Source organism: Diceros bicornis, chromosome 23 (genome assembly GCF_020826845.1).
Source record: "Diceros bicornis minor isolate mBicDic1 chromosome 23, mDicBic1.mat.cur, whole genome shotgun sequence".
In the NCBI taxonomy this organism is placed as follows: Eukaryota; Metazoa; Chordata; class Mammalia; order Perissodactyla; family Rhinocerotidae; genus Diceros; species Diceros bicornis.
In genome coordinates this window covers 34,069,788-34,329,909 of record NC_080762.1, presented here as the reverse complement: position 1 = coordinate 34,329,909, position 260,122 = coordinate 34,069,788, and the positions used below count along the sequence as shown (strand labels likewise).

Sequence of the window (260,122 nt, the reverse complement as noted above, 5' to 3'; positions counted from 1 at the left end):
AAGAAATCACAACAAATTACTGGAGCCTTGAAGATTTAGGTCCCTTCCTTCTGTGAACTCTTTTAGGCAATTTACCAGAAATGCTTCGTAGAAATGCTTCCTGTCTGCAACCTGGTTTCTGCTCCCCACCTAGAAATCCAAATACTCAGCAGCTCCCAGTGCTCCCAGTGGCCATGCAAGTCAGGGTCCTGAGCTTATGCTTCATTAGTTTCAGGGTAAATCATCTTTGAGGGTACTTGATCAATGTAGGTTGAATTGAATTGACTTGAACCAAAATGAACTTCATTTAAGGATATCTCTGGGGGGACCGAGCAATTTACAAAAGCTGTTAAAATGCCTACATATCCCAGCTTACCTGGATGCAAAAGATGATGAGCCATGTAGATTTGCTTCTTTTTGCTGATAGTTTGTTAAACTTTTCCTTATAATTTTAGGAGTATTATTTCTCAGTCCTCACTACTCACAGAATTTAAATTTACTGAAATCAATCAGTCTTGTCTCGTCTAATTCTTCCTTTACCTTGTGATTTTCAAATAGGGATGTGATCAGTAAATTATTGATGCTAACGTTGATTCTTCTGTGACAAAAAAGTATTTTTTTCTTACAATGCTTTCTCCAGCAGCATGAATACTATTTCTCAGAAACTAGAGCCTAGAAGTTTAGCGGCTTTATCAGGCTTACTTAGCTACTTAGTGGCAAGAATAGCTAGAATCCAGTTCTTCTGATTCCCCCTGCAATGAGCTTTTCACCCAACTTTTCACCCAACCCAGTTTCAATAAAACTGTAATGACTAAACTACTGTAAACACATTATTCCAGGCTTGTAGTTGAAGTTTCTCCTCCCAAACACTATTATTGGGGACTATCTTCTCACTTTTAATTAAATTGTGATTGTAATTTGCTTTGGTACTAATAGTCTTTATTGTGAAAATGTCCTTTTCTCTATCTAGTCATTCACTGTGCCTCCTTTTATTTTAATTCTTGGATACCTGTACTTGTTGAAGATGGCTAAACCTCTAACTTACAATAAAGCGTACTAGTTAAGAACTCAGTCTCTGAACCATACTGATCGGGTTCAAGTGATAGATCTACCACTTACAGTTGTGTAACTGTCTTAGTCAGCTCATGCTGCTATAACAGGATATCATAGACTGGATGGCTTATATAACAGACATTTATTTCTCACATTCTGGAGGCTGGGAAGTCCAAGATCAAGGTGCTAACAGTTTTGGTTCCTGGTGAGAACCGTCTTCCTGGCTTGCAGATGGCCACCTTCTTGCTGAGTCCTCACAAGGCAGAGAAAGAGAATAAGGACACTAATCCCATCATGGGGGCCCCACCCTTGTGACTTCATCTAAACCTAATTAACTCCAAAAAGCCCTGCCTCCGAATTCCATCACATTGGAGATTAGGGCTTCAACAGATGAATGGGGGTCACATACATTCAGTCTATAGCAGTAACCTTGGTCAAACTCCTTAGTCACTCTAAACCTCAGTTTCTTCATCTGTAAAACAGCAATTATCATACTTCCTAAATCATAGAGTTCTGGTGAGGTTTAAATAAATCTTAAATGAAATTAGAATAGTGCCTGGTACATGGTAAGAGCTCAATAACTCTTTGCTTTTACTTTTTTTTTTTACTCGCAGCTTTTATTATTTAAAACAAGTTTAGATCCTACAATCTGGACTATAAAGAGCTGTTTTGAGAGATTAGGATAATAGTGCTACCTTGATACACTAGGTAAGTGTACACTCTCTCTTAACACTAGCCCTTGACACTTTAATGCATTTGTACTCCACAGGGAACAATAATCAAATAGGTTGATTTACAATGTGCCGGTTAACTCATGCTGTGTTCTACCCTGGACACTCCTAGGTTTGGAATCCCCAAACAGTTTGGGGGATTCTGGAATTTACTTTCTGGTTTCAGTTAGTCTGGAATGGCCTTTGAGAGAACACAATGTATCAGTAAGAAACCTTAGAGCCGGAGCCCAGTACTCTTATTGTCTGAAGATTCCCAGGACCAAGAAATGGCCAATTTTCGAAAAGATTCCCCAGAACATAAACTGTCCAAATAATTGGTGAACCTCTTAAGCTCACACCTTAAGGTGATCCAGCTGGGGAAGCCTGTCTGTATTGTGAGCGTGAGCAAAAGTTTACACCAAGTTATTGTACTATTTTACTTAAAAAGAAAGTGTTTAAGGAAGGGAACTTTATGGAATATATAAATGGAAATCAGAAAGATCAAATTTGGCAGGGGTCTGTATGAGTTTCCTATTGCTGCTATAACAAATTACCATAAACTTAGTGGCTTAAAACAACACAAATTCATTATCTTACAGTTCCAGAAGTCAGAAGTCCTACATTGGTGGTCTCACTGGGCTAAAATCAAGATGTCAGCGGGGCTGTGTTCCTTTCTAAAGACTCTAGAGGAGAATCCATTTTGCTTGCCTTTTCTAACTTCTAGAGGTTGGCTCATGGCCCCCTTTCATTTTCAAAGCCAACAATAACCAGTTAACTCACATAGCATCACTCTGATACTGACTCTTCTGCCTCCCTTTTCCACATTTAAAGTACCCTTGTGATTACTACGTTGGGCCCACCTGGATAAGCTAGGATAATCTCTTTAAATTCAACTGATTAGCAACCTTAATTCCATCTGCAGCTTTAATTCCTCTTTGCCATGTAAAGAGGATGTGGAGGCATTATTCTGACTTCCCTAGTGCCTTCAGATTTTTCAGTGGCTCTGGCCCACAGACTTAAGTATCTAGCCTCTAAAGCAGGCATGTTCTTAGAATAGAAGTAGAGCGTTAGAGTGTTATAGCTTGACAGCAGTAACTCCAACTAACTCTAATTGATCTAATGGTACACTTACCATGCAATCTTCCAATAATAATTCGGCTTTCCACTGATTTGTTTATAGAAATATAATTCTCTGAGCAGTGAACAAAAGTATCTGGTCAATTTGGCAATTATTATTATCCTTATAAATCAGTAAATTTATTTTGGTTTTTCAATATATTAATTTCTGTATGCTTGATTAATGTGTGTCTATACTTAAGAGATGGTCTAGACTTGGTAAGCTGGCAGCTCAGGTTTCTGAGTCTGCAAGAATAAAGGCCAGATTCCCAGACCCTGAGGAAGTCCATCTGTCTCAGTAGTCTTCCCAAATGATTGAAATCCAACTTTAACATACTTTCTCTTCAAACCGAAACTCAGAATGGATCTCACCCTCAGGCTATGGGCTAAACACTCTCGTAACTTATTCCATTACATCCTTTATCCTTGGAACCTTAGCCAATTCCCTGCCTTCTTTTCACTTATTCTTATTTCAAATGTGTATATTTTAATTAGACTCTGGTTGCTAAAGTTACTCCCACAAATTTACAGTTCACTATAAAAAGAAACATGCATTCACACTAGAATTGTAACTAGAAAACCGTCCAGAATTGAGGCATACTTCTGTGTGTTTTCTCTGTTCCCAACTGGCCCATACTATCTCCCTGTTCTGTATCTACTTCATAGTCTCTGCTCATTGTAACTTTAGTTTGGATGCGTTTCAGCTTTTCTCTACATTATGAACTTTCAGCTTCATTTCCACTCTACTTCATTCTCTATTTATTTCTTTTGTTTTCTTATACAAATAGAGGTCACACACACAAAATATTTGTCTGGGGCTCTGCACCATGATTGGCTTAGAGTGGTGGTCCTTACCCTTGACTGTACTTTAGAGTTACTTGAGGTGCTTCTAAAACATTCTATATTTCTCAAACTCTACCCCTGGAGCAAATGTTTTCTGTAGAACAAATAAACATATACATGTATTTATATGCTGTGTGCTTGTTTAGTTATGTGTAAGGAGAAAAATGTGGAAGAATATGCTTGAGACATTACAATGATAATGAGATTAGTGAGATAGGACAGGGCCACTGCCAGGGTGTGGGGTCTTGGGCAAAATTTTCTGTGTGGTCTCTTTCTGTATAAACATTTGGATTAAAAATGTACTCCACTGGAAATTGTAAGGCTAAAAACAAAAATATCTGTACATGTACATTATACACTGGTTTATAAATTTGTTTCTTAGGGGAGTATACGTTAAAAATTCTGAACCTGCTTTACATGTATGCTGAGGTTGAACAAATAACTAAATGGATAGTAAATAGTGGTAGCCAGTTTACTCACTATTAGAGAAAGAACTTACAAATAATCAAGAAAGGAAAGATAGAACGAACTCTATGGTAATAGATTAGAGTCAGAGGTTACAGAACTAACTGTGTTAATATATATACACAGATAGATATAGAAATAATTATAGATATGTTTGTACACATATATTAGTAATAGAAGCAGTAACAACCCAATTGTCTTTAGCACACTCACACCCAAATCTTGGTTTCTAAATATCATTCTCCAAAAAAAAGGAACGTGGGATCTTTGGGGAAACGGCTAATTCTAAGACTAGGTGGGGAACATACAAGATTGTCCTGACTCATACTTCCAGTAAGGAAGAAAGGAAGTGCTCAAAAAACAAAAGAATGGGAATATGTCAAAAGGACACAGGAGGCAACCTGAAAGAGACTCCAGTAGCCTAAGGTGGAACAATGTGAGCAATGATACAACAAAATAACGTAGTATTATAACCCAAATAATAAAATAAATGTATATGAATCCTTACTGACGTGGATATATGAGTGAACAAACAAAAGAGTAAAAAGAGATAAATCTTCCCTACAGAAGAATTCCAAATAATACATGTAAATACTCCTCCCCTCCATAAAATGAAAAGTAATCCCTCTCCCTTTGGGTTTGGGCTAAACTTAGTGGCTTGCTTCCAAAGAATAGATTATGGAAAGGGAAAAATAGTAACTATAGTGGAGACACCTGACAAACATTACCTTAACTAGATCAAGGTTAACAACAACGATAAGTCATGTCGATAGTATATGTTCCTGCCATGTGATGAGAACTTTTCACCTCTGTGGTCTTCCTCCAAAGGCCCATAACCCCATAACTAGTCATGAGAAAAAACATCAGACAAACCAAATTGAGGGATGTTCTGCAGAACACCTGACCAGTACTCTTCTAAACTGTCAAGGTGATCAAAAACAAGGAAAGACTGAGAAACTGTCACAAACCAGAGAGAACTCAGGAGACTTGATGACTAAATGTTATGTGGTGTGCTGTGCGGGATCCTGGAACAGAAAACAGAGATTAGTGGGAAAAACTGGTAAAATCCAAAAGTGTGGAATTTAGTAACTAGTAGTGTATCAATATTAATCTTTTAATTTTGACAAATGTAACCATATTTATATGAGATAATAATATTAGGGAGAACCAGGTGAAGGGTATATAGGAACTTTCTCTACTATCTTTGCAACTTTTCTGTAAGTTTAAATTATTCTGAAATAAAAGGTGTACTGTAAATATATATACTGCAAATTACAGGACCCCTGAGGCGTGAGCTGGAGTAGTGTCTCACTTGACTGAGTCTAGGGGCAGTACACGTTCCCATCTGTTTTGTATGTTGTTGGTTTAGGCATAGGCATGTGACAATTCTGGCCAAGCAACAGAGGGGAAGTCCACTGAGAGCTTCTGGGCAAGGACCTCCTTGGTCTTAAACTGAAGCATTTGGAGGAAAAAAAATCAGTCTGTCTTCTGCTCCTGCTGATTGTTGTGCCTGTATGTCAGTGGTTCTTAACAGGGGGGTGGTTTTGCCCTCCACGGAACATTTGGCAGTGTCTGGAGACATTTTTGCTTCTCACAAATGTGGGGAGGGTGCTAAGGGCATCTATTGGGTTGAAGCAAGGGATGTTGCCAAACATCCTACAATGCACAGGACAGCCCCCCACAACAATGAATTATTCAGCCCCAAATGCCAATAGTGCCAAGATTGAGAAACTGCTGTATGTGAGAAATGTGGTGTAGCAGCTGTGTTACGATTATGAGAACAAGAGGTCAGGCTGAGGATGACAGAACTGAAGGACAGGAAAAAAATTGGTTCATGGTGACAACATGGTGGAACCACTGAACTAACCCACTCTTGAGCATCTGCCTCTGGACTTCTTGTCAGGTGGAAATAATAAGTGCCTTTATTGTTTAAACAACTTTCAATTGCATTTCTGATACCCACAGACAAGAGCATCCTAAATGACACAGAAGGAGAAAAAAGAAGGAGTAGGACAAAAAACGTGATGGGGCTATACGCAATAGTGTCCCAGGGCAGGAGGAAATGGCCAATCCAGTACCAACTTTCTCCGAAATACTACTTGCTTTGGGAAGCCCCCCAAATTAGTTCCAGTTGTTGTTGAGATGCTCAGCTGGACACTTCCATCACGTTAAATTGCACTGATTTTATTTGTCCTACTCAAAAATTAAGATAAAACTTATTTGTAAGTGATTTGAAATCAGGAATCATATATATACTTTTTATATATTCTTTGAGGAAGTAGCTCCAAAACTTTTCTGTTCAAAGACACTTAAAATACTAAAAAGGAAAAACAGCACGATCTCTTTAAATCTGCAACTTAGAAAAATTTTTGGAACTGAACTTGGAAAATAATTTTTTATGTTAATTATTAAAACAGTGGGTAAATGGGAATAGGGGAAAGTGGAGAAAGAAAAACATCATAGTTTTCTTTTCTTTTTTCTCTTTCTGATGTGATAGGAGGGGAGAAATCAAGGAATACAGAGCATAGTGAAAGGCGTTAGATGGTCTGATGGGAACTGGTTATTTAACAAGAGATGTGTGGTGGCAACACTGGAGGCAAGAGAGTCAGGCTCCTATGGCCAGTAGGAGCAGTGCCTTGGATAAACTGATTTAAATGTTTTCTTTAATTTGAAAGCCATGGTTCAGCCAAGTTGTAACAGAAAATACTCGAATTTGGTGAGCTAATGCTATCTCTCCTTACAAACTGTAAATTTAATAATGATTTGAAACACTTTTGATATGAGTTAGTCTTTTTAATTCACATTTTTGAATACAGAAATCCTTATTCAGCTGCTGGGTAATCAATTCTTGATCTTCTGTCTATTCAGCTGTCTTAATTCAGCTACCTGAAACATTACCACAGTTAATAGGTTACAGGTATATATTTTATTTAGTCCTATTAACAAGCCTATTAAGTAGGTATGATTATTATGCTCCTCTTATGGATGAGAAAACCTAGGCGGAAAGGTTAAGTAATGAGCCCAGGTCTACATATGTAGCATCGTGGAGCCAGTCTGTGTAACTGGAGTGTGTATGACTTCTGTTTTATACAGATAGTGCCAGGAAGGAACAAACTGGCTACGTGTCAACATTGAGCATGTTAAGGACCAGCAAATATCACACCACAGGCCCTCACACAGTACTGAGAACTTAGTTACTACTGGTTCCTCAATAAGTACTTACTAAATTTTTAAAAAATGTCCTTGCTGAAATATAACTATACTGTTTAGGAGTGATGGGCAGAGCACCGAGCTAAGCATTCAGACCCACGTGCTAAGTAACAAGGCTCTTCTATTAAAAACCATGGGGCCTTGGACAAATTACTTTACCTCAGGCTCAGTTTTATAACCAGAATAACAATTCTGCTGGGCCTCCTTCCCAATGTGGGGACCATATACAGAGAAGTTCTTTGGAAAATGTGACTTGTCCCACAAATGAAAAGGCTTTACAGTTTCAAATTCTAAGTTCAAAGAAGCCTATTAGATAAAGAACCCCTCCTTTGGAAAAACCAGCTCAGCCTCTACTACCCAGACTTGAGTATGGTGTAAGCCTAGCTCAACATCCCACCACAAGTTTAGCTAATAACTCAGGATTCTCTCATTGGAGCCTACTTCTCTGAACTTATTTTTCTAACTTTTTCATTTGATTCCATCACCCTTCCACCCAAACTAATCAGCTTCCTTTCCAAAGTCATTTTCTGGAGCTGAAGAGAAGAGAGTAGGCTGCCCAGATATTAAACTGTCAGGGGCATTCTGTTCAAAGAACACAGGAAACTTATGTCCCTTTTTCTTACCCCAGGCTGTATTAATCATATTTTTTATTTTCTGTATATTATGTTTATATCTTAATCTTTCTGGCTGGGAGGGGAGAGACTGCCTCTTCCAGGGATAGCCAATCCTCCGAGACTGCAAAGGGCCCGGCCTGCAGCATGTCTTTGACATGCAAACTCACCACTCCAGAGCCATACTCCTCTAACTGCCCACACACCCCAGGAGGCAATATTACTCTGCCTTAATCACCCCGGGGCCAGGCGCCAGGCAACTAGGGACCATTCCTATGACTCCAAATCCAAGGAACTTATTCAAACTAGCCAACCCTAAACTGTTCACCCTGCCCTGGTTTACCATTCTCACAGAAACTCTCATCAAGATTCTGGCCTAAACATATTGCTTGCTCCTGCCTTTGCTTCCTGACCAAAAGCTGGTGTTCCTCTTGTGGCCCTGTGTGGTGAGCCGTGCTTCTTGTTTCTTGGGGAACTGTAACATTAAACTTTTTTTTCAATGGCATTGACCTCTCCCTGTTGTCACTCAGTCGTCTTTATAAATTAAGACCTAGGCACAGAACACAGGCCCAGCAGGTATTTGCAAAGCCAGAAGCTGAAGTAGCTTAAGAGGAAGTGGAGTAGTTAAAACTAGTACCAAGACCTCCATTTCCCGGTGAAGGTGTCAGAAGGTATTTATTTTGTGATTCTTTTTTTTTTCCCCCAAAGCCCCAGTAGATAGTTGTATGTCATAGTTGCACATCTTTCTAGTTGCTGTATGTGGGACATGGCCTCAGCACGGCGGGACAAGCGGTGCGTTGGTGCTCGCCCGGGATCCGAACCCAGGCCGCCAGTAGTGGAGCTCACGCACTTAACCGCTAAGCCACGGCCGTCCCCTATTTTGTGATTCTAATTCCTTTAATTGGCAGTCCTTGATCTAAGTTAAAACGGTGAAGAGTTCCCGTGACTTTAATGCACAATGTTTCTTTGTGAGAAGGGAAAACGGGACAAGATGTTAGCGCCCCTCATTCTTTTTGTTTGTTTTTTTTTCTTGTGAGGAGATCAGCCCTGAGCTAACATCCGCCAATCCTCCTCTTTTTTTTTTTTTTTTTTTTTTTGCTGAGGAAGACGGCCCTGCGCTAACATCTGTGCCTATCTTCCTCCACTTTATATGGGACGCCGCCACAGCATGGCTTACCAAGCAGTGCGTCGGTGCGCGCCCGGGATCCGAACCAACGAACCCCGGGCCGCCGCAGCGGAGCGCGCGCACTTAACCGCTTGCGCCACCGGGCCGGCCCCTTTTTGTTTGTTTTTAATCATTGGACTGCCCATGTACTCCCTTATCCTCATTCTCCTTTTTTCACCTTCCTTATTCAGCCTTTGTCTTCTTTGGGTGTTCTTCCATGACACTAGAATGGCAGATTATGTTTAGACTTCAAAGACAGACCTCCCTCCCTAGTATACAAAATATACCGACTGTCTTAGTCCGTTCAAGTTGCTGTAACAAAATACCAGAAAATGAGTGGCTTAAGAACAACAAACACTTATTTCTTACAGTTGTGGGGGCTGAGAAGTCCAAGATGCAGACCTCCTGCTGATTTGATGTCTGGTGAGAACCCATTGCCTGGTTCACAGACCGGGCTTGTTTTTCCCTGTGCCCTCATAGGCCAGGGGGGAAGGGATTTCTCTGGGGTCTTTTTTATAAAAGCAGGAATCCCATTCATGAGGACTCCACCCTCATGGCCTAAGCACCTCCTAAAAGCCCTAGCTCCTAATACCATTACATTGGGCATTAGGTTTCAACATATGAATTTTGGGGGACACAAACACTCAGACGGTAGTACTGAATACCATGAGAGAGCAGGGAATACTTCCTTATGCCCACAGAACGCGGAGCTGATCACTGCAGGGGATCCCTCCAATCGTCCTTTACCTTATTCCCCTCTCCCTAGAGATCCGTGGGAGTGGGAGGGGATGGCTCTAGTTCTATTTTCCTGGCCCTGTTTTCCCTTCTTGTCGTTTTTGAGGTGACCAGTGAGAAGGTGGCCCAGAAGTGACATCTTTTCTACAGCTGCTCTTGATACCTGATTCTTTTTTCATTCATTCAACCAACTGGAAATATAAGCTTGCTGAGGCTAGATGCCTTGTCTGTGCTGTTCACGGCTGTTTCGGTGCCTGGCACATAGTGGGCGCTCAACAACTTGAATGAACCATTTATTTTACCGAGCGCTGCTGTGAGCTGGGTACCGCTCTAGGAGCTGAGAATAGGCAGGTACCGACTACACCGCGCATCTTTTGGAGGCAGACACTAGAGAGCTAAAACCGACACCCTAAGTGCTCTGCCCAGCAGAGGGAACTCGGGGCTGAGACCAGCGCGAGGCGGCGCTGGGTGGCGTGCGCGTGTGCAGGGTCTCTCCTGGCCCGGTTCCTGCCCCTCTGGCTCCCGCGGCGCGGACCGACCTGCAGCGCCAGCAACAGACCAGGGAGCGGCTTGAACGCCAGATGATTCCTCCCGACGGACGCGCCCCGGGCGTTCGACTGTCGCTCCCAGACCCATCCCGGTACCCCGGGCTCAGCAGCACACACCTGTCGACCGCGTCGGCCCAGCTGCGGCTCAGGCCTGCAGGACTCCAGGGAGCGACGCGCCGCTCTTCCCCAGGCTGCGGACCAGAACAGCAGCGGGGCCTCAAAAAATCCCATAATTCTTCCCCGCGACCTCACCCACTCCGCTCTGGGGATGAGGCGTGGACTCGGGTTCGAAGCCCGGGGAAGTGCGTGAGAGCAGCCTCGAGGGCGGCTGGGGCGCGGCGCAGCTCTGCGTTTCTTCCCCCGCATGCCCGAGGGTCCTCTGCGAGGTGCTCTCACCTCCATCAGAGCAGGGTCCAATCGCCGCTGGAGGGCTGCTTCTCCAAGCCTCAGGTTTTGTTGGAGCCAGAGAAATCCGCTGTGCCCAGGAACCAGTCTCACGGGCGGAATTCCAGAGAGATCTTGAAATTCCTCTCGTCTCTTAAACCCTAAACAGCTGCGAGAGACCCGGAGGAGGGAGCGCAGCCGCCGCGTGGGAGCTGGCGGGGGAGGCGGCAGCAGCAGCAGCCGTCGCCGCAAGCAGGCGCTGTGTGAGCCTCCCTCCCCTCCCACAGTCAGCCTTTGCCAGCCTGCCCGGCCTCCGACGCCCGGGGAACGGACTAACCATCTTTTACTTAGGCAAAGACCTCTGAACCCTGTCACCTCTGCCCGACTTCCCGCAACACTGCCAGCCCTGCCATTGTAGTGTGGCGAATTCGGCAGTGGAGGTGGGAGGGAGGACTAGCAGGGGAAGAGTTAATCTCCCACCAGGAATATCGCGTCTGTACCCTCCTGTCGCTCGTGTTTTAGTTAAGGATAATGTTAGACTTCACCAGATATTTCAACTGACAATTTCAACATTTTCACCTACAAGATTTTCTAAAAGAAAAAAGTCCTCCTTCTTGATAAGCGTGCTTTCTCGTTGTGTTTCATGTTATACAGAATCATACTGCCCACTATGGCCGCAGGGAACAATCACTACCTTTTTCAATCACAGTCATCAGTTTTCTGTATTTTCCCTTAGGATATGAAAACCTATATTGACTACAGGTTTATTCAACTGTAGTTGTAATTCCTTAAGTAGAACTGATTTTACACATTCAAACCTTTAAAAAAAGAAGTAAATAATCCTGATAAAAATCGTCTTTAGAGTATTCCGTGTCTTCCTCGAGGTAGTGACTGACGTGCACCAAGCCCTTGACCTTGGTCCATTTTCTCCCAAGCATCAAAACCTGGGCCTGACCCCGGACTTGAGCCTGGAACCACGCAAGTACGTTGAACAACGTTTTCTTGTGCGCCATGGTGCCTTTCTCTGTAAAGGTCACCAAGCTCTTTAGACCTTTGACAACGGTCTGTGTAACAGTTACTTTGCAGTGCTGCTGAAAACGTGGGGGAAGGTCATATTTGAAGGGCCTGGGAGGGCCTAGAATGATGCTTGTCAAGCACGAGCGGAGCTGTCCCATAATAAGTGCTCATTACGTGTTCATGGAAAGCATGAATGAGGAGTGAATTAATATAGGGTGCTCCTGGACGGATTCATGCCCCTCTGGCGTAACGAAGAGGCCGGTTACTCAAATTTATACAGACGAATGTGAGCTCCTGCTTCTCTTTTATTATTATTTATGTCTTCATCATTAAAAAGATTTAATGAAATTATTTTAAAAGCTTTCCTGTATTGGGAGACCGACGCCAGCCTGGTACAGTCACGGCGGCACCTGCCTGGCTCCGGTTTCGGCTCCCCTGTCCCCCTCGCCCCAAACCTTCCTGGAGCTGTGCGAGCCACGGGACCCCAAGACCCGGCTCGCTGCGCTTTGCCTTCTGCAGTCAGCTGCGCCCCGCGGGGGGCGCAGAGCAGAGTCGGGCGGGGTCCTCAGAGGAGGCGCCCAGCTCCGCCCGCCTTCCGGGGGCAGCTCCCGGAACCCACCCAGAGGCTCGCCGGCACACGGACCACAGCGAGGTCTTTTGTCGCCACGCGCGGCTTTCCAGGAGCATGTGGTCCAGGGCGACCGCGACGCAAGTCGACTCCTAGGAAAGCGCCTGAGTACGGCTGTCGGGCGGAGCCTCTCGGGTCACCGCTGCGGGCTTCCCGCGGCCGAGCGTGGTGCCGCCGCAGTCCCCAGCCCAGGGATTGGGATGTCTCTCTTCAGCGGCAAGGATGGGCCTCGGCCGGATCTGCAAACATCCTCGGCCTTCCTCTCTCTGCCTGGGCTTCCTCTGCATCTGCGTTTCTGCCGACGCCCCAGGTCAGACAATTCTGTAGGGGGGCTGGAGAATCAAATGGGGGAACCGATGGAGCCACACTTCGTTCCTTGCTCTCTTCTGTGTTTGTCAAAGAGCACCTTGTGTGGAGCTTTCTGCACCTGAACGTCACGTTGATGGAATGAAGAAAATCTTATGCACTGAGCAATCATTTCTTGTCGGAGATGACCCATTTAATCATTGGAAAACCCGGCTAATTGCATTGCTCCAGAAAGAGGAATCATTTTGAGATCCCAGCATTCATTGTAACATTAATATTTCCAGATTGTAGAATCGATTGTTCGCATTTGTTTTCTAAAAAGGAGGTAGAGTTGTAATGTTGTTACAAATTTCTAACGAGTTTTTAAAAGGCCAAACAATGCTGAAAGGCAAATTAGTTGGAAGCACAGGAGGGAAAACATTAGTTAGGAAAATGAGTTTAAAACACCTACTGAAAACTGGTCCTTCTTTCTTATCCTCTCCTAGCGATTTTCTTCCTCCTATTTCAATCCCCAATTTGCAAGAAGAAGGAAAACAAAATACCCACATCTCACATTTAGGTTACAGAAATTATTGTTGAATTATTCAAATAAGCATCCAACATTTCTTTATTCTTTGATGTGGAGGTCTAGTTACACCTAGGTGTAAAAAGTTGAGCAGAAAGTTTCCTTAGGACAGGACCTTGAATAGCTGAAGCACCAGTTCCTTCTAATTTGTATATCCAATCTCAACCTTCCTTGATCTCCTCAAATGGAACAATCCTACCAAGCAAAGTAGAAAGAACTGCATATTTTGGAATGTGTTTTGGAAGGAATAAGTTTATGATGCTGAGCGCAAAAGGTCTTTCCTCTTCCAACTAACACCATTTTTATACAAATATCTTATTTAAAATGAATATTTCAGCTTGCCAGATCTCAATATCCTTAGTCTGAAATTTAGTTGGTAATATGAAAAAGGGACATATTCTTAATTTTAAGTTTCTCCCATGTTTACTGCCTTGGGTGCCAAGAATGAAAAGTCATAGGTTAGGACTTTGAATAAATCACAACCATCCTTAGTTCACAAATTCTTCCCAACTTGGGAGAGCATGTAACTTCTTCCTGAAATCAAACGGTATGGACTTTTCTTTTCCATATGTTATCTCTCTGGACTTCCAGCCTACTAACAGAAAGTCTTGAAAATACCTTCTCCATTATATAGACAATATCAAAAGAAGTAGGAATGGTTTCACTGGTCAACACACATACTGAATTTACTTTCTTTTCCCTGTAAATATTATGTGGAGTCTAGTTAATTCTCCACCGTCATCATGGTCATCATCTAAAATAATCAAACTTTAGAATTTTGACAGTAATGCTATCCAGCATTTAAACAATATGAATAATTTAAAAAATTGCCTCATTGGATATCTGGGCAATTTAGTCTTGACTGAGTAGCTATGGTTCCTTAACGTGGAGTAAAATTCAAGAAAATGTAGCCTGTGTGTTCAGTATTCTCATTATTAAATAAACATTTTATCACTTTTTATAACTCTTTAAATATTTCAGTTGCTCTCAAGTGAAGCCTTTAAATTGTTTTGCCCTTAAACACACCAAAATCTTGGGGGTTTACCCATACACTCTTTCTACAGAGGGATATTATGGGAAATAATAAAATGCCCTGAATTTATGTTTGAAAGTGACTTTGTTGGGGGTTTCCTCCATTTTGTGGTATAATTTGTGTGTTATAATGAGAGGAAGTACCTCTCTTTTATTGGACCATAAAATATTGAGGCCAAGGAAGCTCAAATGTGACTAGAGTAGAGGAATAAAAGGAGAATAGTAGAAGAATCTATGACTCAGATGGTCACCTGTTCCAGTATCAGTAAGTATCAAATTAAGATGTCCTGTGGGATTTATTTTAATTAAGCAACCTGGAAAAGTGCTATTTATTTTATTTGAATTATAGCTTAACTATCTCTATTTGGATTTTTATAAAGTATCTGAAAGTTGGCACCTGGAGCATCTAGATGTCCCTTTCGTTCTGAGATACTTGGCTTCATGAGATGCAATACAAATGCCTTTTTGGAGTTGCCTAATGACTAGGATATGGTGGTATTTGGTAAGACTGTATTAAAGGTTGGGAGTTCAGCCAGGCTTGGGAGAAAAAATAATGGTTGCCCAGAGGAGGTGATCAATTCAAACTAGACTATAAACTCATTTGGTTTCAGACCCCAGAATCAAAACTTTAGATGAATGCATCTAAAATCTCATTTAGATCCTGGTTCACCCAAATTGACCGGGGCCCCAGTGCTGCTTGCAGAAGAGCTGGTGGCCATGCTGGGGATGACTCATGCAGGTCAGCCTTCCTGCTGTAGCAGAGGAGTGCTAGGGACAGGGTCAATCCCTCTGACTTCCAAGAGGAGACATTGCTTCTCTCACCTCCTCCCTTAAACAACACTAGAGGAAGCATGGTGAGGTAGAAATGGCAGGCTTCACCTCTTGCTGGTTGTATGGCTCTGGGCAAGTGTGGCTACCTTCTATGCCTCAGTTTCTTTTTATAAAATAATAGGGGTTGGACTAGATGATCATTAAGGCCTTCAGTTTTGTGATTTTATGAGAGATGTGGAGGAATAGTCTTAGGGATTGAATTGTTGCGCTTGTCTCCCAATATGCTAAAAGTTTTCAGGGATATGTTGTTATCAAACATCCTGATTTAACTCTCAATTAACTCAGCAGTTGTCCCCTCCTCTCTCTCGCACCATCAATATTTTCCTCTCTTGTGAATCATTACCACCATCATACAAGCCTGCTGTAATATCTACCAACCTTTAAGAACTCCTTGATCCCATATCCTCCACCAGTTACTATCCTATTTCTCTGGTTCCCTTTATAGCAAAACTTATTTAAAAAGTAGCTTATAGTCACTGTGCCTGCTTCCTCTTCTCCCACTCTCTTTTAACTCACTCCTAACAGATTTTCACCTCCAGCACTCCAAAGGCAACTTCTCCTGCCAAAGTCAACACTGACTGCGATGTTGCCACCACTAATGGTCAGCTTTTAAATTCAGCAGCGTATGACAGAGATCACCATTCCTTTTTTCTAGAAATTTCACTTGATTTCCAGAACACTATTCCTTTGGTTTTCCTTCTTCTCCACTGGTTGCTTCTTCTGTCTTCTTTGCTGGTTCCTCCTCACTTCTCTGACTTCTAAAAGGTTAAGTGCCCCAGGGCTCCGTCCTTGGATTTTTCATCTCTATGGTACTCATTCCTTTAACAAACTCCTCCATTATCATGCCTTTAAATACATACTTTATACTGAGGACTTCCCAATTTATATCTCTACCAGACTGCTCCTTTAAATTCCAAATTTATACATTCCAACTTCCTACTTCTTCTACACTTAAATGTCTAATAGACATCTCAAATTTCATATGAACTTGTGTTACTCCCCAAATTTGCAGCTCCTTCAGTCTTTTTCATCTTAGTAACTGACAAATCCATACTAACAATCTGCTGATGCCAAAAACCTAGCAGTCATCCTTGATTCCTCTTTCTTTCACATTCCAACCCAATCCATCAGGAACTCTTGGTGGCTCCACCTTAGAAACGTCTTTAGAAGTTTGCCTTTTATCACCACCACCACCACTGGTCCAAGCCACCACCATCTCTCTCCTGGATATTGTTAAGTCTCCTAATTAGTCTCTGCTTCCACCTTTGTCCCCTTTAGCTTCTTGTCCATACTGCAGTGAGTGTGCTCCTTTTAAAGTAAAATTCCAATCATGTCACACCCCTGTTCAAAACCCTGTAATGATTCTCCATATCACCAAAGTAAAATCCACAGTCCTTAACATGACTCAAAGGCCCTACATGAATAGCCCCATTATTTTCTCTCTAATCTCATCTCCTACTACTCGTTTCCTTACATGCTCTGTTCCAGTCATACCAGCCTTCTTGCTATACCTTGAATTTACTAGGCACACTTCTACCTCAGGCCTTTGTATCTCCCCCAGGTATCTCACATGGCCTTCTCCTTCATTCCTTTGAGTCTCGAATATCGTCTTATCAAAGAGACCTTTCCTAGCCATCCCATATAAAATAGCGCCTTACTTCATCAGTCTCTCACCATTTACCTTGCTTCATAGCACTTATATCCTCAGATATTATTTATTTATCTAAAGGTAGAATTGCTCTAAGGTTGATTAATGCAATGGCACAGAATGGCTTGATGACAACAAGTATCTGGCCTCCTTGGCATGTTGGTCTCTGTCCTCAGGTTTGTTCTCTCACGATTGATTGATGTTTTTCTAGGAATCTCATCCTCATACAACATTCAAAGACACAAATAATAAGAGCTCTTTCCTTTTGGATAACCCTTTTTAGGATCAGGATAAACCTTTCCCGTGTATCTCCAGAAAACTCGCCCTCATGTCTTTTTGGCCAGAATTGTCTCACATGCCCATTACTAAACCAAGCACAGGCAAGAGGAAAGGAACTGCTATGATAGATATAAACTAATCAAGATTCACTTCCTGGGATTTGAAAGGACTTAGTATTCCCTAAAGCACTTGACCACTTTTATGTGTAAATAAAATCAGAGTATGTTAGCAAGAAAGAGGAGAGGACAAGGGCTGTTGGGTAGACATCTTAATAGTGTTTTCCACACGTGATCAATCAACCCCCCCATTTTGTTGGCCATGTCTTGTATCAGTTGGTTGCTATCTCACATTTCTAGGCAGCTGATCGTTTGAATCAAGCCAATTCCCCCCGCCCCCGCGTTGTATTTAATTGTACAGTATTCACTTATAGGAAGTGTATCTATTATCTGTTGTTGAATATCTAACCACCTTGAAACTTAGTAGCAAGGAACAACTATTTATTTGCTCACGATTCTGCAATTTGGACTGGGTTTACCTGGATGGATCTTTTGCTGGTGTCACCAAGTCTCATTCAAGTGGCTGTAGTCATTTGGTGAACAGCTGGGTCTCTCTTTCTCTCTCCATGTGATCTTTTACTTTTGAGGAGACTAGATCAAGCTTCTTCATATGGTAATCAACAGTGTATCAAAAGGGCAAGCCCCAATGTGCAAATAATTATCAAGTCTGCTCATGTCACATTTGCTGATATCCCATTGAGCAGAGCAAGTCATATGGCCAAGCCCAGAGTCTTTGTGAGAGGACACTATACAAGAGCATAGATACCAGGAGGTTTGAGTCACAGGGGACGATTATCTAACAGTTTACCATAGGAGATTAACCACTGGAGGGAAAAGAAAAATCACTGCAAGAATAGTGAAAATCAAAGAGCCATTCTTTTGGAGAATGAAACTGGACCACTTTCTTACGCTATATAAAAAAATAAACTCAAAATAGATTAAAGACCTAAGTTAAGACCTGAAACCACTAAACTTCTAGAAGAAAACATAGGCAGTAAGCTCTTTGACATCGGTCTTAACAGTATTTTTTTTTTCAATCTGTCTCCTCAGGCAAAGGCAACAAAAGCAAACATAAACAAATGAGGGGCAGGGGGGTCGGCCTGTGGCCCAGCGATTAAGTTTGGCCTGCTCTGCTTCGGTAGCCCGGGTTTGGTTCCCGGGAGTGGACCTATACCACTTGTCAGTGACCATGCTGTGGTCGTGACCCACATACAAAATAGAGGAAAATAGGCACAGATGTTAGCTCAGGGCAAATCTTCCTCAAGCAAAAAGAGGAAGATTGGCAACAGATGTTAGCTCAGGGCGAATCTTCCTCAGCAAAAAACAAAAAAACAAAAACAAAACAAAACAAAAAAACCCCAAACAAACAAATGGGACTATAAAAACTAAAAAGCTTTTGCACAATGAAGGAAATAATTAACAGAACAAAAAGGCAGCCTACTGAATGGGAGAAGATATTTGCAAATGATATATCCAATAATGGGTTAATATCCAAAATATATAAAGAACTCATACAACCCAATATTAAAAAAATAAGCAATCTTATTAAAAAATGGGCAGAGGATCTGAATAGAAATTTTTCTGAAGAAGACATACAGATGGCCAACAGGCACGTAAAAAGATGCTCAGCATCACTAGCCATCAGGGAAATGCAAATCAAAACTACAGATATCATCTTATGCCTGTTAGAATGGCTATTATCAAAAAGATAAGAAATAAGTGTTGGGAGGATATGGACAAAAGGGAACCCTTGTGTCTGTTAGTGGGAATGTAAATTGGTACAGCCACTATGGAAAACAATATGGAGGTTCCTCAAAAAAATAAAAATAGAACTACCATATGATCCAGCAATTCCACTTCTGGGTATTTATCCAAAGAAAATGAAAACACTAAATCAAAAAGGTATATGCACCTCCAAGTTCCTTGCAGCAATATTTACAATAGCCAAGATATGGAAGCAACCTAAGTGACCATCAATGGATGAATGGATAAAGAAGATGTTATATATATGTACAATGGAATATTACTAAGCCATAAAAAAGAATAAAATCTTGCCATTTGTGACAACATGGATGGACCTATAGGGTATTGAGCTAAGTGAAATAAGTCAGACAGAGAAAGACAAATACCATATGATTTCACTTTTATGTGGAGTCTAAAAAACAAAACAAACAACAAACAAAACAAAACAAAACAGAAACTCATAGATGCAAAGAACAAACTAGTGGTCAACAGAGGGGAGGGAGGATGGGTGAAATAGGTAACGAGGATTAAGAAGTACAAAATTCTAGTTATAAAATAAATAATTCACAGGGATGTGATATACAGCATTGGGACTATAGTCAATAATATGGTAATAACTTTGTATGGTGACAAATGGTTACTAGACTTGTCATGTTGATCATTTCATAATGTATATAAATGTCAAATCACTAAGTTGTACACCTGAAACTAGTATAATATTGTATGTCAATATATCAACTATACTTCAATAAAACAAAGAGCCATTCTTTCCAGAATACTATACAATTTCTCTAAGCTATGACTGAGTGAAAAGTAAAAATGAGAGTACCAAGCCTGCAGAATAATACTTTTGCTATGTATGATTTATTATATATATTTAAAATTAATAAAAACTTAATTATGTGAAACTAAATTCAAGTATGGATGAAGACAACAGAATCAGGTACAGGATAGAAATGAAGCATCTTCCCAGATATTTTTCATGCGTAAAATCAACCAAGCTTTGTTTTGATTTATTCTCTGTCTATTGGTTTTATTTTACCCAGCATCATAGAGTTGTGAAAACAAAAGGCAAGTTGCTAGTAAAACAAGAACCAGAAAATTGCCTTCAGTTTGTCAACTTCATTAATTACTTTGCTTCATATCATAAAAAGACATGTCCTTTCTGCTCTGGTGTAATAATGAGCGAGTAAACTTTTGACGGCTGCTCTTTTGTTAAACCACTCTTTTTGTGGCTAGTAGGCACTGAAATGTCTGTTAAGTCATCACAGAAGAGAAAATATTTTGCTGAATTATATTTTTCCTTATGAAGTCTTAAATCCAGATGTCTCAGCAGAATCCATCTCTCCTCATGTTTTCAATCATACTAATCAGCAAGTCACTCCATCTTTCTCTGTTGTTCAGCTATAAAGAATTCTTTATTTTTAAAAATAAAGTCTGATTCATTTATTTTTTTCCCCCAAAGCCCCAGTAGATAGTTGTACATCCTGCTAGTTGCTGTAAGTGGGAGGCAGCCTCAGCATGGCTGAACAAGCTGTACGTCGGTGCGCGCTCGGGATCCGAACACAGGCTGCCAGTAGTGGAGCGCACACACTTAACTGCTAAGCCACAGGGCCAACCCTGAAGAAGTCTTTCTAACAGCTTCTCTCCCTCCCTCCCTTGTTTTCCTTTTCCTCCCTCCTGCCCCTTTATCATCTACTTCTCTATCCCCACTTCTCTTTTTTCTCATTCCTCTCTCAAATCAACTCAACTCTTCACATGACTCAAAATGAAGCAGACGAAATTAAAGTCCTCTGTTGTTACCACCAGTGCTAAAATTAAGGACCATATGGGTATGGTCTTTGGTTTGATCTTGAAACCAGTAAGAGTGCCTCTTTCATCTTCAGGGATAGGAGCCTGCTTTTTCTTTCTGCACTTAACACAGTTTTGCATTTGTTACTTTTACCTGAGAAGCCTAAGATACATCACACAGCTGTTTGATATAAGGAATAAGTTCATCAATTAAAAAAATAAATAAGAAACTGAAGAAGATAGATACTATGTGAATAGTTTAATGCATTTTATTAAGCAGCTACTAAAATACACTTAAACCTTGGGTCAACTGACAATGTCTATAACTTATGCCACAGATCACAAATCCATGAATGCACAGCAATGTTGTACTGGATTCTTTATTTTAAAAAGTTAAATGGCAGTTTTCAGGAGAATGGTTCCTGTTTTAATAATAACCTGAAATTTTGTTTTTAGTCTCCAAGTATTTTGGGTAAAATGAAATCAACGGTATCTCAATTGAAAAGGTTTATATATTTATTAACCTCTCGAATATAACAATCAACATAAATTACAAGGAAATCTAAAAAGTCAATTTGTTGATAACACACACAAACAAAGCCAAAGCTCCAAAGGAAACAAACCATCTTCCATTTGTTAGTAGTACCACTTAGGAACCGCTTTCAGCTGTGAGTAATAAGACCTTCTCCTCTCCTCTTTCTCCTCCCCACATACCCAAAGTAGCAGTTTAAAGACATTAGTGTTTATTTTCACCTAAAAGAAGTCCAGACATAGATGATCCAGAGTTGGCGTGGTGGTTCCATGAAGTCATCTGGGATCCTGCTACCTTCTATGTTCTGTTCATGCATCCTCAGCACATGGCTTCCATAAACGAGGTCATTTCATAGACCAAGAGGGCTTCTGTAGCTCCAGCCATTGTGTTTGCATTCAGGCACGAAGAAAGGCAAAAGGGGCTGAGTTGTCTTCTTCATCTCAGACAACACTCTGCTTATGTCACATTAACCAGAGCTCACATAACAACATCTAGCTACAAATGGGCTGGGAGATGTAGTCTTTGTTCCAGAAGCAAAGTAACCAGCTGTAACATAACATAATCAGGGTTCTGTTAGAAAATGGGGAGAAAGGATACTTGGGAAGCAAACAGAAGACTTTGCTACAATGACTAATGCAGTGCAGTGAAATTGTATCACTTTTTTTGTTTTGTTTTCGGTTTTTTGTTTTTTTTTTTTCCACCAGAATCTATGAAGACCCTTCAACTATAACTGGAAATATCCCACCTTGTGGCTCCATCCTTTCCCTGTTTGTAAGTCAAAAGCTCACTTTCTCAGCCTTCCTTATGCATCTACCACATAGCAATGCGGCTTAGGACCTAAATCAGACACTACCATCCAAGACTTTGGTTTGGAAATAAGTAATGTGAAAAAGCCAATGCCTATGTGGAATCCATTTTTGTGAGGGTAGCAGCAGAGATATAAAACTTTCTGAGGCAGCAGTGAAGAGGTCCGTGCTCAGAGTTGTCAGTGCAATTTGTGGGGTCTGTGTCCTGTGCGGTGGCTGTGGTGTCTCCAGTGGAGCCATCCTGTGGTCTAATTTGGGCAATTTTCCTGGGGGTGTACCTCCAAGTCAGACTTCCTGGTATTTACTTAGAATTCAAACTACCTAATATCCTTTTCTGCTTCAACCATTAAGAGAGGGTTTCTGATGTTTGTACCTGGACTCGTTTGCTAGGGTGGCTGTAACAAAGTACCACAAACTGAGTGGCTTAAGCAAATGAAATTTATTGTCTCACAGTTCTGGAGGCCAGAAGTCCAAAATTAAAGTGTTGGCAGAGTTGGTTTCTTTTGAACAACCTGGGCTGTGAGGGAAGGATATGTTCCAGACCTCACCCTTTGGCTTATGGATGGCCGTCTTCATGTTCATATGATGTTCTCCCTATATTTACGTCTGTGTCCAAACTTCCTCTTCTTATAACGACACCAGTCATTTTGGGTTAGGGCCCACTCTAATGACCTCATTTTAACTTGATTACTTCTGTGACGTCCCTTTCTCTAAATAAGGTCACATTGTGAGGTACTGGGGGTTATGATTTCAACATATGAATTTGGGGGGACACAACTCAACCCATAACAATACATAAGAACCCTCACTGATACAGGTATGTCTTGGGACATCGATTTAGGGCCACAGTACCCCCAAACTCGGTAGTAATACAGAAGACTCTCCTCCTCCCCCCGCCTTTCCTCCTTCCTATTGATCTCAAAAACAGAACAGCAAGGCTTCAAAGTTCCAAGATGAATGTAAAATAACTTCACTGATTCTTTTTTAAAGGAAGGTATTTGTGACAATAAAATGAATTTAGGCCATTTATTATTGACTTAAGCACAGACCACATTTGGTGGTTTCTGTTCCAACTGAGAAGAAGAGAAAGTTTTATTCAATGCCATAGGATTAGCGTTTTTGATTGTGACAGCTTTGGACACTATGCCTGTGGGTTCCTGAGGGCTGGTAGGGCACCACTGTAGCTGTGAGGATTCCAGATGGCCATTTAGTTCGCAGACTGCAACTCAGCACATTCTCTCTGGCTCATCCCTGGTATAGCTTCTTAAAAGATCACAGAACCAAAGAACCTATTTTTTTTCCCCACAGATTTCAGTGGAATGTTGGCAATGTATACACATCCGCTTCCTGCCTCAGATTTCTTCTGCCCTACTGGATTTTTAAAAAATCTTTCTTAATTAATTAATTTATTTATTTATTGAGGAAGATTAGTTCTGAGCTAACATCTGTTGCCAATCCTCTTTTTGCGAGGTAAACTGGCCCTGGACTAACATCCATGCCCATCTTCCTCTACTTTATATGGGACACTCTCACAGCATGGCTTGACAAGCGGTGCGTTGGTCAGCGCTGGGATCTGAACCTGCAAACCCCGGGCCGCCGAAGCGGAGTGCTAGAACTTAACCGTTACGCTACTGGGCTGGCCCCTTAAAGTCTTATTTTTAGACAACATTTTATTTTGGAAAAGTTCCAACACAATCAAAAGTAGAGAGAATAGTGTAATGAACCCCATGTACCCATTACTCAAATTCAGCAATTATCAATTTATGGTCAATTTTGTTCCATTTATACCCAATGATTCTCAACTGGGGGCAATTTTCTCCCCCAGGGACATTTGACAATGTCTGGTGTCATAATTAGGGGAGGGATTCTACTGGCGTCTGGTGGGGAGAGACCAGGGATGCTGCTAAATATCCTACAATGCACAGGACAGGCCCCACGACAAAGAATGATCCAGTCCAAAATGTTAATAGTGCTGAGGTTGAAATCCCAATCTATACCTGTACCCCACTGCCTTAGAATTATTTGAAGCAAATCCTAGACATCATATTAATCTGTAAACATTTCAGCGTGCATCTTTGAAAAATAAGGATTAAAAAAACATTAAACAGGAAGGGGGTTGGGAGGTGGGCATAAAGGGTAAACAGGCACATATATGGTGACTGACAGTAACGTACAACTGAAATTTCACAATGCTCTAAACTATTATGACACCAATAAAAAAAATTAAACATACTACAATTATTCCACTTAAAATTAATATTAATTCCTAGTATCATTAAATATGTAGTCAGTTCTAGAGTTATCAAGGTGGGATCTGCAATGTTTTTGAGGGCTTAATCTTAAAAGTCACACACTGTCACTTCTGCCTTATTCTATTGGTTACAAACAAGTCACTAAATCTGACTCACACTCAAGGCTCCACCTTCGGAGAGGAGGATTGTCAAAGAATTTGTGGACATATTTTTAAACCACCACATCCCTTAAGTCTCTTTAAATCTTTTGGTTCTTCCTTCCTTTCCTTTTTCCCTTTGCAATCTATTTGTTAAAAATAAAAACAGGTCATTTGTCCATTAGAGGGTTCCACAGTCTGGTTTTCTGACTGTAGCCCATGGATTTGTTTATCAAGTTCATCTGTCCTATTTCCTATTATCAGAGCAATCAGATTCAGATTTAATTTTGTTTGCTTGCTTGCTCGCTTGTTTTGACAAGACTATTTCATAGACACTGTTGCATTCTTCCATTCAGAGGCACATAATATGAAGTTAGCTTGCTCTTTGTGATGCCAGCCATCATTGATGGTCATTGCCTGCATCCATTTAATCACTAAGGGTTGCAAAAAAAAAAAAATTTGAATTCTTGAACTCCTTCATTTATTGGGAATATGTCTATAAAATGAGACTTCCCGTCATCAATTATTTGTTGCCCCGAGGTATGCATGACTATATCTTATGTGACTGCCTGACTAAGTGGCCTCTGGTGTCAGAAGTCCTCCTCGTGTAATTTATCATGTACGATTTCCAGCCTAACAGTAAAGTACCTTATCATAGGGCTCAGTGAATGGTAAGCGTAAGTATCATTATAAAAATATTAATAACTAACATTTCTCATCACATCTTATGTCCTAAGTGCTATGCTAAGCACCTTCCATCAACATCTCATAATCTCAACAACCCTAGGAAATAGGTCTTCTTATTACTCATATTTTACAAATGAAGAAACTGAAGAGTAGAAAGATTACCTTGTTCACGGTCACATGGCTAGTAAGGGTCTGAGGCAGGAATTTAGTCCAGGCAGTCTGACTTTAGAGCCCACTCTCACAACCACTAGGACATCCCATGATAACTTAACAATCCTCATAGAGAAGAGGACATAGGTGAAGTCAGTTAAACCTTCTGAATGCAGTGCAGTCAAATGCAAATAGCCTGGGCTGTGAACTCAGAAGGATGTGGGAGGAATTCTGTCTCTGTTGTTTACTGTGCGACCCTAAGCAAGCTTCTTAACCTCTCTGAACTTTTCTCATTGGCAAAAGATAAAAAATAAAATCTACTTCATAGTGTTGTTATGATGGTTAAACTTAACCTATTTTGTGTTGGGCATTTAAAAAATTATAAAAAATGCATGTATGCTCAATGATAAAAAGACAAATCAGCCGATTAAAAATAGGACAAAGGATTTGAATAAACATTTCTCCAAAGAAGACATACAAATGGCAAAAAACACATGAAAGGATGTTTAAGCAGTAGTCACTTAGTCATTAGGGAAATGCAAATCAAAACTACAGTGAGATACCACTTTACCCCTACTAGGATGGGTATAATTAAAAAAGAGATACTAAAAGTGTTGGAGGATATGGAGAAACTAGAAGCCTTGTACACTGCTGGTGGGAATGTAAAAAGGCGCAGCCACTTTGGAAAACAGTTTGACAGTTACTCAAAAAGTTAAACATAGAGTTATTATATAACCCAGCAATTCCACTTGTAGGTATATATGCAAAAGAAATTAAAACATATATACATACAGAAACTTGTATGTAAATGTTCACAGTGGCATTATACATAATAGCAAAGAAGTGGAAACAACCCAAAGGCCTATCAGCTAACGAATGAATAAATAAAATGTGATATATCTATACAATGGAATATCATTCATCCATAAAAAGGAACAACATACTGATACATGCTTACAACATGAATGAACCTTGAAAAATTATGCTAAATGAAAGAATCCAGTCACAAGAGACCACATATTATATGATTCCATTTACATGAAAAGTGCAGAATAAACAATTCTTTGGAGGCAGAAAACACATTGGTAGTTGCCTAAAACTGGGGAGTTTGGGAACAAATGGGGAGTGATAGCTAAGGAGTATGGGCTTTCTTTTGGGGAGAGGGGATAAAAATGTTCTAAAATTAGACTGTAGTGATCATTACACAACCCTATGAATATACTAAAAAAAAATCCAACATTGAGTTGTATACTTTAAATGAGTGAATTGTACGGTATGTGAATTATATCTCAGTAAAGCTGTTTAACAAAGAAAAATTGTGTGTATGTGCATAAAAATTCATCTTTTTTAACCTTACCTAATTTTCATGTTGTAATTATGTGAATCTCTACTGCAAAATGAATGATATATAAAATTCAAACATGCTTTCAGGAGTTAAAATATATCATCATTTGGTCATGGACATGAATAACATGAGCATGAATAACACAAATGATGGCATTGCATTTAAATCAGACAACTACATATTAGTGGTGACATTAGGAGAGTACACAGGATTCTACTGATAAATTTACTAATTGTTATTCAGAGATACTGGTTATGAACATGAGTTTGGTTTCAGTTGTGACATAAGCTGGATATCTTTATTGTTTTCTTCCTATTGCTACCATCATGACCACATAATGAACTTCCATCGTCCACAGGTTATTCTAGGGGCTGTAAAGATATCTGCCAGGACAGCTTCCTCCTGATATGTACCACTTTCCAAAAAGCTGAAAAGTGGATCATAGGTTAAAGGAAAATTCTATGCCTCCTGAACACAGATTTACAAGCTCTTTCTTCATGAGGTGGATCAGGCTGGAGACAGAGGAGGTTTTTAGGTCTGTTGAGGAATTGAAAGAGAGACAAAATGTTTGACTCACGGCTTACCACTGGGGCTTGTCTCTCTGTCACATAGTCACGTCCTCTGCCCAGAATTCCTTTTGTAGTTGGAGAAATCACCTTCCCACCAGAGCTCAGGCAGGGGGTTGGGAGCCTGGATTCAGTGTGGTCATCAGGTATCCCTAGAGTTTGGGAGCATAATTTTAAGTAGAGCTTTATTATAAAACCACTGGCTATTATCTCTTCTCTAGATCTGCACATCACCTTCCTTTTCTTTTCTCTCTCTTTTTCCTTTACTCCCATGCATATTAAAAAATAATTAAATTTCAAAAATAACTTTTTGGAAATACATCTTATGGTACCAAATCCAAAATAACAACAAAAGGGATACAGCGAGAAGTCTCCCTCCTGTCCCCAGAGTTTCCCACCCCTCCAGGGAACCAAAGTTTCTAAGTGAATTTAAACAAATTAAGGAACAAAGAAATCCAGATAATTTTGGAAGTATATGCTCTTCCCCTCATTATTCTTTTGTTCAGTGTTCATCCCTCATTTCTGGCTTCTCTGCTCCTCAGGGGCTAAAAGAGGCTGTCACTGCTCTCTGCTTAGACAACAGTCCCAGCCTCAGCTCCAGGCTGATTTTCAGCTTTTGAAAGGCCTTGTCACCTTCAGCTCAGAAACCTTCAGCTCAGAAACTACAGGGTGGAGATTTAGAAAAGACTATAGATCTACATAACAGTCTGAATGTACACGATTACTTATCATTATGCCTGTTTTTTAAAAACATACTGTGTGTATATTTTACACAAACACATTAGGAAATACTTTCATTGACTTGAGGGTAAAGTTCTCTTTAACATTCAAAAGAAGATACTTTGGTATCTTTTGTCTTTTTTCCCCCTAATTCAAATAGCAAATTTTTCTTATTATTGTCCCAGCAGAGGGTATGTTCTTTGGGGTGGTGATGGAAGGCACAGATAAAGAGAAAGAAAGCCAAGCTCTTTAAGGGAGAGAAAAAAAAGGAAAAAAAAAAGAAACCGTCTGGGAATCTCAAGAACATCTTTATTTCGCCTTTTAACTCTCCGCCTTTCTGATTAAAGAGTTCAGACCCGCTCCCCCTCCCACGTTCAATTATCCTCCAGCATCTTTTCTCAGAAGCTGTCACCACCACTTGCTGAACCGCAGCCCCATCGTGAGCCATTAGCCTGGTTCTGTTCCGTTTCGCTTTTCTTTCCTCAGTTTCTCCCCGCAAGCTTTATAAATCTCCCTTGGAGGAGGAGCGTCCAAGCGGGTGGAAGTCTGAACACAATGCAACCTGAGAATTTCTGTCACTCTCTGCATATGCTCCTAAGTGCTTTAATCCCAATTAGGGGCGGCTGACACACGGTCCTATTCATTCCCATCAGCTCTTGAATACATTTGCCTAGAAATGAACTTCTCAAATAGAGGCGCTCCTAAATGTGCCCAACAGCAAGGAAAATCGAATTGAGTGCGGGCTCATTCGGCAGCGGCCGGCAGAGGAGCGTTGAATGTGGAGGTGCCCCGAGACATTGCAATTCAGCAACACTCTCGCTGACTTTTCTTTACACCATGTCAACCGAAAGAACCAAGAAATAAGTTGGGGAACTCCGGTTAAAAGGCAACTTGAGAGGGACTCTGAATACTTTTATTGAGCCGCTTCCAAAGAATGACTTAAAAAACAACAAAAAAGCACCACAAAACCCACCAGCGGCGCCCGGGCTGCGTCTCGGCCGTGCGTTTGGAGCCTCCCGGCCGCGGCGCACCCACCGGCCTCGCAATTAAGGGGAAAATGGCCCCGTCGCCGGCGTGTCATCTGGTGGCGTTCCCAGAGCCCGCCGCCGCCGCCCTATTCAGACCCGGCCTTAATGTCCCACCCGCGCCTCGGGGGCCGCGCAGCTGGTCCGCGCTGACCCTCCGGCCCGGCCGGCGCGGACACCCTTGGGGGCGCGACCCGCGCCACCACAAGCCCCAATTCCGCCGCCGAGTCTCCAGGTCTCTGTCTCCCCCGCGACCTCGCCTGCAGTCCCTGATCCCGCGCCGCTCCCTCCATGGCGGGGTTGGGGACTCTGCGTGCCTGCCAGGGTGGGTGGGATTGGTGACACCCCCAACACCCAAGGGGCAGCCAACTCGGCCCCCCTGGGGACTGGAAGCCCAAGGGCTTTGCGCCCCACGGACCGGCAGCTCTCGGTGTTCCGAAAGGTGCCGCTAATCTCAGCCCCGAAGTCCAGTGGAGGCTGTTTTCCTCTAGGCGGAGCCCCGCCAGCTCACACGTGCTCGGCGCCGGCAGCATTTCCAGCCCGGTGCGCGGAAGCAACAAGGCGCAGGCGGGGGCCGTCCCCCAACTCAGCCCCGGCTGAAAGCAGCGCCGGGTGGGACTTCGCTCCAGGCAGCCGGCCCCTCCGGCGGGCTGCGGCTCTCGAGCATCCCTGCCTCATTAGGGGCAACCTGTTTCCGCGGCCGGAGTCGTGCCTGCGTGGTTCCACGATGGGCAGCGAGCAGGGCCGCCCCCAAAACCGTCTCGCCCCGCACCTCGGTGCAGAAGGGATTTCGCCTTAACCGGGCCTCTGGACGCCCATTTTAAGTCCATAAAAAAGCCGAGTGGAATGTTTTGATTGAATCTCAACATTGTCTTTGAATAAGGCTGAGACCATGTAATTAATGTGTCTTTTTAATAAGGGACAATACGGCCGTTCAAGCTATTTAATTTCATTTAATTTTCCATCCCATTTGCTGCACAGCCCGCTTTTACTTTTAACACCCAGCCTTTCACGGCCCATCTTGCTCCACTGGGCACATTAGATTGGTTTCACCCTTGCTTTTTAGGGGAGGAAAAATAAAAGAAAATGTGTTCCTTTCCTCCTTTGTGGACAATTTATTTCACTTGGGGAACTTCAACTCTGAGCCACAGGACAGAATAAAACTGGGTGAGCTGGTGTGAATGCCTCTGGCGCAGTCCCTTTCTTCTCGCGGGGCTGGGAACCAGCCACAATTGGCTATATTAATAAATAACTTTCCTCACAGTCAGCCTTTACATGGTCCTATTGATAAAATTGTTCGCGTGTCGTTCACGCTTTTTCACTCATTAAGGATGGCCGGGGAGGAGCCCCGAACCCAGGCCCCGCGCTCGCTCCTTCCCGCTCGCACTGCTGGTAATTTAAACTGGGTGTCATCCCGGAGTCGCCAGGCCAGAGGTTAGAGGGACATGTTCATGGCTTAAATTTATTGCCCTCGACTCTTCGGAGCGGCTTCCTCTCCTCCTCCCCTCCCCCCCGCTTTCGCAATTCAGGGGCCGCCGGATCAAAGGCTCCCTCCTCTCTGTCGCAGGCAACCTTAGCGGCCCACAGAGGGGCAATTGGAGGGTTAAGAGGAAATATCAGTGCCAGCTTCCTCGAAAAGTGGCCCTGGGCATAGCGTGGCTGCATGGTTAGAGAGGCCACAGCGTGCGGCCGCCCTCAACCGCAGAGCGGCTCTCTTCTCCGCCGGAGCAGCCGCGTCTACACAGGCCTTGGAGTTAGCACCGAGGCAGGCTATTCATGTGTCACAGCACCGTCTGATTTGAGATGCTTAGCCATGAGACCCTTGACCTGGCCTAGATTCCCCCACTGCGCAAACCACGCGTTCTGGAGCGCCCAAAACGCATTCACTCTGCAGATCATTGCTATTGACCTTCGCAACAAACTCGAGTGAACCGCGGAGTGGAGGCCAAAGGTCAGTTTGCATCACCATTTCCATTTACGGATTAGAGGACTGAGGATCTGAAGTAATTCACTAAAGGTTCCCCTAGTCTTGAGTGACAGCACAGACTGAATGACCCCACGTCTCCTGACTGTGTCCAGTATGGCGAACGCAGGTTTCCATCCATCGAGGGTTGCCACACGGCGCTTCTTTGAGGGCCTCGTCGGACAAATTGCCAAGTTACAGGCGTCGCCACCTTGCGTCCTGCCGCCAGTGTTAATCAGAGTCACCCCTGCCAGTGGCCTAAGAATTGCGCCTTCCGCCAGCGGAGCAGGGTGGAGAATTCGAGATGGTGGCTCCTGGGAGTCCTCCGCCCATTTGTACAGAGGTTGGGCCTCCGACACCAGGCCGGAGACCCGGAGTCACTCAGGCCTCTTCCGGAACACCGTGTGGGGCTCGCGAGCTGGTCCATAGGATTTAGGGAGCGGCGCCAGGGATGAGCCGCACATGGCAGGTGCGGGCGGAACTGTCACAAATATCTGATGAACTCGATTACTCGGCTATCTTATGAAAATAAATGTGCCCACACAAATCGGAGGCTTCCCTAAAGGAAGACGAGAAGCACTCTGGTTTAACTCCAAAGTACCAGTTCCCCTAGTTCATGAACGGGGTTAAAGGCAGGGGTTGCCAACGCCCACCTAGCCTTCTTTTCCACCACCTTAGACAGAGTGCTTTTTTTTTTTTTTTAATGTCTGGCTTGCTGAGTCCTGGGGACGTTAGCTCCAAGGACTTCTTCTTCGTTTTAAACTTGAAAGCAAATCAGGGCTTGAGTCGGTCGGTTGGCATGCGGAGGAGACATGATTTAAAACGCAGCCGGCAGAACTCCTCTTCAACCCTTGGGTGCAGCCAGGGCATGGGATCGCCCGCAAAACCACGGCTCTGTGGCCGCTTCCAGTTCTCCAGAGAAAGTGCGGGCCCGGGGTGCACCCGGGAGTAGAGATGCATAGCTGACCTCGTCTCCCCAAATTGGTCCGGACACTTCATATTTTGGGGCGAAATTGGACAGAGGGAACGATAAAGCGGTTCTAAATAGAGGACTGGCCTGAACCCAATCCCCTGAAATGGTAATATGGTCGTTATTTAAAAAGTGTAGGTATTTTCTGGTGTTTTCCCATCAAGTACCTGCCTAATTTCTGTATGGCACACGCCAGAAATCAATAGAAGTTAACAAGTCCTCCAAACAGTCCCCATCTCTTTGTTTAATCTCCTTTACAATAAAGCCAAGGGGAGAGAATTAAAAATCTTTGAAGTAGACCAAGGCTCAAAGGAATCAGCCAAGTAGACTTAAAGTAGTCACTTATTTCCCAAAACTGGTTTGTCGGCGAACAATAAAAGGAAGTAAAATTTATGGAGAAATTATACAGTGGATTTGTCACTTAAAATATCGTAACTGTCTCGAGGACAATACCCCATGCTGAGGATTAATGGTCCCGCCGGACCTTTGATTCACTAGCGCCTTTTCTTCGCCCTTGACAAATTGGATTTTTAGCAATGAGAAGGTCGCCTGGACCATTGTGCGCCAGCCATTCAGAGGCCTCGATTATGCAGGGGGCTGAGGGAACCACTCCATGTGACCCTCTCGGGTGGGACTCTGCAGCTGCTTCGCAGCACAACTCTCTCACCAAACTCCGCGCCCTTGCGCTCGAGGTGCCAAAAGGCGCCCGCCCGGATTGAAAAGGCGCAGTGCATGCCCGGACGCGTCACTCCGCGGGCGGAAGACGCACGTCGGGGCGCGGCTCCCTGGCTCGCGCGCGGCGCGGGCTCTGTCACTCGCGCCCTGCAGAGGACCTGCGCGCCCAAGCGCCTGCCTGGCGGCGGCGGCAGCAATGCACGGAACCACCCGCGCTCCGGCCACCAGCGTGAGTGCCGATTGCTGCATCCCGGCCGGCCTGCGCCTCGGGCCCGTGCCCGGAACCTTCAAGCTGGGCAAGTACCTGTCAGACCGCAGGGAACCCGGGCCCAAGAAAAAGGTATTAGCCATTCCGACCTCCGCCCCCTGCCGTTCGCCTCCCTCTGCCCCGGCCCAGGAAAGAGGTCGATAGGGCAAGTGGAGGAAAGCGGTGATTGAATCGGAACCTGCCAGTTCTGCCAGGTGGTTGGGGACTTCAATGACTCCCCGCCAGTCACGTTAACTGAGAGCTGGATGTGGGCCGGGCTGTGGGACAGGACGTGGCGGAGGGGACAGCCTCCGGGTGGGGTGCACGGGCTCTTTACGTGCCGGACCACTCAGACCCCGCAGTTTCCCGGAACTCGGGGGTCTCCTTCGCAGAGGCGGCCCTTCCCTCGCCTCTCTCGGCACACGCGCCTTCTCTCTGTTACACAACGCGCAGGTCGTTGAGGACTTTTTTACCTTCTTCCCTTCAGTATGCTAATCTAGGTTTACATTTACCTTAAAATAATTTAATCTCATTTCCTCTGAAAAACTAATCCTAGGGGAACTCTCAGTTCCTAGAACCTCCCCCTCGGCCCCCCCCTCCGGTTTTCCTTTCCGCAGGTCCTCCCCCTCCGCCCCCCCCACCCCCAGTTTTCCTTTCCGCGGGTGTCTGCTTGCGGGTTGGGGGTAAATGGATTGAGGCTGAACCAGGTTCGGGCTCCGACGCGGGCTCCGAGGGCGAGGAGCGCCCACCCGCGCGGGCACCGGGTCCGGGGGCCTGCAGCCGGGCTCAGGGAGTCCAGGGTCGCAACTGGGAGGCGTCAGGGCCAACCCGCCAGCTCTGACTCCCCAAACAGCGTCGCGACCCGGGCCAGAGAGGGGTTTTAAAGGCCCCCGCCCGGAGGCGTCGCAGCGCGCAAAGGTCGCAAACAGTGACCGGGAAATGCAGGCGAGAATCCGGTGGAGGGCAGAGTCCCGGAGTGACGCGGCCGGGCATGCACTGTGCCTTTTTAATCCAGGCGGGCGCCTTTTGGCACCGCGAGCGCAAGGGCGCGGAGTTTGGTGAGGAGAGGACTTGAGCTTTGGCTTGCCGCTGCCTGGAGCTGTCTCGTAAGCAACGTCTCCGGTGCCCAGCCAGCGGGACCCGCATCTGGCTCCTCACGCAATCATCTTTCCCCGGGGTCTAAAGCCGGGTTTACCCGCACCACGCCTTCCTCTTTAAACGCGCTTTAATTGCTTTTAAATAGCCGGCCAGCTTGCTACCGCTTTGTTCAGACACTTTCGCTGCCGGGCTCGTTGGCACGTCCGCGCCTCGGTGCGGTGCAGCGAGAATGGAGAGGCACGAGAGGGTATGCGGGCACTGGGTTCTCGGACTGACTTCGAGACGTCTCTACCCGGGTATTAGGGCTGCTTTCAGAACTGCAAGAGGCAGAGCTGGGGTGGGCGTCGGGGACGTCTTGGTACAAGATGCTCCCGGCCCCTCAGGGAGGATGTTCTCACCTCCACGTGTTGCCAAGGTGGAGAAGAGCGGGGACTGTTATACTAGCCAGCCTCTCCTCTTCCTCCCTCCCCCAAGCAAGGGTCCTAAAGAATTACTCTCCTCTCAGTAGCCCACAGCCGGCTGGCCAAAGCGAATACAACCACTTTCCTGAGTCGGGTGGGGTGGAGGATAAACTTTCCCTCTGGGCTGTGGGTCTGGCCGTGGCGCGGGGGAGAACGACCACTGCTTGTGTTGCAGGTGCGCATGGTGAGAGGGGAGCTGGTGGACGAGTCGGGGGGCTCCCCTCTGGAGTGGATAGGGTTAATCCGGGCAGCCAGGAACCCCCAGGAACAGACTCTCGAAGCTATTGCAGACTTACCCGGAGGACAGGTACTGTGGGCTCCCCCCACTGCCAAATCTATCTACCTAACTGTCACTGAGGTGGCCGGCAATAATAAGAGCAAAGCGCTTTAGCTAGAGGTCTCATTTAAAGGTCCCAACAACCCTATAAGGCAGATACTATTACTTTCCCCGTTTGAAGAATGAGGGAAATGAGGTTCAGAGAGGTCCAATAGCTTTTCCACGGTCACACAGCGTCAGAGCGGGGATTCGAACCTTTCCTCTCAGTTGTTTTTTGACCAATTACCCAGGAAATGACAGCAAGCTGTCCTGTTCCTTGCGTCCCAGATCTTCTACCGAGCGCTGCGAGACGTCCAGCCAGGGGAGGAGCTGACCGTGTGGTATTCCAACTCCTTGGCTCAGTGGTTCGACATCCCCACAATTGCAACTCCGACGCACGACGAGAAAGGTATTGCCTGCGAGAGGGTCTTGGGGCCAGCGCGGGTGGGCGACAGTCCAGCCCTCCTCCGGTCTTTGGGCGTGTCCCCAGACCTGAAGGGCCTTTCTCTTGTGCTTTGTAAAACTGAATTCACGCTCCCTCTCTGTGCAGGCAGAAAGGCGACGTAACTACTACCTCCTTAAAATCAACAGTAAATGATAACGACAGCGACAATAATAATCCGGCTCACGATGGCAGGGGAAAAAATACTCTTTATGAACTTCATGGGGGTCATCCTTTCCTACTGTATACCCAAAGAGACAATTGTTTACTCAATTAAGAATCAACAAAGAAGTCTTAACATATTAGAGTAATCACATCATGAGCTCCAGAAAGCATACCTCAAACCTGGAATGCTTGTAGAAGGTGGAGGGACATCTCTTTTCCACTGATTGGAAGGAGAGTAATGTATTTCTACAGCATTTTAGAAGCATTACGGTACTTAAAGTTGGTCAGTTGGCAGGTACTGAGGCCCTTCCATTTAAATAGTATTTATTCACTTCCTCCTCCCTACTTAAATTGAATCTGGGATGTATCCCAGTTTCTTCTCAGATTTATTTGATCCCTTCCAAAGCCAAGAGCGGATTTATGCAAATTAAGGTGCAGCAACTAAAAAGAAAAACATTTTCAAACCTTCCCCAGAACACTGAGGAACACTTCCTGTGGAAAAAAGCTGGGAGGTGCTAAGACAGTTACATCTTGAGGCTCCCTTTTCATGCACAAAGCTTCTTTGACTTCCTTTTTTCTTGCTAATTATTTTAGTTTGTCTGTAATTTCTCCTCGAGACAGTTATACTTCAAGTCAACATAATGAATGCTGTGAAATATTTTAACATGGTCTCCTCCTGTATTGCCTGCTGAATCTTGTCCCTTTAGAAATAGGGTTAAAGAAATTAATACCAATGTGGGAATAAAGAAACACTTCATGAATAAGGCAGAATGAGGTTTATTCAGAATGACGAATCACTTCACTTCAAAGTACTGCTGTCTTCTGTAAATTAATTCTATCGATTTTGTGGGTAAATTTGTATGTGCAGTATTCACAACAAATTATCCTACTTTGTTCCTTGCATCACACTATATTAAATTCTCTTGTCAACTTCTTCCCGTAAAAGAGAAACGTGACAAAAACCCCATCGTGGAGAACTCTCAAATCTGCCACTACAGAACAATCCTGAGGACTTCTGGCCTTCAGGGGCCAGGCATTTCCGCACAGAACACACTCTTCCTTTGCTACTCTCAAGTAGTACAAAAGCAACTTGTTTGAGTGGTGGCCCTTGTGTTTTCATTTCAGCCAATCGAGCTCATAAATAATATGGTAACAGATGTCAAAATAGACACCCTTTTCCTTTTGGAGAATGTATGGGTTATTTCGAACCTCGACTGCCCCAGCTTTGAGATGCCTGAAATCTTAACAACCTTAGAGTTACATAAAGGAGAGGAGGCAAAGTCACTTATGAAGTGTGTTTGATACTTTTGGCATAGGTTGAATTTCAGAGTCCGGAGAACATGTCAGTTAGTTAGGATGAAGTGAAAAAGGAACATATTGAAACACAAAGCATACATTTGCTTAAATCTTGAAAAGAGGAAGAAATAAGTAGGGACGGCTGCTATTCTTCCAATAGTGACTAACTCCAGTGGGTTTCAATTCCATAGTAAGATTAAGAATATATTGACCCTTTGTCAATAGGAACAAAGCTTACTTGGCTTTGCATTGAGCTGAGTCATTCTGGGTCAGCCTCTGAAAACGCTCTTTAAAAAGGGGTGATAAGAGGGAGGTTCTGAACTGAGGAGAAGGGAAGTTATTTAAGATATTAAATCAACATACCTACCAAGAGAACCTAGGAGGTCTCTTCTCTCTTTTTTCAAGATTTATTTTACATGGCTGTTCAATACAAGGTAACAGAAGTATTGAAATGATTTTATCTGTCTTCCTAAACAATTAGGATTGGGTCTCATAGGCAAATCCTCTTCCCCTCTTTTTTCCTTCTGCTCTCCCTTGGCTTCAGCTGGAATAAACTGCTCCTTACTTGAACTTCCATCTTAGTTATCTGCGGGAAGTACATGTTTTATGCAAAGCCAGAAGTAAAATACATGAAGGGAGGAAGATCTGGGATTTTTTCCCCATTGTTTCTGTAGTCATGTCTTAGAAGGTTGAGCTGCTTGTGTGCAAGGAGGGAAAATTTAACTTTTCCATTAAATTTAATGAGACCGACATATACTTTGGATACTTCCTTGTGGCTCACCTTCTTTCTCAGACATCCTTTCCTTCAGTATTGTCAACCATGACACTTAAAAAGAAACCCAATTGCAAGATCACTGTTCTCTGTACAGATGTAACTTGACCGTTTTTAGTGAAAATTAACTTCCACCACGTGATCAGAATCTGTTTCATACATGTGTCTCTTGATCATGTTCACAGACCCTAGCACAATTAAAAACAACTAAGGTTAATAATATTAAACCCCCCAAAAGAGTTTACACCAAAAACACACATATATGGTTCCTGGTAGAGAAATGTGCACTTATTAAAAGCTGAGTATCTGTATCTATATCACTTATATATATATTCATGTAATAAAAAAACTATATATCTTTTCCAAGGACTTTACTAAGCTTGGATTTGTGCAGCTATCTAGGAGTTAATTAATTACCAGGTGGAACAACTGACAAGCTAATGCAACATCATCCTTCAGTTTTTAGAATATCAGGACATAAGACTTTTTCTTTCCTCCCATCAAATTAAATGGGATTAAAGAGGGAATAAGGATACAAATAATTTCGAAGAATAGCAAATCATAGTCCCTATGTGGTCCTTCAGTTGGTCACGCTCCAAGACAACCTCAGGCAAAGTGTTTAAGGCTGGGAGGGGTGGGAAGGGTGGGTAGTGGACATAAAAGACATTGTTCTATAAAAAGGAATGATTACATATGGCCCATACATACAGGATATTGTCTCGCCTGGTAATGAGGCGCTCACGACCATTAGATTGGCCTTTGTTCAGTTTATCCAAACTCCTTGACATACGCCACCTATTCTGCAAACGCCAACAGATGGGCCCGGGCACAGCATAGCCTCAACACTTGATTTAAAGCAACAGCTGCTCTCTACTCACGTCTCTTCCCCGGCCAGCCCGCCTGAGCGCTGCCTTCCCAACGAAGATTTGCTCGGATGGCCCCGAGGAAGTCTTCGTTGGAAAGGCCCAGGTCACCCCTCTTGGCCTCTGAGTAGTTCCAGAGGATGGAGATGGTGACAAAGTCGGCCATTTGGGGCTTCTCGGGGCTCTTACTACAGTGAGGCTACCGAACTCACTTATTCGCCGGGACCTTAGAATACTCCTACTTCGCCCCACATCTAGCTGGTCAAAACCTGAGCTTTGCCTTGGGTGCGCTTTCTTTCTCTCTCGCTCGTTCGCCTCTCACGGGGTCGCTTTTCCACTCTTTCTCGCCCAGGAGAGGAGCGCTACATCTGCTGGTACTGCTGGAGGACGTTTAGATACCCCAACAGCCTTAAGGCCCACCTACGTTTCCACTGCGTGCTCAGCAGCGGCGGGGGCCGGGCCTACCTGCACCACGAGCACGCGGCTCGCCCAGGCGCTGCCCCGGCCGCGGATGGCCTTCGCCTCTCTCCGAAACCCCCGGCGCCTGACTTCTCCGTGGCCGCCTCGGCGGGCACTCTGCGGCCCCACCCGCAGGCCCAGCAGCCCCTCCAGGCCTGCGCAGCGCGAGAGAGCATCAAGCGCGAGGCTTCCTCCGCGCCCTTGGCCACCTCGCCGCCCCCGGCCAAGTGGGGGCCGTCCAAGAAGGGAAAGGAGCAGCCGGACCGCGCCCTGGACATGAGCGGGGCCGCCCGGGGACCCGGCCACTTCCTCGGCATCGTGGGCGGCTCCCCAGCGGGGGGCGGCGGCCTGGCCTTCTATCCCGGCGTGCGCTCGGCTTTCAAGCCCGCCGGCTTGGCTAGGGCGGCCGCGGCCGTCCACGGCGACCCCTACCGGGAGGAGGGCAGCGGCAAACCCGGGGCCGGCCTGGCCTTAGGCAGGCTGCTGGGCGGGGGCCGGGCGGGCGGACGCCCTGGAAGTGGAGAGAACCCGGCGGCGGGCGGCGCGGGCCACCACCATCACCACCACGCGCACCACCATCATCCCAAATGCCTGCTCGCGGGGGACCCGCCGCCGCCGCCGCCGCCGCCTGGCCTGCCCTGCTCCGGGGCGCTGCGCGGCTTTCCTTTGCTCCCTGGCCCCCCGGAAGAGGCGTCCGCCTTCAAGCATGTGGAGCGCGCCCCGCCCGCTGCCGCCGCGCTGCCGGGAGCGCGTTACGCGCATCTGTCCCCGGCGGCCGGGCTGCCCCTCGAGCGCTGCGCGCTGCCCGCCCTCGACGCGGGCGGGCTCAAAGCCTACCCGGGTGGGGAGTGCAGCCACCTGCCTGCCGTCATGCCGGCCTTTACCGTCTACAACGGGGAGCTTCTCTACGGCTCACCGGCCGCCGCCGCTTATTACCCGCTCAAATTGCACTTCGGCGGGCTGCTCAAGTATCCGGAGTCCATCTCCTACTTCAGCGGGCCCGCGGCGGCGGCGGCGGCCGCAGCTTTAAGTCCCGCGGAGCTGGGCTCCCTGGCTGGCATCGACCGAGAGATCGCCATGCACACGCAGCAGCTGTCCGAGATGGCAGCCGGGAAAGGGCGCGGCCGCCTGGACGCGGGGACGCTGCCACCGGCCGTCGTGGCGGCGGGTGGTCCTGGGGGTGGCGGCAGCGGGAGCGGCGGCGCGGGCAAGCCCAAGACGGGCCACCTGTGCCTCTACTGCGGCAAGCTGTACTCGCGCAAGTACGGGCTCAAGATCCACATGCGGACGCACACGGGCTACAAGCCGCTCAAGTGCAAAGTGTGCCTGCGGCCCTTCGGCGACCCCAGCAATCTCAACAAGCACATCCGGCTGCACGCCGAGGGCAACACGCCCTACCGCTGCGAGTTCTGCGGCAAGGTGCTGGTGCGCCGCCGGGACCTGGAGCGCCACGTCAAGTCCCGCCACCCCGGCCAGAACCTGCTCGCCAAGGCGGGCGACGGCCCGGGCGCGGAGCCTGACTACCCCCCGGAGCCTGGAGAGCCCAAGAGCGACAACGACAGCGACGTGGACGTGTGCTTCACGGACGACCAGAGCGACCCTGAGGCCGGGGGCGGCGGCGGGCGCGACTCGTAACGAGTCCTTCCGGGAAGGGGTGTATGTGGGGGGCGTGGACAGAGAGAAGAAGTGGGGGTTCTGTTCTGGGAGAAGAGGATCACCCGGTGGTGAGAGGAAGGACCTGGTTAACGAAACCGTTTTTATTTTGGTCGGGCACCAGATTTGGAACAGTGAGAGGACCCAGGTCCGATGCTGAAACTCAGAGCAAAGGTTTAGAGATATCTTAAAGAAATCTGGCCTCCTGAGCAGCCCGAGGGCGGCGGGTCCTGGCGCGCTCCAGGTCTCTGGACTCCGCGGACAGGCTCCCCCCAACCGCCCAGGCGGTCTGCTCTCGAGGTTTAGGATCACATTAATGTGAAGTCACAGAGCCCTCGAGGGCGCCGATTTTAACTGCCACGTATTTTAAAATCGTTCTTTTCTGTGGAGGAAATTGTGCCTTTTGAAACGATGTTTTGTGTGTGTATTTTACTTTAGCATTTCACTGCATAGACAAAACAGTAGTCGCAATTCGCTAGATGTGACATCCATACACTTGTTTCCATTTCATCTGTTCTGGTGTCAAAGACTAGGACGCCTTGCCTCATTGACTATATAGTGGTAGCAGGTGTACAAATTGGTCAAGTTGCAATTATTTATAAGATAATAATGACAAATGTAAAATATCTAAAGCATGAATCTAAGAGCACGCAGTATATAATTTTAAAGAAAATGTCCTATTTGGTAGAATACAAATGTGATGTATGTCGTTTTATAATGAATGATGTACAGTGGATTCACTATTTTGGTCTTGGTTCCAGTCTGTGCAATCTTTAATAAAAATAAATATACAAACGAGAGTTTGTTCACTTCGCGATTTCAGCAGATCCTTTAAAGAAATAGTTTAATTTGAAAGCGATTTTCAAGGAGACTCCATAATAAAATAAGCCATAGGACACTTGAATACTTTGATTATTCATAAAATAAATGTTAAGCAATGTTGTAATAGGGAAATATACCACTTTCAATATGTGCATTTCACAGGCTCCCGGAGAGCAGGCAAAACAATTGTTTTCTGAAACCATTGTTAATTATGATAAATGTTTTCTTGTTTATGGAAAGAAGCTAATGACCTTCAGGAAAAAACACACACATGTTCCTCATCAAAAAGAATCAGAGGACTGTAGAATCATTATTTCTTTTTATATACCATTTCGACAGAACTTGCCTTGGGAAGCAAAAAAAGGAAACTTGCTCAGTGCCTTTTATGATTCATACACTTTAATATTCCTTCAACAAATACTAAAAGAGAATCTATTTTATTGGAGGTGCTGATCTATTTGCTCTACGTAGGTTTCTTTTTCTCCGCCTACTCCTTCCAACATTCTGGTACTGTGATATGGGTCTCATTTTACAGAAGAGAAAAAGTACTCTTCAAGGTCACTGAGAAACCCATAATTAGAATGGCAAAGTTAGAAGCGGTGACTTTATTTACGGGTCTGAAAAATTAATGCTAGCTAATGGAAGGACATAAAAAATATAATTTTGTGGGCTAAAACTGGAAAGCATCCTTTCACCTACCTCTTCTTCCTTCCTTCCTTCTTTGCCCCCTGCCCTCCTCCTCCGCCCCCCCCCCACTCTCCAGGGAGAATTTCACTGAGTTATGTAGAAGTGGAGCATTAGTCATCCCCTTAGCTAAGGGCAGGTAACCTGAGAGCCCAGGTCTGCAGTGTTCCTCTCGGAGGTTGGTGGGGAGGTTCTAGTAGGTCACCAAAGGGTCTGGATATGACCCTGATAAATTATCTCTGTTAAAAATGCCCTTTATTTTCTGAATCCTGAGTACTGCAGCAGTCTCCACCCTGCTGTCCCCAGTTGGGAACAGCGCCTCAGTCACCAGGTGGCTGGCAAAGACTTTTTCTGACCCATCACAGCAGGAGACATGGGTGGTGGGGGAGGGCATCTGACTTCTATGTGTCGGAAAAGTTTCTTCTATGAGAAAACTTACGCTAAGAATTATAGGTTTTTTAGTGTCAGCTGACCAGAAAATATTTTGCTTCATAAAAGGAAGCCCAATGAGAAACAAAAAATATGTGCGGGTTAACATGTACATATGGTTGACGATGATACTACCATCTGCCTCCTCTGTGCTAGATCCTTATGCTATTTGCAATTCTTTCTTCTCTGAAGAGGATGACAGCGGGCTTGCCTCACCAGGTTCAGTGATGGCCCTGCCACACAGAACTGGAAGGGAACCCAAGCATCTGCCTGTTCAGCCTGGGATCCAGGGGCCCAGGGCTTCTCACCGCCTGCTTAGTAGCTGGTCTTGCCCTTTGAAGCAATTATTGCTTGAAGCCAAATCCATCCTTATAGAGAAATATTGGAAAACTTTTCTGAAATCAGATCATGTAAGTCCTCAGGGAAAGTGAGAAAGGCTGCCCAGATTTGAAACATAGGAAAAGTTTCATCAGTCATACAAGTCATGTTTCCTTCTGCCATTTCCTAGCTCAGTACTAAGTCCTATAACTCTTGTTGTCTTGTATGAAAATAACCTATAAAGAAATAAATTAAAAATAGTTTGGTGAAAGGAAATACACTTAGAATTGATAAAGATTTAATGAAACCAACAAAAACCCTAGCCTTCTGTTTCTCCCTTAGTAAATTGATATCTACTATATTATTAGAATAAATTTCAATATAAAAAATGAAAATTGAACATAGGTTTAAAAGGATCTTAATCACAGGTCATTTGTAATTCTCATTTATAATTGTCTCAGATAACCTGTATATTGGCCATGGATGTGCACACTATCATACATAATTAATGCAGTTATTTATTTCAATGGGGAAGTCAAATCACTGATATACAATCAGTAACAATAATATTACTTATTTTAAATGGCTCAGTTGAACTAGTGTTTCTCAGATTACTTCTTTGAGTCTTGCATCTCTTTTTCTCCACTCCCGTCCCCCCACCCTCAATCCTTCTCATCCTGGTGACCCCAGCTAACTTTGAGGGTTATGCTAAAGCCATTGGAAGTTTCCGAGATTTTAACTGAATATTTTGTACCAAAAGATTAAAAAAAAAAAAAAAGAAAAGATAGGAAGATTCACGAATTTAGAAGTGAAAGACTCTAGATTGTTTGGGTCTAGTTAATTTGGACATTAAAACATTTTGCTGATCTAAATAAATCAGGCAGACGTGGGTTCTAAGCTTGCTTCTACTGCTTACTAGTGTGGCATCTTGGGCCAGTCTTTCTATTGCCTCAATTTCTGCATCTGTAAAACAGGTCGAAATAAGCAATAGGGTAGTCGTGAAGATTGAATGAATTGATGCAGGTAAACTGCTTAGAATCAAGCCTGACATAGCAATCTCCCAACAATATTAAAATAACTCCAGCAACTCTTTGGGGTTTCATTTCCAAGACATCAAAGAACGAGATAAGGGTTGATGCCGTTTTCTAAGCATTAACATCTTTTTGGAGGGCACTCGTTCTCTTCTTGGTTCACTTCCAGCCCTAGACAGACTCGCACCAACTTCAGTAAAGAAAGGCCTTTCACACTTTTGCTAAGGAGAAACTTCCTCAGACCCTTTATTAAGCTATCTTTCCATTTAAGCTCAGACACTGGTTCACATGGTTCATAGCGGTTAAGTGAGCGGCGAGAAGAATGTTCTTCGTCTGTTTTCACTAATTTTTGAAATTCCCTGCTGTACGGTGAGTGATGAGTTTGAGCAGAGGAATGCAGCGGAGTTGAATGCGTACATCTCCCCTCCTGAGCCGAGCAGACAGCGGAGCATACAGCAAGAGCTGCAATTCCGCAAGGCTCTATCCGCGGAAAGTTTATCTACTGTCTAGACTCTGAAGGAAGGAGGCGAGCGGCGGCGGGGCTCCAGGTTATAACGCCGGTTCAGCGGGGCTGGAGGAGCGGTGGTGGTACTGATGGCGGGGCTCCAGAGTTGAGAGGGCGGTGATTGGCTGCGCCTCTTCAGACCGAGCGCTCCCATTGGCTCATGCCTGGAGCCAGGGTTACTATTGGTGGCGGGCTGGCTGCGCGCGAAGGTCCAGGCAGGCGCGGCCTCCCGGGCCCCCGGCCGCAGTGGCGGTGTCCCCACTTGGGTGAGTGTTGGGGCGTCAGCCTGTGTGTGTGTGTGGCGCTCTTGAGGCTTACAGCTTCGCTCTCCCCGGGGACAGGAGTTTGCGGGTTCTGGGTTCGGAGCAGAGGTGTGGGAGTCTCGCCGCGTTTAGGTGCGCAGTCCGCGAGCCCCGGATGGGCGGGCGACGCAGGAAGACCCCCCGCGGCTCCCAGCGGGTGGCTGAGGGAGTTCCAGGCGCCGAACTAGTCCTTGTTTAAGTGCCCCTGCCCTGCTGTGGCGGGAGCTGCGGCACCAGCGCCGCGCGCCCTCGCCATCTGCTGCTTCCCTAAAGGGAAGAGGGCAGAGGCGCTGGCGCCATCCGGAGGTCAGACGTGACCCTTGGCCACCCAGGTGTGAGTTGTGAAGGGGAGGACTCAACAGACGGCGGGGCCAACGTGTTTAGTTCCAGAAGGAGCGTGGCGCTCGCTCTGGGCTGGGTGACCTTCCTACAAAAGATGAAAGGAGCGCTTCTGTCATCTGCGACTGTAGTTTAATTCAAATTAGGTGTAACCCATGTACGGCAGACAACTTGTTAATGCCTTTGGCTTGCAAACCGTACGAGGAGCCTTCAAAAAGGGACAGCGATGGGGTGGGCTGTATGTGTGTGTGTAAACCTTTTGAAGACACTGATTTTATTTCAAGTACAATATGTTATAGTTATTTAAATTTTAGCATTTCATGTAAGTAGATAAAAACTAAAGTATGAGTTCATTAAAAAATATAAAAGCAATAGCATAAAAGACAGATTTTTGGTAATTAAAATCAAACAGATTAAGAGGAACTTTTTCATGTAGAGTGAGGAATCTTTATTAAAAATAAAATATATTAAATATCCAGATTTCATGAGTATTCTCTATTTTTTTGTATTCACATACATTTTTGTGTAATTCAGTATTGTAGGAAATGGTTGCAAATACGCATTTCCTACTTTTAATGTTGTAAGCACAGTGATGTTCCTGGAAGTTACTTTAAATAGAGAATGATTTAAAATCCAACGTTTTGTGGCAAGTTGTATTTGAATGGAAGACACTCAATTCCAGTGATTTGAGTAGAAGCATTAGGTGGAAATGTCTTATGTGACAGGAGATATAGTGAAGAGAGATGCAATAGCAGATGGCTTTACATAAGAACATAGTGAAGGTCAAAGATAGTTTTTAATCTTTTTTTTTTTCGAATCTCTGACAACCGGCAAAAAGATAAGATTCTATACTTGACAATGAGCAGTTGATTCCTGAATAATCACCTTAAGGTAAATGGAGACATGACCAGGTCAGGTTTAAACTAACTTGATTGCATTGGACCATAGAAGAACACATCTGTGAGCAACAAAATGCTTTCAGGTATGCTAAAAGTCAACCCAATGAGAAATGAGTGAATGCAAGATGTCGCATTTTATAAGCTTATTTGTAATTTTTAGAAAGCTGGAGAAAGAAATGCCTTTGCAACCAAGAAGACAGAAAAGAAAATACGTTAGGGGATTTAAAGGATAGATTTTCTGAATTATTTAAAACTAGTATGCTGAAATGTGGTTTCAGGGTACTGGGTTGCCATCTATAGCTGTCTGTACGTATATCATGCCCGAGATTTGTTTCCAAAATCAATATGTGTATTCTTGCCTTGAATTGGTACTTTGGGACTTCGTGATATTCATATTGGCCAATATTCTCATCATTAAGTGAGCAAAAAAAATAGCTTTGCCTTGAGGGTTTTTTTTTTTTTTGACAGAACTCATTTTATTAAATCTTCATTATCTCATTTAATCTTTATCACAACCTATTTTACAGATAAGGGAAATGAAGCTTACGTTGCACAGCTAGCTAGAAATGTTCCCACAGCCTCGCTCTCGACATGCCGTATGTCATCTTTAAAACACTGTCATCTGATGTAGGAAGTGTCCAGAAATTCAGTTTGAATCCTTTATAACCGGAATCAATGAATGTTTTACAGGACAATGATGATATGAGCTGAAAAGTCAATGCGTTCCCAGGCTTTTTCAGCTGGAACCAGAGTTAAATTAGTTAAATTAATCTTTGGCTTGTTATATACTTGAAATTATTTGAATTCTGGTAAATCCTTATAAGGCTGGATTCAGTTTAGTCTAGTCTGGCTTGGTCTTATTAAACACAAAGATGTGTATATGAGGGTGAGTCTAGAGTGGCCCATCTGTGGTCTTGAGGACTCTAGAGAGCAAGGTATGATAGGGACTGTTGAAAATTTCAAGACTCTAGAGAGGAAGGTATGATAGGGACTGTTGAAAATTTCAAGACTATCTATGCACTGCCAGAGAATCACCCAATTCCCAAGTTAGGACCTAAAAAATTTTCGAGTCTCCTAGCATCCCTTGGGATTGATCACGTGACCATGATGTAGTTTAGTCCATTTTCAAACTCTTTTCACATGTAGCAGGCTGGATTCCTGGGAGTTTGGGTCAGGCAGGGTGCAGGGGTGGGGCTGGGTTGGCATGAAGCTGCTCTGTTGATGGTAGAACCAAGGATCATCAGAAAGAGAGAAATAGAGGAGCAAAATCAAAATAGAATGCCAGGCACATTATCATCTGAAAGAGCAAGGCTGAGGCAGAATCCCAATAGATACAAGGCAGCAGAATGAAACCAAACTAGAACAAAAAGTTTGAGATAGAATAAAGGAGGTGGTGAAGGAACAAGACCTTGAGTGACTGGAGCCTGGATATAAGCATTTTTAAAAAGTTAATTTTGCTTTTTACATAGGTAATATGCTCAGATGTTCAAAGATAAAAACTGTATAAGTAGGAGTCTTTATATTTAGAAGTCTTAGTCCCACCTCATTTCTGTACACTCCTGTCCTCCCAGAGGTAATGACAGAGGTATATTTATCGTGATGCTCACTGGCACGAGTTCTTTCCAAGACCTGTACTGAATTCTGTCTTCTTTTTCTTAAAGTGGCCACCCCAAATCCTGTGAGTTTCAGAACCCACAAAATCTGGATCTGTACTTTGTAACTGGATCTGTACTTTGTAACTATTTACTTTAGTTTCTTGTATACTTCCAGTGTTTCTTTTTATAAGTATAAACACCCAGGAATGGATATATTCTTATTTTCCTCCTCTTCTTAAGCTAAAGATTTTTTTCTGTATCTTATGGGTTTTTTTTTTAAATAATATACTCTGGAGGTCTTTCCACAGCAGTCCAAAGAGAGCTTTCTCATTTTTTTTTTCTTTTCTGCTGCATGGTAGACATACATATTTAACCAATTGTTCTATTGATGGACAATTGGATTGTTTTCTATAAAGAATGCTTCAATGAAGAACTTGTGCTAAGTGATTTTGTAGGTGGGGTCCAGGTATTTTTCAGACGATGTCACTGCTTTGATTACAGTGGGGAGGTGGTCAGTGGGGACTCTGAGCTGGCCAGGACAGTGTCAGAACCAGACCAGCCTCTAGGAGATGGGCGATTGGCTGACTGCTCAATTTGCTCTTTCTGTGGTTGGAAAACTTAGAGCACCTTAGCTCTTATCCATTTCCTCCAACAGGAAGACAACAATGGGGCCTCCATCCCATTCTTTGGTTCTCTTGGGAATTTGGCAAAGAATCCGTGGGAGACCTTAGCTAGAACTGTACTTCTCCAGGCCGGGCAACATGGGAATCCCAATGTTAGGCTAACATGGAGAATGTGTTTGTGTGCATGTGCATTTGAACTTTTAAGGTTTTTTCCTGGGAACACTACCATCAAATTTTGATTTCCCTACGATTTATATTATTTAAAAGTACGTTATGTGAAACCATCTTTGAGATTATGGTTCAGACCTGTAACCAGATGACTGGAGTGTGGGCCTATGGTAAGTAGCAGGTACAGAGCACAACCCACACCAGCTGTAGGATAGTGGCAAGCGCTCCAGTAGGGAAACAAACGAATGCAAATGAGATGCACTTGGCCAAGGAACATAGATGAAAATGTCATTCACTTGTAAATGAGTTTTCTGTGTTTGATGTAAACAGAATGACATGTATTTTGCAGGAAGACCTCTATGACCTTAGCATAGTTGTTGAATTCATTACATGGGGTTGCACATGTTTCTGACATTTTATCATTATTGGTGTATCTCATGATCTAACAATCTCTAGGTTTTTAATTTATTTAGAAGCATTTTCACAATTTTCTGTCCTAGGAGAGGGTCTGAGAGTTAAGGTGAGATGCTCAATCACTGAAAGGTTGAATGCCCTGGAATAAAACTTGAATCTGGCATCTTGCACTCAGATAAGGGAACAGCTGATCTGAGAAAGCTCAGGATCAAGAGGAAGAAGATCAACTTCTCAGCTTTGCCTTTCATTGCTAGCCGTGGTCCCTAGCCTAGGCATTTGCTCAAACGTTAGACTTAGATGATTGCTAGGTGGTGCTGCTTTCTGAGCCTTATTCATCTTTCAACCCCCATTTAAAATCTCCCCTCTTCTCTGTAGCCTTCTCTGACTGTCCCAGCCCAAGGTGGTCTCTTCCTCCTCTGAACTTCCACAGTGGGTGGTCTGTGATACTTACTGTCACTGATTTTGTCAAATGCATATATTGGGCATGGACTATGCCATTTGCTTTTAAAAATATCCCTAGGATAATACCTTATAAATAGATAGTCAACAAATATTTGAGAATTAATTGATTAAACACTCGATTTTTTCATTCTTCTGAACGCTATGAAGCACTGAGAGCCTGCTGTATGCCAGACACTGCACTGGCTGGGAACACAGGACGATTACTATTGTCTCAAGCTGCTCATGGTCCAGTGGAGGAGGCAAACACAGGAACAGAAATTGATGACTCAACGTGCTGGGTATAATAATGGAGGTAAGCACAGAGGAAAGGTACTTCTTCAGTCAGAGAAAGAAAAGGGTAAGGGTAGGGAAGGAGTTATATGGGGAAAGGCTTCCCAGAGGAGATGACACTTGAACTGAGTCTTAAAAGATGGATAGGAGTCATATAGGTCAAAGGTAAAGAGAGATGGAAGGACATTTCCAACAGACAGGACAGCATGAGAGAAGGGACTGAGTGGCGAAGCAGCATAGATGTACATGAGAAATTCCAGGCGGTACAGTGCTGCTGGTGGGCAGAGCGACAGGCAGGCAGTATTGCTGAGAGATGAGGATCCCTCTGTGAGGAAGTGTGGTGCCGTGGCTAGGAGGGTATGTGGGCTTTGGGGTTAGGCAGAGCCAAGTTTGCATCCTGGCTCTGCATCTTCCTAGCTGTGGGAACTTGGTCAAATAACATAACCTCGATATGCCTCAGTGTACTCATCTGTAAAATGGGAACAACAATGGCATTGTATTTAAAGGATTCTTGTGAGCATTAATTGAAGTAATGTTTGCAATGTGCTCAGCACAGGGTAAACATTCAAAGCATGTTGGCTAATTGTTTTTGAGAGACTGGATAGTTGTGCAGGGGCCATAAAGGGAGTCTCTGAAAGATTTAAGCCAGCACTGACAGGCGGTTTGCATTGCGAGAGGACTGTTTTGTAGGCAGGAAGACCAGGTAGGAGGCAGTTGCATTCAGCATTTCAGGGGACAAATGATGAGGGACAGTGGTAATAGGGATGGAGAGGAGAGGACAGAGTTAAATATCTAGGAGGTGACACTGATAGGATGTTGTGACTGGGTAGGGGAGGGTGAGAGAGAGTAAGGAGTCAAGTGTGTTAGTGACAGGACAGTTACAAAGTGGCCAGTAGTATCACACTGCGTTGATGGGCTGTTGGCAAATGTACTTTAGGTCAGGATGATCTTAGAGGTGTTCTGTCTTGTTGAGAAATACAGCCTAAAAAAGAGAAAAAAAGACTGATAAATTTGAATGTATGAATTAACTAAAGATAACAATTGTAGTCTAAGAAAAATATTAGTTTTGCCAATAACAGAAGGTGATAGCAATATATAAATAGCTCATTAAAATTTATGAGAAAGCTCCATGATTCTGAAAACTAAATGGCAAGCGATAAGAATTAACCAAGTTGCTGGTCAACAAAGATGTGCAAACATGTTTTTTCTCATAGAAATCAAAGATATGCACATTAAAATACCCTTAAATATAAAAATTAGATAAAAAGCTAAGAAAATGTTAGTAACATTCTGAAGTTGATGGAAGTACATTTTACTGATGTCACTAAAATCATTTGTCCAGCAGTGTGGAAAACTTTTGCCAGGGCTATATATATATGTGCTCAGAACTCATATTTCTGAGGGTTTATTCTAGAGAAACAATTTAACAATTTAACAAAAGCATAAAGTTATATGCACATGGTTTTTCACTGCAGCACTAAACTCTAGAGAAAAAAACAATGAAATATTCAAAATTAAGGTATGGTTATTTAGGGAGCATCAATATTATGAGATAATGTAAAAAATAATTATTAAGATACAACAGTGGAAAACTCTGAAAATATTAAGTGAGAAAAACTGAATAAAAATGTTTCCCCATTATGATTGCAGTTACTTAAGAATATATATTTGTTTAGATAAAGACTAGGAAGTAATACGCAAAATATGAAAGTAGTTGTGCTGGGTTTGTGCATATGCTCACGTGCGCTACATTGCCTTTTTAAATTTTACTTAGCAAGTCTACTTCTGTGACATTATTTAGTAATTGTTAACATTTTGGCATTTGTCATTGCTGAAGTATTTTAAAGTACTTTATAGTTATCATGACATATTACCCCTTAATAGTTTAGTCTGCCTCAAGAACATTCTCCTCCATAACTGTAATATCATAATGATATCAAGCAAAATGAATAATTCCTCAATATCTAGTACCAAGTCCACATTCAAATTTTCCTAACTTACATTGTCTTTATAAAAATGAAATAACTTGATAAATCTGCCCAGTCCAGTGGGATTGTACACTGCTGGGTGGAGAGTGACCGGATCCCAGCCCCTGGTGCCATGGTGGGGAGTGTCCCCAGGCTGGCTGGCTCAGAGGGATCAGCCGTCAGCCCTCTGGGCCTCTCGGTGTGGAGCCTAGGAGGAGGACAGCTGGCTCGGAGATGGTTGGCTCCATCTGCAAGAGGAGCTGCCTCTTGTTTCCTGCCCTCTGCTCCTGGGAGCCGGGGGCACAGGCTCGTAGACCCTTGCAGCCAGCTGGCAAGGAGGGGGTGGGAAACCAGGCAGCAGGTCTGTGCTCTCGGGGTGAGGAACTTCGGAGTGTTGCCTTTGTCAAGCCAGTTGTGGAAGGTCCCAAGATTTCACACAACCCTCCCTCCTCTGCTTGGAGCTGCCAGCTCCTAAACACCTGGCTGAGTGGCTGACTTACCTTCTCTAGGATTTGTGCAAAGAACTGTCCCTTCTTTCGATGAGCTGGATCTTCTGAATTAAGTCAGACCTTAAAAAAACGACGATGAGGGATGTGACTACCTAATACTTATCAAGGCTGTCCTGTAACTTTTGTAAAAAAAAGCCAAAACCCAAACCCAAATGAACAAACAAACAAAAAAACCCACCAAAGAACATTTTACTATGGAAGTTTTCTAAAATTCCCCAAAGTAGAGAGAATGGTAAAATGACCCTCCTGATGTTTTAGCAATCTTGTTTCATTGGCTTTTGCTTAGTATTTGAACGTAAATTCCAAGCATTGTATCAGTTCACCTGTTAATACTTTACACCTGACAATTGAGTTTTATTTCCTAATGTCATCTAATACCCACTCCGTGTTGAAATTTCTCCAATTGTCCTAAAGATGTCTTTTTAGAGTTGAATTTGTTTGAACTGGGATCTAAACAAGATCCACTCATTGCATCGATTCATGTTTCTAAAGCTCTTTTGCATTTATAATAGTTTCCCCCCCCACCGCCCACTTTTATTTGTTGAAGAAACCAGGTCATTTGTCCTTTATAACTTCCCACATTCTGAATCTGCCTTCTGCCTGATTGTTTCCCCCTCGTGTTATTTAACACATTTCTCTACCCCTCATATTTTCTGCAAACTGGTAGTTACATTTAGAGGATTGATTAGATTAGGGTCCTTGTTTTTATGTGGGGGAGGGGGCAAAATTACTTCATAGGTGATGCCACATACTTATTGTATTGCATCACGATGTGTGTAATGTGTGCATGTCCCACTTTTAGTGGTGCTAAGATCGACTATTGGATTCAGGTGTAGTCATCATCTTTTCAACTAATGTTTTTGGCAGCCACTGATGAAACTTGCTAAGATCCGTTCTTTCATTAGGGATGCAAAATAGTGGTTTTCTAAGTCTACTATTTGTTCTGCATTTGTTATTTCTTCTGTTACCTTTTAAACCTCGGGTCTCTGCAGCTGGTGGCATTAGCCAGTTCACACACCCTTAGCCCGGGCTGTGGCTAAGTTCTTGGCACAGCTGTAACTTGGCTGCTGAAATTCTGACACTGCTTTGAGAGAGAGCCTGGAACCAGGGTTTCAGAGGGAGATTTCCTCCCTTCCTCCTTTCTCCCTGAAAGCTGTAAACTTTCAAAGTAACAACAATTATAAACAGTGTCAGCTTTATGCCCTGGCATAATTTTGATGTTTGTGTGGTATGATTTGAGAAGAGATGAAAGGTCGGCCTGAGGAAATATTTTCCTCTTCCAGCTATAGTGTCTGACACCCCCAACAGTGCCATTCTCCCTTAAGGGAGACTTGTGCAGACTCGTGAATCGTAACCGGGTTAAGGTATGATGTTACCTGGGAGCGAGGATGGGAGGAGCAAAGACCTGCACATTAATGAACATATTAGCAGGAATTTGTTGATCTTATTGTTACCTGCTTACCACTTGCTTTCTCTATAGCTGGGTCTGGAACACATAGCTGGAAATGGAACACAGGACTGTTAGCTTGGATGCGGGAAGGAGGTTCCCATGGTACAGATAATGTGCATACCTGGAACTTGATTCAGATTTTTATGTGAGGATCTCCAAGAATGAAGACTATAGAGAGAGTAGAAGACAGAGAAAGAAAAATGTTGAAAGGTCTGAGAAAACAAATTACTGCTTTATACTTTTGTTGAGGGTGACTCTGCTTAAGCCCTCAAAGTAGCCTAGAAAGTAAAAACGGGATTCTGTTACCTGCTCTTTTCTTTTCTACCCTGTTGCCCGGGGGCATGAAACTATGGGATTCTAGGTTCTGTGGGAGATTTCCTTACAGGCCAGCAGTAATGAAGAGCAAGAAGTTTGAGGTGGAATTTAAGCAGGATGGAGGGCTTGAAAGAATATGTGAGAAATAGGAGGAATCACTTTTTTAAAGGAGAAAGATGGCAGATTGAGTCCTTTTGCCGTAGAAGAAAGTTCAGTTTGCTGTTTTAGAGAAACAGACCACTTTGCCTTTCTACCTACTCAACAACCAGTTATAATAAAGAAGTTTCAGTATTTTTATGTTTATGATAATTTCAGAAACAGTAGCCCATTTATTCCTAATAATGTTACTGAAAAATACCAGTAATTATATAATGACTGCAGAAATCACATTTTTAAGTAAATGAAGAGGGAAATGATTTTTTCTTATTATATGTCCCCAGTTTATACGTAATTACCAGCTATAAAAGACCCTTCCTGGTATGCCTAATAACCACCTTTTGTCCTTGCATGAAAAGTCGAGGTTTTTTTATTCAAGGTTTTGTTCTGCTCAGCTTATGTCTGGCTGGTTGGGGAGATAGAGGCAGCTGTCTTATGACAGGTCTCTCAGGCCTTCCTCAGACCAGGGAGCATATTGCTCTGGAAACCAGCTGGCCATGTTCTTCCCTTGTCAGACCCAGTGCAAGCAAACAGAATTGGGGCAAATGAGTGGAAATCTGCCAGTACAGGGAGAAGTGGCTCCTGATCAAAAACCGTGGTCATTTTAAGCCAACAATTTCTAATTACCTGCAACTCTTCTGTTTGGTAGATAATAACGCACGATATATAAACACATATGTTTTTTTTCCCATTGAGTTTGGCTTTATTGGTTATTTCCTCCTTTATGAAACATACTTTGAAAACAAGGCAGGAAATTGAGAATAAAATAAAACAGAACTTTCTTTTCCTATTTAGTGATGGCATCAGGTGGTTACATGTCTACTGTCTATACATGGCAAGAGCAATAATAATTAGAATAATAATTTTCCTTTTATTTATTTATTTATTTTTTTGTGAGGAAGATCAGCCCTGAGCTAACATCCATGCCAATCCTCCTCTTTTTGCTGAGGAAGACCAGCTCTGAGCTAACATCCATTGTCAATCCTCCTCCTTTTTTCTTCCCCAAAGCCCCAGTAGATAGTTGAATGTCATAGTTGCACATCCTTCTAGTTGCTGTATGTGGGACGTGGCCTCAGCATGGCTGGAGAAGCGGTGCGTCAGTGCGCGCCCGGGATCCGAACCCGGGCCGCCAGTAGCGGAGCGCACGCACTTAACCGCTAAGCCACAGCGCCGGCCCTAATTTTCCTTTTAGCTAAAAATAAACTTTCAGCTTTTTTTTGTTTCATAGATTTATCTCTCTATAGCTAGATAGCTAACATAGTTTATTTTTGCATTTAGTATGCTCAGATATCATATACCATAGTATCTTTTTTTTTTTTCAAATTTTATTTATTTTTCCCCCCAAAGCCCCAGGAGATAGTTGTAGGTCATAGCTGCACTTCCTCATAGTATCTTTATTAAATTCTTTCTAATATTTTCTTTCACATGAAGTAATATTGATATGTGGGATAATATATAGACTACAATATCTTTGCATATATGTATATAATATTACTTATAACAATAAAAAGCATGGGTACAGTCTTACATTCATTCACTTGTGGGTTCTTTTGTTCATTCATTCATTCACTCATCATGACACATTTGTTGAGGGCGTGGTCAATGCCAGGCACTGTGCAGTGATAAAAGCTACAAAGACATGGATGGTCAAAAGATGATGTTGGCTCCTGAGTGGAGAAAGTATTGTGGAGTGAGGCTGTTAAGCAGTATACAGTTTGGGAGAGGACTCAGTCAGGTAAACAAGGATTTCAGAAATACAAAGTCCCTGGGAGTGCAAAAGAAGGAGTGACTAACCAATTTTCAACTCAGTGATGATGTTGAATTATTATCAGAGTAAGGTGAGGGAGGCTTTCTTTTGTTCCATGTGTGTCAAATGGCCAGACAAGTGGATCCCAGAGTTTCAGCATGCTGTGTAGACAATGCTTGGGAGCCAGGGCAGGCACACATATACCTGCTTCACGTGAAATGAGTAGGTGGCCCAGAGAGGGGAACTGTAGCTCCACTTGGTCTCTTATGGCCTTGGACACATTGTGATGTCACTGAGCCACCTCATCACTGGAGCAGGGGTGGGACTGGGTTTACAAGTGGGAGGATGAATGGGGCGGATGGGGGTGCAGGGGAACTGAGGCATGGACTGTAATTGCTAATGCTGTTACCTCTGCTTGGAATGCTTTTTCTTTCCTCAGTATGGAAGAAAGGTCTAGCTCAAATGTCATCTTTTTGGTGAAGGCTTCCTGGATTTTCCTTGTGGTAGTAATTGTTGCCAATGCATTACATACATATCTATATTATAGTATTTATAACATGCCTTAAATCTTTGTTTGTGAATCTGTCATCTTTACTAAAATGTAAGCTCTGCTAGGACTGAAACTCTATATTATTTTTTATATTTGCCGTGCCACTCATAGCAACAGGAAGATAGAAGGCAATTAATACTTAATTTTTATATGAAATTAATGAATCGGTATGTGGTTATTTTAGCAAGGTTTTTTCTACTGGGTTCTAACCCTTTTGTTTTTGTTATTTCACTTATTTAACAAATAATAATAATAGCAAACAGCGTGCCAGGCACTGTTCTAAGCCCTTCATACACTTTGATCTTCATAATTATCCTATGAATTAGGTAATATTATTCTCCACTTTACTGACGAGAAGACACAGTGAGCCATAAATTTGTGTTTGTTTCCAATCTGCATTCATTCAACAAACACTTTTTGAGTGCCTACTTTTTGCCAGGCAACATTTTAGGGCTAGTGAGTACAGTGGTGAACCAAGTCCCTGCTCTCACAGAGCTTACGTTCTGGTGGCAGAAGACAAACGCAAACAACTGAGTAAATAAGCATGATACCAGGGCTGAGTGCTATGCAGGTAAAATTGATGATGTGACAGGGAGGGACTGGGGAGCTTCTGTGGATCTGATTGTCAGAGGGGCCTTTCTGAGGAAGTGATGTTTAAGATGAGGTCTGAATGAGCAGGGGAGCCAGGCATCGGATATCAAGGGTAAGTCCTTTGGGGCAAAGGCAAAGCTAATGCAAATGCTTTATGCCAGCAATGAGTCTGGTGCTCTCAAGAGAGAAAGGCCAGTGTGATGAGAGGAGGAGTGGGATAAGCTGAGGCACCTGAGGTAGGCAGAGGTGAAGTCAGTTAGGGCTCTATAAGTCAAGAAGGCAAGGATAATGACTTCAGTTCTAATGCTGGTAGGAAGCCATTAGAAGGTTTTAGGCAGGGCAATGATGTTTTAAAAAGATCATGTTGGCTCCCGGGTGGAGAAGGTATTGCAGAGTGAGGCAAGAGTGGAATCAGAAAGGCCATCTGAGAAGTGATGGGGGCATTCATGGGAGAGATGATGGTGGCTTGGACTCTAGTGTTAGCAATGGAGGTGGTGACAAGTGGTTGGATGCTGGCGTACGCTTTGGAGACAGGGTCTGAAGCAGTTGCAGATGGATTTCATGTTGGCGATGAAAGAAGGAGATGAATCAATGTTAACTTCTAGATTTTAGGTATGCAAGCTGGGGTGGCTGGTGGTGCTGTGACTGAGATGAGGAAGGCTGGAGGAGGAGCAGTTGGGAAACTGGGGAAGCAGGAGCTCTTTGTGATTATGATTTTTCCTGAGGGGCTTAGCAACAGTACAAGATTAAGAGAATGTAAGTGAGTGGATCATTCTAGTTTAGTCTTTGCAATGGGAGTTGAGGAGGTGACCATATCGCAGTTGCACAGGGAAGGAGTTTGTATACTTCATGTACTTGAAGAAGAAGAAAGAGTTGAGGTGCTTCAGCATGATGCAATCAAAGATTGCAGGTATATTCAGGTGGGAGGAAACTTGAAGGATGAGGGGATATTGGAGTTTGGGATTTTAAATGTGGAACTCTCTGGATGACGATAAGATCCAAGACGTGGTCATGGATGTGGATTGCTAAAGTAGAGTGGAGGTAAAATCTTTAGAGTTTAAAATGTTAAGGAAATGTGGTACTCTTGGAGAAGTTTTTTTTTTTTTTTTTTTTAAATGGATATTGAAGTCCCCAAGAATCATGAAAAGGGCCAGAGAAAAGAAAGTAACCAGGTGCCAAGATCATGGGAGGAAAGATCTGGCAGATGACACTCAGGAGGAGATTTAGAGGGTGGTACAGAGGCATGGCATGGCTCTCAGAGACTTGTGTGGAAATGGAATTGTCTGGATGCAGGAGAGGGTAGGAGAATGCTGTCCCCAGATCCCTTGGAAGAGGGAAGGGATCCTTCTTCAATGAAGAGAGCCCCCAGGAGTGCTGGGTCCTGAGATGGTGGGAAGCCTAGGTTTCAGTTAACTCCGCTGGGATAGGAAGCATGCTGTGAAAGGTTCAGAGTGCAGGAGGACTTGCTGATGAAGGACTTGCTGGAATCAAAGGGAAAAATAGAAAAGACTGAGCTGTAGGAGGGCAGCAGAAGAGTAAGCTGTGGGCTAGGGATTGGAGGGGTGGGAAGAGGACTGCAGAGGGAGGGCTCAGAACAATATGGGGAGAAGATAGACTACCAGAGAGACTTGCAGCTGGGGCAGTAATAAGAGCCATACAATTTCTGCATAAAGCTATAAACCTTTGGGGCAAAGTTGTTTGTAACAACTTGGTAGGATTAAAATCCTTATTCCACACAACAGATTAGTTATTAAGATGTCTCTCCAATCTATCAGAGACATCATAATCAACATATCCAATTTAACATACCAGGAATGGGACAAACTGACTTGTGTCCTCAATGAGATGCACTTTAAATGAACCAACAGCAACTGTATAGTATTCCTGCCAAAAATGTTTGACCTGAATATAATCATGAAGAACAGGCCAATTTAAATTGAAGGGGATTCTTCAAAACAATTGGCCTAGATTCTTCCCAAAGGTCAATGTCATGGAAGACTAAAAAGGACGAAAAAGCTGAAGAACTGTTTTAGGTTAAAGGATATTAAAGCAATAACAATCAAATGCAATGTGTGATCCTTGATTGGATTCTGGATTGGAAACATACACACACACACAATCCCCAAAACCCAATTATAAAGGACATTATTGGGAAAATTAGGGAAATCTGAACATGGGTTCTATATAAGACAATAGTGTTGGATCAAAGTTTAATTATCTGAGTGTGATAATTGTATTAAGGTTATAAAGAAGAATGTCCTTTTTCTTAGAGGTATATGCTAAAGTGTTTTGGGGGTGAAGTGTTGTAGTGTATGCAATTTACTGTCATTTGGTTCAGCAATGTCTATATATCTATAATATCTATATCTTTATATCTCTATAAAATATATTCATTTCTATCTTTCCATCTCTCTATATTTAGAGGGAAAGAAAGCAAATCTTTAAATTGACAGATAAAGCAAATGCTTTAAATTTACAGACTTGATTTTTGAGTTGTGATCAAAGTAAAAAATATTTCAATAATTACATTAAACAAAAAATTAAATAACTTTTAAATAAAAATTATTTTAAGAATTATATTAAAACTAATCATAGAGCATTATCAGTCCCTGAGGGTTAGTATAGTCTATGGCCAGATCAATAGCCAGTCATCATAACCAACTTAATAATATAGCATGCCTTGTTTTACATCCTGGAAGTCATCCAAATAGGCTGTGTTGGGCAGATAGAGAAGCAAAAGTACTTTATTATTTCGGCAAATCAGTGCTAATTGCCCATGCCGAAATACTTCCTTCACTGAAGAGGAAAAAGAGAACTTCTTTAGTTGGACGTTTTTCATTCCTTCCATACATATCTACCGTTTGTTGTATCTCTGGGGTAGGAGTCCATAGGCAATGTGGTGGAATTAAGGCCATGGGACACATTATCCTGGCTCCTCACTTCCTTCTAGTCTTGCAAAGTGGGACGACCACTAATTCACAAAACATATGCTCTGTTCCTGCTCTTAACAAGAGGAGAGAGGGTTCCAGAGGCAGCTGGTATAAGTTGTGGCTCAGCGGAGTGTGGAGGTGGGGGGTGGGTATAAACAGGTGTCTCAAAATCTATCTCTCCCCTTCCACCATGTGAGGACACAGTGAAAAGGTGCCATCTAGGAACAAAGAAGTGGGCCCTTACCAATACCAAATCTACTGGTGCCATGATACTGCACTTCCCAGCCTCCAGAACTATCTATGAAATAAGAGGATCTGAAATGAGGATACCTCTTATAAGTTACTGAAACGATGAAGCTTTTTTTTCTTTGTGAGGACATCAGCTCTGTGCTAACATCTGCCAATCGTCCTCTTTTTTTGCTGAGGAAGACTGGCCCTGGTCTAACAACTGTGCCCATCTTCCTCCACTTTATATGGGACGCCGCCACAGCATGGCCTGCCAAGCAGTGCGTCGGTGCACGCCCAGGATCCGAACTGGCGAACCCGGGCCGCCGCAGCGGAGCGCTCACACTTAACTGCTTGCGAAACCGGGCCGGCCCCTGAAGCTTTTTAAAAAAATAAAAATTAGGTTAAATGAACAATCTGTAAAGGAAATTAAGAAAAGAATCCCATTTACAATATTGTCAAAAAGAATAAAATACTGAGAAATAAATCTAACCAAAGAAGTGAAAGATTTGTACACTGAAAACTAGAAAACATTGATGAAAAAATTAAAGCAGACACAAATATACGGAAAGACATCCTGTATTCATGGAATGGAGGACTTAATATCATTAAGCTGTCAATACTACCCAAAACTGTCTACAGATTCGATGCAATCACCATCAAAATCCCAATGGTATTTTTTGCAGAAATAGAAAAATCCATCCTAAAATTCATAAGGAATTTCAAGGGACCCCAAATACTCAATACTTTCCTGAAAAAGAAAAACAAACTTGGAGATCTCATACTTCCTGATTTCAAAACTTATTATAAAACACTTACTACAAAAAATCACAACAGTGTGGTACTGGCATAAAGACAGACATATAGACCAATGGAGAAGAATAGAGAGACCAGAAATAAACAATCACGTATATGATCAAATGGTTTTCAACAAAGGTGCCAAGACCTCTCAATGATGAAAGGACAGTCTCTTCAACAAATAGTATTGGGCCAATTGGATATCCACATACAAAAGACAGAAGTTGAACACTTATACCATAAACAGAAATTAGCTCAAAATGTATTCAAGTAAGACATAGGACAGAAGACATAAACACGTAGAGGAAACATAGGTGAAAATTTCTTGACTTCGGATTTGGCAATGATTTCTCGGATATGACATGAAAAACACATGCAAAAAAATAACTGTTGGTGAGGGTGTGGAGAAATTTAAACTCTTACCTACTGTTGCTGGGATTATAGAATGGAACAACTACTCTGGAAAACACTATGGCAGTTCTTCAAAAAAATGAAAATAGAACTTCAATATGACCTAGTAATCCAAATTCTAGGTACATAACCAAAATAATTGAAAGTGGAGTCTTGAAGAGATATTTACAAACTCATGTTCGGAGCAGCATTATTCACAATAGCAAAGAGGTGGAAGCAACCCAAATATTGATCTTCAGATGAATGGATAAACAAAATATGGCATATACACACAATGGAATATCACTCAGCTTTTAAAAGGAAGGAAGTATTGTTACCTGTGACAACATGGATGAACTTTGAGGACAACATGCTAAGTAAAATAAGCCAGTCATAAAAGGAAAAATACTTTGTGATTCCACATATATGTGGTATGTAAAGTAGTCAAATTCATAGAAAAACAAAGTAGAATGATGGTTACCAGTGGCTGGGGGGAAGGAAAATAGGGAGTTGTTGTTTAAAGATCATAGAGCTCAGTTTTGCAAGATGGAAAAGTTCTGGAGATCTATTGCATAACAACGAGAATATACTTAACACTACTAAACAGTACAGTAAAAACTGGTTCTATAGTAAATTTTATTTATATTTTTTCAACAACGAAAAAAATAAAAAATTTAAATATAAACAAACAGAAAAACACCCCCTCCAATCTCTCTCTGGGCAGTACGTTCTTGGAACAGAGGCCCACCTTGTACTGAGAGTACCATCTTGAATACTATATTATCAATTGTAATTCATAGAGACCACATGAACTTTTTTTTTCTTTTTCTTAATTTAAGAAAATCCTCTCCTCCTTTATTAATGGAAAATATGTATCTCTCTTTGCGATAGAGTATTAAAAAAATTAAGGCCTGATTTTCTTTAGACTATATAGAGGTAGAGGAAATGAAGAGATATTAGGGAATCTAGTATGGATTCAGATATCTGGATTAGCAAATTATAAAAAAAAAAAAGAAAGAAACCAGCAGTAAAACAATGTCAGTTTCTTACGATGTCAAGAAAAGAAAGGGAGATGTATGAGACATAGATATTTTTATACTCTTAAACTTTATAATACATTTTCTTATGATTGTCAAAATAGCTTTAAAGCTATTTATTAAATAGCATACATATCTTCCAAAAGTGAATTTTCTTGATTTATTTCATTGATCCAGTGGATGACTGAAGAGCTGTTTTTTTTTTTTTTACTCTTCACTCCTTGTATTTGCTATAACCCAGTGCAACACATCTTTAAAAAATATTTTTAAAAAGCTCGTTCCTTTAAATCAGAAAAGAAGAACATATTTATTGCAGAAAAATTAGAAAGTTCAAACAAGCAGAAAGAAGACAATTAAAAAATGCCCACAATGTCACTTACCTGGTGAAAAACAATGTTAGTGCTTTGGTCTGTTACCTCCAGGACTCTCCTCTGTCATGGCTAACATTTGTTGCCAATCTTCCTCTTTTTGCTTGAAGAATATTGTTCCTGAGCTAACATCCGTGCCAATCTTCCTCTATTTTGTATGTGGAATGCTACCACAGCATGGCTTGATGAGCGGTGTGTATGTCCATACCTGGGATCTGAACCCACGAACCCTGGGCCACTGAAGCAGAGCACGCGAACTCAACTACTACGCCACTGAGCTAGCCCCTATTGCTGATATTTTTGAGTCCAAGCAGTTCTTTTAGCAGAAGCTATGAGCTTTCTTTGCTAAGTAAGGTTAGGTGGGCTCTGTAATTGTGATATTCGGACATTTTAAATTGATCTCTGACCAAAGTTCATTCACTGAAGACTTGTCTTAGTGGTGTTTAACATCACCAATTTCAAATGCCTCTGGTAAGAATGAATAGGATCTTAATGGTCCTATAGGACGCAGTGTGTCTCATTTCTTTTCTCTCTCTCTCTTTTTTTTTTAATTAAAATCCCAATTTTCTCCCTCTATATGTGCTCCTCCTGCATTTTTCCTTAGTGAATGGCATTCCTAAACTTTCATTTGCTTAGGTCAATAATTTGGGAGTCATCCTGAAGTCCTCTCTTGCTCTCATACCCCAGATCCAATCTGTAAACAAATTCTGCCAGTTTTCTCATTTCTTTTCTGTGCTAGAAAGCAGTTTACTAATTTGGGCTCTGCTATGGAAATTTCTGAAAAGTTGTAGCAGTTTTCCTGCTCCACACAATCTCTATATCTCATCAGATCACACTACACAGTCTCGTTGGAAAAAGGATGATAGGGAAAGACCAAAAGGGCCAGGCTGAAAGATGCAACCACCAAATAGCTTTACAGAGATGTCAGTTGAGCACACACATAGGAGCATGAGGCAATGGAAGGACATTCCACATGACATGTCTTTTTTCCCCTCTACGTACAACAATGCTTGTATTAATTGACAGCAAATGAAAGGTGAAAGAACACAATGCACAGTAACTCATGTTAAAGCTTACAGGTAAAAGACTGAATTCTTGTGTGAAATAAATGGCTTTCCACTTAATAAACTGGAGTTGTTCCAAGGACATCTTTTCATTTATGGAGCAGGTGCAGATGAAGTTTTGAGAAACTTGTGCAGTATTTTTTTTTTTAATAAACCATTTAATTAACAAGCTTGAAAACAGTGGAGCACTTGAAATGGGAATAAAACAATTGTTTTATATCAAACAGTGCAAATCCAATTTGTGAATACGACTGTATTGAAAAGCTTTAAAATATTAATAAATTGCTGTGGGCTTTAAAAAAGAAGTTTTAATTTTCTGTCAAGGCTTTCCCTTGAGACAAGTTCTAAACCAGAAAAGATGTTCAAATGAATGCAGAAAAAAAAGTATATTCTTTTTGAAGGTCCAAAAGCTTATTTAAAAGAAACAAGATGAAAAGGAGTTAGAATATTTATAAGCACTAAAAAAATTAATCAAATGCAAACACATCTCTATGTGTGGATGTTTTATTCTGTTAAGGTTGTTTGGAATTGCAGTTTCTCTCATGACTCTTTAATAACTTGTTCTTGGGATTTAAATGCAACAGATTTGAAAAATAATACAAAACTAAAGATACATATTATTTCCCAAGGGACTAAGCCATAAGGAGATCTGTGAAAGTTATGTAAGAAAAAGCTCTCGATAAAGATAACATTTCAAGATAACAAAACTTCAGTTCAAGATTTAAAAGTCCTTTACATTAAATTTTCCATAAGGTAATCTTTTCTGATTCCAGCTTCTTTTGGTCAAAGGCTCTGGTAACAGCATGTGCTGTTTCATATCAGAACTTTATCCGGGCCAGAGTGTTCGCTGGGCTCTCAAGTATTGGTTCTTTAGTGACTCTGGTCAAGTTAGGGGCCTTGCAAAGCAAGCTGGGTAAATCCTTGTGATGACAGCCAGGCCTCTTGGCAGAGTGTCCAGAACTGACAGGCGACTAATGCTCCTTTTCTTTGCATCTCCTGTTTGAAAAAAACGTAGCAAATAAAAATCACTAAACAGCTTCTGGGAAAGTCAGCCTGCACTGTGGGGACCTAGTGAGTTTAAAGAAAAACTTGACTACTTTCTCCCTCCTGACAAGGGGTCATTCCCTAGAAGCCACCAGAAGAAAATTAAAGTTACATACAATGATATTTCCCAAGGCATTCACAGAAAAAGGCAGAACAGTGGTCATCATCTACAAAATCCTGGATATTCTGTGGTCCACAAACCTTTTTAATAGCTCTTCTCACTCCTCATTATTACCAAATAGGTTAAAAACAGATAATAAGTGAATAAGAGATGATGCTCTGATTGTCCTTTTATGAAAACTAGAATCAATTCCAAATGCTTAATTTTCCATGTCTTGAATTGTAATACCTAGACTCTGAGTATATTGATTTGTTTTTATTTAGAAAAAGAAAACAGATAACCATCAAATAGGAAAAAACAAGGCAACAAGTAGAAAAGAGAGAAACTAAACAGCTCAACACATAGCACATTAAGCATTCTGTGCTAATAAATTTTGTAAGTTAATGCTCACCCTTAAAAAGTACTCCATTTTCTCCAATGCATGATGATATGACTCCTCTAAATGATTTTTTTTTAAAGCTTCAGTGCACAGTTGTGTATCTTAGTTGTTAGATTTTAGTTCTCTATGTGAGCCACTGCCACAGTATGACAACTGACCGAAGGGTGGTGTGGTTCCATGACCAGGAAACGAACCCAGGCCGCGGTGGTGAGAGAGCCGAATCTTAACCACTAGACCACCAGGGCCGGCTTATGAATTTGTTATTAAGCTGCTTAGTTTCACTTCCCTTGTATTTCACATGAGGTTTCAATCTTTTGATCTTTCTGTAGCATTTTTGCCTTCTGATCCCTTGATTCTCTTCATTCAACCTGTTTGCTTAATTATTTAGCCTTCTTAACTCTCACTCTCTTCCTATACTTTCAATCAACCTTTCATTGTTTTAGGTGTCCTAGCACATCTTAATCTTCTCACTCACCTTTCATTGTGTGAAACCTTTTATATATTGAATGAAGCCACAGAGATTAAGGATACAATATTTATCTTTCCTTTTGGTATATCATCATGGGTAATGCATTACAAATACTGTCATGTTCACGGTTTCATGTACTATTGTTAAGTCCTTGCTAGGATATTATTTACCATGTAGAAGAACCATAGAGAATTTTAGAAATTTTGGCAACTCTTAGCCAAAAATTAAGAGAAAGACTTTATAAGCCAGTCTCCTCCTGGACCTTCCATCAGCAGGACTTAATTGACTAACGTTTGAGAATATGATGGAGATATACAGGTGACGTCTGGCAGAACTTTTGTCCCCAGGGTTGATTTGGCTAAACCTCTCTGGGCTAAAGGCTCCATTAAAGGGAACAATATTCATAGACAGAGGAGAACAGCACTTTGGTCAAGTATGTATATATGTGAATATTGGAAAGGAATTTTGACAGAGATAATAGAATTCTATGGTAAATATACATAATCTTGACAAATTACTTAACCTCTCTAGGTCCCAGCTTCCTTACGTATAAAGTGGGAAAGGTGATAATAATATCTATCTTATAAGGTTGTTGTGTGAATTAACTGAATTGTTAAATATTAACGAAATCTTTATATAAATGGAACTTGTTAAATATTAAAATATTTACAAGATTCACCATCATGTCTTCTTAAACACAGTAGGAAGAAAAGAATTTTTTACCTTTTTTTGTGGTTAAGAGTTATAATACATAAATAACCGTGATATCCTTGGGCACCTCTGCAATAAGTAGGAATATATACTCATACTTCAGATGGCTCCAGGTAACTGTGCTTTGTTGATTTTTTCTGTCTTCCTCTAGTTGTAGATGTCATTTTGGCTGCTGTCAAAGCAAGAGTATTCTCTTGCTGCTTCTGACATGTTGCTGTATGTTGCAAATCATTCATTCATTCTAAAGACCAGTCCTATCTAACAGCCAAATACGTAATTTAAAATTTTCTAGCAGTCACATTAAACAAAGTAAAAAGAAATTTCATAAAATTTACATTTGAAAAAGTAGATTCACATATCCAAGGTGTTCCAAACTTATTAAAGGTTTCCCAGTGAGCAAACTGAGTATCAGTTTTTAAATTAAAATTAATTAAAATTAAATAAAATTAAAAATTCAATTCCTCAGTTGCACTACCCACATTTCAAGTGCTCAGTAGCCACATGTGGTTGTGACCATGTTGACCATGTTGACATTGGTCAACACTGCTAAAGATGGTTGCTGAACACCTGTGAGGTATAAAAAGGCATTAGGCTAGAGACAGGCTGTAAGACGTGGTGCCCCTCCCCCGCTCAAGAGTAGGGGAGTTGAGAGGAGTTCAAAATATAGCAATAATCTGAGAGTAGTTCTTTGCCTCTTCCTATAGAATAACGTAACTTTGTGGCTGAAAGGACTTTTTTTTGATTCCTTTTGAGTTAATATCCGTGACCAAGATGACGGAGTTTCCCGACAGTCTGACTTCTCAATAGTGAGACATTATTTTATATTTGTATGTGTTACATATACGAGGCTGTGCATGATTGTTATAATTGTATATGCTTTTCATGATCAAATAAAGCCAGTTGTCATTTAAACTGTGCTTTAAACAAATAGCCCAATATTTCCCAATGTGCAATCAGATTCTCTAATCTCAAAATGTATACATTTGTCAATTATTCAAGCTCCCTATCCATATTGTTGTTAACTTCAGATTCCTATCTCATTTCATCCCTTTGAATAACTAGCTTTTTCTTGTTATTTTCTGCTATTGAACCCAATATTGCACAGAAAAGTTGATTTGTTAATTAGTTTAATCGCCTCTTCTTATAATGGCAGGGTAAGACTGGCAGAGGAAGCTTGTTATCAATCTGTGCTACTGGTAAGCAGTAATTATAGATAATGACGCTTTTGTCTTGCTCATTCTGAAGGTAGTCTTGAACTCCTCCTCGCTGAATTAGCAAATGGACTGTCATGTTGAATTCTCCTCTGGCTTCTTCCCGTAACTCATCCCCTACTCTCCCCCCAATGAAACAAAATTGCAGCTTGTTAGGTGGAAGCTCATTTGAAGTCTCAATTTTCTTGAGTATTCAGCTCTCATTGGGAAGTGCCAGGTGCTCAGTCGTGGCCACAGTACTTGCCTTTGGCTTAAGGTTCCGACTCAACTGGCATTCTACAAGTCTTTGATTTTCCTTTTGCTTGAAGAGGCAGCGGTTGTCTTGACAGCGGAGCTAAAGCTCTGTCCTTGTACTTTGATGCACACTGTGGTACAATCTAATAATCAAAGTCATTTGTCAAAAAACGGGGTGTTCACACTTCTCTGAAGAGATTGGAATAAACAGCAGACTTTATGTGGATGTAAGCCAGAAACGGCAGCCACCACCACTTTAAAAATGTGCCTGGAACGCAGAGCCCAGAGTAGGTTTTAACCAAACCATATCTTTATATTAGTGGCTCTCAACCAGGGACAGTTTTGTTTCCCAGGGGATATTTGGCAGTGTCTGGTGATATCTGTGATTTTCATGACTGGAGAGGGAAGGTGCTACTGACATCTAGTAGGTAGAGTTCAGGGGTGCTGCTAAACATCCTACAGTGCGTAGGACAGTCATCCACAATAAAGAGTTATCTGGCCTCAAATGTCAGTAGTACCAAGGTTGAGAAATCCTGCTTCATATGATTATGAGGGGACCACTGTGTCGTATTTGATCCTCTCCCTTTTCAACAGTCAATTATTTTTATGGTTTGGGGAATAGTTGATTTAGGAGGAAAATTGGAATTGCAAAGAGAATAGATTTTCCATGCTCTGCTAAGGGGACTCTTTATGGACAAGAGATAAGGAATAAAAATGGAAAAAACCCCTCATCTTATAATTAAAGTAGAAATTTGTTCATTTTCTGCTCTTGCAGAAGTGTGATGGAAGCAATATGCTAAACTCTGACATGCTTCAGAGTCACCAACAAATTCCTTAATAGAACCACGTTCTTCCACCAGCAGGGAGAAATTATGTGGTCCATGAATGTTGTAATCACATATATTTTGGCCAAAGGCTGCTTGTGTCTTTCACTTCTTGAGATTAAACTCCATTTGGGGAAAACCCTAATGCTGTAGTCTTGTATGACACCAAACACAGTCTAATTCAGAGCAACTTGGAGAGGTTCAGATATGAATTTATCTCATGACAGTAAAGAGTTTGTTTGAATAGATTCAGTTTCTCAGGGTCTCTTGAACTGAGATGGATCTGGGGCTGTGGGCTAGGATCTCCTTGGAAATGACAATCACCATCCTTTCTAATATATTCTGCAGAGCAGTGTCATGAACACCAATTTATTCTTGGCACTTACAGCCTGGCATATGAAAATGGGATGCTACATTTAAAAATATTTATATATCAGCCGGCCCCGTGGCGTAGCAGTTAAGTGCGCGCGCTCTGCTGCTGGCAGCCTGGGTTCGGATCCCGGGCGCACACCGATGCACCACTTGTCGGGCTGTGCTGTGGCTGCGTCCCATATAAAAAAAAAGTGGAGGAAGATGGGCACAGATGTTAGCCCAGGGCCAGTCTTCCTCAGCAAAAAGGAGGAGGATTGGCAGGGGTGTTAGCTCAGGGCTGATCTTCCTCACACACACAAAATTATATATCTCCATAGATCAATAAGAGAACAATGGTAACTCCAAAAAGAAGACATGTCTAACAATTTGAGCTTTCTTTCTCTTGAGAGATGGTAAATTTTCTTTCTCTCACCGGAAAGTTTTTGGTAGTGGCTATATGATCACATATGATTATTATTGCACTAAGTTGAAAATTGTGTTCGGTGATTTCTGAGATCCTTTATAACCCTGAGGTTCCCTGATTCAATGATTCTGTGAGTTATCCTTAAGAACTTACAATTGTGCAGCCTCTCAGTTTCCAACTCCCCATTCTTCCATGTAAAGTTTTCCCTAATTTGGTCTCATTTATTGTTGTCTCCATAATCCCCCTAACGAAGCCTCTGCTAATATCTTCTCTGTCCCTTGCATATGCCATGCTCTTTCAGTCTCCCACTCCTGGAATGTCTTCTGCTCTTCCTTCAAGGCTTAGCTCAAATACTACCTTTTTTTTTTTTTTTTGGTGAGGAAGATTAGCCCTGAGCTAACATCTGTTGCCAATCCTCCCCTTTTTGCTGAGGAAGATTGGCCCTGGGCTAACATCCGTGCCCATCTTCCCCTACTTTTTATGTGGGATGCCTGCCACAGCTTGGCTTGACAAGGGGTAGGTAGGTCCGTGCCAGGGATCTGAACCTGTGAACCCTGGGCCGCCGAAAAGGAGTGTGCTAACTTAACTACTACACCACATGGCTGGCCCTCAAAAACTACCTTTTGTGAAGCTCTTTCCTATTGTTCTAGCCTAAACTGATTGTTTCCTTTTCTTATTTCTCCCACATTTGTAATCTGGGTTATAGAATATGGGGAAACATACCAATGTTTTCATAAAACTAGACATAGCAGAAGATAAATGGATTTCTACTGTGACTTCTATGCTTTCTATATTTACTTCTTATGAAGGAGTTACTCATCTCTTTACGATTAATGACAATGAGATTATTTGACACTTGATTATAAGTTGTCTTTCATAAATTCCTGCCTCTACCTAGACTCTGTTTTCTGTAGCCATTCATTTGCTTTGGTTCTCCTTTTGTGCCTTTTACAGCGCTGGGGACGTAGTAGGCAGGCAATAAATGACTGCTATATTAAATGAAGGAACCAGGTGTCCTGGTAAGCATGACATGCCAGTGATTCCACAGAATAGGGACTTCTGCTAGAAGAGCATATGCCGGACTGCTTTTGAGATGTTCCATTCCCTTGTATGAATAATTTGAGAGAAGGCTATGTTTTAGTTCTCTTTTTCATTGTCTTTGAAAGAACAGAATGGGAACAATAGAGATGGAAGAAAGAAATGGGTTAGAAAGAAAAGAAGAAAAGAAAAGTTCTGCCAATCTTTTCTGAATCATGGCAACTTTTTTTTTTCCATTTCTTTCCAAGAAATGAATGGCAATCTCAAAATGTCAGCCTCTACCTCATTTTTTCCTGCCTCTGCTTTTAGATATTCTTAGAGTTAGAACCACTGATGCTTCAGTCTTTCATGCTAGTCATAACCACATGAGCCTGTTCTTCCAGAGACGAGGAATGCCTATCAATAACGTTGGCCCTGCCGTCTTGTGCAGCTTAGAATCTAGATACTTTCCTGGATTTTGGATTCAGTGGCTACTTTGCTGATTATCTTTACCACTTCCAGAGTTAACTTTAGCTAATCTTCCAGGAACTTGGTGTCCCAGGGATAGACTTTGAGTGCCAATTTTGCCTTTTAGATGAAGTTCTCTCCTACCCAGTTTTAGTCCTGTTCTCTGATGAGTATCATGGTTTCCCTTGTGGAATTGTAACTCAGTCCAAAACCTTAGCCTGGTGACAGGGACCCTGTTGTTCTTTGCCTTGTCCTGTTAACACCAGTTGTCCTTTGGGCCTGGAGACTTCCTTTGTATCCTGATCTAATTATTGTTGTCCTATGTATAAGGAGAGTCAACTGAGGGGTCAGCTGTCTATTTCTCTTTTCACAAGTGTTGCCTGTGGTCTAGATCTCCTTCTACCTCTCAGAGTTAGACATGGTGTTTCACTGGCCTGTTCAGTAGCTAAGTCAATTTCCCTGAGTGCCTGGACCTGGTACATACATTTTGAGTTAGGTCTATAGTCTTTTTCCTGACTCTGGTAACTCAGTCATTTGCACACAGCACCTGACTTGAATTGTGTTTTACAAACTTAATTTGGGGGGTCTGAATGACCTTCATCATTTACTAAAAGAAGGGGGAATTGTTTTAGCCTGTTTTGTCCAAGATTCCATGGGATGTTAACAGATGTTACTTGAAAAAATATTTCCACGGTCAAATACTTTTGGGAAACACTGAGTTCAACATAGTTAAATAGAGTTCCTAACTGAAATACGACTTTCTAAGCAGAAGGCTAGAGTAGCAGCACCTTCCAGGTTTTTGACCATGGAGTTGTTTCTTTCAGGAACATCTCTTAACAGCTCAGGGACTACTACTGATCCTTATAACACCCATTTCAGTTTGGACTGTTTCTTTAAAGAGTAATAATAAATTTGGGTAATAGCACTACCATGACCATACTAGGTTTTACAGTCAGAGAATAAAGCTAGTCCTGTGTATATACAATGGCAATTAAGAATAAATCACAATTAAGCTTGTTCTATGAAAATAACTTCTGTGTTAAGCAAGATACATATTTATGCTTTAATAATCTATACTTAAGCTAGAGAAGATAAGAATCAATTTTATAGCAAAAATGCTAGAAAAAAATCTGTCAGTTTAATGTCTTAAAAACATTAAGACCAGAAACTCTTTCTGTTTTTGTTTGTTCCTCTGACATAGAAATGAAAGCCCCAAATATTTCTCTCTTAGAAGGTCCTAAAACTAATCAGGGGTGCTTCCCTTTCGAAGTGATTTTAGTACCCTAAATATCTGCCTTTCATCTTTCAATTAAACATTCATTCAGCACTTTTTTTTTTTTTTTTGGAGATATCTGCTCTGTACCAGCCTCTCTTGCTTCTGTTAGAGCTCTCATAGGTTTGCTGTTAGCCTAGATATTTTTTTTTCCTCTTGAGAAAGGGACCATATATATTTTTTCCTTTATGAATCTTTTCTTCGTAGGTAAAAATTATAAAACATAACTAATATTTACTTATAGTTTGGGACAGTAGTTTTCCATGGTTAATGATTACCATGGACCAGCATGTGTCAGAAAATAATATTAGGAAAATTAAATTCAGTTAAGTCAAATATTTATTATCTGCTTCTTGTGAACACTGTGCTTTCTGGGTGGGACACAAAGAGTAAGAGACAAGGAAAGTAATTCCTTCTCCCCATCTATTGAAGAAATCTGTAACCAAGTGAGAAGACCCCCTCTCAGAATTAAAAGAGGGGAAATAAATCACAAAGGCTGAAAAACAACACAAAATACATCAGTTAGTTGTAATTTAAAATAGTTGTCTTTTGCGTCTTTATTTGACCTTTATGGCAAAAATAATGCACATAGGAAGATAAGCTTGGTGACTCGCTGAGTACTTGAAACGTTATGTTTCAAAGGTGGAAATCAGTTCCTATGTATAATATATGCTGTGTGTTTATTTGAGGGCAGACTTGTTCACAAATATGCAAAAGATTTTGCTTGGGTAAGATGAATAAAATTAAAAATGTGATAGCATATTAAACTCTTTTAACATTTATTTTAATGTTAGAGGTCTGAGGAAATTACAAGAGATCCCAGCCTTAAGCTTTCTAAGTCACCTGTCTCCCACATCCTGCAGGACGTGAGAGAATGAAGAGTTTGCATCACACTCCTAAAGAAGCTTCCAGAAGCTCAGGAAGTGCTCAGTCAATGAAAGAGTCGGCCTGCACCTCTCAGGGCCAGAATTTCAGCAGGCTGTTTACATTCTACTTTATGAGAGAATGCGTACTTTCTCTTAGTTTTAACACAATTTTCCATAATTTTTTTGATGAGCAACTCTAGTGCCATGTGTTTTTTTGCTTCGCTTTGTTTAGAGACCTTCTCTTTAAGCCTTTGAGTTTTGTGTATAAGGGGCTTTAGAACCAGACGACAGGAATGACCTTGGGCCATGGGACCTTGGGTAAGCCGCTTAAATTCTCTAACCTTCAGTTTCCTCATCTGTAGAACTGAGATAATAATACTTTCCCGAATTTCATAGGATTGTTGTAAGGCTCAGTGATACAGTATATATAAAAGTGCTTTGTGAATATATTTGAAGTATAATTATTACTTTAGAACTGGAAAAATTATACAGAATTTCTCTAACTTTTATCTCCTAAATATCTCTTTTCTCTGTCTGTCCAGACACTACTTTAGTCAAGCCTTCATCATTTCTATCCTGGATTGACTATTCAACTAAACTCTCACTCACTTATTTTATTTTCAATCTGGTTTCACTTAAATCTGTCCTTTAAATTACTATCAGGGTGATCTTTCTAAAATGCAAACCTCATCATCTATTTGTCTGTGGAGTCCCTCAGTGGCTCTCCAGTGCCCAAAGCATAAAACTGAACTTTTTAGCCTGGTAGACCAAGGTCTTTATGAATTTTTCAACTTTATTTCTAGTCACTGCCCCCGGTGCTCTTCTCTGCTCTAGCCATACATAACTTCTTGCAGCCACACATAATTACCCATACTTTTGTGTCTTTGCGCATGCACATGCCCCTCTGACCGGTCGGCCTTCGCCCATCCTGTATCTAACTATTGGATTCTGACTTATCCTCTAGCAGTCATCTCAAGATATTTCTCTGGAGATTTCCCCTGTCCTCCCTGTCCTCCAAGAGGAGCTGGGTGATGCCACACCTAACCTATCACACCATGTAATAACACAGTATTAATGGAAATAGTGATAGTATCTACCTCATAAGATGATTGTGCATTAATATTTGTAAACTTGTCAATAAATATTAGCCATTATTGTTAAGAATCAGGGCTATCATTTTTTGGGGAGAGGAATGATAGGATATACCAGAATCTTATTCAGAAATCTCTTTTCCAGATTTGTTGCAATTAGAACAGCATTCTGGAACTTGGTTTTTATCAGATGTTCATTGCCAACATAGTAAAGCACACACTGTATACCAATGGAAGTTAATACTTTACTCAAATAATAACATATATTTATTTATATCTATTTTTGTATTTCCTGTAACAATAATAGTTACTTCCTTTTTCTCTTTTCTTTTTCTTCTTCTTTTAAAAACGTCAATATATAACTCTGTTTCAATTCTCCTGGGTCTAATGGGAGGCTTGTTTGTTTCATGGCTCACACCACTGGGAATGTCAGAAAAGAAAGACAGAGAAAGGAGAGAGGGAAGCAGCAGGTTTTGTAGGTAATTACTACTTTTGTGATGCTGTGTGGCTAAGTGGTACATCCATTACTGTTTCCCCTGAGCTCCCCCCGGGTCTACAAGGAGTTATTGTTGTTTGCAGGGAGCTACTAGACTGACCATTCTTAGTTCTTTCTTCTTTACAAAATATAAGACGACGGTGAGAATGATACTCAGGTGTGGATGCTCTCAGTATAATAAGAAAAAGGGAAGTCAATTATAATGAAAACAGATGTGAATATTTTTCAGTTTTGTTTTATGAGAAAATATAGGTAATACATCAAGAAGTCAAATAGATTATATATTTTGACTTGTTACTAATAGATAACAAATATTATTATTAAAATTCTGTTAATTCTTAGAATTTAAATATTAATCATAGAATCCCTGCCATATGAATTAACAAATATTCATAATTATAATTATTAATTAATAAATATTGGTTCATATTAATGACTAGGGTATGTGTCAGGAAAACTACATTCCGATCTTCTCCCAACTTTTTATTTTTTTAATTATTATTATTATTTTTTGGTGAGGTTGATTGGCTCTGAGCTAACATCTGTTACCAATCCTCCTCTTTTTGCTTGATGAAGGTTGTCCCTGAGCTAAGATCTGTGCCCTTCTGCCTCCATTTTGTATGTGGGACGCTGCCACGGAATGGCTTGATGAGCGGTGTGTAGGTATGTGCCTGGGATCCAAAACTTCGAACCCTGGGCCATCGAAGAGGAGTGCGCAAACTTAACCATTACACCATCAGGCTGGCCCCTCAACTTTTTGTTTTTAATGAAAAGTACTGATTGTAAGTGTCTGTTTACATATGTCTCACTGTCAAATGCACCTGCCCAGAGAGCAAGGATTGTGTCTTTCTGATTTCTGTATACTTTGTACCTAGCACTCTGCTGGACATAAGGTGTTTATTGTATTGATGATTGTAAGTGGTAACGTTTTTCATTTTTTCTAAAGTTTTTGATAAGATTTCTACGGACAATTTTTATTTTTACCTCTTTTTCTTAACAGAGTGGCAGATAATCTCTCTTGATTATGTTTTAAGTTGATGTATTGAAAATTGCCACAGCCGGTTCTTGAAAAGATTTTATTTCATTACTTTCAATTACATAGGCAAAACCAACTCGGCCATTTCTCTGAACCGTTATGTATTTCTCTCCAAATATCACTTTTAGGGTTAACTGGAAATATTCTTTCATTAGTCTTGTATAAAGCCGTATTATTTTGGTTGTTGTCCCAAAGATATTACTATATATTGGTAGCATTAAATCATATAAGTTTTCTTCAATTGAATGACATAAATGGAAGCTGCTTGAAAAATTATTTAAAGGCTTTAAAATAGTATTTTGTGCTTGAATATTACTGCTGAATAACCTTCAAAATTAGCTTGATTGTGGTGATCATTTCACAATGTATACATACACCAAAACATCAAGTTGTATACCTTAAGTATATTCAATTTTTATTTGTCAATTATTTTATACCTTAATCATGATGGGGAAAAAAACCTAATTGAAAAAAAAAGGATCAGGGGCTGGCCTGGTGGTGCAGCGGTTAAGTGTGTGCTTCCGCTTTGCTGGCCCGGGGTTCGCAGGTTCAGATCCTGGGCGCGCACCCATGCACCGCTTGTCAAGCCATGCTGTGGCGGCATCCCATATAAAGTAGAGGAAGATGGGCATGGATGTTAGCCCAGGGCCAATCCTCCTCAGCAAAAAGAGGAGGATTGGCAACAGATGTTAGCTCTGAGCTAATCTTCCTCACACACGCACACACACAAAAAAGGATCATATGTGCTACACTCACAGCAAGTACATACATATAGAGGAAGGCTGGCAAAAAAGAAAAAAAAGGAGAAGACTTCCTCTTTGAACTTAAGTATATGCTGAGAACAGATTGAAATTGTGCTGCAATGTGTTTGGTATCTTTCAATCTACATCAGCAGACCCTAGACAGCAGGATGACTTTCTCAGAGACATTTGGTTTTGGGCAGAGCCTCTCAGTGGATAGGAATATAGTGATTTTTAGTTTCTTTCCGTATCACAAATTTTGACTCAAAAAAAAAACTTAGAAAAAACTCCCCAAATTTCTTTTAAACCTTCCTGAAAGGATAATATCATTACATTATTCCCTGTTAGGTATCTGCAGGCAACTTATTTAATGGAAATGTATTTGGGAGCAGATTCTTGTTTTAATCAGGTTATTTTCTTAACCTCAGATTAAAAAAAAACCATAAAATGAGCATTATACTATTTATAGCAATGCTATATTTTGTTTGAAAATCTGAACAATTATGCAAACATAATTAGGAACCTTCTGTTATAGAAAATTTCAAACATATACAAAAAAATGAACAAAATAGTATTTTGAAGCTCCATGCATCCATCTCCTAGCTTCAACAATGATAAATTCATGGCCAATCTTATTTCACCTATTTTAGTCATTTTTAGAAAAGTGTCTCTTTTCTGCTATCCACTCTTTCTTTCTTCAATTGTTCAATACTCACAAGTTAACAGTGACTTTAGAAAATGTCCTTGGTGAGATAGTGGTAGAGAATATTTAGGAACTTTTTCTACCCTTCTTGTTCTCATTTATTTCAGGTGACAGTTCAGTTTTACGCCTTGTAAAGATACAGTTCAGCTGGATGAGTGTGGCTGGAACCCTTCCTGTGGCTCTTTTGATTGTCCTTCACCTGCTAATATCCAGTGGCTTATGTCCAGCTGTTTTTTCAAAGGGTCTTTAGGTGATGCTGAGCTAAGATACAGCCTTACAAAAGTCTTGGCTGTCCTTTCCCAGCTGCCTGTCTTTGCATGTAGAGTGAAGACTGGTACCCATGCAGCAAGTTTGACCCTCAGAAACAAATGTACTGACTTTCAAGAAGGAAGCATAGGAGCATTTTGCATCAATCCTCTTGCCCACTTTTTGATGAAAGTAATGAACGGTAGAGGGCTTTGCTCTTAAGGAGACACTTCCTTCCTAAGTACCGTCTCTTTGTGTTTTTACTGTCTCTGTTGTGTGTGTACAATGGAGAGAATAGCTCAGGAGACCCTTTGCCCAAACCTATTATGCTGTTATTCCATCTGTCCGTGGCAAACCAGAAAAAAACCGTGTTAGGTCTTGCCTTATGGCAAATTCTGATCCACAGTTGCTGTTTTCCCACACTTACTTAAGCTTCTTTGCACATCTACTGGCACAAAGACCTGAGGACTTCCTTCTGAATGTGAGATACTTTTATATATCTGGGCCCTCTGGCCTTGCCTCTGGCAGATGCAAACAAACAAACAAAAGGCTGCTCAGAGCTGACTTCCAACAGTAGAAACTGGTTCATGGCCAGAACAGGAGAAGGCATATTAGAACTGCAAATGTGTATGCTGTCATTCATCTGGAAATTGGAAACATTTTGGAATTTGGGGAGTAATATATCTATTTTTATGTAATCTTTTGAAATGAGTTAGCAATAAAGAAAGAACGTCATTGGGGAAAATGATTGATTTTTTTATGAAAGCCTGTTAAAAATGTAATGTGCTTTGAAAATTGATGAATAGTTTCAAAAATTTGGATGAGATACTTTAAAAGATGAATGTTGGGCTGCATATTATTCACGGTATTTATAGAATATGGGAAAAATAAGGTTAACGTCTTATAAAAAATGTTTTAAGTTACACTGAATCTAATTTTGGCTTCCACTGATGTAGTGTTGTAACCATCTAACCTAACGTATCAATGACCAGATTGGGTCTGGAGAATAACTTCATGGACAATTGAAGTTTTAGGAAAAATGGAGAATACATATGGCTGTGGGTTATCCATGGCTTCTGTTGTTTTTGGCTATCTGTTTTTCACCCAAACATAGGATGGGCAGAGCAGCTTCTATTTTGAAGTTTGACAAAGAATAGAAGAAGATGGAAATCAATGGTTGGATCTGAAACTTTTGGAAAATTGAGTTTGAAAAATTTATCTGTTTTTAGAATAGATAAGAAATCATGTGATACAAGAATGTTCCCGTCCCCCATGGATAATAGTTGTTAACTATATCTCGTTCCACAAAAACCTCCATTTTTAAGATACCAACCCCTTATCAGGGAGAATGAGAAAGCTGGGAATTTAGTTATGAAATAATATTAAATGAATTTTACCAACATTTTGAATGGAGGAAATAAATCGATGTGACTGAGAACCTTTAGACTTTGAAGAGAAATAGAATAGAATAGAATAAATAGGTAAATCTGTCTCTACATTCATGCCTATATTCTTACAGTCCTCGTGGCTTCTCAAAGTTGGAGGCATTTCCATAAGAAAATGGGATTTCCCATCCGAAAGGTGAGAAGGCAAAGGGGAATAAGCTATCCCAGCCCGGCCTCCTCACTGTGTCTGGCCTATAGATCACCACTTTTGAGTTTAGCTCCATCCACATGGCAACTTCTGAGCCATCAGTCACCAGTGGCTGCTTTTCTTACAAAGGGCTCTGTGTGAGGCAGGACTCGGAAAATCAGGAGAGTCCGCTGTAATTTGTCTCTCCCAGTTTTACCTTGTCGGAGCCCAGGGCAGGCCACCCCAAAATATCCCACAATAGCATATTAATTATTTAGAATTAAAGTTACTTGAGAAGAAAAGGGGCATTCTGACCCTCCTGTCTCTGTTCTCCCTGAAAGCAGGAAATAAATCTCCTATGTGAAAGGTGCTCTCCCTGCATTCTTATCACCAGAGCTAGGGAATTCAAACCTGAGAAATCTGAATAAACAAACCTTGCTAATTTAGCACCTCAAGGGGCTGGCCTCGTGGCTTAGCGGTTAAGTGCGTGTGCTCCGCTACTGGCAGCCCGGGTTCGGATCCCGGGCATGCACCAATGCACCGCTTCTCCGGCCATGCTGTGGCCGTGTCCCACATACAGCAACTAGAAGGATGTGCAACTATGACATACAACTATCTACTGGGGCTTTGGGGAGAAAAAGGGGGACAAAAAAAGGAGGAGGATTGGCAATAGATGTTATCTCAGGGCCGGTCTTCCTCAGCAAAAAGAGGAGGATTAGCATAGATGTTAGCTCAGGGCTGATCTTCCTCATAAAAAAAAAAAAATTTACTACCTCAAGTCTAAACTCTGCTTAAATTCCTCACTAATTATGTACCCCAAACCTAAGTTTCTTTATCCTGTCAATTTTTCACAAATTTATGTTTCTTTGTGTAAAAGATATATATACTGCCTGTTTTGTTCACTCTCCAAGCATCATTTCTTTACAGTCTCCAATATGTATGTATTAAACTGGATTTTTCTCCTGTTAATCTGGTCTTGTGTCAATTTTACTATTAGTCCAGCCACCGGAAGGGAAGAACGTAGATTTTCCCTGTCCTGACAACCTCTAGCTCCCGTCTGCCCACTTTCCAGCCTGCACTCCAATTTGCTGTGCTTTTTCCAGTGCTGCTGGTTTTCCATATGTCTCCTTTTCCTCCAAATTAATTTATATGCCCATAATTAATTTTCAGAAGGTTTTCCTTAGGGCACTTTTGATCCATAATTTCAATTTAATTCAGTTTGGAATAAAACTAGAGGAAGTATTTAAAATTCTGATGCAGTCCTGCTTTTCTTTGATGTTTCAATCTAGTCAAAAGATAACAGATATTTGTTAAGATTTCCTCGGGATTTCTGAAACATCTAATAGCACTACTTAATTTCCCATTCCTCCTGCCCAAGGATGCAGGTTGCTGGATTGCAGCTGATTCATCTTGGCAGCTGCCACTTCCTTGTGGGGTTTCTGGGAAGTTGGGAGCAGACCATGCCCAGGGTTATGGTGTATTGTAAGGGGACGATAGCCATGAAGCTAGCTTATGGTTTCAGGGACTAGTATTTACCTTTTCTATCATGGGTTACTTGCTAATGACCAAGTAGTTCAAGAATATCCAGTCACCTTTCAAGAGATTTAGCCTAGGCTTCCTCAAGTGTGTGCCATGAAAAAGGGCTTTCACATAAGCTGGTAAAATGCTGCATAAGATATTATCCTCTTAGAGATTTATAATGCATATTTGCATAATAAAGACTCCAAGAAGTCCTGCAATAAAGAGGCCTGTCTGTATTTAATTCAATATTTCTGAAATTTATTTGACCCCAGAACCCTACGTCACCCTTATTTATTAACATCTTCTGGAATTTGTATTCAAAAGAATACATTTTGGGGGGAATTTTGACTTAGGCTGTTTCTTTTTATGACATTTAAAAGTGACTTTATTTAAAATGCACTTCGCAATGCAAATCTTCTCTCTGTTTTTATGATGAACCTCATATACTGGATACTAATTAGTCAGTAAGAAGAGTTTATAGTCATGGAGGTTCAAGGGAAATGTAATTTGTGTGTTATTTCTGATTTAGGTTGTCTTAATGGAGATCTTGATGCTCAACACTTTGAGCCCTTTTCAAACTTTATTCTGCCCCTTCTATGTAGAAATAAGAACGTGACCCTGGCAATCAATAAAGTAGTGGTGGATAAGCTGAAAATGAGATGCTCTACCTTTCCTGATAAGCCAAATGGAGAGTCACCTAGTTAGTAACAAAAAGTGCCACGACCAGAAAATGTGCTTCAAGCGTCAGATTCCTCAGTGTTTTATTGCGGTCCATCCAGCGCAAGGGTCTTTCTTGGCAAGTGTATGTGTTCTTTTTGATAAGTTGGTTATATAACCTGAGTGACCATTTTGTCCCATATTAACCTCTTATTATTCATGAATTGCTCGGAATTGGTTCATATTTTCAATCTGCTTAATTTCTTAATATGCTGGACTACGCTCATACCTTCAGTGGGTGAAATGGTCAGAGCCATTGTCCTCTATCCCTCTTCCTCACCCCCTTCAGAACCCCTGTGCCCACATGGGGCCTTCAGAACCTTTTCGGCCTTGCCCTGGCTCATCCCAGTTTCATTGTTACTCACATCCTGGTCCTTCTCTAGGTGAGTGTATTGTCTGTGGATGTGCCCCTGTCTTACCATCTCTGTCCTTTCCCAAGCAAGGGCTATTGGCTCTGATCAGTTCATTACACTTTTATCAAGCACTTACTCTTTGTCCAGCATTATGTTAGGAGTTGAAGAAATTAGGAGGAATAAGGCATGATTTCTGCAGTTTCAGAGCGAATAATCTAGGGAGAGACAGGTGAATAAATGGACCATTTTGTTATAATGTGATGTGTGCTTGCAAGTGAACATAAGTAAGGCCATCTTGTAAGTGAGCATAAGTGAGGCCATCTTGTTACACCAAATGGCCCCAGCCCCTCCTCTGCGTGACTGCTTGTTCCTCTGCACGTACTCCAAAAAATTCACATGCCCTTCTAATTTATGGCCTACACTTGCGTATGTACTCCCCAATAGCTTGATGAATTAAAAACTTTGTCCTATGAGTTTCTCTCCAGGAACAGGCTGACCACAGGCAGGAAACACATCTACAAGGTATCCGTCACAGCTGTCAGAAGAATGGAACAATGTAATGCCTGGAACCTGTAGTGCCTGGAGACCAACATCCCTGCACCCACTCCTTACTGCTCGTATTCCTTATATAACTGCCTTAAGATTTTGTAATCTTTGAAGATGGTTTTTTGAGACATTAGTCTACCATCTTCCCAGTTACGCTGGCTAATAGAATTAAAACTTCATTTCTCAATCCCTAACTCGTTGTGATTAATTGGCTCTGATTGCGGCGAGCAGAGTGAGCCCATTGCTCAGTATTATGCTGACAGAGATAGCACGGTGTTCCATGGGAGGTATAGGGAGAGTTGCCATACCCAGCCTAGGGTAGTCAGAGAAGGCTTCCTGGAAGAAGTGAACTGAATTTAGACTTGCAGAACAAGTAGGAAATAACTAAATGAAAAGGGGAATGGTATTGAGGGCAAGTTTTCCTGGCAGAGGAAAGATTATGGGTACAGACATGGAGGTATAAATTACAGGTGCTCGCTATTGCTGAAATGTGAACTTTGAAGCCAAAGAAAGGCTGGAGATGAATCTCTGTATCCTGCTCACGTGCAGACTCAACTCAGGCTGGGTGACTTCTTGAAGGGTGACAGAAGCAATTTATCCATGGGCAGCAAGGAGGAAAATGATCCCGTAATTTAAAAAGATCACAATGAAGGGCTACGTGTGAGATTCTCCATTCCCATGGGATTTTTTTGTTTTTTCTCTATATCTGAATAAGATATATTTCTTGGTGATGATTGGCCCTGCTGAATACTAAGCTAAGGAACACTGGAAGGCATTGTGTTATATCCAAATGCTGAACACAGATATCCTGATGATAGCAATGAGGATTGAGGTTAATATATTGTTTACACAGTTTAACCATTTATTCAACAAATATCTTTTTTTGTGGGCAGGCATTGTCTTAGTGGCTGGGTGTATGCTGGTGAACAAAACAGATGTGATTTTTGTCCCCTTTGTCCCTTGGAGCTTCTTATCCAGTAGGGAAGAATGAAATTGAAAAAATAATTATAATTGTGTTATGCATAATGGGGGATTTTAACTAGTATATGAGTATGAGTCAGCTTAGCAATGTTACTTGCAAATATAAGTGGTGGTCTGAGCACTCATACGCACAAGGGGAGATGTCTGTAAAGAGTGTTACCTTTACAGTTGGAGTGAAAGCTAACTCCGTGGTCACACTTATTAGTGTTGGGATTTCCTAGTAAAATCTGGCATATAAAGGAAGACTATTGCTGAGCAAAATCAGTCTTAGAAATGATCATTTTATGGGTTAAAGCAAGTTGCTAATATGAAAACCAAACATAAGGCTTTTTAGCAAAAGCCTGGGAATATTTTAACCAAGGGCTCCATCTGTCAGTAGGGGAACTACAGTGTGGCATCTAGGAGGTTAGGTAATGTTGCCAGAAGCTCACTGACTGCAGCTTGTGACAAATGACTGACCCCTAGGGCCACCAACCCTAGCTGCCTGGTGCTCTGCTTGGCCCCTGCCGAGTGGCTCCTATTCTCTCACTTCCGAGCAGACCCCTCCTCTAGCCCCAGGCGGGTATTTTCATTATGATCCATAATAACGTGGAATGGACTTTGTAACTGAATGAGCATCATACACTGGAGACTTTTGATGGGCTCAGCTCATCAGGATTTGAAGAGGGTGTATGAGGGAGAGTGGGTGGTGGGGGGCTGGGTCTGAGATGGCAGCCAAGGGACACACTTGCGCACTTCTTTGCTCTGCTTCTGCAGCCATTTGCTGAAGTGAATTAGAAACAGGGGGTCTTAGTTTTACTATGGCATGAATTATAAACAAAAATTTGTGTCTTTAGTAACAAGGATGAATGAAAACAGGAAAAAATGCCTGGTTAAAAAGATCAGCTTGTTATGTGTACTATTTATAGAAGTAAACCGTACTTACCTCAGGAGTCTTCCTCGTGATCTGTCATGGACACCAAGATCTGACTGGAATGAAGGCAGTCTCTGCCTGGGTAGGGAGTATGTGGTGTGAGCAGGAAAAGAGTGAATCTACATGTCTTCATCCTCTTCCCCTAAGCTCACTATTGCTCATGTTTTCTGTTGATCAAATACTTACCCTATTCACCAATGAATGATGAGACAATTTCCAGTTAGGCTGTTATATACAAAATTGTGAACAATGAATAAGGTTTACTGAATTGTGCAGTTGACGGGGGAGGGGAGAGAGAGGGAGAGAGAGTGGTTGAGCGAATGCATGTATATTGGATGAAGTGAAAAAATTTGTCATTGTTTAGTCAATGTAATTATCTTCACTAATGGACAGGCTGTGGCGTGAATCACCCCAAATGGACGAAAAAACTTTAAAAATTATATCTGATATAGGATGTGGGTTGTAACTTGCATTTCAGATGTGCATATCTGGATTACTGAGAATTAACAACATCGTACTTGATTCATTCAGTGCCCTCAATACATGTCTGCTAAATTACTTGAGTGCTGGCAGAAAATTAGTTTCCTGGCTGCCATCTAGTTTGAGTACCCAGACCTACATGCAACAGTTAGGAAACAATTGCGTGGGAGATGGCATGAGTCAAAGTGTGGAGATAGAATGAGGCAGGGGTGAGGTGCTTCCGTGAGGAAGCAGAGGGTTACTAGGAGAAGTAGTGCTTGCCAGTAAATGGCAAGTGCGAACTCGGGGGCAGTTGGTGGAAGGCTTCAACATGAGACAGCTCCTTCAGGAAATGAGGAGCTACTGTAGGCTCTTAGTCAAGGAGTGACACAGCAGAGAGTGCAGAGTTTGAGGCACTGGAGGGCTGAACAGCATTGACAAGATGGGGATTCCAGACATTTCAGCACTGACCCAGAGCTGAGATGGTGGGGTCTGAACTGGAGTATGGCTATGAAAATGAGACGTGTTTCAGATGAAGGATTGGAAAAATATGGTGAAGAATTAGATGTGGAGAGGATGGGGAAAATGTGAGTCAAAAATAACTTCCAGTTATAAATCACGGAGTTACAATTACCGTGTTCCAAAAATGTCAACAGAATAAAGCCCTGGAACTAAGACCTGTATTAGGAATTGCTAAGGGGGTTTCTCTGCAATTAATGAGTGGCTCAGATTATTATAAGAGAATGGGAGAAACATGACCCGTGACATGTGTTTTTAAGTCCGAATCTTTTTTACTTTAGATCTGTAATGGATGCAAGAAGTGCTCTCCTTTTACTTAAAAGGGCACACACAGAGTGATTATTATACTGGTGCTTTTTCTTTATAATTTAAAAATGTTTTCTCAAGAGATATAAAATTGTAGAAACAAACTTCTGAGATTTCTCAGAGCAGTGCTAGGAAATGACAAGTGAAAAAGTTCAATATTTAACTGAGTAGTATATTTAGTATTCATATGAATGGGTTTCCTTTGGGAATCCCTGGTTGTGCCTCTGGCCAAACTACTGAAGTTAATGCTTACTATTCAAAATCAAACTGTTTTTGGATCCACAAGAACCTATTAGGATCAGCCTCTAAGATCTAAGTCAGTCTTGGTCTCCTACCCTTATCACAGGAGATTTAAGCTTTTTCTTGTGGTTTATACGATTTGTCACATTATGAATTTCGTACTGGGTAACTAGGAAGTAATTTCGTCATGCATAAATCCCATTAATTTTGTAATGCTCTATAGAAGATATCATGCTTGCTCTGTCATTCGTCTGGGGTTGCAGACAGAGTGTATGGCATGGTTACACAAATAGTTACGACACACGCCGCATGCATTTTAGTCTGTTCCAGAACAGACAGAAGAGCAGGTGGTGATTTTCTTATACAAAATTTAATAGCCAATTTTTGTGCCTATTCTTACCAAAATGTCTACAATCATGGAACTCTTCTGATTCTCATTGCCATGTAAATCCATATATTGTAATATTTGTTTTGAAAATTTATATACTGCCTCACCATATGAACATGTTCTCATTGCCTCCTCAGGCCTTTGAGCAATTTGCAGTCTTTTGTTAGCAAATAAAGGCCCTCAGAGCCTCCTATTTTGAGCCCCAAGTTTACCAGCTGCTATCCACTCCTGGGCCTCATTAGAGGCCTGCTGCTCTGCTGAGAACCACACCACATGCTACACCCTCTCTTGTCTACATGTTAGCCTGTTGCTGCTCCTTAAATTACCTGGTACAAAAGCTTGCTCTATTTCTCCACAGAGAGCTACCACTCCTATCCAGTTTGAAGAGGCTCTATATCATGATCTCAAACTAATTAAGGTTCGTGGGCAGGCCACAGGTTGCTAGAGAGGAACTTTCCTGAAGGCCGATATCAATGAGGATTTTTTCCTTTTTTTTTGGCAAAAGATTACTGCTGCTACAGCTTATGTTCAAAAGTCTACTTTTAAAATTAAGAAAAAAAGTTTTCTTGTCTTAATGCGGGTGTTGTAATTCATTTTACATTTCAAGAGTTACTTCTTGAGGGAAGTAGAACATCATATTAATGAAAAACATTTGAAGTAAAAGATTTAAAGGATTTTCAGAGTCTGGGGCTAGTAAATATACTGGAAAAGTATTTCTGGGAAGGTTTATTGGAAATTGTAGGTTGTATTTAGTATTTATGTTAATTGGGCAGTATTTATATTTTTAAATGAAAACATTACATCTTTGTAACTTTTAAGAGGATTTGTTTGCAATTTGGTGGTTTAAAAAAATGGACTAAATAGTATCAGTTTTCTTATACCAAATAACCAAAATAAAATTTCAAGATTTCTGGGAAGAGAATTTTGATATTTTGGTTACAAATTCAGAGAGAATAGCAAAATTACAGGTGTTCTGGATTTCTAACAACATGAATTGGTGAAAATCTGTGCCAGCACAAAAGATAAATTACTGAGTGATTTTCATTAAACAAATTATAGTCCTCACCAAAAGGACTACTTTAAGTGATAAACCCCTCTCATATGTTCATAAATAATTTAATTAATAGAAATTCTATTCACACATTATGTTAGATAGGGAGGTTTGAGCTAAGTTGGAAGGCCTGGCTTATCAACCTCCTATACCTGTTGACATGTCTTTCATAGTATTTCTTTTTTTTGTGAGGAAGATCAGCCCTGAGCTAACATCCATGCCAATCCTCCTCTTTTTGCTGAGGAAGACCGGCCCTGAGCTATCTATTGCCAATCCTCCTCCTTTTTTTCCCCCTTTTTCTCCCCAAAGCCCCAGTAGATAGTTGTATGTCATAGTTGCACATCTTTCTAGTTGCTGTATGTGGGACCTGGCCTCAGCATGGCTGGACAAGTGGTGCATGAATGCACGCCCGGGGTCCGAACCCGGGCCGCCAGCAGCGGAGCGCACACACTTAACCACTAAGCCACGGGGCCGGCCCCTTCATAGTATTTCTTATCTTTGTTGATCATGGAGTACTGCTTCTTCATTCTTTACCTTCTTCTCTTGTTTCTTCTCTCTGTCCTTTGGCTGTCCATATTTCTTGAGAATCATATTTATTTCCTAAAAATAGCTCTTATATTCCCTTACCTGCTACTTTTTAAGGGGAATTTCATTGTTGACCTATTTCATCTACGTCTTCCCCCAGATTTCACCTCATGCCACCATCTCTTCTCTGGTAATACCTTACTGGTCAGCCAAGCTGGTCTTTCTGGACACTCTCTTAGCCACTATAAGGGAATGAGAATGCCCCTGGCTACCCAAATGTGAGTATTCCAGGTAACCTTTTGAATGAAATATGTGTACTTAAGTCGTGGGTACATACAGTAAGTATATTTGTCGATGAAAACTTAATAATGAAGATACAAACACCAAGCATTATGTCATTACAGGGGAGAGATTTCTATAACTGACTTATAGAATGAAGCATTCCTGAATATAATTAACTTACATGTGTAAACGAACACAGGATTGTATCTGCCTAGCACTGTCCTTCGGGCTTCAGAGATAGTAAGTGCTTTTGGATGAGCAGGAAAGTAAAGATTATTTAGGTTAATTAAATCTTACCACGCAAGCATTTTCTATGGGAGCAAATAAACACTTTTTAAAGTAATTGTTGGGCAGGCACAGGAATTGTGGCAGCTTCAACTGTGCCCCCAGGGTACACAGCACTTTAACAAATGTTTCATGATCAGAAATGAGCTCAAAGGAGCATGTTTACCGGGTCTATTGTGTCTTGTGGCATGGATGGGTAGGTGAGGAGAAGAGATAGGCATCGTCCTCTTGGAAAATGGCCATCATTGATTAATTACTTAATATTTATTAAGTACTTACTATGTGCCAGGAGTTGTATTAGGTGCTAGAAGGACAACAGCAAAAAGACAGACATGGTCCCTGTCCTCATGAAGCTCATGGACTGATGGGGGATAGAGACAAATAAACAGAAAATTGCTCTGTGTGTTAATTGAAGCTCTAATGGCAGAGAGCAGAGTGTGCTGAGAGGACAGATTGGTCCTGCAGGTAGCAGAAATCAGCCATGCGGAGACTAGACGAGGGAAACAAGCCTGGGGTTTCTGGCCTTCACTCTCCTACTGGGGATTTTGGGCCTGGAAATATCAACCTTCATCTGCAATTCTCCTAGAAACACCGTTGTGGTAGTTATTTTACCAAGCCTTAGGGTGATTTTATCTGTACGGGGTCTGTGTGTGTGTGTGTGTGTGTATACATCCAATACATATTTTTTTTTTGCTATACCATTTGAAAGTAAGTTGTAGATATCATTGATTTTAGTATGCATCTCCTAAGAATAAGGTTTATTTTCTGCATAAATCGTAGTAACGTCATCTCTGAAAAAAAATTAACAGTAACTTGATGAGATTATCTAGTATCCAGTCCTGTTAAAATTTCCCCAGTTGTTCCTAGAATGTCTTTTATGCCAATTTTTTTCCCTCTGAACAAGAATCCAAATAAAGTTTATGCATTACAATTAATTGTTATATTTTTCCAGTCCCTTTATGCCTCAGAAGTAACCATTATCCTATTTTATTTTATTTTTTTACCTGTCAGGTCTATACTTTTAGACTTTTGCTATATGTGTTATGTATCTAAAGTAAAATATAATACTGTTTTGTGTTTAAAATTTTACTTGAGATATTGTACTTTATGTATTATTCAACAGTTTTTTTTTAACTCAACATATGTTTTGAAGATCTATCCGTGTTAACACATGCAGATCTAATTCATTCCTTTTTAACTGCTATAAAACACTAGAATTTTTTTTATCCATTTCTCTATCGAAAGACGTTTGGGTTGTTTCCATTTTTTCATTAACTAAATTATTTTCCTTTTCTTTTAGCATTAAACAGAGTGTCTGATATTAAATTAGGAAAGTATTTTTGCAGATCAGTGAACTTCTCAGTAAATCTCTCCTTTTGTTCCTGTCCTTCTGAGGCTTCTGTTGTGACCTTGCTTCCAGTTTTAGAAGGCCTTTCCTTGGCAGCCCCAGTGTCAGATGGCAGCACAGTCTTCTTTCCTCCTGGGACCTGCACGACCACCTTTCTGCAGATGTCTTAGACCAGAGGTTCTCAAGTCTGGCAGCACTTTAGAATTATCTAGGGAGATTTAAAATAGACTGACGCCTAGGTCCCACCCCCAGAGATTCTAGTTTATTTGATCTGGGGTGGGGTCTGTGCAGCCATGGTTCAGAACCATGGTTGAATATTATGAGAGTCACACAGGGTCTTACTGCAAGAAATGGACAGCTGGGCTGTTTCTTAGCTCCTGTGCATTATGTTACCTTGATGGTATTGACACTTAGAATCTAAGGAAGGCTGCAAAAGATAAATGGCTGGTTTTTCCCCAACCCCTGAGCTTTTGGTTGTATTCCACAATTATTGAAAATCTTCCACTGGAATGTGGTAGACAGAAGAATTAAATGTAAAGTTTCTTGTCTGTTATAATTTAATACATTTTAATCTAATTATTTCTCTCTTTTTTTATCTATTATTATTTATGTTTCTTTCTAATTGAAATATAATTGACATATAACATATTGGTTTCAGGTGTACAACATAGTGATTTGATTATATATGTATAGATAGACATCAAAATGATCATTACAATAAGTATCACAGTAAGTTACAATTTTTTTGTGTGTGATGAGAGCTTTTAAGATCTACTCTCTTAGCAACTTTGAAATACACATTGTTTTAGTATTAAGGAAAAGTTTGTCTCTTCTGAGATGTTGATATGTTGTTGTTATCAGAAAATGAAAGAGATGTCACAGTTAATGATTCCCTTTTGTCTTGGCTCTCAGGAGTTTTTCTGGAAGGGAAAACATTTATTGAGCCGTATAGTGTGGCAGGTACTTTACCTACAGTATCTTATTTAATCCTCTAAATAACCTTCTGATGACATTATCCCCATTTTACATATAAGAACACAGAGGTTCAGGGAACTTAAGTAGTTTGCCCAAATCTAGAAGGATAGCAAGTAGAAGAGCCTGGACTGGAAACCAAGCTTGCCTGACTCCAAAATGTGGGTTCTTTCCATACTTCTGCTGACCCAAGAGGAAGGTTTGTAATGGTTTCTCATGGTGTTCTTTGCTCTAGCTGACAGGTGCCCCAATCAAAGCCCGGATACCTCATTTCCAAGACTCCATGCTCACAATCTGGACAGCACAAGGGGAAAGATCTCTAGAGCAGAGTGTGGTTGGGGAAGTTGGGGACAAGGACATCTGCTGCTGCTACACCTCTGTGGAGGGTCCTCAGGGTCATCACCTCCAGTCTTCTCCTGCACAATCCTTTCTTTGCTTCCTCCATGGATACTACTGCACTCTCTAATACTGCAATCTTCAGGTTTTTTCCTTTTTCCCATGGCTTTGTCTGTAAGACTCTCTGCTGTAGCCTTTTTCTAGTGCATATTGTATATTTCCATGGCATATTGGCTTTTCCAAGTTATTACTTGGTGGGATTGTTTTGGACTAGGACTTTGGGGGAACTCGGGAATACAGAATGATTGGGGGTTGTTGGCTGCAGGAATGCCAGTGGTTTTATGAAAAAGGAATATGTAATTTATTATGTCAATCTGAAGAATTAAGGACCAAGGACCCTTTTGTATCAATAAGTGATAATAAGGAGAAATCTAGGAATTAGTGTATCTGAAAGCAGGGTCTGTACAAGCTTGTGCAAGTCCTTACATAAATGTACAAACCTGGGCAGAGCGGTTTTGGAAAAAAACCTTCTGACATTTCAGTTGATGTCAGAAGGTAAAACACAACGCAAGTGGGTCTGACAGGCTTCAGTGGTTGGTTTAGAGCTGACGATGATGCCAGCCTAGCCAATATATTTGATTCAATAAGACCTTGGTGTAAAGTAAGCTCTCATAAAGGATAGAGAAGGAGGAGGGGCATGAGATTGTGTGTGTCCCTGGAAATGTAACCTCATTTCAAGTGGCAAAACAATGCCCAATTAAACCACAATTTTGGATCTCTTTGGCAGACTGATGGGAGAGAGAGGGTAAGAGAGGAAAGATGCTGTGATTTGTTTAGGTGCCTAGAAAATTTGGAATGGGACAAACCAAACCACCTGTGAACAGAATGCCCTGCTTGTTCTGGCCAAACCCTTGAACAAGATGTTGGCAGGGAATCCAGGTAGAGAGAACATGTGTGGGGGCCATTTGGGGGACTGTGGGGCGCTGGAGGGTAAGCTCTGTTGTTGCTCATAGCAGGAAGTTTCCTATGTTTCTCCCTGTGAATGCAGATGGTACACAGAGGGGTTCATGTTGACTATTTGCAGCTTTGTACGCGAGCAAAGACGTGTTTTCTCTGCACACATCCATTCTCTGCATGAGATAAGACGCCTCAAGCAAAGTCAGAAAGACATTGGTTATCCAAGCTTTGACAGGTTCATTGGGTTTGAATGGCAAACTGCACACCCCAATGTGTGAGACTTTTCTTTTTAATCTTTCTCCACAGAAAATTCTTGTTTTCTTCTAGGCAGAATATCTTTTAAGCCTGGTTTGACTTCTTGGATGCCTAGAATCTGTTGGGAGCTAATTGAAATGAAGCACCCCACTGCCCTTGACCTAATTCTTGACTTTTTTTCAGGTCTGTGGAGAGAGGTTGACTTGTCAGACAAATTCCCAGAATGTTAGTTTATGAAGTCAGATTGCTAACTATAGCAGCTGCTGTGGGCTGACTTGTGTTCCCCTCAAATTCATATGTTGAAGCCCTAACCCCCAGTATAGAGTGTGTCTATATTTGAAGATAAGGCCTTTAAAGAGGTGATTAAGTTAAAACGAGCTTGTTAGGGTGAGCTCTAATCCAATCTCACTATTGTCCTTATAAGAAGAGAAATTTGCAAACCTGGAGAGACACCAGGGATGCAAGCATGGAGGAAAGTCCATGTGAGAACGTAGCAAGAAATGACCATCTTCAAGCCAAGAGGAGAGAGGCCTCAGGAGAAACCAAACCAGCCCACAACCTGATCTTGGACTTCTAGCCTCCAGAACTGCAACAAAATAAATTTCTGTTGTTTAAGCCATCCAGCCTGTGGTACCTTGTTATGGCACCCTAACAAACTAATACAGCAGCTGAGGATGGTTTTTTACCTGCCTTTGAAAATGAATCATTTCCTTATAGGCTGCTGGCCAAATTCCATTTAATAGCTTGTCTTGCCCAATCTTGTCTCATTTCTATTACCTTAGTGAATTAGGGAAGCTAGTTAAATTGTTTTTTAGTTTACTGATATTTTGAATTAGGAAAGCATTTAAAAACTGTTTCATTATAGAAAATTCCAAACATACACAAAAGTAGATAGAACATTATAACGAATCCCTGTGTACTCAGCTCCAACAACCCACAAATCACAGCCAATCTGCTCCATCCACCTCACATCCTTCCTCCTCAAATCACCCGAGAGCAAATCCCAAACGTGGTACCTCCTCATCTGCAGATATCTCAGGATGTATACTCGAAAGACAAGAACTTAACAAAAACCCCAAATACCGTTATCTACATCTAACATTTTAAAACAACAATCCCTTAATGTGATAAATGTCTAGCCATTATTCAAAATGTATTTCAATTGTCTCATAACTGTAATAATTAAAAAAATAGTTTCTTTGAATCAGGATCATTGCAATTAGTGAATATGTCTCTTATTTATTTATTTTTTTTGGTGCGGAAGATTCACCCTGAGCTAACATCTGTTGCCAATCCTCCTCTTTTTGCTGAGGAAGATTGGCCCTGGGCTAACATCCGTGCCCATCTTCCTCTACTTTATATGGGACACCCCCACAGCATGGCTTGACAAACAGTGCGTCGGTGCATGCCAGGGATCCGAAACATGTGAACCCCGGGCTGCCGAAGTGGAGCGTGCGAACTTAACTGCTACACCACCAGGCTGGCCCCTCTTAAGTCATTTTTAATCTATAGGTTTCCTCTTTCTTTTCTTTTTCTTCCTGTAATTTATTGGTTGAAGAATATGGGCTGTTTGTCCTACAGTTTCCCAGGATCTATATTTTGCCAGTTGTGTATCTAAGGCATTAAATAGCATGTCCTTTGTCCTCTGTATTTCTCATAAATTTTGTAGTTAGATAAATGCTTGATCAAATTCCACTTCAATTTTTTTTCTTTTTGACAAGACTACCTCATAGAGGCGTTAGGATGTACATGATGTTTGGTTATCTTTCTTTTTGTAATGTTAACAGTTGTGGAGGATTAATGCCTAGATCATTAATTCACTAGGAATTACAAAGTGGTGATATTCTAATCCTATCAGTCCTTTTTTATTAATTAACTGGAATATTTCCATAAAGAGAAACTTCCCCTCATCTACTATTTGGTACTCAGTGGTAAAGAAGTTTGTATAAAAAAGGCAGGATAAATGCTTCATTCTTTTCCAATCAATTTTCACAGTAATGAAGTGATACCCTAGTATCCTCTAAAGATGACTGACTTAAGTATCATTAGGAAATTGTGATTCTAAACACATTGATATGTTTCAATCCATTGCAATTTGTCTTCTTATTGATGTTCAAATTGTCCCATCTTTGGCCAGTGAATCATGTCAAGTTGGACCCTGAGTTTTTTTGACATGACCCTACTAGTCTGATAGCATCTGTTCTATCTGGTAGGATGAGCGATTCCAGGCTTATCTTGTATTTTTCCTGCCCTAGACCTGGAAGGAGTCCTGGATTCTTGGTGCTACTGGGTTGTCATTGTTTTTAGGTCTCCAGGAGTGTTTAATATCCCTTCTCCAAAACATCAGGAACAGAAGATTGTATTATGAACCCAGGCGTTATGAGGGTCATGCAGTCCACATTGTGAAGTTCTGAAAGCCCTATTCCTGGGGTAGAGCCAGGCTGATGCTGGATGTTCTCTCTTTTGTCTATTTCAGACAAAATCCCACTGAGAAAGAGTGATTCTAGTTACTTGGGTGATTATCAACAAAATCAATTTTCCCTTACATTTATTTCTTTCAGGGAATCATTTGGTGATTTTATATGCTGCTTAATTTGGCAGAATAGATGTGTGATCATTTGGGAATAGTTTCATCATCATAAATTAAATAATTTGGTCTAATTATTTTTCAACTATACTGCCACAGACATTTGGGGTAGAATGGGTGAGGTACATGTTTTCCATTCCAGAAGTTTACTCTGTAGTGGGTAAACAAATATTAATGACAATCACAATACAAAATGGGACACATCCGTGTACACATGTCCACAGAACTGTCAGATCACTAAGAAATGAACATCCAACACTGCCTAGGGCTGGGTCAGGGGAGCTTCGCCAATGGAGTAACAGATGTACTGTGTCTTAAAGGATGACCAAGAGTTTTCCAGAAGGAAAATCAGGAAAAGGACATTATAAGCACATGTGGTAGATGCTGTTGTTGCCTACTTAATAGCCATTCTCCTTCCTTCATTCCCTCTTCCCATGAAAAAGGCTGAGAAGACCAGACACTTACTTTCCCATATTTCCTTACAGCTAAGAGCGACAATATGATCCAGTTCTGGCCAATAGGATATGTGGTCAATTCTGCTGGGCTGGGGTGAGAGGTGCTTCTGGAAAAGATAGAGAAATGTCCAAGGGGAAGCTCTTTCCCTTCCCTCCTTCTTTGGAAAATACTATGTGAGTTCATGATCTGGAGCTGAGGCAACAATCTTATGACCATGAGGTGACAAACCTAAGGATGGAAATGCCTGCTGAGGATGACATAAAGTAAGGAAGGAGTAAGCCACACTTACAGCATCTTTGTGAAAAATGAAATTTGTTTATTATTAATTCATTATTGGTCAAGAGTTCAGTTACTGGCATGCAGAGGTAGCTTAACTGATTCAGTGTGGAAACTATATTGTTGGTTACTGGATTTGCCAAATAAGTTGTATGACTGTGGAAGCATACAGATAGAGACTAAATATGGGTTAAAATATATAGGGGCGATTTCATCTCAGGCTTTTCTTCTTGAAGAGTATCCCTCTTCTATACTCAGTGAAGTAATTTCATGTCAAATTTGTAGATATCTCAATTCCCAACTGGAGAGCATTTCATTTCCTGAAGCTGAAAACTCCAACATGTCAAGATATTTCTGGGACAAACAGTTTTTGGAGTTTCTCAAGTAGAAAGGGATGGGAATGTTGTCATCCTATATTGTATCACTTTGCAGGGTGAAAAACTCTAAGGTTTAGAACTGACTTGGGATTGTCAGTGAATATCGCCAGCACTTTGTGACTATTTCCCAGAAAAAAATATTTTCTTTTGCTTTAGCCATAGTGATGTTGAAGTACTAACGGCTAGTTTGTGTGGACTTGAATGCTACTGCTCAGATTTGTCAGTCACTGAGGATGTGGGTAGATTGCAGATATGAGTTAAAAACTTGAAAAGCAAAACAAAGGAACTGGTAAAGAGAAGGTATACAGCAATAAATAAAAATAATAATATTATCTAATACATATTGAGCATTTAATATATGCAAGGCACTTTCCTAAGGTCTTTATAGGTGTTAAACCATGTAATCCTCACAATATTATGAATTTTTACCTGGGATAAATGAGGAAACTGAGGCACAGAGAAGTTGAGTAACATGCCCCAGTCACACAGCTGTCAGTGGAAAAGCTGGAATTCAAACCCACGTGATCTAGCTCAAGAGGCCATGTTCTTAACCTCTACATACATTCTTGTGCCTCCCAATGTGGATTTATATTTAAGAGAAAAGGATAGAGAAACTCAACATTTAAGGTGTAGTCTATGGTTTGGTTTTCTGAAAAGATGTAGGGGAGACCTGTTTTTCTTGAACTCCCCATGCCCTTTCAGTTTGTTATGGCATTATTTTATTAATAACTGTCTTAACACTTGGGGCCTCTTTCTTGAGCAGGACAGTGGCACAGCTGTGTAAGAAGAGCAATTAGAGTTTAACAAAGAGATGCTAATTGTTTATAGATGCATCAGGAAGAAAAGATTTTAGAAATTATTGTTGTGGTTGCTGAAGGCAGGATGAGAGTGGTGGCATATATTTATAATACTTTTATCTGGTATGCTTAAGCTAAATGTACTGTCAATTACATGGACTGCAAATTCTCTGTACAATCTTGTTTTGCTACAATTTTCAGACATTTCTGTGCTGTATACACAGGATGATCAGCTTTTCACAGTTTAGTGAGAGCAATGAAAATCTGGCCGTCCTTAAGGAAGATGGGAAAATCTTATATCAGGTTTCCCTGAAGGAGTGAATTTTGTATGTATGTAGAGGGATTTTTGTTTGTTTGTTTATTAGCCAGTGATTGGAATGAGATAGATTACGTGGAAATTTAAAGATAAAGTCAGTAGTTTATTATGCAAAATTAGTGTTCTTGTCTATCTATATTTGTCAGAGATATTCTGTATATGATATATTGAAAGAGTGGAGAAAAACTTGGACCATTTAATTCCTAAGATGGGTGGTTATTCGGAGATTGTTTTTTTATTTTTATTATTTTTTTTGTGAGGAACATCAGCCCCGAGCTAACATTCATGCTAACCCTCCTCTTTTTAGCTGAGGAAGACTGGCCCTGGGCTAACATCTGTGCCCATCTGTGTCCATCTTCCTCCACTTTATATGGGAGGCCGCCACAGCATGGCCTGACAAGCGGTGCATCGAACCCGGGTGGCCAGCAGTGGAGCGCACGCACTTAACCGCTATGCCACAGGCCGGTCCCTGAGACTGTTTTTTTTTTTGGAAACGGTAATGGTCATTAAGGCCACTTCTAGCATTCACAGTATCCATGTGTGTGTTAAAAAAGGTGCACCCTCTGAGCTCACAAATTACATAAAGACCCCAATGTAGGAGGATCATTGGAAAAAAAGGTGCCACTTCCCATCAGCGATGACACAAGGCTTGCAACAGAGTAAGGGCTGGATTTCAAAGCACATGCGCACCCCCTGGGCTGCATGCCTTTGTTGAAGATGCAACCGACATAGCCATATGTGATGGCCCTGATAATCTTGCAGACAGTTCAGTAGGACTATGAAAGGGCATGCTTTTATTTATACTGACACAGCTATGTGATTTTACATGAAAAAAAAATTACAGATACTACATATGTCTTCAAGAAAGTGGGCACTCTTTTTGGTACAGACACATTTTTATAAGACTTCATTCTTTAAAGTACGTCAATAAAAGTGTATAATTTCTCAGATTTGTCTTAAGGCTTGCCCTTACAAATAAGATTCATTTTTTTAAAGTGCAAGTAATCATCAAGTAGCTCTTGTACATATGGTATTGTACTAAGTGTGGAAAGTTGGGGACAGATGGGAATTAATGAAATTTGTATCCTGATTTTCCTTAATCATTTGCCATAGCTCAAGAATCCTTGGTATCCAAATGAATTTTATAAAATTCTCTAATTTTTATCTTCTTAACAGTTCTTGAATAAGGACTTGGGGTAAGCTGGGAATTACTTGAGATATCATGAATTATTGTTAATGGAAAGAGGATATTGGAACTAAAATCTCAGTATAGCAAAAGCTAGACTTTTCTTGCTCCGTGAAACTTCAGTAGGGCAAAATTTTCCTACATCTAAGATTTTATATATATATATGTATATCTATAAATAATATATGTAACATATATATGTATGTCATAAAATTGAGTGGTAAAATTCTTTATATATTCTGGCACAAGTCCTTTATCAGAATGTGTTTTTAAACATTTGCTTCTGGTCTGTGCCTTGGTTTGCATGGCATTCTTGCATTTACCGTCCAAATATGTGGCTTGTTACAAATAGAAGCTGAAGAGCATTTGCATGGTATTTGCATTCATTTTTAAAATGCTTTACTATGGAAATGTAAAAGTATTCATGAATTTAGAGAGAATCCAGTAAAGTTCACCTTTAAATGTGTGGTTTGACGAGTTTTAGCAAATATATATAGTTATATAATTCATTTAAGTTGTGGAATATTTCCATCATTCTCAAAAGTTGCTTTGTGCCTTTTTTGTAGTCGGTCCTCTCCCACTTACCCCAGGCTCTGGCAACTGATTTCTGTCCTATAATATTGCTTTTTCCAAAATGTTATATAAATGGAATCAAATGTACATGTTCTTTTCAGTCTGGCTTTGTTCACTTGGCATAATACTTTTGAGAATCATTCATGTATCAGAAGTTTATTCCTTTTTGTTAAGAAGTATCCCATATCATGAATGTAGCATAATTTATTTATACACTAGGTAGTTGATAGATATTTGGATTGTTTCCAGGTTTTGGCAATTAGAATAAAGCTCCTGTAGAGATTTGCATAATGGTGTTTGGGTGGGCGTATGATTTCATTTATCTTAGGTACATACCTTGGGTTCATATTACCCTTGGGTCATATGGTAAGTCTATGTTTAACTTTATAAGAAACTGTCAAACCGTTTTCTAAAGTGGCTGTATTTTTGTATTCTCGCCAACAATGTATGAGAGTTCTAGTTCCTCCACATTCTTGCTAGTACTTGGTATTGTTAGTTATTTTTAAAATTAAATTTTAGCTATTATAATAGGTGTAAAGTGCTGTCTTATTGTGGTTTTAATTTGTATTCCCCGAATTACTAATGATATTGAGCATTTTCCCCATGTATTGATTTGCCATTTCCACTTTGGTGAAGTGTCTGTTTTTGCCTTCTCCCCATTTTTAAAATTGGATTATTTGATTTTTTTTTTTTTCAGGGAAAGAGTTTCCCTGAGCTAACACCTGTTGCCAATCCTCCTCTTTTTTTTTTTTCCTTCCCCAAAGCCCCAGAACATGGTTGTATATCCTAGTTGTAGGTCCTTCTAGTTCTTCTACGTGAACCTCTGCCACAGCATGGCAACTCACAGATGGGTGGTGTGGTTCCGTGACCAGGAACAAACCCGGGCCGCTGAGGCAGTGAGAGCATTGAACTTGAACCACTTGGCCATTGAACTTGAACCACTTGGCCATCAGGGTTGGCTTGGATTATTTGACTTTTCTATAATTAAATTCTAAGAATTCTTTATATGTTCTGGGCACAATTCCTTTATCAGATATATGTTTTGCAAATATTTTCTTCTACCCCATGGCTCATTTTTACCTTGCCTTTCAAAGTGTCTTTTGAGGAGCAGAAGTTTTTAATTTTAATGAAATCTGATATATCATTTTGTAAAATGGATTGTGCTTTTGGTATCATATCTAAGAAATCTTTGCCTAACCCAAGGTCACAAAGATTTTCTCTTATGTTTTCTTCTGGAAGTTTTATGGTCTTATTTTATATTTAGGTCTATGATCCATTTTGAGTTTACTTTTGTGTATGGTGTGAGGTAAGGGTAGAGGTTTATTTATTTTTTTGATTATGGAAATCCAATTAATTGTTTCAGCACTGTATGTTGAAAAATTATTCTTTACCCATTAAATCATCTTGACACCTTCACTGAAAATAATTGACCATATATTTTTGGGCCTATTTCTGGATTCTTTGTTGTGCTCCGTTTTGCCAGTGTCACATTGTCTTGATTACTGTGGCTTGATAGTAAGTCTTGAAATTAGGTAATGTGAGTGCTGTAACTTAGTTCTTATTTTTCAAAATCATTTTGGATATTCTAGGACCTTTCCTTTTCCCTATAAGTTTTAGAATCATCTGGTCAACTTCTACAAAAAAAAACCTGTTGGGATTTTGATTGAGTTGCATTGAATCTGTAGATCAAACCTGGGAGAACTGACATCTTAACAATACGGCATCTTTTGATCCATAAACACAGATATCTCTCCTTTTAGTTAGGTCTTCATTAGTTTCTCACTTCAGTGTTTTACAGTTTTCAGCAGAGAAATCTTGCATATATTTTTTTTGATTTACTCTTTAAGTATGTCATGCTTTTTGATGCGATATTAAATGGTACTTAAAACTTAAATTTTAATATTTCATTGCTAGTACACAGAAATGCAATTGAGTGTTGAATACTGATCTTGTATTTTGCAACGTTTAGTTTTAGTACCTTTTTTAGATTCTTTGGGATATCCTATGTAGAATCGGGATGTGTGTGAATAAAGACTGTTTTACTTCTTCCTTTCCAATGTACATGCATGTTATTTCTTTTTCTTGGCTTATTGCACTGCCTAGGACCTCCAGTACAGTGTTGAGTAAGAGTGGTGAGAGCAAAGATTTGTACCTTGTTTCTGATTTTAGAAGGAATCCATTCAGTCTTTCGCCATTAAGCATGATGTTAACTGTGAATTTCTGTAAATGCCCTTTATCAGGTTGAGGAAGTTTCTTTTTATTTTAAGTTTTCTGAGAGTTTTTATCATGAAATGATGTTGAATTTTGTCAAATCTTTTCCCATATTGATTTTTAGCTTTTAGTCTGTTGATATGGTGAATAGCATTGATTGACTTTGTAATTTTGAACCAACTTTGCACACCTGAGATACACTCTGCTTATTCATGGTGTATTATTCTTTGCATGTGTAGCTGGATTTAGTTTGCTAATGATTTGGGAAAAATTTGGTAATGTTATTTTTCTGAAATCTACTTTACCTGGTATGAACATCTTCCTTTTGTGATATTTGCTTGGTATATTTTTTTAGATCCCTTTACTGCTAAACTATCTATGTCTTTATATTTAAGGCTAAACTATCTATGTCTTTATATTTAAGGTAAGTTCCCTATTGACAGCATGTCTTGCTTTTTAAATCCAATATGACAGTCTCTGTCTTTTAATTGGGGTGTTTTGACCTTTTACATTTAATTAAATTATTGATAAGTTGGATTCAAATATACCAACTTGTTTTTGTAGTTCTTGTAGTTGTTTTCTAAGTTCCTTTTCTGTTCCTTTTTTTTTCCAATTATTTTATTGAGGTAATATTGGTTTTACAACATTGTGTAACTTCAGGTATACATTATTCATTTTTTTATTTTCCTGGCTTCTTTCGTGATTCCATTTTATTTCCACTATTGGCTTAACTAATTATCTCTTTTTTTTTTGAGGTTCCTCTCCAGCTTTATTAAAGTATAATTGACAAAATTGTAATATTTTAGAATGTACAATGTGATGATTTGATATATGTATACATTGTGAAATGATTTCCGTAATCAGGTTAATTAACACATTTATCACCTCGCATAGTCATCTTTTTTTTTTTTGGGTAACATTGCTTAAGATCTACTCCCCTAGCAAATTTCAAGTATACAATACTGTATTATTAACTATAGTCATCATGCTGTACATTAGATCTTCAGAACTTATTCATCGTATAACTGAAAGTTTGTACCCTTAGACCAACATCTCCCCATTCTCTACCCCACTCCTCCACCCCTGACAACCACCATTTTACTCTCTGTTTCTATGAGTTTGACTTCTTTTTTTAAGATTCCACATATAAGTGATCACATGCAGTATTTCTCTTTCTCTGTCTGGCTTATTTCACTTAGCATAATGCCCTCAAGGTCATCTGTTGTCCCAAATGGCAGAATTTTCTTTTTTAATGCTGAATAATATTCCATCTTATATATGTATAAAATTTTCTTTAGCCATTCATCCATTGCTGGACGCTTAGGTTGTTTCCACATCTTAGCTATTGTGAATAATGCTGCATGAACATAGGAGTGCAGATACCTCTTTGAGATAATGATTTCATTTCCTTAGGGTAAATACTCAGAAGTGGGATTACTGGATCATATGGTAGTTCTATTTTTAACTTTTTGAGGAACCTTCATACTGTTTTCCATATTGGCTTTACCAGTTTACATTCTCACCAAAAGTGTACAAGAGTTCCCTTTTCTCCCCATCCTCACCAACATTTGTTAACGCTTGCTTTTTGATAACAGACATCCTACCAGATGTAAGGTGATATTGTGGTTTTGACTTGCACTTCCCTGATGACTGGTGACGTTGAGCATCTTTTCATGTACCTGCTGGCCATTTGTATGTCTTCTTTGGAAAAATGTCAATTGAGGTTCTTTGCCTGTTTTTAAATTGAGTTATTTGTTTTTTTTTTTGCTATTGAGTTGTAAGAGATCCTTGTATATTTTGGATATTAAGCCCTTATAGGGTATATGGTTTACAAATATTTTCTCCCATTCCATAGGTTGCCTTTTCATTCTGTTGATGGTTTCCTTTGCTGTGCAGCTTTTTAGTTTGACGTAGTCTCATTTGTGTATTTTTGGTTTTGTTGTCTGTACTTCTGCTGTCAGATCTAAAAAATTGTTGCCAAGACCAATATCAAGGAGTTTTTTCTTTATGTTTTCTTCTAGAAGATTTATGGTTTCAGGTCCTTTTTTTTTTTAAATTTTTTGTTTATTGCAGTAACATTGGTTTATAACATTGTATAAATTTCAGGTGTACATCATTATACTTCTATTTCTGCATAGATTACATCATGTTCACCACCCAAATACTAATTACAACCCATCACCACACTCATGTGCTGAATTATCCCTTTCACCCTCTTCCCTCCCCTGTTCCCCTCTGGTAACCACCAATCCAATCTCTGTCTCTATGTGTTTGTTTGTTGTTGTTATTATCTACTACTTAATGAGTGAGATCATATGGTATTTGACCTTCCCCCTCTAACTTATTTCATTTTGCAAAATACCCTCAATGTCCATCCATGTTGTCACAAATGGCTGGATTTCATCGTTTCTTATGGCTGAGTAGTATTCCATTGTGTATAAATACCACATCTTCCTTATCCATTCGTCCCTTGATGGCCACTTAGGTTGCTTCCAAGTCTTGGCTATCGTGAGTAATGCTGCAGTGAACACAAGGGTGCATGTCTCTTTACGCATTGGTGTTTTCAAGTTCTTTGGATAAATACCCAGCAGTGGAATAGCTGGATCATATGGTAGTTCTATCCTTGATTTTTTGAGGAATCTCCATACTGTTTTCCGTAGTGGCTGCACCAGTTTGCTCTCCCACCAGCAGTGTATGAGAGTTCCCTTCTCTCCACATCCTCTCCAACACTTGTTGTTTCCTGTCTTGTTAATTATAGCCATTCTGATGGGCGTGAGGTGATATCTCACTGTAGTTTTGATTTGCATTTCCCTGATAGTTAATGATATTGAACATCTTTTCATGTGCCTGTTGCCCATCTGCATATATTCTTTGGAGAAATGTCTGTTCAGGTCTTTTGCCCATTTTTTAATTGGGTTATTAGTTTTTTTGTTGTTGAGGTGCATCAGTTCTTTATATACTTTGGAGATTAATCCCTTATTAGATGTATGGTTTGCAAATATCTTCTCCCAATTGTTAGGTTGTCTTTTCGTTTTGTTGATAGTTTCCTTTGCTGTGCAGAAGCTTTTTAGTTTGATGTAGTCCCATTTGTTTATTTTTTCTATTGTTTCTCTTGCCCGGTCAGACATGGTGCTTGAAAATATGTTACTAAGACCGATGTCGAAGAGCATACTGCCTATGTTTTCTTCTAGAAGTTTCATAGTTTTAGGTCTTACGTTCAAGTCTTTAATCCATTTGGAGTTGATTTTTGTGTATGGTGTAAGGTAAGGGTCTACTTTCATTTTTTTGCATGTGGCTGTCCAGTTTTCCCAACACCATTTGTTGAAGAGACTTTCCGTTCTCCATTGTATGTTCTTGGCTCCTTTGTCAAAGATTAGCTGTCCATAGATGTGTTGGTTTATTTCTGGGCTTTCGATTCTATTCCATTGATCTGTGTGTCTGTTTTTGTGCCAGTACCATGCTGTTTTGGTTACTATAGCTTTGTAGTATATTTTGAAATCAGGGAGTGTGATACCTCCAGCTTTGTTCTTTTTTCTCAGGATTCCTTTAGCTATTTGGGGTCTTTTGTTGTTCCATATAAATTTTAGGATTCTTTGTTCTATTTCTGTGAAAAATGTTGTTGGAACTTTGATAGGGATTGAGTTGAATCTATATATGGCTTTAGGAAGTATGGACTTCTTAACTATGTTAACTCTTCCAATCCAAAGGCATGGAATATCTTTCCATTTCTTTGTGTCTTCTTCAATTGCTTTCAGCAATGTTTTATAGTTTTCTGTGAACACATTTTTCACCTCTTTGGTTAAGTTTATTCCTAGGTATTTTATTCTTTTTGTTGCAATTGTAAATGGGATGGTATTCTTAATTTCTCTTTCTGCTACTTCGTTGTTAGTGTATAGAAATGCAACTGATTTTTGTATGTTGATTTTGTATTCTGCAACTTTACCATATTCGTTTATTACTTCTAAAAGTTTTCTGGTGGATTCTTTAGGGTTTTCTATATATAAAATCATGTCATCTGCAAATAGTGACAGTTTCACTTCTTCCTTTCCAATTTGGATCCCTTTTATTTCTTTCTCTTGCCTGATTGCTCTGGCTAGGACTTCCAGTACTACATTAAGTAGGAGTGGTGACAGTGGGCATCCTTGTCTGGTTCCTGTTCTTAGAGGGATAGCTTTCAGTTTTTCACCATTGAGGATGATATTAGCTGTGGGTTTGTCATATATGGCCTTTATTATGTTGAGCTACTTTCCTTCTATCCCCATTTTATTCAGAGTTTTTATCATAAATGGATGCTGTATCTTGTCAAATGCTTTCTCTGCATCTATTGAGATGATCATGTGATTTTTATTCTTCATTTTATTAATGTGGTGTATCACGTTGATTGATTTGCGAATGTTAAACCATCCCTGCATCCCTGGAATAAATCCCACTTGATCATGGTGTATAATCTTTTTAATGTATTGTTGTATGCGATTTGCTAGTATTTCGTTGAGGATTTTTGCATCAATGTTCATCAGTGATATTGGCCTGTAATTTTCTTTTTTTGTGTTGTCCTTGTCTGGTTTTGGTGTCAGGGTAATGTTGGCTTCGCAGAATGAGTTAGGGAGCTTCCCCCACTCCTCAATTTTTTGGAAGAGTTTGAGAAGGATAGGTATTAAGTCTTCTTTGAATGTTTGGTAGAATTCACCAGGGAAGCCGTCTGGTCCTGGACTTTTATTTTTGGGGAGGTTTTTCATGACTGTTTCGATCTCCTTACCGGTGATTGGTCTATTCAAATTCTCTACTTCTTCTTGATCCTTGGAAGGTTGTATGATTCTAAGAATTTGTCCATTTCTTCCAGAGTGTCGAATTTGTTGGCATATAGCTTTTCATAGTATTCTCTTATAATCTTTTGTATTTCTGAGGTATCTGTTGTAACCTCTCCTCTTTCATTTCTTTTTTTTTAATTTATTTTCCCCTCAAAGCCCCAGTAGATAGTTGTATGTCACAGCTGCACATCCCTCTAGTTGCTGTATGTGGGACGCAGCCCCAGCGTGGCTGGAGAAGCGGTGCATCGGTGCGCGCCCGGGATCCAAACCCGGGCCGCCAGCAGCGGAGCGCACGCACTTAACCGCTAAGCCACGGGGCCGGCCCTCCTCTTTCATTTCGGATTTTACTTATTTGTGCCTTCTCTCTTTTTTTCTTGGTGAGTCTAGCTAAAGGTTTGTCAATTTTGTTGAACTTTTCAAAGAACCAGCTCTTGGTTTTATTAATTTTTTCTATTGTTTTTTTGGTCTCTAGTTCATTTATTTCTGCTCTGATTTTTATTATTTCCCTTCTTCTACTGATTTTGGGCTTTGTTTGTTCTTCTTTTTCCAGTTCCTTCAGGTGCATTGTTAGATTGTTTATTTGAGATTTTTCTTGTTTGTTGAGATAGGCCTGTATTGCTATAAACTTCCCTCTTAGAACCGCTTTTGCTATATCCCATAAATTCTGGCATGTCATATTTTCATTTTCATTTGTCTCCAGGTAAAATTTTTTGATTTCTTCTTTGATTTCTTTGTTGACCCAGTCGTTGTTCAGTAGCATTTTGTTTAATCTCCATGTATTTGTGGCTTTTCTGATTTTCTTCCTATAGTTGATTTCTAGTTTCATACCGTTGTGGTCAGAAAAGATGCTTGGTATTATTTCAGTCTTCTTAAATTTATGGAGACTTGTTTTGTGGCCTACTATGTGATCAATCCTGGAGAATGTTCCATGTGCATTTGAAAAGAACGTGTATTCTTCGGTTTTGGGATGGAATGCTCTGTATATATCTACTAGGTCCATCTGTTCTAGGGTATCATTTAAGGCCAATGTTTCCTTATTGACCTTCTGTTTGGATGATCTATCCGTTGGTGTAAGTGGACTGTTAAAGTCCCCTACTATTATTGTGTTACTGTCTATTTCTCTTTTTATGTCTGTTAATAATTGCTTTATATATTTAGGTGCACCTACATTGGGTGCATAGATATTTACAAGTGTTATGTCCTCTGGTTGGATTGTTCCCTTGATCATTATGTAATGCCCTTCTTTGTCTCTTTTTACAGTTTTTGTTTTAAAGTCTATTTTGTCTGATATGAGTACTGGTACCCCAGCTTTCTTTTCATTGCTATTTGCATGGAGTATCTTTTTCCATCCCTTCACTTTCAGTTTGTGAGTGTCTTTAGGTCTGAAGTGTGTCTTTTGTATGAAGCATATATATGGGTCTTGTTGTTTTATCCAATCAGCCACCCTATGCCTTTTAATTGGAGCACTTAGTCCATTGACGTTTAAAGTAGCTATTGATAAGTATGTACTTATAGCCATTTTTTAACTTTTGTTTTTCTCAGTGTTTTAGTAGTCCTTCTCTGTTCCTTTCTTCTTCTATAAAGAATTGATGCTCTCTTTAGTTTGACCTCTGTCTGAAAGCTCTACTCTTTAACTCCCCTCCTCCCTCCTTTTATGTTTTTGATATCATATCTAACCTCTTTTTTGTGCATTTGTATCCATTACCCTCTTATCATGGAAATAGAAAATTTTTCCTATGTGTGGTCTTCTCTTTTCCCCTTAAATCAGTCCCTTTAACATTTCTTGTGGCACTGGTTTTTTGGTGACAAACTCCTTTAATTTTTGCTTGTCTGGGAAATTTTTGATCTCTCCTTTCATTTTGAATGATAACCTTGCTGGGTAGAGTATTCTTGGCTTTAAGTTTTTTCCTTTTAGCACTTTAAATATATCATGCCACTCTCTTCTAGCCTGTAAGGTTTCTGCTGAGAAGTCAGCTGATAGCCTTATGGGGTTTCCTTTGTCTGTAACTTGACATTCTCTTGCGGCTTTTAGGATTCTTTCTTTATCTTTAATTCTGGACATTTTGATTATGATGTGTCTTGGTGTGGGCCTCTTTGGGTTTATCTTGTTTGGGGCTCTCTGCTTCCTGTACCTGAATGTCTGTTTCCCTCCTTAGGTTAGGGAGGTTTTCATCTATTATTTCTTGAAATAGATTCTCTGCCCCTTTGTCTCGCTCTTCTCCTTCCAGGACACCTATAACACGGATGTTAGTGCGCTTGATGTTGTCCCAGAGGTCCCTTAGACTGTCCTCACTCTTTTTAATTCTTTTCTCTTTTACCTGTTCAGCTTGGGTAATTTCTTCTAGTCTTTCATCCAGCTCACAGATCCGTTCTTCTGTATCCTCTACTCTGCTTTTGAGTCCCTCTAGTGAATTTTTCATTTCCAGTATTGTATTCTTCATTTCTGATTGGTTCTTTTTTATATCTTCCATTTCTTTGTTGACATTCTCACTGAGTTCATCTATTCTTCTCCCCAGATCAGTGAGCATCCTTAACACTCTTTGTTTGACTCTCTGTCGGGTAGGTTGCTCATTTCCGTTTCACTTAGTTCCTTTTCTGGAGTTTTGTCCTGTTCCCTTACTTGGAATGTATTCCTTTGCCTCCTCATTTTGCCTCTTTCCCTGTGCTTGTGTCTATGTGTTAGGTACGTCTCCTGCTCTTGGATAGGTGATCTTATGTAAGTGATGGCTTAGGAGGCTTCCAGTGTGCTTCCCTCAGTTCTCAATGTTCCAGGGGTGACCCCTATGTGGGCTACATGTGTCCTTCTGTTTGCTCTCCCTGTAGGCACCCAGGGAGGCCGAGTTATGCTCCTAGCCAGCTGTTGTAATGCTCAGCTGCTTGTAGTTGTTGTGGGCCCTTCAGTGTCTTTATCAGGTGTGGAGAGCCACAGCACAGTTGGCTGCAAGTTCTAATACCACATTTGTGTTGCAGTATTTCTTTTAAGTGAGTAGGCCCCCAGTGTGGCAGGTTGTTAGGCTCAAGGCCTTACAGTTGCTATAAGCCTCCAACCTTTAGGTCTCTTGTCAGCTCTGTGAGGATTGCAGCTGGGTGGGGCTGGCCTCAGGCATGGGAGCACCCAATTGTTTCAGGCTTTGGAAGGTGGGGCAAACCCCCTATGTGGGTCTTTGAGAAGCACAGGTCTTCTGCAGCTGACAAGCCCTGCAGCCCACAGGTCCACACACACAGTCAACACAGTCCTGCCCCGTGTTTGTGCCCCGACCTCCTGAAGTGGACCCAGTCTCTCCATGGCGGGAGCCCCCCACACCCACCACTGCTCCACACTCTGCACCCGCTCCTCGCACACGCCCTGCCCCACTGAAGTCAGCTCGGTTGTCAGGCTGCAGAGAATCCAGTCACCAATCTATGCAGGCCCACAAGTTGCCTGAGGGCTTGTTGTTGGGTGATTCTTTCTGGTGATTTTAGGTTGCTTTCTGAAACAGGTGAGTTTGCAGGTGGGCCCTTTAAGAGCCGGGTTTTTTTGTTTTTTTGTTTTTTTTGTTTGTGTTGGTCAAATTTACTGACTTTTTTTTTTTTGTGAGGGGATCAGCCCTGTGCTTACATCTGCCTATCCTCCTCTTTTTTAGCTGAGGAAGACTGGCCCTGGGCTAACATCCGTGCCCATCTTCCTCCACTTTATATGGGACGCTGCCACAGCATGGCCTGACAAGCGGTGCGTCGGTGCTCGCCGGGGATCCGAACTGGTGAACCCTGGGCAGTCGCAGGGGAGTGCACGCACTCAACCGCTGCTTGCGCCACTGGGCTGGCCCTAAGAGCCGGTTTTCATTTCTTTGTGAAGCAGCTTTTCTGGGGGTACTCTCCAATGTTATAGTGGCAGGCAAAGTCAGATATTATGCCACTCGTCTGGATTGTGCTGGGTCCACAAAATGCCCACAGCGGGGGCGCTCCCCGGCTCAGGGCCCCGCGCCTCCAGGGAGGCTGCGTACGTGTGCGCTGCTCCCGGGCGGCCGTGAAGCTGTCGGCTTGTGAAGGCGGCATTTTTCCTCTCCAGAAGGGAGTTTCTGCCTCTTCCCCCTCAATTAGGCTTGTCCTTTGTTGCAGGAATTCCTCGTATCCAGTTTTCAGTCCTCTCTCAGGTGGAATCTTTCCACGTGTAGTTGTAAATTGGCTGTGTCAGTGGGAGGAGGTGAGTTCAGAGTCTGCCTACGCCACCATCTTGACTTCTCTATCTCGTTTTTAAAATAGTGGTTTCCCTATGGTTTACAATATGCATCTTTAACTTATGTCTACCTTCAAATAATATGGTCTAATGTATAGTATAAGAACCTTTTTAACAGTAAACTTCATTTTATTATTCATATAATACATGCTATTGATGTACTACATTTTACTTCTACAAATATTACAAGGCCTACAATACATTGTAACTATTTTTGCTTTAGATAGTTATCTTTTAGACTAATTAAAAACAAGAAAACAATGAATGTTATGTCTGCCTTTATCTACGCCATTTCCAGTGCTCTACATTTGTTTTTATAGAATACAGGTTTCTGTCTATAGTACTATTTTTGACTGAAGAAATTTCTTTCACACGTAGTGCAGGTAGGCTGGCAAGGAATTTTGTAGGTTTTATTTGTCTGAAAAAAATTTTTATTTCATCTTCAATTTTTAAAGATCTTGTTTGTGTTTAGAATTCTGGGTTGATTTTTTTTTTTCTTTAACGATTTGAAGAGGTTTCTCCATTTTGATGACTCGTATAGCTTATGATGAGAAGTCTGATGTAATTCTTATTTTTGTTTCTCTATGGAATGTTTCTGGTTTTTGTTCTTTTCTTTGTATCTTTGGTTTTCAGCAGTTTGAAGAGTCTAGGTGTGTGTGCGTGTAGTGTTATTCATCCTGCTTGAACTTCTCTGGCTTTATTGCATTGGTCATTCATTTTCCTTCATTTTTGGGGAAAATTTTTGGCCATTATCTTTTTGAAAACTTTTTATTTTGAAATAATTTTAGAGTCACAAGAAGTTACAAAATCTTAATGAGTTTCCAAGGATAATGAGAATCCTTCACACAGCTTCCTCCAATGATAACATCCTACATAATCATAGTACTTATCAAAACCAGGAAATTGACATTGGTATAATGCTCTTAACTAAGCTACAGCTCTTATTTAGATTCTGCCAGTCTTATACTTTTTTGGTGTATATTTTTATGACATTTCATGACATGTATAGATTTGTGTAACTGACACAACAATCAGGATACAGAACTGTTTCATCACCAAAAAGAAACTCCTTTACGCTACCCTTTCAGCCATCATATTTCACATATATTTTTCTTCCCTATTCTTTCTCTATGTCCTTTTGGGACTCTCAATAAATGCATGTCAGAACATTTGATGTTGTCCCACAATTCTTGGTTGCTTTGTTCTCTCTATCTCTCCAGTTTGAAAAATTTCTATTGATCTATATTTAAGTTCACGAGTTCTTCCCCACCCCCAGCTCTGTTTGGTCTGCTGATTAGTTTATTGAAGATAGTCTTTATTTTGGATGCTGGTTTTTATTTCTGTCTTTTCCATTTGACTTTTTTTATAGTTTTCACCTCTCTGCTGAAATTTCAATCTCTTTATACACATGCTCACTTTTTTGCACTAGAGCATTTAATGTTAATCATAATTATTTGAAAGTATTTCAATATCTGGATCATATCTGAGTCTGGTTCTGTTGATTGCTTTATTTCTTGAAAATAGGCTATGTTTTCCTTGATTTTATGTTGGTTTTGGTGTTATTGTATGATTGCTAGACATTACATATAGACATACATAGAAGACCGAAGTAAATAGCATTTTTGCCAAAAAAATGAGTATGGTTCTTTTTCTGTTAAGCTGCTAGTATAGGATCAAGTTACTCTAGTCAGGAGTTGAGAGGAGTTTGGGTTTTGTTGTGGTTATTACCTTCAGTGCACCACATGCTTAAATTCCTCCAGCGGTTGGCAGCTGTTTCTTTGTGCATGGAGTGGGGACTGGGTGAATTTAAAAATAAAATCAGTGTTCCTTCTCGACCCTTAGCTTTCAAACACTCTGCACCATAGAGGGGACTCTCTCCAAGCTTTTGCCTCTTCCCAAATGGTAGACTGATGTTGCTTGTTACTTAGTGTTATACTTGTGTTGGGGTTGCTGGAGTGCTCTCTGTTGTCCTAGCCTAGCCTTAGTCTTAGCTGGCTCAGCGTACTTGGGACATAGAGTTGGTGTTTTCTCATATTTCTGCCCTTCCTCCTATGGCAGCCAAACTCTGCCTTGTATCTCTGGTTGGTCCTGGGTGGGAGAGAATTTCCTGGTGGTCATCTCCTGTAAACATGCCCCACTGAAGGACCCTGTCTCCAGTTTCCTACCCTGCCTCTAATTTTATAAGCACCTGGTGGAAGCTTGTGGAAAAATCTTATGAATAAATGCAAATTCTCCTTGTGTCTGGACCTCCTACTTATACCACATTGTCGTGCTAGCCCACACTTGGCCTTTATCAATAAAAATTTTAGCTGAGTTCCTCTTATCTACTTATGTGGCAGCCATTTCTCTCTCCTATGTTCTGCCAAAGGAAAAACAGTACATGTATCCTATTTCTCTTTGTTTGTGTTTGTTCTTCTTTGGAATTCAGTTTACTTTGCCTACTTGCAACTTAAGCTCTCTGTTGGGATGAATAAAAATTATGATTTTGTAGATGATCCATTTTTTTCCACTGTCAGAGTGGGAATGACCTTGTCTTATGCTTCTATGTCCTAAGCAGAAGTGAAATCCTCAGCATTTATTTATTTATTTTTTGTGAGGAGGATCAGCCCTGAGCTAACATCCATGCTAGTCCTCCTCTTTTTGCTGAGGAAGACTGGCTCACATCTATTGCCAATCCTCCTACTTTTTTTCCCCAAAGCTCCAGTAGATAGTTGTATGTAATAGTTGCACATCCTTCTAGTTGCTGTATGTGGGACGCGGCCTCAGCATGGCGGGAGAAGCGGTGCTTCAGTGCGCGCCTGGGATCCGAACCCAGGCCGCCAGTAGCGGAGCACGTGCACTTAACCACTAAGCCATGGGGCCGGCCCCCAAGCATTTATTTTTAATGCTTCACTCATTCACCAAATGTTATTATGTCTATATTGTGAGACAGAAACTGGGAAACAATGGCAAATAAGAAATAAGTGAATATAATTTGGAGATAAAGTTGACAGGACTTGGTGTTAGATTGGATGTAAAGGGTAACGGAAGGTAAGACACCAATAATGACATTAGAGGAGAGAAAGGAGGGGAGTTAATGAACAGTGAGAAAGCTGTGGGCTGGTGCATTGGTCTGCACGTGACAGGAGAGTTGTAAAGGAGGGTACTATAACAAAATCAGCTAGAAATGACTGGATGTAGTCCAAGAGAGTAATATTGAATTGAGATATTTGGAGGTGGTGCATTTTCTGGTAGTGACAAGGTCTGGAGAACAGCCATGGGAGTGTGAAGCTGTGGTATCGAGGAGAAAAAGGTCATTAGAGTGAAGAAGATAAGACTGAGAAGCTGGAGTATTTATGGTTCACCAAGTGGGTGTTGAAATCACCATTGATGATATCAGATGAAAGGATAAGAAAGGAAGACTGTAAGCCAGGAGTTAGCTTCTTTTTGAACAAGAGGATTGAATGGAAGGTCAATAGATGGGGCAGAGCTGAATGCTTTAGGTGTCAGAGAAGGAGGAGTTTACCAGGGCAGGGAAGAATGGCCTGGAAGTGACATTTAGGAACAAGGAGACTCCTTCTCCACTATCTGGTGCTGAGGTATGTAGAGCCTTGGAGAACAGCAAATGCACACTTGGGAGGGCTGCGGGGTGGGTGGGTGGGGGACAGTGTCCTCAGGAGTGGGCAGCTTTCCATTAAGACAAAGACATGAAGGGAATGATTTTGAGAAATGGCTGGGAATCCAGGGAAATCTAAGTTTTCTGTGTGATAGTTGAGTCTATTGCTCTGATGAAAAGTGGGAGTGCATAACAGTTTGTGTTACGAACATCTTCATGCTGTAGATTAAAACAGTGCCGAGAACTCCATCGCTGTCTCTGTCATCTTTGGCTTGGGGGAGTCAGGCGAGAGGCAGAGAGCCAGTCCTGGACACAGTTCTGTTTCTCCTGAAGCAACCACATTTCATGCAGGCGCCATTGTGTTTCTGCTCTAAGCCTTCAGCGCATGCCACCTGATGTCGAGGCAGCCTCCAATAGCACGGCGGTGACATGGACTCCAGGTTTTACTGTGGCTGCAACAACCGGGTTGCTAATTAGGCCCAATTGTGAGGGTAGTTTTTGTGCTTTGGACACCTGTCCACTAGGAACTGGACTGAGACCACCAACTCATTTCCCACAGGTCACGGAACAGCTGTCAGATGGTATAATTTGGTCGAGTTCATTTGGAGCTGCTTGCAGAAGCTCTCTGAAGCATTATGCACTACATAATGTGCATGATTAATGCTTGTTTATTTGGACAATCCTGTGTTGTAACTAAAGTGGTGGCCTATTTTATGCCAGTTATAATATACCATTCCATTCATGGGATGGAGTTCCATTGAGGGTATGAAGTAGAGCGATAATGTTCAATCTATTTACTGGGGAACCAACTCATTGCAGCCATTCTGCAAGCTGCTTGCTCCATTTGGGTGATATTCTGTGCTTAACTCTTCTGAGGAAGGGATCTGGACTCATTTCCATTCTGAAGGGTAGGTGGAAAACGTATCTGAAAGGAGTGGTCATTTCAACAGCAGAGATGTCTTACTCTGCCTTCTATAGGAGGGAGAATACAGCATGTTTTCAGTCCTTTGGGGAAAGCCTTGCTGCCTTGTCAGCCTTGGACCTTATTGCCAGCCAAGGACACTTTGCAGTGTTAGAAACCTTTGCCTTGTGTAATGCAGAGGCTGTCTCACCTTCCCCCAGTTCCCCGACACACGCACACAAGCTTTTGTTTTTGCAAACAAGAAAGGACACTGAACTGGAAATCCTAATTCCAGTTTGGCCTCTGCCTCTAATTGAGTGTGACCTTGGACAGGTCATCTAGGCTCTTTATTTTGCCTTTTGATTGCAAAATGTTACAGCTGGTTTGGTGGTCTCTTAGGTCCCTTTCAGCAGCACCATCCTTTGGTCCTATAATTGTAGTTAGTTGTATTTTAGTTAGTGATTGTGTTTAGTGACAAGGCAGCAACTTTCTGGAATTGGTGCTGACTCAATCTTTCCTTCTCATGTCTTGTTACATTAGTGGGCTTCCTGGGTGCCAGGTCCCCATGTGCATGGTGGCTCAGAGGGAGGCAAGTACATTTATGTTATTTGCAAATATTTTGTTTATGCTAAATGTATTTTAGGCAAAAGTATGTTTTTGGCCTATTTTGTCTTCATTTTTTGTGCCTTTTCCTTCTTATGAGTAATATCTTCCTCTTTTGTCTTTCTGCTTTCCTCTTCTTCTCAGTAAAGGTGCTGATATCAGTTAATTAGATCACAGCGAGAATTCACGTCAGTGTATTTCTCTCCTGGGGATCCATATCTACAGGTATAAATGTTATACACACACACATCTGCAGTTTATTTAATGCTGACCACATGCCTAATCACCGGGCCAGTCACTTCCATTTCTCACCTCGCTTAATGGGTATAACAATCTTGGGAAGGAGGCACTATTACCTTCATTTTATAAATGTAGAAACTGTAGCTTAGAGAGTTTAATCGGAACCCAATTCTGCCTGCCTGCACATGATTTTAACGGTGAACAGAAAGATTTTATCACTGTAAGAGGCTTTCAGACTGCAGCCAGCAGACAGTGCTAGAGTCTCTGGAACTCCTGACATTAACCCTATAAACCACTGTCTCCTGAATGTTTTTGACTTAGGAAGCCCTCTCACAGTCACTTATCATCTGGCAAATCTCCTTAAGAACATCAATATTTTTTTTGTTAGTTTTTCATGGATATTCTACAGAAATGATTTTAAGTAAAAATGTTTTAATTTAGAAGAGTATATTATTTAAGATTAGATTATGAAGTTCATTTAATATTAAATTTTAATGACTTTATATTATGTAAAGGAAAATTTTTTTACTGTATGTGGTACATGTGGATAAATTTACTTTAATTATGTGACAAAAAGATGACATTGACAAATTAGTAAATGACATATTACTTTTGGCTTAAGGTACTTAATAGGTGTTTACTCAGATATAAAAGTCTAATTTTATCTTAAAGCATTAAAATAGATAAAACTGATTTTATGACTGTTATAATTCTTGTATTTTGGACTTATTATTTAACTTATTTTTCATAATTTTCATTTTATTTCTAAGAGATAAAATAAGAGGGAATTCTTTAGGCTGCTTCCTGCAAGCTTTCCAATTCAAAGAGCACATTTATAGTGTGGTTAGTCTTTTGATAGTTAAGTTACAAGGCAAAGACAAATTGATAGTTACTATATCTTATCTTTTTGACATTTTTTTTTTAAATTTTAGAGACATCCTGATGTGCTTTTTGAGAATTATAAACAGATTGTTGCAACTTATTGATTGGGTAAAACTCATCTTTGTACAATTTGATTTTAATTTTTATGTTCCTTATATCAACTTGTATTCGATGGCAGTATCCCTTACACTTCTTGTTTTTAATGGCTAGTCTTTATTTATAAATTAAATAATATGTGACTAAGAATGAAAGCATCTAGAACTGTGTCATAGTCGAAACCTCAGGGTAGCAACTGGTGTTTAGCTAAAGGATAAATGACTGAGTAACTAGGACTTTAGGAACTGTCTTCACTATCAATCTTGCTCATTTGTTGAGTACTCACAGGCTCTCAGATTGTTCAGTTTTATTGGGGAAATGATTTAGATTAATATTTCATGTAGTAATATTCTTGAAAAATAGAAACAGAATTGATACCATTATTGTCTTTAAACACTACAGGTTTGAAAAATGTCAGTTGGGAAGCACCCTTGTCTCATGTATTTCCCTCATGTGTAAGGTAGACCTGCTGTGCAGGCTGATGTAAGATGAAAATCTAGAAACAGCCATGGAGGTTTTCCCCACTTCCCAATTCCATTTTTCTCTTCCTCTTTCTTAATCGGCTCACATCTCCCAGGGCAGTCAGGAGGAGACTAGTGAGGCAGGACCTGTAGTCAAAGCCCCTTTTCCTTTCCTGCCCCACAGAGAGCCCGGCTGCACCCAGCTGCCTCAGGTGCTCCCCGGCCTGGCTTCTCAGGCAACCCTTTCTTCTGCACGTCCTCTCCCAAAGGCCTCTTTTTGCTTTCCTGGATAACAACAAAGCAATCAGGTAAACTGACCATAAAGAATGTGCTCAAATTCATGAAATGTGAATGAGAGAGAGGAAAGATCCCTGACGCATGCATTCTGAAGAAAATATTTTAATTCAAAAAATGTCTCTAAAGGTAAGACTTGCATATTTGTGGGCAGTACCATCTCCAGACCACCAGAAGAGGATTCTCTACTCTGGGCCTGTGCTTTAGAGAGACCTGTCTGGTCCTCTTCTTGCCTTGTCCCTCCCCACAAGATGTCTTTGGGGGCCAAGGAGAGACGCCCCTCCAGGGCCTGGTTCTCCCAGGAGTTCTCTGTCTAAATAGCCCAGGCCTTCTAGGGCACGTGCAGGCCTTTATTCTGGGTTCATACTCCCAGGGGTGGACTCTGCTGTTTCTTGGCCCGAAGAGTGGCCAGGCTGCTCTTTGGGGTGGTGGAGGACAAAGACTGCACATGCTGGTTGGAGTGAACAGTGTGTATGAGAACTGTCTGAGTGTGAGAAGGAGCAGTGAGTGGGCAGAAGAGGAGGGTGGGCTGTGGGCTGGGGGTCTGCTCTCCTTTTAGCACTATATTCTGGTGCAGAATTCCAAGGAGTCTGAGAATTCTAAATTTTAACCTGGCTTTCCGCTTGTTTTGATGTTACATTTAACTGGGTGGGAATATAGAACATATTTCATTTAACAATGTGTTAGCGTACTTTAAACATTTTAAATATTTGGACATGTGGTATGGAGGCTCCTATTTGTTTTCTTACCCTGGGCATCCACAAATTTTAGGGGAGAGCCTATCTATAGAGACAGGGAAAGGCCAGCCCCCGTGGTATTCCTCAAATCTTACCATCCCTCCATTTGCCCAGGTAGAGGACAGACTCCTTTCTACCCATGGAGAGAGCAGCTCAACATGTAGACCTGGATCAGGACAGCAGTCACAAGGAATCTTCGGTAAGAAACTGGAGGACTATTGAAGGAGAACGATGAATCTCCTTTGTTGCTTTTTGAGGAAATAAGTGGGTTCCAATTTAAGTGAAAATAAACCTATTTTGATACCTTAAAAAAATCTTATTCATTTGCAAAAAATATCTGTTAGTTCTGTAACAACTACAAACATATAATTAACTGTATTGCATTTCTCTAAGTTTTGTGGTCTACCTTCTTGAAATCATTTGGCAACTGTGTTTTGGAGTTTTTTTTTTTTTTTTTTTTTTTTTTTTTTTTTTTTTGTGAGGAGATCAGCCCTGAGCTAACATCCGCCAATCCTCTTCTTTTTTTTTTTTTTTTTGCTGAGGAAGACGGCCCTGGGCTAACATCGGTGCCCATCCTCCTCCACTTTATATGGGACGCCGCCACAGCATGGCTTACCAAGCAGTACTTCGGTGCGCGCCCGGGATCCGAACCAGCGAACCCCGGGCCGCCGCAGCGGAGCGCGCGCACTTAACCGCTTGCGCCACCGGGCCGGCCCCTGGAGTTGTTTTGAGCAACTATGAAGTGATTGAAACTTGAATAGATGTGGTTTTCTGTGAGCTTAAAAAAAAATTATAGTTTTAACCTCGGTATTAAATGGCCTCCTTTCAAAAATCTGATGTAAAACATTGTGTGACAACCATAAAAATGTTAAATCCTTTTTACTCAGTAAGTCTCACACTGAAATTCTATCTGTCTTAGTCCGTTTGGGCTGCTATAAGAAAGTACCAGAGACTGGGTGGTTTATATACAACAGAAATGGACTTCACACAATTCCAGAGGCTGTGAAGTCCAAGATCACGCACCAGCAGATTCAGTGCCTGGAGAGGACTGCTTCCCGGTAGACAGCCATCTTCTCGCTGTAACCTCATGCGGCAGCAAGGGGCAGCAGAGCTTGCTCAGGCTCTTTGTCAAGGCACTAATTCCATTCTCTCCCAAAGGCCCCGTCTCCTGTTACCATCACCTTGGGAGTTGGTATTCAACATATGAATTTTCAGAGGACACATTCAGTCCACAGCACTATCCTAAGCAAATTAAATTTGTCATTATCACTTGATTTGTATTATAACTTGATGAAATTATTGTTAAAATAATAGGAAGAATGTAGAACAAAAATTTCTCGAGTATTTAAGTAAAAGACGATACAAAATTCATGGGCATGTGAAATATGTAAAAAAGATAAGAATATATTCAAAAAGGCTGGAAGGAAGTATATAAATACAATAATAGTTCTATTCAAGTTAAGGAATTATGTATATAGATTTCCTTTTTCTATTAGTTTTAAAAAAGTGATGTATATCAAAGTTTGATATACAAATAGATTAAACATTCAAAAAGTTCTGCAAGATTTATTAAAGAAAACAGCAGTCCCCTTCAATCCTCCCTGGTCCCCTTTACTATCCTGTTCTCTGGAGGTAACAACTTAAGTTGTTTTTCTTTTGGTATTTACCTCCATTTCTATGAATATCACACTTATATTGTAACTACTTGCTATTTCATTTTGAAGCACTATCTATAGTCTTACCATGGAAGAATACAAGAATTTGGCCTTTTAATTAATTAATTAATTAATTAATTAATTAGATTTTTGTGAATGACCACTCCTTCTGTTACTTATCATTCCCCCCATCCTCTCAACATATTCATTTTAAGATTTTTGGTTATGTCTACATTCACTGTTTATATTATTATGACCATGTAAACAAATATTATTGAGCCATGACATATACCATGATTATATTTCTTTTTTGGTAGTACTCTTTGTTTTTCTTAGCGTTAATTATCGCTATCTCTTTTCACTCACTTCACGATTTATGTACTCTTCACTAATTTATCCTTAATCCCTTCACCGTAAGTTTAAAGTTTCTCTCAATGCTTCCAAACACATCAATTGTTTTCTCTGATTTATTGTCTTGAAGACAACTCTCCTAGGACCTCTGTGCTGCTTCAGTCTGGACCTTAGGTCTGCTGCACAGATGTCCCTTCACCACCATCTAGGGGATTTCTTCTACTCTTTCTTGAGCTGGATCTCTATTTCTTTCTTTTTTTTTTTTTGTGAGGAGATCAGCCCTGTGCTAACATCTGCCAATCCTCCTCTTTTTTTGCTGAGGAAGACTTGCCCTGGGCTAACATCCGTGACCATCTTCCGCCACTTTATATGGGATGCTGCCATAGCATGGCTTGCCAAGCAGTGCATCGGTGCATGCCCAGGATCCGAACCGGCGAACCCCGGGCCGCCGCAGCGGAGCACGTGCACTTAACTGCTTGTGCCACCAGGCCGGCCCCTAATTTTGTTTTTTAATGGGCAATATGGGTAATATGTTCACGTGACTCAAAATTCAAGATACAAGATATATGGAGAAACACTTCCCTGACCTCCAATTCTCCTCCATGGAAGCACTTAGTGTTACTGTTCTTGAGTACCCTTACAGAAATATTCTTTATATTGGCAATTGACAATGTTTTTATATATTAAATTCCTCTTCAAAAGTACAAAACTAATGCTTTTTTATTCTGTCAGGGACAGAAAAACAATACAAAGCTTGATAAAGCAGGAAGTTCCTATAACTCTACTGGACACTTCTCTGCCTCCCCTCCGGTCCCAGCCACTGCTGTGGAGACCAGCTCTGGGTGGGCGTCAGCCAGCCTCAGTAGGGTGCATCCCAACATTGCTTCACCTCAGGCCTGTGCAACGAGCATCTCTTGTCTGGGGTTTCTCTGACTGGGGTTTCTCTGTCTGGGGTTTTTCTGACACCTGCAGGTGGAAAATCTTAGGAAACCCTGTAGGAACTCACAAGTGTCCACCTGCAGGTACAGGAAAATGAAACCTTTTTGGGGGGCAACCTTGACCAATGGGGATGGGAGCTGATGGTTGACTACTTCCTTCTCTCGTTTCCCAGCCAGGTTTTGATGTGCATTTCATAAGGCTTCTCAGACATTCCCTCAGGATGGAGGAGAACAGTGGTCCAGAGTGGTGGCCGACTAGGAGCCTATCCTTGAGCAGCTTCCCTTTCTGTCTTTAGCTGTCCTTGTCTGCGTTCTTCAACCTGGGATCGCTTCCCAAATCAACTGCGGACACTTAAGCCTTTGATTTAAGTTCTGTTATCAGAGAAACCCAGGCTAAGACAAACTATAAACTATTTATGATGCACTTTAAATAGGAACCAGTGCGATCCTAGTGTGAGGAAGAACTGTGGAGTGAGAAGCCTGGAGTTCTTTCTCCTATCTGGGAGCCCTGTGCTGGTGTATTTGCAAGCACACTGGTCATAAGTTGTGCCAGAGTAACTTCAAACGATTTTTTGAATAGGTATTATATGTACATGGTACAAAGTCCAAAAGTACAAACGTAAATTTATGAAAACAAAGTCTTTTTCCCATCCCCTCTTTCCTAGCCCCCCAGTTCCACTTGCCAGAGGCAACACCTGCCTCCAGCTTGTTATGTGCCCTCTCAGAAAGATTTCATGCCCATAGAAGTATATACATTCACCGGACAAGTACTTATTTATTGATTGAATTAATAAATATGTGTATATAAATATATTTTAGTTTATTTTTATAGTAGTTGCATACTCTATTCTGTACCTTGCTTTTATCACTTAAAAATACCACCTGAGTAATTTTGATTAATAATTGCTGATAGGCAGAGTTCTCTGATGTAACAGTGATGACAACCTAAAATAGTTACAACCTTCAGGGAATGTGTATCTTTCTAATACATTTATCTTGTTGAGGGGGCTGTGACGGGGAGGGAGACAACCAAGGAACCAGGGGAATTGTTGGAAGGTATTGGGTCTTGGGTAGGGATTAGATCCCAATTTCCTTTAACTAGGTGCACTTCCTGGGACCCCCAGCCCCTCCTTCAGTCCATTCTCCAGGATTCACCTTTGACAGGACCTGAACTCTGAACCCTGGAAAGCCTCCTCTTCTCATCACCCACCCAGGGAGTATCTGGTATGGTCAATATTTCTCTTTCCTTTCTTTCTCCCTCTCTTATCTGTGTTGCCACTCCTCTGCTGTAAGGATATTTGTAAGTAGAAAGTTGGAATTTAGGATCTGTATAAATAAATGCCTTAAAATTATAATGCATTGAATTAGCAAGGAGAATCCAACTGACTCTAAGATTCCTAACTTCCTAGAACTTATAGAAACTTTAAAGGTCATTTGGAGCCCCAAATAAGGCAATTCTTTCATATACATTCTGTTCAGTTAGTAGCAAATCTAAGACTTGCATTTGGGTTCTACTAAATTGCGTGAAAGGAGAAGATGTCATTGAGGCCAGGTGATTCATTTTTTGAAATGGGACAAAAGAAATGTATAAACCCTTTCTTTAAAATTTTTGGTATAGTGTTCCACCAGTCTTTGAGTAAAGATGCCTTCTGTGCCATTACTACTGCCTTAGCTCCATCTTAATTACCACTATGCCCCTTTAGCCCCATCTTTAGAAATTACCTCCTGTAATAGACTGAGATAAAAGAGATATAACATTTCCTTATCACTATTGTAATAAAAAAGAACAAACATTTGTATAGTGCTTTATACCTTATAAAATGAATGTGAATGATTTTATTTAATCCTTATAACAACCTTGTATGGCATGGCAGATTGTATTTTCCAAAGATGGAAAAGATATCTCATCTGTCATGCTCTTCTTATAATTCAGTGTTGACATTTCTCCATGGGTAGGTTGGGTAGAGCTTTGTAAACTACTTCTACCAATAGAATATTAGGAAGCGACACTATGTGACTTTCAGGGCTGGATCATAAAAGGCAAGGCAGCTTTCTCCTGGCTCTCTCTCAGGGGACGCTCCTTTAGAGGCACCACGTAAGAACTCTGGCTACCTGGAAGCTGCCATGCTGGAGAGACCATGTGGAGAGAGTGTACAAACCCACAGAGAAGTGCCTGAGGCACCCTAGTGGCTCCAGCCCCCAGCTATTCTGTTTTCCCAGCCCAGAACACATATGAGTGGAGAATATATGAGTGAAGAAGCCTTTGAGATGACCCCAGGTACAGCCACTCCCCAGCTGCAACCTCGTGAAGGGACCCTGAGTTAGAACTGCTCAGCTCAGCTGCTCCCAAATTTTTGGCCCACAGAGAGGTAATAATAATTAACGTTGTCTTAAGCCACTAAGTTTTGGAGTGACTGTTACATAATTATAATGCCAGTAACATATGGTGTTGTTATTATCCCCATTTAACTGTTAAGAACATTGAGATTCAGAGGCTGCCTGAAGCTTTCAAGTGGCAGAGCTGGGTCACGCACTCGTGTCTTTGGCTCTAACTCTCATATTACTTGTTCTTCTCTCTGCTGTAGGTTAAGGCACAGTCACACACACAACTCATACTTCCTTCCTTGATTTTAAATAAGTCTGGGGGGATGATTTCTTTCCTTCCTGATTCCTAGGATTCCTGTCCACCTCACACCTGACCTGCACTGTTGCTAGCACGACCACTGTTTCTATGCTCTGTGACCACTCATCTCTCAGGGTTTGATTCTTACAATATTTTCTTTGGCTCACCCATGTCTCTGGCTTTAATCAAGCTTCAGGAGCCATGTAGTCACACTACTTTAAGGCTGTCAGGGGGAAAGATTTTCCAGAAGGGGAGAGGAACATTTTGCTGTATTATGTGGGCTGCTCATTTAGACCCATGATAGCCTGGCACCTGTGTCCTAGTGAAACAATTCAGTAAGCTTGTGAGTGGGCAGAGAGCCAATCTAGCAGATGGTCGTGAGAGAAGGGACCATGTACCGTGTGATCATCAAGTGTGCTTGCCCAGGGCAGGAGTCCCTGCCAGAAAGGTCCAAATGCCTGCCCTTAGAGCTGTAGTCTTATTTTTATAAGGATGCCTAAAATAGAAAAAAAATGCCTGGAAAAAAATGAACAAGAACAACAAATTTTCTTTTTTTTTATTTGAGCTGGGAACATAGAAGAGAAGTGAGCTGTGGCAAAAGAGATCTTTTGAGAGTTGAAGAGCTTGGTCATAAGTCACTCATGGTGGATGGAGCTTTTTTCCTGGGTTGGCAATAGCTCTCTGTGAAACAACAGAGTGTGGATATTCATTGTGCACGCACAGAAGTTGTATCCCAGGCCCATAGCTTTACCAATGGGATGATTCTGGAAACACCTGAGGCAAGAGAAGGCCAATGTCTGTGGATCACCTGTCTGGAAACCATTAGCAGGCAGTTAGGCTGGGACCCTCACTGAGACCCTGGCTGTAAATACCCTACTGCCGGAGCCCTCTTCCCTTTCCTCTGTCCTCCAACAATCTAGAAGCCCCCCAGTTCAGATCTGCCTAGCCCACTTCTTTCCTTCTAGAAAGGCTTAGCCCCATGCAACATTTTTGGATGTCAAACACCTATGATATTGTAGACACTACCAGTGGATTTTTCTTTTGAAAACAGATTTATCCCCATTTAGTCTTCAGTGGACATTCATTTATTCATTCATTTTTTTCAGAAATTATTTATCTTCTTTCATATTGTAAGATAATATGCTTCATGGAAGTGGAGATAAATAGAAATTTAAAATCCAGTCTCATAATTCACAGGCTCTTCCATTCAGTAAGGAAGTAAAATCATGTCGAGGGATATGTGAAGCAGAGTGTGAAAGAGAAATAAGAAAGTTAAAACAAACTACTATGGAGAATAAGACGAGAAAAAAGGAACAGGTCACCTGCATTCTACTAGTAGCTTCAGCCCTGCCTGTAGCAACCGACAGTGTTTACAATAGACAGTGGCTGTTATTGCTATTTCTCCTCATAAAATTCACGTGTATTGAATAATATTTAGAAAATATAGGTAATCAAAGAGAATGAAATAAAAATTTCCTTATACTTCATCATCCATAGACAACTCTGCCTATTTTGATATAAACATTTTAGTCGTTTGTGTGTACACACCACACACACACACAATAGGATCATACTAGGTATTCTGTTTTGTAACCTGCCTTTTTTGCTCAGTTGTGACCACCTTCTTAGGACATTACACATTTTACAACATCATTTTAAGTTGGTTGCATAGTATTGCATGGTGTAGATAGATAGCTAATGAAGCTTCTGTTTTTGGGCTTTTAGATGTTACCTTTTTTTCCCTATTATAAACATGCTGAGTAAACATACTAGTAGCTATATCTTTGTGCATATCCATGTTGACCTTAGGATGAACTCCCAGAATAGGAACTACTGGGACAAAGCAAATCTACATTTTCAAGGCTTCAGATACTTCTCTGCCAAATTGCCGTCAAGAAAGTCTGATATCCCTGTAGTTTCAATAACACTAGAAATTACCACAAACTCTGAACATTTGGTAGAAAAGATGCTTTATCACTGCTTTCTAATTTGTATTTCTTTGATTACTAAGAAGATTGGGTAAGATTTACAATAGATTATGTAAAATTGACATGGTTGCACTTAGAAACATAATCGAGGTTTAATAGGCATCAGTAAGAATCCACTGCATTAATATTAAGCTGGGCAGACTATTTCATTTAACTTTTTGTTAGAGTTAATAGACCAATGGGTCAGAAAAATCTGGCAGGTGTAGTGTAACTGTTTTCTAGCCTGGCATTTGATGTTAATATATCTTGAAAAAATTCTTACCGTCAAAGTAGAGAAATATGGGTTGGAGGACGTTTTCATTAATTGGACTTTTACCTGGCTGGGGACTGTTTATACAAACGTAAATATCAGGATAGTAACATGTTTCTATGGGGCATAGGGACAGAGGAGGAATGGAGGAAGATGATTAACTTTTTCTGTATACATCTTTGCTTTCACTGCTTACAATGAGGGAGTTTTAATTTTCTTTATGGAAAAAAGAAAAGATTGATGAATTTATTTTTTATTAATTTTTTGAAACAATCACAAAGTTATAAGAAGTTGGAAATATAGTGAAAAGAACTTCTTTTAAAGCCCTGAACCATTTGAGAATAAGTTGCCAAACTGATGACCCATCATTCCTGAATACTTTAGTATTTCCTATAAACAAGGACACTTCCCCACATAACCACAATATGACCATCCAAAATCAGAAAATTAACATTGCTAGGTTACTACATTGAATGCTTATACCCCATTCAAGTTTTACCAGTTGTCCCAATAATGTCTTTTACAGCAGAAGGATTTAGTTCAGAATCACATGTTGCATTTAGTGTCATATTCTTTAGTCTCCTTCAGTTTGTAACAATTCTTCAGTCTTTCCTTTCCTGACTTGAAACTTTTGAGGATTTTAGGACAGTTATTTTGTAGAATGTCCCTCAATTTGGATTTGTCTGATGCTTCCTCGTGATTAGATTCAGGGTGTGCATCTTTGGCAGGAATATCAAAGATGTGACACTGTTCTTCTCATTGCGTGTTATTGGATGACATAATTTTGATTGTCCCATCGTTGATGATGATTCTTCTGTTCACTTGATTAAGGTGGTGTTTGCCAGGCTTATCTATTGTAAAGTTACTCTCTCCCCCTCTGTGATTAAAAAATATTTGTGCGGAGATACTTTGAAGCAAGGTAATTATCCTAGTCTTCGAACTTTCAGTTTATTCATTCATTTATTTATATATGTAGGAATTTGCGATGTCTTATTTTTTAGAGGGGTAAAGTCCCATACTATTGTGATTTATTTTAATGTTCAAATTATTCCTGATTTGGCCAGTGAGAACCCTTTAAGCTGATTTCTATGGTCTTTTGACATGTACTCATCATTCTTTGAGTACTTCCTTACTCTCTGACACCACAAGATCTTTCAGGCTCGTCTTATACTTTCTCTTCCTCAGTCCTGGAACTGACCATTTTTTCAAAGGACTTTTAGTAGGAAATGGTATTTAGAAACCAATATGTGAGCAATAAATCTATTCACTGGCACTGGGGTGTTGCTGCTCCCAGGGAAAGAGCTAGGGAATATTTGTGTGTGTATATATATGTATACATATGTGTGTGCATGTATACACTCACAGACACAAATTTTACATTTGTATTTATTTGTATATTTCCATATATTGAAAAACATTATTCATAACAATACATCCAATTCAATCTAATGTCACAGAGTTCATACTAGTTTTCTCCCTTTCCGTATTCGTAACTCCTATCTCTGACAGTGAGAAACCTGGCTTGCTTCATTCTTATTATATTTACTTATTTGAACAACCTCCCTGTATGTAACCAATTTTCTATCTCTGCCATGACTCTCTCTCATGTGTGGACATCCTTTGCACCCTGCTTGGTATCTCCCCATGCCTGATCACACCTGCACGTGGTTGTCTTTCTCACCTGGATCTGGCTCTGACATCACATGCCTGGCTCTCCTTTGTGAGGATGCTCTTTCCACTCTGCTTGGATTCTAATTCCTTATGTGGGCTGCCTCCCCCCACCCCTGTGATACCTACCTCACTCTGCTCTTGCTTACAGATGTGCTATTACCATTGACTCAAAGATCCTTTACTCTTTTTTTTTTTGTGAAGAAGATCGGCCCTGAGCTAACCTCTGCCAATCCTCCTTCTTTTTTTTTTTTTGCTGAGGACGACTGGCCCTGGGCTAACATCCGTGCCCGTCTTCCTCTACTTTATATGGGACGCTGCCACAGCATGGCTTGACAAGCGGTGTGGGTGCATGTGGAACCGGCGAACCCCGGGCCACCGCAGCAGAGCCGGAGCCCGCGTACTTAACTGCTTGTGCCACCGGGCCGGCCCCCAAGGTCCTTTACTCTTTAAAGCTGCCACTCACTCTATTTTCTCAAGATTAGATGTGAACAGGTGAACATCGCAGATGACAGTCACTAATGCCAATAGATGGCAAGGCATTTCTCAACTGGGAAAATATGAGAAGTTATTTCTCATATATTTCTCTTTATAGGAGAAACTGAGATTAAGGTGAGATGTGACCGAGAGTGAACAGAAACAGAGCAGGTGAATCCTGGGCAGGAGGCAGGCAGGACTATATGTGAGGGGGCAGGTGGGAAGGGATGGCTCTGTGTAGACACCAGCCAGGTGGAGGAATCCAAGAAATATGTAGGTGAAGTTTCAGAGGTAGAGGGATTATGTAGAAGAATTTTTAGAAGAGTCAGAATGGTGGGTAGATGAGCCAAGGTGCTCAGGGCAGCTGTTCTTGCCTCAGGAGTGAATTGTGTGATAAACTCTTTCACAAATACTTCCTCGTAGTTGACAGTCTGGGGCTTCCTGCTTGGCCATTGGGTGTTGAAGGGACCAGTCTTTGAATAAGCTCTAACCAAGGTCAAAAACGGTTCCTACCCTTGTTCTGATTTCTGCAGTGTGCTGACATTTGATGACATGATTTCAAAAGTGCAGACAATACAGGAAGGGATTAGGCCTGAAGATTGTGGCCTCACGCGTGACTAGCTAGGAGCTCATGATCCAAATGTGCCCTTTTTTAGGGACTCAAGTTTTAGAGCAGTGTTTTTCATGGACTGTTTGTATTAGAATCGCCTTAGATATTTCTTAAAAATGGAGCCTCTCTTCCATAGCAGACCTCTGATTTAGAATCTCAAAAGTGGAGGCTGGGGCTGGGAACGCAAATTTTAAACCAGTTTCTCAGAGGTGTCATAAGCACTCTCAAGTTTGAGACACTAGGAAAGGTAAACAGCAAACTTGCTTTGAGTATTTTTTGTTTAAAATCTTGCTCCTTTACAGCCTATTTTTCTTTTCTTTTGGTTATGTGTTTTTTATTCACAAAATATCTATTTTTTGATGATAACAAAGAGTTCAGTGGTATATTGTCCTGAGTCTGGTACCAAATTTGAAGAGAGAACTTGTACACATTTGGCTCTTCGACCCACATTGCCATCTAGTGGCAATTCTTTCAATTACAGCTGGCTGTAGCTCAACTACTTGAACTTCTGGTGGTTTATGGCTGGCTAGGCGATTCACTCTGATTCAAGTGAATCCACGTTCTGAGAAGATATTGTTTAAAGAATAAAGTCCTTTCCATTCACAGTGATTGGCCTCACTTTCAGTGAACCATGACATTATATTACAAGCTTTCTTGGTAGATATTTAGAGTTTGTTGGCTTTTTCCTCCTTATGTATTTTGTATCCGTCTATTAGGCCTTTCTCGTGGTGATTGGTTGGCTATAAGTTGCTCAGAACATTATGAATATAAACCCTAGGTACTTTATAAAAATTTTGCCTTTAATAAGTGCAATGAGTTTTTATTGAAATCAAATAAGTTCTATGAAGAAATCTTTAAATACTTTTTATTAATTTAAGGGGGAAAATATGACATTAGGAAAATTTTGTGTGAGTACCTACTAATTCTGATAAAATTGAAACATATGAATTAATATTAACCTTTATACATTTTACAATAAATTTAGAATAGTTTTTATGAAATTCGCTATACTCTTGCAATATTAATATCAATCTTAAAAGCTTCTAATATATGTTTAGTGGCAAATTGAGTAAGGTATTGAAATATTATAGAATCATAAACTTAATATTATTTTGTGGTTATATAGTGAGAATACTTATGATTATTATTTAATATTTATGAAAATATTCATGTGTATGGTTACATAGTCTTATTTGTGTATACATAGCTATCCTATTACTTTCATATAAAATATTTCTAATGAAATCTCAAGTGTATTTCATTACTTTTATATAATTGCATGTTCAGATATTTACAAACAGAACTATTTGTTTTTTTTTTTTGTGAGGAAGACTAGCCCTGAGCTAACATCCGTGCCTATCTTCCTCTACTTTATATGGGACGCTGCCATAGCATGGCTTGACAAGCGGTGCGTCAGTGTGCGCCCGGGACCCGAACCTGCGAACCCCAGGCCGCCAAAACGGAGTGTGCGCACTTAACTGCTGTGTCACCGGGCCAGCCCAGAACTATTTGTTTTGTATGATAAAATATCATGCCATCTTTTTCATAAAAGTGTTGAACCTAGTAGAGATTGTCTTTAATGATGGCTTCTATTGTTAAGATCTGGCCATGGTTAGTTTAATATTAGAAAAACGTTCTGAGCAACAAAAAGACAAGGATAAAGGATTTCAACAGAGATAATGAGATGAATGGTTCTGCTTTATTTTCTTGTAATAGTTGAAATTCCAGAAATTTTTAAACTTTATTTTTATTGTTTCTTTTGATTTTAAAAGTAACACAAACTCATGACTTTGTATTGTTCACTGCTGTATCCCTCGCTGCTAGAAAATTACTGGCACATTGTAGGTATTTAATAAATCTTGGTCAAAAGAATGAATGAATCATAAATATTCAAACAGTATGGAGTAGAACTCCTTAATTTAATCCCATAGAGACAATCACTGTTAACAATTTGCTGTGTATTCCTCTAAATTTTTAACACATAAATTTATTTGTATACTATTGTTTGAAAAGACATTACGCTCCCTATACTTTGTTCTGCTTTATCTTCCACTTAACAATATACCTGTGCTAATCCACGTATACTTACCCTATTCTTTTTAATGGATATATGGTATTTAGTTGTGTGAATAAATCATTACTTATTTAATCAGCCTTCCACTGGGACGTTTGGTTTGTTACCAGTGTTTTTTCTTTGTTTACGAATAGAATATGGTGCAACAAACATCTGTGTATACATGTGTGTGTGCATGCAACTGTTCAACTAGAGGATATGTTCACGGAAGTGGAATATCTGCTGAGTCAAAAGGAATGACCATTCAAATAACCCATATTGCTAACCTCCCTTCCAAAATTATTTAACAATATGTGAATTCCTTTTGCCCAACACTTTTACCAATAGTGAGTAGAAATTTATCTTAACTGAAATAGAAATGAATGGAATAATTATTACTTAAGTTGATGGAGGACATTTCAACTCTGAATATTCCATGTGAAGAAAAAAATTTCTGCTGGCAAGATGTTTGGACTCCTTTATAGGGATTTATGAAATTATTGATATTTCCATGGTGGACTAAGTTTTAAATTTAGATTTAAATTAAAATTCCACCTTATCAAATAGTTTTTGATTGTTCAAACTTTAATTAATACAAGTTTGAGAGTTCCAAAATGTAAAGTCATTCGCAGGGCTCAATCTTTATTTCAAAGATTACAGTAATTAATTTTGCAAACTCAAATCTCTCAGCATAAATGTTATTTTGCAAATGACATTTACTTAATCCTTAAACAGACTATGTAATTTCTTGGAGGAAAAATTTGCAATTTATAAAAATAGGTTAGGGCTGGTCCCGTGGCTTAGCGGTTAAGTGCGTGCGCTCCGCTACTGGCGGCCCAGGTTTGGATCCCGGGCGCGCACTGACGCACTGCTTCTCCGGCCATGCTGAGGCCGCATCCCACATACAGCAACTAGAAGGATGTGCAACTATGACATACAACTATCTACTGGGGATTTGGGGAATAAAAAAAAGGAGGAGGATTGGCAATAGATGTTAGCTCAGAGCCAGTCTTCCTCAGCACAAAGAGGAGGATTAGCATGCATGTTAGCTCAGGGCTGATCTTCCTCACCAAAAAAAAAAAAAAAAGGTTAATTATTAAGAAGAAAGACATCAGTTCTACTTTGCAATCTTACCAAAAATCAATGACATCAGTAACATTTACACTTATTATTCCTATTACCTGTTTTCTAAAACACTGGACAAATAATACTAAATTGTAAGAAGGTACAGATAAAACAAGACATTTTTGGTGTGCTTATTTTCTTGTTCTTGCAGTTTAGTGAGAAGGGCGACTGGAATATTTGCATCTTATATTGCATAATGAGACCAACGCAAAATGATTACAGCTCATGTAAAAGACAGGGTGGCATGTTTTCAGTTTTAATGGGGACACTCAGAAAAGTCCCAATTCTTCCTGACATTTCTTATAGGCAAATAAACGTGGTCTAGGTTGGAGTGTCTATTATGAAAATAAGAGGAGAGCAAGTCAATTATATTTCAATGACTGAATAGCCAGGGGTCCTCATTAAAATGATCAGAAAGATTGCAGTGTTGCTCTCCTCTGTGTAGCTACTGATTAAGCTGTATAAGAATGACGTGGCCTTTTGGGGAGCAAGCTGGAGTGTGCCTTAGTATCTGGAGCCGGAAATTGTTGACCCCTTCCAGAGTGAAATATGTACTACCTTGAGAAAGAAAAATATTTTTTCTCTTATCAGCTGATGGACTTGAGAACAATGTATGTGAAATTTGTTAAGGTTATTGTATAAAAGTTTTAATTTATGCTTTGCTGTAAGAAAGATGTCTTTTAATATGGTAATATGAGTGATACTTCTCTTTACATTGACTTCAGTCAATTAGTCAGTCAATTCATTACTAGAGTAATGTTTATAATGCAAGTAAATGAATGTGTTTAAGGAATATTTAGTTTATGAATCCACTACTATTCTTTTCTTTTTAAAATTTCTACTTACCAGTTTTTTGGGGGGGCAAGTATAAAATACTCCAAGCAAAATTATTATTTCTGTTCCTCCTTTTCCACTTGCGTGCAGAGACAATATAGCTTAAGATAGTAACATAACTGAAGAAGAACAAACCCATTGCTTAAGAGAATAGACTCTTGCTTGCTTTTTATATTTTTTAGCAGTTGAGAATAACAGCCTCAGATTCTAAGTTAGTTCTCAATAGTCAAGATACAAGTGTAACCAAACTCCTCAAGTAGGTGTTGCATACATGGTAAGATACATAAGCACTCGAGCCTTCATTTAGTTGAATTTCTAATATTGTGCATTGTTTTAAAATGAGAGATGATCTACAAAATTTATAGCAAGACTCAAGCTCATAGTGTAAAGTGACTGAGTTTTTCGTCTTCCATAACAATGAAATGAACTATGATTGCGTTCTCTAATATTATCTATCTTTTATCAATCAAGGAATTGTATGAATTTTATTTTAATCTATGACTATAATTTGCATAACATCCTAAAAGAAGAAGGGTGTCAACAATATAAGCATAAACAACACTAAGACGTGAAAACTACATTAACCTCAGTTGGCGTGTTTCAAATAAGGGAGAAAAAGTTTCTAACTGATAGTCACATTAGGTAAATAATTAGCTCAAGATCTTTTTTGTGTTGTGTGAGTACAAACTTTCTCTCTTTTTGCTACCTTCACTGGTCAACCCAATAAAAATAGTAAAACCCATTTATTAATGTAGATATGGCAGAAGGAAAAAAAGAACTGTAGCTGAATTTTACTCTCCATCAGGCTTCATAGAATCATTTATCATTAAAATTACCTAAGATAAATGTACAATATTTAAAATTATATTATGAATGTCATCATTAACTTATGGTGGTGTCAGGGGAGTTGCAGATTTCAGGTGATTTAAGTTGGGGGATTGATTTTCCTGATGTTAGTCAATGAAAGTGCAAGTTAGGACTCTTTATGTTGTAATGTTGTAATTTCAATACTATTAAGTAACCACACTGCAAAGTTGGCCACACTGTCAAGCACATTTCAAAATAACAGTTATAGAAAACCAGGGTTATCATGATGCCTTTTTTTTTTGGTGGCTATTCTGACATGGAATTCACTATGGAGGAAAGAACACAATGGGTTGCAGCCTAGATTAAAGGAACTTAATTATGTACCTCTCAAATACAACACACAATTTAGCAGTGCACAGATGTCTAATGAAATCATTCTGCCCCGTAGTTTTCATCAAATTTATGACTTGACAAGAAAAAATTTGAAAAATATCTGTATCGTTTCTGTAGTCAAAGTAAATAAAATAGCTATGTAAAACATTAAAATAGGTTCCTTTTCATATCTACATTGCTTCTGGTTTTAGAATATCCATGCTGTTTCCTTTATTGAAAGTTATTGCATAGAATCAAACAAATTGTTGCAGAATCACTCCTCAGAAAAGTGCTGGTTTAGGAATAGCAAGGATGGATGCAAGGACTGTATTTCCCTCAAACCACCCACAGTGTGTATCTCACACACGTACGGGGGCGGATATAGCCGTATCAAATCAGGTCTAGCCTCCTTGGGCTGCGGTTCTCAAGGTGCATCTCACTGCACACTCGTGTCCTTCAAAACCAAATTTTGATCAACATGTGGAATGTGTTGTTTAACACCTGAGTACATATATGATGCTTTCCTGTGATGAATATAGGAAGAAATATTGTACTGAAACAGCATATAGCGTAGTATGTGAGTAAGGCTAAGAGGCATCATTTAGAGTCAGGCCAGTGCCATATTCATTGGGACATGTGAGAACTTTGCCTTGTGAACATATGAGAGAGAGGCAAGAGCACTAGATAGCTCCACCACAAAACAACAGCATCCAAAGGGGATAAGGTAATATAATGCAGGAACTATGAATGCATGTTTAGACACTATAGTTATTATGTTGCATTAGAGATGATTTGTAATCATTTCTGTCTTGTTTTAATCCCTTCAAGCCAGCCGTTAGAGGTTCCAGTACTCAAAATTGTGCCGAGGACATCAAAAGGTTGAGAAGCGTTGCTCCATGCTGCATTTCACTTTCAAGACCAGAAACCATTTTGAGAGGGAAGCATTCTTTCGTAATAATATAGTCAAATAAGTCTTGGAAAGAAGTTGAACAGGTTTCTAGATTGCAGGATTTCTTAACTTTTAAAATATTCTAATGTGCGTTTTGATTCTGGGTAAGGCATTTAGATTTTCTGAAACTTATTTAGCCCTGGACTCTTTCTTTTAGGAACAGGTGGTTTTTGGTACACAGTTTGGGAAACTGGTTGGAAAAGACCATGAAGTCTCCCCTCTCCCCTCCATCCCTCCCTCTCAATAAACCGCATTGGTTGTGGGGGAAACCTTAACATTCTCTGTGTACTTAGTGGTTCTCAACCCTGGCTGTACGGTGGAATCACCTGGGAAGGTTAAAAAAATTTTTTTTATTATAGTAAAAAACAGCTATCAAAAATTTACTATTTTAACCATTTTTACGTGTACAGTTCAGTAGTGTCAAGCATATTCACATTGTTGTGAAACAGACCTCCAGAACTTTCTCATCTTGCAGAACTGAAATTCTATACCCATTAAACAACTCCCCTCTCCCTGTAGCCCCTGGTATCTAGGAAGTTTTTTTTTTTTTTTATTGATGTTTTAATGGTTTCTAACATTGTGAAATTTTGGGTTGTACATTTTTGTTTGTCCATCACCCCATATATGACTCCCTTCACCCCTTGTGCCCACCCCCCACCCCCACTGCCCGGGTAACCACAGTCCAGTTTTCTCTGTCCATGTGTTGGTTTATATTCCACATATGAGTGAGATCATACCGTGTTTGTCTTTCTCTTTCTGGCTTATTTCACTTAACATAATACGCTCCAGGCCCATCCATGTTGTTGCAAATGGGACGATTTTGCCTTTTTTTATGGCTGAGTAGTATTCCATTGTATATATATACCACATTTTCTTAATCCAATCGTCAGTTGAGGGACACTTAGGTTGCTTCCACTTCTTGGCTATGGTGAATAATGCTGCAATGAACATAGGGGTGCATAAGCCTCTTTGGATTGTTGATTTCAGGTGCGTTGGATAGATTCCCAGTAGTGGGATGGCTGGATCATAGGGCATCTCTATTTTTAATTCTTTGAGGAATCTCCATACCGTTTTCCATAGAGGCTGCACCAATTTGCATTCCCACCAGCTGTGTATGAGGGTTCCTGTTTCTCCACATCCTCTCCAACATTTGTTGTTTTTTGTCTTGGTGATTATAGCCATTCTAACGGGCGTGAGGTGGTATCTTAGTGTTGTTTTGATTTGCATTTCCCTGATGATTAGTGATGTTGAGCATCTTTTCATGTGCCTATTGGCCATCTGTATATCTTAGGAATATTTTTAAAGAATACAGATCCCAGAGTCTCCCACCCTAGATATTCTGATCTAAGGAGTCTGGGCATAAATATTTTAAAACCTTTCCAGGTAATTCTATTGTGCAGCTAGATTTGAGAACCATTGAATATCATACTTTTTAGGTCTTTATTTGATTTAATCCAACACACATGTACTGAGAGTGGAGGTGCTGGGCCTGGAGCAATGAATAAGTCATAGTCATTGCTGTCTGGGATACAGTCCTTAGGGGAGATTGACAGAAAGGCAGTCAGTGACAATCTGGTGAGAAGTGTCATGGTGGAGTAGTGAATAGGGACCCCGGGTAACAATGAGGAGAGAGTGACTGTTCAAAACAATCTCTCACTGAGCTAATATTTTAAATAACCTGGTGCTGAATACAGGCAGAGCCTGGGGAAGGAATTTAATATACTCGGGCAACTGTGCAATTTTAATTCTGAGATGAAGGAAGATTGTAGTTACAAATATATTATCTCAGTTTTAGACACTTAACAGCATTTTCTACTCCTGGTACTTATCTTAGGCTTTCTGTATGTGGTAGTTCAGTGCTTTCTCAAATTTTAAAACACTTCCTAAAAAATTGTTTTAGTATTCTTAATGTATTATTTTAACATATCTTATACCCACAAGTTCAATTCTATGTTGAGAAGTCAACCACAGATATGACTCTTAAGTTAAATAAAAACTTGTCTGTTGATACTGAGTTTCTGAGTTATACTGGTGATGAAACGGGAAAAAAAAATGAAATATTCTAACAATCTGAAGTTTTAATTCTCTATTTTTCTTTTACTATCATACTTACATTTAAAGGTAACATTGTATTTCTCTCCAAATGTTAGAGATTTAAAATGTGGGGGTAAGTTATAGCATGTGAAGTTATATGCCAAATGTTCTTGCTGGGAAGTTAATTTACTATAAAAAGGAACCATAACAATCTCAAAATGATCTAATGCCAACAATGAGCTTTCTATCCTGGGTATCCTCAGAATAATTGGCCTTTTAGTTGATTTGACTAACTGACAGCTAAGCCAGTAATAATTACCTATGGCATGCTTTACTTTTGATTTTGTGTTAGAATACTCTGCTAATGAATGAATGTAGAGTATCTTTAAACAATCATATTTAACTGTATTTGAATGTTTTGCTCTTAATTTTAATAATTCTCTATGGAAATATGTTCACACATCAATAACTACAGAGGAGACTTTTTAATTTAATTAATAGAAAAGCAGCACACCCATGAGCCCTGTTTATGGTTAAACAATTGTGACTTAAAATTGTATATTAATTTTGTCAATTTGCCAAAATATCATTTCAATTTTGTGACAAGCTTTCAGGTTTATTTAGGGATAGTCACAATCCATAATATTATACTCTTAATAACTTATGCTTTATGGTATTCTCCAGTATTCAGGGAATTCTAAGCATTGGGAATCTTTTATTCATTTATGATAAGGATTTTTAGTAGAAATGTTTTCTTAATAATCAGCAGATCTAAACTGAGCCTTGTGGTTGGTCTTAGCTCAGTAGAAATGTCCTGCAAGGTAATCTATGAACATATTATATTGGCTAAATCAGAAATGAGGTAAGTTGATTTGAAGAAAAAGAAAATGCTAGATTATTATTATTTGTAGTGATTCTGTTTTGTTTTACCAAACTATTATTGCAGTTGGGTATTTAATACTTCTTTAATGTTAATTTGTTACAAGTGATTTTTATGTTAAGTATACTTAGAAAAAATTGGTACCTGGAAAGAAATTTTAAATCTTAGGAAATGTATTGTTTACTTGATTTAAGTCTAGTTCCTGACAGAGTAACTATGATGGTGGGTATAAAAAGACTGCACTTCTGCAGAAATTTGGATGTTACAGAGAAAACAAGTAATGTAGGACACTATTTGTTGAGTTTAAAAGTCATAAGAGGGTTTTATATAAATGGCCACCACGTTCATTTTATTTAGCTTTCCCATGTGAAAGGTTATTTTAAAATTTATGTATTGATTATAACAAAGTGTATACTATTCTAGAGGCTGAGGGTTGTTAAACAAATTAAACGGTCATGTTGTTTTAAGGCATTCTTTGCTAAGAGTATGCGTAAGTTTACAGATTTATACAAACATTATTATATCTATATCTCTATATGTATGTATGTTTGTGTATTAATATATATCTTAATATTTTTAGTATATTACTAGGCTGTGCCTTATGACAACAAATTTTAAATATATTTACCATCTCATCTTATTACAAAGTTATCTTTGAAGATGTGTGTAACTAGAAAAATTATAATGATGTTAATTCTTTATTCTTATTTAATTTTGGATATTTAGAATGTGTAACAATGTTCTGTACATGTATTTTATATTGTTTTATGAGTCATAGGCTCTTGGAGGTGGAAAAACATTTCCAATCACTTAATCCAGTGGTTCTCAATTAGGAGTGATTTTGTCTTCCAGGGGATATTTGGTAATGTCTGGAATGATTTTTGATGGTCACATCTGAGCAGATGCTATTGGCATCTAGTGAGTAGAGGTCAAGGATGTTGCTAAACAACATACAATCCACAGGACAGTCCCCACTACGATTATCCAGACCAAAATATCAACAGTATCCAGACTGAGAAACTCTGACATAGTCCAGCTACCTACCTCTTAAGTAGCTCATCTTTCTTGTGAAAAAAATGTTTCAATATTTAGAAGACCAACAAGTTGTAGTTATAGAAACACCAGTGAATGTTTATCTCATTCTTTTCCTTTCTTAATATATAAATAATAAAGTGTTATGCATTTGTTTGAGATTCAAAGTAATTCAATCTTTAGCTTTAAAGATTCCAGATGAACATTCTTTTCAAGGTGATCATTTTAGGAAGCTAAAAACTTATTCTAATGTGGCAAATATCTCAAAACATTTCTGGAACTGCCTTAAAACAATTTTAGGAAGCCCACAAAAAATCAATTATATTTTATTTCAATATGAAAATTGGTATTTATTTGACAACTTGTTCCATCAAATTTGGTTGTCAAAGATGTATGACTTTCTCTAAATCAAATTCTCTTTCAAAGACTGAGATTTGCCACTGTTGAAATTGTTGTTCCAAAATATTTTGTGCAATGGCAAATAATTGCAATAAGTGCAGCCTCCTCAGACAACTTTGTGTAATGCTAACAGAATTTCGATCATGCAAATTCTGAGTATGATTGGTTTTAAAAAATCTAATTTAATTTTGTACTTTTTATATGTTCAGATATTTACTGTACAAATACATAAAGCTATCTATATTTATGCTTATATTCTATTTTATGCTAACAAATTCAGTGTTGTTTTAAACCTGCAATTCAAAAGTAGGTTTTTTTTTTTTTAATAAAATTACAAACTGTGTGTGAACCTAACCTAGATAATGATCTTTAAAATAAAAATTTAGGGGCCGGCCCCGTGGCTTAGTGGTTAAGTGCGCGCGCTCCGCTGCTGGCAGCCCGGTTTGGATCTGGGCGTGCACCAACGCACCGCTTCTCCGGCCATGCTGAGGCCGCGTCCCACGTACAGCAGCTAGAAGGATGTGCAGCTATGACATACAACTATCTACTGGGGCTTTGGAGGGAAAAAATAAATAAATAAAATTAAAAAAATTATAAAAGAAAAGAATTAATTGTCAGAATCTCAAAGAATCTCATAATCTTATGATAGAACATTTTTCATGGTGATAATATTAGTTTTGAGTTTTATGTATCCTAGTCCTTAAATAATATATTAAGTAAGTAAATGTTCTCAGAGAATAATTCTCTTATGGGATGCTTGAGAAATATAGATAAAAATAAAAGATGTTAGTTTTAAAATTAATTTGATTTATATCCTTATGCATATTGGTAACTTGAATAATTCTTAAATATAAAATTGTTTTAAAATTTTATTATTTCTAAAATTATCAGGTTATGATTGTATATGCCGATGTTCAAATATGCAAGGAAAGAAGTTAAAAGTTCTGAATCTTCTGCCTTATAAACGAGGTTATAAATTCTTGAGTTGGAGATGAATCTAAGGAGTATTCAAATTGTTACATAAAGATCATTGTCTGCTAGTATCTGAATGTGACTAAATTTTTTACTTTTCATTACTAAGCTGTGTCTTTGAATACTAGTCACAGAGTTTCTTGATAACTTTCTAGAGGAAAAAAATTCTATTATAATATTAGTAGGGAATTGGATCATTTTCAAATAACATAAGATCAGCATCGGAATATATTGTATGCATGCATATGTTGCTCCTAAATATGATTATCATCTTATCATAGTCTTATTTTACACCTAAAATTTAAAAAATTATAAAATAATTTTAAGTTCCTTTAGTGTACAGTAATTTATGTCTAGCGTTATCTAAATATATAGCTTTTAGATAGTACCACATCTATTTATTAGGAATTCAGAACAGAGAAATAATGGGTATAAAAGAGACGTGAAATAAACATTTATTTTTGTTTATGTAAAAATAGTGCAGTGAACATTTCATGAAGTTAAAATATAAATGTATATTTGTATTTCTAACATCTTACAGTGATATATAGAAGTTATTGGCATTTCATAGCAGTTTGAAATAAAAATGTGAGATATAATAAAAATTTTCATGAAAATTGTCTTTGAGATAAAAATATCAATGAAATATAAGTTTAAAAATGAAACCACCTATACGTGTGTAAGAAAGCCAAACCTATCAGATTTTTGACAACATTTTCTTAAAATCTCAGGTAGTTTTAACCCTTCCATGGAATATCAGATATAAAAAATGGCAAATTAGAATTAACTTAGCAGTTTTGACTTTGGTGTGTGAGATGATTCTAGAAAAAAAATTGAGAGGAAAGTATGACAAAGAGAAAACTGACAAGTTACAAGACGAAATGTTAAAAAACAAAATCCGCAACACATTATTCATGCGGGGCTATATTGCTGGAGACATTGCCTACATTCAAAGGCTATTTGAAAACAGAATTAAATCTCTGGATGGTCAGTTGAACCATTGTCTTGTGGGCCAATAACCTGTCTGGGCTGAGTGATTTATCCTTTCCCTGGTTGTGGATAAACAAGATGAAAGGCGAAAAATTCCATCATAATTATTTTCAAGTAACTGAGGTCTTCGGAGTCAGAATCTAGAATGATCACACTTTTCACTTTATATCAACACAAGTTTCTTGTAGTGTAGATACAAATATCCTTTATCTTGACTATCCATCAGGACTTACTTTTTTTTGTGAAGGCCTGAATTTGGAAAATGTGAGAGGTATTTGTGGAATCATAGAGACATTAACATTATATGAACTATGCTGATGCTAGATAGTTAAACAAAGCAATTTTGGAAATAACTATTAAAATAGTATACGGAGAATTGACTTAAAATGTTTGTAAGGAAACATGATGTGTTAATTCCAGCTCTTCTGTTTAAGCTTCGCTGGTGCAATAATTGTCACTTTCCAAAATTAGTCGAGGAGGCAGCCTCCTCTTGCTCATTCTGTAACAGCAGACCATTGATCCTGTTCACCTGTAAATCCATTTAGATCAGTATCTGCAGGTCAGAGGTCTGTTCTCACAGTGTGTTAGTGTATTTCTAACACCATCATTATATGCGATCATTGTGAAATAAGAAAATATCATATTTATTATTCCCCAAATGTGTACAATTAATATCAAGGCCTTACAAGAGAAGACCATTTTAAGATGTATCCTCTTTCCAGAAAAGTAAGTTAAAAAATTGAGGTAACTTTTACATTTCTTAAAAGTGAAAAATATCTAGATTTTCAAAACCACAAAAATTCACCTCTTTATATCTTTAAACCTATAAGAATCGTAGAGCAACAGATTTACAGAGTTTTAAGGGACCTGCTCCAACCCCATCTGGTGCTTACATCCCAACCACAATCCTGCGATTAAGAGGTTGTCGAGTCTTTGCTTGAACACTGCCTGAGAAAGGGAATTCACAGCCTCCTGATGCAGATTATTCTATTTTGGGGCACTTCTCATCATTAGATTTTTCATAAATTTGATTGAATCAAGTATATTGAAAGGTTAAGTGTGTACTCTGAAGACACTGACATTTCTAGGTAAAGGAGCTCCTGAGTCAGGGAATGCGATGCCTGTTCACATATGCGAACAGCAGGCAGGCAGGCTGCCAGTCATGATTTCCGTTTCCAGGAGCTCCATGAAGGATTTCTATCTAGACTGTTATTTTTCTGAACAGAATTGTAGAAATGGTATAACATTTTTGTGGACTCTATTGTTCTGTTCTTATATGTGAGAGTTATCTTTTATAATTTAATGAAAGGTGGTAAACCACATCATTACCTTGTTTTTAATAATTTATATCTTAAACACAGCATATGATATATTTGCTCCCTCATTGTATATTTAGATATTTTAAACAAAATTCAAATTCATTACACGTTAACCTGATAATTTATGTGAGATTATTGTACAAATTTTTATATTTATACATTCTAAAGTGAATATAGAGAATTTTGGGATACTGTCATAAAACATTGCTGTTTTCTAACCTTTATATCCTTGCCCCAAAAGACTATTTTATGCTAATGTATGTCTATTCCCTTAATTGCAATTCATTTTCTATAGTAAAAAGAACTCAGAAATTTGATCCTTGTATTCTTAGATAAACTGGAGTACCTTGAAATGCAATTTTATGGGTAAAGCAAATATATACAGAGCAAATATATCCGTATGTACTGTTTATCAGCAGCATTGATTACTGTGCAGAAAAGGAATATATACCTTGAGGAATATTTGCATGCACTGATGCATCTTCATCTACAGACTGGCTCTTGCATTGCTATACAGCTGCAACCGCATTGTGGCATAGCAAAGGTGTACAATTTTGAACATTGTGCTTCATCTCTCCTCTGCCCTGTACATTTGTTGTATAAACTCCTTTGTGTCATGGTTTGATCAAATTCTAATTTTTAGGCTTTTTATTGAAAAACATCTCTATGTGGGTAATATTTGTTTCTCTTAGAAAAATCAATCTCTGTTGGATTTATATTTATGGCATACTTTAGTATATGGTGGTTTCATAGCAAGACTAAAACTAAAATAATACAAAACATTGTGCACGTGGCACAGAGATAGATGGTTACATTGAACTTGAGATTCATTATCAAACTCCATGAATGAATCTGTGCACAGCAAAATGAAACTAATGTAGCGTAGGGAAGACAAAGGGGAAAAAATTTTCAACCTCAGTTTCTTTTTTCACCAGGCATGTCTAGTACTCATCTAGAAAGCATGCAAACAACGTTCACGAATCCTTTCTATCTGTCGTTTAAGCAGGAGATTTCTTATAATCCTTGGCATTCCATTTGAGTTAAAATTAGATTTAATAAAGGATAGACTATTTTTATTTTCCCAACTTTTTATGTTGAAAATTTTCAAATATAACAAATAGTTGAAAGAATAGTAGAATGAATACCTGTATTCACCTAAATTCAACAATTGTTAACATTTTGCCATATTTGAGTACATTCTCTGTCTCTGTCTCTCTTTCTATAATTTTTTTTGAACTATTTAAAATTTAGTTGCAGACATCATGACACTTGCACCTTCTCAGAATAAGGAAATTCTCCTGAATAACTTCAAAACCATTATCATACTAAAGAAATGAACAGTAATTCCATAAAATGATCTGTTCCATATTTAACTTTTCTCCAATTAACTGCAAAATATCTTTTTTTTTGTTTTTTGTGAGGAAGACTAGCCCTGAGCTAACATCTGATGCCAATCCTCCTCTTTTTTTTTTGCTGAGGAAGACTGGCCCCAACTAACATCTGTGCCCGTCTTCCTCTACTTTATATGGGACACCTCCACAGCATGGCCTAATAAGTGGTGCAGCCGGTGTGTGCATCGGATCCAAACCAGCGAACTCCGGGCTGCCGCAGCGGAGCGAGCGCACTTAACCGCTTGCGCCATGGGGCTGGCGCCCTGCAAAATATGTTTTAGAGCTATTTTAATTTTTTCCTGTGGCCGGACCCGTGGCTTAGTGGTTAAGTTCACGCGCTCCGCTACTGGCGGCCCGGGTTCGGATCCTGGGCGCGCACCGACGCACCGCTTCTCCGGCCATGCTGAGGTGGCGTCCCACATACAGCAACTAGAAGGATGTGCAACTATGACATACAACTATCTACTGGGGCTTTGGGGAATAAAAAAAAGAAGGAGGATTGGCAATAGATGTTAGCTCAGAGCCGGTCTTCCTCATCAAAAAGAGGAGGATTAGCATGGATGTTAGCTCAGGGCTGATCTTCCTCACAAAAAAAAAAAATTGTTTTTCCTGATCCAGGATACAATCAAGGATCATGCATTGCAATGATGAATTTTTTTTTCCTAAGTGATTTTCATTGGGAGAACTGAAATAACTGTCTGATAAACTCTAAGTGAGGTGATATTTTATTCTCAGATTTTGAACCAATTATATATTTGTAGCTTGATTTTTATAATACTGTGTGACCTTTGACAATATACCAAAATTTTGCTGTTTTTCATAACATCTTTAGACTGAGCACAAAATTACCCAGCAGAAGGGTGACGCATATGGAGCCGATCACAGAACAGTGGCTTAATAGAGTTAGTCGTGTGACCTGCCAGAAGTTGACCTCATTTCAGAATTCCATTGGAGCACGATACATCCAGTTCCACATAGAATTTGAAAAACATGCTAACATTCATGGTACTTCTCATTTTTACTTTGGTTCAAATAATCAAGTATAACGATTTTATACTTTTTCAAATACTAATTCTACTTCCACTAAGACGTGCAAAAAAAGAAACTGTTAAACATAAGGCTGAAATTACACTTATTTTGTAATTAATTTTGCTACAATGTTTGGGTCCTATTCTCCCAGAGATATTATGAAAGGACCTACATCACCTTTCACTTTCCTAATTTTCCTCAATGACCTTTGCACCCCACTTCCACACATCTGCCCTCTAGCATGATGGTCTTGAAGATACATTAGCATAAGAGTTTGAATTCCCTTTTTGAGAAAGCCATTTTCATCTTTCAAGTCCGTTTTAGTCCTTCAATGCCTATCTTGAATGCCACTTCTTTCACAGCCATGGGTGTGGTGTAATTTTGCCTTTCAGCGGACATATATAGCGCTTGATCTTTATTTCTGTTAGGGCTCCATCAGAGCCTCTTCCAGTTATGTACATAGACTTTGTCATGCTCTTTCCTGCTCTTATCTCCCACATTGCCTAGCAAAGGAATGAATTCACTGAGCATCTGCTCGGAGCTAGCTGCTGCCCCTTCACCCTAGCTCCCTGAATAAATATATGTGGTGTAGACCAGAGCCAAAGTGAAAGAAATGATACTTCTCCTACTCATACTTGAAGCTCTTTGCCAGCTTCATTAGGATGTAAAAAATTATGATAATAAACTCTGTAAGATTTTTATTAAAGCAAAATCCATAAGAAGTCCATCAAAAATGTATAATTATAAAGAAGACTGTTTGAAATATGGATTTATGTCTGCTCACAGTAAGATGAATCTTGACCTAAGTGCAGAGTGTTCCTTAAGATATTAGCCAAATATATGTTTTAAAGCTTTATTGAGATATAATTGGCATAAAATTAACTGCACATATTAACTGTACAAATTGATAAATTTTGACATATGTATACTCCTGTGGAATATCACCACAACCAAGCTAAGTAATATATCCATCACCTAAAAAGTTTCCTTATGCCTCTTTGTTATCTCTCATTTCTACCCCTCCCTGCCCAAATTCCATGCCCAGGCAACCACTGATCTACTTTTTGTTGCTATAGATTAGTTTACATTTTCTAGAATTTATATAAGTGAAATCGTACAGTACTGTATTTTTTTCCTGGCTTCTTTTACTGAGCATAATTATATTGAGATTCTTCCACATTGTTGCATTCATCAAGAGGTCATTTGTTTTATTGCTGAGTAGTATTTTATTGCTAAGTAGTATTCTATGATATAGATTTATCACACTTTGTGTATCCATTCACCTGTTGATGAGCATTTGGGTTGTTTCCAGTTTTGGTCTATTACAAATAAAGATGCTATGAATATTCATGTGCAAGTCTTTGTGTATTTTTTTCTTTTGGGTAAATATCTAGGAGTAAAATTGCTGGATCATATGGTAGGTGATGTTTAACTTTTAAAGAAACTGTCAATCTGATTTCCAAAGCGGTTATACCATTTTACTTTCTTGCCAGCAGTGTATAAGAGTTTTCCACATTCTCACCAACATTTGACATGGTCATTTTAATTTTAGCCATTATAATAGGTATGTAGTCATACCTCATTGAGGTCTAATTTAGATTTCCCTAATTACTAATTTGTTGGATATTTTTCATGAGCTTATTTGCTATCCGTATGTCTTTTTTTTTTTTATTGAGTTGCTTATATTCTTATTATTGAGTTTGGAAATTTCTTTATTCTGGGTATAGATCTTTCATTAGATATATGGTTCCTAAATATATTCTCCCAGTCTATGGCTTTTCTTTTCAATCTCTTAACAGCATCTTTTGAAGAACAGAAGTTCTTAATTTTGATGAAGTCCAGTTCATCCATTTTTTCTTTTATGGATCATGCTTTTGGTGTTTATCTAAGAAATCTTTGCCTATGCTAAGATCATGAAGGTTTTTTTCTCCTTAAGTTTTGTTATAGAAGTTTTACAGTTTAAGGTTTTATATTTAGGTCAATAATCCACTCTGAGTTAGTCTCTTTTATGGTGTGAAGTATGGATAGGTATGGATTAAAGTTAATTTTTTGCACGTAGATATCCAATTGTTCTATTACCATTTATTGAAAAGACTATCCTTTTCCTACTGCATTTCTTTGCACCGGTAAAAAAGCAATTCTTCATATAAGTGTGGGTCTACTTTTGAACTCTCTTTGCTGTTCCACTAGTCCATCGTTATACTGTATTGATTACTGTTATGTTAATTACTGTATTGTTGTAGTAAATCTTGAAACTAGGTCTTGTTATTTCTCTAATTTTGTTCTTTTTCAAGCTGTTTTGGCTATCTTATGTATTTTGCATTTCCATATGAATTTTAGAATGAGCTTGTCCATGTCTACAAAAAAGCTCGCTTGGATTTTGACTGGGATTGCCTTAAATCTATAGAACAATGTGGGAAAAATTGACGTCTTAACAATATTGAATATTTCAACCCATGTACATGGTATAACTCTTTATATAGGTCTTCTTTAATGTCTCTGAGCAATGTTTTCTAGTTTTCAGTGAATAGGTATTGCACAACTTTAATTAGATTTATTCTTCAGTATTTCATATTTTTGATGGCATTGTAAATGGGATTTTTTAAAAAATTTAATTTCTCTATTATTCTTTTGCTGGTATATAGAAAGGCAATTGATTTTTGTGTACTGAACTTGTATCCTACAGCCTTGTTAAATTCACTTATTAGTTCTGATAGCTTTTTTATAGATTCCATCTTACATAGACAATCACATTGGCTGCAAATAAAGACAGTTTTAATTTTTTCTTTCCAATCTAGATGCCTTTTCCTCCCTCCTCCCTCTCACTCCTTCTGCTTTCCTCCCTTCCTCCCTCCTTTACCTATTTTTTTTTTTTTTGTCTTGTTGTGCTGGCCAACACATCCAGTACAATATTGGATAGAAGCAGGGAGATAAAACATTTTGCGTTATTCCTAAATTAGGGAATAAACATTCAGTCTTTCACCATTAAGTATGATATAAGCTGTAGATTTTTCATGGATGTCTTTTATCAGATTGAGGAAGTGCTCTCATTCCCAGTTCTGAGTTTTTTAAAAAATTAGGAATAGAAGTTTTGTCAAATGCTTTTTCTATATTTATGGATATATATATCTTAATGTAACTATATATATACTTAGTTTGTTAATATGGTGAATTTTATTGGTTAATTTCTGAATGTTCAACCAATCTTACATTTATGTGATAAATCCCATTTCGTAAACCCCATTATCATTGTGATAAACCCCAATCATTTCACGATTAACCCCATGGTGTATTATCTTTATTATATATTGTGGAGTTCAGTTTGCTAAATTTGTTTAGAAATTTTACATCTCATTTGATGAGGGATATTGTTCTGTAGTTAGTTTTGTTTTTTGGTAATGTCTTTGTCTGAGTTTGATATCAACGTAATGTTGGCCTCATAGAATGAGTTGGAAAGTATTTCTTCTTTAGTAATATCATGGAAGAGTTTGTGTTGAATTCTTTCTTAAATATATGGTAGAATTCACTATTGAACTCATCTTTTTGGGAATAGTTTAAACTACAAATTGAATTTTGTTAACAGATATAGATCTGTTCAGGTTATCTGTTTCTTCTTTTAATCTTTTTGTTCTCATACAATTTTTTTTACCAATACATAATTCACATATTATAAAATTTACCCTTTTAAAGTGTACAATTCAGTGGATTTTAGTACATACACAAAGTTATACAACCATTATCGCTATCTAAATCCAGAACATTTTCATTACTTCCAAAAGAAATCCCACACCCATTAGCACTCAGTTCCCATTCTCCTCTTTCCCTCCAACCCCTGGAGACCACTAATTAACTTTTACTTTCTGTCTCTATGGATTTGCCTATTCTGGAGATCTCACATAAATGGAATCATACAATATGTGGCATTTTTGTGCCTGGATTCTTTCATTTAGCATAGTGTTTTCAATGTTCATGCATATTACAGCGTATATCAGTACTTCATTCCTTTTTATGTCTGAATAATATTCCATTGTATGGATATATCACATTTTGTTTATTCATTCATCACTTGATATACATTTGGTTTATTTCTTCTTTTTGGCCTTACTGGTCTCTGAGACTCTGTTCATTTTTCTTCATTCTCTTTTCTTTCTGTTCCTTAGACTGGATAATCTCAATTGACATAATTTCAAGTTCACTGATTCTTCTCCCTGTTCAAAGCTACTATTGAGCTCCTCTGGTGAATTTTTCATTTCAGTTATTGTACTTTTCAATAACAGAATTTCTATTTTTTTTTTAAATAGTTGCTACCTCTTTATTGATATTCTCTCTTTGGTGAAACACTGTTTTAATTCTACTCTGTTAAAGTAAGTCTTTGTCTAGTAAGTCCAACATCTGGGCTTCCTCAGGGATAGTTTCTACTCACTGCTTTTCTCCCAACTCCCAACGTGTGAAATCTTTCCTGTTTCTATGGATGGCTTGTAGTTATTTTTGGTTGAAAATTGTACATCTTAAATAATATATGTGGCAACTTTGGAAATCAGATTCTCCACCCCAAACCCAGCCAGAGTTTGTTGTTATTGCTGTTTGTTTAATAACTTTTATGAACTAATTCTGTAAAGTCTGTATTCTTTGTCATGTGTGGTCACTGAAATTTCTGCTCAGCTTAGTGGTCAGCTAGTAAATGAGTGGTAATTTCCTTAAGTAAATCCAATGAATCCCCCTCTGAGGAATTCTGTGTGCATGTTGGGGCGTACCTTCAACACTCAGCCAGGCAATTTACAACTCTGCCTAAGCCTTTACTTCTTGTGCAGAGTCTCAAGGTCAGCTAGGGATGAGAGCTCATGGCCTTCTCAGGTCTTTCCTGAGCATGTACACAGCTCTGGGCACATGCACAGCTTTCACATATGCATGGCCTTCTAGAGTTTTCAAAGCTCCCTGTACTAGTTTGCTATGGCTGCCATAACAAAATACCACAGACTGAGTTGCTCCAACAACAGAAATTTATTTTCTCATAGTTCTGGTGGCTAGAAGTCCAAAATCAAGGTGTTGGGAGGTTTGGTTTCTCCTGAGGCCTCTCTCCTTGGCATGTAGATGGCTGCTTTCTCACTATGTCCTCAAATGGCCTTTTCCTCTGTGTGTGTACATCCCTGGCATCTCTTCTTGTTATAAAAACAATCGTCATATTGGATGGGGATCCCACCCTTATGACTTCAATTAAACTTAATTACCTCTTTAAAGGCCCTAAATCCAAATACAGTCAGATTCTGAGGTATTAGGAGTTTGGACTTCAACAAATGAATTTTGGGGGGACACAATTCAGTCCATAACATCCCCTATGGACATATCATTCGCCAGCTTTCCCTTTTAAGCTTTTTGATTAGCATATTGTTTGCTCAACTGTAGTCTACTGCATCAGGCAACCATGATGTCAAACAATGGCTTCTAATTTTTCTCAACAAATCCTGTTGAGAAAAGGCTGTTTGCAGTAAGTGAGCTCTGAGTCAGGACAAATAAAGACAAGTCTTGTGAGTGGGGTCTTCCAGTGAACCACCGGACAGGTAAAATAATGACAGTTCTCTGGGAATGGGGCTTTGGAAGAGCTCCAAACTTATTCTGTCCTCCAGTGACTTCCAGGTGTGATTGCAGGATGTTAGTTTTCAAGGCTACTGAGAACTGGGGAGAGGTGGAGGGAAATACAGCAAGTTAAAATGCCACAAAGTTCACTGTTCTTATTGATATTCATCCTTTTGTCTTGAATAGATGCCTTGCAGATGGCTACAAGCCTTTGGTTAATTTCCACAGTTCTGAAATGTTGATTTTTTTGTGTTCTTGTTGCTTTTACAGAGGAGAGGACTTCAGGAGATTCTTACTACTTCATTCTCACTAATGTCCTATCTATTTCTTTGGAGTGAGCTTTTGTAGTCTGTGTCTTTCAAGGAATATGTCCATTTCATTCATGTTGTTAAAATATTTGCATAAAGTTTTTCATAATATTCCCTTAGTATGTTTTTTTTGTGTGTGTGTGAGGAAGATCAGCCCTGAGCTCACATCCATGCCAATCCACCTCTTTTTGCTGAGGAAGACCAGCCCTGAGCTAACATCCATTGCCACTCCTCCTCCTTTTTTCCCCTTTTCTCCCCAAGGCCCCAGTAGATAGTTGTATGTCATAGTTGCATACCCTTCTAGTTGCTGTATGTGGGACGCCGCCTCAGCATGGCCGGACAAGCAGTGTGTCGGTGCGTACCCGGGATCCCAACCGGGCTCCCAGTAGCAGAGTGCGCACACTTAACTGCTAAGCTACAGGGCCGGCCCCCCTTAGTATCCTTTTAATATTGATAGAATTAGTAGTGATTTCACCTTTCTCATTTCTGTCTTGTCTCTTTTTGTTACTTACTGATGAGTCTGACTAGAGGTGTATCAATTTTTTAAAATATTCTCAAAGAAGTAGCTTTTGGCTTCCTTGATTTTCTTTTTTTGTTTCATCAATTTCTGCTCTGATTTTTATTAGTGTCTTTTCATTTAATTTGGGTTTAGTTTGCTCTTCTTTTAGTTTCTTAAGGTAGAATATGAGACCTTTCTTCTTTTCTAATGTAGGTGATTATTGCTTTAAATTTTACCCTAAGTACTATGTAAGCAGCATCCATAAATTTAGATATGTTGTATTTTCATTTATACTTAGTTTGAAATACTTTCTAATTTCTCTTTTAGTTTTTTTGATTCATGGGTTATTTAGAAGTATGTTATTTAGTTTCCAAATGTTTGGGGATTTTTTAGACATTTTCCTGTTATTGATTTATAATTTAATTCCATTGTTAAAGAACATACCTTATTTGATTTGAATCCTTTTATAATATTTGTATTATGGCCCTGAATATGGTTTATCTTAGTAAAATTTCTGAGTGCACTTGAACAAAATGTGTATTCTGTTACGTTGGGTGGAATGTTTTATGAATGTCAATTAGGTCAAGTTGTTTGATAGTATTGTTCCAATCTTCTATACCCTTACTGATTTTTCTGTCTGCTTGTTCTACCAATTATTAAGAGAAGAGTTTTGAAGTCTCTGACAGTAATTGTGGGTTTGTCTATTTCTCCTTACAGTTTTATCAGGTTTTGCTTCATGTACTTTGAAACTGTTGTTAGATGCATAAACATTTAGAATTTTTATATCATTTTAATCAATTGACCACTTTACCATTATAAAATGACTCTCTTGATCTTTGGTAAGATTATTTCTCCTGAAACTACGTTGTCTAATATTAAAATAGCCACACTAGCTTTGTTGGAGTTATCATGATATATTATTTTTCATGCTTTTACTTATAACCTATTTGTGTCTTTATATTTGAAGTTTGTTTCTCATAGGCAGCGTATAGTTGGGTCTTATGTTTTTATGTAATTTGACAATCTCAGCTTTTAATTGGGGTTTAGACTACATTCAATGTAATTATTGATATGATTAGGTTTACATCTATCTTTTGGTGTTTGTTTTATATTTGCCTCTTGTGTTCTTTATTCCCTTTTCTCTTTTTCCCTGCCTTGTTTCGTATTAAATGAATATATTTTATGGTTCAATTTTATCTCCTTTGTTGGCTTATTGGCTATTGTTCTTTGCTTTGCTATTTTAGGGGTTGCTTTACAGTTTATTTTATTATTGAGGTAACACTGGTTTATAACATTATATAAATTTCAGGTGTATTTTATTGTATTTCAACTTCTGTGTAGACTACATCGTGTTCACCACCAAAAGTCTAGTTGCTATCTGTCACGGTACAAACGTCCCCCTTTATCCCTTTCACCCTCCCCCCACTCCCTTTCTTCTCTGGTAACCACCAATCTGTTCTCTGTATCTATGTATTTGTTAATCTTCCACATATGAGTGAAATAGTGTGGTATTTGTCTTTCTCTCTTTTTCAAGGTTCATCCATGTTGTTGCAAATGGCAAAAATTTCATCTTTTTTGTGGCTGAGTAGTATTTCCATGTATATATATACCACATATTCTTTATCCATTCATCCACTGATGGACACTTAGGTTGTTTCCAAGTCTTGGCTATTGTGAGTAATGCTGCAATGAACATAGGAGGGCATATATCTTTTTGAATTAGTGTTTTCATGTTCTTTGGATAAATACCCAGAAGTGGAATAGCTGGATTATATGTTAGTTCTATTTTTAATTTTTTGAGGAATCTCTATACTGTTTTCCTTAGTGGCTGCACCAATTTACATTTCCACCAGCAGTTTATGAGGGTTCCCTTTTCTCCACATCCTCTCCAACACTTGTTATTTCTTGTCCTGTTAATGATAGTCATTCTGACAGGCATGAGGTGATGTCTTATTGTTTTGATTTGCATTTCCCTAATAATTAGTGATGTTGAACATCTTTTCATGTGCCTGTTGGCCATCTGTATATCGTCTTTGGAAAAATGTCTGTTCAGATCCTCTGCCCATTTTTTAATCGAGTATTTTTTTGTTGTTGAGTTGTATGAGTTCTTTATATATTTGGATATTAACCTCTTATTGAATATATATTTGTAAATATCTTCTCCCAGTTGTTAAGTTGTCTTTTCATTTTGTTGTTGGTTTCCTTTACCATGCAAAAGCTTTTTAGTTTGATGTAGTCCCATTTGTTTATTTTTTCTTTTGTTTCCCTTGCCAGAGGAGATGTATTCAAAAAGATACTGCAAAGACTCATGTCAACGAGTGTACTGCCTCTGTTTTCTTCTAGGAGTTTTATGGTTTCAGGTCTTACATTCAAGTTTTTAATCCATTTTGAGTTAATTTTTGTGTATGGTGTAAGATAATGGTCTACTTTCATTCTTTTGCATATGGCTGTCCAGTTTTCCTAACGCTATTTATTGAAAAGACTTTCCTTCCTCCATTGTATGTTCTTGGCTCCTTTGTTGAAAATTAGCTGTCCATAAATGTGTGGGTTTATTTCTTGGCTTTCAATTCTGTTCCATTGATCTGTGTGTCTGTTTTTGTGCCAGTACCATGATGTTTTGATTACTATACTTTTGTAGTATGTTTTGAAATCAGGGAATGTGATACCTCTAGCTTTGTTCTTTTTTCTCAGAATTGCTTTGGCTATTCAGGGTCTTATGTTGTTCCATATAAATTTTAGGATTCTTTGTTCTGTTTCTGGGAAAAATGTTGTTAGGATTCTGATAGGGATTACCTTTAGTCTGTAGATTGCTTTAGGTAATATGTACATTTTAACTATGTTAATTCTTCCAATCCATGAGCCTGGGATATTTTTCCTTTTCTTTGTGTCTTCTTTGATTTATTTCAACAATGTCTTATAGTTTTCAGTGTACAGGTCTTTCACCTTTTTGGTTAAATTTGGTTAAATTCCTAGGTATTTTATTCTTTTTGTTGCGTTGTAAATGGGATTGTATTCTTGATTTCTCTTTTGTTCTAGTTTGCTATTAATGTATAGAAATGCAATGATTTTTGTATGTTGATTTTGTACCCTGCAACTTTAATATATTTGTTATTTCAAATAGTTTTTTGGTGGATTCTTTAGGGTTTTCTGTATAGAAAATCATGACATCTGCAAATAGTGAAAGTTTTGCTTCTTCCTTTCCAATTTGAATCCCTTTTATTTCTTTTTCTTGCCTAATTGCTCTGGCTAAAACTTCCAGTACTATGTTGATTGAAAGCGGTGAGAGTGGGCACCCTTGTCTTGTTCCTGTTATCAGAGGAATGGCTTTTAGTTTTTCACCATTGAATATGGTGTTAGCTGTGGGTTTGTCATATATGGCCTTTATTATGTTGAGGTGCTTTCCTTATATACCTATTTTATTCAGAGTTTTAATCATAAATGGATGCTGAATCTTGTCAAATGCTTTCTCTGCACCTATGGAGATAATCATGTGATTTTTATTCTTCATTTTGTTAATGTGGTATATCACATTGATTGGTTTGTGAATGTTGAACAATCCTTGCATCCCTGGAATAAATCCTACTTCATTGTGGTGTATGATCCTTTTGGTGTATTATTTTAATTGATTTGCTAATATTTTGTTGATGATGTTTACATCTATGTTTATCAGCAATATTGACCTGTAATTTTCCTTTTTTTTGTTGTCCTTGTCTGGTTACCCCTTATCAGGGTAATGTTGGCCTCATGAAATGAATTAGGAAGCATCTTCAGTTTTTTGAAGGAGTTTGAGAAGGATAGGTATTAAATCTTCTTTGAATGCTTGGTAGAATTCACCAGAGAAGCCATCTGGTCCTGGACTTTTGTTTTTTGAGGAGGTTTTTGATTACTGTTTCTGTCTCTTTACTAGTAATTGGTCTATTCAGATTCTCAATTTCTTATTGATTCAGTTTTGGGAGGTTGTATGATTCTAAGAATTTATCTATTTCTTTTAGGTTATCCAATTTGTTGGCATATAGCTTTTTATAGAATTCTCTTATAATCTTTTATATTTCTGTGGTATCTGTTATAATTTCTCCTTTTTCATTTCTGATTTTATTTATTTGAGTTTTTCTCTCTTTTTTCATAGTGAGTCTAGCTAAAGGTTTGTCTATTTTGTTTCTCTTTTCAAAAACCAGCCCTTAGTTTCATCGATCTTTTGTATTGTCTTTTTAATCTATTTCATTTATTTCTGCTCTGATTTTTATAATTTCCTTCCTTCTATTCACTTTGGGCTTTATTTGTCTTCTTTTTCTAGTTCTTTTAGGTGTAATGTTAGATTGTTTATTTGAGATTTTTCATTTTTCTTGAGGTAGGCCTGTATTGGTATATACTACCCTCTTAGTACCACTTTTGCTGCATCTCATAGATTTTGGTATGTTGTGTTTTCATTTTCATTTGTCTCAGGTATTTTTTGATTTCTCCTTTGATTTCTTTGTTGATCTAATAGTTGTTCAGTAGCATGTTGTGTAGTGTCTACATATTTGACTTTTCCAACTTTTTTCTTGTAGTTGATTTCTAGTTTCACAGTATCGTGTTTGGAAAAGATGCTTGATATGTTTTAAATCTTCTTAAATTTATTAAGAGTTGTTTTGTTTCTCAACATATTGTCTATTTTTGAGAATGTTCCATGTGCACTTGAGAAAAATGTGTATTCTGCTACTTTTGGGTGGAATGTTCTACATATATCTATTAAGTGCATCTGGTCTAGTGTTTCATTTAAGACCAATGTTTCCTTGTTGACTTTCTGTCTGGATGATTTATCCATTGATGTAGTGGGGCATTAAAGTCCTCTACCGTTATTGTATTGCTGTCAATTTCTCCCTTTAGGTCTGTTGACAGTTCCTTTATATACTTTGGTGCTCCTATGTTAGGTGCATATATATTAAGAAATATTATGTCTTCTTGATGGATTGTCCCTTTTACTACTATATAATGTCAGCCTTTGTCTTTTATTATTGTTTTTGGCTTGAAGTCTATTTTATCTGATATAAGGATGGCTATACCTGCTTTATTTTGGTTACCATTTTCTTGGAGTATCATCTTCCATCCCTTCACTTTGAGCCTATGTTTGTCTTTAGACCTGAGAGTGGTTTCCTGGAGGCAGCATATTGTTGGGTCTTGTTTTTTAATCCATCCAGCCACTCTGTGTCTTTTGATTGGTAAATTTAATCCATTCACATTTAGGGTGATTGTTGATATATGGGGACTTAATACTGCCACTTTATCTTTTGTTTTTTGGTTGTTCTATATTTCCATTGTTCCTTTTCTCTTGTGTTTCTGTCTGCCATTTCAGTTTGGTGGTTTTCTGTGATGTGTTTCTGTTTCCTCTTTTTTTATGTTTTGGGACTCCACTCTGAAGTTTTGTTTTGTGGTTATTGTGAGGTTTGTATAAAAGGTCTCATAGATGAGATAGTCCTTTTTCTGCTGATATTCCTTCGCCTATGCAGGTTTTGTTCTTTTCCTCTTCCCTTTCTATGTTTATTATTATTTTTTTTTGAGGAAGATTAGCCCTGAGCTAACATCTGTTGCCAATCTTCCTCTCTTTTTTTTTTTTTTTTTGCTGAGAAAAATTGGCCTGGGGCTAACATCCATGCCCATCTTCCTCTACTTTATATGGGATGCCACCGCAGGATGGCTTGATAAGCAGTGCATAGGTCTGCATCCGGGATCCGAACCTGCAAACCCCAGGCCACCAAAGCGGAGTGCGCAAACTTAACTGCTATGCCACTTGGCCAGCCCCCCCTTCTATGTTTTAGTTGTCACAAATTATCCTTTTTTGTATTGTGAGTTCATTACCAAATTTAAGTGGTTATAGTTATTTTTAGTACTTCCTTTCCCTTTAACTTTTATGTTATAATTAAGTGTTTACTAACCTATTCTGATATTAAGTTGCAATTTTCTGATTCTATCTATTTATCACTTTGTTCAAAACTTTGTATACCTTTGCCTTTTTATTTCAGGTAGGAAAGCTCCTTTTAACATTTCTTGTAAGGCAGGTCTAGCAGCAGTGAACTCCCTCAGCTTTTGTTTGTCTGGGAAAATCTTTATTTTGTCTTCATATTTGAAAGATAACTTTGCTGGATAGAGTATTCTTGGCTGACAGCTTTTATCTTTCAATAATTTGAATATATCATTCTACTCTCTCCTCACCCATAGAGTTGCTGTTGAGAAATCTGCTGATAGCCTGATGGGAGTTCCCTTGTAGGTTGTTTATTTATTTATTTCCTGGCTTTAATATTCTTTGTTATTGACTTTTTTTAAAATTTATTTTTCCCCCCAAAGCCCCAGTGGATAGTTGTATGTCATAGCTGCACTTTCTTTTAGTTGCTGTATGTGGGACACGGCCTCAGCATGGCTGGAGAAGCAGTGTGTCAGTGCGCGCCTGGGATCCGAACCCGGGCTGCCAGCAGTGGAACGTGCGCACTTGACCGCTAAGCCACGGGGCTGGCCCTGTTATTGACTTTTGACATTTATATTATCATGTGTCATGGAGAAGGTCCTTTTGCATTGAAACAATTAGGTGTTCTATTAGCTTCAAGGATTTGTATATCCAGTTCCTTCCCCAGGTTTGGGGAATTTTCAGCTATTATTTCTTTAAATAATCTCTCTGTTCCCTTCTCTCTCTCATCTCTTTCTGGGATACCCATTATCCTTATGTTGCCCTTTCTAATGGAGTCAGATAATTCTCACAGAATTTCTACATTAAAAAAAAAAAAACTTAATTCTGTCTCCTCTCCTATCTGCATCATTTTTAGGTTTCTGTCTTTGAGCTTGCTCATTCTCTCTTCTGTATGGTCTCTTCTATTTCCAATGCTTTCTAATGCATTCTTTATCTCATTTATTGAGTTATTCAGCTCCAGAATTTCTGTTTGGCTCTTTTTTATAGTTTCAATCTCTTTGGTAAAGTATTCTTTTTGTTCATTGATTTTATTCCTTAGCTCATTGAACTGCCTTTCTGAGTTTTATTGTAGCTCATTGAGTTTCTTCATGACAACTATTTTGAATTCTTTATCAGTTAGATCACAATCTTCCATGACTTTATGTATGGTTTTTGGAGAATTATTATTTTTTGTGTGTGTGATGCCCTGTTACCATGGCTTTTCATGGTTCTTGCTGAGTTATTCCTCTGCTGGCGCATTTATCATAGCAAACACTTTTCTTATTTAGGTATAACTTTTTTTGATTTAAACTTTTCAGCCAATTGGAAATTAGACACCTTTCTTTTGTTTTTCAATAGGTGGCACTATAGCACTGGTTTTTTATTTCTCTTACCTGAGCTGCCTCTGGCTATATTTGAGGATCTGCACTTCATCCTCCGTGGCCTTTATTTGGGTTGTCACTGATACTCTTGTCATTGCCACCTGCACTTCTAGGGTCACTGATGCCTTGCTGTTGCCTGTGTCACTGTGGATGCTGGCTTTGCTGCCGGGGTTACAGGGATGGCTGACGCCTCCACCACAACCAGATCACCTGGGTTGGAAGCTTTGCTGCTGTGGCATGGGGCAGTGGGAGGGTGGGGAGGCTCTCAGGACACTACCTCTGCTGTTGTCTGTTACCTTCTGGTCACAGGCTCCACTGTGGTTAGGATGTTAGAGTCCTGTGTGCATCTCCACTGCTGCTACCAGGCTCTGAGCTGTTGCTGGGGCTGGGATCATAAGACTGCACTTCCTCTGGTGCTCAGCTCCCTGTGGCCTCAGGTGCCACTGCAGTGGCTGCTGGAGTCGCGCATGGACCTTTGCTGCTGCTGACCAGGTTCTTTGGCACTGAGGGTAGCTGGTTCAGCCACTGCAGTTGAGGGTCCAGAGGCCTGACCACAGCCTCTGTTGTTCCCCCATTTAGCCTCCTCTATGTGCTCCAATCCACTCAACTTTGTATGTACCAATGTGTGGATCTCTCCAACATCCTGGTATGTTGGGCAATGTAGCTTTTCTTGGGTTATGGATGTTTTACTTGCTATAGATTGAAGGGGAGAGATAAAGGGATCCTCTCACACTGCGATGATGATGACATCCTAGAATTTATAATATACATCTTTCACTTATCATAGTCTACCTTCAAGTGATATTGTGCCACTTCACACATAGTATAAGAACCTTAAAATAGTGTACTTCCATTTCTCCCTTCCCAGTCTTTGTGCTATTTTGTCATACATTTTACTTCCACAAATCTTAATATGCCTTACACTACATTGTTATTGTTTTTGTTTAAACGGTCAATTATCTTTTAAGGAGATTTGAATAATCAGAAAAAAATCTTACATATTTATCCATGTAGTTGCTATTTCTTCTGCTCTTCATTACTTTGTATAAACCCACATTTCGATCTAGTATCATTTTCCTTCTTCCTGAAGGACTCAATTTATTTATTTTTTATTATTATTTTATTTTATTTTTTATTATTTTTTTTAAATTTTTGTTTATTGTGGTAACATTGGTTTATAACATTGTATAAATTTCAGGTGTACATCATTATACTTCTATTTCTGCATGGATTACATCATGTTCTCATGTTCATCACCCAAATACTAATTACAATTCATCACCACACACATGTGCCTAATTATCCCTTTCACCCTCCTCCCTCCCCCCTTCCCCTCTGGTAACCACCAATCCAATCTCTGTCTTTATGTGTGTGTTTGTTGTTATTATCTACTACTTAATGAGGGAGATCGTACGGTATTTGACCTTCTCGCTCTGACTCATTTCACTTTGCATAATACCCTCAATGTCCATCCATGTTGTCACAAATGGCTGGATTTCATCATTTCTTACGGCTGAGTAGTATTCCATTGTGTATATATACCATATCTTCTTTATCCATTCGTCCCTTGATGGGCACTTAGGTTTCTTCCAAGTCTTGGCTATTGTAAATGATGCTGCAATGAACACAAGGGTGCATGTATCTTTACGCATTGGTGTTTTTGCATTCTTTGGATAAATACCCAGCAGTGGAATAGCTGGATCATATGGTAGTTCTATCCTTGATTTTTTGAGGAATCTCCGTACTGTATTCCATAGTTACTGCACCAGTTTGCACTCCCACCAGCAGTGTATGAGAGTTCCCTTCTCTCCACATCCTCTCCAACACTTGTTGTTTCCTGTCTTGTTAATTATAGCCATTCTGAGGGGTGTGAGGTGATATCTCATTGTAGTTTTGATTTCCCTGATAGTTAATGACATTGAACATCTTTTCATGTGCCTGTTGCCTATCTGTATATCTTCTTTGGAGAAATGTCTGTTCAGGTCTTTTGCCCATTTTTTAATTGGGTTGTTAGTTTTTTTGTTGTTGAGATGCATGTGTTCTTTATATATTTTGGAGATTAACCCCTTCTCAGATGTATGGTTTGCAAATATCTTCTCCCAATTGTTAGGTTGTCTTTTCGTTTTGTTGATGGTTTCCTTTGCCGTGCAGAAGCTTTTTAGCTTGATGTAGTCCCATTTGTTTGTTTTTTTCTATTGTTTCTCTTGCCCCGTCAGACATGGTGCTTGAAAATATGTTGCTAAGACCGATGTCGAAGAGCGTACTGCCTATGTTTTCTTCTAGAAGTTTCATAGTTTTAGGTCTTACATTCAAATCTTTAATCTATTTTGAGTTAATTTTTGTGTATGGTGTAAGGTAATGGTCTACTTTCATTTTTTTGCATGTAGCTGTCCAGTTTTCCCAACACCATTTGTTGAAGAGACTTTCCGTTCTCCATTGTATGTTTTTGGCTCAAGGACTCACTTTAATATTATTTGTAATGTGAGTCTATTGGTGGTGAATTCTTTCAGTTTTAGAATGTCACAAAAAGTCTTTTTTTCACCTCAGTTTTTGAAAGATATTTTCACTGGGTATAAAATTTTAAGTTAACAGCTTTTCTCTTTCAGTACTTTAAAGACGTTTTCCACTTTCTCCTTGCCTGTATTGTTTCTTATGAGAAAGTTGCTGTCATTGTTATCTTTGCTTCTCTGTATGTAATGTCTCTTTTATCTCTGATTGCTTTTATCTTATTTTTATCTTTATCACTAGTTTTGAGTATTTTGATTATGATGTACTTGGTGGAGTTTTTTTAATGTTTCTTATGCTTGGAGTTTTTTGACTTTCTTGAATCTGTGGGCTTATTGTTTTCATCAAATTTGGAAAATTTTATGCCACTAATTCTTCAAATATTTTTTATGTCTTCCACTTTAGAGAGTTAAATTACACATATGTTAGGCTTATTGTGATTGTTTCACAGGTCACTGATGCTCTTTTCATTTTAAAATTCCATATTCTATCTATGTTTCACTTTGGATTGTTTTCATTGCTATGTCTTCAGCTTCTCTAATCTTTTCTTCTACAATGTCTAATTTACCATTATTGCAATCAATGTATTTTTCATCTTACACATTGTAGTTTTCATTTCTAGTTCAATTTGGGCCTTTCAGAATACCTTCCACTCCCTAAATCTTTTTGAACATATAGAATCAGGATAAGCTACGTAATTTGTGGGGCCCAGTGTAAAGTGAAAATGCAAGTTCCCTTGTTCAAAATTACTAAAAATTTCAACATGGTAACAGTAGAGCTTTAAACCAAAAGTAGGGTCCTTCTAAGCATGGGGTTCTGTGTGACTGCACAGATCTCATGTTTGTGAAGATGGCCTTGTTTGGAATAGAGTTATAATAACTGATTTAATGTTCTTTTTTGCTAATTCTAATATCTGTGCCAGTTTGGAGTTGATTGCAATGAATTGATTTTTCTCTTCATTTGTGTATCTTGCAATTTTTGATGAACTACTAGACACTGTGGATTTTACCTTGTTGGTTGCTGGACATTTTTGTATTCCCATAAATATTCTTGAGTTTTGCAGAGGGATACAGTCAATTTACTTGAAAACATTTGATCTTTTTGTGTCTTGCCTTTAAGATTTGTTTGGTGAGAACATGGATCTCACTTGTCAATGGAAGAGTGGTAGCAGGTGTCAGGTGCACCGAGGATACAAAGATGAAGAAGACATAGCTCCACTCTAATAATATAGTAGAGAAAATAAGAAAAACATAACTAAAATACAAGGCAGAATATGACAAATGGTACAAACGAAATACCATGGATTATCAAAGAGAAAGGCATCAGTTGGTAGAATTAATGAAAAGAGGACATTTGAGAAAGACTTTGAGGGATGAGCAGAGTTTAGTTAGATGTGGTTGAGAAGGGTAAAAAGGTTCCAGATGGAGGAAACATTACAAGCAGATATATTTTTGGGAAATAGTACATAGTCCAATATGGCTAGAGTATTTATAAGTACCGGGGAGTAAAGATTCTAATCTTTATCAGCCTATCTTTCAATGAGTGCTGAGGCCAGACTTCAATATTCTCCATATCTGGACCTCCATTACAGGCTATTTTCTGGTTAAAAATTATATCATTTTGGCTGACAGTGAGTACTCCAGAGCTGGATATCCTGGGTTGAATTCAAATCCTGGCTTCACATTCATAAGCTAAATTCAGGTTAACTTGTCTATCTAAGCCTCTCTTTCCTTACCTGAAAAAATGTATATCATTCAACAATAGTCACTGGTTTTGGAAGATGAAGTGAAATAATGCAGTTGAAGAGCTTGTCACACAAAAAGTAACCATGCAGGTAGACTTTCCACAAGGTTGCACCAAATATTCTCTTACAAAAATCTTTTGTCATAGCTGCATGGTAGCCAACTAATGACAATTCTACCTCAGATGCACGGTGTCAGCTACATGGTACTAACTCTTGCTTTTCAAAATACTTGTGATAGGAGTGTTGGATCTGTTCTTGGGGCCTGATACTAACTCATGGCAAACTTTTGTTGTTGCTATTCTCTACTGATGTATGTGATGAAGATCAATGGATAGGTCATAGGAACATCGGTTTGTCATTTTCATTTCTTTTATTTTTAATACCAAATAGTCGTTATTGTAGAGATTCATTGACTGAGTTTATTTTCAACATCATTAAATCCCACGATTTAGAAGAGGATGTGTTTAAACCAAACATGTAGTAGTTAGTGTATGTGGTGTTTTCCTATTGTTTGGATTGTTTTGCTTTTTACTTAATTAATCTTATATTTTGTTGCCATTATTTTTCAAAATAGTCTCTAATATTAAATATACTTATTAACTTGTTTGAAATCTCTCAAAGCCACACCCAGCCTTTTCTCCATTCGGGCCTGTGGGGTAACCATGGAAAGAAGTATTTCCTTCTCCTCCTCTGGGCATGGGAGACAGGCCATCCCATTGGGTGGGATGTGCAGTGAGTCCACACTGGTTTGGGTAGGTCAGAGCTGGAGGGGCCTCAGCTTCTGTCAGAAGACTGCTGGACTTCAGAGGGACCTGTATCTGTTGTTAAGATTCAGCATCATCACTATATATTGATTTATATTTCAAAAATCTAATTTCATCACCCTAAAATAACCACTGGTACTTTTTGGATATTTCCTTCTAATTTTTTTCATATTATAAAATAATTTATTATCTTTTGATTTCAAAATAATGCAAATTTGTTGTAGAAAAGTTGGAAAATAAAAGCTCAATAATAAATAATACACACAAAATATAATATAAATTAAGATCACTGTACATACTAATGTATAACCTAATCTTTTTCCTTTATGTTAGGTCATTTCTACACTGTGTATTATATATTTTATGAATTTAATGGAAATGAAAGCAAATATGCACTATTATATTTTGCTTTTTTCTTCAAACATTTCTGGGTAACCATCTTTCTAGATTACTTCCTGCTCTTCATAAGGCATTATTAACCCTAATAATGCAACAGAATTGTTGTACTATAGTATAAACAAATATACTCCTACTATTTAATGTTTAGGTCCTTTCTAATTTTATGTTACTAAAAAATATGTTGGAAATCTCATTTTAATGTAAATAGCTTTTTCCAGGTTTTTGATTATTTTGTTAGGATACATTCTCAGAAGTGGAATCACTACACCAAAGTTTATACACCTTTGAAGTGGTTATAAACATAGTTAATCAATTTCTGAAAGAGTTGTACCAATTTGTACTTGCAGCAGTAGTGTATGAGACAGCTAGTTTCACCACATCCTCAAGAAATTTAAATAAAATTAGTTAATACAGTAGTTCAGAAATAATATCTTCTGGTTTTAATCTGTAATTCTTTGATGACTAAGTTGTCTAGCTTAATATGTTTTTAAGCAAGCTAAATATTTGCGTATGTTAATTATCTCTCTGTGTCCTTTGTTAATATTTTCCTATTGGATTTTTTAAAATTGATTAATTAATTATTTTTTTTGTGTGAGGAAGATCAGCCCTGAGCTAACATCCATGCCAATCCTCCTCTTTTTTTTTGCTGAGGAAGACTGGCCCTGGGCTAACATCTGTGCCCATCTTCCTCCACTTTATATGGGACGCTGCCACAGCATGGCCTGAGAAGTGGTGCATCAGTGCACGCCCAAGATCCAAACCCAGGCTGCCAGCAGTGGAGCATGCACACTTAACCGCTGCGCCATGGGGCCGGCCCCCTTTCCTATTGGATTTTTAATATTTTTCTTATTAAATTGTATAATTAAGATAAATATTTCAATATCATAATATCATATTTGTTCCAAGTGTTTTCTCTCAATTTCTGTCCTTTATGCATTTTCTTATATTTCATTTCTATTAAAAGGAAAAAGTATTACAAATAATTTCAGTTAAAATACAAAATAAATGCTTGATTATTTATTGAGAACTGATAGGATGTTATTTGGGGGAAAATGAGGTATAAAAGTTTATATAATATCACAGTGGCATATATGCTTTTTATCTCTAGTTCCCTTTTCGTATGAAAAGTATGAGAACTTCATAGTTGGTTGCTAATCTGCATTTCAATAGACAGTTTTTATTTTTAAACAGAAAGTCTATATGTCAAATGTTATGTTGACAAATTAATTGACCATAATTGTCAAAATTGCGGGTTATTAATTTATTTTCAGTTTTTGTGTGTGAAAATGTAAAGCTGCACAAGTGCCGTGGTCAATTACGGCACATTTGATGTGACCTAATTAGTATTGTGAGGAACCAACACATGGAGACACAATCGGGGACACACGCTAGGGACAAAATTGGATGTGACGTGAATACTAATTCTGGCTTTATATTGTTTTATTCATTAAAGTCTCCCTTCTATAAAAGAAGAGAAAACAGAGATAGACAGTTATTGAATCCTTATGTGACAGGGCTCTGTAAGTTACTTTCGTGGGCATTTATTTAATCCTCATGAGTTGCTGAAGGAGGCATATTATCCCCATTTTACAGATAAGGAAACAGTGAAGTGAATTGAACTCCCCAAAGCTATATCCTGTATGAAACAGCTAAGATTTCAATCCATCCCTCTGCCTCCAAAGTAACCTCAGTATATATTTTTTCAGTTTTAGTCTTAATGGGATAATTAATTTTATCCCAAAATTAAAAGGAAAAGGAAGGGATTCTTATAGGAGAGAAAACACATTTTTTAATAACCCAGATATTAGTGAAACTAAGAGATATTGTCCCTGATCCCTGGTTGGGATATCATGAGAATAAATCATAGCTCTTTGAGAAAAGCTTCATATTCATCAGAAAGTGTCAAAAGGTTCTCTAAGTGACAAGTCCTAGTATGATACCAATGCCACATTTAGACCTGGGCAAGTAGAGTCCTTGCCCTGGGCCTTTGATCTCAGGAGGCCTGCCACTTTGAAGTGCTCCCCTGGAAATTTTCTAAGTCCCCCTCCAGTGCCATCGGGGCAGGGTGCCCTTGCTCAGACTGACTTGTGGGTCCTGTCCCATTTCTCCCTTCAGGACATTCCGTAACCCTCTACTCCCTCCCCCAGTACCATCCACGTATGAGGTTGACTAGATGTGAAGAGGACCCCCAGGACTTGTGCCTATTGGGTGATCCTCAGGCTGTGATCCTTTCTTCAGGAGGGTGATCCTGTTTCCAGGAGGGAGGCCTGGTTAGAAAAAATTAATTTCCTTTCTTCCTCTGGCCGATCTCGTATTTCTTTCACAGGATAGTGCCATATGGACGTAGGACGAATGCAAGACTCTGGACTACTGATAGCCCACTGCCAACCCTAGGGCATGAATAGACCCATGTGTCAGCCCTCAGCTGTGTTCTGATTGCAGTACTGCCTTCTGACTACATCACCTGAGGGCGAGGGTAGTTGAGGTGGGTCAGGCATCCTGCGTCCTGTCTGTTCTCTGAGCCTAGTACCCAGGGTGGTGACCTTACCTTCTCTGCAGGCTCCATGCCATGTGTCAGGCAGGCCTCCTGGGGTAATTCTGACTATCTCCTTTCAAGACTGTAACTCTGTAATGCTAACAAGCCCTTCAATTGACTTCCTCTCATGCCTCTGATTTGGTGATGTTGCTCTTCCAAGTCTATCTTAAGCCATGCCAAATGATGGACAGACATTCTTTGAGCAAATGGAACTATTCTTCCTGTTTTGTCCAAGGGCTCCTTGCCTATCCTCCTGGCTGGTGGCATGTGTGGAAGGCAGGAGTACTGTTGGAAAGAAATCACACTCTAGGAATGCAGAAATTATGGGCTAAAGAGTTAAGAGAAGACGTGATTGGAAGATATGTTGTTTTACATTTATCCTATAAAATTCCGAAGAGTAAATTTTTCATGACTAGAAGATGATTTTTCCTATATGTTCTGGGTAAGACTTGCATTTGTGGCTATGGCCAGTAAAGCGTAGTAACAAATTTTGAGAAAGTCGTTGGAAGACAGTATTCATCGGCGTGGTAAATGAAGCAGCGCCGTGTGTAATGATGTAACCAGCATTAGTTAATGGTGTTAGGGAACTGCAGGGACAAGAAGACCTATATTATTTCAATGAAGAGCCATGTTATGGTGAGTAATAACAGCACTGCTACCTTTTTCTCGGTGGGAGATATAAAATCAGCTAGCAATGGTGCATTTGACAATAAAGAACATGGAGGGCTGGTTCCTGGACCTGAATAGGAAGAGATGGTGACTAGACAGTATGAAGAATCTTCATGCACTAAATGGACAACAGATAAATACTTAAATACCTTTTCTCAGCCCATTATTCTAAATCTTCATTGATAGATCACCATACTTCACATGGGCCCATTAATTTAGTTATACATTTTAAAATCAAATTGTTTATATAGATAGGGACTCACAAAAAATATTTGGCTAGGACTCTGTACATCCTAGGAGCAGCCGTGTAAGATACAGACATTTAATTTGTATTATAAGAATTGTTCTTCATGGAATTCTTCCTTTAAGTGGAGATTTCTTCACAGAGTTTCCATTTTTGAGGGAAACAGGAAGTTGTCTTCATCTTTGTATCTTGAGTGCCCAGCAGAGTTGTTCATCATGCATTTGTTTTACTGAGCTGAACTTGCTCTAGCTAAATGCTGCCCTTGGTGAAAGATCTCAGCCACATCCATTGTTCAGTTGGTGTAAAAGTGTGTTTGTAAGTCTTCGTGTTTTCACATTCCATTGTGTGATCCTGAGAATCCCAATTCGAGTGCTTCCTCATGGAGGAAAGCACCACAGAGAAGGCCCAAGCCCAGTGGTGTTAACTGGACAGAGCCAGGCAACTTTTTGGCAGATTTGCCTATTTCTGGTGGGTTGCTGGACCTCCTGGGGTTAACTTGTCTGTCCAGATCCCAGGAAGAAGGAAGCACCTCTAGGTGGTCAGATATGTAAAGCCTCCTATGTACTTCAGTTCAAAAGCGAGTTCTCTACCTCGTTCTTCCTGGCTTAGCCCAGGACCACTGACCTTCCTACTCTGGTTTCTTTTGGCCATTACTTTGGCTTAAATTCTGACTTGAGCACTTATGTTTCTGACTTTTACAGGAGCCAATTCACACTCAGCACAACTCAATGGCACTGATTTTTAGTGGAATACAGTTTGACAATTTTAACTCTGGTTTTGCCTTTCTGCATGTTTTCTTATGGTCTTATGGCTTTCCACCCATCATTAAAGTAGCATTCATTGTCCGAGGTGGAGGGTGGACTCAGCTTAGAACACATTTTCTAGCTCTGTCTGAGTTCCAAAAAAGCCTTTAAATACCCATAGCAGAGATAGTAGATGGGATGCCAAAACACTGTTGCTTTGCAAGAGTCAGGTCCTTGAGAGAGAAAATTTAATTTTCAAATTGAGCAAATTCTATTAGACTCAAAAGAGATGAGTTTCTACAGTGAGTGAGTGGGAAAGATTTTCTTTTATTTTTAGAGAGGGAGGGGTTGTGGCTAGATATTAGATACCAAAGTCAAGAACTTTGACTTCACAGCTTGGAGGATGGAAGAACGAGAAGAACCCCTCAGACATGGAGATGTTGACCACACCACCCAGGATGTTGCCAGTGTCAAAAGAAAATTCAGAGGGGCCGACCCCGTGGAGTAGCAGTTAAGTGACCATGCTCCGCTGCTGGCAGCCTGGGTCCGGGTGCCGGGCTCGCACCGACGCACCGCCTGTCAGGCCATGCTGTGGCGGCGTCCCATATAAAGTGGAGGAAGATAGGCACGTATGAAGTGGAGGAAGATAGGCACAGACAGATGTCAGCCCAGGGCCGGTCTTCCTCAGCAAAAAGAGGAGGATTGGCATCGATGTTAGCTCAGGGCTGATCTTCCTCACAAAAAAAAAAAAAAAGAAAATTCAGAGAGCATTCCTTGATATGAATATTTTAACGAGCTAGAAACAAACTGTTTGTGAACAGGGAGACTTCAAACTCGAAATTGGTAAGAAGCTCAGAGCCACGATGTTACAGGATGGCTTATAAAGTGAAAATAAGGAAGTTGTTTAACCTTTACAATGATTAGTTATTACAATGGGGATTTCTAGACAGCAGGGGATTGATTTAAAGTGATTATCTTATATCATTTTAGGAAGATGACTTAAGTTTTGTTTATGGTTGTCAGAGGCATTTACAAAGAATAACCTAAGTTGGGTCGGCCCCGTGGCTTAGCGGTTAAGTGCGCGCTCCGCTGCCGGCCGCCCCGGGTACGGATCCCAGGCGCGCACCAACGCACCGCTTCTCCGGCCATGCTGAGGCCGCGTCCCACATACAGCAACTAGAAGGATGTGCAACTATGACATACAACTATCTACTGGGGCTTTGAGGGGGAAAAATAAATAAATAAAATTATAAGAATAACCTAAGTTAAGTTTTGCTTACGTTCATAAAATAAGCTAGATTAAGTTTTGCTTATGTGGCCTTACTGGTTTTGTCTGCTCGAGGATTTTCAAGCCTGGTCTCCATATCATTTTATTTTAACACCAGCTAGGGAAAAGCTGGTGTATTGAACACCTGAATTTATCTTCATTCCTTCCTGACCACCTCTTCCCTCCCTACCTCCATGACATTAAAGAATAAAAGGGCATAAACCCATAAGGACAGAGACAGAGAGGACAACCACAATATATTGGAAGTTGATAATTTGGGATCTCCAGTGGAGTGACCCAGACATTTCAGTGGGGCAGGCCTCCATATATGGGCTTTCTATTTCGTTTTTAAGTGCCTCTCTCTTAAATATGGACATCCAAGAATGAGAGTCATTTGAAGAATGCCTCACAAGCATGACAGTGACCAAAACATGAAAAAAGTATAAAGGAACTCTGAGGAAAAAGAGATAGGGCAAGGAAAAGAAGAAAATTTAAAAACACACAATAATTAATATTCTCAGAGAGATGGTATCTCATCACTGAAACAAGAACAAGATGCAATTAAAAAAAGATTCAGAGAATAAGAAAGAGTTCTTATCAGTTAAAAATATTATATGGAAATAAAAATTTTACTAGGAGGTTTGGATGATGAGGTTGAGTATGTCTCCTGGTAAGGGGAGTAAAACAAAAGGATGAAAAATTGGAGAGAAAAGAGTAGTAATGGCTGGGACTATGTATAGGCAGATGGGCCAGAGGACCTCAAATACCAGTCCTGCAAATACTAGTGTGTGTGGAAAGCAACTGCATGTTCTGGCCCTCCCAGCCAACCCCAGTGTGCTGCGGGAGTGGCTGAGGCAGCCGATGTCCCCTAGTGGCGAGCCATGTGGTTGGGACCAGTTGGATGAAAGCTATGTGGACTGATGCCTGAAGGTTATGTCATGATTGAGGACATTAGCAAAGACGCAATGAACAAAGATGCTGTGGCCCAAATCTAATTAGGACACTCAGTGGAGGCCAGGTAAAACAGGCTGGCACAGAACTAGACACCCCTCCCCCAAGTCCCCATATGATGATGTCATCGAAGCCACTTCACAACCCAGATACCACCAAGTAGAAAAGAAAGAGTAGGAGCTGGGGCCTGAGTGGGAGTGGCAAGAACTTAAGAGGTCGAATTTAAGTTGGGAGAGATTGGGTTATTTTGAATTGGCCAGAATATGTTTTTCTGTTAATCAGGTAGAAATGGGTGCTTGAGAACAAAGTTAATTTAATTATAGTACTATAAAGAAAGTTACTTTTTGTCTACCTAACATTTGTGCCTGAAAACCATACCGATTACATAGTTAATATGGATAAAGAAAATAATACTCATGGCTATTGTGAATAAATAATAATGCAAAATAATCTTCCTTTTTCTCTAATAGCAAATAAACTTAAAAATTTTTTTCTAATTAGTATGCCACCTGAATATCAACCAGTCCAGACAATTATTTTAATATTCAGAGTACATGAATGCACATACATCATGCATCACACATTGCTGATGGTGCAGGTTTTATTGAGTAGTTATTATGTGCATGTTTCCATGTACAGATAGTCTCCAACTAGTGATGGTTCAACTTACGATTTTTTGCCTTTACTATGGTGCAAAAGTGAATTCAGCATTCAGTAGAAACCATACTTCAGATTTTCAATTTTGATCTCTTCCCGGCCTAGCAATACGGGGTAAGATACTCTTGTGCTGCTGGGCAGTGGCAGCGAGCCGCAGCTTCCAGTCAGCCGCACAATCAGGAGGGTAAACAGCCGATACACTTACAACCACTCTGTACCCGCACAACCATTCTGTTCTTCACTTTCTGTATCGTATTTAATAAATTATGAGATAGTCAACACTTTATTATAAAATAGGCTTTGTGTTAGATGATTTTGCCCAACTGTAAGCTAATGTAAGTGTTCTGAGCATGTTTAAGGTAGGTTAGGCTAAGCCGTGATGTTCCGTAGGTTAGGTATATTAAACGTATTTTTAACATGATATTTTCAGCTTACGATGGGTTTATTGGGACGTAACCCCATTGTAAGTAGAGGAAGATCTGTGGTTACCGAAAAATGAAATTAAATGATCCTTGGTTTGAGGAAGATTTTGACCAAAAAGATAGGCAGTAACTAAGTGTTAAACAAGAGTTGCACACAATAGGAATTCAGAGGATGGAGAGAGTTTCATAGGCTTGGGTACACAGAGAAATCGGTTGGGGGCAGGGGACTTGAGCTGGACGTGGAAGATTAGGGAGGATCCCATAAGGAATGACAAATTGGCTTCAACCAGCATGGCAGCTTGGAAGTCTTTGTTGAGGTGCATTCTGGAGTGAGTCTGGTTTCAGTGAGGAGAGTGCTGTGGAGAACTAGTGATGTCCACTGTGGGTGGGAGGGGGGAGAGGGACAGGGCAAAGGCGTGCACTGGCGTCTGTACTTGAGATAGGCACAGAGGCAGAGAGGTGAGGGGCAAGCATCCCGTGTAGGTGATATTGGAATAGCAAAGGTGCTCAGATCGAAATATGTGTGGTGTATCCTGGGTTCTGCAGAGGATTTCACCAGGTGGAGCAGCTGATGCTAAGCGAGCAGGGACATGTTGGGGCCAGATGGAAAGAGCCTTTGAGAGCCAAATTAAGAACTTAATTCAAATGGCTGCAGAGCCGTTGAGTTTTTTTTTTTTTTGTGAGGAAAATCAGCTCTGAGCTAACATCCGATGCCAATCTTCCTCTTTTTTGCTGAAGAAGATTGACCCTGGGCTAACATCCATGCCCATCTTCCTCCACTTTATATGGGACGCCGCCACAGCATGGCTTGCCAAGCCATGCGTCGGTGCCCACAGGGATCCCTACTGGCAAACCCCAGGCCACCGCAGCAGAGCACGCACTCTTAACAGCTTGCGCCACCGGCCGGCTCCTAAGATTTTTGAATGGGAAAATGACGTGATCAAAACGGAGGCAGGTAGGATGAATGGAGTTTCAAGATCTGAAAAGACCTTGAAGCAGTAAAAAACTCAACTTGGGGAACAAATAACTGATAAATTTGAGTTTGTCTTGTATGTCTTTGTGATCTTTCTCACTGATGTGTTCAAAGTTCTTTAACACTGATTTGCTAAAAGTTCAACTTATCCTCTAAAGTATTTGAGAACTAATTTCTTCCCGTAGCTGTGTGACCTTAAGAAAACTGCAAAAAATTGTAAAATATAGTTTCTAAAGCCTCTCCCAGTGTTAATATTTTATCCAGTAACATTGGTGACTGGTGACTTGGTTTTCTTCCTCATCTCTCCTTCAGAAATAGCTCTCTCAGGGCTGGCCTGGTGGCCCAGCAGTTAAGTGCGTGCACTCTGCTTCAGTGGCCTGGGGTTCAAGGTTCGGATTCCGGATCCTGGGCGCACACGGACACACTGCTTGTCAAGCCATGCTGGGACGGCGTCTTATATAAAGTAGAGGAAGATGGGCACAGATGTTAGCCCAGGGCCAGTCATCCTCAGCAAAAAGAGGAGGATTGGCATTGGATGTTAGCTCAGGGCTGATCTTCCTTACCAAAAAAAAAAAAAAAAAGAAATAGCTCTCTCAAGAGTAAATTGACTCATTATGACCACAAAGAGGTAGGTTTATTTGCTTGTGTGTGCCCATCTCAATTAGTATTTGTGATATTCATAACTGAATCCTTAGTGGGAATCCAAATCTGAAATGGAAGTAAACATCTTTGTGATAATGCTCTATTCACGTATATATTGTTAATTTCATAATTTCCAAGCAAATTTGACAAATGTGATTCATTGAATCCATGGTCAATGTTCAAACCCAGCTTCATTTCCTGGCACATGAAATGGAGACCACATTGTTTCCCCTGCCTCACGTACCCCATTTTCGTGCCTCTATTACTACAAAAGCAGAACCATTTATTTTGTAAAAGGTTTATCAGAGAACTAATTATAACATCAAGTGGGGTGGTGTTCAGAACAGTCTGAGTGATAAATAATGAGAAAAAATAATCCAATAATTATTTAAAGTAGTAGGTGTTAGCTTCCACTCTGATCTGATGATGGTGGTAGCTGGGAAAAGCTTCAAAGTAACAATACACATCCAGCCATTGATGATATTTTATTCTTCTATTCATGGTTTATTTCATTACAAAAGTCCAGTGGATTTAGTCTGTTCTTCAATTACCCCGGCCACTTACTTGCGGGTATTGTGCACGGTTGCTTCACGTGTTCTGCAGGCCCTCTGCGCTATTATCCTGATCAACAAAAGGCAATTATTAAATTCTAAAAAAGCTTTGGATGACAGTGCCATGACAATAGGCATAGGTAATCAGAGGTATAATCACGTTCTGCCGGAAATCTGTGCCCACAGAATGAACAGGGACACAGTGCAGTCTTTGAAGTCCATTTTCCTGTCAACATCAAATGGTGCTGTCAGGTTTTTTGCCACAGATTTGAAGTGTAAATGCGCGTCCTCAGCTCAGGGTCGAGAAATGACTTACGGGCCTCAGTTTTAGTGCGAATGTATTTGCAAAATACATCATTTCCCAGTTTTAGGGCCAAATCTATTGAGGATAGTGGAATATTATGCCTTTTCTGTTTGTGGCATAGAAATGCCTCATAATATCCCTTGCGACACACGTGGGCTTAGTGTGAATTGAATCACATGCTCAGAAAAATAGCAACTCAGAAAAATAGCCTGATGGTGGGCTGAAGCAAGAGGCCGGTGTTGGTCCTGCGTCCAGATGTGAGGTGCTACAAAAGGGTTTGTGTCACTGTGTTGCTGAGGAAAAATGTTTTTAGAAGCAGCTGTGTGTGTTGTTGTTAATGTCAGGGAGGACTCCTGCATTCATTGAGAGGGTGGGACTGTGAGGTACACTTAGGAAACTCAAAGGATACTTTTTTATAATAAAAACCAACAATGGCAGATTCTAGGCTGTGGCCTTATTGCTGGGAGTTACAATAGGCCTAGATAAGAGTGAATTGAAGAATACCATAACCCTCACCTGCCTCAAAATATTTCCTTCTGCCTGCCTGACACAGAAACTTATTATCTCCACTGGTTGAGTCATTCCTTTAAGGTAGAGTTCCTCGGTCTCGTCACTAAGGACAATCTGGGCCAGACACTTCTTTGTTGTGGGGACTGTTCTGTGCATTGTAGAGTTTAGCTGCACCCTTGGCCTCTACCTGCTAGATGCCAGTAGCATCTCTCCATCCCCCAGTTGTGAACAACCTAGTCTCCACACATTGTTAAATACCTCCTGGGAGTAAAATCACCCTGGTTGAGAACCACTGCTTTAAGAGAATCTCAGACACTCTAAGGAGTCCCTGTTAAAATGCAAACATGTTACTTGGTGGGAAAGTCCACTACTCCAACCGAGAACACCTTAGCACCCATTAGCTGCCTGATTTTCTAGCATAAGAGCGGGGCCAGGAACGGAATGTGAGTCAAGCTGATGAATGGAATCAGGAAAACCCAGGGCATGGAGAAATGTCCAGGGTGAGGAAAATATGGCGGTGGAATACTGCGTCGGGGATCCTTGTGCAGCCTAGAAATTTCATGAGGGTGTCAAAGCGAGAGAAGCGAGGTGGCAAACTTGGGGACAATGGCATGAAAAGAAGTGAGGGGTCATTCTGCATGCCAAGGGACACTCATGCACTGTAAGCCCTTTACAGGGAAGATAACAAATGTTGGTCAGTTTGTAAAATTAACTTTTGCTGTAATGAAGCAGATATACATTTCTGATGATGTCTTTCAGACAGAGGCAGAGCTGAGGAGGTGGAGCAGGCTGCAGTTGGCTCTGAGCAAGAGGTAGGAGGCACCGTCTAAGTCATGTAGGTGCCAAAGAAAGGATGTGTGTTAACAAGGAGCCCTTTGCCTCTGGAGGATGTAGGAGCCCAGGGTCCAGGTGAGGTGAGGCAGCAGAGTTTCACACTCAAACAGTTCCCTCCGTCTGCTGCTGGTTGACTGATCCTGCAGTGAACACAGTGGGGGAAGATTCATCCTTTCAAGGGTGCTGATTAAAACTCTGGTGTTTGAAAGTTTACCAGGGACATACACATAGCAAAGAATGAGAACCGCTGGGACAGGGCTCCAAAGCAAATGTTGATAAAACATGGCCCTGCTAGATACGCATGGGAAATAGACTAGCTCAGAGAACAATGGAGAAATTCTGGATTCCCCCTTCATTTCTCTTCCTTCTAAGCCCATATTATTCTAGTTTTTTTCCCCTTTATTTTCAATAGCCTCTCCCTTACCAACCTCACTATTTGGATTATTTTACAAAATGTAAAAACAAAAAAATTAAAAATAGGTACTCATATTCTCGTCTTCTCTTTTCTTTCCAGTCTCTTTTTTATTCACTTTCCTTTCTGCTCCCATCTCCTGTAAATTGTCCAATTTTTCACTTTCTCTTGCTCTCTCCTTTTTCTCTATGTTTCCGACACTTGAAATCATCTAGACAGCATATGTGTGGTAACCTGGTGGCCCAGGTTTGTGGGACAGTCTCAAGTTCAAATACCATATCGTCCCCATGAGTACCTTTGTACTTGTCAACCATGAATCACAACTGTTTGTTTGGGACATATTGTCATTGCATCCAAGAAATGTAAAATTCAGTGGAGGGGAGCTGACTGAAAAGCATCATGAGGAAACTTCAGGAATGGTTCAAATGTTCCATAACCTGACTGTGGTGGTTGTTATACAACTGTATACGTCTGTCAAAACTCATCAAACGTACACTTAAAATTGATGAATTTTCTTCCATGTCAATTATACTTCAAAAAAAGTGACTAAAAACCTCATGCTGATGACCATGGCCACCTTCCCATGAAAAGTTGCCCTGTAGAGTGATTGTCCTTTCGCATTCTCTTCCTTTCAAGCGTTTCATCTTTTCCGAGAACTAGTGTGTGACCTGGGCTGTCCTCTTTGTTTTCCCGCCAGCCAGAGAGCAGGCCCCAGAGGACCTGCGCATCCCTGCTCTCAAAAGAAACCAGAGCATATGCATCAAAGTGGCAAAGCATAAAACATAAATTCAGTGATTTCTGACTAAGGCCTTGTAAATATATCTTTTAACAAAAGTATCAATCAAAGTGATACAAATTTCCTCAGTAATTTTGGTCTTTTCAATCTCACTTGACCAGCTGCTGAAAGCTGCAGCAGTCCACGGACAGATTCCGCAATCTGAAGGTGCTAGCGTCCTCTCCAGAGTCAGCCATAGCCTTGGCAACTCAGGTTACAGAGCCTTCTCTCTTCCCACCCAGAGAAGAACCTGGAGAATCTTCTCCCATCTTTAAGGCTGTGTGTATGTACAAACCCAGTCATGAATTTCAAGGGGCAAGTGGACCACACTGAAGGAGCAGAGAAGGGGGATTATTTAGCACCTTTCCGTTAGGGAACTTCTGGCTACAGCAAAGAATGTCTGTCCCCTTTCTTTTCTTTTTCTTTTAATTTTTTTTCAGCTTTATTGAGATATAATTGACATATAACTGTGTAAATTTAAAGTGTACCACGTGCTGATTTGATATACGTGTATGTTGCAAAATGATTACCACAATAAGGTAAATTAACACATCCATCACCTTACATAGTTACCATTTTTTGTGTGTGTTGAGAACTTTTAAGATCTACTTCCTTAGCAACTTTCAAGTATATAGTACAGTATTGTTAACTATTGTCACCATGCTGTGCATTAGATCCCCAGAACTTATTCATCTTATATAACTGAAACTGAGGGGAAAATGAGGAGACGTTGAAGCTTGAATTTTTATATTGCCATGAAAAAACAGATCCCAGGGCAGAGTTTTAAGTAAGACGATCGTTGCCTATATCATTCATTAGTTTGATATTTATTATTAATGAGATATGACTCTGTAACAAGAATGCCAATCACATTCTAAATAAAATTTTTCCTTTGATTGTGAAAGCAAATAAGTCTTCTTGTGGAGAATTTGAAGACAAAAAAGGTGCAAAAAGATGAAGAAAACCACCTACAGCCTCATCATCCAGAGACAATCTCAACATGTTGATATCTTTCCAGTTTTTTCTTCTCTATGTTTGTAACTTTCATAAAATTTGATAAACTTAATCTCCTATTTTACTTTTTTCCCTGATCATTTTTCCATATCATTAAAAAATCTTCAAATTTGTAATTTTTAATGGCTTCATATTATCCTACTGTATGAATGTATTGTAATTTATGTAACCACTTTTCCATTTTTAGATATTTAAATTGTTTCTATTTAAAGGACAAAAATATATAGTACATAAAATAAAATATATAGTAGATAAATAAATAGTTTTTGGTGATATGTTTTCTTTTTATTCATGCAGGTTATTCTTTGGTAGACATTTATTTTTCTAAATACTTCATTTTAATGTCTACCTGGATAGTATACTTCCATAAATTATTATAAAATGTCACATTGGTTTCAACTTTATTTTAGAATACATATAGTTTGTACTTTTTTTTTTTTTTTAGTTTGTACTTTTTAACATGCAAATTGAGATTAGTGCAAGAAACAAAAAGAGGTACTATTAAAGATTATGTGATTTAATATTAGAGCTCCACTTATTGGTGGATTTTAAAATGGCATATCACAGGCCTCTGGATTAGCTCTTAGTATCAATATAGTTATTTGAAATATGACTATTGCTTAAATTCGTTTAGTCATCATTAAGACAATTGATAACGAGAAGGTTGTAGCTTTAGTTCTTCTCTGTTAACTATCATATCAATGAAAAAAATCAATGTTTGCAGTGTTTCAACAGGCTGAAAATTGGAAAACCTCATTGTTAGCAATCCATTAATAAAATGAATAGACTAACAGGCAAAGAATAAATTAAAAATAAATTGAAAAGTTAGTAAAAAATATATGGTGAATGAAGCCACCAGGTCCACATAATTTTATGGGTAAGTTCTAACTAGTCTTTAAGGAATAGATAATTCTCTGCTATTTGGACTTTTCATAGCATAGAAGTTAGAAATTACCTTATTGATTTTATGAGTCTAATAAACTTTAAATAGAACTAACCAAAGATATGCCACAACAAGGAAAACTCTAGACCCATCTCATCGAGCAATGTAGTCCTACAATTTTAAAAAAAATATTGGCATATGGAATGCAGCAGTATTCAAATAATAATAAATAATTATATCAGTTATCTAACATTTCATAACATACTACCACAAATTTTAGAGTCCTAAATCAACAATCACCAAAAATCTGATAATTCTATTGGTTGGCAATTTGTCCAGGACCCAACTGGGCAGTTCTTCTGCTAGTCTGGCTGTGGCCATGTGGCTGCAGGCTTCTGGTGGTTCACCTGGGGCAGAGTGGCCCAAGATAGTCTCCCTCACATGTCTGGCAGTTGGTGCTGGCTGTTGGCTAGCTCTCCATGTGGTTTCTCATCTTTAGGAGGTCAGCAAGAGGGTGAGAGCAGAAACTGTGAGACCTTTGGAGGCCTAGATTTCGAAGTCACTCAATGTTCTTCTACTACATTTTGTTGGTCAGAGCAAGTCACAAGGTGGCCCAGTTTCAAGAGACAGAGAAAGAGACTACTTCTTAAAAGAGAGGATGACATTATCACATTGTAAAGGGATGTACATATAGGGATGAGAGGAATTGTTGCAGCCATCTTTGAAAACCATCTACTATAATCATTAAATGCTTTAATCTTCATAAAGTATTGGCACATGGTGTCACGTACGTATTTGTCACATAAATAGGTCATCAATACAGTTAATTCCAGGAATGCAAAGAAAGTTCACCACTAGAACAATCGCCGATTATGATTTTCTGAAAAATAAAAATCTACCACTCAGAAAGGAAGCTAATATCGGTCATATAGGTAGGTACCTTTCATTAACAAATTTCAAAGAGAAAAGAAAATCAACTACTTTCCCAATTTTTTCAGCTATGAAAAATTATGGTGACTTCCAATCAAGATGGTGTATTGCATAATCCTCTCCACTCTATTCCAGAGATATAGGAATAGTTGAAAAACATAATTTAAAAAATGATGAAGTACATATATGAGCTTAAGAACAGGAGGAGGCTCAGTGGACCAGGAATGGATAGTGATGAGTGGGGACAAGCTGCCGCCCTCTGACATCAGTCCTGGACAAGGACTATGGGACCCAGAGCTTCAAAGCCTAATCAAGAACACAATCCAAGCACTCTCGGGCTAATAGAGCTGAGAACTGGACCTCATTCCCAGCTGGAAAACTGGAGCTGAAATAGCTATCTATGCCCCATTACCTGGGTTGCAGCTAGAAATGGACCCCTGCCGTAGTTCCAGTGGGAAAGAGAGGCATCTGAGTCGAAATAGGGAGGATGCTTGGGCTGCTTGTAGGCAGAGCCCTTGAGATTGCTTTGCCCATAATGGGCAACAACCCCAACCTTCTATCTTGGTCTATGTCTGGGCAGTTTAATGGGCCAGGCTGAGGCAACCACAAATCCATGAGAAAGTCCTGAATGGGGTAAAAACTCCCGTGCAAGACAACAGCACAAAGCAACGTTTCAAAGCTCACGAGGAAATCCATGGTTATGAGACATTTTCAAGGCAGTAATTTTTCTTGCGGATAAATTTCTTTCGGATGAGATCCTAAAATTATTCGTTTACTTACTCAACATATATTATTGAGCATCTACTGTGTATGAAGTACTGTTCTGGCTGAGAATAAACAGTGAAGAAAACACACGAAAATCTCTCTCTTCATGGAGTTTTTATTCTAGTGGGAGAGCTATGAGGAGAAATATTTCAGAAGTACTCTGGATAAGAGGGGACATAGTTATAGATAGACGGGTGGTTGAGACCTAGATTCATGAGGCCCTGAACCCCTGAATTCTGTCCTGCTACAGCTGTTCCTCCACTTGAAATCTAATCGTTTTTCCTTTCTTATTGAACTACACAAATAAAATAAAGATGAAATGAAATGTAAGGAGAAAATGTGCTTCGTATCTTGATCTCTGTTAAAAAGAACAAGCTGGCAGGACTGAAAGCCAGGAGAGGACGTGGTTTGTGCTCCATAAGGAGCGTAAGGGATCTCCAGGGTGGGCCAGAGAAGGAAAAAAATTAATAAGTATTCAGGCGGTTAGGGATTGGATAGAACTGGGGGGTTAGTAAGTACAATTTAGTCAGTTTTGTAGCATCTGCAAATTGTTCTAGTATTTTTTTTTTTTTTTTAAATATACTGTCAGGCTCTTCACTTTTAAAGGCAACCCAACCTACGGTCCTGAGTTTTTTGTTGTTCAGACTCAGTCCAGGTGTGTCCTGGGCAATCACATTTCCTTTTCTAATTACATCTGAACTTGAAGTCGGGCAGACAGAAAGTGGTCGCAATGGTAGGAAGCTTCTGTGCCCCTTTCTCTTCTCTTGTTATTATACCTTACAATGTTTTCATTGGAGGAATCAGGGTTTAATTACCTCCTAAAATTATTGTTCAAGGGGAAAAAAGTTGAACTTCATTGACTACCGTGACACTTACTATTCTCTCCTGATTCTCCTCTTAGGACTTAATCTTCTTAGATGGGCAGCTCTTAATTTTTTTGGAAGTTAAATACCCTATTTTGAGAATTTGATTATATCTATGAATTCACAAAAATACATACATGCATATAAATACACATTTATGCACAAAATTTTGCTGTGTGCTGCCTAATGAAATACAATCTTCGGAGCTAAAGGTATGAATCTCTGTCTTAGATAGTTCGTCTTCTTTTGTTCATATCTTCTAATGTTGAGGTTCTCAGGGAGTTGTCCCTGACTGTCTTTTTTTATTCTAGGCCCTCTCCCTACATGCCTTCATCTACTCCCAATACTTCTAACTCTGTCCTAAAATATAGACTTCCAGATTTACATTTCTAGTCCCGCCATCTTCTCTAAGCTTTAGAGCCCTATATCCACTGCCAAATGAGCATTCCCACCTGGCGGTCCCAGTGTGCAGCCTAATGGAATACATTCTGTTTGTTCTCAACCTGTCAGGTGGCACCACCATCCCCTCCACAGGGATGTAAGCTGGAAACCTGGACGTCATTATTGGTTGTCTTCTCTAACCCCCAGTGTCCAACCAATCACCAAATAACTTTGATTCTAATCCCTGAAGATCTCTCCATTCACTCCTTCCCCTCCTCGTCTACTGCCACTACCTTAGTTCAGGCCCTCAGCCTCTCTCCTGAGTTATTGCATTCAGCTGCCGACTGGTTCCTGACTCTAGTCTGGTCCTACCTCCGGTTCTCCCTCCACACTGTTGCTAGAATTGTCTGTAAAACACAAATCCAATTATGTTACTCCCCTGCATAAAATCTTTAGTGGAGTCCCATAACTTTTCTGAAAGAGGCAAGTTCTTCATCTCGGTAGTCAAGGCCTTTCATGATTTCAGGAGGAGTCACTCCTCCTGACTTCTTCAAGCCCACAACATCCTTTCATCCTCTTCCTACCCTTGCCTCTCCTGGGCAGCCCCACCTCTTAGTTTCATCAACCTGTGAGTACTTGTGGATTCCTGAACAGGCTGAACTCTTTCACATCTTTGGGCTTTTACATATCCTGTTCTCTCTGCCTGGGATTCTAACCCCCTCCACACTTCTCCATTTTGCAACTTCTTTTTTAATTTTCAAAGCTCAACTCAATCTCCTCTGAGATGCTTCCCCTCTCTCAGGTGGAGTCATAGGCCTCTCATCTCTGCTGGCTTTGATCCTGCACATAATTTTATAATTTTGCATGTACTGCATTGTAATAATTTCCTTGCTCAATGTCCACCCTATGAGACTGACAACCTGTTGAGGGCAGGGACTGTGTCCATCCAATCTTTCTATTTCCCAGGACCAGGCACAGTGTGGGAGTTCAGTAAATATGAAATTGAATTGAACAGCCAGCCATATAAGATAAAAGTTCTGTGGGATGTCCCTTATATAATATTGAGAGTACTGCTCAGATCCCTAGAAAACCCCCGTAAGAGTGAAACCAGTTTCCCTGTAGCCCTATCACTGTTGGTGTAAGAACAAATAGCAGAATAATAGACCAATTCATACACTCCAATCAATCCCTCTGTGTGTTGCTGACAGGACAACCTGCCCTTTCTTGTTTCATTCTACGGGTGTTGTCATAGCTAAATATTATGAAGCTGAGGAGAAATCACTTCAAATAGCTAGAAAGATAAGGCTTGATAATTTTAGTGAAGGGTTTATTACTTGAACTATATAAAACTACTGTGAAATGTTAGCATGTAACTGGGCCTCAGGGAGTGATACTTACTCTCATTCTACAATTGTCGATGATGTAAAATAAAAGTAACAGAAATTGAAGTTTTAGATACTAATATAACATAAATAGGAAGCAGGGCTAGATAAAATCAGCCAAACAATTTTCTGTCCTCGAAGACTAATAGAGGATGATACAGTATTTTGGACTGTGAGCCAATGAGTTTTGGCATATCTGCTTAACAGAATTTCCCAGTAGAGAACACTACTGAAGTTTATCAACCTTCTAATCTATCACTCTAATCCCATCTTTCAAGAGGCTTTTAAGAAACATTTTATGGGCCGGCCCCATGGCTTAGCGGTTAAGTGCATGTGCTCCGCTACTGGCGGCCCGGGTTCGGATCCCGGGCGTGCACCGACGCGCTGCATCTCCGGCCATGCTGAGGCCGCGTCCCACATACAGCAACTAGAAGGATGTGCAACTATGACATACAGCTATCTACTGGGGCTTTGGGGGAAAAAAAAGGAGAAGGATTGGCAATAGATGTTAGCTCAGAGCCGGTCTTCCTCAGCAAAAAGAGGAGGATTAGCATGGATGTTAGCTCAGGGCTGATCTTCCTCACAGAATATATATATATATATATATAAAAAAAACATTTTATGACCGATTTCATATAAAATGTTACTGTCACAATTGAATGTATCCTGTCTCACCACCCAGCTCACTTGTTATATCTATCTGTACTAAATATTCTGGAAGCAGTATCCTTTTTAGAATATTTCACAGATACAATATCTTTTTGGGTTTGATAATGAGTTTTCCCTCCCTGTCACACTGGTAGCAAATGAAAGCAGAGCTACGCTGAATGTGAGTGGAAAGGCCTCTTCATCAGTGTCTTACAGAGAGTTTAAGCTATTTCCTTTAGAAGGCATTTTTTTAAATAAAATGAAAAAGGCAGGGAGGAAAGCTAAATATTTTATATTCTTAGCAGTCAGTCACAGAGATGCTATGAGCTCTTGATAATTTTCACCCACACATAAAAGCGTTCCATTCAGGGAGTCCATGAAGGCATTGTTGAATTGTTGATACACTGCCAGAGTCCTCTCTTCTGGAGTCTGGAAGGTTCTGTGTTTGTAAGAGGAAAACTGAAATGAGAATGAAGTATCATCTGTTATGTCCTGACTCCTTTCCCATTAACTCCTCTCTCGAAGGCTCTTGTCAATTAGCTATTGAAAGTCTCCGCTTGGAACAGAAACTCTGAGCTCCCTCCCCTGGAGATTCTCAGTAAAACCAAGAAAAAGGGAACAGAACCAAGAAATAGATGCATGGATGCTGAGGGGAGCGTGTGAACTGTGCTAGGAGAGACAGTGCTCTAGGCTTTAACTTCCTGTCCCTCAAATAAATCAGTTTTCCCAATGCATGCATTGACATTTATTTTCTTCTCTGTTTCTTTTCCTTCTCTTTCTGTTCATTGTCAATCAGTTAACTATTAACTACTGAACTACCATCATCATTTCTTAGTTAAATGCCACCCTGAGAGGGTTAGTCATCTGTCCCTTCTTCTCTGGCACAGCCGAAACTTCTCTCCTACTCTCTTGTCTCCTGTGACATGCTCAGGCCTAAGACCTAGGAAGGTCTGTTTGCTCCTGATGACTCGCCTTTGGCTCAAATGTGATCTCTGATCTCATTTCTTTTTTTGGGTAATTTCCTGAGTGTTTTCTAGGTAATTTTTCTTTAGATCTATTGATATTTCTGATCATTTTATTAGATCTGAGTGATTTTGTATACATGTTGGCAATCTTTTTTTTTTTTTTTTTGTGAGGAAGATTGGCCCTGGGCTACCATCTGTGCCCATCTTCCTCTACTTTATATGTGGGACGCCGGCCACAGCATGGCTTGATAAGTGGGTGCATAGATCTGCGCCTGGGATCCGAACCCGTGAACCCCGGGTTGCCGAAGCAGAGCGTGTTAACTTAACCACTACACCACTGGGCCGGCCTCACATGTTGGCAATTTTGATTGCATACCACACATTTTTATAAATTTTATGTTTTTGGGTGCTGAAGTGTTTTGCATCACTTTAAATATTTTTGGGCTTTGTTCTGAGACACAATTAAATTACTCAGAAACAATTGCATCCTTTAAAAGTTGGCATTTAAGGTTTATTAGGCTGATCTAGAAGAGTCTTTAATCAAAGGCTAATTTGGCCCCACTACTGAGGTAATACCTGTTGGAGGACTCCACTGGCTGCCCGTAATGGGAGGTCTTTCCACTCTAACTGGGGGGCATATGATCTTTTTCCAGCCCCATGTAAGCTCAGGGAATTGTTCTGCCTCTCCTTTTGAGTGGTTGTTTCTTGGCTTCTGGGAGTTTCCTCACACATATATTCTGATCAGTACTCAGCCGAAGACTCTAAAGGGACCTTCTGCAGATCACTGGACCCCTCTCCTCTCTCCTCTCTAGTACGTTATCCCGTGAATTCTAGTCGCGTCGGCTTCCCTGAACTCTGAACTCTGTCTCCTTAGCTCGGGGAGACTGTTGGCCTGTTTGGGGTTCCTATCCCTGAGCTGCTGTCTGGAAACTCTCTGCAGTCTGTGAGCCGTGGCGATTGTTCAGCTCACCTCATATGTTTCCCTTCTTTCTGGGATCACTGTCCAATGCTGCCTGTTGTCCAATGTCTCAAAACCATTGCTTCATATATTTTGTGTGTTTTCATGGTTGTTTAGGGCATGAGGGTAAACCCAGTCCAATTATTCCATCATGGCCTATCATGAACCTTATCCAAGCGGAAAATTTTGGATCAGGAGTTCTTATTAGCAGAGCACAGCGTCTTGGTCAAGAATACTAGACCTATCATCAGGCTGCCTGCATTCAAACCCTGACGCTTGCAAGTGGCCAGGGGCAAGTTACACAATCTTTGTCTGCCTCAGTTCCCTCATCTGAAAATAGAGATAATAAATGTGCCACAAGCCTTAAAACCAACGGTAATGACAAGAAGTTGAAAATGTTTTCAGTGTTGGCAGCCTTACTGGAATAAGCATGTAACCCTCCCAGATCTTTGAAAGCTAATGATTATTTAGATACATAAATTCTGGAAAATTTGTTAATAAATCATATTATTTCCTAAGTCAAATCTCATATACTTGTTGAGAAAATAAAATTTTACTTTAAAAGACAGGCTATTTTCTCACTTATGGAAGACCACAAAACCAGTCATTTTGAATTATAGTGATTGGATAAAGGCGATTAATTCTTTGCTTTAAAAAAATTTCAGTGAGGTAACTCATTGCCTCACATTGGGTGACGATGTATATGATCATGGGAATTATAATATTTAGTTTTTGCTGTGTAACAATCAATCTCATAATCTTGGCAGTTTACAACAATAAATCTTTATTTCCGTGATCATAGGTCTGCTGCTTGGCTGTGGGTTGGCTGATCTAGGCTGGGCTTGGCTGGGCTAAGCTGGACTCCAGGCTTCCAGTCAGGTTCAGGTCTGTTTCCTGTGTCTCGCTTCTCAGGCCCAGGCTGAAGGGCTAGTAGCCACCTGGGATATGCTCTGCTCATGATGAATCACAGCAGGGCAGGGGAGCGAGCCAAACATGCAAGCAGATTTAAAGCCTCTGCTCTTGCCCTGTCTGCTAACATCCATTGGTCAAAACAAGTCACTTGGGTAAGCCCATTGCCAATGGGTTGTGGAAGTAAATTCTATCCACAGTGGGAGACGCTGGAAAATTACATGGCAATGGCTGTGGATGTATAATCTACACAGAGGTAGTGAAGATTGAGGAATAATACTTCAATCTAACAGGAATGTTTACACGGACTAAAAAAATATTTCTTTGAGAATGTTTACACAGACTAAAAGTATGCTTTGATCAGTTTAGTGTCTAATTTAGTGGGGAAGACATTTGATGGGGATTTTCAAGTATTGGATGTGGCTGAGACAACGCCATGTGTTCATCAAACATATTTCTTTTTCCTCCTGGGTATTTAGATAAACTACATTTCTCATTTTCCCCTGCAGTTAGTGGAACTATGTGACTGAGCTCTGGAAAATGGAACATGGGCAGGAATGATGTATACTCTTTACAAGCCTGCCTGGCCCCTAAACCTCCCAGGAGATCCTCCACCTCTCCTTCTTCCCCTGTCTTCTAGCTGGATGCTGAGAATCTAGGAGAAGACTCTAAGGCTCTAGAAGAAAGTGGTGGAACCACCAGATGGAAGCAGCCTAAGTCCTCGAATCACCACAGGGAAGGTTTCCCACTAGACAACTATGTGGACTGTGACATGAGAAATAAATAAACCTTCTAAGCCACTGAAATTTGGGGACTGCTTGTTACAGTGGTTATCCTACTCTGACCATTAAAGATCATGAGGTTTCGAGTTTGATCAGAATATCTTTGGTTCATAAAAGTTCATAACCTTTTAGGCTGAGGGTAGGGACAGGGTGGTGAATCTCTCTTTTTTTTTTAATACACCAGTACGTATTGTTATGTTTAAGAAATATTTATTGCATTTTGTCTCATCAAAGCAAGCTTTATCACCAACGCATTTCTGGGAGAAAGTATCTGTTGTATTTTTGCCCCTGTTGAAACTTCGGAGTGTAGAAACTGCTGTACTGTGTTTCTCCCAGATGATGAATATGAATCTGACAAATTCCCAATTCAGCTTCAGCCTTTCCTTTACTGTCTGGTCACAGTAACCATATTTTCAGAATCAGAAATAGAGCTTGTCCAAGAGAAGGACAGAATATTTGGAATCTGGACTGCCCTAAAGAATCATCGTATCTATACTAAAGTCTTTAGTTTAGCTTTGTACATACAATAGATTTTGGGAATTGATTTTGGGAATTTGGCAATCTTTGAGTTCCTTTTGGGAGGATTGATGAACTGAGCCAATGTTTTCAGGTTCATTATGGGTCATTTTTAAGTCTGGAAATGGGATCTCTTCACCAACTTATTCAAAACTTTATCAGAACTGACTGTAGGTAAAATCACGAAATGGACTTTGTCTTTGGTGCCCTTCCACATCCACTTAAGCCTCTTCCTCCCTTTCCTAACAGTCTTCATAATTTTTAAGGGCCAACAGGCTGTGAGCCCTGTAGGGGACAAGGGTGTTTCTCCTCTCAGAGGTAAATTCTTGTTCTTGAAGTCTTCAAAGGCTTCAAGCCACTAAAACTCCTGTAGAATGAATCTAAATGGGTAGATATTCAGTTATTATGAAAGGACATGGAATGATTTTGTGTGTGTGTATAATGCATGTGTGTGGTGTGTGTGCTGGCTGGTGTGGAATTTTTGGGTAGTGGCAGAGGGCCCTGCCCAGGGATTCTTGGACAACACAGTACTAAGTCAACGGGGCTCTCAGTGGTGTGAAGTTGTTGTCTCCACCACCCTGCACACAATCACCAGACTCGTCCTTGAAAATCAAGTGCTTGTTCCTATCTCTCTTGGCCTGTTCTGTGCCCACCGTAGGAATACATCACTGGTGTGAGGGCTTCATCGTGTCATCAAGTGTTTGGGGTAACTGCTTCCGTCTAAGTGGCTGTTCCAATTCCTAAGAACTGAAGCTGAGACTTGGGAAGGTGCCAAAGAGGTAGCTTTGGTTCCTCACAATTGAACAAGCGGCCTGATTGGTGGGCTTGTGATATCAGTGTGGTTTGGGTGAGGTGAAGATACCCTGCTTTTTTTTCAAGTCATAGAACTTTAACTAAAATAAACATAGTAATTTTGTATAGTGACCTCAAAACTATATTTAATACTATAAATGAATAGCATAATTAAACAAAAATTCCCCCTACATACAATTGTTATCTTTCTCATTCTTTTTTTCCTGTTTTGTTCATTATGCTTTCTCAATCTTTGTTTTTTTCCCACTCAGAGACTCTGATTCTTTCTCATTTACTGACTCAGAGAGAGCTCCCTGGGACTTATTTATGGCTTTGCTCTCTGACTTATGCACGTGGCTGCTTTGTGACAAACAGGGATCTCCACTGTTTTGCCTCCTTGCTCAGCACCTCAGGATCCCTAATTCAAGCTCCCACCTCTAGGAGAGGAAGTGTCAAGTTCTGCACATGGCTGTCACTCCACATCTTCATTCTTTATTCCTGGTCATGTTCCATCCCACACTCTCTCCCCACACTGTCGCTCTGCACATAATCCTGACAATCTGACTTTCACTATTATGAAAATAATTCCAGATTAAAGATTTTTGAATTAAGAACAATAATAGATTAGTTAAGTTTCTCAGTGTAGTTCTTATTTTAAGGTTCTGATCTGACCCGTTTTTAGAATTGTTGTTTAAGCATTCTTAATCAACTTGTTACTTTACCATCTTGGCTATTCAGATTTTCTGCAGAAACTCAAATTCCTTCCAGAAAGTAGTACTGACTGTTCAAGGTCTTGTACCTTTGTTTGACTTCTATTATTGAATTGCTCTCTGACTTTCTGATTCTGTGACAGCTGCATTTATCCTCTTCAAAAATCTATCTGAATTCCTTCTTTATTACATTTACAAGATGCAAGTTGTCTACTTTTCCCTTACATGCTATTTTTCACAACATCACCACTTCTCTGCTGACAGAGATTTTTTTTAAAAATTTTTCCAAGGTTTACTGAAGTATAATTGACAAATAAAAATTGTAGATATTGAAGGTGTACACGTGATATTTTGATATATGTAAACATTGTGAAACGATCACCACAATCAGGCTAATTAACGTATCCATCACCTCATAGTTACAAATTTGTTTTGTGTGGTGAAAACATTTAATATCTACTCTCTTAGCAAATTTCAAGTAAACAATGCAGTATTATTAACTATAGTCAGCATGCTGTACCTTAGATCTCTAGAACTTATTCATCCTGCATAACTGAAACTTTATACCCTTTGTATTTTTGTGGTATCAGTTGTAGTGTTGTATTTTTCATTTATAATTTTATTTAGTTGAAACTTCTCTGTTTGTTTCTTATTCTAGCTAAAGCTTTGTCAATTTTGTTTATCTTTTCAAAAAAATCAGTTTATTGATCTTTTCTATTCTTTTTCTAGTCTCTATTTCATTTATTTCTGCTCTGATTTTTATTATTTTCTTCCTCCTGCTAACTTTGGGATTAGTTTGTTGTTCTTTTTCTAGTTCCTTAAGGTGTAATGTTAAGTCATTTATTCGAGATCTTTCTTTTTTCTTAACGGAGGCATTTATCACTATAAACTTCCCTCTTCAAACTGCTTTTGCTACATCCTATAAGTTTTGCTTGTGATTCCATTTTTGCTTATCTCAAGATATTTTTTGATTTCCCTTTTGATTTCTTGTTTGACCCCCCTGTTGTTCAGGAGTGTATTGTTTGATTCCCACATATTTGTGAATTTTCTAATTTTCCTCCTATTATTGATTTCTAGTTTCATACCGTTAAGGTCAGAAAAGATGCTTGTTATGATTTCAGTCCTCTTGAATTTGCTGAGACTTTTTTTATGGCCCAACATATAATTTATTCTGGAGAATGTTCCAGGTGATTTGTCATGGATGTTGTCATACATAATTTTGCAAGTTTTCCTTCTCATGAAATTTTGAGGTAACAAAGTTGTCATTCTGCTCTTAGTTCATTCTTACAAGATGTGAAGAATTTTAAAAAGTATTTTTTGTTAAAAGACTCATGACCTAAATGACATTTTTAAAACTATAAATTAAATATCTTTTTTCAAATTTATGTTCCATTTTATTCATGCTTCTATACCAATTAGATTACATCTCTACTCTTTAGTCAATCATTACTATTTCAGTTTTATGAGTATTTTTTGGTTCAAAAAAGATATAATAATCTTACTGAATTATTTAACACATTCTTAATATACTCATTAACTATAAATCAATTTCCTTATCAATTTGGATATTTTAGCATTCTTAATTCTTTTTATGCATAAAATTTACAGCCTACTCAATTATCACTAATTATCACAGAATTCTATTTTTGCAATAATATATATTTTTGAATCAACTAGATAGAATTTCAACATGTAAAGCATATAAAAAGATTTTCACTTTAGTTTATATCTAAAAGAGTTATCTATATTTGAAAGTAAATACACAGACAATAATGATAAATCAGAATGACATGCCTTGTAGCTATTACTGATGTTGTCACGATGACTAGATATATTAACCTATGTCATCTTGTGATCATTGACCAGGCACAAATTCAGGGATAACTGAAATGATGCTCAAGCGGGCATTTGGCTCCTCAAACTTCCAAAGCCTGAAGCCACAGCTGAATCCCCAAAGCAGATTTTTGGCCAAATATCAATATGATGGGTGCATCTCTACATAGATTACAAATCATTTATCTGAATCAGATAGTTCAGTGTAAAATACTCTGATTGCATTTGTTAAGTCAACCAGAAATAATTTTCACTTTCTTTGGAATAAAGAGATAGAACAATCTATTCCCTAAAGAAAACACCAGCAATAGTTTCTGGGTTAGGCATTGCATGAATTTAAATACAATGGTCAAGTTTAAAGATTAAGGGTTTTTGCCTGGTTCCATTGACAACTAGGCACAATTTAAATGAAAAGTGATTTTTAAGAACTGTATTATCCCTTCCACAACATAAAAATTAAAACAATTTTTAGTTAGGGTATGTAATGTGACTTTAAGATCAGAGTTACTACAGTTAGATATATATTTTCTTGTTATTCAAAAAATTGCCTTTAAGAATACAAATATTTACCTTAATAAAAAGTCTCACTACTACAAAGTCTTAAAATTATTTATTGAAATATGATATGATTAAGACTCCTCTACTACCATTATAATCAGCATGTGGGTACCAATGACAAAAGGAGCAATGGCAAATAAAAGTAAATTTATTTTTTTGCCTTTTAAGTACAGTATTTAGACAGTGCTATAGGTATTATGCATTATATAAAAAATAAGTTAAAAATAAACATTTATTATGTGACAGGTTCTTGATATGTCTTTAAAAAATATCAAATTGGTACATCTGACTAGGATCAGTGGGTCAAATGGTCTTTGAACTGCTGTTTCATTATCTAAAGGTCCACAGAATGGCAACTCCCATCTACCATTTACTAGTTGATAATAAAAGTGGTTTATTTAAGGGCAATGTCTGTATTATTAAATGAGAATTAACCCCATGGAAAACAAATTGTGATTGAAGTTATTAAGTCATGAAATAAAGTAATTAATGGGAATTGTTCAAATTTTTAACAATTGCTGTGTTGAGATCATAAATGCACACAATAACTATGGTTTTATTCCTCAAATCATTTGGCATAAATAAGCCACCTAAATATAAAAATAGTAAAAGAGTGTTATATTGATAGAATTTTAATTTACTTTTATCTATGAATATAGAAACTGGAAAAAACCTAAATGTTCAATAATAGGGTGTGGCAGATATGGCCAACTCTTCACCAAAAGTTATCTTTCTCATTCATAGTATAGATTTGACTCTGAGAAATGATTGTCCACCCAGGGACTACATTTCCCAGCCTCTCTTGCATCTATATATTTCCATGTGACTAGTTCTTGCCAATGGGATATGAGTGGAACTGATGTATGTTACTTCTGGGCCAAGACTCATGAAATGGATGTGACTTCTCCGCACTTTCTTTTTCTCCTTCTCTTGGCTAGATGCAGAGAACTTTAAGGCATCTAATCCAAGAGCCAATCCATGGCTGGTCAGCAACCTCTGTTTTGATCTGGTGGAAAAAGGTGAACCACGTTTATCAGATTCTTACTCTTTTGAGTCTAAATGGAAAATACAGAAAGAATCAGTCATTGGCACTAGAAGCTGAAGTGTCTAGAAAGAAATGATTACTAGTATCCAGTGGGTTGGCATCTGAGTTTTTGAGTCTAAGATTGGAGTCCATCTGAGTTGGCTGTGAAATGTACCAGAGCCAGATGCAGCCTTGAAAAAAGAGCTGGCTAAAACTGGAGATGGGGGTGAGGACTGTCCTCTAAAAGGACGTGGGTCAGGACCAGAGAGAACAAGGCACCACATTAAAAGTCCATTGAAAACAAGTGGTCACACATAATGGAGATTTTTTGTGGGGCAAGTGCCATCCAATAAGCAAAAGGTACTTGGGGAAGACGGTACATTGTAGTGATAAAGAGCATAGGCTTTAGAGTCAAATTACCTGGCTCTACAACCTTCTAGCAGTATGATCTTAGTCAGTTCATGTAATCTCTCTTTTAAGTTTCCTCACCTGAGAAAGCAGAGGCCAGATCGTACAGAACTTTGTGGGCATGGTCAGGAGTTTGAATTTTGTCTTAGAAGTAATGCAGACCTTTGAAGGCTTAGGCAGGGGAGCGATATGATCTTATTTATGCTTTAGAAAGGTCACTGGGGCTTCTGTGTAGTGCATGGAGAGTAAGCAGGAAAGAGAAGTCAGGAAGACCAGTTAGGACAGAAATCCAGATGGCAGAGAATGATGGCTTGGGTTTAGGCTGTGGCAAGGGAGTTGGTGAGATGTGGTTGGATTTGGGCTGTTTTGGGGTTAGAGCTGACAAGGTCATGGAGGGTGAGGGAAAAAGAGAAATCAAGAATGTATCCAGGTTTTTGGCCTAATGAACTGGGTGGATGTTGGCGCCATTTACTAGAACGTAAGCTCTCCTCATTTTGTACCTCAAGTACCTAGATCATGCCTGGAAAACGGTAGGTGCTCAATAAATATTTGTTTAATAAACGAATGGGAAGGCATGGTAGTGGGAATCTATATCTTTACCTATATCTATATCTGTATCTTTATTTGAATTTAGATCTAGATCTGTGTCTATATTTTGATGTGAGAGGGTGAACTTTTATGTTTCATCTACGGTATGTTTTAGGTACCTCTTAGCCACCCAAATGGATATGTTGAGTAGGCAGTTGAATATGAGTCTGGAGGTCAGGAGAGATATCTGGGGACAGTGATATAAATTTGAGGATCACTAGCATAAAAATGATATCTGAGGAGAATTCAAGATAGCGGCGTAGGCAGACTCTGAATTCACCTCCTCCCGCGGACACAGCCAATTTACAACTACTCCTGGAAAAATTACCCCTGAGACAGAAGTGAAAACTGGATAAGAGGAACTCCTGCAACAACGGACAATCCTAATTGAGGGGGAAGAGGCAGAAACTCCCTTCTGGAGAGGAAAAACGCTGCCTTCACAAGCCGCCAGCGTCACGGCCGCCCGGGAGCAGCCCAAAGGTCCGCAGCCCTCCCTGGAGGAGTGGGGCCCTGAGCTGGGGAGAGCCCCCGCTGTGGGCATTTTGTGGACCCAGCACAACTGAGAAGAGTGGCAGAATATCTGACTTTGCCTGCTACTAAACCATTGGGGAGTACCCCCAGAAAAGCTGGTTCACAAAGAAATTAAAACTGGCTCTTAAAGGGCCCATGCGCAAACTCACCTGTTTCAGAAAGCAACCTAAAATCACCAGAAAGAAAGATGCACGGTGCTTTGGTGAAAAGAGACTCACCTGATAGGCTCTGAGTGCATCTCGGTGAGGGGTGAGACCTCCTCAGGGACTGGGTCATTGGCGGTGGCCATTGTTGTGGCCTGGTGTGGGCGTGCTGACATAGATGCCATTGGAGTTCTCCCTGTGGCCTGCTAGCCCAGGGTCAGTCCCACCCACTAGAGCACTGATTTAGTCCAGCTCAGCCAGGGCGGGCAGCCCACCCTAGAGACTGGCCCCACCCAACAACAAGGCCTCAGGCAACTTGTGGGCCTGCATAGATTGGTGATTGGATTCTCTGCAGCCTGGCAACTGAGCCAACTTCAGTGGGGCAGGGCAGGCACAAGGGGCGGGTGGAGAGTGTGGGGCAGTGGTGGAGCATGTGGGGCTCCCACCGTGGGGAGACAGAGTCCCCTTCGGGAGGTCAGGGCGCACACACAGGGCAGGACGGTTTTGACTGTGTGTGTGGACCTGTGGGTGGCAGGGCTTGTCAGCTGCAGAAGACTTGTGTTTCTCAAAGATCCATATGAGGAGTTTGCCCCACCTTCCAAAGCTTGAAACAATTGGGTGCTCCTGTGCCTGAGGCCAGCCCCACCCAGCTGCAATCCTCACAGAGCTGACAAGAGACCTAAAGGTTGGAGGCTTATAGCAATTGTAAGGCCCTGAGCCTAACAACCTGCCACGCTGGGAGCCTACTCACTTAAAAGAAATACTGCAACACAAATGTGGTATTAGAACTTGCAGCCAACTGTGCTGGGGCTCCCCACACCTGATAAAGAGACTGAAGGGCCCACAACAACTACAAGCAGCTGAGCATTACAACAGCTGGCCAGGAGCATAACTCAGCCTCCCTGGGCACCTACAGGAAGAGAAAACAGGCCACAACAGAAGGACACACATAGCCCACATAGGGGTCACCCCTGGAACATTGAGAACTGAGGGAAGCACACTACAGGTCTCCTAAGGCATCATTTACATAAGGTACCTACCCAAGAGCAGGAGACGTAGCTGACCTACCTAATACGTAGACACAAGCACAGGGAAAGAGGCAAAATGAGGAGGCAAAGGAATACATTCCAAGTAAGGGAACAGGACCAAACCCCAGAAAAGGAACTAAGTGAAACAGAAATGAGCAACCTACCCGACAGAGAGTTTGAACAAAGAGTGTTAAGGATGCTGACTGATCTGGGGAGAAGAATAGATGAACTCAGTGAGAATGTCAACAAATAAATGGAAGACATAAAAAGGACCAATCAGAAATGAAGACTACAATACTGGAAATGAAAAATTCATTAGAGGGACTCAAAAGCAGAGTAGAGGATACAGAAGAATGGATCAGTGAGCTGGACGAAAGACTAGAAGAAATTACCCAAGCTGAACAGGTAAAAGAGAAAAGAATTAAAGAGTGAGGTCAGTCTAAGGGACCTCTGGGACAACAGCAAGTGCACTAACGTCCATGTTATAGGTGTCCCGGAAGGAGAAGAGCGAGACAAAGGGGCAGAGAATCTATTTCAAGAAATAATAGATGAAAACTTCCCTAACCTAAGAAAGGAAACAGACATTCAGGTACAGGAAGCAGAGAGCCCCAAACAAGATAAACCCAAAGAGGCCCACATCAAGACACATCATAATCAAAATGTCCAGAATTAAAGATAAAAAGAGAATCCTAAAAGCCACAAGAGAAAGTCAAGTTACATACAAAGGAAACCCCATAAGGCTATCAGCTGACTTCTCAGCAGAAACCTTACAGGCTAGAAGAGAATGGCATGATATATTTAAAGTGCTAAAAGGAAAAAACTTAAAGCCAAGAATACTCTACCCAGCAAGGTTATCATTCAAAATGGAAGGAGAGATCAAAAATTTCCCAGATAAGCAAAAATTAAAGGAGTTTGTCACCAAGAAACCAGTGCTACAAGAAATGTTAAAGGGACTGATTTAAGGGGAAAAGAGAAGACCACAAATAGGAAAAATTATCTATTTCCATGATAAGAGGGTAATGGATACAAATGCACAAAAAAGAGGTTAGATATGATATCAAAAACATAAAAAGAGGGAGAAGGGGAGTTAAAGAGTAGAACTTTCAGACAGAGGTCAAACTAAAGAGACCATCAATTCTGTATAGAAGAAGAAAGTAACAGAGAAGGACTACTAAAACACTGAGAAAAAAAAGTTAAAAAAGGCAGTAAGTACATACTTATCAATAGCTACTTTAAATGTCAATGGACTAAATGCTCCAATTAAAAGGCATAGGGTGGCTGATTGGATAAAACAACAGGACCCATATATATGCTGCATACAAGAGACAAACTTCAGACCTAAAGACACTCACAAACTGAAAGTGAAGGGATGGAAAAAGATACTCCACACAAATGGCAATGAAAGGAAGCTGGGGTAGCAGTACTCATATCAGACAAAATAGACTTTAAAACAAAAATTGTAAAAAGAGACAAAGAAGGGCATTACATAATGATCTAGGGAACAATCCAACAAGAGGATATGACACTTGTAAATATCTACGCACCCAATGTAGGTGCACCTAAATATATAAAGCAATTATTAACAGACGTAAAAAGAGAAATAGTAACACAATAATAGTAGGGGATTTTAACACTCCACTTACACCAACGGATAGATCATCCAAACAGAAGATCAATAAGGAAACATTGGCCTTAAATGACACACTAGAACAGATGGTCCTAGTAGATATATACAGAGCATTCCATCCCAAAACCGAAGAATACACGTTCTTTTCAAATGCATATGGAACATTCTCCAGGATTGATCACATATTAGGCCACAAAACAAGTCTCCATAAATTTAAGAAGATTGAAATAATACCAAGCATCTTTTCTGACCACAACGGTATGAAACTAGAAATCAACTATAGGAAGAAAATCAGAAAAGCCACAAATACGTGGAGATTAAACAAAATGCTACTGAACAACGACTGGGTCAACGAAGAAATCAAAAAAGAAATAAAAAAATACCTGGAGACAAATGAAAATGAAAATACTACATGCCAGAATTTATGGGATATAGCAAAAGCGGTTCTAAGAGGGAAGTTTATAGCAATACAGGCCTATCTCAACAAACAAGAAAAATCTCAAATAAACAATCTAACAATGCACCTAAAGGAACTGGAAAAAGAAGAACAAACAAAGCCCAAAATCAGTAGAAGAAGGGAAATAATAAAAATCAGAGCAGAAATAAATGAAATAGAGACCAAAAAAAAAAAAGAAAAAATTAATAAAACCAAGAGCTGGTTCTTTGAAAAGATAAACAAAATTGACAAACCTTTAGTTAGACTCACCAAGAAAAAAAGAGAGAAGGCACAAATAAGTAAAATCAGAAATGAAAGAGGAGAAATTACAACAGACACCTCAGAAATACAAAAGATTATAAGAGAATACTATGAAAAGCTATATGCCAACCAATTCGACAATCTGGCAGAAATGGATAAATTCTTAGAATCATACAACCTTCCAAAACTGGATCAAGAAGAAGTAGAGAATTTGAATAGACCAATCACCAGTAAGGAGATCGAAACAGTAATCACAAACCTCCCCCAAAATAAAAGTCCAGGACCAGACGGCTTCTCTGGTGAATTCTACCAAACATTCAAAGAAGACTTAATACCTATCCTTCTCAAACTCTTCCAAAAAATTGAGGAGGGGGAGAAGCAGTCTTTTGTATATGGAACAACAAAAGACCCAGAATAGCTAAAAGAATCCAGAGAAAAAAGAACAAAGCTGGAGGTATCACACTCCCTGATTTCAAAATATACTACAAAGCTATAGTAACCAAAACAGCTTGGTACTGGCACAAAAACAGACTCACAGATCAATGGAATGGAATCAAAAGCTCAGAAATAAACCCACACATCTATGGACAGCTAATCTTCGACAAAGAAACCAAGAACATACAATGGAGAAAAGAAAGTCTCTTCAACAAATAGTGTTGGGAAAACTGGATAGCCACATGCAAAAGAATGAAAGTAGACCATTACCTTACACCATACACAAAAATTAACTCAAAATGGATTAAAGACTTGAAAGTAAGACCTGAAACTATGAAACTTCTAGAAGAAAACATAGGCAGTACACTCTTCGACATTGGTCTTAGCAACATATTTTCAAGCACCATGTCTGACCAGGCAAGAGAAACAATAGAAAAAATAAACAAATGGGCCTACATCAAACTAAAAAGCTTCTGCACAGCAAAGGAAACTATCAACAAAACGAAAAGACAACCTAACAATTGGGAGAAGATATTTGCAAACCATACATCTAATAAGGGATTAATCTCCAAAATATATAAAGAACTCATGCATCTCAACAACAAAAAAACTAACAACCCAATTAAAAAATGGGCAAAAGACCTGAACAGACATTTCTCCAAAGAAGATATACAGATGGCCAAAAGACACATGAAAAGATGTTCAAAATCATTAACTATCAGGGAAATGCAAATCAAAACTACAATGAGATATCACCTCACGCCCATCAGAATGGCTATAATTAACAAGACAGGAAACAACAAGTGTTGGAGAGGATGTGGAGAGAAGGGAACTCTCGTACACTGCTGGTGGGAGTGCAAACTGGTGCAGCCACTATGGAAAACAGTATGGAGATTCCTGAAAAAATCAAGGCTAGAACCACCATATGATCCAGCTATTCCACTGTTGGGTATTTATCCAAAGACCTTGAAAACACCAATGCATAAAGATACATGCACCCCTGTGTTCATTGCAGCGTTATTCCCAATAGCCAAGACTTGGAAGCAACCTAAGTGCCCACCAAGGGACGAATGGATAAAGAAGCTGTGGTATATATACACAATTGAATACTACTCAGCCATAAGAAACGATGAAATCCAGCCATTTGTGACAACATGGATGGACACTGAGGGTATTAGGCAAAGTGAAATAAGTCAGAGGGAGAAAGTCCAATACCGTATGATTTCCTTCATTAAGTAGTAGATAATAACAACAATAAACAAACACATAGAGACAGAGATTGGTTTGGTGGTTACCAGAGGGGGAGGGGGGAGGGAGGAGGGCAAAAGGGATAATGGCACATGTGTATGGTGATGGGTTGTAATTAGTATTTGGATGGTGAACATGATGTAATCTATGCAGAAATAGAAGTATAATGATGTACACCTGAAATTTATACAATATTATAAACCAATGTTACTGCAATAAACAAAAAATTAAAAAAAAATGTTATCTGAATCCATGAAACTAAATTAGAAAGTATATCTAGGGAAGTGGGCTAAGAACTGAGCTCTGGGGCCCTCTACCATTTAGAAGTCCAGTAGTCCAGCAAAAGAGAATGAGAAAGAGTAGCCAATGAATGAGAGGAATATCAGATCAATGAAGTATCAGAGAAACCTAGAGAGGGAGTGGTCGATTCTGTTAACTCTTACTGAGATGTCAGTTGAATACTAGTAATTCAACACAAACTTTGACAAGATGAGATCATCAGGGTAGTTGTTAATTGAAGCCATTCCATTAGGATGATGGAGACAAAAGCTGTATTTCCTGACTGGAGTAGATGGAAGAAAAAATGGGAGGTTAGAAAGTGGAGAAACTTCTTTGGAGAAGTTATGTTTTGAATAGACTAGAGAAATGGAATGGTAGCTGGAGAAGTACATGGCATCAAGTGAGAGTTTTTTTTTTTTTTTAAGAGAGTGATATTACATCAATGTGAATGATCCAAAAGGGAGGAATTGAGCAGGCAGGAGGGGATGGGATTGTGCCTGGTGGGGGAGAGGGTGGATTTAGGAGCAGGGACTCTTCTTCAACAGAGGGTCGAGTCAAGCAAGTGGGTTCAGCTGCAGAAAGATGGTCGAATTGGTGATGATGATGACGCAGTATGGTTAGGGGAGTGTTGGTGATTTAAAGAAAGATGAGGACAGACATAAAAATCCTAGAGAGCAGGAGAGTGAATTACTAGGAAAATGCAGTAGAATTTTCTGGCAGTTTTAAGCCTATTTGAGATTTGTGGTCAGAAATCTGAAATGAGTTAATCAGCACGGTTGTGTGAATCTCCAGCAATATTTGGCCACTCAAGTTTAGGCAGATCACAGACTCACCAAATCCCAATCACTAGTGGGGAAGGGGATCCCAGTGTACTGCTAGGTTGGTTATCACTGTCTTAGGATCTGGCTGGGGTTGCCATGATGTCTGATTATGGCTGGGCAGATGGGACAATTGCTAAGTTGGTGAATACTTAGCACAGAGGTCACCAAATCCCATGATGGGGCAGTGACATAAATGAAGTAGTCTGGGTGAAGACAATAGTGAGTGGATGTTGTGTTGCAAACTGGAGAGTGCATAATCTCTCTACAGATCAGCTGCTACTTAGCTTAGCCCATCATTGCCATGTGAATTTGTGGGGCCAGCAGACCAAATCTTGAAATTATTCAAGAGAAGCTGAAAATATGGATTTTTATTTGAAATGCTCTTATTTTAAAAACCATTTGCATGCCAAAAAAACCCCAAATAGTCAATGGGTGAGCCATCAGTTTGCAATCTCTGTCATTGCATAAATTTTTTTTTTTTTGTGAGGAAGATCAGCCCTGAGCTAACATCTGTGCTAATCCTCCTCTTTTTGCTGAGGAAGACCGGCTCTGAGCTAACATCTATTGCCAATCCTCCTCCTTTTTTTCTTCCCCAAAGCCCCAGTAGATAGTTGTATGTCATAGTTGCACATCCTTCTAGTTGCTGTATGTGGGACATGGCCTCAGCATGGCCAGACAAGAGGTGCGTATGTGCGCGCCCAGGATCCGAACCCGGGCCGTCAGTAGCGGAGCAGGCGCACTTAACCACTAAGACACCGGGCCGGCCCGCATAACTTTTAAGTCCTCGTTGATTAATCATAATCATACAGTACATCTCAAAAAGGTGCTATAAAGTATTTTCACATACATTGCTTCCTTTAACCCTCATGAAAACTTAATTTGGTAAATATTACCATCTTCATTTAAAAAACCGGAGAACCAAGGCTCAGAAACTTGTGCTCTTAGGACTTCAACAGAGCTCCTGCATGCCAAAGTTCTGTCTTTACCTTCATTTCTATCTCTTCATGCCTCTTATGCTCAGCTAAGCTACCCATGTGCCCTTGGACTTGCCAGTAAGTTCTTGCTACAATATGGAGCCCTCTGCTTTGAATCCCTTCCTTTCTACTCAATTTCCCTATTTTATTACTACTTCTCTACTTTCTACTCATGCTTTAAGATCAAGTTTAAATGCCTCCTTTACATGAACATCCTCAGCTGGCTCTGTGCTCCCTTCTCTGTTAGTTATTCATAGATCATGTTTTGCTGAGATTTCGGATGCACATGTGTGTCTCCTTAACTAAACCTTGAGGGCAGGGAGCAAGTCTTATTTCTCTTTACTAACACCCTCTGGCGTCCTCGAAAGTCTCTACACAAAAATAGATATTCAGTAATATTTGTTAAATTAAATTTTACACCTATTCTCAATGGCAGAACAAGAGTTATACATTTATTGTAGAGTCCAGGCCTGCCCGTGGCTTAGCGGTTAAGTGCGTGCGCTCTGCTACTGGCGGCCCGGGTTTGGATCCCGGGCGCGCACCGACGCACCGCTTCTCCGGCCACGCTGAGGCCGCGTCCCACATGCAGCAACTAGAGGGATGTGCAGCTATGACATACAACTATCCACTGGGGCTTTGGGAGAAAAAATAAATAAATAAAATTATAAATTATTGTAGAGTCCATGACATGAGTAAAGCCTTACCTTTTTAAATTTAATAAACCCTCTGAATCAGCATAATAGAGAAGCACATTTCCTGTTTTCTGTCTACTGAAAAGATAAGGGCTCAGCTTGTGAGCTAGAGGACGGCTGCAGTGGCGCCTCAGAGTCAGTTATAAATCAGTGACCGACGATGGTTAGGCCACGTCTCATTCAGAGGTAGCTGGCCAGTGGTTGCCGCTAACACACTTGTCTATGGCTTAGTTCCCTTCTTCAAATGTAAATCAAGATTTTTAACGAGTTTATTAAACAATTCCTTAAAGAGTATACCTTATGTCACAAAGAGGCCCCAGCTGATGGAGCATTTTATTTAAGCTGTTGATAAGGTAAAGAGGTAAAATGCAGTTAGACATTTCTATGCCACTGGGGAATCAGAGAAAAGAAGCCGCTGTCCCTCTAACAGCAAGATGAAAGTGGTTCATCTATTAACTGGGGCTAGAGTATGGCGCAGTGTTCATTTCCATCAACTCTGAGTGAGAATGAGCACAGAGAAGGTTCAGAGCTTCATTTCCCGGTTATGACTTTCTTCTCGTTTTCAAACTGCTTTTATTCATTTCTGTATAGCTGGATATGAGATACTTTAGGCATGCTAATTTAATGCTTTTTTACCCAACCTATTTGATGTCTGCAAAGAACTATAGATGTATTTTGCATTAATGTTATTAACTTGAACCAGTCAGGAATTAATGAAGAGAGCTGGAAAGAAGGCAATGTTTTTGTTTTAAATAAATTCATGTTAATTTATGTGCTTCTGATTAAATTAAAAGTCTTTAGTATATGTATAAGTAAAATAAAAATTGGTGAACCCAGCAGAATTTACACAGATGGATGAATTGAGAGGAGAGATGGTAAGAAAGTTGCAGATGTTCATTATAATCAATTTAATATCCTGGGTTGGGAGATAATTTCTGAACACGTCAATTATTATTGATTAGGTTGTAAAGATTTATCTTTTGATCCGTAGCTGTCTTCTGCCATACCCTAGACTGTTCCCATTTCAGTGGGAACACGGACATTCCTGATAGAACAAAGGTCTCCCAGCTACCAGCTTGGTAGCCCAAGCTGGCTTTGAAATTAGCTTCTAATCATAAGTTTAACATAAAGTAATTATATCTATTATAGTCTAACTTTTTGGAAAATGGTAATTTACAAGAGCCAGACATAATATTTCAGCAGGACATCTAATAATTTTGGATCAATGGACATTCACTAAACAAAGTTAATAAAGAAAATAGTCTACTGCTTTTAACTAAATGTTTGTATTTGTTCACTACAATTTGCTTTAAAGAATAGCTCTTTCCCTCTCCTTCCAAAAGTAATACCTATAATTAAGTGCCGGGACTTGTGAGGCTGACAGACTGGAATTGCGATCCCTCATTGACCCCATCAACTGACGGAGTCAGGGCAAATGGCTGGTCCAAGTTTTCACTGCTTTCCAAGTAAGTGGTACTACCAAGACCTCAGAGGTGTCCATAGCAGCACTAGACTTGGCTCAGAGGATGCAATCCACAAATAATAGCTATGTCATTATTACATTGTTATTTACAATATACAAATAAGAAAAAATAAAAGGAAAAATTAACGTAATCACAAAACATTGGTATATTTTTTGGGGCCATTTTTCTATACATATTTGCACAAAAAATGAGTTTGTGTTGTACCTGTTGTTTTTTTCTTCTCAGATAACAAAATATTGACAACATCTTTTGATGGCATTATATATTAGAGGAAGTTTTTTAAAAAAGATTTTATTCATTGTAAGTTTTTGTGAGATGAATTTGGGGTAACACATCAGGGTTTTAGAACTTCCATCCTCTTGGGTGACAACAATTCTACCTGTAGGACTAGCTAGGTAGGGGCTGCCACTGCTGGCTGCAGCCCAGTCAACAGCATCTATTTCTTTCCATCAATAAGTAGTTACTAAAAATAAGGAGGAAGGGGTGATTCTTGAGAACTAAGACTTTTTTTGGTACCTTGAAAGCCAATTTTCATAATTAAAATCTAAAATATTGGGTTCTCCCTAACCCTAGATACAGAGTTAAACTGAAAAGTCCGAGGCGGATGATAAAGGTGAAACCATAATGCTGCCCTTCATGGCTGATCCAATCCCAGGACCCCTCTTCTGTTTCTGATAGGGTTAATTGTCTCATTTTCCTTTAATCCCTTTCTTGTGATGCTTTTGCATAGGAGGATGTTTTGGTGAAATAATATAATTGCATTGGAAATTTTCTATAAGCAGGGGAAATAAGGTTAAGCATATTTGGATCCTTTAAAAATGTGGGACAAGACTGGGTTTATTTTCACTGCGCTGTAACCTCACTCTTCTATACTCTGCTTTGTGATGCTGGGGCTCAGTCCCTGCAAACTTCTCCCTTACCAGCTGGATTCCTGTTGCACTCTGCCTAAAGGGGCCAGAGGCTGGAAGTCGGGACCTGCTTCTTCCTGTTCCCGACAGCGTCACCTCCGCAATGGTTCTTCACGCTCCCAGTGACCCTTGATGCCAGCGGCAGCAGTTTCTTCAGAACCAGCCTCAGTGCACCCCCTGAGAGACGCCAGCTCAGCCAGGGAGCTCTCCTCAGAGATCTGGGTGCCAGCTCTGTGGGGTCCTCCTTCAAGCTGCTGAGTTGTAATACTTCCACCCTCTTCCCTTTGCTCCCCGGGCCGTAGGGTGGTAGCAGTTCCTCGCAGTTACTGTCTGTGTCTTACCTCGGCGCTGTCCCTTTAGCGTTTCCAGTTCTTCGATACCTGATTAACTATTTTTTATGTTAAATTCTCCTCGCTGAAATATCTGCTGTATTTCTCTTTCCTGACTGGACTCGGGCTAATACAAGGACCAATACCAGGCTGGCTTTGTTATTTCTTTCACAAGAGTGTGAAAGTGAAAGAAAGTGTGTGAAAGAAATAACACGTGGCTGCTATATTTCTCCAGAGCTTCTCAACCGGCCGAGGGTGACCACTGGTGGGATGCTAGATTAGCATAATGTTTGCTAAGAATTTCAAATAGAATTTACTCCCAACAATACTCCAGCAATTTGTATTTCTGTGAGGCTTTCTATATACGTAAACTTACATATTGTATATTATGTATAATAATACAATACCAGTGGACAAAAATGCCTTAGGAATAGCAGACTTGTCTCTTTTCCAGTGTAACTCCATGTTATATATAAAAAGTCACTTTCTTAGGGGCATGGTTTGATCTGTGTTTCATTTATATATCTGTAAAAATAATTTAAAGAATCTTTGGCTTCATTTTCATGTGGAAAACAATAAACTAGCCTAAAACAAAAAGTTGTTTTATCATGGAATTTAAATAGAACATCCTGTCAAAACAGCTTTTTCAACCTGAAATTGTCTAAAAATGCTAAACTGGCTTCTTCAAAATGATCAATTCATTTCACCTAGGAAACAGCTCTCCTTGAGTGCAGAATTGTTGGACACGAACAAAGCTTCTAATTACTCCCGAAAAAAATCTCTGAAGAGCTAAGATCAATGAATGGTGAGAATTCTTCATCTTTGTCTATCTGCCATAGGAAAATAGAAGTAGTTTTTTCCCTCTTTTCCCCAAGCATGCTCTCAGTATCTCTCTGAGTCCTTCCCTCCCTCTCTCCCCTCACTGCTTGATTCTAAAGCAGATATTTAAAAAGAATCCATGGCCTAAGAACAAAGCAAGTTTGGCTTTCCTTCAGTACCACTTCTATTGGTAAATGTGGGTTATGGCTGCAGCAGTTTGAAATGTTTCCTATGCCGCTTTTCTCATCTTCTTCAGGGATTTCTGAAGTGTGCTCCCTTCCAGGTGCTGGGTAAACTGGATTTGTTGTTTCCTGATGGCTGGTTGGAGCTGGAGCTATTACGGATTGTCAGAGAGCATGAACAATGGTGCTGGGATGAACACTGCAGGGAGAGGAAGAGAGATGTGTGGGGGGTAGGAGGATAAGGCAGAGATGTAAGGGGCAAAGGCGAGCATTTCCAATTTGTCTTTTGGTTATTTTGAACCATCCCCTCTTCCACTTAACACTGACAAGAGATGCCCAGTTTGAGGGAAATGTGTTTAATTCAGAGGCTCTTCCTGGGACCCTGAAGGGCCGTGCTACTGTTTACAGAGAGGCAAGACTTTCAGATAAGGTGACCTTTTTTCAAGGCTTCAAGACACCAAGTTTAAAAAATAAAAATAAAAATAATGCACGTTTGAGCACTTTCCACAGCTTAAGCATGTTATTATTTTTCTCTCTAAAATAAGGTTGGTAGCACTGAATGTGGTTATCAGATTGCTGTCTTTACTTAGTGGAAGGTCAGGGACCAGGGTCTAGATATCTCTGCTGTTTTGCTTCTATTTATATGTTTTTGATAGTTTCCTTTTTATTCTGATTCAATGTTGAGTCTATTTTTCTTAATAATCATTTTCTCACAACTGCTCTTTCAGCGTTTTATTGGTGATATTGATGCCTGAATCTCAGTCTCCAATCCTGAACTTTTCCCTGGGTTCTATTGTAACTCCTATGACTTTCTGAACATTTCTGCTTGCGTGTCCCAACGCTGCTTCCAACCGAGCACATGTAACATATCTCATCTCTAAGACCCATCTCTTCCTGCCGTCCCCGTTTCTGCTAACTGCACCAAGATCACCAAGGCCAGAATTCCCTTCCTCCTGTGGAGGATCAGAATTGGCCACCTCAAAATGTGTTTCTTTGGCTTGATTATTTTTAAGGACAAGAGACTCTGAAAGAAACTTTGACCTTCCTCCTAACTGCCTAAAGGAATTTAAGATAGAAAGCCTGTCCCCAAGACAGGCCATTACCATAGATAACTCTGGGTATCCGTAGACTGTGAGGGTCCTTGCTAAGCCCATTCTTATCAAAGTTCTGTCTACCGGATATTTGCTTTTCCATCTCCATGTGAATTGCCTTCCTGTTCTTTGAAGTCCCAAACCACTACTCCCAACATCCTCCTTTGTCTTTAGCTGAAGATGATAGTTAAGCTGGCAGCTTTGGCCATTCTGGTGAGTTACTCAGCTTTCCTGGGTTTCTTTTCCATGTATACATGTTATAAAGTCTTGTCTGATTTTCTCCTGTTATTCTGTCTCATGTCAGTTTAATTCTTAGACCAGCCAGAAGGATCTAGAGGGTAAAGGAATTGTCTTCCTCCCCTACACTCCTCACCCCCATGGTCAATCATTCATCCAGTCCTTGCGCACTTTCCTGAACCATCTCCAGGCTCTTCCCTCACTGTTCTCACCAGTGACCTCTCAGAACCCAGACTGTTGCAGTACCCTCTTAACTGGTCTTTCTACTTCTGGTTTCTTTTTCTTCAATCAGTTTTCCATTCTGTTTCAAATTAATCTTCTAAAACGTGGCTTTCATTGTTTCTTGCCTCAATTCCCAAAATGCCAGTTTCCTCTTTTTCTGCAAGACTCCTCATCTAGCTTTTGAGTTCCTTCACCCTTTTCATATTTACATCTCACTGTGCACCCTCATTGTGAAGTCTCTGTCCATTTAGACCAGCAGAACCAAGCTCTTTTGGGGGGATCCAGATGTGATTGAGATATATTTATATTTATGTGTGTGTATTCCTTCCAAAAGACTGAACAAAATACCAAAAAAACAAACCAAAAAACAAAACACAGTAAAAATTTGCATGAACTTTGGAGATTCATGATTTCTAAAGGTTGTCTTAAGAAGCTCATTCTAGGATTTGAGTCCCTGAGTATGACTTGCCCAATTACATGCCTCAATGAGTCCTTAGTATCTTCTTCCTCCTCTCTGAAATTATTGCTGTTAACTGCAACACTAACCTTCTTGTCACCCAGCTGGAAACCTTGCCATAGTCTTTGACTTGTCCTTGCCTCTCACCTGTCACTTCAACCAATTGTTACATCCTGGTTTATTCTACTATGCAACATCTCTCATATTCATTGCCTCCTGCCATTGTCTTTAAAAGCCTTCCATTTTTCTACTTTAATATTTTTCAACTAGATTCCAAACTCATCTTTGTATCTGTGATAAATTTATTTTCCATTCTTGTTTTCCATACCATACACTGTTTTCTGATTTTTTTTTCCCCACAAAAACTCAGCTCAGATGCTATTGCCTGCTCTTCAGTGAATCTTCACTGCTTGCGGAATAAAGTCCAAAGTCTTGGGATTAAATTTCTTCCACAGCCTGAGCCTGTCCTATGTTCTTGTCCTATCTCTTACAATGTTCCTGATCCAACTAAACAATAGGCATAATTTCTCGAACACACCCTACGTATTTGCTTGTGTTGTTTCCTCTGCTTGGGATTCCCTTTTTCCTATTTGTGCCTGACATAATGCTACCCATTCTTCTAGGCCCAACTCCAATATTACCTCTTCCCTAAACCTTTCTGTCACCTCTCCTCTGTTGGAATATTAACATTCTTTTAAATGTGGCAAGTTCAGCATTTGCCACATTTACCAACTGTAAGGATTTTATACAGATCTTATTATCTAAGCTAGGCTTTAAACTACCAGAGGGCAGAGACCTACCTTAATCGTCTGCCCATCCCCAGGCCCTGGCATAGTGCCTTGCACATGTTCATTAGTTGTGGGAACACAGACCTGCCTCTACAGCTTTCCTCCTGCTAGTCAATTTTCCTGGAACTCCTCCTGCTTTTAATCACTCTAGACCTCTAACTACTCAAAGACCTTCAAGGATCAATTATAATTCTTTGTTTCAGATAATTTCTCCTTAACTCTAGTAATTTCTTATCTGTGAACATGTATGTTAATTGTTGTCTGTATTATTCTTTTAGAATTTAACAAATTGCTACTTTGTATTACTTAAAATGTTTATTTTGAGTATAATGGGGATGGCAAGGAGTGAGGTCACAGTTTGCATTCAAATGAGATTCAGCTATGTCCATGTAAATCTGGATAGGGGGCGGGGTAGGTATGATCATACCAGAGTCTATTTACGTGAGAACTGGAGATCTTCTTGGGTGAGAACTCATTCTAAGAAAAAAGAGATACTGAGCTTGATCCAGCATCAAGCTTTGGTTGTCAAGGGCTTCAGCTTGATTACAGCTTGGGCGTTAATTCAAACCACTGCGTGGTTATCCGAGACTTCAGTTTATCTCTGGAGGTGTTCATTGGAGCAATGGAGTCCAGCAGGGATAGACACAGTGTGAGCATACGTGAGCCACCCCTTGGCAACTCCTCGAATAACAAAGGGACGTTTTACCCAGGGAGGAGGTCTTGCTTGAGCAGGTGGGGAAACAGTGAAATTTGAGATGTTACTCTTTGCATGATCTTTATATGACCTAGAGGCTGATAAGGCCTGAGAAACTCAGGTTATGCTTTGTCTTCCTACCATCACAGTAAATTTCCTCAAAAAAAAGGTATCAATATATTCCCTCCTTTTCATCCCCCTGATGTGGCTCTAATTCTGACTTTTACCATTTCTCACCTGGATTATCACAGTAACTACTATTTTCTGGCCTCCGGGCTTATGTTCTAGCCATTCAATCTCTTCACTCCTGCCAGAGTTCCCTCTCTAAATGAGAATCAACTACTCCCAAATCAGCAGACAGTGTCTGCACTAACCTTTTCTCTCCCCAAATTTCCGTTGAAATGACAGAAGAAATATACAACTAAAATAAATGCAGCACAGCAATGACCACAGGAAGAGAAGAAATTATTGAGGGATTTCTGGAACATATAAGGCAATCCATTCAGAACTGAGATACTCATGATATAACACAAGCAAAGGAAGGGACTTCTGGAAAACTGTCTGATTGTAACAGAGGAGGAATTTTCTCAAAAATATTATTTTCTTTTTTTTTAAGATAAAAATTAAAAGTCACACTGAATTTGTTTGGTTTAGAATGCGCTGTTTTTGAAAAAATGAGTCAGAGATAATTTTTTCCTGGTCATCATAACCTGGTCACATAAAATATTTTGATTCCTAGTATTATTTAAACTTTGCCTCCCTGAGTAAAATAAAGCAGTTGAGTCAATAATTTTAATCAAGCCCCTATTTTTCTGAGTAGGTTTTAGAAGTTGATGTTCCAATAAAAAGTCAGCTTCCATTCTGACATGGAGCTTGGAGCAGTGAACCTGCAGGGAGTTGGCCCTGCTCTGGTGGACTGCGGGGAAGAGGTAAGGAACACTAGGAGAGAACTGAGTTCTTACACCGGGGGAGACTGCTGTGGCAGTTGATGGCTTGGGGTTCAACCCAACCCCTCAGCCTTTTCCCAGTTGAGGAGAGAGGTGTCTGGGCTCTGAAGGTGTTCTGTCCTGGGGACTAAAGGTTAGAAGGGAGGTGTAAGAAGTGCCATTTCATTTTCAATCTTCCATACTTCATGTAGAGCCCCCTTTAATTTTTTTTTGATAGTGAGGAATGTTTTATGACATAGGTATATGAAAGTATTTATTTAAAATCAAGTGAATCAAGCACAGTACAAACAGAATAGTCAGTATAATTTCAAGTTATATAACCTCATTTCTGACTGTAAATACATTATCACGTTGTAGTCTTTACCTAACATTGATCAGATGCGTTTTCTCACATCATGTGTATTTTCCCACATCACTATGTATGTATGTGTACATATTTGACACACTTGACACCCATTCTTACCCAAATACACCCAAATACAGGGGAGAAAAGGAAACTATACAGAAGGTCATGAGAATATCAGTGATTTTCTTCTTCATACTACATACTTTTCAATATTTTCTAAATGTTTTTTCCAATCAGGAATCAAGCAATACAAAGTAATTTTTAAGATTAAAAAAATCAATTTTTCTTCTGAATTTAGATGTATTTTTTCTTCTACATTTGCATTTATATTTTTTCTAAAACAACATGTATTACTTTTTTATGGAAAATCTTTATTTTTTAAAGAGAAGAATAAACTAAAAATATATATCATTGTGTTAAATGTTTATTCTTAAGAATATAAATTTTTTTCTCATCTTTTTTATTGAGAGTACAGGTGATTTTTTTCTTATACATTACTGCACTTCATAAATTTTCTAAAATAACATCAAGTGCTGTCTATGGATAAAAACTTATTTTTTTAAAAAAACTTTTTGGTGTCTCACTCCTTTATTATAGAGTTTTTATTTGTTTATTTTCCACTTTTAGTTTTAACTTTTTAGGTTCTGGTAATATTTGAAAAAATGTTTTACTATGTGCATATGTTGTTTAAAAAATAAAAACGTTGTCTTCCATCTGAACTCATACAAGCGTATCATGTATATTTGCATGTACGTGGAGGCATTGTGCCCTTTACTATTTTGTTTTAATCAACATTTTATTTTATAACAGTATTAAACTTAGAGAAAAATTGCAAAGTTAGTACACAAAGTTCTTATATACCCCATGCCCAGTTTCCCTTATTAGTAATGTATTCGTATGGTATATTTGTCACAATTAATGAACCAATATTGATACATTATTAACTAAAGTCTATACTTTATTCAGATTTCCTTAGTCTCTACCTAATGTCCTTTTTCTGGTCCAGGAGCCCATCCAAGGCACCACATTACATTTAGCTGTCATGTCTCCTTAGGCTCCTCTGGACTGTGACAGTTTCTCAGACTTTTCTTGTTTTTGATGGCCTTGACTGTTTTGAGAGGCGCTGGTCAGATATTTTGTAGAATGTGTCTCAATTGGGATTTGTCTGATTTTTTTTTTTATGAATTGACTGGGGTTATCTGTTTCTGGGAAGAAGGCCACAGAGGTAAAGTGCCATTTTCATCTCATCATATCAAGGCTATCTGTATGACTTACTACTGTCAATCTTAACTTTGATCACATGGCTTGAGATAGTATTTGTCAGATTCGTCCAATGTGAAATTACTCTCCACTCCCCCTTTCCATACTCTATTCTGAGGAAAGAAGACCCTTCGCATGGCCCACACTTAAGGAGTAGGGAACTATGCTCCCCCTTGAGGGTAGAGTATCTACTGTCTTTGGGTTTTTATTCTGTTTATCCCTCTATTCTATTTGAGGAAGAAATATATAGGCTTAATTGAATGTTTAAGTTGGGAAATCAAGGGGCATGTGTATAGGTCTGCAAGACACTATGGGAACTCAGCCATGCTAAAGAGGTGGAGACTGTGGAATATTTATATTGTTGTGACCACAACATTACAAAAACAATTATGACATATACACATACATATATATACATTACATATACACATATATATGTTTGTATATACACACATATTTTTGTCCGAACCATTTTGAGAGTAAATTGCAAAAATAAGACTTCTCTACCCTCAAAATATTTCAATGTGTATTTTCTAAGAATATGTACATTCTCTTACATAACCATAATACAATTATAAATACCAGGAAATTAACATCGATGCAATGCTGTTATCTGTTCTACAGATGTTATTCAAATTCTGACAATTGTCTTACTTAACGTCCTTCACAAAAAAAGAAAAAAAATTTTCTGGTTTAGGATCCATACCAGGATCACATGTCTCATTTAATTGTATCTCTTTAGTCTTCTTTAATCTGGAACAGTTCCTCAGTCTTTGTCTTTCATGTCCCTCAGTTTGGGTTTGTTTATTGTTTTCTCATAACTAGATTGGGGATGGATGGCCAAATGACTCAAATCTTTCATTAAAAAATTAACCTTCAGAGGGGAAGGGGGGAGGGAGGAGGGTGAAAGGGATAATTCGGTACATGTGTGTGGTGATGGGTTGTAATTAGTATTTTGGTGGTGAACATGATGTAATCTATGCAGAAATAGAAGTACAATGATGTCCACCTGAAATTTTTACAATGTCATAAACCAATGTTACTGCAATAAACAAAAAATTAAAAAAAAAAAAGAAAAGAGGATATATCATTAAAAGAATTAACTATGGATCTGCTTACTTCAGGATCATAAGCTGGGACTTTTATAAATATTTAAAATAAAATAAAAATGCTAAAAAAAAATTAACCTTTTTCTCATTTATTTGAAATACCATCTTTTTCATCTACTTGCATACAGGAGTCTGTAGGTATTGTTTTCATTTAGCAATAAATATTGTAGTTTAATGCTTTGCATTTCATTTGCACCAATGGCTTCCATTGAAGGCAAAATATTAGATATTTTATGTTTCTCAATCACTAATCTCAGGTTCTTGTACTTACATTACTGGTTTATTAAATCAGCTGAATTTGGTGGAGTATAAACAGAAACCTCTCCCCCTTTCTTCTTTATTCTCCCTATTTGCTTATTTTCTTAAAAGACGTAATCTTTTTAGAGCATCTTTTGGTTTACAACAAAATTGAGAGGGAAGTACAGAGATTTCCCATATGCCCCCTGCCCTCATACATGCATAGCCTCTCTCATTATCAACATCACCCACCAGAAGGGTACATTTTTTTTTCTAACCAGAGATGAACTTATATTGATACATCATAATCACCCAAAGTCCATAGGTTACCTTAGGAGTAAATTTAATCAAGGAGGTGAAAGATCTGTATACTGAAAACTATAAAACATTAATGAACGAAATTGAAGAAGATACAAATAAGCGGAAAGATATCTCATGTTCTTGGATTGGAAGAACTAATATTGTTAAAATGACCATATTACCCAAAGCAATCTACAGATTCAATTCAATCTCTATCAACATTCCAATGGCATTTTTCATAGAACTAGAAAAAAAAAATCCTAAAATTTGTATGGAGCCACAAAAGACCCCAAACAACCAAAGTAATCTTGAGAAAGAACAAAGCTGGATGCATCACATTTCCTTGTTTCAAACTATATTACAAAGATATAGTAATCATAACAGTATGGTATTGGTATGAAAACAGAGACATATATCAATGGAACAGAATAGAGAACCTAGAAATAAACCCACGCTTATATGGCCAATTAATTTTTGACAAAGCAGCCGGGAATACACAGTGGGTAAAGAATAGTCTCTTCAATAAATGGTGTTGGGAAAACTGGATGGCCACTTGCAAAAGAATGAAACTGGACCCCTTTTTTACACCATACACAGAAATAAACCCAAAATGGATTAAAAATTTGAACATGAGACCTGAAATCATAAAACTCCCAGAAAAAAACCTAGGAGGTAAACTTGACACTGGTCTTGACAATGAATTTTTGGATTTGACACCAAAAGCAAAGGCAACAAAAGCAAAAATAAACAAGTGGGAATACATCAAACTAAATATTCTGCTCAGTAAAGGAAACCTTCAACAAAATGAAATGGCAACCTATGGAATGGGAGAAAATATTTGCAAACCGCATATCCAATAAGGGGTTAATATTCAAAATATACAAGGAATGCACACAACTCAATAGCAAAAAACAAGCCCATTAAAAAAGGGGCAAAAATCCTGAATAGATATTTTTCCAAAGAAGACATACAAATGGCCAACAGGTATGTGAAAAGGAGTTCAACATCACTAACCGTAGGGGAAATGCAAATCAAAACCACAATGAGATATCGCCTCACACCTGTTAGGATGGCTATTATCAAAAAGACAAGAGATAATAAATGCTTGCAAGGATGTGGAAAAAAGGGAACCCTTGTGCACTGTTGGTGGGAATGTAAACTGGTGCAGTCATTGTGGAAAATAGTATGGAAGTTCCTCAAGAAACTAAAAATAGAACTACCATATGATCCAGCAATCCCACTTCTGGGTATATAGCCAAAGGAAATGAAACCAGTATCTTGAAGAGATATCTGTACTCCCATGCTCATTGTAGCATTATTCACAATAGCCAAGGTATGGAACCAACCTAAGTGTCTGTCAACGGATGAATGGGTCAGGAAAATGTGGTGGATACACAATGGAATATTATTCTGTCTTGAAAAAGAAGGAAATCTAGTCATTTGCAACAACATGGATGAACCAGGAGGGCATTAGGCTAAGTGAAATAAGCCAGACAAAGACAAATACCGCACAGTATCACTTATATGTGGAATCTAAAAAAAACCCCCCAAAACAAAAAAAAGTCAAACTCATAGAAACAGAGAGTAGAAAAGTGGTTTCCAGGTGCTGGAGGTGGGGGAAATAGACAGAAGTTGGTGAAAGGGTGCAAACTTCCAGCTGTAAGACTTATACAGTCTGAGGATCTAATAACATGGTGACCATAGTTGATAATACTGTATTGTACAATTGAAATTTCCTAAGAGAGTAGAACTTAAATGTTCTCACCAAAAAACCCCCCAAAAAACAAACCCCAAAGGTAAACATGTGAGGTTAATTAACTCAATGGTGTTTCACAATGTATATGTATATCAAATCATCACTTTAAATATTCTACAATTTTGTTTGTCAATTATATGTTAGTGCTTGACCAACATGTTTTGTGACTGAAGAATTATACTTCCCTGTGTTTCAAATGATACAGACTTTTAACCTTGCAGCTCCAAACTATTATGTCATTCTGTCTGTTTTATACATTTCTGAATTAGAGTTTTGCTGGTTATAATTTCTGACACATATAGTTTATTATTTGAATTATGCAGCAGCATCTTTCATTACAACTAAGAAAAATATTTAAATACAAATATTTAAAAACTGCTTAGAAAAAAGATTTATAGAATTAAAATCTTATTTTGGATAGTATATTTCATAAGCTTGTCATTCAGCAATTATGATACAAACTTTCGATGCACAAAGATAGAAAATACTTGAAAGGAAATGAGAACTCCAATGGGTTTGTGGGAAGGACAGTGTTTTTCCATCTTTGTGTACTGCACTGCATGTAGTTCACAAGGTTGTATAAGGTAAAGATGATAATTTTTTCCTGCCAGTAGTTCCCTTCTGTCCCTTCAAGTAGGTAGTAGCATAGTCTCAGGGAGCAGAGAAGAAAAGACACTTTCCTGTCTGGCATGTGTTTCCAAACGCCAAACCCACTGAGGGGAGAGGGAGCCTTTGACGGGAACATCAGGAGAGAAGGGAAAGTCCTTAACCGTGGCTGCTCATTAGAATCTCTGGGGGTATTTAAAAACACTTCCTTGTCTCAGCCACACTGCCTCCCAATTTGGTTAGTATCTATGGAAGTGAGAACAAGGAATCACTATTTTTTTTCAGCTTTCCAGGTGATTCCACTGTATAGCTAGTGACTATTGCCCTAAGGGAAATAGGAAGGGAGAAACATTTTATCTGATTTAAAACTGAGATTCCCCAGAGCTGAGAAGAGAGAGACCTATGCTTCCCAGAGAAGCAGGAAATTTGGCAGTGCTTCCTGCAACATCCCAGAGGATGGCTGCCTGCTGCCCCCAAGACCAGATGGGGCTTGGGAGGTTTCCAGTCTCACGGATGATTCCTTATCCCACATTTAGTTTAGAAGCAGCAAGGAACGACCCAGCGAGACACATCTTGGTAACTTGGTCAGACGGATGACCAATGACCACAAGCACTACCACCCTCTCACCCACCCCGTGCCTTCTCTTCCTTTGAAACTGCATAAGCCCTGGAAACTTTACAGGACCCTGATTGAGGGGGTGGAAACCCTATTTATTACTGAATTTGCCTCTAGCCTGATGAGATGGGGCCCCAAATCGATATTAAATTGATTTTTAGAGAACAAACAGATGTGATATTTCTTGCAACACGCACAGGTCTTAATATTTACGGAACGAATGAAAGTACCACATTCACACCCCTGAAGACAATACAAGGGCAATACATCAAATATTATCTCTGATACTAAGAAAGCTCATCTTAATTTTCCTACCATTCAGTTGTAGAACTATAGTTCCTGGATGCTTCCTTACAAAATACAATAATAAGCTAATCCTAACGATGATAGGAATTCAGTGTGAGCCACAAAAATCAAGAATGCAACTACTGTATCACAGGCATTGAGGCCGGGCCCGGAAGGATGTTGAGTTAGTAAAGAGCTCCATCTGCTGATGGTTTATGTACGCAAGAGCTGGGCAGGGGTTCACGCTGGTTTTCTTTTAGGCGGCATTTCTTAAGTATGGTTTATAGCTTTCCTTGTCTTGTCCTCAGGGAAGATCATGGATGGCTCAAGTAGTTCACTGGAGAGACTGAGGGTAGTGGGGTGAGGGAGAAGTGGTCTGTGAGTTAGTGGGTGTAGCATTTCCGTCTTACTCTGTGAACGGTTTCCTATGAAAAGCTACGGGCGCTCACTATCACTGAGGTAATGGCAGGTGCTGAGGATTCCAGTGTGCAAACACTCTTTTCAAAAGACTTATCACGAGGAAAATGGGATGCATCATCTAGCCTTTCAATGTCTGGTGAGAATCTCTTTCTTTGGGTGAGTCTAATTTGCAGAAAGAGCAAATTTTATCCTTCAAATATTATTATATGTATTAAATAATTCTTCCCTTTTTACTCCAGTTTAGGAGAACTTATCTATCACACAATGATCATTTATGGTATAATTAGCTCATTGTCCAATTTTTAAAAATTTCTCAAAATGGTTTTCAATTAGAAAAACTGGAACAGCTTGAGATAACTAAAATGAACAGATTGAATTGATATAACCGAAAGCAAAACAACAATAAAAAACAAATGTAAAAATTTTAAGATTTACTCAGCCTGTGTGGTCTTATTAGAAATTAATATATTATTTAGGTTAGCCCTTTTGAATATTGGAAACAGCCTGTGCATGCCTATATTTTCACTACTGCTTTTGTGAGCTCTTGGGGAACCAGGACTGCAGCTTGAGGCCCGTTGATAAATGTAGGAAAGGGAAGTGAGATCTGGTCACATTTCACCTTGCTGGGGCCTGAAACAAGTAACCCTGACTCTATGCAGCCTGGGCAGTGAGATACCAGGGTGGGCTGGGGCCAGGGACTGCTACTGTTCTCTGCTTTGTCCTACACTGTAATTAGCTCATTAGAGGGCAGCAGAGAATAATCGAATCTCTCATTAAACATGACATTGGTCTCCTTCATTAGCACAGAGATATACAGATTATTAATATATTTATTCATTTATTTTTTGAGGAAGATTGGCCCTGAGTTACCATCTGTTGCCAATCTTCCTCCTTTTTTTCCTCCCCCCCAAAGCCCCAGTAGATAGTTGTATGTCACGACTGTATATCCTTCTAGTTGCTCTATGTGAGACGCTGCCTCAAAATGGCTTGATGAGCAGTGCGTAGGTCTGCGCCTGGGATCCAAACTGGCAAACTCTGGGCTGCCGAAGTGGCATGCACGAACTTAACTGCTACGCCACCAGGCCGGGCCCCTACAGATTATTAATATTTGAATTTAACATTAAGAAGGATAATTACTGGGGCTGGCCCTGTGGCTTAGTGGTTGAGTTTGGCATGCTCCGATTTGGTGGCCTGGGTTCGGTTCCCTGGGCATGGACATACACCACTCGGAGGCAGCCATGCCTTGGCGGTGACCCACATACAAATAGAGGAAGATTGGCACAGATGTTAGCTCAGGGTGAATCTTCCTCAGCAAAAAAAAAAAAAAAAAAAAGGGATAATCACTGTGGTATTTTGTTTAGCTGGAAGTCTGGCCACTTTTTGATCTTTTCTACGGCTACCTTTTAGTTAAGACTCAGTCAGTGGTGTGCTGATAAACTGGTTCTCTGGAAAAAAAAAACTCACAAATTCACTGCTCTGTGGTGTTTGCCAATTTCCATTGTGTAAGTACTCCCACCGTGGCTGATTTCAAACTACCAACCTGATATCACTGAATCTGGAGTTGGGAAGAGATATAAAAAATTGGGTCCTGTGAGCGGGAGAGGGCCAGCTCCAGCACACCACTGGAATACTCCAGCCAGCTGCATACTCTAAGGCTGACAGGCGTTGGTTTGACCAGGGTATCGCTTACCCTATGGCTGTGATGAAGGGGCCTCCATGACCTCAGTGCATGTCCCTGCAGCATGGAGAGGCAGAGCCCTGAATGGCGAGCTTGAAGGCAGTCTAGCCTTAAGAAACTTACATTTGTTTTTGAGAAATAAACTTTTCCCCAGGGCAGCACTCTAGGAAGTGCATCTCTGGGGCGGTGGTCTTTCCTTTTGCTTCTTTACCACCACTTACTACTTTATTCTGCCTTCTATTTTTTTTCTGGCAGGCTGTGGAGCATAGAGAAGGCATACTGGAATCAAGGCATTTGTAGTTTTGATTTCCAGGTCTGCCACGTGTGAGATGTGTGATCTTGGGCAATTCACTTAATCCTTCTGAGACCCAGTTTTCTTATCTTTAAAATGGAGATAAGATTTACACCAAAGTGTTGTTGAAAGTGTTGATTAGGATAACGCACAAAATACTAAGCATGTAGGAAGGACTAAATAAATTGTAGCTCTTATTATCGATAGTCCTAAATCATCCCTATTTACTTCCAGCCCTGATCATGTTTTCCATGCTTCCCTTTACTTGGTGTGCTTCTGTTTGGCTTCCATTATTTTTGTATGAGTTTCTTTATCCTACATTATGGAACAAGATCTTCCTGAAAAAGACCTTAGAACGTCATTTGCCGAAGTGTTTCCACAGCGCATTAGCCCTAAGAGATGCTTTGCGACAAAAAGGTCACATAATCTTAATAAAGAAGGCTGATTATATTCTGTTTGTGGAGACTCACAGTACATGTTAGAGTATTAAATTCTCTGAGAAGTCCGGCAGGAAAAAAATAGTCTCATTTAACCTTATTTGATCAAGCCTTTCTTGAAATTGTTTGACTACACTCCTTTATGTGTGTATATGGGTGTATGTAAAATACCTGTTAATATCCTGAGGCACAAGAGTTCTGTGGAATGCACTTCAAGCAATGCTGTCTTGGGTGACTCACAGTAGAGTGAGAGGCTTCCCCACAGGTAGGGCACACAACGAGATATAATGAGTCTCTCACTGAGAAAACCTACATTCCTGAAAGGGGCTGCAGGAATGTTAGAAGGATGCATGACTTGGGGAGAAACATCAATACATCCAGTGGGTTTGCCTTTATTAGAACCAAATAAAGAATTTTTACTACATCATCTAATTGAACTATTATATACTAAAATATGTGTGATACCAAGGGAACTTATTAATTTGTAGCTATATCATTGGAGTTCTAAACACCATAATCATGACTTTACTAAGAAATCTAAATGCTATTGAATAATTGTCTTCCAAAAGTGAGCTTCCCAAAACATCAGCTAAGACTTGTAGATACAAGAAGTCACTTGATACTAATTTCTTAAATTTGTAGATAACTGCCTCAATTTTGTTTTTTCTCAATTGTCAATTAGTTGCCTTCTAGAATTTCATTGATGACATATGCAGTCTGATGATTCCTGTCCCAATTCTATTTCTCCTGGGCAAAATTCCAGTGCACCTGTGAAAGAGTTTTATTTCAATAAACCCAAAAGTAATTAAAAATTGGAAGATTATAAAATTGGAGTTTGAAAAAGTGGTCTGTGCTTGGGGGGCTGTTAGGAAGTGAAATTTCACAAGAGAAATAATTTAGGAAGGAATTGATTTCAATATTCTTTAAGGTAAGAAAAACAGTAAGTGGGTGATTTTTTTTCTTAGAAAAAGATATTGGATGATATCTTTCTCATGTGTGAAATTTGAGAATACTTGTTAATAAGCTTTTTGATTTCTGATTTAATAGACTTTGAAAAAAATAATGGCCACTTTCTCCTTCTTGGTTCTGTGTTTTATTAACGTAAAATAATTAACGTGACATTTCTTGCTTGGAGGATCCCTCAGTGCTATTCAACATAAGATCAAAGGTCAAAGTTCAGCTGGAAATTGTGCTAAGCAGTTTGAAACAGCTTTGAAGTAGTGAATGAGCCTTAGTTTAATGTGTAGTTAGTGAATTTATCACAGCCCAGATTCTAATCTAGTTTCAAAAGTAAATAAATTATTCATTAAATGCAAATGGTTGTATTTTGCCACTTTTTTTTTTCTACTAGGCCCTGGTGAGGGAGAAGAAGCATTAATTTCTATTTCAATTACTTATGAATATTACCAAAATGTCAGCCTCTGAGCAATGCCTGCTGGCAGCATGCTGAGAACTAACATGGAGCTGTGACAATCTCCATGTCCAACAACTTAAATCTTGATGGAAAAACTCATAGGCATGGCCTACAGAGAAGGAGGGCCTTCTGGGAGTACATGACAAGGTGGAATTAGGATTTGGAGCCACGTGAGTTCCTCAGAGTGAAACAGGTCAAACAAGGGAGAGATTTATGGTTGAGGCAGGGAGTCATTAAGATACAATATCTGCGGCAAACAAAGGCAGTATAAGACAGGGTGTTGGGATGTAGGTAGGGAGATTGATCACATGGAAGGAGAAGGGGCATTTGTGGGGGGGGCCTGGGAATCAAGAACCCTATAGCAAGGAGACTAGGTGATAGGGGTCACTTGCCTGTGTGCTGTCAGGTCCACTCCCTGCCCTTCCTCAGCTCTGCTCTGTGTCACAGGGCCTGCCTCCTCCACATTACATTTCTCAGACTTTCTTACTCACTGGCTTCCAGTTAGGTTTGGCCAATGGGAGGAAGCTGAGGGAGGTTGGAGGTTGGAGGAAACGGGGAGAGGAAAAGCCATTGGTTGTGTCTTTTTTTAGTTTTTGTAGTTCTAGCTTCTGCTGCTGTCCTCCCTCTGCATGTCCAGCTCCTACCCCCAGGCCCAGGCTCTGGGGCTCCAGTAACATGTCCTCCCTTTGTTCTCAGCCCCAGAGGTGGTAGCAGCTTCCTGTAGTTTTTAATTTCTGGGTTGCCTCACTGCCCCATGTTTGAACACTCCCTTCTGCTTATATCTGGCTCACTTCAATCATTTTTATTATCTACCTGGACTTCAGAGGCGCTTGAGTTTGAAATTTCTGGTCTGAGTGCGTATGTTTGCAGGGCCTGTCTATGTCTTATTTATTTTTAAATTTCCTTGTCATACCCATCAGTTCACAAATGTTTGTTCAATGAACAAATGGATGAAGTGGAGTGTGGGCAGAGGAGCCATAGCAACCTCTGATTATCATGTCAGGCCTTGGGAATGCTCAAGATCAGAATGGGCATGCAGAGCAGTGGGGCTCCATATTTTTTGAAGGCTGTTAGAATTGATGCCAGGGTGGGGCAGCGGGAGGATTGCCTGCTCAGCAATGGTGTCATCTTTTCCTCCGAGGGGCCTCAGGAGAAAAATTGGGGATTCAAGAAACAGTATTACAGATGACTGGTGTAGAGGCCCCATTGTCACATGAATATGGTGACTCAAATCTTTGCTCCAGTCTTAGCTCCAACCAGAGATGCTGCATTAGTTACTTCTCTGAGCCTCTGTTTTCTCATCTGTAAAATGTGGATGATACCGTTCATCTAATAGAGCTATTTTTAAAATGTATGTAAAGTGCTTGGGATTGGTTAGGTGTTTAATAAGTAGCAGTTATTATTATTATCCTCTTTCAAAATAAAGTGAAGGTGTCAGCTCATGAATTAGTGGCTTGTTACAAAGGTAAGTTCTAAGAGAAGGCATCTGTTTCATGGAATAATTTCAGTATTTTTATTTCTAGTGTTACCAGAAAGGACAGTATTATTCTAAAATATTAAAATACACGCATGCACATGAACGTGACTACCTATAAATAGAACTTCATTTGGTTAGAAACATGTTCCAAATTACTATATAATACATTCGTTTTTAACAACTAGACATAGGATTATTTGAAAATGCACATTTTTTCCCCATCTAGCAATCTCTTATTTCAAATTTCTAATTATTTTTCATCTTGTTATTTTTGATATTGTTTATTTCAGTATTATGTTTCTATTACAGAAAATCAAAGTGGTTTACAACTAGTATCCTATTTTAGTGAGTCTCATATACTATCCAGTCTGTGTAATGAGGCTATTTCTGTATTTTTAGGTACAATGGTGGTTTGTTTATATGAGTACAAGACTAAAATGCTTCCTTACCAAAACTTGTATGAGAGATGTACATACAAATTCTTATTATTTTAGGAATCAAGCCATTTAGCAAAAGGTTGCCTTGGTTATAAATCTTTTCATATATATGCATATATATACACACACACATAACTTTTATGTATATATGTATATTTAAAACAATATATGTATATAGTTAACACTATGGCATATTTTATCCGCATGCCAGGACAGTCCGTTTCTGTTTCAAGGAGATTTGAAAAAAACATTTGGATATGTGAAAGGTAGGAGGTCCCTCCTTCCTTTTACAACTTCTTTTTTATTTCTCCATACCCCTCAAAGGAGGTGCTCATCTGATCAGATTCGGGGCTCTGCTTGGGCTGCATTTACCAGGGTAAGCCAGACTTGCAGTATGGAAAAGGGATATCTCCCTGTTCAGCCCGCCCTCCTCTTCCTGTAGCCTCCAGGCCCGAGGACACACAGGATGAACCATGGACTCCTTTGAGTTTAGCTATCCTGCTTTTTTCCCTCTCACAAAAGCACTTAGGTGCTTGGGAATTCTTGTTTCAGACCGTGGTTGACATCAAGATTTAATAGGGACAGAGAGGCCCTGCTTTGGCTCAAGGCTTAAGCTGGGCACTGCAGTCCAGATTTATCAGACATCCCTGTGCTGGACGCCCTGCGCACCCAGCTAACAAGACAGTGGCCATTAGATTTTCCATGAGTCATGACCTTATGTGGTAGCTCTCTCAGGAACCTGGAGTAAGAGGGGTTGACCTGGCCAAGGCAGGGTTTTGTCCCCACCCTTGATGTTTAATACTGTTGAAATCTCACTTGTGCTTTCAGATGAGCAAATGAATTTAGTTAAAATTAAATTAGGTGTCATTTTTGGTGAAAAATCTGATTGATTCTTTTCTTCTGAATTATAACTGTAGCTTAAATTAAATATCTCAGATAGATATTAAGTAGCACTAAGTACTAAATCTATATGGATTTAAGTCCTGGGGTAGATGTGCTCAGATTCATCCCTTGACATTGGACGATTCTTTTTTCAATCTTGGTTGCAAATATCTGGGATACTGTGCTACAGAGATGCATTGACTTGGATGCTGTCCACAGTATTGTTTCCTATGACTTTCTTATCCATGATCAGTGGATAAATATTTTTAAAAAGTGAATAATAACTTCTAATTCTGGCAATATAATGAAATAGCCTGAAACTCTTTAACTATAAAATGCTGTAAACACTCGATAAACTATAAAAAATGTAATTTGAATGCATGGCTGGGATAGCAAAAAATGAAGAGAAATCCTTAGAGTGAGAGCTTGAATCTAAATAAGTGAATGGCCGCTGAAGCTGGTTGCTAGGGGCACTTGCTGGTCCTGAATGACCAAAGGCTTTGGGTTTAACCACAGTGAGCGGCTGAAGGCCAGAGGTCAATCAGGAGACATGTTATGCAGACCAGGTGCCCAGGCCTGCTCGTTGCACCTTTTTCTCTTCTCCATCTGTCTTTTTCATAGGCTGTGTCATTATACACTGATTTTAGATTATTAGCCCTAGAGATTTTGGAGATTATTTAATCAAGTCTTTTGTTATGTAGGAGGGGCCTTGGAGCTCATAGTGTTTCAATGGTTTCATTAATGGCAGAACCAGGACAAGAACCAATTTTCTTCTATTTCAGAGTCCATTCCACTCCATTACCTTGTCTTTCTCCATTATTCTTTTCATTCAAAAATGAAATGATGGACGTGTGTATGTGTGCAGATGAGTCTTTTTGGACAGAAGCTTGAACTGATGATATAGTATACATTTAAAATGTTTTGAGCTCAAGGTTGATTTGCGGGGAGACAAGGGAGGGCCTTAGACTCTTCCTAGGCTGCTGAGGCTGAGTTACTTCCCTCCCCAGTTCTCCCATGTCTATGGAAGATGCTCCTTCAACTGGTCTCCTGGAGCTACAGATTGAAAGAGTTGGTGCTGTTCATTTTGTCTGCATGCTTTGAGCAAATAGAGTTTGGGGCGTCTATTCATAGTTTACGAACCACCATGAGATCATAATGCCCAATACAGAGCTGTGGTCATCTCTTACCAGGACAACCCCTTTGCTGGCAAGGCCTGCATTAAGTATGACAAGATCCCTAGTGGTACACTCTAACCTTCAGGGGAGCTGAAGGATTCTCAATCTCATTCCACTTCTGAAGGGTGGATGTTCTGATATGGGTCAAGCAGAGCTGGACAGAGACATTTGAGCCTTCTGGGCAGGCTAGTAATTTGATGTCCTTTCAAACTGAGATCTAAAAAAGTCATTCAATATTTATTTAGTGGGAATAGGAAAAAGCAGATTTTCTACTTAAAAAATGTATCAGTAGCAGACTCACTAATTTACTTCCACTGACTAAAGCAGAGTCAATATTATTAAAATATTCAGCCAAATGTTTAGTCTTTTTCTCTCTCCAGTTTTCTGTTGCAGTTTCTGAATGGGACAACTTTTCAGGAAGGATATTAAAGAGATTCCAACTTAGATGAAATAGGTTGCTTGTTCTTGGTAAATAGCACTGCAATGTGCAATATTTGTTTCGGGATTTTTACCTGAATATTGACTTTTAACAAATCATGACTCTGAGTGTACCACAAAATTACCCAACAGAAGTAGTTTGATTCAGCATGGTCTGCTTTTATTTTTAATTTTAAATGTGCATTTTAATCATTTTCCCTCATTTGTTGATGCTGCCTATTTTCAGAGAAGTAGAAGAAGAAGAAAATGAGGCAAAGGAAAAAAGAAGAAGAAAATGTCCATAGGAGGTGTTTTGAGGAGTGAAGACTCTAATGCATGTTCAAGGTGCCTGGCCAGGTGGGTCCTATCAAGGTGGGACCTGAAGTATGAAGAGGTTCAAGGAACCAGGGGAGAACCATCAGGCAAGGAAGAAAGAATACCATGATAGATTACATATTTCTCCTAGACACAAAATTTTTCCTGATACTAAACTTTAAAAGAAATAGTTTCTTTTATTTTTAATTAAATTAAATTAATTATTTATTTATTTTTGTGTGTGTGTGTGAGGAAGATTAGCCCTGAGCTAAAATCTCTTGCCAATCCTCCTCTTTTGCTGAGGAAGATTGGCCCTGGGCTAACATCTGTGTCCATCTTCTTCTACTTTATATGGGATGCTGCCACAGCATGGCTTGATGAGCAGTGTGTATGTCCGCACCTGGGATCTGAACCTGTGAACCCTGGGCCACCCAAGCAGAGTGCGTGAACTTCACTATGCCACTGGGCTAGCCTCAAGAAATAGTTTCTTTTACAAGGACAGTGAAGTTAATATTTTAAAAATAAAGTGAATAACATAAAGCTTTTTATAATGGTATTAGAGAAAATCCAGAAAGTTCTTTCACATGACCATTTCTTATATAACTGAGATGACATTACATTAAAATGTAATTTGTTGAAGATATTTCTTGTGGAGAGCAAACTTAGAGACTCCCATATGTACAGCTCAACAGTAATCTATCTGGTATGAAGATAGTTCTAGAGAAATGGGTGAATAGTCTCTATATTCTTTTTTTAAAAATATTGCTGGCTTTGAACAGGAGCTGGTATTGAACAATAAAGGGGTTCACTTAGAGCTCTGGTGTTCTGAGGTGCCTACTGAAGAAGACCTATATATTTTGTAGACCAAATGATTAGATAAAGAGGGTGTATTCCATTGAGAAATCTTCATTCTTACCTGGATGAATCCATCTCTGCAAAACAAGGTCCACGGGGTGATTGGTGAGCATAATTAACTTCCCTCTGAAGAAATAACTTTGAATCTATTTGGAGAAACACTTGATTTGTCCCAGAATATCATACAAATGAATATAGCCTACATTATTTTAGACTGTAAAACTGTGGGATATTAAACCCTAGAAAATATTCTTGTAGTACATTTATTTAATCTTACACTTACCACATTGTCAAACTCATGCATGACATATAAATATTTAAGAGGTTACTAATTTGGAATTTGGGATAATGTGGACAAGGGCAGGGCAAATGGTCACCTATAATGGTATAATCTCATAGTGTTAAAAGTAGTAAGAGTATTTTAAATATTAAGAGAATAAATTGTCAATTACCTTCAAAGTTGATATACCTACATTTCATACCAGTAATTGACATACCTCTCCCTTAACTCTTTCTTGGAAGTAAACTATGTATAAATCAGAAATAAATGGTTAATATGTAAATTACACATTTGCCTTATCTTTTTCATTAAACAGGTTCTCAACAGACACCTATCAGGAAACATCTTGGATTAAAGTGTTTTCTTAAACTAATGAATGACTGTAAATACTCTGTAGTACAAAGTTGGTGTTTTGAAAAAAAATACAAGTCAGAGTTTTTACTTTTTCATGTACTTTTTTCTTAGTTGATTAAATTTCCCTTTATCAGTACTTTGGTTCTACTCTAGAAAATTTATTTTCTAAATTCTTAGAATAGTCTCCCAACTAATCTCTCTGACTTCCTCCCCCATCCCAATTTAATTCATTGCAATATTACTCACAGATTGTTACTCACAGATTTTTTCTTGTTTTATAGCTTTATTGAAAAATAACTGAAGTATGAAAAACTACACATATTTGTGCAATTTTATAAGTTTTGACGTATGTGTATAACAGTGAAACCATCACTATAATTGAGAAAATCAACATATCCATCACCCCAAAGATTCCTCATACTCTTGGAATCACTCCTTCCTACCTTCCCCAATTCTCACATCCCCCACATCTGCCTCCATCCACCTCCCAGGTGACCATTGATTTGCTTTCTGTCTTCTGTCCCTATACATTAGTTTGCATTTTCCAGATTTTATAAAAATGGAATCATATAGTTCTTATTCTTTTTTTGCCTGGATTCTTTCACTCAGCATAATTATTTTGAGATTCATTCACATTGTTGCCTGTATCAGTAGATCATTCCTGTTTATGGCTGAATAGTATTCTGTTGTATGGATATACCACCATTTGTCTATCCAGTCATCTGTTGCTAATCATTTGGGTTGTTTCTAATTTTTGGCTATTGCTAAGAAAGCTGCTATCAATATTCATGTACAAGTCTTCGATGGACATATGCTCCCTTTCTTTCCTCTATTTTAGTTTTTTCCCAGTCCACTTCTAAACAAAGAGGGATACATTTGCAAGAATCACTTTGGCTAGTAATTTATCCTGTTGTTGGAATTAATTGATGGGAATGGACTGTTTACTTGGTACCGAGTAGACTTATAGGGATAAAAAGACTAAGCTGCCAACCCCATGAAATCTGTGAATGCAGCTCCAGACAGAGAAAATTCGTTTTCTACTCTCTTGCACAGAATTTACATACATCCTTCTTTTTTTATAAATCTTTTACATAATTAGTATTCAACTTTTACAAGCAAAGTTATTTTTTTTAACTTAAAGAAACATATTGTTTGGGTTTTTAAATATCATAATCCCTCTAAACCAAATGTTAGACATATTATTTTTGCATACTTGTGAATCTGGTTTTGTTTTTTCTTTTCCATAACAAAGAGCTACAGAATTTCTAACATTGATTTTGCTAATGCCTATTTTAATAAATATCTTCGATCTCCTAAGTAATGTTAAATCTCAGCCTTTGCTTATATTTCATGAGGGAATAATACTTTGATGTATTATGCCTACTTCACAAATGGCTGCCAAGATAGTTGAGCTCATGCCTTTTAACTGAAAGCAATTGCATTTGGGAATTTTAAGATAGTTTTTGAATTTAAGTGCCATGTAATTAAATTAATAATTAAAAAGCCCACAAAATTTACATATGAAATGAATTTAATTCTAAATTACATTTGTGATTCTGTGAAATTTGAGTTACCAAGAAGAAAAGATCAAGCCAACTGGCAAAGTATTCTATTTCAATATATTTTAAAAATGCAATATTTTTAATACTGTACAAATATAAATGAAGGTGGAAAGGAGGTATACATGAATTCAGTCTATAGATATATCTTATCATTCAGTTCTTAGCTTAACTATTTCCTCCCGAGGCTTTGCCTGAGCTTCTGAGGTAGGTCCCTTCCTTTATTCTGCCCCACAACTCTCTATTCATTACTTCCATAGCATTTTTTTCCAATTTGCAATGATATATTTTTTAATTTGTTGCTTTGTTTATTAGATAAAAATCTCACTTTTGGATTTGGGAGGTAAAATAGGCAAAGATTTGTCAATTAATCCAAATTATATTGGTGCCTACCGTGGGTGGGGCCAAATGGCTTATGCATAAGAAACATCATTTGGGATCAAAGAGTCAAAGAGATCAGGTCTCCTGGCACAGCTGAGGCACTTGGCTTTGTAGATGCTGCTAAGTGTAGGTTATTGAGAAGAGGGATTGTACCAGCAGTGCAGAAGCCTTTTGTTTCTCTTTGTTCTCTTTTTTTATAGGCATTTGGGAATGGAACGAAGGTTGATACTAAAGTTTATTTTCTCCTTTATCCTCTTTCTCCGTTGGGATGAAAAAATCAGGCCTTTAAACTGTAAAACAGCTAGATCCCTGTGCATGAGCAAGCACGACTACGTGAAAGAGTTCACCTTTAGGCGTAGGCTCAGGGATGCTGAGTGAGGCACGAACAGGCTGCGCTAGACTGACTTTCCCAAATTGCTCCTCTTCATCTTAGTTTAAACAAATCCCAGGCCGAGGAGGGACTTAGCTTCTGATCTGTCCGAAGGCTTCTGGAGTCGTCCTGCCCTCCAATGCCATATGTTCTCATATTGGCTCTGAACTGGATAGTAACTTGGTTGTGGATTTCAGGAACTCAGACTGTGGATTAATCATTGAGGGATGATGGAATCTTATTAATGAAGAGATAAAGAAGAAAGGGGAGCCTTTCTATATTATATTCTATATTATACAGCCAAGATATATTCTAGGGTCGTGATAGACAAAAATCTCAAAGAATTTTACAAACCCAAGGGTTAAGAGGAAATTTAAAGGCCTGAGCTTGAAACATTGTCTGCAGGAGTCAGGTTTATTCAGAGACAGTGGGGACAATGGCACACTTATAAAGACACAACAGCTTTAGGTCTTGCATCAAGAAAAAGTGGAAGACGGCAGAGAAGCGTGCGTTGATTGAGAAACAAGAAAAAGAGAGGGACTTTCTCATGAGAAGGATTGTGATTTTAGAGGCCAGGGTAGTTACAATGAAAGGGAAAAGAAAATGTCTGCAAATCTAAATGCTTTTAAAGATAGAACTGGGAAGGAAGAGTCAAGATTTTAGAGAATGAACTAGGAGGACTTCTCCCCAACCCCCTCCCGGACAGAGGGAGCCCAGAAAACAAGAAACTATTGAAAAGTGCCCTTGAAGGCTGCAGGCAGGGAGCCAATCATAAGAAAAATTGGAACCTACACTTGGTGACTGCGATAGCCACTAGGTTGTGTGAGATTTGGAAAATTTGATATTGGAAGGGTGGGAAAGTTAGTATAGAATGTGTCAGTCATTACTAAGTGAGCTTTAAGGAGTTGTGGTTAGTATAGGTGGGGAGGCAGGTTTGGCTCATGCCATGAGGGAACATGTTTGGGAAGTACATGGTGACAGGACTCTTAGAAAAAGAGACAATGAGCTGTATTAAATGGGAGTCAGACAGCATTCCGACACAACCAGTTCAGGCATGGATTAGGGCTCCGACAGATGCAAGGTTTCCTTCTATGTGGGAATTATCCTTTTCAGGAAAGGGAAGGTGGACAGGATTTGTTTTGGCAGGTGTAGAACCCATTCATCTCATATCACTTTCTATAAGGAATTGAAAAAGGTGGAATCTGAAGATAGATGTTAGGAAAAAACATTTCTGGGTCAGAAAGCAAAGATAACAGAGAAGAAAGGAAGAAAGTCATTCTGATCCAACAAACACAAATAGATGTACATAAATCAAGAAAACATGTCAACGGCTAATTTTAAAATGTTTACAGTTCACCTGGGTGTGCCTGAAAGGGCTCTGAGAACAAGAGAAGAAAAAGGGACATTGGAGGGAAGATGTGGCAGAAGGCAATTATAGTGTAGCCATTGAAAGAGTGTGAGGTATTCTGGGCTCTGAATATTCGAAAATGGTAGGAAGGCCTCCTGGACTTTCCTGGGCCTGAGAAACCCAGGCTATGGAAGCAATGATAGTCACACTCTTGGTCAGAAATATGTTGGCTGCCATAGTTGTTTCGTGGGGCTGCCGTAACAAATTACCACAAACTGCATGGCTTAAAACAGCAGAAATTTATTCTCATAGTTCTGGAGACCAGAACTTAGCTTAGTTACATCTGCAAAGACCCTTTGCCAAATAAGGTAATATTCACAGTTTCCAGGGATTAGGAAGCGGACATGTTCGTTTGTGGGGTCACCATTTAACCTACTACATGCAAAAGAAGGACTTGTGCTTCCTTAATCTATGTGTTAGGCTTTTTCTTGTTGTTGTTATTGCTTTCTCTAGTGTGGTAAGCGCATCTGATCAGGGTCTACTTTCTTGTGTTAAATTCAGCTATCCTCCACTCTCTTTGTTTCTATTTTTTTATTCTTGACTTTTCATGGATGTAATAAGTCAGGTCAGCTTTTGTAACACCAGAATGACCATCTTAAAATTGGATGGAGGGATAGCCTCTGCTAGGAGACAATTCTAAAAGGTTCTCATGCATGTCTATACTTCTTACAAGAAGAGGCACTGATTATATTTTCAAGGATATTTGTATAGTCAAAGGCCTTGGAAGATAAAGATAGTGTCTTCCTGTGGAGCAGAGGGAGGGTTTATTTATTCTCCAGTATAAAAAACATAGTCTGCCTTTGGGCAAAGTTCAGGCAAGTTTACTTGCAGTCCACTATAAAAGATTGGGGTCCCCAAGCTTGAGTTTCCTCAGCTGTGATGCAACCTACTGTGTGAGCAGCATCCACCTGGGCTGCTTCCTGTTGTCCCATGAGACTTGAGGATGAGGGTAACTGACATGACCGTGAAGCTCATGCTGTTCGCTATACAGTAAAATAACATATCTTTTGTCTCTGACATAAGAATCTTGTGTTTTCTGCAAGCATCCATGACACTGTAGCAGGCTAATTTATTAGGTTGCAGGTGGGGTAAAAATCCCAGAGCCTTCACAGTTCTTGACAGCCTCCTTGAGGCCTCCTGGCTTACAGTGAATTCACTAACCTGACTTGTATCAGTGAGCCAGGCACTGAGTGCTTGTTCAACTATTGAAATAGTCAAATTCTGGTACCCATTTGGCTATCATTTCTTCATGTGTGCTTTTCCTATAGAATGCCAGGGGAAAAGGGGGTTAGTGGTAGGGTTTTAAGTAGTGACATCTGCTGTAGCAGTGTGATTGGAGCTGGGAGAGTAGGCAGAAGATTAATCGTAGCAAGTTTAAGGCTGAACAGGGAGTTTATGCAACATAAATAAAAGTGTGAGTATGTGAAGACATATGTATGAGCGAGTTTATTGCAATATGGTTATAATAGTGGGAATCTGGAAGCAACCTGAATGTCTATCAAGAGGGTTGAATAAAATATAGTACATCCATGCTATGGAATATTACACAGCTATTAAAAAGAAAGGAGTAAATCGATATGTTTGGTCTCAGAAGATATCCTCAATACATTATTAAATAAAAATAAAAGTTATAGTATAATAAGCATAGCCTGTTCCTTTTTTATAAAACAACTCTCTATATTTGTATTTATATTTATATGAACAAAATAAAGACTTTGGGAAGATACACACTAAATTGATAGTTAGCATTTATTACTTTTATAATCACATTATTAAATAAAAGTATAAAAAAAGTTAATAGGTTTTAAGTAAGTAGAGGTTGTTACCAAGAGAGCTTAGCTATCAAGGGAAGGAAAGAAATGGGGTAATATATGGAGTTCAGGGAAGTTGGTGATTTTATATTTTTAAAGATGGGAGGGAAAATGTATTTATGGGGAATTAGCCACTAGAAGAGGAAATCCATTCTTCCATCTGTTCTCTCCCTGTCTTTTCACCCATCTTTCATCCTTCTATCCACCTGTGAGTTCATTATTCCTCTCTTCCTCCCACGGCATTTAAGGAGGATGAAAAAGTGAAGATGATACCATGATGAAAACACTAGTGGAGCTCCATTCTAGTTGGGAAGATGGAAAATAAATAAGATATCAAATAAGCAATATAACTGTAGGCAGTGATAAGGATTGTGAAGAGACAATAAGGCAGACTGAGGGGTCAGTTTATGACAGGGAGGGCAGTGTGGGGTATTTTAGATAGGGTGATTGGGAAAGGCCTTTCTGAGGAGCTGACATTCAAGCAGAGGCCAGAATGGCATGATATGCAAAATCTGGTGGAAGAGGTTTCAGGCAGAGAGTCAAGCAAGTATAAAGACCCTGATGTGAGAACAAACTTGTCACGGAACAGTGGTGGCAGAGCGAGTTGCAGAGGTAGGCAGGGGCTGCTGCCGGGGTGGGGGATCTCGGTTGTGTTATGGAGCTCTTCTCCTTGGGATGGGGTGAGGTGAGGAGGAAAAACCGTGCTTTTTACAGGGTATAGTCAACTTTGCTCACTCATTCCAAGAGAATCTTTTGTTAACAGGTGATAATATTCTGGAAATGAGTTGAAAGTACATCCTGTTTCCATAGCACATTCTCTCTATGTGATCAAAGTCAACTTTCTATCTCGGCAGCCTTTTCTTCTTTTGCTCCACGAGTGTGGAAAGCAAACTGCATAAATAATACTGTGTGAATTTTATTTTGGTCATCTCATCAGGATTGCCTTTTTTCCCCCAGAGTAATTGATATGAAAATCATGTACTATAATTTAAATGCAAATATCTCCTTGGGTCCTGATACATTTTCTAAAGTTTGAAACTGGAAATTGCTTCCCAAACAAGGCCAGAAGTGTATTTAGGATTAATGTGCCCATGTGGAGCTCATACAACTGTATCAGCATCATTGCTTTGAGCTTCATTAAAAATGGATTAATCTTCCAGGAGGTTTGAGATTAGTTTCTACTGAAGGTCTGCATGATTCATGGTGTTATGCACTCACCTCTGAAAAATCCGATTTTCTTTTTTATTGACACTTAAAAAACTGTAATTTCCAAATGGTCATCACTAGAATAGTGCCTTGTAATGGATAGGGTCTTCCACAGCGCTCTGTTGTAAACATGTGGAGCCTTGCTGGAACGTGAAACACATAACAGTGTGTCTAGCAGCCAGTAACGATACACAGCAAGAGGGCGAGCTGGGACAACCTTCACATTCAAACATTGAGAACTTGAAGTATCAAGTCACCCAGGGATGCCTGTAGGGATGTTATGGACCTTCCAAATGCCTGGCTGTTGGGATTTTTCCTTTTGGCTGAAGTGCTGGTGCTGTCCATAGGTTACTTTAAAGAGTATTTACTGTTGTCTATAATATTTTCTCAAGCATTCTTATTTCAAGCATTCTTGTAACAAAATGGCTAACTTATGATGAGAAGTCACTTTAAGATGAGATCTGGTTTTTATGCAGCACTTTTCCATGTAAGCAATCCCAAATACATTCTTAGTATAATGCCATTTGGACTTAGAACATTCCAGATTCTGCCACTGGAGATAACACTTTCAGTTATCCTGCTTTTTAAACAAGACTGATACTAGGCAAAATACTTATGCATTTTCTTTTCTGTTCTTTCTTCCTCACATGCAATCACACTCTTTAGTGCTGCTGTCTGACATCTTATGCTTACAGCTCTTGGTGGGAAGAGCTAAATTCCATTTGAAGGAAACCTGCAAAGCTTCACACTGCTACGCAAAACCCTCAGCTGCATAGTAGCCTATATATAGGGTCTTTATAACACCTTGTGGGGGGCTCTAGCCAGGCACAAGGTTTACTAGAGTGACACAGAAGTTTCAGAGTCTGGAGTTTCATAGTCTGCAGCAGCCAAGAACCTACACTTTCCTTCCACAATGAAGGCCGGACAACCCACAAAGAAGGGGTACTGAGTCCCGTACAGCACACCGAGAGACAGCATCCTGGAGGACCAGAAGGTGCAGATTCCTGCAATATAAATCCCTGCAATAGGACATATGGAACTACAGAACCACTCTGAATTTGAAGTATGAACTTTGCACAAATGCAGGTGGAAAGACAGAGAATTCTTATACACAAATTCTTACATGAGATAAGAATTCTTATATTATACAAAATCTTATTCAAAATAATTGCTGAAATATCCATATATAAGGCAGTGTTCATTGCATTGCAAACCAGAGTAGACTGTGGACCTCCTTCAAACACAGAGGAGGATCAGTGGAAAATGAAGAATTAGCACGTCAAAGGAAGTGAAAATCTGGACAAGATGAGAGCAGAAATATTTTCCTAAGTTATGTGGCTAGGAGTTTTGCAAATTCCTGTTGTATGTTTTGTTGTATGTATAACTGTGCTAAAGCCAACTCTATAGTACACTACAGTATTGATTTTTTCCATAGTGTGCCCATTTTTAGAGACCGCTCTGTTGTCTTTATAAGGTATCAAGTTAAAGCACCGTTTTTAAATTAAAGAATCTGAATTAAGTGAATTTTCAGGTTCAGGTGCTTAGAGTGGGTCTACATTTCTAGGTTAATTAGCTGAAAGCAGGTTCATTGAAATTAATTTGTCAAAAATTAGTCTATGAAAAGAGATTTCATTAAATGATTAATTGGCAGGGAAGAAATGTCAAAGATTATATAAAAGGGTGGGTTTATTTCAATTTGCTTTCAATCCAGTCCATTGTCTTTAATATGTCTCTTAATTCACAGATTTGTCAACTGCCTTATCAAATAAATATTTTGCATACGTTTCAGCATTTTGAATGTGTTCACTCTCTGAAATGCCAATCGGTACACCTAATTGTCATTCGACGGGCATCCACAGATCCTGGCTTGGGGGACCAGCTGGAGGTGCCATAACTGAAGCAGAGAAGCTGAGTAGAGGAAGTTGGTGGTGGAGACTAAGGAGTTTAGTTCGGGGGCCGCCCCGTGGCTTAGCGGTTAAGTGTGCGCACTCCGCTACTGGCGGCCCGGGTTCGGATCCCGGGCGCACACCGACCCACCGCTTCTCCCGCCATGCTGAGATGGCATCCCACATACAGCAACTAGAAAGATGTGCAATTATGACATACAACTATCTACTGGGGCTTTAGGGGAAAAAAGGAGGAGGATTGGCAATAGATGTTAGCTCAGAGCCGGTCTTCCTCAGCAAAAAGAGGAGGATTAGCATGGATGTTAGCTCAGGGCTGATCTTCCTCACAAAAAAAAAAAAAGAAAGAAAAAAAAAGGAGTTTAGTTCATGGTGGAACGAATTTGGGTTTGGGTAGAATGAAGAAGATTGTTTTGTGCTATTACTATTTGGACCTTTTAACTTTATTTTCTGCTAAGGAAACACAAAGATGTAGTTTTCAAAATCCTTCATAATTTGATGTCTTCTGTACAGAGGAGAAAAATTATATTTTTTTCTTTTTTGAACTCTTGGAATTTATCATTTTTATTTTCACTTTCTTTTTTTCTCATATGAAGAGCTATAAATCTTAACAAGGAGTAAACTTGAATGTATATAACATTGCATTGTTATCTACCAGATTTTGCCTGAAATGTTGGAGTGTATATTCTCATTTCTTTCTCTTTGTACTTATATAAAAGTGCTTAGTACACTATAGAGTACCATACGAATATGACCTATAATTACCTTAAATGTTACCCAAATTTAACAATTATCAGTCAATCGGGTAATAACGAGCGTTTACTGAATTCTCTCAAAGCACAAAACATTATATTAAGTATTTGTTGGTACTGAGGAACAGACAAAGCACAAGACCTCAAAGAGCCTTCAGAACTGAGCGGCAGAATAAATAGACTTGTCATCAACATAAATTATTCTGCATGTAGCGAGACCTGAGATAATTTCAGGCCTGAGTTATGGTTACCAGGTAAGTTACTTACGGGGAACTCAGTAGAGTTCTGGGAGGACTCCTTCTCCTTTTAATGTTCAGAGCAAAACGTTCAGCTGCAAAACAACAGCTGGAAGCCGACTGAACTTGGAGACCTGTGGGACAGAGTGGCTGGACTGGAATTAAAATTCCGCTAGACCCCAAGGATGACTACGGTAAGCCCCCTTAGGCATCTGACTAAAGTTGCAATACAGACACTGATCTTTAAATCCACTTGCAGACACATTTTGCTCAGAGTACCGAGTATCTGTATTGGAATGATTAAACATCTACTGGTGAAAATAAAGACTCTGAAGACCATATTAAATTTGGTATGTTTAGCTGAGCAGTGCAAAGCCTCTAAAATCAAATGACAACATGACACAATGGACACCATGTCCTTATAAAGGGTCACATGCTCTGCAGATCACTCAGAAGGACCTCTAGTGGACTTCAGGCCAATGTTTTCCAGCGAAAGGTTTTTATTGAGCGTCTCACGTGTGCCAGGCCCTGTGCTAGGTAGTGGGGCTCTGAAGATGACTATGATGCACTCTTGCTGTCAGGAGGCCACAGTCTTGTGGGGACAACCACTAATAAAAATAAGTACAGGGGGCCGGCCTGGTGGCGCAAGTGGTTGAGTGCGTGTGCTCCGCTGCGGCGGCTCGGGGTTCGCTGGTTCGGATCCCGGGCGCGCACTGATGCACTGCTTGGCAAGCCATGCTGTGGCGGCGTCCCATATAAAGTGGAGGAAAATGAGGCATGGATGTTAGCCGAGGGCCAGTCTTCCTCAGCAAAAAAAGAGGAGGATTGGCAGATGTTAGCACAGGGCTGATCTTCCCCACACACACACACACAAAAGTACAATATATGTGTGAGCAGCGCTGTCACAGAGATGTGGACACAGGGCTGTGGAACTGTGGAGACTGGAACGTCTGCCTGGGAGCTTTGGGACATCCACGAAGAAACGATATTAAAAACGTGAAGTTCTAATTATTTACTTAACTATTTTTCTCTGTTGCCACATTTGTGTTGTTTCTGACATCTAATATAATAAAGAAATATTTCAAGGGACATATTTATGCATAAACCTTTTTTATTTCCTCAGAAAATATCCCCAGAAGTAAAATTGCCAGATTAAAGGCTAATGAAAAAAATCAAGTTTCTTGATACACATTTTCAAATTACTTTAAAAAAGGCTCCTATCAATTATCACTCCCATGCAGTCATGTAGGAGAATATACATTTTAATGAATTCTTACTAATATTGGATAGTATAAATTTTAAGGTTTGCCAATTTACTAGGTGAAACTTTTAGTTCGATATTGTTTTTAAAGTGTTTCTTAAAGTTTGGGTGAAGAAGTCTGTTTAATATCTTTAGTAAAATCTAATTTTCATACCAAAAACTTACCCATTTTAAATGTACAGTTTGATGAGTTTTGAAAATGTATACAGTCATATAACCACCACAGCACAGACTTAAAACATTTCTGTTATCCTCAAAAACCTTTCTTGTGTCCTTCAGACAACCTGGCCCCTACTCCTAGTCCTAGGCAACCTCTGGTCTGTTTTCCGTTACTGTAATTTTGCCATTTATAACACTTCATATAGATGGGATCATATTGTGTGTAGCCTTGTACACCTGTTTCTTTCACTTAGCATAATGCTTTTGAGCCAATATTGTTTGACTGTGCATTTCTTTGGTTATTTTTGGAGTTGAATTCTTTATCAGGTACTTTTAAATCAGTTGTTTGAGGAGATAATATTTTGAACTGAGTATTAAAGAATGATCAAGAATTTCCTAAGTGAAAATTGGAGGAGAGAATTCAAGGTAGTGGAAACTATATTACACAAAAGCAAACCTCATAAAAGGCTTGACATAACCAGGGAATGGTCAGAAGTTCAATGTCCAGGAGTTTGGAGGGTGCTTGTCAGGAGGGTTGAAGAGGAGGCTACACTGGATGGAAATGGGTTGGGTTGGGCCTTAAGATGATGCTGGGTTTTTTTTTTTTTTCTGTAGTCAATCGAGATTTCACAGAACATTGAAGGAGGGCACCGACATTTCCCCTTGATTTGAAGAAGATCATCCTAGTGACAATGGAGGTAAAAGTGGATAGGGAGAAACTTGAGTCACACAAAACAAATTGGAGGCTATGTAGAAGAGGCCTAATTTGAGGAACATTTAGGAAACCGAATCAGCATGATTTGGAAATCAAATGAATGTATAAGGAGAGGAAGAGGGTAAATTAAGAATGGTATTGAATTATCTAGCTTGGTAGACTGGTTATGTAGTTAACTTATTAGGTATGATAAAGAATATTGGATGCAGACTACATACAGGACAAAAGATAACTAGTTTTGTTTATGTGTTGAGTTTGTAGAGTCTGCAATAGTTGGCAATTTGAAATTTGAGTCTAAAGCTAGGGCTACAATTGTGGGCTCCCAATGTAAATTTGGGAGATATTGGTAAATTGGGAGCAGGGAAATATGTAAAATCAGGTAATATGAACACAGTAAAAATAGAAAGCAATGGGGTTGGCCTGGTGGCGTAGTGGTTAGGTTCATGTGCTCTGCTTCAGCGGCCTGGGGTTCACTGGTTCAAATCCCAGGTGCAGACCTATATGCAGCTCATCAAGCCATGATGCAGAGGCGTCCCACATACAAAATAGAGGAAGATTGGCACAGATGTTAGCTCAGGGCTAATCTTCCTCAAGCAAAAAGAGGAAGATTAGGGGCTGGCCTGGTGTTATAGTGGCTAAGTTTGCACGCTCTGCTTCCGTGGCCCAGGGTTTGCAGGTTCGAACCCCGAGTGCCGACCGATGCACCATGTATCAAGTCATGCTGTGGCAGGCATCCCACATATAAAGTAGAGGAAGATGGGCACAGATGTTAGCCCAGGGCCAATCTTCCTCAGCAAAAAGAGGAGGATTGGTAACAGATGTTAGCTCAGGGCTAATCTTCCTCACCAAAAATAAAAAAAAGAGGAAGATTGGCAATGGATGTTAGTTCAGAGCCAGTCTTCCTCGCCAAAAAAAAAAAAAAGAGAGAGAAGGCAACAGGATAGACTCTTGGGCAACTCCATCACTGAAGAGCCTTACTGATTTAGTGTAAGGTTTTTACTTGCTGGGAGATCCTGATTTTGTGTTCCAGGGCAGCCTCCCCCATATGACCCAAGGGTACATTTGGAACAATCTAAGCTTATCTTGGTAGTCCCATTCCCCTTACCAGTGACTGCTTTAGAGTAGAGTCAATGAGATATAAAGGGTAATTGGATGGAAGCTTCTAGAAAATATTTCCTCATTCTTATAAAGAAACATAAAGGATAGATCTTTGCTAGATATTGCTTTTTGTGGATATAATGACTAGAACAGTAGCAGCCATTTTGTGATTGTGAAGTGAGATAGCAGAGACACAGCCGACGTATAAAGGATGCAGAAGAGAAAGATGAAAAGAAGTTGGATGTGTTATGACATCACTTACATCAACCAATTCTGGAGCTGTCCAACTTCAGGGCTTGTCATGTGAGATAGTTGGTTTTCCTGTTTATTTAAGCCAGTTGAGTGGGGGTTTCTATTATATGAAGTTGAAAATATTCCAAATGATACATTATTCTAGGTAATTACGTATTTATTATGTTTGTAAAAATCTATACCCCTAGTGCACAGTGTTCAGATTATATGTGAACTTCTTGCAAATAAGATAACAGTGAAACATCGGGAGCAGGGATAAACTAAGGCATTCTACTTGGCATCTTTACTTCTCTAAAATTATATGTATAAAGTTAATTTTTAATTGCAGTTTTAATTTAAATTAATCACATCATCTATATATATGAAATTAATTGCAATTCTTAATAGAAAAGGTAATTTCTGCAGATGCATTTGCATTTTTAAGGAAAAGGAATGAAACCATTCACTGATGTCTCATTAATTCTTGTTTTGTTCCTCTGATGAGGTACTCTCAAGAATTGGGTGGGGTATCATTGCTTGAGTTTAAAGTACCACACTACAGGTTTCATTGCTTTTAGGCAGAATCAGAGCTTCTTGGACGAATAGATAGTATTAGTCTTGTTGTGCAAGACGCTAGAGTCACACCCAGGACCTTCCCAAAGAAGTTTCCTAGCTGATATGGAATAAAGAATGTGATGGAATGAAGAAGATTCTATCAACAGAAGCAGCCACCTAATAGTAAACCTCTAAAACAATTCCTGTGCGTCCTTGTTGATCATCCTGTAAATGTGGCTGCAGCAAAGACTGAGCTTTCTTCAGGAAGCACAGTAGTTTCTGAAGGTATGAGCATCTCTCAGTTACATCTGTGCTAATGTGCTTTTTACTAGAAACTTTCCTACTTTGTAGAAATCAAATCAGAGAGCTATTAGGACATCAGAGCAGCTACCACTCCAGATGGTTGATAAAGTCTGAACGCAGTCCTTCTCACCCTGTAGTGCCATTTTCTGAAACTAGCCCTAACTTAACAGCTGTACATGATCAAAGCAGCAGAAGGGAACACTTGACATATTTATAAACAGAAAGAAAATATTTCTGAATGCCCAGGGGCACAAATGACCGTCTGAAAATTAGTGTAATATCAGATACCAGAACAAGAGCTAATGCCAGGCACTATATTTGGCATTCTTATTCTTATGTACACAGCATATTTGTAATAACTGTGCAGTAGTTTTTAATCAATGATATGCTCCAAAGGTAATGAGTTCACTTAGATTACAGCAGAGGTGAGACGCCAATTTTGATTGCGTATTCACTCACTGGACCGATTTTACAGGTCATGTTATAATTGCTCAGAGGCTACCACGTCCCCTTTTTCTCTCGTCTCCCTCTGTAGTGCTCAGATCAATTAAGCCGTTAGCTGCCAAATAAGGGGTTCTAAAGAAAGTCCTTTTTACAAATGAGTTTTCTCAGATTTCTGTGCAGAAGTGGCCAGGGAAATTCTGCCCAAATGCAGAAAATAATTTCAATGTATCAAAAATGATAAGGGTTAATAGCTCAGACTTGAGTTGATTTCTTGGGTAGATCAGAAGAAATACTCCTAGGAGGAAACTGGGTCATAAAAGGTTTGGAGCAGGTTAAGAGGAACAAATCTGGCCCAGAGAAATGTGACCAAGTGAGGGTGGTTGTGGGAAGGGCATGGAGAGGAAAGAGCAGGAACTCTGGACCAGTTGCTAAAACCTCAGCATCAGCATCCAGTCCCTGACTACCTTTTTCTATCTTTCCAGCTCATTCTCTCCAGAACTCTAACAATTTTTTTTTTTAAATTATAACGGCTTCTTCAATCCATTGATTCTGGGGTATGCTGGTAGATATTTAACAATCAGCTTTCTGATGAAAATAAAAGTGCTTGTATTCATTGCATTTGCTGATTTCTGTTATATAAATACTTCCTCCCTGGCCAATTTCAACTACCAACCTGAAGTCACTGAAGACAAAGTTGGGAAGAGATGAGGCTCTCTTGAGCTGGTGTGAGTCTGTTCCAGCACATTACTGCAAATGACTCTGTTACCTTTTCAGCACTTGTCCCCTCCCTGGGCCCCCTTGACCTCACTGCCTCCCTTACCCAGGTTAAGTTGGGAGGAACATAATCATTCCTTTGCATGCTTCCATTTCCATAACACTTTGCATATTCCTCTTAACTGAACACAGCTCATTGTGTTTTAGTTGTTTATGTGTCTTCCCATTAGACAATACATTTTGAGAAATGTATCTTTTAATCTTTGAGGTCTCATTGTTTACCACATTGCCAAACATATGATAATTGCTGAATATATTTTTACTGGATAAATAAATGACTGAATTAGAAAGGTAGCTTAGGAGGAAAATGCAACACTCAAAAATAAAACCAGGCAATAGAATACTAAAATATTTTAATTAGGAGAACAAGAGAATATGTAGAGGGGTGAGGGGTAGGAGGGGAAGAGAGAGAGAGCCCACCTGTACAGGAGATGGAAGGATGCTCACCAAACTAATTGAAAATATGTTGTTTAGGACTTGTAGGAACACTAAGAATCTGAAAAAAGGGAAGGGATATTTACACTGTTTGAGGTGGAAAATATAATATTAAAAATGATAAAAAATGAGAGTGGAACTTTCGATTTTTAATTTGCCCTCATATTACCTGTAATTCATCATTTTAAAAGGACTTTGTTGACAGTGTCATCATGGTGATTAAGTTTACAGATGATGTGAAGGAAGAATGGATGGGATATTGGAGGATAGAATTCAAAATGAATTTCAACAAGTTTGAAGAATGGATTGATCCAAATAACAAGAAATTTAACACAACGTTTGCAAGGTCTTATGCTTAGGTCAAAACAGCTAACTACACAAGGATAGGGTAGCTTAAACAGTAGCATACGTTTAAAAAAAACCCACAAAGGATTAATTAACCCTTTAATATGAGCCAGCAATACAATCTGGCTGTCTAAAGATCACTGCAATCTGAAGTTTACATCTGTAGGTGTTCGCCATTTCTGCTTGGCTATTTCTAGTTTATTGTATGCCATTCTGGTTGTTAGACTTTATGGGGAACATTCCATCTACATCCTTCTCCTCACTGTAAGTCCCCTCTCCTTCTCAGAGGTAACCACTATGATTAGTCTGGGAAAATCTTTTCATACTTTTTGTTGCTATTGTAAATAGAGTCTTTAAAATATTTTCTAATTGGTTATTGTTGTTATATGGGAAAGCTGCTGATTATACAGATCTACTTAAATCTAACCATTTTATTGGAATCATTATTTCTAATATTTTTTCAGTTGATTGCATTGGATTTTCTAGGTACAGTCATAACATTTGCAAATAATGACAGTTTTGCTCCATCCTTTCAGTGTTTATAAATGTTATTTAAAAAAAATTATTACATTGGTTAGAATCTTCAAAACAATGTTGAATGGTGATAGCAGGCACTTTTTCACCTCTGACTTTAATGATATTACTTCTAACACTTCATCATTAAGTATAAAGTATGCAGTATTAATTTAACCATTCCCCTCAACATTTAAGTTGTTTCCAATTTTTTATTTTTGCTGAGGAAGATTCACCCTGAGCTAAAATCTGTGGCCAATCTTCCTCTTTTTGCTTGAGGAAGATTTGCCTTGAGCTAACATCTGTGCCAATCTTTCTCTATTTTGTATGTGGGTTGCTGCCATAGCATGGCCGCAGATGGGTGGTGTAGGTCTGCACCTGGGAACCAAACCGGCGAACCCTGGGCTGCTGAAGTGGAGCGTGCAAACCTAACCACTATGCCACTGGGCCGGCCTCCCAATTTTTTAATATCATGGATAATAAAGAATAAATGTTTGTGCTCCTATCTTTATAAATGTGTGCAAGCATTTTTATAAAACAGATTTGGTATTTTTAGGTCTAAGAGTATGCAAATTTCAGAATTTGATAGACATTGGCAGCTGTTTGCTATCACTATCACATTGCTCTGGAGGTTCTAACCAATGCAATAAGATTGAAAAAGTTTAAAAATATATACTTGTATCAGTCATCCATTGCTGCATAACCAACCACCTCAAATGTAGTAGCCTGAAACAACAATTCACCCATTCTCACAATTGTGTCAGTTGCGTGGATAGTCCTTCTATTGCTCTTGCAGAGAAAAATGTGATTGTAAAGAGGTAGCTCTATGTCACAAGCTATAGGTAGCACAGGGCAGGGCAGGATGTCTCTGTGCTTGTAGGATGCTTCTTTACAGGGAGACAGCATCCTCTTCCCTGTGCTTGGGAGGAGAGGTAGGCTGCCTGAGGGATGAAATCCTCTGCATAGTTTTTTGGGGGCCTGTAGTAACATACTGTCATTTTCCATAAATCATCATTCCAGGGTGTGCCACACAGAATTTATCACTGATACAGTCCACGAACCAAATTATGGTCCCAAAGAGACTGGAGATAAAAACCTTAAGAAGTGGCTGATAGTGTTTTACTTTACAAAATGCAAACTGAGTACGATCAGAATGAGTCGACGTATTCTGATGTGTTACTGGCACAATTGGGAACTGCTACAACCATCAGCAAAGATTCACCTCCCCTTCCCCCCCAGTTTTGCAGCTGTTGGTCATCATGTCTTGGTTGGGTCCTATGACAGTAAAACTTTAATATTTTTCTCCAGATGGCTTCTGTAAGTTTGGGTTCAAGAAATCTGCCTCCTTAAATTCTACTCAAAGTGAGAAAGTCAGCAGAGAAAGAAGAGAAGTCAGTGCAACAGTGAGGAATGCCCAAACCCTCTGGTGGCAATTCCAAATCCTACTGTCCTTCAGACTCCACCTTGGACATCAGCTAGCCTCTGTTAATTCATTAACTTACTTACTCAACATATATTTAGCAGTTGTCTACTTTGTGCCAAGCAATGGTGTTAAATATAGGGAATATGATGTAGCAAAACTGAATTTAATCCCTGGAGCTTAGTGTTTAGTGGAGGAGACAGACAACCACTCAAATAAATTTTACTCAAGTAAAATTATGAAGAGGATGGATGCCAAGGAAGTCTTTTAGGAAGCAACCCTCTGTTGAGTTCTAAAGGAAGCTTAAGAGTTAACTAGACAAAGAGAAGAGGGATGAGGGTTTCGGGCCTTTGTGCAAATTTCCTGTGGTTGGGGGATGGCAATGCCAACGTGGGACCCATTCATGGCTGAAATGGAGAAACAAGATGGGGTGGCCTTGGTCTGCAATGAGGCTGGAAATGTACTCGGGCCTGAGTATGTGAGGCCTTACAGGTTAGGTTAAGTAATATTGTCTTTATTCTAAAAGTAACAGAAAGCTATTTTTAGGCAAGGTTAGGTGCTTCTTTTGACCTTGCACTGTAATTGCCTTTTAATTATTTTTCTGCCCTCTCCAGAGTGGATGCTCCACCAGGGCAGGTTCTATGCCCTGTTTCATACTGTAACTCAGGGAGCTGGTATACTGCTAGGCACAAAGTAACTGTTTAACAATTACTTTATTGTCTGAAAGAATGAATGAATTATTAGTAAGACCTTCTTAGTAGGTGACCTGAAAGAGGATTCTACAGTCATGGAAGATGAATAACACAGATGAATGTGACTATCAAAGTATTCAGGAATTGGCCACCTGCCGGTGATCCAGAGAGCATGATAAGAAGACTGGAGGTCAGCTAATGAGTTGGGCAGTACAAACAGATTCAAGTAAGGCTTTGGGTGGCTCTGACCCTTGGATGAATGAAAGGATTATCCTGGGAACTTCCTCTAGGCTTTACAAAGTTGTAGAAACAGCTTTCACCCTCTACCTAGACAAGATAGTACTCCGACAGCTTGTCTACTGGGTCAGATACAAACCCGAGGCTTGACAAGTTAGGTGGATAGTTAGATCCCCGCTCCGGGGAAGGACAGGTAATCTTCCCCACGTTTTCCACCAGTTATGAAACCATTTACCTTTCATTTTGACATGGCTGTGGGATACACTTCCAAACCATTGTTCAGCTCTTATTTGTCTTCTGCATAGGTAATCATGGGCTCTGTGTATTGCAGAGATTATTATTGTCAGTAGTAGTGCTAAGTGGTAGTTTGGCTGCAAAAAACTAAAATGTACTTATGTAAATATAGGATAAATTTTGTAATAAACAGAGACATCCTAACCCTAAGTCCCCAAGACAAGTTGGAGAGTGAATCTCATCAGGCCTTTTCAGTTCAGAAGTGGCAGGTAAAGAATTTTCCAAGGTGGAGTTGTCGTTCTTCTAGGTAGCCAGGAAAGTTGTGCCCAGACAGAGAACAATGGGCCTGAGACAGTTTATGGCAATCTGTGGACTTATTCAGAAGGTTAGAAGTGGTGAGGTCTAAGGAGGGATGTGTGCAAGCTTCCTAGGACTGTGAACCACCCTGCAGACAAGCTTTCCCAGAATGCCACCACCCAGTGGAGTTCTCGGTGGTGGCCCACCTGAGCAAGTGGAAGTCACCCAGAGTCACACTCAGGAGAAATGTAGGAGGAATTATATCAGGTGGGATGCTTTGCCTAAACGTACTAGCAACCTAAAGCAAAGCAAAGATTAAAGACTAAGAATATTTTTTATCTCACATAACACAAAATTCACAGGCAGGCCCCCTAAGCTGACTGATCAGGCCTCTGGTTACATCTCCAGGTGATTCTCTCTGCTCTTTCTCCTCTGGCTTTGTCCATAGGGTGACTTTCCTTTTGATTGTAAGATGTCTGTTAGTACTAAGGTTTTCCAGTTCACACAGCAGGAAAGAGAGGAAAACCATTACCACCCAATGAAAAAAAATTCGTCTTGTTGGTCCAACTGGGCCAGTTCAGTGTAAAGGCCCACCCAGGACTTTTTAACAATTTCCAAGAGAACACCATGGGCTTTTTGGGAAAAATCTGGATTCCTGAATCAATAATTAGCAAAAGGGATAGTATTACCATGATTGGCTTAGGTCTGTCTTGGTCAATCCTTGGAGCTCAAGATAGATTCTGCTCCCCCAAGTTACCTGGTCAGCCTGGGAAGAGGTGTATTCTTGAACAAAACGTGGTTCCGGAAGGGAAGAGGGAGAGGGGAATGAATGCTGAAAGAACAACTGTAGTAAGCATCTGCCATTTGTGACTGTCCCAAATCATTTGAATATGCTACCCATTTGGGTGGTTCTCCACTTGGTGATATTTCTGCTTAGAAGGTAAAATTTACAAACTACATTTCCTAGCATCCCATGCTGCTAGGGTCCACATAGGTAACTTCTGCTAAGCTAATGTGCCTGTGCAATGTTTGAAAAGAGGGACTGAGGGCATGTAGTGGCTTTTCTGGCAAGGACAGTATTCGTTCCAAACCTCAGGAGTTCCCTGCATGACATTCAAAACTGGCCCCTGTACGTGGAAGGCAAGGAGAGACCAAAGAAAGGCAGACCATTCCAGATTGGTAGGTGGCAGTTTTAATAAGCAAGAGAACTTATGTATGAGGCTTGTCTTTGATAGCCACAAGATGAGTAGATCTGCACACCCAGTTGCCAGGACCTTAAAAGTTTATATAGAGTCTTTAACTGGGTTCAGTCCCGTAAACTGTCCAGATGATCTCAACGACACATTTCTCCTGAGGCTGCATCCTTGAAATGGCTTCTAGCGTGAGAATGGCGGGCAGAACGTACAGTCCAAGGACAGGGAAGGAAATAAGGAACCTCCGATTGCCCAGGAGCAGCCAGTGGGTCAAATGGTGGTCACATCCTCTTGATGACCTCTTCCAACTGACAGTCATGGAGCTTTTGGTGTTTTGTAGAAGCTCTAGTGGAGGTGTCTGGCTTGCGCTTCATGGGTCACTCAAGGCACGTAATGGTAGCAGTGGGATTTCTGCTGTAGTAGTCTCTCTCATATGTGGGTGAAACTAATGGCATTACTTCTGGCTGTGGGACATCCAAATTTAGCTCCCTGAACCTCTTAGAAATTCTGCCAGTGCGCTAATCATGGTAATAAATCGCTTGATGTGTAAACAAGCTAAAATCTGTGGTCTGTATCTGAGGCCTGACCCACAGAACAACAAAGAGTGTGACAATACCAAAAAGGGAGTTGTTTGTGTCTCAGCAGTCCTTGTACACTTAGACAAACAACCCCAAAAAAGAGTTTGTCCCTCCTCTTTCCATGGTTAGAGATTAATCAAGACCCCACTCTGTGATGAGAAGAAGTTTCAGAGCTCAAGTTGGGGTTTCCAATGCGAAAGAACTTCTGGACCAAATGAGACTTTAGGTGGTGAAGGACTTCAGAAATACCTTTGTCCAAAAATAATAAAAATAGAAACAAAATCTTTAAAAAATAGCATTCGTTTTGTGCCTGGTGCACTGGCCACAAGTTGGGACACTATTTACTTAGATTTCTTTAATACACCTAAATGTTGATTAAATTTCTAGCAAAGAGAAAAGCAAACTCAAAAGTCAGGCATATGCTTCCCTAAGTGTATTTGACATATTAAACAAGAAATGAAATTAAACATATGTACAAATTAAATGAGTCATTTTAATGTTTAATGAAATGTTAGAGTTTCTAGTTTAAGATGGCAGAGTAAAGCTTGACTTCAAAATTTTCCTGCCAGCAAACCCAGCAATTGAAAGAATATGTAGATACATCAACCCGCTGATGAAGCAAACACACGGAAAGTGAAGCCTGCAAATCACTCTAACAGCTAAGGATTCTAGATTTAGCAAATAAAAATATAGGGCTCCCAGATCATTTGAATTTCAAATAAGTGATAATTTTTTAGTATAATTATGTCCCAAATATTGCATGGGTGTCCTGTATTTTGTCTGGCAACCCTACTGAAAGCAATAAAAAGGAGGAACAGCGTGGGGGCTGTGAAAGAAAAAGACCAAGATTTCTGAGAATTAGCAAATTTCCGTGCAGCTCCCAACTCATCTTTCTCAGAACGATTATAGAGAAAAAGACAAATAAAATTCTAGAGAATCTCACGAATAATTCCCCAGCTTGTAAAAAGGCAGACGAAGGGAGGGTGTAGGTAGCCCTGGAGATGAAGCAGAAAATTTCACACAGGTAGAATCCCTTTCTGACTATCTCTGTGACCCTTCAGAGAGGATAACCAGGGAATTCACCAGGTTGGAGCCCTCACTGGCTGGAGAGGAGAAGAACACCTGGATCACAAACAATGAGCAATACGGCCCTTCACCAATGAGTAAGAATGTAGCTGAAAAACGAAATGGTCGGAGACCTGGGATTACCCAGTGTCTTGGTGTGAGGAGTTGGGAGTGAGGGGCGGGTGAGTGGGTAGTAGGTGGGGACACAGGTGAAGCAGGAGCGGCTGTGTGTTTGTTGGTGATAGTTGAAGTTGGATGATGGGTGCATGGGGTTCATTACACTGGTCTCTCTACTTTTGATGTTTTAAATTTTCCATTATAAAAATTTAGCCAAATAGAGGACTAAAGATAAAATACATAGAATTAGGTTTCTGAGGAAGTGGGAGGTGGGAAAAAGATCAACTGAGAGTGTGGGGCAAGGTTTTTCTTCCTGCCTTGGAGACACTTAACATTTTACGTTCTTTATGCACTTGCTACTTTGGGGAGTTGAAGCAGCTCCTGGAGTAGAGGGATAAAGCTGGCAGGGCTGACTGTCTCTGGTTCAGGCCTCACGCTGGGTTGGAGTAACCATCTGAAGCCCAAGTACATCCTAAGATGCAGTAAGATAGGATGGTTGAGTCATAGACACAGATCTTAGGTAAGGCCTCAGAGGAGAGGGCAAAGGTCAGCATGGCATTAGAGCTGCCCACAGCCATGGTTTACTCCCTTTATCCACTCCCTTGGCCTTTGGAAGTCCAGCTCTTGAATATTTATATGGCAAACATACAAGTAGCAGAAAAGTGGGAGAGAATCAAAAGTCATTACTCACGCTAAACCCAAGCTACCTTTCCCATTCAAAAGCGAGATGATAAAATATGCTGCATCTATGGCAGCAATGCCCCCCACTCCCACGCCACCAAGTGAGTAACGAAATAGAAGATGCTACACACACATGAAAAATCTATCCAGAGGAAGTGAAAACCTAAGAGGAAATATTTCTAAGTGTGTTTTACTCGATGGAAGAGCTTATGAAATACAAACATGTAATTAAACAAGAGTTTAAAAATAAGATAATAAAAGAGCAGTTGTGAGAAAAAAGGAATTGCTGAGCTAAGGAAACAGAAAGGGTACTAAAAATTCAATACCATTGCAGAATTAATAAATAAAATGAAATAGAGAGAGCAAGAAATAGAACGGACACAACTAAAAACTGAATGAGTGACCTGAAGGAAAGGTTTGAGATGATCACAGTGAATGCAGAGGAAAAAAGACAAAGAGATTAAGACATTGAGTGAAAAAAAAAAAAAATAATGGCCAAGCCAACATTGAATTAAAAATCTCAATAAATCCAACAGACAATATTTTCAAAGATAACTTTCCTGAACAAAGGAAGAATTGAATCTGGAAAGGTAAACCTATTCTGTGAAAAATGTATTGAAAAGAATCAATAAAGAGACATATTCTTATTATGGTATTGAATTTCAAAGATAAAGAGAGCATTATTCAGGCATCCAGGAGATAAAGCAATTAACTTACCAAGGTGAAAATCGGTTGATCTGAGTTGTCTATAGAAATGTTAAATGTCAGTCAGAAAGGAACTATGTCTACAAAGTTCTGAGGGAAAGAATGGATGACCAAGAATATCATATCCAACAAATTCCAAATGATTGTTGCACAAGCATAGATACAATCATAGAAATTCTCAAATATGAAAAAATTCAGGGTTTATAGAATTCATGAGCTCTTGGAAAAACCCAGAACTCAATGACAGAATCCTACCAACCAAGAGATTAAGGGAAATGTTGTGTTAAAAGGATTGTTCATATATGTTGAAGTCATTTAAATTTAGAAGGAAGACTAAACAACTGTGAGAGACATAGTTACAAAAGATAAATATTATAAACAATAGTAAGCAAAAATAAAACTTTAAAAAAGGACAACACATACCCATTGGGAGGAAGATGGAGGAAGTGTAAGTATGCTAATTTCCTCATCTCAGCTGAATTCAGTAGATATTGCCTACAAAAAAATGTTTAGCATTTTACTTAAAGTTATCAAAGTATTCATCAAAAGAAAGAAAATGACAATTAAGCAAACCAGGAGATAGAAATGGGGAGAGAAGGTAGGAAGAAGAATAATTTATAATGGGGAGTTAATAGATACTGTATAATGTTGTAAAATAAGAAATAGAGGTCTAAGTATAAAACTCAAAAAATAACCCCCAAAAGAGCTAAAAACAAACTGCAAACTTAAGAAGGAAACTAGACAGACAAACCTTTTGTGATGTTAGTTTTGCTCAGTGGGAGTAGGTGATGACAGCCTGGTCCCTTCTGTCAAGCTCCCATCCATGCTCGTCTAACGTTCCATCCATTGATGATCATCACCTCTAACAGTTCAGCAGAAGTTGCAAAATGAAGATTTTCTAACTCTATTATTCCTTCCATTTTTATTAGATGGTATTCTTCTGTAAAGAAGAATGTCCTTCATCAAATAGAGATACTTTTTACACTGAAGTACAGTTCATCCATGAAAGGCAAGATATGTATTTAATTCTTTCCTTTAGTTGCCAATTTTCAGAGTAAGGAGTTGGTGGCTTAGTTACTTGAATGTGGTCTGATGAGAAATGTTTGGTTCCTTCCCTCCTTTTCTTTCTTCCTTCCTCCCTTCCTCTCTCCTTCCTTCCCTTCTCCCTTCTCTTCCCCCCTTCCTCCTCCCTCCTCTCTCCCTTCCTTCCCTTTTTCTGGTGAGAGATTTTCTCTTTTTTCTTTAGATGTATATGAACTCATGGATTTTAAATATATTTAATTGGATCGAAACCTTGTCGTGACTCTGATTTGAACAAACCAATGGTACAAATTTTTTCAGATCATCAGGGAAATCTGATCGAGGACTGGGCATTAGATAGTAACTAAGAATTATTAATAATTTTGTTAGCTGTTATAATGATATTGTATTTATAAAAAAAAAAGTCCAATTTTTAAAAGAGATTCGTACTGAAGTTAGAAGGCATATATACTTGGGATTTGCCTTAATTACTTCAGCAAAGAAAAAAGGAGAGATAGAGAAGCAAGTGTGGCAAAATTTTGACGATTTTTAAATATTAGGGAAAGGGATAAGGAAGTTTATTCTATTATTCTCTCTTCTTTTGTGTGTACTTGGAAAGTTTCATAATACAATTTTTTGAGAAGCTTAGATTAAAAAAGGAATGAGCTCATTCCATGTTATTAATAAGGAAAGATCACCATGATATATTAAAGGGGAAAAAGAAAGTGATGTAAATTAAAAAAAAAAAAGGGATAAATATGGAACTAGTTATTTCTTTGTGTTTGGGGTGTGGCCAACAAGAAATAAGCTGCTTAAAGCAAATCCCTCTGTCTGAATTGTGGCAGGTGCCTGAAGTCCAGGCATCCAGCAGATGGCGTTCTGTGCCCATTGTATGTGGTGAAGGAACGTGCCCGAGGCATTCTGCTTCCCAAGTATAGACGCAAATCCCGAGCACTCCGCAGTGTCAAAATCAACACCTCTTGTTCTCATCATTAGCATCTGCCTTTAGAAATGACCCAAATGACCTTTTTGGATTTGGGCTTTGTCTTCCTCTGTTGTGGCTCAGGTTTGGGGATCTAATACTGTAACAGGCTTCCCATGAAATGGAGCATGAGTGTGATATAGTGGGAAGAACACTGGGCTGAGAGCCAGGACTTCGGTACTTGGGTGACTTTGGCAAGTTGTTTCACCTCTTAGAGCCTTGGGTTCTTTGTCTGTAGACTAAAGTTATTGGACCAGATGATCATTAATATCCATTCCTGGGCCTCCGGCCTCGTGGTTAGCGGTTAAGTACACGCGCTCCACTCCTGGCAGCCCGGGTTTGGACCCCGGCCGCGCACCGACGCACCGCTTGTCGCACCATGCTGGGGCGGCGTCCCACATACAGCAACTAGAAGGATGTGCAGCTATGATGTACAATTATCTACTGGGGCCTTGGGGAGAAAAAGGGGGAAAAAAAACGAGGAGGATTGGCATGGATGTTAGCTCAGGGCTGATCTTCCTCACACACACACACACACACACACACAGACACACACACACACACAATCCATTCCTTTGCTCATATTCTGTGATTCTACGGTTCTGCTTCCAATTTTCAGCCTTCCCTGCGTACCACAGAATGTCTTTTTCATAAAGCCAAGTTAGAGAGAGGATAGTGAACCAGTTGACTTGGTAACAGAGAGAGGGAACAATTGAGCGAGAGGAAGGAAAAGCAGCAATGAAAGGGAGAAGGTAGTGCAAGCCCCAGAGATGAGTCTCTGAACTTGAAGCAAATGCAGAGCTGGCTGTGGCTTTATTTAGTGAGCGGCAGAGGAGAGACTCAAGACCCTTTCTGTCTTTAAGGCCTGTGGCCTCTCCCTACAGCACAAAGCCCCCCCACCTCCAGGGGACGCAGGTTTTGTAAAGTGAACTAGGGCAGTGTGGACAGTGGGGCAACACAGTGATTGCTTCTAGCTGCCGACAGCTCTACTCACATCTGTAGCCCCCAGTCCAGTTTCAACTTTCTCCTCTGGTTCCGTCTCTGTCTTCTACTGTCAACCGCTCGTCCAACATCTACGCCCCTCTCATTCACAGAATAGCTCAGGCTTAATTCTCAACTCCTTCTGTTGAATTTTGCTCCTCCCTTTGACTTACTCTTTCTTCTTTTTTACCATCGTTGGTATGGAATGGCATACAGATTAAACAGGTGTGTACCAGGTAGGGGATGAGAGGTTCAGAACGAAGTGAAGGGATTCTTGTGGAACATCAGTAGTGTCATGATGACCATGTGCCCATTTATGGTGGTAGCAGGGGTCTACAAGCAAGTTAGGTGGAATCTCAAAAAATTTGAAAACTTGTCTACACATGCTTCACTGACCAGGTTAGCTTCCCCTTTCTCAACTTCAATAATGTTTATTGTCTGAAAAAACCCCTAGTAACTATTTTTAAATATTGCTTATTACCTTTTCATGTTCATGTCTCATGCAGGGAGCTACTCTGTGTACGCCTTGGGGATGGAACTCTGTCTTGTCTATAAATACAGCATCATTTAGCATGGTCTTTGCCCACTGCCGTGCATTTCACTTCAAGGCATAAAAACAAACATACTTGGATTTACTCACCTCTAAATTTATTGCAGTGTGCTTTTCCACCTGTGAGAGTCACTTCAAATTTCTGATTTCTCTAGGACTGATTTCAGCTGGTATTCAAGTCCCTTTTTTCTCCCTAATTTTCACTGTTTGTCTTTAAACCATTCTGCAGCTTTCCTCAATTTCTTCACATGATGAAACAGGACAAATGAGATGAAACCAGTTCATTTTTCTTTTGCTGCTTGTAACTGGTAGATCTTGTAGGGCTGAAGTAGAGGGGAAGGTTGGAACAAGAGGTGACAGCTGGTGAAAATAAAGTTTCTGAATAATTTGGGATTTGTTATTTGTGTTCTTTTACTTGCTGGCTGAATAAGTTAAGACTTTAAAAAACAAAGTTAGCATTTTACGATTCTATTATTTCTCATTGTACATCAGGGCATATCTACATGTAAATACGAAAAGTGTCATACTTTCATTGTCACGCTTCACTGGAAGAAGAGGCCAACCTCTGAGCCATGTCCTGGAGTGAGAATTTGCCTCATGGAGCACCTAGCGTCTTAGGGGTATGCAGGGTGAGCTGTTCAGAAGGGGTCATGAGGCTGGTGGAAAAGGAGGCAGTTGGCTAGAAGTAGTCTGTATGGTATTCGATTACGATTTGATGTTTTGAATCTGTGCGGCAAGTTATCTTGAAAAGGTTCCCACTAAGTAGCAGTCAGAGACCAGGAAGGACACCTCAGGGATTTTACTGCTCGTGGAGTTGTGGATGTTGGCCCTTCCAGCCGGAATACAGAATGCTGGGGCAACTACTCTCCATCTGTTTTCTCTTCTACTCAACAAATACTTGCATAATTATGAAACCCAAGAATCAGCGCTTCCTAGCACATTGGGAAATGGATGTCAGTTTTTTAATTTCGAAAATGCTGCCTACTCGAGGCTGTGTCTGGAGCCGACTTTACTGTTGGAGTCTCAGAGGGCAGTTACATCACAGAACTGTGTGTCAGAGCACACAGCCATGAAGGAGTTAACTTTGAAACTGAACACTAAAGACCCTGCCCTTTGCTTACTCATTTCCCTGGTTCCCTTCTGCACAGAACTACCTGCTTCCACACTGTTCTTCCCCATCTCTCTCCTCTTTTCTTTGGAACTCCTCCTTCCATTTCTAGGTTGTGACCCAGAACTCCAAAATGCTCCTTTCATTATGCTGAGCAATCTTTTTTTCCTTGTTGCCAACCTTCAGAAGCTCATTTTTCTGTAAGCAAATGGTGTGATGTCACGCTTTATTGAGTAAAACATCACCTCCCCTGAGAAAAATGGAAGGAGGTAGAAGTAGTGGCAGTTAGTTGAGTGCACATGTGCGTGTGTGTGCACGTGTGTGTGTTTTCCACTCTGCAACACTTGCTGTGTGTAAGGCCTTATGACAGATATTTTAGGATAGCATTTTCTAAACTTTTTTGAAAGATATATGGAAACTACAGTAAGGGACATATTTTACTTCACAACTCATGAAATACATGTATGAATAAACGTGTGCATAAATTTACATATATATACACATATACATATATTTTACGTGAAACAATACCTTTGTTGAAAGGGCTATGTTTAGTATTTCATATTCTATTTTATTTATTTAAAAAAATACTGTTCTTGATCCTCTAATTTGATTTCGTGACCCCTAATAAGTCATTATCTGAAGTTTGAAAACATTGCTTTGAGACATACTACGATCTGTAAAACTGGGTTTTCTGCTCTCAAGAATCTCCACAGCAACTGCATGATACATTGTCAGCTTCAGGCTATAATTTTGTGTGAATAAAATTCCATATCCTGCTCTTAGGAACTAATCCTAAAAAGCTGGTACAGCCCTAACCTTAAGTTGCTCTACCTGTAATATCCTCATATAGAACCTGAATCAACATTTAAAAACTTCAGTGGGAGCTTTTATTCCGGGATTTCTCCAAATAGTGATTTTTTTTTTTTTTTTGGAGAGAAAACACATTTAAAAATTTTTATTGGGAATAAGCATGGACCAGATTTTACTTGGTAAAAGGCATTACAAGTAAATATTTTATTTGGTTATAATGTAGTTAATAACTAGTAAGTGTACCTTTATGCAAATGCACCTAAAGGAACTGGAAAAAGAAGAACAAACAAAGCCCAAAATCAGTAGAAGAAGGGAAATAAAAATCAGAGCAGAAATAAATGAAATAGAGACCAAAAAAACAATAGAAAAAATTAATAAAACCAAGAGCTGGTTCTTTGAAAAGATCAACAAAATTGACAAACCTTTAGCTAGACTCACCAAGAAAAAAAGAGAGAAGGCACAAATAAGTAAAATCAGAAATGAAAGAGGAGAAATTGCAACAGACACCTCGGAAATACAAAAGATTATAAGAGAATACTATGAAAAGCTATATGCCAACCAATTCGACAATCTGGAAGAAATGTATACAGGATTTAAAAATCCAAATAGTGTTTTAAAAAGTGCATGCTTTAGCATAACATGGCAGAAAATTTGGAATGTAGAGGCAACAGAAACACAATCTATATCTAACTCCCATCATGTACTTTGTTAATATTTTGTGATATTTCACTGTAGCCTTTCTTGCCATGCAAATACAAATGAACTTTTATTGTGAGCATTTTTTTTAAGAAAACTGGAAAACCTGTTATTTTTCGTCATATCTCAAGCAGGAATAAGAACCCACACATAAGAACTACAAGGTATGCAGAAGGGCACAGTTGTGTGTGCACACACACACATACATACACATACACTCACAGAAGGGAGGAGAAAAAATTTTACGGCTTGGCTTTAATATTAAATCTCACTCTTCTCACATTTCTTATGTTTTCACACCTAGTGTCTGGCTAATCTATTTTCTAGGCAATTCTCAGCAGAAAAAAATGTGAAACTGATAGCTGGGTGGTAACGTGAGAAAAAGCTCTCAGCACAGATTTGAATATATTTGGGAGGGGTAAGAGTATCCTAGATTGTCAGAAAATTAAGAGATGTGTTTTAAGTAATGACTTTCACATACCAGCCTTTGAGAGTATCTTCCGTAACTATTTCAACAGCTCAACTGTAAAGAGGGGGAAGACGTTAATGTTATTTTTGAGGACAGCATTATTCAGAATTAGGTGACATTTCTAGGCTCTGTTGAAAAAGTGAGGCCTGAGTTGGAGTTGCCCAAGGATTATGTATGTTACAGTCGTGTGTCTAGCATTTCTTTATCTAACAAATAGAACCACTTACTGATGACCTACACTCCTGTTTTACAGAATATTTTTCACTTTTCCTTTAGTTGATACATAAGTTTTTGTAATTTGGGGCATTTGTTTTGTTGATCTTTTATACTATATATGGGAGAGAGATTTTATTTCTGGGAAGTGATGCTCACTTATTGGAGCTCTTGAGGAAAAAATAGAAGGGAACCTGATTTTAAGACACATACCTATGAGTTAAAATTGAAGACTGTAATCACAAGCTGATACAAAAGGGATAATATTTTTGCAAATGTAAAATGATTAATTTAAATTTTCTCCTTAAATTATCTTCTTCTTGCTTCCTTCCATTTTTAGTCCAAGTTATGAAGCTTACCCTTCTGTGGCAGGAGAGGATAGTACAATACACAAGAAAGCTAGATGTTAGTTGATTAAAAAAGATAGAGAGAGAGAGAGAGAGGGAAAAGAAAGAGAAAGAAGATACATTTAATCATCTTTATTTTGATCTCCACCTTTAATCTATCAGGAGCCAGGCTTGGTGAACTTGAACATAGAGTTTTATAACAGTGATGTAAGAATAAATGAGAAGAGAAATTGGGAAAGGCTGCCCCTCTTGGACCCAAAGGTGGTGAGAAAGAGACATAGAAAGAAGAAAAGTGAAGGAAGACATTTCTGTGCGCCAGGCTTTCAGCCAGAGAACAGATAATGTTTTAAAAAATTTGAAGGAATACCAAAGTTAGAGGTGATATGCTCACCTTCTAGTTTGGGACCCCACGAATGGCGCCCACTACCAATTTGTGGCTCTATACATTTAGGGCAGATGTCAAAGCACCAAGTTTACAGAAGTGGTTAATAGGCTGAGTCAGCAGTAATATTCCATCAGGCCCTGGCCAAGTTAAGGAAGAAAGTCCACAAATTTACAACTGCAAATACCAGCACTGGAAACCAGCAGAATGCTCATGGATAGACCAAGTCAACTATATCCAATATGAATGCCAGACCAGCCATTCCATGGTAGGGCCTGCCAGAGTTTGGAGGTCACCACAAGGATGTGAGGGCCCCTTCACTCTGCCTGCGTGAGGTCATTCCTTCACTCATTCATTCAACAACTTCTGAGAACTCAGAGGTCAACTTGGAGCAGAATGGTGCATGACAATAAGAGAAAAGGCAGGATTAAGATAGACTGAGTGTTTTACCAGAAAGATGAATGACGCCTAACAAAGGATTGTTTTATTTGTTAGATTGGATGATATATTAAATGAGATTAGACTATTCCTCAGTACATGGGGGCTTAGGAAAGAGATCATATCAGTTATCAATGACATGGAATAATATGTTTTTGCTGAATAGTGGAGGTTTCTGTGAGTGAATTTGCAGTCCCATTACAATGATTACATCTCTTTCTCTCAACCCCTTGTGCTATGAAGGTGGTTTGAGTATTGTGTTAGGAGAGAGTTGGAACTAGAAGAAACTGAAATATAGAACTAGGAAAAGAAGTCTTTCCTCTTTTCTTTACCCATCAAAGATCCTTTTAGAGTTAGGCAGACGATATATGTACCTAGTTCCCATTGTGTTACGGGGCTCATAGTACAGCAGCTCCATTTCAGTCTTCAGAAATCATTAGCCACTTTATTATTTAGGTTGGCAAAAGTTGAACTAATTTTGCACAGTCAGATACTGAGATCAAAACACTTTACCTCCTTTCTTAATTACTTTCAACAAATATTAAGTGCCTATTGTGGGCTAGACATCATGTTAGGCCCTGAAGATACAAGGGAGAAGAAGACAAGGACTTGCCCTCAAAGAGTTTATAGTATAATTAAGAATATAGAAAAGCCAATTATCAAAATCGTGACAGAGATAATTATTGGATTCTACAGGGTGCATCTTTGGACACTTGGGAATGACTTTCTGGAGGAAGGGCTATTTAAGCTTAGTCCTAAAGGGCCAGTAGGAATTAGCCAGGTGAAGAGGGAAAAGAAGAATGGGAAAAGACCTAAGGAGAAGAGAATATTTAGTTTATCTGGAGAAGTAAAAGGAGTACTAATAAAATTTGTATCACTTCACCAGTACGGGTGTAAACTGCCTTCCAGGGGCTATGGTGTTGCCAACAATATCCCACAAATCTTGTGGGTAACTCACTCAACCATCCGTAATTTGGGGACTGACGGACCTAGGCTCATACTTTAGCTTTGAGACGTTAAAGAATTTATTCAATATCTCTAAGCCTCTGTTTCTTCAACTGTAAAAAGAGGATAATACCTTTTTTGAAGAATTATTGTGAAGATTAATTGAGATAAGTATGTGGATATCATGCATATTTCTCTTCTTTCTGTACTTCAAACTGTTGATGGAGTTCTTCAGTTTTTATGACTTTTTTTCTAATTAAGAGATATTGCTAGGTTTTATCCACTTAAGCTTATAGCAATTAATGGGAAGAGTTTTTTGTTTTTTGTGTTTTATTTTTTTCTGTATGAATGCCCAAGTAGACTTCTAGAGCAGAGACAAAGGGAGTGATGAACTTCTTTCACAAGTGATTCTTAGCAGCTAAGACAAGAATGTGTTACCTCTGAGAATTGAGTCATCAAAGGACAGAAGAGCTACTCTGGAAAGAGATCAGAAATGACACAAGGGGGAGAACTCATATTTGGTACCTTCTTGGCATTTCATGACCAAGGAAGACAGTGACAATAAATTATAGCACTCTCCCTCCAAGCCGTGATGAGGCTTCAGGGTCTTTCTCAACACTGTGTTCTCCAGGGAGAAACTAAAAAGGGAAAGACTTCCTGGGCGAAAGAAAATTTCCTTTTCTACCCAAAGGTGTCCTCTTCAGAGATTCCCTTCCCCTCACCGAGTTGGAACCAGCTTCCGTGGAGCACCAGCGGAGGGGCCTTCTTCTGAGTTGGGTTGCTGTGTTCCAACCTTGTTCAGATCAATAGTGGGAGCAGTTTAAGAAGAGCTTGTAGTACATAATGGTATTTTTTTGTTGTTGTAGTTGTTGTTTGTTTTTTTACATTCTGAAGCCTAACGTTTCTGTTGCCTACTGAATCAAAACCTGATTTACAAATGAAGTCTCAAACAAATGTAAGGATATTATGAAAAGTTACAAAGTTGGTATCACGTTTCAAATCATACTTTGTTAGAAGAAAATTTCATAAGCCAAGATTCCATTTTTCTTCCCTATTGAACTATTCATAAAGGTAACAATCTTATAATTGCATTTTTTATTCTTCCATGACTGATTAGAACAGATGGCAAAGTCTTCACAGCCTGACACAGATTTATAACCTGCAGTTTCAAAAGGATGTGGGTCAAAATAATTCAATGATTATTACTCTACTATTCCTCACCAGGCAACTATCCAGAAATTCTATAAAACTGGAAAGAGATAGAAACTCTTGCTAATTGTTTAGAGCTTTTGTTTTTAAGTCTTTAAGGTCACCCTAAGGAAGCTTGTAGTTATTATTCCCAAGTATATACATCAAGAAACGTTCATATCAAGAAATCAGGAACTTGGGTGGCTCAGAGAAAGTGCTGATAATTTTTTCTATTCTTGGTGGAATTCATCATAATTTAATATTTTTATATATTGAGAAAAGTGTAACACTCCTGATATTATAATATTCTAATGATATGCCAGTACGTTTCCATGCTCCCAGAAGTCATGGTTTGCCCGATCCCCAGTCTGCCAGGTG

The 260,122-nt window shown here is 39.5% G+C and overlaps 1 protein-coding gene and 1 long non-coding RNA gene across 2 annotated transcripts; both read left to right on the top strand.

Moving 5' to 3' along the window:
- The first annotated feature begins 32,709 nt into the window (after nt 1-32,709).
- On the top strand, nt 32,710-41,135 carry PRDM13 (PR/SET domain 13). Its single transcript, XM_058566855.1, has 4 exons — nt 32,710-32,883; nt 34,525-34,656; nt 34,954-35,074; nt 38,556-41,135. Exons 1-4 carry the CDS (start codon nt 32,740-32,742, stop codon nt 40,295-40,297), a joined length of 2,139 nt encoding a protein of 712 aa, XP_058422838.1. The 5' UTR covers nt 32,710-32,739; the 3' UTR covers nt 40,298-41,135.
- A 3,203-nt stretch (nt 41,136-44,338) lies between these two features.
- On the top strand, nt 44,339-171,900 carry LOC131420505 (uncharacterized). The gene is made up of 4 exons (XR_009223548.1): nt 44,339-44,370; nt 49,054-49,198; nt 117,230-117,314; nt 171,728-171,900. It is a non-coding gene; the product is annotated as an uncharacterized LOC131420505 (long non-coding RNA).
- The last annotated feature ends 88,222 nt before the right edge of the window (nt 171,901-260,122 follow it).

What these genes read in the sequence shown, in the direction of transcription:
- PRDM13 (XM_058566855.1), top strand. Translation starts at nt 32,740, where the DNA reads ATGCACGGAACCACCCGCGCTCCGGCCACCAGCGTGAGTGCCGATTGC. An exon ending in AACCCGGGCCCAAGAAAAAG is followed by an intron (nt 32,884 to 34,524) that starts GTATTAGCCATT and finishes CTTGTGTTGCAG; the next exon opens with GTGCGCATGGTGAGAGGGGA. An exon ending in CAGACTTACCCGGAGGACAG is followed by an intron (nt 34,657 to 34,953) that starts GTACTGTGGGCT and finishes CTTGCGTCCCAG; the next exon opens with ATCTTCTACCGAGCGCTGCG.